Genomic DNA, 288,358 nt, shown 5'->3' on the forward strand with positions numbered 1-288,358 from the left:
GGTGAATGACATAGGCACTGTGGGGTAGTGTTAGGCTCCTACTGACCTCCTGACAATCATTTGCTTCCAGACCATAGTTGACCACAGGTAGCTGAAACTATGGAAAACAAAATGGCAGATAAGGGGGAAATACTGTAATATTATTCTATCCTTGCAACAACCACAGAAGTAGGTATTACCATTGTTACTATTCTTAATCCATAGGGAACCTAATATTTAGAGAGATTAAGAATCTGCTAGTTCCTGGCAGAGCTGGATTTTCAACCACTGAGCTTTTTTTTTTTTTTTAATGTTTATATGATTTTTGAGAGACAGAGAGAGAGTGAATGAGGAAAGGACAGAGAAAAGAGAAGGAGACAGAAAATCCCAAGCAGGCTGTGCTCTGTCAGCACAGAGCCTGATGTGGGGTTCGAACTCATGAACTGTGAGATCATGACCTGAGCCGAAATCAAAAGTCAGACACTTAACAGACTGAGCCGCCCAGGCACCCCTCAACAACCAAAATTTAACCAGTTAGTCTCTTTCATCCCATTCTTGGCTGAGAAGGGAGAAAGAGGGAGAAAATTACCACCAGCAGGTTCTGCATGCAGGCTATGCCCTACGCCTCATGCCCATCCACTACTCTGTTTCTTTCTTGTGTTTGTCCCTGTCCCCCCTGCTTCTAGTCCACCTCCACAGTCAACGCTACGACCCTGTATAGGACAATTATAATGCATACCGCCCACACCAGACAATTAGTGCTTTATTCTCTTCCGTTTTACCATAGCTGCTGTCTTAAGGCGGGCTAACTTGTTGACACCGATTACATGGCAAGCTTTTCTGAGGGGGCAGGGGAATTGAGTCATTCATCAAAGATGCCACACGTTCAATGTGTCTGTCGCCTGCTGTGAAAAGCACAGGCACCGTGAGGGTGAGCAAGACTGACTCAATCCCCCCACTCATGGACCGTATTCATTAAATGGTCACACAGTTCGCATTGAATCACAATTTTGATAAATGGCAAGAAGGTCAAGTACAGAATGCACAGAGAGTATCTAACAGAGCACCTGGGACTTAGGTTTCCAAGAGGAAGGGCATGTGGAGCCAGACTTGAAGGATGACAGAGAGTCTTAGTCTGGGAAGACAGGGAGGTGGGGTGGGGAAGGGGCAAGCATTCCTGGCAGGCAGGGGCAGTGTGAGCATTGGGAGGACAAGGGAGAGCCTGAGTCCAGGATGAACTGAAAAAGGCCAGTGGTGTGGTTGTTTAACTTCTACTGTTTTCTGAGTCTGAGTCCTCACGTATAAAATGGGAATGCCGATTAAATGACAGTATGTGGTAGCCAGGGATGGGTGCACCCTAGGCCGTCCTGCCGAGAGCCAGCCCCTTGCCCAGGGCAGCCACTTACGAGTCCAGCTCAGGGTCTGGCTCCTTGGCAGAAAGTGTTTGAGAAAAGCCCCAAGCCCCAATGAGGAGGCTCTTTGATTTCCCCCTTTTTCGTTGGTCTGAAACTCTAGAAGGCAGAAATCCCTGGGTTTTATTCTGACTAATGAAGGCGGAGCTTAAGGCCTGCATATTTTTAGCTCTGATAGCATCTCACAGCATATTTTCCCAGGGAAACCCTCCACTCTCCCCATTCTGCCGGAAGCTCTAGTGAGACAGTGCCACATCTGGGAGCGAGGGGGTGGGCTGAGAGGGGAGTGGACCGAGGAAATCAGGGTAAATCAAACCAGATGGGGTTGTGGGGACTGGTTTGGGGGGCTGGTTATTCTCCTCCTTGCCTAGAGGGAAGCAAATGGGTCTTTGTCCCTTTCTCCCTCCGTTTTTATTCACATTAGGCGAACTGAAGGGAGAGTCAGAGCTGACCGCCTCCAACCATCTGCAGGGTCTGGGTCAAAAGCGCCAAATATCATATGTCTCTAAATAATTAAAAGTTCTAAATCACACTATTGAACTATTAGAAAATATGCTCTCTCTTTCTAACAATGAAATATACTTTTATAACACAAAAGAAGTTATATGTCACATCGTGGGTTTTATATGACTGGAAGCTGGCAAAACTATCAAAGATGACTGAATTAATTATCATTTGCATATTCCTGGGTGTTTTGTTGTTGGGCCAATGATGTGTGAACGGATAAAACAAATAGGTCATCCATAAGTCAATATGCATTTATGCTAGAAATTTTATCTTTCTTGCCTTCATTTTAGCAACATTATATATTATGATCAAGATCCCCACCACCTGGCTTTCTTGAGATATAATTGACAAATAAAAATTGTATATATTTAAGGTGTACGATGTGATGTGTGGATACATGTGTACACCGTGAAATAATTGTCACAACCAAGTTAATTGACTCATTCATCACCTCACATAGTTACCTTTCCATTTTTGGTGTGGTGAGAACACTATGATCAAGATTTTCAAATTAGACCACCTTTCTTAAGTCACTGTAACTCTTTGTTTTTTTTATTAATTTCAATTTGAAGAAATTCTGCTCTGAAAAGGGGTGGCACCTGAAATCATCAATGGGATTTTTTTAGGGTGTGGCTTCTTTTATTTTTTTTAAGTTTATTTATTTGAGAGAGAGAGAGAGAGAGAGAGAACACACAGGAAGAGGGGCACAGGGAGAGAGGGAATCCCAAGCAGGCTCCACACAGCCAGTGGAGAGCCTGATGCAGGGCTCAAACCCACAGACCTGGGATTGTGACCTGAGCCAAGCGAAGTTGGAAGCTTAACCGACTGATCAGGGGCACCATCCAGGTGTCCCCATCAGTAGGATTTTTAAAGCAATACTTAGATGAAAAATTAGGCCAGGCATTTTACATATTACATTCAACTACTGTAAATAGGGGGTCACGTATAATTATTGTAACAGAAAATATTGCAAAACATTTTCATTTTATTATATAAATTTTATTATATAAGTGTTCCTTATGAAATGATTTTCATTGTCTCTTAAAGCAACTTCTGGAGCATATAGTATTTCTGTTATTTCAAGTTTTTCAGTTCTGGGATATTATAAGGAAACCTCCCTAAAAGCAGTATGTGGCTCAGTTTGTTCTGATCTTCCTCAGGACTATACTCTGACCTATAATGGCCAAAAAATAGTTTGTAAACAAGTTAGTTTGACATTATTTGCATGTGAATCTTCTTAATCATGCAAAATATTTTTTGTTTCACTGTTTTGATTTCTTTATATTTCATTGGAATGGCATTTTTTGTTGCATTCTTCACATGCATTTTCATTTAGGAAAGCCAATTTCTCTAAAATTTATAAAAATATATTTTAGTCCCCTTGAAGCAAATTCAACAAACCTAGATGCCGGTTTTTTTTTTTTTTTTTTGTAATGTTAACAATAGTAAGCAATTGTTCAGACCAAATAACTATAGATAGTAAATTCACAATGAATTTTATTTTCCCTTAAGAACACGATTCACTCTTTGAGGATCTTCTGGGCCTTTATGTAAAGTTTTAATGCATCTTTTACCTTTGTCTAAACTAAATCCAATTACTTTAATAGCATTTTGTCAGCAGTTCCATTGAGTGTCTGCGAGTGGTTTATAATGTGAAATCTGATGTGTGTTTCGTCAAATATTCTAGCTTTGAACAACAGCTCCATAAACTAGTGTACGTAATCTTTTTTGTTTCAAAAAAGGGGACATCATCAGAGGCACAGTTGTAGCCATGTTCTCTAGTAATAAACTCAAGCTGTGTGTGCTCATAAATGTGGCACAAAAATGCTCCTGGATTTTCGGTTAAAATTGCCATTCTCATTGGCTTGTCCTCTTTCCTCGCCTAGGGACCTCAAGCTTCCCCACTTTCCAAGCAGGACGCATCCCTGGTATCAGTGGCAGCACAATGCACAAAACTTCATTACACTTGTAGGCTTCTGCATTTTAGGACATGGGCAAGCAATGAAGGAAATGTTCTTCTGAGGCCTGAAAGGCATTGGGCACACAGTGGATGTTTAGGGTTACCAGTGCTGAAGCAGCACTGAGTATCAGATTGTCAGTGACACAGATGCATGATGCATGAATCTACTCAATAAATGCATCGTTTTGTAGGACTTTGACATTCAGGGCCTGGTCAAGTGTAGAGCTAGGGACAGTGGCATGTTTAACCTAATTTAAGCCATTAAGGGTCAGGGCCTTTTCTTGGCCAATATTTGATGTGGGTAGATTCTTTCCCTTCAATCTCTTGGTGCATCTCCTTGTGTTCAGATTCTCATTTTTCAAGTTTAGGAAGATATGGAACCTCTTCCATGAAGTCCTCCCTGATATTGCCCTTACCCTTTCCATCTTAGCCCCAGCTGGAAAAACACTCTCTTTCCTCTGATCTTGAGAAATATTTGGTGTGCCTGTCTTGAGATCCCTTAGGATAGAAGTGCTGTGAAGTATATTGTTATATGCTTAGGGGTTAAGACCTTGGACCTGGATCCAGACTTACTGGACTTTGAATTCTAGAGCTCCATCCCTTACCCTCTTTGAGATCTGTGCCTCAGTATCTATATCTGTAAAGTGGGTGCAAATAATAGTGCCTACCTCCTATAAGTTGTGATATTTAAGTGAATAAAAACTTATTTTTTGTGTTTATTATTATTATTATTATTTTTTAATCAACGTTTATTTATTTTTGGGACAGAGAGAGACAGAGCATGAACAGGGGAGGGGCAGAGAGAGAGGGAGACACGGAATCGGAAACAGGCTCCAGGCTCTGAGCCATCAGCCCAGAGCCCGACGCGGGGCTCAAACTCACGGACCGTGAGATCATGACCTGAGCCGAAGTTGGACGCTTAACCGATTGAGCCACCCAGGCGCCCCATTTTTGTGTTTTTTAAATGTTTATTTATGTACTTAGAGAGACAGATAAAGGGAGAGAGAGAGAGAGGGAGAGAGAGAGAGAGAGAGAGAGAGAGAATGAATCCCAAGCAGGCTCCACACTGCCAGCACGAAGCCTGATGGGGGCTTGAACCCGTGAATCGTGAGATCATGACTGGAGCCAAAATCGAGAGTCAGATGCTTAACTGACTGAGCCACCCAGGTGCCCCTAAGAGCACTTTTCCTGATGCCTGGCATGAGAAAACTCAGTAAATAAATAATCTAGTGATTATTAGAATCAACATATTCTCCTTTACATTCTTGTTCACTATGTGCATTTTTACAAATTCTTTCTACAACTCCAGAAGTTCCTTTAGGTCTGTGGCCATAATTGATTATATAGTTTTGCAAATAGTATTCAAGATGTGTTTCTCAAAGCAATGGCATCCCAGCCCTCGAACAAGTTCAGGGCCCCCAGAAGCAACGGCTTTTCAGATCTAGCCTTCCTCTTCTCTGGTGTTATAAACCAAATTGTGTTCCCTACTCCCAAATTCCTATGTTAAAATCCTAACCCCCAGTACCTCGGAATGGGACTGTACTTGACAACAGAGCCTTTATTTAACAAGGTCGTTTAGGTAAAATGAGGTCACATGAATGCATCCTAATGCAATATGCCTGGCGTCTTGCTAAGAAGAGGAAATCAGGACCCAAACACACCCGGAGGGAAGACCATGTGAAGACCAAGGGAGAAGACGGCATCTAAAAGCCAAGGAGAGAGGCTTAGAAGAAACCAGCCCTGCTCTGTGCTGATGGTGCAGAAACTGCTTGCGATTCTCTCTCCCTCTCTCTGCCCCTTCCCCCCAAAGAAAAACTTAAAAAAAAAAAATTAAAAAAAGGAGAAACCGACTCTGATGTTACCTTGCTCATGGATTTCTAGCCTCCAGAACTGTGAGAAAGTAAATCTCTGTTGTTTAAGCCACGTGGTCTGTGGTGTTTTGTTATGGCAGCCCTAGCAAATGAATACACTCCTCTGCCCTATTCTCTCCCATCGTGAAAATGCTTCCCCTTTCCATCTGAAACCCTTCAGTACTTTGGCAGGTCCCTGCTTCACAAATTGTGAAGTCAGTGGTCCTTCTCTTGTGGGAGTTTTTTGGTTTTTGAGTTTATTTATTTATTGACAGAGAGAGTGCAAATAGGGTAGGGGCATAGAGAAAGAGGGAGAAAGAGAATCCCAAGCAAGCTCAGCACTATCAGCACAGAGCCCGATGTGGGACTCGAACTCACAAACTGTGAGATCATGACCTGAGCTGAGACCAAGAGTCTGTTGCCCGAGTCACCCACGCGTCCCTCCTGTGGGAGTTTTTGGTGCTTGTTGTTTTGTTTGCATCTAACACAGACTTCCATGTTCTTAGCCCAGTAGTTTTCAAGGTATGTTCCATGAGAGGATCATTCGTGTTGCAGAGAAAGGGGTTTCCAAAGTCATGGTCACTGCGTGATGTGGTGTTATTCCAGGCTGATTAGGCTGCAGGACTCAGAGCATTGCGGATCTTCGAGAAGGGAAACAGCATGAGCCGTTCCCCACGTCCATGTGACCACAGAACCCTCTTACCACTGAGCATCTTTCAGGACTAATACCAACCGTGCCCCAACTACACCAGCTCAAATGTACAACCTCTAACAATGAGAATCCTTGGAAGTGGCAACACATGGCTGAGAAAGTCTTCAAGTTTGTGAAGTAGGCCCCTCAATGTAGGCCACTGGGACATTACCTGAAATCAGGATATTAGAGCTGGAAAGGACCTCGGATCATTTTGTCCAATTTGAAGACAAGGAAATGGAGGCCCTGAGAGATTAGAGGGTTACTCCAGGCCACAGGCCACGAGACCTAGGACTCATCTTTGTGAGTGGCCTTTGGGAAAGCTGCTGCTGTGAAAAACATGGGACTCCACACACTGGTGTCAGTTTCACACACAACTTTGTAGTGTTCTTCTGGTGTCATCCTTTCTGAGGAGTGTGAGAGGTACCTTCAGCCTGGTAACCCCCTTGCTACCATGCTGGGCCTCCTCCTGATCCCAGGCTCTGCTCAATCTCCCTCACCCAAAGCCCTGCAAAGTCCAGTGGCCCGAAGTCTAGTTTTGGGGTCGGGACTGGTTGACCAGTCCATTAGCATGACAGCAAAAGCTCAGGCTTTGAAGCTGGGTTCAAATCAGAGTGGTCACTTAGCAACGGTGTAAAAGTGAACACACTGCACAGCCTTGTCTGTCCAAGGTGGGATACAGCACATAAAGTGACTGTGGCTGATTCAAAGGAATGGAAGAATAGGACTTAGCATGCTGCCTGCACACATTAGTTCCCATCCTTCCTCTTAAAATAGAGATCACTCAGTGAGACCATGGAATTCTGAAGAGCAGCAACTATTGCCAGTATCTTATCTAGTATAAACCAATTTGTAAAGGTAATGCCTCCAGCGAGAAAGCAAAGCCAGCCATTAGTTTAGGGCACAATGACCAGCTATACCTTTATCACCTTCCATTCTCTTTCAGACTGTTTTCTCAGTCATCGGTGTTCATGTGGCCTTCCACAGATCAAGGAGCCCTGGAACAGGACCAGGAATCAAGACCAAGATGCTGGTTTGGAAGTTTTAATGGAGATGTAGAGATGGAAATGTTTATCAACTCAACACAGGTACCCCAAAATACAAAGCAAAATATCATCTTCAGCTGCATAGCAAATATGATTTAAGAATTTAACATCATGATTTGATCACAAGCGTAAATATAAGTCACCATAAATAAATGTAAATTCATTGTACAAAAATTCCCAACAACTCTTAATACAAATATGGTACATTTGACAGTTTTTGAAACAATTTTTTTTAACTTTTTAAAACCTAAGATTTTTTTTTTCCTGCTTCTTAGACACACAAAAAAATCAAATCAAAAGGAGGCAGTAATACCAGGGAGGAAAGAATATTAAAGCTGTTTGGTATTCATAAATAAATGTTGCTGGCGAATCAGGGAAACGAAATGTCTTTCATTTAGGTGAAGACCTCAATTTACCAGGATCAAGTCTCTTGAGGATAATAGGATTCTACCCAAGGGGTCAAATTCAGGGTTACAGATGCAGAACAGGAAGGACAGGTTATTGAAATAGCAGTCTCCTCAAATGGATGACCCAAATCTCCACAAAGGCAATGATCATGGATTTGGAATAATCTCTAGGACTTAATAGCCAGTCACCTATCTGAAAGAGCCACTGTCCCCGGACAGGACTGAAGATTCTCTGCAGCTTAGAGATTTTTTTTGGTGGGTTTTGAAGGTGTGTTCCACCATGTAGTTCTATCATGCGGTGTGTGTAGCCTCTCCCTTTTGCCTTTGGCGCATCTATGGTCACCAAGAAGAAAAAAATTAAAAAATCAGAATAGGAAGTCGCATCTAAGGATGAGAGGATCTGCCGGTCCACCCTGAATCACTGTCCTACCCTACAAATATTTTCTTTCATGGCTCAGAAGGAGCTCAAAGCCCTAGTGGTGGAAAGACCCTCTACAGCAGTGGTCCTCAGATTTCCTTGTGCAACAGTACAACAAAGAGGGCTTGTGGATAGTGCAGATTTCCCTTACTCTGGTTAATTGGTTTGAGGTACGGCCCAGGAATCTGCATCCAATGTGCTAGTCTCAGGACATGTTGATATAGGCCTTTGGACCACATTTGATGAGCCCTTCTTTCCTCCCTGGTGGGCACAGTGTATCACACAACCTCTTGCTATGGATTGTTTTGCTCTTTCCATGGGGTTAAAATGGGCCATCTGTTAATGGTAACCATTTCCATTCATCCACCCTAAGGGAGGGGACCATTATTGTTTTATTTTTCTCACTTTTCTTTTCCTCCCTGGGTTGGGGATGAGATATCAAATGTCTCACTTTTATTTTCTTACAAGCTCAGGGTCCCAGGCTTCTTTGAGCAAGAGGTGCTCTGTAATGAGACATTCATTCCCAAAGCCTTCCATCCTTCTAACCAGTCTCCCTATGCTCACTGGGAGATTCTGCAGACTTTTGGTTGAGTCTGAGAAATGCACATAGATATGCCCCTGTGCGATATGCCCCAGGCCTCAAAATCTAAGTTAAAGAGAACTAAGGATGTTGAGAATAAAAGATAAAATGTCCTAGGAATCTTTCAGCTTCTAGGACAATGGAAGTACTGATTCAGTAGAACAGGACTCCTTTTCTGGGAGTGCATCCTGGTACTAAAAGTTCATTGACAAGTGTTATTTATATTCCTCACCTCCCTGACTCCAATATGTTTTGGGCTTCTGTTGAAATAACCCCTTAATATTTTCTTTCTCGTGGGAGTGTTCCTTGATGAGAGTCTGTGCAGAGAAGTTGTCCCTAATTTGGTCACTGGCTAATGCGGTGAGCAGTGCATGACTGACTTGTTCCATGCTGCATCCCCAGCATCCACTGCCCTGTGCAGCTTGGTGCTCACAGTATTTGATTGATGAATAAAGGAACCACTTCCTCACCAAGCTGAGATGGTCTAATGGCTTTCTGTTTGGGGCTATGGAATTCCTGGCTGTGTTAATAAATACTGTTTCTGCACAACAGACCTGACCATCTTCCTACCATAACTTCACTAAGTAAGATACGATTATGAATGCACTTCTGAGTTCTCTCTAGGAGCACCTGAGAGGGGAGTGGGGTTTGGGGAGTCCAGGGACAGCCAGGGCCACCACCATCAATCATGGTGTCAGTACCAGGAACCTCGTCTTCTGTTTCCCATGGCTCTCAGTGTCTGGTCCATGACTGCTGTGGGTGCTAGAATCCTTGGCACCCAGAGCAGGGGGAGATGTCACCTGGGAAAATGAGGGGAGGGAGCCAGAGGAGGAGAGGAAGTCGGTACGTGGACATACTCCTGTCAGCTCAGGCTGGTATCTCGGGTTATGGCCATGCTCTTTTCTCCGCTCTGAGACTTCACTTCTGAGGTCACGTGTGGGCACTGGGTAGGAGGTCACCATTTGGGAGGAGGTCTTGAGAAGCAACCATGGATGTGGGGTGGGGCTGTGAGATGGAGAAGGGGTGAGACTAGGGCTCTTAATACAGCTGAGGGGAAAAAAGAAAAGAAAAAGCACATACTGCCCTGTTTCTTTTGATTTTTTTTTTTTTTTTTTCATTTATGCTATGGAGAAACCACCATGGAGATGTCATGGGAGAGCATGCACAGGCCCAGCCCTTGGGAGGTGTAGATGTGTTTGGGGAGGTTCTTGTTTGTGTCCAGGCCTATCCCATATGCTGTCCAGGAGGACCCTGTTGCAGGCTGGCCATGGCTTTCTCTCTCCTGCTTCTTCTCCTCCAGGTCGAGGGTCTGCAGGACCTTCCGCCTAGCAGGTGGTGGCCAAGGACTGGTGGATGGGTGGCTGGAAGCAACGTACGTGCTCTACGGTGGAGCTGTCCGTCTCCACGGACTTCATGTACTTGTTCAGGATGGCAAAAACCTCATTGTTCAAGATCTGGTACTTCCTAATTCTGTCTGCCATCTTCTTCAGTGGCTGCAGAAGGACAGGGACGTGCAGGTTAGGGGCAGGAGGAAAGGACAGAGGGGAAAAAAAAGGAAGAGCAAGAGAAGAGTTCAGTGAGGTTGGGGTCCAGGGTCTTGATGCTTCAATGATCACATCACTCTCTTGCTTAAAGGCCTTGTATGGGTTTCCAGAACTAAGCAATCAAATCTTAACTTGGCCATAAAGCCCTTTGTGAGTTTTGAAACTTACTACAAAGCTACAGTCATCAAAATAGTATGGCACTGGAATGAAGACAGACACACAAATCAATGGAATAGACAGCCAAGAAATAAACTCCTCCATATATGGTCAAAGGATTTTTCACAAGGGTGCAAAAAAACATTCAATGGAGACAGTATGGTGTTTTCAATAAATGGTGCTGGGAAAACTGGATATTCACATGTAAAGAATGAAGCTGGATCCTTACCTTACACAACATAAAAACAAAAACCAAAAACAAACGTTGAAATGGTTTAAAGACCTAAACATAGGAGCTGAAACTATAAAACTCAGAAGAAAACATGGAGGAAAAGCTTCATGAAACTGAGTTTGGCAATGATTTCTTAAATGTGACACGAAAAGCACAAGTAATAAAAGAAAACATAGGGGCGCCTGGGTGGCTCAGTTGGTTAAGCGTCCGACTTCAGCTCAGGTCATGATCTCACAGTCCGTGAGTTCGAGCCCCACGTCGGGCTCTGTGCTGACAGCTCAGAGCCTGGAGCCTGCTTCAGATTCTGTGTCTCCCTCTCTCTCTGACCCTCCCCCATTCATGCTCTGTTTCTCTCTGTCTCAAAAATAAATAAACATTAAAAAAAAATTAAAAAAAAAGAAAACATAAACTGAACTACATCAAAATTAAAAACTTGTTTGCATCAAAGGACACTATTAACGGAGTGAACAGGCAACCCATGGAATGGGAGAAAGTATCTGCAAGTCAATATCTGATAAGGGACTAATATTCAGAATATATAAATATATCCAGAATATATAAACATACCCAGAATATATATCCAGAACATATAAATATACATAATATCCAGAATATATAAATATAAATGTATATATATACACAACAAAAAACAATCCAATTAAAAAGTGAGCCAAAGGGGCACCTGGGTGGCTCAGTCAGTTGAGCATCTGACTCTTGATTTTGGCTCAGGTCGTGATCCCAGGGTCATGGGATCGAGCCCCTGTGTTGGGCTCTAGGCTGAGCATGGAGTCTGCTTAAGATTCTCTCTCTCTCTCTCTCTCTCTCTCTTTCTCTCTCTCCCCCTCTCTCTGCCACTCTCTCCCACTTGCATGCGTGCTCTCTCTGTAAAAATAAAATACATCTTAAAAAAAAAAAGTGAGCAAAGGACTTGAATAGCCATTTCTCCAAAGAGGATAAACAAACAGCTGATAAGCACATGAAAAGATTCTCAACATTACTAGTCATTAGGAAATGGGAATCAAAACCAGAATGAGATACCCCTCCACATCCATTATGATGGCTATTACCAAAAACCCCAGAGAATAACAAGGGCTAGGAAGGATGGGGAAAAACTGGAACTTGTGCATTGCTGGTGGGAATGTAAAATGGTGCAGCCACTACTGAAAATGGTATGGCAGTTCCTCTAACATTAAAAATAGAATTAGCGGGGTGTCTGGGTGGCTCAGTTGGTCAAGTGTCCAACTTTTGATTTTGGCTCAGGTCATGAGCTCACAGTTCGTGGGACTGAGCCCACACTGGGCTCTGTGCTGACAGTGTGGAGCCTGATTGGGATTCTCTCTTTCCCTCTCTCTCTGCCCCCAGCCCCCAGCCCATGCTCTCTCTTTCTCTCTCTCTCTCAAAATAAATAAATAAACTTAAAAAAAAAATGGAGTTAGCATATGACCCAGCAATTCCACTTCCTAGGTATATACAAAAGAAATGAAAGCAGGAACCTGAACAAATATCTGTGCACTCATGACCACAGCAGCATGTTCACAATAGCCAAAAAGTGGAAGCAACTCAAGGGTTCATCAGTGATGAACGGATAAACAAAATGTGGTATATGCATACACTAGAATATTATTCAGCCTTAAAAATGAAGAAAATTCTGGGGCGCCTGGGTGGCGCAGTCGGTTGAGCGTCCGACTTCGGCCAGGTCACGATCTCGCGGTCCGTGAGTTCGAGCCCCGCGTCAGGCTCTGGGCTGATGGCTCGGAGCCTGGGGCCTGTTTCCGATTCTGTGTCTCCCTCTCTCTCTGCCCCTCCCCCATTCATGCTCTGTCTCTCTCTGTCCCAAAAATAAATAAAAACGTTGGAAAAAAAAAATTAAAAAAAAAATGAAGAAAATTCTGATACAAGCTACAACGTGGTAAACCTGGAGCACATGGAATAATCCAGGCACAAAAGGACAAATACTGTATGATTCCTCCTATGTGAGTCCCTGGTGTAGTCAGATCCTAGAGACAGAAGGTGGAAAGGTGGTTACCAGAGTCTTGGGGGAGGGGAGACTAGGGAGTTAGAGTTCAATGGGAACAGTGCTTCAGTTTGGGAAGCTGAAAAAGTTCTGGAGATGGAAGGTGGTGACGGCTGCGTGACAGAGTGAGCGTGCCCAATGCCACAGCACCACACACTTAAAGATGGTTAAGATGGCAACCCTGATGTTTTATGTATGTTCTACCACAATGGCAAAAAACAAACACAAATAAAACAAACACCCTTTATGAGGTAGCTCCTGCTTCCTTCTCCTTTCAGCTAGTCCTAGAGACCCACGCTCTGTTCCAGCCACACATCTTCATGTCTCTGTGCATGCTATGGCTGTTCCCTCTGTCTGGAACATCCTCCCCATGCTGCAACCCATTTTTTGCCTGGTTATTGGCTGCTGGTCATTCTGGACTCAGCTCAAGTGCTGTCTCCATGAGATGCCTTCTCTGGCCACCCCTCCCCGCCTGTGCCCTCAGCCCAATTTAGACAGCCCTTGTCAGTGCACCCCAGCGGCCCCGCTTACTCCACAGCCGCGTTTTTCCCATCCCCGTGCCTGTACGACTTCCGTGTTCAGTGAGAGTTTGTGTGGATGAGGCACCGGTATCAGCAGTCTGACTGGCACAGGGAAGGGGTAATTCAGGTCTGGAGCCCGGCCCAGCCCTGCGGGGTGACCTGATTCATCCCAGCAGGTTATGAGCAAGTGACTCATGGCTTCCTGTAAGAAGGTCCCCGGCCACTGAGCATCTTTGTACCTACCTGTGGTGTGGGGACTTGGCCTCCACAAGCGGCTCACCCTCCTTTTCAGATGAAAGCCTGCCTGTCAGGCCCGGCCCCGCCTCCCTGGCCCCAACCATGAGCTGCTTACCACATTCTTAATGACCTCATCCTTCCCGTCCTGCCTCTGTACTTTTAGCAGGTGGTAACAGAAGTCAAACAGGTCGAAGCGACGCTGCTGGCCCAGCAGGACGATGATGGAGCAGCCGGCCCAGTTCAGACCGTCACCAAAACATTGCCTGGGAGTGGGGAGAGGAAGCAGCTACAGTGAGGGGCAGGGAAGGGCAGGGGGAGGGCTCTGGGGCCAGGAGTACAGACAGTGAGCAAGCCCGTCCCTGGGTCAATCCTCTTCATCTGTAAAGTGGGTACAAGGGAAGATGTGAGCATACGTTCACTTGTTCCAGGGACCGTGGTTACGTTATAAATCCTCCTAACCACAAAGAGGTGTCAGCCTTTTAGCCACTGATGGAAAAAATCACCTTTGCGGAAAACAAATTTGCAGGGAAAAAAATTCAACCAGTCCTTGAGATTTACGTGGCTGATTAGAATTCAGATGAGAATGTGTCTGACCTCTCTGTAAAGGAGCTACAGGAATGCTTGTGAGGCGAAGGACCATCTCAAACCAGGGGACCAAGTGGCCCACGCAGGCTCAGAGGGCAGGGATGGGGCATGGTGTGTGGACGAGCAGACACTATTGGTGTGGGGCGGGGGGAGCGGTGAGTCCTCCTGGGCTGGTAAGGCTCAGCCTGCATGCCTCCCGCACACAGCAGCATCTTGGGTGATTTTGGAGGCCATGGGGTCGTCTCTCTGCTGTTTTCTTGTCCTCAAGTAGCAGCTGCAGCCCGATGGGCAGATTTCCCTGCTTCCCCATCACCGTGGCTAAAGGGAAGGCCCAGCAGCTGCTCTGAAAACAGCTTTCCCGGCCCACTCCCAGCACCACTGCCTCCAGGATTCTCTGCCTCTCACTTGCTTGTTCTCCAGGAGGACAGGACTTGTCTTCTTCACCACTCTGTTCTTGGTGTGTGTAGCTGGGTGAGGGAAGGAAGAACTGGAATCTGCTTCTGTCTTCTCTGGGGGTAGGACTGGGTTACTCTAGAAGGCTTCCTGGTTTTCAGGAGTGTAGGCCTCATGAGGCAGGACTGCATGAGCAAGTTAGGGCATGAACCTCAGCTGGGGAGGCCTTGCTCTCTTTTCTATGAATCCTGGAATTTTGTGAGGGGTGAGGTGGACACTGGGCTTCTCAGTGACAAAGCCTCAGCAGGGCTCCCTCCTGCCCACGTGATCAGGGCAGCTTTGGGTCTCGGAAAAACCAGGCCCTGAGGGGTCCTCGACCCCAGGGCACATGCTCACGCACACACTCCTCTGCCTCCAACCACTTGCTGCTCTTCCTGGAATGTCCTCTCCTCCCCTCTAAGGGTTGAATCCCAGGCAATGTTCAAGGCTCAGATCTACTGTGTGATTTAATTCCCAAAACTCACTCCGCTCTCCTCAGGCACCTGTCACCCTTCCTGCCCTTCCTGCCAAGCGACCCCATTCAATGTGCCTTATGTCTATGCATGTTGTCTCTGCTCAGTCCTGTAAACCCCATGAGGCCAGGAACCATCTACTTTTGCTCAGTACTGGTGTCTGTCCAGCACCTGGCACATATGTGTATTCAGCGAGCAGCTATTGAACAATCTGCCTCTGCCCACCTTTCTGGGTGAGCTCTGGTAGCCTGGTGACTCTTGATCGGGGGAGACACACACGTCAGGTGGTGACCCAGCCTTCCCGGAGGGTACTCACTCAGCTGTGAACTCGTTGGTCCCCACAGGGATGCAGTAGACGAACTGCATGGCACTCCAGAGCCGGTGGAACTCTACACACTCATCGACGTGCATGACGCCATTGGTGGGCGGTGGGCCCCGCCAGATGGGGTCCTGTAGGTAGCTCCGGATGCGTGTCAGGATGACCTCAAACATGGACAGGCCGCAGCACAACCGCTCCTTGGTCAGCAGGTCGCCCTCCCGGGCGATGGCGATTTGCTGGGAACAGAAGAGTGCATAAACCTTCTAGCCTTACCTCAGACCCTGTCTTCCACCTCTCATGGGGGATTCCCAAACCCTACAGCTGGCTGTACCTGGGATTCATTCACCCACAGCAGGGCACTAACTTTGTAAACCTTAGTGCAATAGTAGGGGGTCTTGTGGCAAGACTTACTTGTGGTAAGTAAAATCTAGGAGCCATCAAAGAGGAAGAGTCCATTAAAAAAATCCAGGTCTATCACATCATGGAATGTCATGCATCCACTGCAAAGACTGAGATGAAACTACTACCAGTTCACACTCACTGAGTGTGTGTGTAACACGTCAGGCCTGTTCTAAGCTACTTATCCCTCACATCAACCCCATGAAAGAGGGAACGATCCCATGAAACACTGACACTGTTATCCCCGTTGTACAGATGAAGAAACTGATGTTCAGAGAGGCAGCCAGTGAGCGGTAAAAGCTTGGATTTGAACCCTAGTCTAGATCTATGGCTTAAATTCTTACGTGAATACACAGCAAGTTTCAAAAAAGGATGTATACTATAATCCTATTAAACACATCAACAACATACAATCCCATAGACAAAACTATATGTGGGGTGTGTGTGTGTGTGTGTGTGTGTGTAAGATAGTTTAGAAGGAAATGTCAACTGTGGGAGCAGACAGGCTTGGCGAAGCACACAGGATTTTCACCTTTTACTTTAAATATTTCTGTACAGTTGAATGTTCTACAAAAAGCATATGTTACTCTTTAAACATTTGCCACTGATTTTACAGGATCATCTCCTATTAGAAATCCTCTAACCATTGTAAACTATCTCTATTAATAATTTAAACTGGCTTCACATGTAGGTCCTGGTTACTGCATCTCTAATAATCAGCCGGCTAGACAAGCACATCAAAACACATTACTGTCTACATTATGAGTAAAAATGTCTAGGGGTAGAGATCTCAAAACCATCTGCAAATGGTAGACAGACATTAACATTTAAGGTCAAAGTAAGGTCTCCAAATCTTGGGACAAGGCTAAAGAGTACTGGTCTCTGAGATGGAGAGGTCCACATGGCACTCACGGGGTCAGCTCTCCAGAAGGAAGTCTCCCCAGAGAGGTCATTTCACAGAGTGCCTGGAAGGGGCCTACCTGACTTCTCCCTTTAAGCTATCACACTGGAGCCCCTAGAAGGAGAGCAATCTCTAAATTAATCCACAGAAGGAAATAAATCAGGAAACACAATGCTGGAGCCCATTAAGAAAATGGGCTATGGGCTTAGTTGTCATGACAACTATAAACTGGAAGAAGTCTAGCACACACACAAAAAAACGTAAATTGGGGAAGACAAATTTGTGTTTCAAACATGAAGGAGAGGGAACCCTGATTCAGGCTGACTCATATTGATTCTATAGGCAGAGAAAGCTCCTGAGCAGAGAAGAGACCATTTAATTTGTCACAGTTGGCTAGAAGTGTCTTCAAAAGAATCCTGAAGCTGGTGTTTCATTCTGTTCTTACCAGGCAATGCTCTAGACTGGTATTTGGACCCTGGAAGGGCTCTCCACTCAGAAAGAGAGGGCCTGGTACAGGGAAGGTGCTCAGTAAATAAATAAAGGACCCATATTTGTTCTCAAGTCATGGATATTCCTCTTCATCAGTTAACACAGACAATTCTGGTTCACTAATTAATCTCCTGGGCATCTACATAGTCTGAATCAATCCCCAGGGCCTGACAATCGTGTTGGGGAAAAATCAGCAATGGGTTTATAAATCTGTACACAGACTTTGAACTCTGGTGACCTCCCCGCTACAACCAACCAAAGGGCCTGAGACTGAAATGGTTTAGGGGCTTTGTCCCTTTGCCTTGGAGAAGCATTTACCCTTACAGTTTCTCCTGGGAGGGAGCTGTAAAAGTAACACACAGTCACTTGGATAAATACGGAAAAACATTTTCAAAACATTATAAGAAAATAAAAATCTCCCATGAACCCCATTACCTAGAAATGTGTAACACGTCACGTCTAGGAAATGAGGTTTCCTAGAGCATGGATATATGATTTGTGTTTATGTATGTGAGTGTGTGTATGCATCTATATTTAACAGAATTTGTTTATCTTGCTTTTTTTATCTTCAGATAGCAGCAATCTAAGAAAACTATTTCCTTCAATATTTTCAGTACTCTAATTTTTAATGGTTACATAAAATGGCCATTGATATATCATCATTTATCGAGTCTTCTACACTTTTTTTATTTTTATATTTTTTATGCTTATTTATTTTTGAGAGAGAGAGAGAGAGAGAGAGAGAGAGAGAGAGAGAATGAGCATGATCAAGGGATGGGCAGAGAAAGGGAGACACAGAATCGGAAGCAAGCTCCAGGCTCGGAGCTGTCAGCACAGAGCCTGACACGGGGCTCGAACTCACAAACTGTGAGATCATGACCTGAGCCAAAGCTGGAACACTTAACCGACTGAGCCACCCAGGCGCCCCTTGAGTCTTCTACTCTGATTATTTTAAAGTGTTTACAAATTTTCATTATTGCAGACAATTCTTAAGCAACTGTCCTCCTATGTAATTCTTTTTAAGCTTATCTCTGATCACTTTCTTAGGATAAAATCCTAGAAGGAGGAGTAGGACGATGCAGTTGAAGTGTGTACATATTTTAAAAGGCTTTTGCTACATAGCAGCACACTGGTCTGCAGATAGGCAGAAGCACTCTGTACCCTCTGCGTGAAGTCTGCACCTTTTACCCTCACTAGCACTCTGTTACCAGTAAGCAAAGTTCTTTGCCAACTTGAGAGATGAAAAACTGTACCCTAGTCTTTTAATTTCCATTTCAGTGATTACTGGTAAGGTTGAACACTTTCACTCTTTGTTGGCATTTATACTTTTCAGGGTGTGAGTTTTCTTTCATGTCCTTTTTCCTTTTTGCTTTGAAAAAAGTGCACTAATGATTGTTTGCAGCAAAGGCCCTCAATTTGTGACTTGGTGTTATGTACATATATATGAGATGTGTTTCATATACATTTCATCCAGTTCTTTTCTAGCCTAACTCAACAGGGGGGATTTTTCTCTCTCTTCCTGCCGTTCTTTTCTGAGTTAACAAGGGAACAGAAAAAGCATCTGTGAAAATAAATGTGGAAATAAATTTCTTCATGGAACACTTTGATTACGTTTAGTGTCCTTTGGAGGAGAATGGTATTTCGATATCCTTGGTATCATCCTTTGTGTTTTTTGAAAGTCTTTTAACTTATTTTTGTTCGTCACAACAATCATGAAAGACGGCTCAACTATGGCAGCCAAACACCCATTAGCCCATTTCATAGGTGGGGAAACAAAGACTGAGATATTCAATGTCTAGCAGTAGATTATGCATCAATTCAGGTGTGAAGCTGGAACAAGGACCCCTGGCTACTGTGCTTTCCATGGTAGCACCGGAGATCAAATCAGGTCACCTGAGTATGTCCCAGAAATCAATGCAAACAGTACGACACCATCAAAACTTCTTGACTTTAAACATGTGGCAGGATCTCCCTTGTTGCTCACTTAGATATTATGTGAGTCCCCTGAACCCCAGCTAGCCTGGAAGGTCATATTTTGTTAACTTTTCTTCGGTCTATGGGACGACTAAGTTTTGGACTATTCCTTGAGGGCTGGGAGACAGAAAACTGGCACTTCCTCTCCAGCCTCCAGAATGTCTAGGCTTTTGTTGGTCAAATACTCAGCATTTGACAAATTGAGATTTCTAACAGTCCCAAGGAAATGGTGTTCGCCAGAACAGGGAAGGAATTTACAGTCTTCTAAGTGGAAACACATGCCAAACCCTGGATGTGAGAGGCCAGATTCTTGTAGGATGACACCAACAGCGGAGCAGACACATTTCTATGCCGCCGGCTTGGGGGATTTCTCCCTAAAAGGAAATCTTTAGATGACTCCTCTGCTCAGCCTCTGAAGGCCAAAAAAAAAAAAGTGTGCATACTCCACAGGATCTGAATTCTCCCCGTGGTGACTCCAAGGACCCAGATGCCACTGAACACTCAGTCACGGTTTTCAGTAGGAGGTGGGTGGCACACAGGTGGTCTGGTGATGGCTGCTCAGGAGCCTGAGGACGGAGCAGATCGGGTCCTTCCATGTGCTCCAAATACTTGTCCTGATTTTTGAGAGAAGAGGCTGCTTTCTACCCCCTCGCTGAGGATGTGAGTCCTTCAGACTCATCAGCTTTGGTGGTACGAGCAGAGAGGACCCATGGAATGCAAGTCCGAGTGCACACTGGAATCCCAAACCTTTTGAACAGTTGGCAAAGGTGAACAACACACACCCACCCTGGCTCGTCTCACCAGGGCGCCCCATTTCTCTACCTGTGGAATTCCTCCCCTGGCCTCCTGAAAATGTGCAGATCACTCAAATCAACTTGGAAGGAGACAGCACGAGATCCTCGTTGTGTCCCTCCCCTTTTCTCTTCCTGATTCCTGCCACTGTCTTGAGTTCTCTGAGGCAGGGGTCCTGCCCCACTCATCCTCATGTGCAGAACAACTGGCACTGGTGTGTAAAAATTCATTTTTGTTTCAAAGATTTTATTTTTAAGTAATCTCTACACCCGAAGTGGGGCTCGAACTCACAACCCCGAGATCAAGAGTCGCATGCTCTATTGGCTGAGCCAGCCAGGCGCCCCTGCAAAAACTGATTTTAATTACAGCATTAACACATGAGCTTATTCACTTTTGAAAAGATTAGAGCATTACAGATAAAGCTGACGTGTCCTGTGATCACTGCCCCATCTCTGTCTCTTTCATCTGTCTTCAGAGGGTGCCGCTCTTATGAACTACGAGTATACCATCTTTCAGGAAAAGCTTCACTGATATGGTTTTGTTGTATTCATTCTAACTGTGCTCTTATGATCGATACACATTGATGCACTTAGATCTCATTTTTCCTTTTAATTATTATATAGAAAGTATTGAGCATTCAATGAACTTTACCACATTTTATTTAGTCAACCCTCTGTTGGCTGTTTCTAGTTTTTGCTTTAACAAACAATGCTACAGTCAACATCCGTGTTCCTGTGTTTTTCCAGCAAAGATATCCAGAAGTGAATCACTGGTTCTCAGGGTGTGTGGAGGTTGAATTCTGAGAGGCAACTTACTCCTGATACTCCCAGAATTCCTGATGCTAATAGAAGCACAATAGATACTTGTCTGACTTCCTTCTTTCTGGGTGGAATAGCTGATACACGGTGTAGAAGAAAGAACTCAGGCCTGAGAAGTAGCAAATCTCATTCCAGACCTGACCCTGCCACTAACAGGCTTTGTAGACATTCCTCTCTCTGTGCCTCAGTTTCCCTGCCTGTCAAATGAGGGGGTTAGACCAAAGGCTCTCCTTTTAAAGTTCCTTTTGGTTCTCAGAGTCCACGATACAAGTATGGTACCTGGGGCACCTGGGTGGTTCAGTCGGTTAGGCGTCCGATTCTTGATTTCAGCTCAGGTCATCATCTCACAGTCTGTGGGTTCGACCCCCATGTCAGGCTCTGTGCTGATGGCGTGGAGCCTGCTTGGGATTCTGTCTCCCTCTCTTTCCTGTTCCTCCCCTGCTTGCTCTCTATCTCTCTCAAAATAAATAAAAATAAATCTTAAAAAAAAAATAGAAGGATCGTACCTGAGGGGTCCCCAGCCGCTCTATCAGAGGGACCAGGTGAAGAGGGGCATACTTGGCCTCCAGGCGTTTCATCCGGACCTCCAGACGCTCCCCTTCTGCAAAAGGAGCAGCAGAGCAGGAAATGAGACTCAGGGCACCCTGGGGGACCCGAGGAACGAAAAACTCCCAGAGGACCGGTGACGTATCTGTGTTCCAAAACTTGGACGGACTGTGTCGAATTGGTCTCCTTCGTTCTGGAAAGTGTGATCGGGACTCACTACAAGGAAAACGTTCTATTATCTCTGTCCAACAACAGAATTATCTGCCCTGTGCGGCGGTGAGTTCCCCATCATTCGAACAAATTAAACGAAGGCTAGACAGGAACACATTGGGGATGATCTAGAAGGACCAAGGAACAGGGCCTGGAGTGTCACTTCTAATTCTGTGATTCTATGAATATCAAATAGCTTCCCAAAGCTTTATTTATCCTTTCTGACTGCAGATCTGAGTTTATTGCGATTAAGTGGGCATGAAGTTCAAATGCAAGTTGGCTATTTAGCGGCTGTTAGTGATTTCTTACCTTTGATGTAGACTCTAGGCAAGATGTTTTGGAAGGGTGCAGCATGGAGCAAATCACAGACTTCCTCCTGAGACTGCAAACAGAGATGGAAGGAAAGAAAAGGGAAAATAACGTTCATTTTAAACCACGAAGAATTTTCATTTGTAAAAACTTGAGCACCACAGGCAGCCAGGGTTAAATTTTGGCTCTTCTACTTACTAGCTGTGGCATCTTAGGCAAGTTGCTTAATCTCTTTGAGCCTATTTATTTACCTATAAAATGAGGACCAGAATAGTACCATTTAATGAGTTTTTGTAAGGACTGAGAGAAAGCATATCCTTATAGGATAGTCCTGGGCACATAATGAGTGTGCAATACATTTTTCGTTATAATCTTATAAGAAATTTGTTGAGGATTTCAAACGAGTGACAGAGGAATCAAACAGAGATGATGGGCCCCAGAGCCTGTGTCTGTCTGATTGGTTATGAGGCTTGCAAGCTCAAAGCAGGTGGCTTGGCCAATCTGACCACCCACCGACACATATGATTCTATGCAAAGGCCTGTGTCTGTTTGGTTTTCTCCACACCAGACACCAAACAGTGAGATCAGAGAAACTAGAATCTAGGACAGATCCGTTTTGATGGTGACTTATTATGCATAAACGTGAGCTTTAGAAAGGCTTAAAAAGAGGGAAGAGTTGGGGGAGGACAGGCCTGGAGGACAGGGTCTAATGAGCTTGCTGTCCCGGGACCAGTTTACAATCACTGGATCTCAGAACAGAGGATGGCATAAGAGGACCGAGAGAAGCCACGCCCCCCACGGCTCTTCTTTAAACTGTGGGGATTTGGACTGGGTAAGACCCAGGCTTCATTCAACTCTGGCACTCTTGGATCCTGAACATCTGAGAAAATGAGGAGTATGAGTGCCCTTGGCTTTCCTTACCCAAGCATGGGTGGAATATGCCGTCTTGGAAATCTGGAAGGCTGGCTGCTCAAGAGGGGAACCCCCAAACTCCTTTCTCACTATAGGTCAGTCCTTGAAGCAAGCTAGCAGAGGAAAGACAAGTGAATCCTTCAAAAGGACACTGATCTCAGTGTCTTAGACAAAGGGGAAAATTTCCCTCTTTCTTAATTAAGCTATTTTCTCCCATAACCAGTAGATCAAATCACCTAGTCTTGATTGCTATTTGTAAACTTAGGTCCTCGGCTTCATCGTATCAATCTAAAACTTGGCTTATTGATCATTCAGGCTACAGTTTATTAATATAGTGAATTACATTGATTTTTTCAGTGATGAACGAGCCTTGCATTCTGGGCATAAACCTCAATTGGATGTGATGCATGATCCTGTTTATGTACTGCTGGATATTATTTGCCAATATTTTATCGAGGATTCTTATACTTTTTTAATGAGGAGCACTGATTTTGCTGTTTTCTTTTTTAAATGTCTTTGGTTTTGGTATTAGGATAATGCTGACCTTGTAAGATGATTTGGGACGAGTTCTCCTCTTTTCTGTATTCTGGAAGCAACTGAGCAGAATTGGTATTATTTCTTCCTGAGACGCTTGGTAGAATTCACAAGTGAAACCATCTGCATGTGGAGTTTTCTTTCTTGCAAGTTTTTTTTTTTTTTAATCAGAAATAAAATTTCCTTAATACATAGGACTGACTATTCAGTCAGTCCCAATGTTTTACTTGCGTGTGTTTTGGGGGTTTGTATGTGTCAAGGCCATGGCGGCTCCTTTCACCTCTCCCAGGCTCCCCACTTGGACGTCCAGCTCCTTGCTAAATATCACTGCTTGGATATTCCACACCTCCACATTTCTAAGGCTGACTTTTCCCTTCCTCCCCCCTTTGCTCACCGAATGTCACATTCATCTCCTCATGTGCCCAAGCCCAAAACCTGGGGCTCGTTTTCCTTCTCTTTACTTCCCATGACCATTAAGTCCTCATGTCTCTCTCTCTTTTTTTAAACATTTATTTATTTTGAAAGAGAGAGAGAGAGAGAGAGAGAGAGAGAGAGAGAGCTAGTGAGCGCACAAGTGGGGGAGGGGCAGAGAGAGAGGGAGAGAGAGAATCCTAAGCAGGCTTTGCACTGTCAGCACAGAGCCTGACACGGGGCTGGGTCTCACGAACTGTGAGGTCATGACCTGAGCCAAAATCAAGATTCAGGCACTTAACCAACTGAGGCATGCAGGCACCCCACATCCTCATGTCTCTTGCTTCTTTCCACATTTCTTCCCGTTGGCCACCACAACACTCTGAGGTCCTTAGGGGTGGGGGTGTGGTCTCTAGTTCTGTATCTTCTCCCCAGTGGCTAGGACGTAATGGTTTCTCAATAACTATTGATAAACGAATGCATATTTGTTATCTCATATTTGTCTTAGATGAATACATAAATGTATTTATCCACATGACTTAACCTCCAAGCATGAGAATACCATTACATCCATTCACCCAACAAATATTGGTGGAGTGCCTGGTACTGTTCTAGGCTTTGCAGATAAGACATTGAACAAGTTAGACTAGATCTCTGCCCTCATGGAATTTATGTTCTAGTTGATAGAGACAGATAAAAACAAATCAGAAAATTTCAGATGGTGATAAAACAAAATAGGGTAATAGGCTAGAGAGTGACTGGGAGTGGGGAAGGGTCTACTTGAGGAAGGGTGGGTGGTTAGGGAAAACCTTTTTGAGGGAGAGACATTTGAAGAGAAGATGGAATGAAGTGAGGGAGCCAGCCATACAGATATGAAGTAAGAGCATTCCAGTGCAAAGGCCCTGGGGCAGAAGGTAAGCTGGAGCCTAGTGATGCCATGCTGGGAATCACAGTACACACTGAGGCCCTAATGGTAGGGAGGAACCAGATCATGTAGGGGTTCATAGGCATGGTATGAAGTCTGGATACTATCTTAAGTGCTATGAGGAACTATGGAAGTATTCTAAGCAGATGGTTGGTTACAATAGCTCCACTGCCAAGTTTTCCTATCTTTCTTGTTTTCTTTTCTTCCAAAAAATTCAGTGGCTCCTAGATACGTCTTCTTACTAGAAAAGCTGACCATTGCATGAACCGTTAGCTTTCTATTTTATTAAATTTAGGTGGGTAAAATTGACCTTGGGTGCCACCTTAGGGGAGAGAGGAAGAGGAAGAAGGTTCTGGATCCTCTACAACAAGAGCAATGTTGCTGCTTTATAACTTGCACATAATGAGCTTCCACTTCAGATTTCCTTGGGGGACAGGAGTGTTCAGTCCCCCTCTCTGCATACTCCGCCCCCCCCTCCCCCCAGCCATCCACAACTGCAGTGTCAGGGGTTCTCTAGGGCAAGGGGAACCTCCTGCTGGCATGCTTCCGGTGTGTTTTCTACCTCCTCATGCAATCTGTTAATGAAGGTGAGGAAAGACAGAAGGATGTGGTTTCCTAATAGAGGTGGGAAAGCATTTGCCTGCAAAGTCCCAGAGGATGAGCTACATGGCCATTTGCATAATGAGGCGGCTACATACCCCACAACACCTTTCACAAGGCATTTGTCTGGCATTCCTTAGCTGAGGCCATTGCGACGGATAAAAACGTCCAGTGCCGAGCACACAAAGGCTTGTGTCAGGGAGCCAAACCGGCCTCCACTGTGGGCGCCCATGCTAACGGTCGATCTCTTCCTTATCTAATCTCTATCTTGAAGGATCCACACTTGGCCTGTCCAGGAACCCCCCAGCCCCTGGCTTGTGAAGCACCTTGACAGTAGGTTTCTTACCACTTGGCCTGCACTCCTTCTGCTCCAGCCACAGCAGCGTTTGTTATTTGAATGCACCATCTGTGCGCTCATCACTGAAGTTTTGCCTTCTCTCTGAAACGTTCCCTGCCCCTCTCTTGCCCACACTCCCTTTGCTTAGTCAACTGCCACTCTTCTTTCAGATCTCAATTCAACCATCATTCCCTCAGGGGAGACTTTCTTGACCCCCCTCAATACCTCCCCGCCTCGGCAGGCTCCCTTGTTATGTGCCCTCAAAGAATCACATCCTTTTCCTTTCAACATCTGAGCACAACCTGTTTTAGAATTTATACTTGCCTGATTATATGTCTGGTTAACGTCTACCTTCCCCCACTGGGATATCATCTTCATGAAGGTAGGCACAATGTCCATTTTTAACTGTATTTTATTCCCAATAGGGAGCACAGTGAGTGTCTGATAGATAATAAATGCTCAGTAAGTATGTGCAATAAAAGTTGAATGTCTGTGGCATAAAAGGGAATTGAGACTTAGGACAGAATCTCTCCTGTTTTGGGTTTTCTTATATGGGCCTGGATGCTTCCCCTTATTACTAAGGAAAGTATTTTCTCTTCAATTTTACTGATTACTCTGTATGAATTACATGACACATTTTTAAGAAGTACTCCATGTGATGAGATTTTCAGGTGTTCTTAATTTTCTATCCCTTTCTTTCTCCCTGTTTTTTTCCCGACTTGTATGCACTTACTGAATTTTCTATATTGTACATATATCATTTAAAAAAAACTGACCTGAAACAAAACTTTGAAAGCAATTTTTTAACTTTAAAATAAGGAGCTTTGGGGGATTTGAGCTGGAATTAGAGGGAAGGAAACGAAATCCTAGCATGCCACCTGGTCTAGCAAGGAAAAACATCTGTGCAGATTTAACAATGTAACTAGTACATGATTTTGTTTTGTTTAGGCTACACTTAAGGACAAGTTGCAGAAGAAAATACAAGTGTTACAAAAATACAGCTTTGATCATATAAAAGCAAAAGTAGCTGACATGGGGTAGGAGGCAGAAGTGTTAGAAGTGCAAGTTGGGGGTGTTAATTTCCTCATCTTTCACAGAAAGGAGTCAAGATATTAAATAATGTTACGAAGAGAAGCAACGGTGGTGTGAGTGTATTATCTCTGATTACAAGGGAAGCAACAGAAGCAACAAGTGACATAATCAAATATTAAAGAAGAGACAGGAGAGATGTAAATGAGCTAAAATCTCATCTTTCCAACTAGGGAGTCAGTAGGTATTGTCTAAAGGTGCCAATCAAGAAATAGAAGCTATCCTCATATAATTAACCATTATGGAGAGAACAGTGAGAACTAGAAATAGAAATGATTAAAACAAGTTGCCTTGGGGACTGGGGTACAGGTGGGGTGAGGTGCAGCAGAGCCAAGAATGATGTTTTTCATCATAAGCTCATCTGTATTATTTGATTCATCATGTGCAATTAAGAATAATTTAAATGGAACAAAATGAAGAGGTTGGGTTAAATGGTCTCTAAGGGTTTCTCCCTAGAACTGAGAATCTATGCCAACATAATGGCTTTGTTCTTCAGGGAAGGAGAGTCAGTGAGCATTTGCTGAACACTAACTATGTGCCAGGTGCTCTGTACCCGTCATCCGCTTTGCACTTCAGGATATCCTATGAGGTGGCTCTTTCAATCTCCATCCTACATGCCAGGACGTTGGGATTCTCAGGGAGGTGACATTTCCTAGCTAGGTCCACACGGCAATAAAGAAGCAGTAGGGCTGACAGGGTTAAGACCCAGGGCCAATTCACTTTGACACCATTGTTTCTCCGTGGTAGTGCAGGTGGCCAAAGCCTGAGGAAGTGTGGAACGTTCTCCCCCTCATGATGCATATACAGGATGGGGAAAAAAAAAAAAAAAAGTAAAATGATCAAACATAGAAACAGGAGAAGATTACTTAAAATCTCACCACGTGAGAAACTTTTTAGCCTCACTCGTATCTGATAGGATCACATCATTTGTTGCTTTATTTACTGGGTTTTTAGTCATAGCTATGGACATTCTTTAAACTGAAAGAATTGTGACATATACAGGCAGCTTGAATAATGAAGAGTCAAGAGCCAGCTTCCGGCTGAAGAAACAGGAAATTATTGAAACTTCTCTTCCTCCAACCCCAGAGGTAACCTCTATCCTGGATTTGTGTAAATAATTTCTTTGCAGGCCACTAGTTTTTAAAGATCTGCTGGTTTGATACTAAGGTAAAAAACTGGACCGACCACTCATTTGGTCAATTTACACCTATAAATTCCTTCTTTCCCCACCCTCCCAAACCTCCCTCATCCTTATCCATCCCTCAGAGCCCCATTCAAGCTTCACCTCCTAGGAGTCTTCCAAAACCCTCCAGTCTATACGGGTTTTCTTTTTAAAAACTTATGAGAGTTCTTCTTCATTCAGGACCCCCACCAAGCTGTCTGTGGGTTGAGCTGTCTAATCTAGCCCCAGTCCAGGGCCCTCAAGTCTGTGGTCCTGATGGAGAATCCAAGCAGTGTTTCATATCCCATGCAAATACTGACTGAGAGAGTCTTCTTGGAAGGACCAGTTATACTGAAGACCCACGTTTGATCAGACATGACAGGCCAACAAGAAGCATATACAGAACATAGGCATACTATTATCTAGAGATCAAGGAAGATCTGGACACTTTCATTCTCGCTCAGATATAGCCTGAGCAGAAAAGAAGTCATTCATTCAGTCATTCGACAAATAAAAGGCATTGATTATACACAAGTTTCACTGCAAGGTGCTGGAGACACAACATTAAGTGAGGCAGACCTGATGTATGGCGTTTCTCAAAATGATGAGGAAAATAAGTAAATGGAAAATTGTGGGAAGTGTTGCAGTGGGGGTGTGCGTGGGGCTATGGCAATACATTAAGAGGGGCAACCAACCCAGACTTTTGGGGAAGATGACAGGGAAGGCTTTCCACAAAAGTGAATGCTAAGCTGAGACCTGAACCAGGGGTAAGTACTGGACAGGTGAGGGAGAACATCTCCTGCAAAGGCCCAAGACCAAGAGGGACCACAGCTGGTAAGGGGCTGTCAGCTGAATTAGACTGAAGCTTTCAGTGCTGGGGAAGGATCTTGTAAGCCTCGCTCAGGCATCTTAATGCCACCTTGATGGTTTCCATCAGGGAAATCTGCAGTTTCACTTTGTGGCTGCAAGAGAGAGAAGAGATTGGGGCAGTAGGGGACAGAGAGGTGTTGGGATCAAGAGAGATTAGGGCCTGGAGATGGAGAGGAGGGAGCAGACATCGGACACCTGGTGACAGATTGGGATACAGGTGCAGACAGGGAAATGACACCCACCACCTGTTCACAGGGTCCAAGGACACAGTGGGTTTGCGGGCGGCAGGGAAGCTGAGATCAGATCTGGGTAAGGTGGATTTCTGATGTCTGTGGATGTCCAAGAGAAGATGTCTAACAGGCAACTAGAGGTAAGCTATGGGGCCCCAGAATCTGGGGAGTGGATCCAAACTTAGGAATCATCAGCATGAGGATAAAAATGGACTCCAGGAGAGGGAATGACATGAATGCAAGGGTAGGCAAGAGTGGGCGTTTCTCAAGGTGACCAGACCCTTCCACACACTTCAGTTCCTCTGACTCTATGAGACCAAAGAAAGAGAAGGTGCACAGTGGCACCTGAGATCAAGGAGACACTGATAAATTCTGGGTACTTCCTTGTCTACCAACAAACCACCTAACGGGGAAGACGGCTACTCTTCTACACTTGGTGCTGCCCCTTCCTTCTTTCCTTCCTCCCTTCTCTCCCTTCCTTCCTTTCCTTCACCGAACATCCACTGAGTGCTTGCTCTGTGATCTGACACACACCCCAAGGGCACAGGGTGAAGAGGGGTCTGGATGCTGCAGGAAACACGATGACAGGTAAGACTGGAAAAACTAGATTTAAATGAAGTTTACGATGTAGTGGGGGAAGACAGTCCAGAACACCTGTCTGTGCTCGGGAAAATAAAACAAAAGGCTCTGAAGACTGGGAGGAGGGAGAAACGACACAAAGTTCCTTCAGAGAACAGGCATTTGATAAGTTCTATCCCCCCAGGCTGGATAGAACTGGGAGGAACGAGACAAGACAGGAGACGGGAAACGGTGATGGCTTCGAGGTGGCTGGGGAGAATGTGCCAGTTTTTGAATTGGCAGGACAAGTGCAATTGCAGACAGAGGGGAGACAAGATGAAGATCAGTGTGAAGAGAGCAGGAAACCATTTGCTGGGGCTTGAGAGGGAGGGGTGAGCTGACAGGGCTGCAGGCAGGCTGGAGCCAGGCTCTCAGTTGGGGGACCGAGGCTGAGTCAAAGCCTCTGGGAAGCTCCGGGAAGAGGAGAGAAGGGACTCATGGTGGCTGAGGGCCTGCTTATGAAGCTCCGGTGACTTTACATTCCTCACTTCACTCAACACAAAGACTGGGGAGTGGGAATAGGTTTCCCCCACTATCTGAAGGCAGAGCGTTCCTAACGAAACCTTTCCTAAGGCCAAATGGCATAAAGCAAAGAAGTAATTACCATGAATTTATATGGAAAACGTTTTGACCGTTCCCAGACCCCAAAAAACAACCTCTCTTTGGCTTCGTTGGCACCTCAGGACACATCTTTCTAAGGGGCGTGCCAAATAAGTTGAGATAAATCACAGATGAAGCACAGTCCAAAGCTCTGGCAGCTTGGTGCTGAGATGCTGAGTGTAGCTGCTGGGAAGGAGTCTGGCGGGGCCACTCATGATGGCTCTGGAGCCACTTGCTGCAAAACAAAGGGTGAATGCTATTTTTGCTTTTCACCTCTTTTCCTGAAAGCAAAATCCTCCTTGGATTTCTTGTGGTTAGTGAAAACAGGTACTGTTGTAAGGTCTTCTGGAAAAGCAAGGCAGAACGCAAACTTGGAAAAAGCAGGGGAGACTTACACTTAGCCCCAGTATTTTTGGGGTGTGGAAACTAAGGCTCAGAGGATTTTCATCACTTTCCTGGAGTCTCGTTGCTATTAAGTACAGGGGCAAAACTTGAACCCAGGCTCTCTGATAGGCCCTTTCGAGGAGAACACCCAGGAGTCAAGCATTGGCCACATCCTGCCTTTGTTCCTCTGCAGAAAGATTCCTGTCTCATTCAAGGCTGTGTAACTCAGCAGTGGAGCAGAATGAAAGAACAGGGCATGGCTGGTTTAGGAAGGTGGCCCAGTGGCCAGGCCGAGGTCAGCAAGAGAATTCTGAGAGATCTCTGCTCTTTCGCTTATGCTCTGTCTATATCCAGAGGAATATACAGCACCTTACAATTAAAGAGGCAGTGTCACTAAGTCTGGAGACCATTGCACAGTATAAGACCAGAAATGCATCAAAGGGAGAGGAAAAGCCCTCTAGCTTCTCAGGAGGGGCAAGTGCCTGTGGCAAGTCTCCAAATGGGAATGCCGGTTTTTAAACTGCAAGTGGCCTGTTAGAACCTACTAGGTGCCAAATCTCCTCACTGAGTTTCCCTTACTCATCATTAGGTCCCGTGGACCCTGCCCGCCAGAACACATCTCCTTCCCAACCACTGGACTGCACACCCAAAGCCCTGGGTGTTGGGAGGGAGGGGCTGGCCTTGTAATGCGGCCAATGCAACAGCAAAGGCCCCAGGGAATGATGTTCATTGCAAATCACTGGAATGAGAAGTCAGCAAATTCATGGAAAAAATGGAATTAAGTCTGAGTTTTAATTGGAACATAGACCCACAGTCCTCCCTGAATCATGCTGCCTTGAAACAGAAACAGCTGACTGGTTAAGGATACCCAGTTAGTGTCCAATGCCTTGCCATACTACCTTGCTATAAGGACCATACATCTGACCAACAGGAAGTGGGCATTTCAGTTGCCTCCTCGATACCAAAGTAGGGCAGATTCCAGTGCCTAGAATGTCAGGACGAGTTGCCAGGGGTCTCCGACCACTTTGCTTTTTATTGGGAGATAATGCCATCTTGTCAGGGTCTGTGTTTATTTTTTGGGAGGAGGTTAACGATTTCCAGCAGAGATGACAAAAACCCAGGTCTGCTATAAATGGTTTCTGAAGACAGTATTTTGTCCAAGAGCATTCTATCCTAAGGGCTGCCAGGAGATTGACTGTTTATGAGGATCCTTTCCTAGCAGATATACTTTGTTGTTTAAAAATCGACGTATTATGATCATAGTGCAAAAGAAAGGAATGAAACATCTTGAGGAAGGCTATCTTTTCATGATTTGAGTGTGGGCAACACATGTGCTAGCAGTGGCACTGGGGCCACCATTCATGACTGAGGCAGTGGCTGCTTTTGGAGGCGATTTCGACAACAGATTCAGGCCCAGCAGGATCGATTATCAATGTGTGCCTTGGGTTAGAAGAGGGGCAAAGGCACTTAAGGTACACATTTGTTATCCTTGATCTCCAAAAACCACCACCACCACCATTTTAGCTACCTTATATTAAGTGTTAGCTGACCTGCTATTTGTCATTTTCTCCTGGAAGTGCACCCAACACTTAATTCAGGCAAGGGTTGTCCCGTGAACAATGATTAATTTGGCAGATTTTCCCCTTGGCTTTACCTGGATACAACTGACCTGTAACACTGTGTTGGTTTAAGGTGTACAATGTGATGGCTGGACACATTGCCGATTTGACGACTGTGAAATGATTACCAGTTAATACATCTTTCACCTCATACAATTACCACTTTTTGTGGGGAGATCATTTAAGATCTACTCTTGGTAGTTTTCAAGCGGACAACATAGCACTGTTAACTCTAGACACCAGGCTGTACGTTTCATCACAGCAGGTGGGTTTTTAAAGCTGCTACTCTAGCCCCTTTCTTTTTGTTGGTTAAGTATTTATGCTCATTTTTGAAAAAAAAAAAAAAAAGAGAAAATGCAGATGCATTTTTTTTTTAAAGGGAAGAAATTTATAATCCTACCACCCAGGGGTCATCACAGATACTCTTGTGGGGGTTTATCCTGCCTGGTTCTTCTATACATATAACATTTAAGTATATGTTTTTAAATGATGGGACATAAAATATCTACTCTTTTGTAATCTATTTTTAATCACTTAGCATACACTATCCACATCTTCCTATGTACAGAACAGAGTTTCTCTTTTAATGTTTGTCTTTGTCTTTGTTTTGGCCTGGAGGAATCTTTTGGTTTCCCCGCACCCTTTTCCGGGTGACCATCTTACTTCTCAAAATTATTTGATAAATGATTACCTACTAAAGTACTGGCTCTATCTATCTCTAAACCCATCTCAGCAGGCATTGTATTTTACTGGGGCTTAATTTTTTTTTTAACATTTATTTATTTTTGAGAGACAAAGAGAGACAGAGCATAGGCAGGGGAGGGGCAGAGAGAGAGAGAGAGGGAGACACAGAATCCAGAGCAGACTCCAGGCTCTGGAACTGTCAGCACAGAGGGGCTCAAACTCACAAACTGTGAGATTATGACCTGAGCCGAAGTTGGATGCTTAACCAACTGAGCCACCCAGGTGCTCCTGGGGCTTTTAAACATTAGGTAACATTTCAAATCAAGAAAAGTCTCTAATAGGAGAACTTCAGACACTGATGGGAAGAGATGCTTTTGTTTGGGTCGGGGGAAGTCCTCTTGGTGCCCCTTGACTATAACACAAAGGGGCTAAATGTCAACAAGCATTTGGGTAGAAGCCAAGGATGGTAGGATTCAGCTGTACTCTGACCTTCAAAGTCTGCTGTGTGGCTGGACTGTGCACCCAGGCAAAGAGCGTAATAAAAGATGAATGACGCTAGAGGAGTAGGCATGGCTGAATTTTCTGGGGCCACGTGGGTCACAGCTGGGAGTTAGAACTTGAAGTACAATGAGAAGCCACCTGTCAGTTTTAAGCAGGGGAGTAGCATGATCTGATTTATAACTGTTTGAAGGTCCTCTGCTGTTACATAGAAAATCAGCTGTCATTTTATCCCCCAATGCTTTACCCACCAGTAAATTTCACCTTTAACAAGAATGGATAGGCAGTGACCCTCAAAGAAGCTGGGTTTGAGACATTTCTCTTAAATTGCACACAGGGAAAAGGCATTCTTGTTTTCTTTCCTGAAGACCCTGAAGCACGGGGAAAATCTCCCCACCATGGCCCACAGGAAGAGGGCAGTCGAAAGAAGCATTCTGGGAGTTCTCTCAGGGCCACTGACAAGTCCCGTGGGGGTCTTTTTCTAGTTTGGACTGGACAGCTTTCCTGGCTTCATCTGCCTTTCCATGATTCTACACTGATATTTCCTGCTTAGAAATCAAATAGATGGACAGCATGAGAGTCGTGGCTGTGTTCAGCACTAGAAGATGCCTCTATAAATTAAAAAATGAGGTCAGAAGTGGCTCCTAAGCATATGCTACCAAAAATAAATCTCACCAACTAACAAAGAAGTAGCTGGAAAAAACAAAACCCTCATAACTTGTCTTCCTCCTTATACACTGTGACCTTGTCTGCTTAGTGACCCTATTTCTTCTTAACTTTCTGGATTCCATAATGAAGTTTCCTTTTCCCCTCTTCAAATTTGTGTTATGAAAAATACTGAACACATAAAATATTTGAAAGAACAATGCACATCCTTATACTCCTGACGTAGAATCACAATGACCTTTTCTTTTACTATTTCTGTTGTGACTCTATGTTTTACTGAATCACTGAAAACAAGTTGAAGTCATTGCATTACTCAGCCTTAAATACCTCAGCATGCAACTCCTAAAACCAAGATTATCCTCCTGTGTAGCCTCAGTATTGTAAGCATCTACATTAAAAAACATTCTTGGGGCGCCTGGGTGGTTCAGTCGGTTAAGTGTCTGACTTTGGCTCAGGTCATGACCTCATAGTTCGTGGGTTCGAGTCCCGTGTCAGGCTCTGTGCTGAAAGCTCAGAGCCTGTAGCCTGCTTCGGATTCTGTGTCTCCCTCCCTCTCTGCCCCTTCTCTACTCAACTGTCTCTCAAATACACATTGAAAAAAAAATTTTTAAAGCACCCACACAAAAATAAAGGATACCATACAGATTCAGGATACATATTTAAAAAACTAGGGTCATGTGATACACACACATCAGATCCACAAACAACAGCATTAGATGCTACCTTTAGGCTCCATCTCTGGATGAAAAACTACGTACCAGTTTTAGCTGATCTCCTGAAGGGAACCATCAAACCAACCTCAAAACAATATTTTCTTAACATTCGAAGTTCTGAGGCGACCAAAAGGCAGTAGCACTAACACTAGTATTTTATGTTTTTGTCTTTGTCAAGTGAGCGTGGAGAATGAGCTGGGAACTGGAGGCTGAGGACCCCCAGGACCCCCCACTCTGATGTTCTGGTGGGAGGGTGCCGGAGGGAGGGTGGTTACAGGGCCTAACCAGAAAGTGCAGCATTCTAAACATTTCCTTATATGGACACACGTAGCCCGTTAGTGAAGTGTTTCCTGCATACTGATGTTAAGCCCCAAAGATACAGGGCCTGTGGAGCAGGTTAGGCTTCCCACACCCAGCTTTGTGCAGAAGGTACGAGCGGCAGCTTTCCAGCCTCTCGTCTGGGATTCCAGTGAAGAGTGGAAAGTTCAACTGTGACATATTCCAACTGCTCTTGTGCCGCGGGGCCCTCACTTCCAGGAGTTCTTTGTACACCTGCCTAAATAAATCCGTAATCTTATCTGATTCTGCGTGTCTGGGTCTGCACGTGTGTGTGGTCCTTCCCCACCAATCTGAGCCTCGCTTGAACAATGCTATGTATCACTGTGTCTCACCTCAACTCTTTCCCCTGCCCCCTGAATTGTCAGGGGGAAAAATGATTATTATTCCGGACCAGAACCATGTCTGGTCAGCTGGGAAAGATCTATAGCCAAGAAACTAGCTTAAAAAGTAGTTTTCCCTTCCCCTCAACTGCACATCAACGTCTCCCAAGGCAGGCATTTCCTAAAAGGTGGGAATTGTAGAGGCAGGGAAGTGATATTTAACAGTAGTGGGTCACGGAGGGAAACTTACTTTCCTCTCAGTTCCCTAGCAGTCTTTTTGACAACTTTGTAAGAAAGTCTCTCATTTAGATCCAGCATATCTCAAACCTCTCTAACATTTGCTAAACTCCATTTTTAACACGGCTGGCCCCGGGCTCAGACGTCTGGGCAGACGGCAGCTGGGATTACATTACTTCGTTGTATTTTGATTGAATTTATTATTCTGGTTGCTTTTTTTTTCTTTAAGTTTATTTATTTATTTTGCAAGAGAGAGAGAGAGAGAGATTGAGAGAGCGAGCATGTGCATGAGCAGGTGAGGAGCAGAGAGAGAGGGAGAGAATCCCAAGCTGTTAGCACGGAGCCGGATGTGGGGCTTGAACTCGCAAACTCAAGATCACTCTCTGAGCTGAAATCAAATGTCTGACGCTTAACCAATTGAGCCACCCAGGTGTCCCTCTGGTTGCTTTCCAATGATGGCAAGAGATAATGATTTTGTTTAATGGAAGTGATATACAGTTTCCTTTTAAAATAATTAAAAGGAGAGAGAGACAGAGCATGAGTGGGGGAGGAGCAGAGAGAGAGGGAGACACAGAATCTGAAGCAGGCTCCAGGCTCTGAGCTTTCAGCATAGAGCCCGATGCGGGACTTGAACCCACAAACCATGAGATCCTGACCTGAGCTGAAGTCAGATGCTTAACCGGCTGCACTACCCAGGTGCCCCACTTTAAAAATAAATTTAAGTTAAAAAGTAAGTTAATTTAAATAAAAATATTTTGTAAACAATACAACCAGTGGTCTGTAGATACAGCAAGAAATGTGACAACACATCAGTGACTAGCCTCTGGAAGCACTAGTTAAGAAGACTCCTTCTAGATCAGGGGCTCTCCACCCTGGCGGCACACTGGAATCAGGTGTGGAGCTTTTGGCCTGGTATTTTAGCCAGGGCCACCTTGGGGCCGGGTGAAGTACCAGCATGGATGTTTAGGAGTTTTCTGAGCCACTGCAATGAGCGGCTGTGGCTGGGACCACTACACCACCTCCTGGACGTCTGCAGGTGTCTGCCCTCCAATAACACCAAGGAAAGCAAACTGCATTTTGACTCCCAAACCCTCAGCATCTAGGCCTTCCATCCACTGGGGTCTCCTCTTGGGAGAGTCATCAGTGCAGAACTGAAAAGCCAAGGCTCTGGTTTCTGGGCAATTACTGGCCCAGGCTGATGATACAAGTGCCACATGTTTCCAGGAGTGAGGTGGCTTTGGATTAAGGTGACTGGCAGCCTCTCGCTCAAATGGAATGGCATCATCTTGGAAGATTTTAGAGAATAAACAGGTATGTTCCTAATCCTCACCTAGAACTGAGCTGATATGTCCCTCCCCTCATCATATAGGACATAGTTGATAGGCCTGTATTGATGTGCTGAGGATACAAAAATGACCCTCAACCAGGAAATCTGTCCTGTCATCCCCTCCTCTCTGATTCCATTATTTTATACCCCTTTTCACTCTGTTGTTGTGGATCTTGGCTGGTGGTCTCCAAACCTTTTGGACCATAAGCTTCCATTTGTATAATTTTGAGCAAACATCTCCACTGACATGTATTTATGTGATCAACTCTGGAACACTATGTTAATAAACAGGAGGGCTTAGTTCCTTTCTCATTTTTTGAGTAAGTAAATAGTTAAAAGCTATGCGATCATTCTGCCTACCCCCTGAAGGGCTAACACTCCTCCGCTGCAGACTGAGGGTATTGACTGTGAACAGTGTCATCAGGGAAGGGATTGTGTCCAATGATCTTGGAGTCCCACACACTGACTGCCTGGCCAATGGGGGGCTCTCAGTCAGGTCTGCAGACTCCCTGACTCTCAGCAGTCAGAACATGTTTGCTGCGTACCTCATATATTGATGAGGGTAGCAGGTTTGGTTTCCAGACTGGGATGTGTCTGAAAGGATGTAAAAATACTTAAAAACCAGAAAGCATGTAGAGGTACTATTGGGAGTCGAGGTGCCCTCTTTCCACAAAGCTTGACTCATTTTCAATCTGGAACACCACTGAGCTCTGGGTCTGGGTTGGAGGACATGCTGCTTGCAGAAGGGCCAAGGAGTGCTGCTCAGTGGTGCCTGGATGTAGGGACAGATCGTGACTCCTGAGTAGCCAGAGGGGTCGTTAGTTAGGGCGATGGCAAAAAGAACTCTGGATCAAGAACAGGTGGGGATATGGAGCCAAGGTCTAAGATGGACAGTGAAGGGCAGGCATTTGCTTTTTTACTTCTCGTGTTATCAGGATTGTGTACATCTGCTAAGTGTGTGAGGACCTCCTCTCCAGGGGGGGGGGCAAAAAAACCAAAAAGTGTTTAGTGCACTAAATTTGTACAATAATTTAGAACGTAAAGTAAAAAGTGGAAGATCGCCTGCCCCACCACACTCCATGCGGGTCACCACTCTTCTCAGCTTGGTGAGCATGACTTTTATAACTAAACAAAGTAAAAAAAAAAACAATGAAAAAATTTAATATTGATATGCTGGAACATACAAACATCTGCAAGGATATCCTTCAGAACATGAACAGTGGCTCTCTTCGTGCAGCAATGTGGTTTTTGTTTTCTTCTTTCTGCTTCTCTGGGTTTTCTGGCAATGAATTTATTTAAGTTATGCAATAAGAAAAACAAAATTAAAGAGAAAGGACTATAAAGTGGAAGCAGGAGACAGAGGGATCAGACGTGGAGTTGGAACTAAAACCCAAACCAAAGCCAACAGCATCATCTGTGAGGCTTTGTAGAGCAGTCCTCTGTCCCTGAGCGTGCTAACTGTAAGGATCCTGGGTTCTCACCCCAGCTCCTGCACTAGTTTAACCCTGGGAAAGTCATCTCCCTCTTGGGGCCTTGGCTTCCTATCTGCAAAATGTGGGATTGCACTAGATCAGTGTTTCTCAATAGGGGGAGGTTTTGTCCTCTCAAGGAATATGAGGCAGTATCTGGAGACCTTTTTGGTTGTCACAACTGGGAAGGGTGTTACTAGCATCTAGAGGCAGGCTAGAGCCCAGAGGTGCCGCTCAACACCCTACAATGCATAGGACGGGCCCCTACAACAAAGGGTAATCCCAGTGGTGCTGAGATTGTGAAACCCACCCTGCATGGCACCCAGTTCTATGAGTTTGGGCCCAAGGCCTCCTGTAAGAGGAGCAATGACTGCCCAGACTCTGACTGTGGTCCACTCTGACTATAAGGAGGAAAGAAGAAATAAACAGAGCTCAAGGCAGGGAATACTCTTAAGTCCCAGATGATGGGAGGTCCTGCCATAAAAGGCAGAGAGGCAGACAGACAGGCTGTCTTCTTCCCAGGGACCAGGCTTTCCCTCTTTCACATGAACAAACAGGGCCCTCTTCTGGTGTGTGTCAGCATAATGAACAATGGGCTGATGGCTCAAACACCATACAAAATTTGAGAAAAAACTTGGTGACTATGGAATATTTCCTTAATGACAATCTTCTGATTTCCCAGGGTAGGTGACACTAGTTACTAGATACTAGGTAGGAGATACTGACAGAATTTCCTTTAAAAACATAACAGGACTGGGGTGCCTGGGTGGCTCAGTCAGGTGAGCGTCTGACTTCAGCTCAGGTCATGATCTCACGGTTTGTCAGTTCGAGCCCTGCATCAGGCTCTGTGCTGATAGCTCAGAGCCTGTAGTCTGCTTTGGAGTCTGTGTCTCCCTCTTTCTCTGCCCCTCCCCTGCTCGCATTCTGTCTTTCTCTGTCTCTCAAAAATAAATAAACATTTAAAAAATGAAAAAAAAATAACAGGACTTATAAATAGATGCCTAACGAATGCCGATTCATTTCAGGGTAGACTCAACAAGTATTTCAGAGCCTGCCACCACTAGACCCTTTGTGGGCACTTGATCAATGACGCATGTGGCATTGCCATTGCAGAGCAGGGAGAAGAAGGTCTTTTCAGTCACTGCTGCTGGGATAATCGGGAAGAAATGAAAATGGATTTCTACCTCCCACTAAACACACACATCAACTCCAAGTGAACAACAGACTTAATGGTCTGTTAAGCCTCAAAAGGCTAAAACTCTAAACTTTTAGAAGATAATACATCTTCATGACTGTAGAGTAGGAAAGATTTTTTAAGACAAGTCACAAAAGCACCAACCACATGGGGGAAGAAATGGTAAATACACCAAGCCTTAAGAACTTCTGTTTACCAAAAGACAAGCCAAAGAAATATATTTGCCATTTATGGATCTACAATATATCAATAATAAGTACAAATAAATATGGAAAAGAGGGCTTAATTTAAAAACAGGCAAAAATATTGAACCGCCTTTTGCAAAAAAGGCTGTCCAAATGGCTCGACCTTATGGAAAGAGGCCCAGCATCAGTGGTCAGCAGGGAGATCAAAACCATCATGAGATACCATGATGGAACGGCTTTCATTGAAAAGACAAGACAACTCCACGTGTTCCTGAGGATGTCAAGAAATTAAAACTCTCCTACACTGCTGAATGAGTGAATAAACTCTCACAACCACTTTGTAAAACAGTTTGGCAGTAGCTCCTGAAACTAAACATTGATCTACACGTTGACCTAGCTACTCTACTACTAGTAAATTTACCTAATAAAAATGAGAGCACAGATCCACCAACAGAAATGTGCAAGAACGTTCATGGTGTCTTCATTTGTTACAGCATCATGCTGTAAACAACCCAAATGCCCACCCACAGTAACATGGATGATTCACTTTGTCTATATGGTGAGAATTCTGCATATTCTGTATGTTACTCCATGTATGTTAGACCTTAATTAAAAACACCAAGCAAGCAACCTGCTCCATAGGTGTAGGGGTTTCCATACTAATATTGCACCCTGAATTTGGAGAAATATTTATAAGCACCTAACTTAAAGAGAAAAGGTATACCTTTAGACAAATAATTAATCTTTTCAACTTATATCCCCTCTTCCTACACATTAATGATATATTAATAACCTGTTAGAAACAAAAACACAAGCCACAGAATGAAAGAAGGTATTTGCAGCATATATTTCAACATGGAACCCACAACCAGAAACTACAAATCTATCAGAAAAAGACAACACAAGATAAACAAGCAAAAGACTTCCTACTTTGTATTTTTCAATATTCTTCCAGTTTTTCTGTTATTATTAATCTACAGCTATTAGGTACTATTTGTATTCTTTAAATTAATTTTTAGTTCAATAGTAATACTTGAAAATACTTTCCTTGCAAAACATCAGACCTTCCAGATAAAATTAAAGTCCCTGTTGACCCCTAATCCTAGTTTACTCCCTGATACATGGAGAAAATAGCTGAACTATCTGATATGCTTTTTTTCCCTAGATTTTTTTTCAATGCACTATATTTTGTGGGTTTTATTTTTTTGTTTATTTTAATTTTTTTTAAGCCAATGCAGGGCTTGAACTTACAACCCTGAAATCAAGACCTGAGCTGAAGTCAAGAGGCAGAAGCTTAACTGACTGAGCCACCCAGGCACCACCCTCTTTTTTGTTTATTTTATATATATGGCATCATAATATGTGTCTTGTGCTGGGACTTGCTTTTTCTCATTCAGCATTGTGTCTTTCAACATTTTCTATGTGGGTACATACACCTTATTCTTTGTAACTCTTCAGAGTCCTCCACAAGAAGAGAAGGTCCTCTGTGGATGGCCATTAAGGGCCCTCCCTTCCACCTTCCCTCCCTTTCTTTTTTTGCTAATTGTTCTTTAATTAGAACAATTGATATGTCATTTAAATATTTATTTTATTTCAGTTCTGTAAACACAAAGGCTCCAGAAAGCTCATGCCTCATTCTAATCTCAGAAAGTACTATGTTGGCCTGGGGATTCCCCCAGTTGTCTAAGTAGAAAGCGTAGCACAGAGGTTTGTGGGGGCCCTGATTCTTGCTCTGTTGGCCTCCGCCAGGACTGGAGTCGGTGCTGGAAACCTGTGCTTTCCTTCTTTCACCTCTGCTGCTGATGTGCCATGAGACCTCAGGAGACCAGCTCCCCTCTCTGGTTCCCCACTTCCCCCCTCATGAATAGAGGAGTAGGGACATATACTGTTAAGGTCTCTCTCAGCTCTGAAGGTCTTTTATCCTGAGTATCCTCTTGTCTTCAGTGATATATGCAAGTGACCACCTTGGCACGGCTGCCTGAGAAAAATTTTCCCTGTCCTTATAGTCCTGTCAATAGTCTGCTTCTTAGGGGAAACTTAATTGGTGCTCTCGGGTCACAACTCCTCATGAAAGAAGGTGCTAACAGGAGACACGTAGGCCTGAGGCTTCAGGGGCCAGCCCTCCCCCACCTCCACCCCTCCTGGTGCCCCTGGAGCCTCTCCTCATCTTCCTGAAGCCTTGAACAGAACTGTGTTTCCTACTCATCCCTGTGACTTCTGAAGGCTAAGTTGCCATGGCAACACAGGCCACTGAACCGTGTTCAAAACCTGTTACCATAAAGAGGAACACTTAGCTGTCTCAAGAGTCTATTTAAAGGGGAACAGAGAGGCAATTACTCCTTATGGAGGGAGAGCAAAACCATGTGCGTTTCTGAGCCTCTCCGCGGGGAAGGGTCTGAGAGAACAGATAGGACACGTCCTCGTTGTAGAGGTGGGGACCTCAGACGTGGAGTGAACTGGCTCGCTCTGGGTCACACGAGACTGTTAGAGGCAGGGATCACTAGGGTTCTTATTCCGAGCTTTTCATCTCACTCTACCCCTGTTATGTCTCCTCCCTAGTGCCTTCCTTTCCCTCCCCTCTCCATGTGCTTCTGCCTCCAGGACGAACCCTGAGCTGGGTAGCTGTAAACAGCTGCAGCATGTTTATGGCTGGTTCTTCTCCCAAGGCCCAAAGGGCCTTTCCCAAGAGTAAATCAGACCCTCTCCCTCACTCTCCATTTCACAATACTTCAATACTACCCAGGACTGCCACCTGTTCCTCCCTCCTATGCTCCTATCTTGTCCCCTGTGCCCCTCCATTCCAGCTCATTCCAGGTTTTTTTCTTTCTTACAAATATCAAGCTCTACCCTCTCTGAAATCAGCATATCCCTCCCGACCACCATCGCGCTCTATCCCGGTTTCCCTTTTATGCCCTCACAGCATGTACCACCCTCTGCCTTCACAATCTTTGGATGGTCATAATCTGCCTCTCTTAATGAAGGCTATTCACCCACAACCTAGAACTGCAGTCAGCAATGAACGGGCTCTCCATACCCCTGTGCTGTATGAGTGCACAGAGGCTGAGAGATCTTCCCAGGCTGAGATGATGCATCCTCAGAGCGACACCCCTCTCCCTTTCCTTCCACTACTCCACTGCATCCGTGGCCCCGTGGCTGGAGGGCTGTGGACCCCACACACAGAGGAGCAGGTAGCACCGAGTGTTGGCGAGAATGGGAAGGAGGCAGGCAGCCTCTGTGACCAAGCCACAAGGGCCGGTGGGGACTGCCGAATGGTCAGGCAGCTAAAAGGTGCCCTGGGTCTGTGTGGTCCTGGGAAGTAGGAGTATGGGGAGGCGAGCCTATGCTCATCCTGCTAACTACCACCAGTTATTTAGTTCTTACTGTGTGCATTTTGCACGTTTTGTCTCCTCTCAGCCTCTAAACTACCCTGCGGGTTAGCGTGGCCGTCTCCCATCACACCAAAGGAAGAGAGCACTATGTGCTCTCCCCTCAGCCTGGACCACGATTCCTGGTTCTTCAGCAGGCCAATTCCTGACCATTCTCCTGGTCACCCCCTAAGGGAAGTCCTCCCTCTCTCCCCAAGACCACACCAGGTTCTGTTTTGTGTTCCCACAAAACCCTGCACTCCTCCCTCCGAGCATTGCTGCAATGTATGCACAGCATTTCTGTGTGAATACATGGCTCAGTGTGAGTCTCCCCGCCACTGTCCAGGACACAGGGCAGGGGCTGTCGATGACTCCACCCCCCAGTGCAGTGCCTGGCCTGTGGCGGCCAAGCAGTTGTTATTTGTTTAATGAGTAGATGGAAAACTAAGCCTCGGATGAATTGCTGGGATCCTGCGGCTAGTGAAGGTGGTGCTGGGACAGGAACCCAGGTCTGTCTAACTCCAGGGCCTGTGTTCCTCCCAGGGTTCAAATGGTCGGAGCTGCCTGAGAGCGGAACAGATTTGTAGCACATACCCCGCACGGGACAACACGAGTCTATGCTGCAGGGCCTGCTGAGCAGGAGACCCTGGGGGGCCTCGAGTCTCTGGCTGGGCTGGGGGTCCCTTCCAGCCTGGAGATGCTCCAATTTCTTTGGGCTCAGGACTCACCAGAGCTTGCTCTATGAGCAGGCAGAACAGGATGGCATTGCCCACCTCCCTCAGGCTCTGGAACACATCTGTTTTGAGCTCTGCATACTCAATGATGTCCTTCAGCTGGTGGTGGAAGAACTCCAGGATCCCTGGGGAATGAAGGCAGACAGTTAGTGGGAAACTGACCCTGCTCAGGCAGGATGATGGGAAGGGCCAACAGAGCAACAGCCCAGACCTGAGTGGGACGGCGAAAAACCAAACCCCTACCTCTCTACATGTGGGCCAGGGGTGAGACTTCTTTCAGGGCTCAGTACTAAAGAAAACTCAGGAGGCTGGCTCAAATCTTTTTTGGAACAAAACAAACATATGCAAATACAGCATCCCTGAATCTCTCCCAGTCCCTCCAAAAAGTTGTCTGAATTCTTAATAACAGGAATTAACACTTATTTATATGGGCAAGGTATTGTGCTAAGCACTTTATCTACAACATCTCATTTAATACAACAATACCATGAAGGGTACTATTACTTTTATTTTTAGATTATGGTCAGAGAGGTTAAGTGGCAGGCCCATAGTCACACAGCTAGTAAGTGGGGCACCTATGATTGAAAACCAGAGCTTCTGAGGGCAAGCCCTTTTCTTTTCCTTTCTTTCTTTTCTTTCTTTCTTTCTTTCTTTCTTTCTTTCTTTCTTTCTTTCTTTCTTTCTTTCTTTCTTTCAGTTTATTTATTTTTTGAGAGAGAGAGAGAGAGGAAATCTCAAGCTGACTCTACACTGTCAGAGCAGAGCCCAACGTGGGGCTTGAACTCAAGAACCATGAGATCATGACCTGAGCCGAAATGAAGAATCAGACGCTTAACCGACTGAGCCATGTAGGTGTCCCCAAGCCCTTTTCTACTCTGAATCACACACACTCAGCACCTGACAGCTTGGTTTTTAGGAAAAAACACCAGGTGCCAAACTCACAGTCTCCACCTTTCCCGATTCCCATTCCCCAGATTCAGTCCCTGTGCCATTCACTATTAGGGAAGGAAAGAATGATTTCTCTGCTCAGAGGCAGACTGGCAAAACTCCTGTTTTCTGACTCACCTTAGAAATGTCACTTGTATCACCACCTGCAGCACCTGTGTCCTCCAATGGGCAAATGGAGGAAGGGATCCTGGAGGTGCTGAGTTAGAAAAGACCTTTACAAGTAGGCTATAAATGCTCTACAGCTGCTGTCCTCCCTAGCTCCCCAGCAGTCCTGTGGAGGCAGGCCCAATAGGCATCCTTTACCTTCACTGGGGAAGATGATGCTACTGCCCAGAAGGATTATAGATGCTTCAAGGCTATCTAGCTAATGGAGGAGGTAGGATGCTAACCCAGTGCTGGGCCAGCTTGTGGGCCTGTTAGAGAAGCAAACCTTTCCAGGTAGATGGCCAGGGCCCCTGACCACCACAGGGGGGGCCTGGATTACTCTCCTATCACTACCTCCTGCCCCTGGCTCCCCATCACCAACCTGGGGAGCCATACTCGTGTCGGGGCAAGCGGCATATCTTAGGCATCACCTCGATCAGTGTCTTCACGTACTGGAGAATGGTTCCTTGGAGCTGACAAAAGAGGGCAAAATGAGTGAATAATCCATCACTGCTGTCTATGTGTAACTCTGGACTAAATGCTGGGCTCCGGGGGTGTACAGGGTTCTGTTGTGGCCTGTGGGTAAGTGCTATGGACTGAATGTGTCTCCCCAAAGTTCATATATTGAAACTCCATCCCCCAGTGTGATGGCGTGTGGCATTGGGGCCTTTGGGAGGTAATGAAGTCTTGGCAGTGGAGCTTCATGACGGGATTAGTGCCCTTATAAGAAGAGACAAGAGACAGGTGAGCTTGCTCTCTGTCATGTAGGGACACAATGAGAAGGCAGGCATCTGAACACTAGGAGGAGGGTCCTCGCTAGAACCTGCCCATGCTGGCACCCTGACCTTGGACTTCCAGCCTCCAGAACTGTGAAAAATCAACATTTGTTGTTTAAGCCACCCGGTCTGTGTTATTTTGTTATAGCAGTTGGAGCTACCTAGGCCAGTAAGGCACTGCTCCCTGAGAGGAGGGAGTAGGTTCTCTCCTAAATGTGGGGGCACAGCCCTATTCTCTTTAATAACAAAAAATAGGCCTTTATGAGACAGAAAAGGGAGCTGTCTCATTAGTCCCTTGGGAATATACACTTCCAGGAGGGCAATTTCAAAGTATGGGCCTTTCCTGGGATTGAGGTGCTTATATGAGATCCAGATTAAGAGCTAAAATGTTATGGGCCAGGGAGCTGTAGAGACAGACACATTAGCTAATTTAAACACAGAAAATACATTGCACATTTATCCCTCCTATGTCCAAGGCAGACATCTTTAACCCATTATATTTTCCTGTTTAACTCTGGATTTAGCGTCACAATCTGTAACAACTCGTGGCTCTACACAGCTGTTAGCACAGGAGCGGTGAGCAGGCGAATCCTGCTTCCTATTTCTGGCGTGGCTACTCATTACTTTAGCTACTTCTCTCTTGTCATCTCAAAATTTCAGGAAAATCTTGTTTAAGTGTTTCAGCTTTACTTCGGCGTGTCATGGGGAAGTAAATGGAGCTTTGGATGATCACACTTGAAATCGGATACAGAATTCCCTTGAGGCTAGTGCAGTGTTGCAAGTGTTTAGCAAGAAATCCCAAGGGGAAGAAGCGTGGTGATTGATTAGAGATGTGTGCTGTGAGCACAGGAGGGGAAAATGGCAGCACATGTGCCATGGAGTTTTCACGCTCAAGTTCAAAAACACTGCATAGGCGGAGAGTGTGAGCAGTAATTAGTAGGCCCTAAAGGTCAACATCAGCATTGCTGAGTTCATTTATCAAGTACAGTGAGTAAGCTCTGGGTCAGAAAGTGAGAGGGAAAGCCATGGTGTCAGAAGGTACACAGAAATGTTACAGAGTGCTATGTAAGAGGAACCCAGGGATAAGGGCACAGGATTCCCCGGGGTGATTCCTACAGACAGAGCTGAAGGCGTGTACCAGGACTCATGGAGGCCCCTCCTTACCAAACTCTTGACGATCTTCAGCAGTTCCTCCATGACCACGGCGATGCCCTGGTAACCCAGGAGTCTACAGATGGTCTTGAAATGGGGGGGCCCGACGAAGTTCCTGTAGGAGCTGTAGATGTGGCTGTAGGCAATGTTGAGAGGCTGGAAAACAGAGGATGTGTCAGAGTAAGAGGCTAGGAAATAAAAGATGCTGGCATGAGTCCTGGAGAGAGATGTTTTGCTGCTGAAAGGGATGAAGACCTGACATCATCTGTGATCTCTCACTGAGGACCCCTGTGAATACGTCTGCAAGAAGATGGTCATGGAGAGAGCACAGGGTGGCATGAAGGCCACTAGGTGAGCAGTGGTTCCCCAGCAGAAGTGGAGAAAGGGCTTTCAGGCGAGAACCTTTTTTTTTTAAATTTTTTTTTTTCAACGTTTATTTATTTTTGGGACAGAGAGAGACAGAGCATGAATGGGGGAGGGCCAGAGAGAGAGGGAGACACAGAATCAGAAACAGGCTCCAGGCTCTGAGCCATCAGCCTAGAGCCTGACGCGGGGCTCGAACTCACGGACCGCGAGATCATGACCTGGCTGAAGTCGGACGCTTAACCGACTGCGCCACCCAGGCGCCCCGCGAGAACCTTTTTTTACAGACGCTCCTGCCACTCACAAACCAGGAAGGACTCTGACAAACAGCCATGGGGTGGGGGTACAACAGATGGTTTTGTTTTTCTAGGGATATTTCTGGTCCTAGAAACTGGCTGGAAGAACTGTGTGGAAACTCAATAGCATCTTCCCGTTGTTTTCTACTCTTTGTTGTCTCCATTTATAATGGGGTGGGGTCTCGGGAACAGACAATCCGGGGGTCAGGACACCTGTGTTGAATGCATGGGGATCACCTGCCCTTTTTGGAACCTCAGTTTCTTCATCTACAAAATTAGAGTGTTGGATTAAATCAGTGGTTTCATAACTTTTCAAGTGGCAGTCCAAATGAAAAGTGTCACGGGGGCCAGTGTGTGAAACAGACCAACACAGAGTCGCTCTGTTTGGCTGCTGGGTGGGGGGCCCAGAGTCCTGGCCACTGACTGGCTGCTTCTGCCCTCTGGACTCCAAGAGACACCTTCACTGAATTAGTGCAATTTGTTTAATATCTCTTTCTGTCTGGGAATGTGTGACCAAATATATATAGGGCTTCCAATTGGTCTCACTTGGTTGGTGAGACTGCAGTTATTGTTGACTTTGTTCTTGAAATGCCGCAACCTGTGGTACACCTCATGCCAGGCTTTGTGAAGCCCTCCATGTGCATTCTTGATTAACCTTCACAACAAACATACAGTTCGTAGCCCCGTTTCACAGATGATGGGACTGAGGTTCAAGGGGATAAGGAGCTTGCTCAAGGTCACACGGTCCTGAGGTAACTGAGCTGTGACCCGAATCCAGATAGATCTGATTCCAAAGCCCATGTCCTTCACCTGTATATATTATCATGGACTTTGGAGGGGCTGAGTTCTATTAGAAACCATACCCAGTTTTTTTAGAAAAGACATCACTTCAAAGCTTAGTTCTGAGTGTAGTCTCCTACCTGGAATTGTAAAAATCTAATACCCATGGAACATGCAATTATGTAAAGACCACATCTGATATTTTATTAGCGGAAATTCAACATTAGTTAGCTAATTAGAAATTCTACATGAATTAAATAGGAACTGTAGTGATGCTTCTGGAGGGCTGCAAGATTCTCAACTCCCTTCGGAGCCACTGAAGGAAGATTTAATTATGTTCAGCCCAGGCTCTACAGTAAGTATATTCTACCATAAATGAATTCTAAACTTCACACAACAAGCATCACAATTACAGTACTCTCTAATAACAAAGATACATGAAGAACACCATTAGAGTACCCACTGATAATAAGAATTCGTGAGGAATGAGAACACCCCCGCATCCAGCAGGATGACTAATACAATAGCTCGTTTGGTAAGGTAATGCCGACGTACGGTGAGGCTTGGAACGTGAGAAGGAGCAGCACTCTGCACCCAGCATGGATGTGCTGTCACAAATTCTACTGGAACCTGGGGGAGGGATATCTTTTATGTAGCTACTAGAGATTTCTAAATGTTATGAGGCAGGAATGGTTTATGTAGGGAGGGAAATATAATTGATTGGAAAGCATGATGTTCACCAAAGTCAATGATCAATAAACACTGGAAGTATTTGTATGAATGGTTGAGAGTTGAGTTTGATTCAGTCAACCACAGAACCAGGTTGGGCCATATAATTTTCTGTGTATGAAAGTAAAAACTATTTTAGTGACTCTGTAACAGGCCACTCTGTACAACAGGGTTGGGACAGGGTGAGGTGAGGGAGGCATTCATTCTCCTGAGTGCGTGCATCTTAGCTCTGGCCCTGTTATCAAAGTCCTATTCTGTATTCTCTTGTTTCCAGCCTAGGGATGAGGAGTATCCAGCAAACACCAAACAAACCATGGCTGACCTCTATTGAGGAGGGAGATTGATGAGAAAGGGGCAGGAGAGAATCATCTAGGTGATGGAAATGCCCTACATGCTGTTTGGGTTGCTGACTACACAGATGTATACATTTGTGAAAACTCATGAAACTGTATGTACACTTATGGTCTGTGGATGTTATGGACTGAATGGTTGTATCTCCTCAAAATTCATATGAAATCCTACCTCCTGTTGTGATGGTGGGACCTTTGGGAGGTAATTAAAGTCATGAGGGTGGAATCCTCATGAATGGGATTAATGCTCTTGTAAGAAGACAAATGAGAGAGCTTGTTTTCTTTTCTTTTCTTCCTTTCTCTCTCTCTCTTCCTCCCTTCCTCCCACCCTCTCTCTCTTCCTCTTTCTTTCTTCCTTTTTCTTTCTTTCTTTTTTCTTTCTTTCTTTCTTTCTTTCTTTCTTTCTTTCTTTCTTTCTTTCCTTCCCCCTCCATCCCTCCTCCTCTTTTTTCTTTTCTTTTCTTTCTTTCTTTCTTTCTTTCTTTCTTTCTTTCTTTCTTTCTCTCCTCCCTTCCCCCTCCATCCCTCCTCTTTCTTTCTTTCTTTCTTTCTTTCTTTCTTTCTTTCTTCCCTTCCCCCTCCATCCCTCCTCTTTTTTCTTCCTTCCTTCCTTCCTTCCTTCCTTCCTTCCTTCCTTCTCCATCATGTGGAATACAGTGAGGAGAAGTCTATTTGTAAACCAGCAAGTGGGTCTGTGCTAGACAACTGATCTGCCAATACCATGGTCTCAGACTTCCCAGCCTCTAGGCAATAAATAAGTGTGTACACCAACCAGTCTATGGTATTGTTGTAGCAGCCTGAACTGATTAAGACTGCATCTTAACTCAATATGGTTATAACTCAATATAAATGTAAATTTAAAAAACCCACTGGGCTGATTTACTTGCCAACATTTGTTTTCAAAGATTAAAAAACAAAACCATGATTTGAATTTTCTCCTGAAAAGGGCTGCAGCTCAAGACTGCACAGGAACAAGGGAATGATGACCTGGCTGTGCTGGGGGCATGTGACAGAGCTTACTGACTTCTAGAACCACCTTCTCATCTCCCCACCCACACCAGGCACTCAGGACCTCTCCTCAGAACCCGGTGAAGCTCACCTTCATCCCTTTTACAAATATCTCATGAAAGGAATTTCTGAGCAGCAGGGAGCTTTCAAATGGATATCCCTGATGGGTACAAAAGCAATCAACTATTTTTTTTTTTTCCCTGTCTGATTCTCCTACTTTTTCTTCCTGTTTTGTCTGATTCTAGAGGATGGACTTTTGGGGGGGGATGTGTGGGGGGTGGTGTGGTGCCTGAGTTTAAATCCTAGGTCCACAAATTTACTAGCTAGATGATTCTGAGCAAATGACTCATACTCTCTAGGCCAAGAACTCCAATAGGGTTGTTGGAAGTTTAAATGAGGCAACATATATAAGGCGCGATGCATAGTGCTTGGCACATTGGAAGCACTCACCGTGATAACCACCATTAATATTGCTTTGTTTGAGAATCTGGTAGGTAAAGACTAAGAAAATACAACTTCTTGGCCAAATGTCCCCCAGCAGCCTTGGTTGCAGTCATGATTCTCGGAACGTGGAGAGGGGAGTGCACCCAACGGGGTGAGATTTTACACGACACACTGTATATCCCACATGAGGTCATAGCTGGGACTAGCCGACACACCAAACATGCAGATTTTGCTCAATATTTACAACACTATAAAAACAGGAGCTGTCCAGCAACAGACCGTGCTGGGTAGAGGCCCTCATGGCTCCAAGTGTCCTGGTGGAGGCTGCGAAACACAGTGTGGCTAGAAGGGAGCCCTGCCTGAGCCAGGGGTAGACAGGGGCACTCCTTCTGAGCTCCTAGCTGCAGTGCTGTCTTCCTAGGCATTCCTCCTTAGCATTCTTGACCCTCCCTCCCACCCAAGCGCCAAGTGCCCTTAGCACTCATAGCAAGTGCAAATAAAAACATATTCAGGGAGATAGAAACTATTCAGCAGCCTCTCCAGTTCTAGGCGGAGAAGAAGAATAACTCTGGAATTGTTTCTACCACACACAGGGGTGTAAAGAATTCCCCTACAGACCCACTCAGTGCACACAAGAGGCCTCTTGTTGACCTTCCCACACCAGTCTTGGATTCTGGTCTAGACCACAAATTTAGGCCTCGGTTGATGGCCCAAGCTCAGGAAGGATCAGCATGAAATGAGCACAATTCAAGTCCTCTTAAGTGAATAAGTGAGTTAGCTCCCCTCACTCCCCCCCCACCCCCAAAATACACCACACCCATGCAGGAGGAAATACACACACACGCACACATGCATGCTGCAAAGTACATGCACACACACACCCCCGGAGGGCACCCATCTGACCTGCTGGCTCAATAGGAGGCTGGGCCCTATTGAGAAAATGTGGGAATATGGGAGCCTGGCCATTTTCTGAGGTTTAGCAAAGAAAAACAGGAAGGCAACATGACCTGAGACATTGGAAACTTGCTACATACCTCTTACACAGAACCAATCCTGCTGACTCAGGTAACTACCAGGCTGCCTGCCTTAGAAACTAATTATGTATCCTATTTAGGATGTCTCACTGGTTTAAATGCATACTGCACAAAATAGCTAACTTTATGAGATCTCAAGAAGTAAACAATCCTGATTTAGAAATTAGAACCATATTTTTAATACGTGACACAGATGTGCATTTTTTTTTTTCTTGAAGGCAAGACAGTATTTTAAGGAAGACAGAAAATAAGGTGAGTTTGATCTGGCAGATGCTGGGGCCCTGTAATATTATTAATATGGGCTTTAAAAAAAAACCCTGTAAGATGTATACATAACCTAAAAGCTACCATTTTCACCATTTTTAAGTGTTGTATAAGGCGACTACCTCTCACGGACAGTAAACATGGCCAGCCACTCCAATCACTGAGGACTACTTATTTGGCAAACTGAATTTGCAAGCAATCTGCATCTCTGCTTTCTGGAATCACAATCTCTGTTTTCGGAGATCCCAAGAGGAGTTAAAACCGTTTCTAATGTTCCCGTTTTAGTTACAATTTCTCTAATGTTCCTTGAGCAATCTGAATCCCATCAGTCCAGGGACACAAACATGACTTCCTAATTCAGGTGGAGAGCTCAGCTCAACTCTCTGAAATCCCCGCAGGGCAAGGAAGACTGGGGAGATAACAGCAACACCCTCCTTGTTGAGAGCCTCCTTGAGAGCCCACAGGCTAAGATGTGTTAAAGGACTGATAGAGTCCTGAGTTAAAGGTTCAAGTCCATCGGTAGGAAGGGCTGACATTTCTGTCTCTTCCTGATGTGTAGTGAGCCGCAGGCAGGCTGGGTCTCCAGTGTCTGGCTTCTTTCCTGGGCTTCTTAGCTCAGAGGTTGAAAAAACCAAGATGGTTTTTGTAGAGGCCTCCCTCAGGAATCAGTGCTCCTCCCTTTCTTGTCTCGTGAATAAAGGCAAGAGGGAGAACAGGAATGGAACTCTCTGGCAATACCATACCAACGCTATGTACACTTAGAGATGCTAAGATTTTTGGAAGAAACCAAAGTCATCGCTTTTTAAATAACCTATACCAATGTGATGACACCTAAGTGTGTAATGTTCCTCAGCTTATGAATAATTCCTTCATATATAAAATATACCCAGGTATGTTAGCTTTCTGTGGCGGCTATAACAAATTACCACAAATCTGGTAAAAAAGAGAAATAAATTATCTTAACAGTTCCGAAAGCCATAATCCAAAATCAGAATGATGGAGCTAAGATCAAGGTGTCGGCAGGGCCACACCACCTCCAGAGGCTGGGGGAGGACCCATCCCTCGCCTCTTCCAGCTTTTGGTGCCTTCCAGCATTCCGAGGGTTGTGGCCTCCTCCGTTGTCTCTTGAGGTGTGGGCTCCTCCTCCGTTTGTGTGTAACCTCCCTCTGCCTCCCTCTTATAAGGACACTTGTGATAGCATTTCAGACCCATCCTGATACTCTAGGATAATCTCCCATCTCATGGTCCTTCATTTAATCACATCCACAAAGCCCTGTTTTCAAATACAGTGATATTTCCAGGTGGCAGGATTAAGACCTGACATCTTTGGGGGCCATGATCAGCCTCCTACACCATGTTAGGCAGGTACAATCACCCCCATTCAGCAGAGGAGGAACCTAAGGGAAGTGAAATACAAGATGATATTCTACTGCGTGTACCAATTGGCAAAATAACAAAAAATTCTTCTGGACTGGTGGGTCAATAATGTTGTGTAGCTGGGGGGCGGTGCCATGCAGCCACGAGAGTGGGGGCAGCCATGGGAGCGGGGGCAGCCACGGGAGCGGGGGCAGCCATGGGAGCAGGGGCAGCCATGGGAGTGGGGGCAGCCATAGGAGCGGGGACAGCCACAGCAAAGCCAGTAGCACTGCTGGTGGGGCTGTCAGTGGGGCTGATGCAGACTCCGCTGGGCAGGCCAGGCTGGACGCTGGCACCAAGGGATGGGCCCAGCTGAGATGTCTCAGCTGGATGTAGCAATGCACTGGGTCCCACGTCTCAAGGATATGACTTAAAGGAAAAAGCGTCGCAAGAGAATGATGGATTTCCTTGAGGTCAAATCATGGCTCCGACAGGGGCGTCATGCAGCTAGTGACAACCACACCAAACACAAGGTCATACCGACAATTTCTACAGACTGAAATTATTGGGAAATTACTGATATACTTTAAGGGCTGATTTGTATGACAATCTATGTCACTTGGAAGGCAGTTTTATGATAGACTCTATATAATTTACTTGACTTAGTACGTTTAAAATTTAGGCTCATATACTAATTTCAATTATTGGCCTGGCTGTTAAACATCTTTTACATTTAGTATCACCCCTCACCCTAAGTGACAGAGCTCTTGGTCAGGGGTACGTGGACTCCAGATTCCAGAGCAGGGAACCTCAGAAGAGGAAAAACACACGCTGAGTGCATCTCTCCAGATGTATTTAATGGTTTCCCTGCTTCTATGGCTACATTCAGGTGGCTGGATGTTCTCTCTGAGGTCTTTTAATTCCTCGTCTGCTCCCATCATTCTGGAATCCACTAAACTGTGAAGTCCTGTCTCTACTGCTGAAGAGAAGCTAAGCAAAGGTAAACATTCCTGTTGATTACTGTTGACTGAAGAATAAGGCAGGCACAAGAGTGGTGCATCAGGGAGGCTGGCCAGGAGCGCCGGCTCTAGGGATCCAGACCGGGAGACGACTCGGCTCTGCCAAGCCTCACTTTGTGTTGATGGTCAAGTTAATTAACCCCTCTGAGCCTCAGCTTCCCCCTGTGTACAATGGTGATAAGAGGCCTACTTCAAAGAGTTGTCACCTGGGTAAAGTGATAAAGCACATGTAAAATGCAACAAAATGCATTTTGTTATTTCTGAGTTGTATGGATTTGGCTGTTGTCTTTGAGTCTTTCTGTATTCTTTAATTCATGTACAATACGCATACACACACATACATATATTTAAAATAAAACTTTTTTAGAAGGAAGGAAGGAAGGAAGGAAGGAAGGAAGGAAGGAAGGAAGGATCATGTAGGGTGCAAACCTTGTCCATATCAGCCTCTGGATGAAGAAGCTACAGTCAACTCAGGCAATGGCTCTGACCCACTGACTTTTCTTCTGAATAGTAACTACTGTTCCTAAGCCCGGCACTCACAGAGATGGGTTCATTACACTGCTCCAACACTGTAAGACAGGTATTCTTGATATTTGCATCAATAGAAGAGTTAACCAAGGTATAGAAAAATGAGGGAATCCGTCAAGGCCACAGAGGCAGGATTCAAACCCAGCCTTGGGATTTTAAGGTCTGTACCCTGAACAACGACCTTGTGCTGGGTGTCAGCCAGCTTTGGGACTGGGGATACCCTCACATCACCCCTTTGTTGCCACCTTCAGGAAGGGCACAGGGACCCCCACTCTGGCTGGTTTCCTCTAGCAGTAATTTACTAATGGTGTAAATCAATCAGGGCCGTCCTGGCCTCTCTGAAGGTGGAGAAAGAGTAAGCCTTCCTGGGATGTGATCTCCTGAGGCCAGTGCCTCCAGAAGATTTATCTCAAGCACCGAGGGCTGCGTTGGCTCCTCTGGGTGCTGCTGGTAGATGGTGATGGCCAAAGGGGCAGGACGCACCCAGGACTCAGGGTTGGGGGCATGCTTTTCACTGCTGGCTCTGCCTCTAGTCAGTCGTATGGTTTGAGGATGCCCTCCCTTCCCTTGGGATCTGTGAAACAGGAAGGCTTCTAGGCCTCACTCCCATTCTCTAAGTGTCTCAACTTCTCAAATAAGAAGCTCAGCGTTAAAAATGGCATCCAGGAGCATTAAAAATAAATTCCAATTTTCTGTGGCAAAGGCTTGAGTTCTATCTCGTCACTCCACAGGCCTCCCAAGTCTGGTATTTTTATTTCCCTCAAAATAACCTTTTCAAAAGGCACCTGCAAACTACCACGGTGGCCTTTCTGTGGAGAGGACACTTTTATGTTCTGCAGGGAGTCACCATTAGCACACATTATGGCAGAGTTTAGACAGGCCCCTGAGAAGACCTAATGCCATGGGAAAGACACAGAGCAAGTGTCTAATCAAGGGACATCCCGGGACTCCAAGGCTCACAGAGACCCTTGGCCAGGGGAGGGTCTGTGACTCACCGGGAAACTCTTCAGAACTTTTTGATTATCACTCATGTGGATCACAAGGAGACTTTCATGGGTTCACTTGGATACTTTGGCCAAGAACCAATAAGAGAAAGAAACCCTGACTTTTAAAAGCACGTAATTTGTGTAAAATAATTCAGGTCTAAATCTGCCTAAGCCGGGGCTGCTATCACAAATTTCCACAAACTTGGTAGCTTAGACAGAACTTGATTCTCTTCATATATCAGATGTGCTCTGTGCTCGCCCCAATAGAGTGCTGGCAACAAATTCTTTTGAGGTTGACGAGACCAGGAAGGGGTAGAATTGCGGAGGCAGATAGTTTTGTGGGAAATGGAAGTAGAGTCAGGGTTCTTCAAAGAGAAGGAACTTTGCGGATCATCCAATCCAGGAATAGTAAAGGGTTTCCATTTCTGGTCTCAGCTCCAACTGATGGATTGGGAAGCAGCTTCTTGGGATGCCTGTGTTTCTGAGCCCAACTGGAAGAAGTGTTGTATCAGTTTCCTAAGGGCATTGTGACAAATGATCCCAAACGTGGTGCCTCAACACTGTAACATCCTACAGTTCTGGAGGCCAGGAACCTGAAATCAAGGTGCTGGCAGGGCCACGTGCCCACTGAAGATTCTATCCTTGCATCTTCCAGGCCCCGGCAGTGCCTGGCACTCTCTGGTTCTGGTGACATCACTGCAACCTTGGCCTCTGTCTTCACATGGCTCCTTCCCCTTGTGCCCCTCTGTGTAAATCTCCCTCTCCTTTCTCTTATAAAGACACCAGTCATTGGATTCAGTGTTCCCCCTAAATCTAGGATGGTATCATTTCAAGATCCTCAACTAATTTAAATTTACAAAGACCCTATTTCCAAATAAGGTCACACCCTGAGGTTCTGGGTAGACTCAAATCAACCCAGTACATATGCTGTGATGGTTTAGAAAGCCTGACGTGGGTTCAGGACTAGGCAGGGGGTAGAATCCTGCTTTCTATCTGCCATCCCCATCTAGCCCAAGGCTACAGCTTTACAGATGATGCAACTGAGGCCCAGAGAATAAAAGAGTCTTGACCAGTGTCATGTATCTGGAGACTGCCACAGGAGACAAGAATAAAGAAAGAAGATGGTAGGAGGTGGGGTGGGGGTGGGAGGGCAAGGGATAAAATTGCTGTTTAAATTGTGGGATAACTGATAATTGTATTTGACCATTGTCCAAAGAGGGTCTAGATGGGGCAAAAAATGATTGCCAGCCAATTACAGAGAAAATCTGGCAGCCTTGGAACAATCAGTACCATTCTGAGGATCAGTTTGCAGGAGACTGTTTGCCTTTTTTTGGCCAAAGGAATGAGAGCTCCTCTCAGTGGGCAAAAGCCTTTCCAGACTGGTCCCTGAAAGCATCGTGCGTACAGATGCCTGCTGGTTGCCATGGTGAATGATGCTGATCTGAAGAAATGAATAATGTGAGCGTTGGGGGCGACAGTGGGATTACTCAGACAGTGGCGAGAGAGACATCAAGGAGAGCCCAGAGCAGAGGAGGGGAGAAGGCTCCATTCCTTCAGCTTTGGTCCACTCTGTCTCTGCCTCTGCAGGCTGCGTTCTAACCAGATCCACCGCGAGCATCAGGTAAGGGACATAAATGACTCTTCTTGGAAATGGAAATGGCTTCTCCTTTCACACTCTGCTTGGAGGACGGCCAGGCAATGGTAATATGAATAGCTAAAAATAGGGGGAATTTAGAAACAGAAGCAGAGAAAGAAAAACAAATAAGGGAGACTGATTTGGTCTCCAAAGCTGAGGATGCTGCTATAGTGTCTTGCCAGAAAGCTCTTAAAAATGTCTGCTGTAGAGAACTCAGTCTGCAAAGACAGCCAGCAGCAGATGTGAGGCAAACAAGAGAGAAGAGTCATGACAAAAAAACGCGATTCCCTATCACCCCTGATGGAAGGGTTTTACAAAGGCCATAGCCTCTGTATTATAAGTAATGAATTAAGCTCTTTTCATTGTGGTCAGAAGTGTGTTTATAGGGATGTGTGGGGTGGAGTGGATGGGGGAGCTTATGAGAAAGGAGACTGATGAAGGGAGCTCAAATAGTCTCCTTGGCAATGACCTTCCCGGGAGGGATCTGAGCACACCTGTCTTGTCCCTTTCATTGCCTGTTTCTGGGATGAAATTTCCAACCAAACAGAAGGGAACTATTCCCCTTCCCGAGCATTTTAGTTCACTGTCATCCTTAGGGAAGAAAAACAAGGACTGAAAAATCACTCAATGCTCTGCATCTCTCTGCCCACCTCCTCTAGGAGAGTGGGCATGAAAATAGAGGGTCGGAGGGAGGCAGGGAAGACAGAAAGCAGCTTGTGATAGAAATCAGTTTGGCTTCATAGCCAATTCAGGTTAAAATCTGGTTGACGCGTTTTTACTAGGTCATTAATATCTAAAACGAAGGCTTCTGTATTTCACGTGAGACAGAAGGGGCAGAGAATAGGGCTGGGTAAGACCTGTACATGAACATACACAGGTTGAATGAATACAGCTGTCGCTGAATCATAGATCAGGGGCAATTCAGTGGAGGGGAAACACTATGTCTCTAACAGACAGAATTTAAGAGAAACCCCCAAATCTTGAAGATGGTGTTCTCTTACCAAAGCCGTAAGGCTGGGAATCTGAAGAGGGCTCATTTGATTTGTGGAAAAACAGCAACCAGGTCTGCGTACCAACACCTCATTTTGCGGTAACATCCTGTAACTAAACCCAGCAGCCTTGCATTTGGAAATCCAGCAATTACGGGGCTTTGAGTCTACTTATCAGCTGAGTGACCTCAGATTGCTCACCTATACAAAGGGGACCTAGCTCAGAGGGTGTGACATTTATTATGGCCTGTGAGCATGCAGCATGACACATACTAGATGTGACACAGCAACCACTCACTAACTGCTGGTGGTTAGTATCATCATCGATATTCACAGTACCAGAGATACTGAGCAGTAGCAATTATGCTGGTATTAGGAGCTGATTGTCTTGACCTACACAACTAATTTCCTGGGTATGTTTGCCTTTGGATAAACAAACAAAGAAATAAAACAGGAGCAGAGGCATTGGGGAGAAATCAGCTGCCAAGGAGTGATGACGCAAATCTCCTCTCTCACGGGCAACAGAGCTGGGAGGCTAAAATCGCAGTGGGCAGAATGTTCTAGATGACTGAGCTCACAGCACTTGCAGCAAAAGCAGAAGTTCCAGAAGGGATATTGTAGGTGATATAATTGTCTGACTTGGAGGTCGCAAACGTGTGGTGACTAATGTAGGGACGTTAATCGGGTTGTCTGATTTCTTTTATTGCCTCTCTTATTTTAAAGGGTTGGAAACAATGTTGTACCTAAAAGATCTCAGCCAGGGCAGGATGAGGCTGGGAGGATGTGAGTGCATCTTTTTCAGGCCTGAAGACCTCAGGCTTTGACATGAGACAGCCCTGATTTTGTTCTGTCATTTCTTAGCTATACCTTAGCTGAGTAACGTAACCTCTTGTCCTCCATTTCTTTGTAGAATAGGGACAATTATTAGTCTCCATCTTGAATGTGTAATATATGCTGGTATGATGATCATAAATACTTAAGCAAGGGGATGTCACTTTTCACTTTGATTCTGGTTCTAGAATCAGGATGAACATCGAGGTTGGGAACGTTTCTTATACAGGAGCCATCATTTCCTGGTCGTCCTCGGAGCCCTGTCTGGAGGACTATTACCATATTATGTATAGGCCCAACTGGAACAGCATCTTCTCCGGCTATCTTCGCTACAGCTTCCACCACGAGGAGAAAGTGCCTCGAACGATCAGTTCTGTGGTGCTGGAACACCTCGCCCCTTCCACTCTCTACTTCCTGTGCATCAGTTGCAAGAAGGCTGCCTTCCCTTATAGGCACTACTGCACCATGTTCCATACCCTGGATAAGAGTCCACTGGCTGCTGGGAGCTCCCTGGTGGACCCCCAAATTTCCCTTTGGGTGTTGATGGCCATTCTGCTGGCCTGCTTCACAGCCGTCTTAGCTTTTATCTGCCTCCAGTTCTGGTGTATCCGTTGCCATGAGCCTCGATGGTCTTACAGAGCCGGCCACATGGAGGAAGCCAATGGCTTGGTGAGATGGCCGGAGGAGGCCCCAGCTCTTGGTCAGAGAGAGGAAGACCTGCAGGGGCTCCCCCTGGTGGAAATGCCACGCAAGAACTCCGGAGCTGATGCAGAACCAGAAGCAGAAGCTGAAGACAACCAGGATGCAGCAGCTGACCAGGATGCCGACAATGAGGATGCCCCTGATGAGGGTGCCTTACTAGGAGGGGGTGGTGATCATCCCGCCATACTGCCTCGTTTTGGGGAGTGAGAGGTAGGGAGGAGGCAGCCTGCATCATGTAGCTTAAAGCCCTCTATACAGTAGTTCTTTTGTAAAAATGCGTCTCTAGGCTGCCCATTCGTCTCCCCTCAAATGTCAGTGCTCTTGTGGATCGCCTGGGTTGGATGGATGCCCCATGGCAAAGCTTCTCAAGCTGGAAAGCATACACCCCCACGGTATGTCAAAGAGAAATATGGCGTCTCTTAGGAGCGTCCATTTAGGGGAACCCAGTTAGGAATTTAAAATGTTATTTTAATATTAAAACAAACATGAATATATTATGGTAGAGAAAGCAAAATTTGCATGGCTTAAATAAAACACAATACTCTGAGGAAACTTTCGAGTTGATGGTGGGTTCTCTGGGTTATACTTCCAGTCAGCTGAGGCAGATGTCCAGTGTCCACTGCTGTTGGGGGGATTATTTTGGAAAGGCTGAGGAGCCTTGCCCTAGAGTGTTTTCCAGCTTTCAGGCTATCACATAACACCTCGTACCCCACCTTCATTTTGTTTAAACCACAGATTATCTCTACTGTTATTAACAATATTTTTCTTCTGACTCACTTTTCAAACTTAAACTTATTTTAAAAGATAGACTTCTATGACTCCATAAATGAAAAGCCAGCACCCTCCTTCTATACACAGAAGAGATATAAGAATAAACATAATGAAAACAACATAATATTAAGTTTGACTTAGATCCTGTTGCCTATTAAAGCCTCTGAGCTTAAGGTCTGCTCTCTTAGCTTTGATAAAAAGGGAGATTGGAGAGCAGAAGGTATTAAGACATACTAGCATCAACAGAAGTCTTTCTTCTTGTTATAATTACAAGGTTTGAAAGAGATTTGAAGTGGGAGGTGTTGTTCTTACTTTGTAATTCAGCGGTTTTCAATGACATGTCTGTGAACTACCCAAAATGCTGGCTATAATGTCCCTTGATTTGAGAAAGTTGCTTTGACCAGACTGGCCATCTTGGAGAGGACACCTGCACTGTCCCAGCATCATCCCAAGAGCCTCTAAGCCCACCCACCTGTAGGCCCAAGTGGTGGGAGCTCACTGGTTTGCCACACTTCCTGATCTAGGGGTCCCCGACCTTAGAGGAGTACCTTTTCTCATATATATTCAGTCAAGTTCTTCTTCTGAGTCCATCTGTGCTTACTTTTTAAAAAACGGGGTCAAAGGTGGCCATTTCTATTCCATCATGAAGAAAAATGTTGCCTTTGCTGCTGTTGGTTGACACATTTCACCCTGTCGGTGTCATTCTCCCCTTCACACCCGCAGGGTAAGAAATGGATCTCCTACACATACCACAGTGTCGTGAGACTTTGTGAACACTGCCCACTGTCCCTACCATGGGTGTGGAAATTCAAGAAGGGCAGAAATGACATCTGTTTTAATCTCTGATATATTCCCAGCATGCAGAATCTAGCCCAGTGTCTGGCCTATAGTGGGCGCTTAATAAATGTCTATTTAATGAATGGCAAAGGACTGAGGGTCTAGAACAGGGCACCATTTGGGAGGTCTAGTTAGGGTCAGGATGTGCATTGTGAACAAAGCAGTAAAGAGATGGGAGAAGACCTGTCTCTCAGCTCTAGCTCGAGGGATCTGAGATTTCCTTCAAACTCCACCTTCCCAATTGCTTCCTGTCTGCAAATCTCTTATCTTTATGGAACACAAAAAAATCCCAGAATTGCAAGATGATACGACAATGAATCGACTGAGAAACAGGAGGAGATGGGGTGAAGACAAGAAGCCCCACACACCTACTTCCCTGCTCACCTCTGTGACGTGCTCCCCAAACAATTCCCACCCAGGATCCAGCCCCCCCGGGTCTGCGTTCACCCCCGCGCTTGCTAGTTGTGCACAAATAAAGATGAATCTGCTTGCACTTGTTTCTCACTACTGCCTCTTTATCTCTACATCTTCTTACTTTTCTGATTCAGGAAACACTTTTCTGTTTGCTTTTGCTCACTAGCCCTCTTCGAAGTAGGACACAGGCAAGACTACTCACCTTGGATCCATACAGGTAATAAGGCTGGACGTTGGCGGGTTTATCTCTTTGTGGTTCTTGAGTAAAAGGAATGGCAGTTCGAACAAAACTAGCAGAAGAAAAGAGAGGGGAAGGGCGTTAACCAGGCCCAAAGAGTATTCTTCACGGGACACAGCCTCGCCAGAGCCCCTCCTGACCAGGTGCAACCACACTGTTTCTTAGGTGGTTGCCTATAAAGACACAACTCTTCTGACATGCTCCCATTCATTCCCCTAGTGTCTCCTTTCTATAGATGGGAAAACTGCAGCCCAGATTCCCAGGCTAGACTCTGGGTTTATGGCTCGCTTACAAGGACATAGGCAAGAAGTGACAATTGGCTGGGCCTGAAAACGGCCTTCTCTGGGGCTCTGATCCTTCCCTATCCACCCACTTTGGCTTCTTAAGAGCAGGGTTCCACAAACTCTGTGAAGGCCCAGATAGGAAACATTCTCAGCTTTACAAGCCAGATGGTCTCTGTCACCATTACTCAACTCTGCTGGTAGTGTGAAAGCACCCAAAAACAATTGTAGATGAATGAGCACGGCTGAGTTCCAGTAAAACTTTATGAATTTCAAATAATTTTCACTTGTCATCAAATTAGAATTCTTCTTTGGATTTTTTCCCCAACCATACAAAAATGTCAATAGTATTCTTTGCTCATGGGTTGTACAGAAACAGTTGGCAACAAGATGTGGTTTGTGGGCGATAGTCTGCAGATCTCTGCTCAAGAGGATTAAAAGTCCCAAATCTTTACAGAACTGGAAGTCTGTCTTGCTAAGTGTGTGGATTTAGGCTCATCTGTGGTTTCCTCCTAGACCCTTCTATTCATTCAACACATACTAATTTAATACTGGCTCTGAGCCAGGCCCTGAGAGTACTGAGAAGACCTGTAAACACATGCATATTTGTGTATCCTCATGGCCTTGTGTTTTCTTAAGAAAGAAAGAGTGTGTGTGTACGTGTCAGTGCGGGTGGGGCAGAAGGAGAGGGGGAGAGAGAATCCCAAGCAGGCTCCATGCCCATGTGGAGCCAAATGTGGGGCTTCTTCTCATGACTATGAGATCATGACCTGAGCCGAAATCAAGAGTCAGACGCTTAACCGACTAAGCCAGCCAGGTGCCCCTCACGTACTTGCGTTGTGCGTGAATACATCTCACCTCTTCTGTCAGGTTTTGAGCCTCTGTGGAGATGAGGGATTAGGTCTATGTCCTCACCTCGGTGCCCGACCCAGGGCTGTGTGCACCTTGCAGGAGACACGCAGCACTTCGTCATGCACATGTATGCCTGTTTTGCATGAATGTGTTCATGCATGTGGATGTCCTCATAAAGGTACCATCTGATCATAAAGCACCATGCGGGATCCTATGTTGGCCTATGGAGTAGTGCACGGCCTGGTTCCTGCTTCTTCCTGGGTCCTGCACTATCTTTCAAGGCACCATTCCCCATCCCATCTGTTCCACCCTCACCAGGCTCTCTAGGTTCCTTGGAGACTTTGTCTGAAATATTCTTCTCCTGTCTTTTCATCTTATTTATTCCTACTCATCCTTCACATCTCTTCTCAAGCATTACTTCCTCAGAGGAGGAAGCCTCTCTAGAGGTTCCCATCACTTCCCAGACTGGATTAGGTGGTGCTATTTTCTCTCTCATGACTGGGGGCTTCTTTTCCATCTCCAAGTTTATTGTTTCTAACAGTACATCTATTGTGTGATTGTTGGATCACCTGCATCCTCCTCTAGCCTGGAGGCTCTCAGAGGCAGGAAGGTGTCTGCTTGGTCACCATGGCATCCCCACCTGCAGCACAAGAGGGACTCCAAAAGATGCCTGTTGCAGGAAGGAACTGTTTCCCCCACCCTCAGCCCACCCCAGCCCCCTTGGCCCAGGGAGTCCCTTACCGGTTGGTGGACCCATTGTAGCAGTAGTTGGGGAGGAAGTCGAAGTTCAGCTCCCAGAAGACGTGCAGGGTGATGCGGCCATAGGGGGCAGACACATTGTGATTGGCCTCCCGGAACATGGCGTCAAAGCTGTCCAGGGTCATGTGCTTACACAGCAGCCGGTGCGTGAGCCGGTTGATCTCCAGCAGCCACTCCAACTCCTGCCAGAGAGAGCCCATGGCTGCTGAGGACATACACGTATCCTCTACACGTGCACCACTTTATCTTATGGATTCCTTTCAAGCGGGGGAGAGCCTCTCAGACAACCTCCCAGCTGCTGACGTGGAGACTAGGATCCCACAGTGACATGGGACAACACGCTCTTCTTTGGAGGAGGGACTGCCAGACTGTGCTGAGGGAAGCTGCATGCCTGCTCTGGGAAGGGGACCACAGACCAGGTTCAAGTCCCCTGTCTGTACGTCCCTTGCTTGGAAAGCATGCCTGCTTGCTTTCCAGTTCCCATATTGGTGAGGGAAAAGTTCCCCTCTCAGTGTTGCAAGTCAACAAAAGGAAAGGTCTGACTGGCTGTCACCAGAGAATCTATCTCTGCCCTGCAGAAAGCAATCATGAGTTACCACTCGCTAAGTACTTACAATTAGGTCAGACCATGTGAAGCTACTGGTCTTTTATTAAATACTATTGAGTATTAGTAGTTTCATATGGTTCAGTTTAATATATGCCAAACAGTATCCTAAGCACTTTATGTGTGTTGACTCATTTAATGCTCAAAAAACCCTGTATGGTTACCATTATGGTTTTCTTTATGCACAGAGAAACTGAGGTTTTGAGAAGTTAAATAGCTTGACTCCAAATCCAGGAAGTTGGGCTCCAAAGTCCATATTCTTAACCACTGTATATGATAGAAATTTAAAAAAATAGCTGGGGGCAGAATGCCCCCTCCTTTGGGTTCCTCTTGTGTCTCTCAGTCACAGGGTTGGTTTCATGTTGGTGAAGGTACAGCTGAAAGCCATGAACCAAGGGCCCATGTGATTGCTTGGAACCCTACCTTCAAGCAGAGAATGGGAGCAAAGTGGACAATATGCAGATACAACAGGTCACTGCATTTGTTGGCAAGTAAAAGGAGAGTGGACCCCTTTGGGTTGGCTTGGTCCCTTGTGCTGCTGTCAAAAAGAATCAAAGCACAATCTTATGCAGAGAGAAGGCATCCTTTTTTTTGATGCTCTAGGACACTCCCATATTGCTGTGGTGAAGTGCTTTTCTGAGATCCTCCTGTTTCATAGAGGGGACAAATGAGGCTCAGAGGGTGAAGTAATTTGCCCGGGGTCACACAGGGAATATAGAACATGGTTTAGTAGGTGATCCCAGGTCTTCTGACGTCAAATCACATGTTTAGGCTCCTATGATGTAGCTTCCTGGAGTAAAGAAGCAGTTTGCCAAGAAAGCCCTTTGAAAAGTAACAATGGTGGGGCGCCTGGGTGGCTCAGTCAGTTAAGCGGCCGGCTTCAGCTCAGGTCATGATCTCACGGTCCGTGAGTTCGAGCCCCGCGTCGGACTCTGTGCTGACAGCTCAGAGCCTGGAGCCTGTTTCAGATTCTGTGTCTCCCTCTCTCTGACCCTCTCCCATTCATGCTCTCTCTCTGTCTCAAAAATAAATAAACGTTAAAAAAAAAATTAAAAAAAAAAAAAGAAAAGTAACAATGGTTAAAGTAAAGACGTTTTACAATATAAAAATTCAATGAACACTGGCAAGGGCAGTTCACCAGTGTGGCCAAGAAGTGGCACAGCCAGAGGGCCAGCCTTACTGGTTGGGATGTGGAGTTCAGGTGTTTATGGTCACAGGCTGCAGCCCCATATCAGGGAATCAATTTTATTTTCATCAGCCACAAGACCTCCCTAATGCTGGTTGGGGTTCAGAGTGTGGTCAGGTAGAGGCCCCAGACTATGCTTAGAATCTGAGAGATTTGCCTTTCTGAAACTCAGATTCTAGGGCTCTAAATTGGGGGTGTAGAACTGCATCAAAGCTTGCAAACCTAAATGGCTATAGAGGCCAGACAGCTCAGGCAAGAGAGACAGGCAGGAGCAGGGGGGGATTCCTGGGGCTGGGTCTCTGTGGCAAAACGTCTGTCCAGATAAGGGTGAAGCCGCCGCTTAACTCCATACAGGTATTACCTCTTCAGAATGGGCTCAGTGATGACAGATCCCAGGGTCTTTCAAAAGAAGGGCAAAATCTGGATTTTAGTTCTGGAATGGCAACTGGAAGAATATGTTTCCAGTCACTGTGCACCGTGAAGCAAATGAAGGGAAGAAAGAGAAAATCACCTCTCTGCTTCTGTTAGGGCCTAGCCAGCTGGACTATTATTTTTGTTCCAATTCACTTAGAATGGGTAAAATAAAATAAAATAAAATAAAATAAAATAACATAAAAGGAGTAAATGCTAATGATTTTATTTCCGAGCTCACTGAGTCCCTTGGTACACTGAGGTACTGTGTTACTAGGCAGACAACTGCAAATAAAAAACCAGGGAACAATTTCTGTTCTAATGCTCTGCGATTTCAAGAGCCTCACAAATGTGTATCAGTGTTTACAAGGGAGACCAACGGAGGGAGTTCTTAGCTCTGCTGATGGGGGGGGGGGCTCCTAGAAATGTAGATCTACTTCTTCCATCATGCAACCGCACCGAGGTTTTTGTTATATAGTTCAAACTGTTTTGGCATCAGCTATGTTCTTCTGGCCTTTAAATCATAGGAGGGCACCTGCCTCTGGGATGCAGAACCCAGTGCATCAAGGCACAGAAGGTTTACAAGGCCATGTGGGTGGCTCAGGTGCCTTCTGAGAAGGTCTGAATTTTCTATAGTCAAGCCAGTTTACTGAGAGCAACACAGAGCAGCAGAACTGAAGAAATAAAACACTTCATGGGACAACTTCTGTGAAAGAGTAGAAAGAGCTCTTTGCTGGGAACCAGAAAAACTGAGTGTCAGCCATATTGGACCGCTGACCTGCTCTGTGACCCCAGGTAGGCGAGAAGAACAGGGGTCTCAAAGTCAGGTGCAGCAAGGCATGGAAGGTCATACACAGGAATGAAGTGCACCAGTGGGGCTCGGGGCAAGCTAAAGAGAGCACAACCCGCCTGATGGGATCGTCTAGTCATTTCTAGACAATTGTTGCCATCTGGAAAGGCTGGTGTGATGTTGCCAGAGCTTCTGCAGTTTTATTCAAATTCTTCCAAATGTTAAATGTTGGCTCAAAATTTCAAATGTGCTCTATAGCCTAAACAAAACACAGCCTGCAAGCTGCCAGCCCTCCAATTCAGCATCAGAGCTCTCCCAGAATCTATTTGCTCAGCTGTGTAGGATGAGGACAACTGGCTTGAGAAATCCCTGCCACCCTCCCAGCTTGGCATCAAGCCGCCTTCTGATCTCAGAGTGGAGTTTCTAAGGTGGAGGGAAGGGCTGAAGGGAGCACATTCCTCAGTTTGTTTCTCAGAAGAGGCAGAAGCTTCTGAGCCAAGGCCAATGAGGGCCTCCCGACCCCACAGGAGAGAGCATCCCTGGGGTCTCCTCTTCCTGGGCTTCACAGGAAGTGGTTACTCTCCTGGGGGCTGCCCTCACCTGATAAACACCAGCTTTCACTGCTTGTTTTGATTTTGTTCCCAGCTAAAAGAACATTCAGTGCCTTTCAAGGAGTGGGAAGAGGCTATGGACACCCACCAACACCTCAAAACAGATTTTTCATGAGATAGGCTCATTCATTACTGGACAACAAGAAGATACAGATAAACAACAAAGATGAAAACAAAAATCCCACCACTTGGAGATAATCACTGCTAACATTTTGGCATAAACAAAGAATAATCTCCTCCTTCCTTCCTTCCTTCCTTCCTTCCCTTTCTTTCTCTTTCTCCCTCCCTCCCTTTTCTTTTTCTTTTTCTTTTTCTTTTTCTTTTTCTTTTTCTTTTTTTTTCTTTTCTTTTCCTTTTCTTTTCTTTCTTTCTTTCTTTCTTTCTTTCTTTCTTTCTTTCTTTCTCCTTCCTTCCTTCCTTCCTTCCTTTTTTCTTTCTTTCCTTTCGTAAAATCCATTTCTTAAGATAGATCTCCCAGAAGAACATACGCTATATTATAATCTCTTAAAGTCACTGACCCAGGGCTTAGGTGAGCATTTAAGGGGCAAGTCCTCTTAAGAAATGCTACTGAAAATTCACTCTGAGAATGTTTCATTGTTAGCCCCAAATTTCTATGCTCCTCTCTTCTTTTTTTTTTTTTTATAGAAGTTATAATTTATTAAGTGCAAAGTACTATGCAAAGCTCTTCCAGGCTGTAAAGAGTCATCCTTATAAAAATGCTATACTGTGAATTCTAATATTCCTCCATCATGAGATGGGGAAACAGGCTGGTAGAAGTGAAGTAACTTGCCAAGACTGCCCAGCTAGTATGTGGCAGGGCCAGGACTGGGACCCTAGCTAGGTCTTTCTGACTCTAGACCCTCATTCCTAGTCACCGTTTTTTGTTGTTGTTGTTGTTGTTATTGTTTTTTTTGTTTTTAACCACTTTGTCCACCTAAGAAAGCAAATTTTATTTTGAAATAATTTTAGACTTTCAGGAAAGTTGTGAAAAAGCAGAGCTCCTGTGTATCCTTGACCCAATTTCCTCATGTTAACATCTTACCTAATCATAATTATCAAAAGTAGGAAATAAACATTGGTCCAATTCTATTAACTAAATGACACCACTTATTCAGATTTCATCAGATTCTTCACGAGGGTCCTTTTGTTTGTTCTAGGATTCAATTCAGAATCTCACATTGCATTTAATTGTCATATCTCCTTAGTCTTTTTCAATCACTAACATTTTCTAATCTCAGTCTTGTATGATCTGGATGCTTTTGAAAAGTATTGTTCACTTTTTTTTTTAATGCTATTTGATTGGAATTTATCTGATATTTTCTCATGATTAGGTTGAGAACATGCATTTTGGCAAGAATACCACAGAAGAATACATAACGGGGGATACATGAATATCTGTTAATACTGGTGATGTTAATCTTTGATGCTTGGTTAAGATGGTATCTGCCAAGTTTCCCCAGTGTACAGTTATTATTCTTCCCTTTGGAGTTAATAAATATTTTGAAGAAGATAATGTGTGCAAGAATCCTGCTTCTTCATTTTTTTTAATTTTCAAGTAATTTTTAAAATTATAGTAAAACATATAACATAAAACTTACCATCTTAAGCATTTTTAAAAAATGTTTATTTACTTATTTTGAGAGATAGAACGCAGGTGGAGGGGCAGAGGGAGAGACAGAATCCCAAGCAGGCTCCACACTGCCAGTGTAGAGCCTGACACAGGGCTTGAACTCATGAACCTGTGAGATTATGACCTGGGCAGAGACTAAGAGTCAGATGCCAAATGGACTGAGCCACCCAGGTGCCCCCACTTTAACGTTTTTAAGTGTATAGCTCTGTGGCATTAAGTACCTTCACATTATTTTGCAACCATCACCACCATCTGTCTCCAGAACTAATTTTCCTCAACCAAAACTCTGTACCCATTAAACACCAATTTCCTAGTTCCCAGTAATAAAACTCCCACTTTCTGTCTCTATGAATTTTACTACTCTAGGGACCTCATAATAAGAGGAATCACAAAATATTCTTCTCAAAGCTCTGCCACTAATTTCAGCATTCTTTGCTGGATTTTGCTCACAACAATTGTCACCATGGTGCTTTAATGGTGATTTTTTATTTCTCTCATTCCTTCCACTCATCTGCTTTTGAAAGCATTAAAGTCCTCCTTTGATTCACTTCAGGACTGGTCAATCAAGTTTATTCTAATTCCTGGAGAAGAAGAGTCAGCAGAGAGTAGCTCAAATTACTGGTTTTTTTTTTAAATTTTTTTTTTTTAACGTTTATTTATTTTTGGGACAGAGAGAGACAGAGCATGAATGGGGGAGGGGCAGAGAGAGAGGGAGACACAGAATTGGAAACAGGCTCCAGGCTCTGAGCCATCAGCCCAGAGCCTGACGCGGGGCTCGAACTCACGGACCGCGAGATCGTGACCTGGCTGAAGTCGGACGCTTAACCGACTGCACCACCCAGGCGCCCCTTAAATTACTGTTTAATAGAAGAAAGTAGGCCTGTCCCATGCTTGTGCATCAGGACCAACTACATAGTATGCAGGTCCCAGTGCAAAATGGAAAAGTGGGACCCTTGTTAAAAAAATTATTAAGAATTTCAAGATGGCAACAGCAGAGCTTTAAAAAACCAAGCACAGAGCCCTTCTGGGACCAATACTACTGCACACCCATGACACCCTCACTGTTGTGCAACCTTCCCTAGCTCTCAGAACCACCCCCCTACTTTCTTGATTCTGTAGTAGCCCAAAGGAAAAGCAGCTGTGCCCCAGCATTGGTCATCTCAGAGATCTCAAGGCAATCAGGAGGGTAAGGTGACTCTCATTCATTTCTTGCTCTATTCATTTGGGAAAGAGACTCACTGCTTCTCTTTAACTAGCTCAGTACTAGGTTAACAACACTTGTAGCTAGGCTTCAAGTCTAAGGAATCCCAGACCAGAACTCCCATGGGCCCCCTGTCCCTTACCACGATGGAAGTCAGGTCCTCACTCTCAAAACGGCTGATGGCCTGGTCCAAGGATTTATACATGGCAGCAGAGATACGCTGGGTAATGAGTCTGTTTAAGTCAATTGATCTACCCAACAACTGCATGGAAGAGACAGAGAGAAAAGTTACTTAAGGTTCTCACAGGCACATGACCACTAAATGCAATGCACTGATAGAAAATTGGATTGAAAGCATAAAGGACATTACTAGGACAAATGGGGACTCTATGCAAAAAAGAGTATTGTCAAATTTCCTGAGTATGATAATTCTATTTTGATTATGAGACAATGTCTTCATTCTTTGGAGATACATGCTGAGGTATTCATGAGTGAAGTGTCATCACTCTCTCAAATGGCTAAGAAGAGTACATATATTTAAAGGAAGTCAGAGAAAGCCTCTTGAAAGCAGTTTTGCTGAATGGTCATGTATATTTAAACATACATATATTAATGTTATATATAAATATATATTTTTATAAATTATATATACTATATATTTATATATTATATATACTTATTTCCTATTTATAGATTATATATTTATTTACTATTTATATACTACTCACTATATATACACCGTATTTATAGTATACATATCATACACTATTCACATATTTGTATACTATTTATCTGCACTTTTTATATCTGTATGTGTGTGTGTATGTGTGTGTGTGTATATATACATATATACATATATGTATATATACACACACATACATATGTATATACACAAACACATATATTCATATATTTCACTTTGGTAGGTGCCTAAGAATTATTCTTAACCATTTCATTTCTTTTACTGTATTTGTGAGAGAGAAAAAATAAGTATATAAGAGAAAGTGAAGCAAATGTGGTACAACATTAATAATCATGGATCTGCCTACAGAGTATATATATGTTCATGGTGTTATTCTTTCAACTTTCCTGTCAATTTGAAATATAAACAGTGGAGCGAAAATGTGATTCATTCATACTGTAGGAAAAGGCTCAGGACAGGCTCTGGCATCCCATGCAACGCTGGCCTCCTACATTTAGCCCTGAGGTTCTTCCTGCGTCTGTCCTGTGTGCCCTTATGGGGACGAGTGTAGAAGCACGAGAATGAAGGGCTGATTACAGCATGGAAAACAGAACTTAGGATAATTTCCATCAGGGCACACACATGGGGATTATTGCAGATGCTATGCGAACAGCAATAAACAATTACTGAGTGCCTGCTGTGTGCACTGCACTTTACTAGGTGCCCAAGGATTATTCTTAACTTTTTAAAATTTAATTCTTAACTATTTTATTTTTTTCGATTTCCCTTTTGGGAGATTTTCTACCAACTAAGACCCCTTACAGCCATCATGTGCACATAAAAGCCCTCAGTATTTAATGTCCTGTGGCTAATTCTGACTGCAAGAGTAACTAATAGCTGTAATTTCCTGAGAGGTTGAAGGAAAAGCATTGAGCTCCTGCTGTTGACAGAAGTGAAGCTCGTTCTTTTTTCTCTCATAATTCTGTTTTGCTTTGATTTCTCAGAGCAGTGAAAATGTCCAGGGTTTCCAGGGTAACCCTTTCCTCTCCACCAGGGGTACTTCTCAGCCATGGCCCTTCACCTGGGTCTACTCCACAAACACCGTGGCCCACGTACCAAGCACACAAAGGTCATGGCCTAGAGGCCGTTTCACCGCTGCGTGGCTGACATCAGGGCTTAGGAGTTGGGTGGCTGGAGCATCTTGTATTTTGCCTGCCTGGCTCATGTTAACATTTTAAAGCAGGGAGATGCTTCTGAGCTCCTGGCAGCATTTCCTCTACATTTGCAGTCAAATGTTAACAGAAACCAACCTCACAAGACCAAACTGTGATTTCTAGTATGGGTTTGGCTGACACAATTTATTTTAAGCATGAAGTAGCCTGCCTTCCCTTAGACCAGCATTTGCCCATTTCTGAGCGGCAGTCCTGATGGAAAGAAGTGAGCCACAGCTTATGACAAGAAGACTAAGACTCTGCTGGCTACTATGCCACAGAAATGTCCTAGGGGCAGAATGAGAAGCCTAGAACTTGAACCACGCGATGCCAATGCCTCTTCGTTATTTGCACGATTCTGTGGCTGTGCTATGCCCACCACGGTCAGAAACCCACATGGGCAGTATGCAGGGTGGAGAGTGTTTAGTCCTGATCTCTGATCTCCCCACTAACTTCATAGCTACTCTCTAACCTGTCCCACCTCTGCTCCGGCTTTCTACACCATACCTGGACATGTCTCTGTTTCAGCAGCGTTTCATAGCGGTTGGACGGCGGGTATGGAATGATGACTCCATAATTCTTACACTCGGCCCTAAAACGTTTATCCAACAGGACACTGAAGGGATAAAAGTTGAATAAGGCCAGTAAACATGATGGTGAGTGATTTCCAATCACCCAGCCACATCTGTTTCAGACCGTAGGATCTACTCATGAAGCATTATTTTATGTATTTCAAATAAAACTATTTTCTGCTTTAGAGCAAAGTTCGGATTTCTTTTTAGCCACAAAAGCTCAACATAAAGCAGAACTTCCAGGTTAAAGACAAGCAACACAGAAGTTGAGTCACCTCCCTCTTTTATTCATTTACCAAAAAAGCAACTGAGTGCATGCTTGCCATATCCCAGGGAACATTCTCGTACTGGGGATACAAAGTTCCTGTCCTCACGGAGCTTACTTCTGGTAAAGACACTGACAACTAAATAAATAAACGGAGAAGTTAAATAATGTCATGCAAGAGAAAATACTGCATAGTATTTACTACTTCTCAAGCACACACATGCATGTACACAGGCATTTTAAATTTCACGACAACCTTATGAGTTAGATGTGCTATTATTATCTTTCACACTGAGGTACAGAATGCAGAGTAATCGTGCTCTGAAAATAACAACACAGGATCATTTGGTAGTTGGAGGTCAAAGACAGCGTCTCTAAAGCAATTTTGCTGGATGGACACCTAAATGCTAAAAATGGAAAGATCTGGGGGGAGAGTGTTCTGGCATTGAAAAAAAAAAAAAAAAGCTGGTCCGTATGGATAAAGGGCAGGCATGCTGGAGACCAATGGGCAAAAAGGAATTTACAAGGTTAATCTAGGGGCCAGATCACATGGGACTACATCAGCTGCAGTAAAAAAGCTAGGTATTTTCTAGATGTCAGTGGCAGCCATTGAAAGGCTTTAGGTAGGAAAGTGACATAATTTAAATGTACACTGTCCAGCATGGAGAGCAGCCACCAGCTACAGGACCCCACAGAGCACCTGCAACGTGGTGAGATGTGCTGGAAGTGTAAAACACACACTAGACTTTGAAGGCTTAGGAAAAAAAACAACAAAAACTATCTCTTTAACAATTTTTGTATTGGGGTGCCTGGGCAGTTCAGTCGGTTAAGCGTCCGATTTCGGCTCAGGTCACGAAATCTCGGTTTGTGAGTTCAAGCCTTGCATCGGGCTCTCTGCTGTCAGCACAGAGCCCACTTCAGATCCTCTATCGCCCCCTGCTCCACCCCCCACACCGTGCGCTTGCTCTCTTTCTCTCCCAAACATACATAAAAAACATTAAAAAATGTTTTTATATTGATTTCATGTTGAAATTGTATTTTAGATACATTGGATGATAGAAAATATATTATTAAAATTAGGGGTGCCTGGGTGGCTCCGTCGGTTAAGCCTTGACTCAGGTCAAGGGCTCAGCTCAGGGGCTCAGGTCATGATCACGGTTTGTGGGTTCGAGGCCTGCATCGGGCTCTGTGCTGACAGCTCAGAGCCTGGAACCTTCTTCGGATTCTGTGCCTGCCTCTCTGCCCCTCCCCTGCTCATGCTCTGTCTCTGTCTCTCAAAAATAAATAAACATTAAAAACACTTTTTAAATTAATTTCACCTGTTTATTTTTCCTTTTTAAAATATGGCTACTAAAAAATTTAAAATTACATGTGCGGCTCACATTTGTGGTTGCACTATATTTCTAATGGACAGCACTGATTTAGATCATTCTTTCCTTCCTGTGCTTTCTTGGACTCTCCCAACCTCTCTCAGTCTCCCCCAGCCACCCATATTTTTGGAAAACATTCACCTTGTAGGGAGTAAGTAGTATAGATTAAGGGCAGTATTTTAGATAAGAATGTTTTATAAACTAAATATACAGATGATCAGGGTTTGACAAGTCTGGGTTTGTGTACACAGCATATTTGAAATGAGAATTATTTTAGAGACACTGGAAGCCCTACTCACTGTTCTAACCACTTCTCATTCAACCCAGACATGTGCTAAGTGATTACTTTGTGAAAGACTATGTGTTTGGTGTGCTTTCCCAGAAAGTATTTTCCATCATTAAGAGCTGCTCCCTTCATTGGATGTGCATTCTCTGTTAATAGGAACTTGTGTGCTCTGTACATCAGCTTCTCTTTGAAATATGTCAGAGCAACTCTAGCCGTCAAAAGCAAAATGACGCAAATTCCTTGCATAGAAAGAAAAATAATTTCTGTTGGTTAAGTAACTATTCTTGATATTACTGGTTTACAGACTTGGATTTCCAATAAGAAGAGAGACACCTATTTTGAGGTTTTTCTTGACCAGTTCTGTTACGGGTTCCTGAAACCCAGGAATTCATGGGCGTCTAAATCAACACACACCGCCAATCAACACCAACAAGCCTCGAACACTTGACATGTATCTTACCACAACTTCCTCACTGGTCTCCTATCTGACCTATATTTATATACCCATTACTTGTTCACCACCAATCCATTCTCCACATTTTTATGTTTTTAATAGGGCAGATTTTTAAAAGTAAAAACTGAGGTCTCTGTCATACTTTTGAAACCATCCCGTGATATTCTATTCCTCCTAGGTAAATGCCTACAAGCCCCGTCACCTGAGCCCTGCCTACCTCTTCAGTTTCAGCATGCAACCTGCCTCTTCTTGTGGTCTGTGAATGAGGCCTTTACATGTACTAATTCACATTAATTGTCTCAACTGCCCTATGGAGTAAGTGTGCTGTCAATATGATATTTCTGCCACAGGGACTTTGCAAACAGTTCCTTTGCCTGCAATTTCCTGTTCCATCCTTCACTTTTAATTAATGCCTACCAATTTCAGATAAGAACTCAAATGTTACTTTCTCAGGATAGCCTTTCCAGTTCCTCACCCCAAAGACTAGTTCAGGTTTAACGGTCACAGATCCGTAAATTCTCATGAACTTTTCCTTCACAGGGAGCATGCAACCTCCCTTGTCACTGTGCTTTCATCAGTTTTTATTAATGTCTGTTACCCCCCCACTAGACTGTAAGCTCCATGAGGTGCAGCACCAAATCTGCCTATTTTCCTTTCTCCGTATTTTAGCATCCAGTCCAGGCCCACAGGATCGCTCCAATTTCCTTAGGTGCTAAAGAAGAAGAGAGGTTTTTTACACCAGGAAACTATGTCTCACAGGTGGCAGTCTAAGAAAGCTTGTTGCTCATGGCCCTGGGACTCTCCTACCTGCCAGCCATGGCTTTGTAGTAAGCAAAGATCTGGTCCGCCAGCTTGTAGACAAACTGATCAAAGCACAGGTTCACCTGGTGAAAGGGAAGCAGGAAATGTCAGTGGTGTCTGTCTGGCTTTATCATAGAAGCTTAGACGACTGAAAGGGGGCGCTTGGGTGGCAGTGTATGTTGCGGAGCAAGAGACTTTGAACAGCAACAAAAGAAGATTTTGTGATTCAGTTAAGAAGTTTGGCCCTTCCTTTCAAGGTTTTTAGCTAGGCACAGAGAAGGCAAAGTCCAAAAATCTCTGGAGGAACTGCCCCTGCCTCTGGTCCCTTCCTTGCTGTTTGGAGGTGGCCTGCCCAGAGGCAATGCAAGACAGATCTTCATATCCCCTGCAATTACTTGTATCAGCCAACCCATCCTCTTTCCTGCTAGACTTTCTTGTCTTTTCCTTTCACTTTATTTTACCTTGCTTGACAAATGAAAAAGTTGATGGTCACTGGAAACTGAAAAATCTTTTTTTTTTTTTTTTGAAAACTTTGCTTAAAAACCTTTGGATCTTGGGGTGCCTGGGTGGCTCAGTCGGTTGGACGTCCAACTTTGGCTCAGGTCATGATCTCGCGGTCCGTGAGTTCGAGCCCTGCATCGGGCTCTGTGCTGACAGCTCAGAGCCTGGAGCCTGTTTCGGATTCTGAGTCTCCCTCACTCTCTGACCCTCCCCTGCTCATGCTCTGTCTCTATCTGTCTCAAAAATAAATAAATGTTGGGGCGCCTGGGTGGCGCAGTCGGTTAAGTGTCCGACTTCAGCCAGGTCACGATCTCGCGGTCTGTGAGTTCGAGCCCCGCGTCAGGCTCTGGGCTGATGGCTCAGAGCCTGGAGCCTGTTTCCGATTCTGTGTCTCCCTCTCTCTCTGCCCCTCCCCTGTTCATGCTCTGTCTCTCTCTGTCCCAAAAATAAATAAACATTGAAAAAAAAAAAATTTAAAATAAATAAATAAATAAATAAATAAATAAATGTTAAAAAAAAAAAGTTAAAAAAAAAAAAAACCTTTGGATCTTAATGCTTATGGGGTCATCTTACCATTTCAGTGTCTTGTCACATAGGTGGCAGACTGTGATGCTCAGGTGAGGCGTTCATGTCAGACATGGGATCAAAACCAAACCCTCCAGTGATGGCCAGAAACAGCCACAGGTGGGACTTTACTGAGCTGGGGCTGCGGTGGGGGCAGAGCGCCATGTGACTTCAAAGGGAACAGAGCGTATTTACATGACTTCTCTTCCATTCTTCTCTCCCCAAATTCTCAGCTCCTTACAGTTAATTCTTTATCCGAAGAGCTTTCAGGTTTTATCTTACACCCCAGATGCTATTCTGAACATAAACCACAGAGTTGGGTGCAGCTCTGTCCTCATTTGCAGGTAACCAAGGCCTCTGCCCCAGACTCTGCACTTCAAAGGTCTCCAGGGGATGTCCCAACAGCTGAAGAACCTGCAGGGTCAAGGTGTCCCCCACTCATACCCTATGCTCCCCTTCTAGAACCAGCCTTGAGTATCTTTGCTCCCAAAGCCCAAGCCCCTTTCAGGCCTGTTTGGTGTTTTCCCTGGTATCATCCCTGAGGGTGGACCGCACCTCGGGTGTGTGCACCCCTAGGGCCGTGGGTTAGCCAAGAGGGCCGCAGTTTGAAGGCAGCGATGGCAGACAAAGCTTGGATATCCGTACACATGCACATAAGGCCCTGTATAGGGCAAAACAGAGCTTGGGGATGGGAACAGAAAGGTGGCAGGCTACAAGCTGGGGTCTCAATTTGTACTTTGGCCCTAGGCCCTCAAATGTTACCCAGGGCCTGGCTGTGTGCTTTTTTTTACATTTATTTAAAAAATCTCTGGGGCGCCTGGGTGGCTCATTCAGTTAAGCATCCGACTCTTGATTTCTGCTCAGGTCATGGGATTGAACCCTGCGTCCGCCTCTGTGCTGACGGTGTAGAGCCTGCTTTGGATTCTCTCTCTCCCTCTCTCTCTGCCCCTCCTCTGCTCGTGAGTGCATGCTCTCTAAATAAATAAATAAATAAATAAATAAATAAATAAATAAATAAATATTTAAAAAAATCTCACTTGGCCACATGACACTCTAGGTTTGCTCTGTTTTCAACCTGTTGGAGAACACAAGTATATAAGATCTGTCAGAAGATGGAGTTGTCAAAGCCAAGGTACAACCAGTTAACTTGTCTCCAGGAATCTTTCTTCCCAAGTTCATACTCAGGAGAACAGATCTGTGTTGGGGTCCATTAAGGTTTTCAACTCCCATAGACATCGGAGGGTTGAGAAAGCAAGAAGCATCTCTATTAGATTTTTTTCTGAAATACGTAAACTTTCAAACTAAGTTAGTGGTGATGCTAATCCTAAAACAGTCATGTCCTTCCTTTATAAAGAAGAATGTCTTATGTTTCTATGACATTTTTCCCTAGTTGGCCCATTCTGTGTTTATATAGCCCCATGCAGTTAAGCACAGCGCAGACTATCATTCCCATTTCCAGAAGGCAAAACTACATTTCAGTAACCATCACTGCCATTGCCCTCAGGCTCCTGGTCCTTGCATGGGGCAGGACTGTACCTCCTCGCTCCTTTTTGAAAAGGAGGTGCAGTCATGTGACTTGCTTTGACCAATGACATGTGTCACTTCCTGGTGGAAGCTTTGAGTACCAGTAACACTTCCCCCTGGCATGGCAATTAGTGAATGTTCCAGGTGGGTCCCAGCTTGAAGACCACATGGAGCAGAGCCCCCAGTCAATCCATAATGGAGAAATAAACCTTTGGTTTCAAGGTACTAAGAATTTGTGATTATTTGTTACTGGAGCATAACCTAGCTTATCCTGACCAGTACAGAAATAAAGCTATCGAATGACTCTCTAATAAACAGCCTTAATGGTTGAGAGGATGGTTACTTCAGTCCTACTAGTACTAGAAAGTGACTCTGTAAGCTGTGTGACCTTGGTGTAATAACTGACCACTGTAAGTCTAAGATTTATTATTTGTAAAATAGATAGTAGCACACACTTCTTTAAACTGCTACAAAGTTTATTTGATAAGTCTCTCTCTACAGTGCTTATCCCTGCCCTTGGCAAAAGGCAGATATATAATAATTGATAGGTGGTATTGCTGTTGTTATTATTATTAGCCAAATAACCCAACCAGACCAGACCCAACAGAAAATTGATTTTACCCATGCATTACTATCATCTGCCATTCCTTAATATATTTGAAAAAGAAAGACCATCATCCTGGTCTGGTTCCTTTTCGATGGTCACGATGTTTGTAAAGATCAATCTCCATACGGTGAATGAGATTATAATAGTGCTGCATAGTGACAGACGGTAGCTACGCTTGTGGTAAACATAACATAACATGTCAAGTTTTAGAATCACTGTGTTGTACACCTGAAACTAATGTCACATTGGGTGTCAACTGTCCTGCAATTAAAAAAAAAAAAGTCATGGGGCGCCTGGGTGGCTCAGTCGGTTGAGCGGCCGACTTCGGCTCAGGTCACGATCTCACTGTCCGTGAGTTTGAGCCCCGCGTTGGGCTCTGTGCTGACTGCTCAGATCCTGGAGCCTGTTTCCGATTCTGTGTCTCCCTCTCTCTGACCCTCCCCTGTTCATGCTCTGTCTCTCTCTGTCTCAAAAAAAATAAATAAATGTTAAAAAAAAAATTAAAAAAAAAAGTCATAAAAAGAGATCACTCTCCAGAACAAGTCATTGATCCCCTACTGCTATGGTCTGAAAGCGTATGCTCCCACCAAATTCTTATGTTGTGACCCTAACCCCCAAAGGTGATGGTATTAGGAATCACCTCACTTCGGGAGGTGATTAGATCATGAGGGTGGAACCCTCAGAAATGGGATTAGTGCTCTTATAAAAGAGACCCCAGAGAGTTCGCTCACCCTTTCCACTAGCAAGGATACCACAAGAAGTCTGTGACCCAGGAGGGCGCCCCCACTGGGTGGTACTGGACCCCTGATCTGGACTTCCTGCCTCCACAACAGTGAGAAATACATGTCTGTTGTTGATAAGCCACTCAGTCTGTGGTATTTTGGTACAGAAGCCTGAACAGATGAAGACAGCCCACTTTGTGCCAACAGCTCCAGATTTAAAAAGTCCAGACGCTTGGAATAAGATTATAGGAACGAAAGGGGAAGCACGTCACTTGCCTCAGCTTCAATCTCATCATACAGGAACTGCTTTTTAAACTTGGTCAGAGCATAGTAGGCGCTGTCATTGTACAGGTCCAAAGGGTAGAGGACGTACCTGAGGGAGAAGAACAGAGGCCAGCAGCTTACTAATCTCTCTCAAGGCAGTCTGACTGATGCGGCTTGGGACATATGAAGGGTTGGGTGAAAAGATGAACAGGCTCTGGGTTAGAAGAGAGCCTTCCAGCATTCTGATGTTTCCAGCCTGCTTTAGGGATGACTTACTTTACAGTCTTTCCACAGAAATCAAAACACCATGAGGTTAATAAATCCAAGGTCTGAAAAAATTAGTCTGGGACCAAAAGAAATCAGATGGTAGTTAAGGATATCAGCTTCCTGATGCCCAGAGATGACTACCTTTCAAGCATGGCTGTTCTGAGACTGACAAAGCACAGGAAGGACAGCTGGGCTGGTAGAACCCTGAACCTATCTGCAAGGCTGAGTGAAATCTGGTGTCACGTGATCCTTGGCATACGCATTCTCCCTGGTGGGGCACACTGCCTAATCTGGAAAGTTGTGGAAAGAACATAGCTCACTAGCAAAACTACCATCTGAACCCAGGGAACCTCCTTGCTGACCCAATCCTGCCTCTTACTCCATCATGGAAGGTTCTTTGGTTTCCAGGATATGGTCTGTTAGAATCCAGGGCATGGACATCTCAATTGGAAACTGGATTCGCCGGCCCATGGTTAACTCCAGGAAGAATTCTCGGAACCAGAGCTGAGACAGATCACAACACTGCTGCAGGGCTTCTGAAAGCATAGCAGAAAGAGTCGTGGGTTCTACACGGGAAGCACCAAAAGATCTTTCTTCTTGCCGTTTTTATTAACTTAGTTCTTACTGCTTTCATTGCTATTCTTGCCACTGTACTAGTATGCAGCAGGTACTCATAAAACATGACTTGGTCTGTAGATCCTGCTCTCTTATACCCGAAAGCCAGTCTAACATCTATTTAGAAAACACCATTTGTTAAGCTTCTCAGTAGCAGCCCTTGGGGGGAAGAGAGCAGCAATGTTTTAGAGCTTTAGATGCCTCCCCAGTTTCCATCATCCCCCTGCAAAGCCGTCCTGAAAAGCCACGATCCGAGTGTGAAAAGCATGCTTGCTATACAAACACGGTGTCAAGCCAGGTCCCCAGGTGCCTACTTTTAACTGCTCCTTGCATCCTTATACATGGTAATTCTAACTTCCATATACTGAGAAGCCTTGAAGGCTCCTAGGCTGTGCTCTAATGGAGAAGCTTGGATTGTTGGTTAAGATCACTCTTCTCAGCACCAACAGATGCATTACCACTCCCACATCCCTGGATGCTGCTCTCCTTCCACCCTGCCCTGTCCTACCTGCATAGGCATCCTGCTGACAGGAGAACAGGGTTGTGGAACACAGGGTTGTGGTACAGCCTGAAAGCTGCCTTTGTTAGGAGCAACAAGATAGTCAAGTGCCTGGCCACGTCTGCAGGTATGTTGGCAGTTTTAATTCCTTCTTCTAAGAACTTCATGACAAATATACTGCAAATGTCTACCAGACAAATTTAGCTGAGTCAGAATAGCTGGACTGGCCTGGCCTTTCCAAGCCCACCAGAAAAGTTTGTATTTTCTTCTTCAGGGGCAAAATGTGTCCCTTTTGGTCAATGATCACGTTTCTTTGCGACTTTTGGTCTGAAGGCCTTAGTTGGTCTGGAACCTGGGACCCCCATCCTCTCCCCACTGCGACTCACCACTGATGTTGAGCAGGTGCGTGAAGAAGAAGGATTGTTTATGGAAGTCCTCTATGGCGAGGACGATGGGTCCATCAAGGCTGCTTCTCAGGGTCTTCTTGGAGCCACTTTTGTCTGCAATGAGTGATTCAAGCATGGTCCGCACCATGTACAGCTTGAAAGAGAAAGAAAGATGAGAAGGTCAAGGGCTGGCTCTCCACCCTGGGGTAAAGGTTTCTTTGTGCTGTATTTATATTTTTCTTTTTTTTTTTTTCCTGCAGATGTCTGCTCTTAAAAAGCACTGTCTTAAGGAAGCACCAGTTTAGGGTTGGAGAAGTGAATTTGGAACATATAAACCTGCAAGAGGGAGACTGCCCAGCCCGGGAGGAAGTCCTGCCTGGGGTCTGCGGCATCCCTGGGTAGGTAGACCCGGTAATACCAAGTCATTCAAGGCCCAGGTTTTTGCCTGCTCTGCTCGGCCAAGGGCATGGGCATCAGAGGAGAACTTCAGTTCACGTCACTCTGGAGTCACTCTCTGCTTTACTGGTTGGCTATGGTGGTGCCATGGGTGGAGCCGTGGACTCGGGTCTAAGGCCAGGCACTGCTACTGTCTTGCTGTGTGACCTTGGGCAGCGAAGTCCCGCTCTGGGCCTCAGTTTTCTTATCTGCTAACACGAAGGGGTTGCACCAGATGCTTTCTCAAATCAGTCCCTTTCAGCTCTAACATTTTGAGGAACTGCGAAATAGAATATGATCAGAACAAGCCTCCCACCCAACCACCTCAAGCTTCTGACCCTTAGCACTCTGAATCCATGACTGAGCGATGGCGCCCTCTGGTGGTGCCAGCTGCATTGCACAGCCTACCAAAATCCTGGGAGGAAAGCGGGTGAAGATTGGTACTTACACAGGAGGTCTACTAGACAATCAACTCCCGCTTACAGAGGGCCTTAAGTGCAAAGGGTGCAAGTGCTAATCTAGATCTTTCCACATCATATGCCTTTGAATGTTAGGGCTGGAAGGGGCCTTGAGGAGCCAGGCTAGTCCATTCCTGCTGCCTCCTGGAGAAGTATACCCCAACCAACCCAGCCAGGCGGTGTAATACCAGGGATCGGCAGCCTCTTCGGCCCTGTGTGCCACCAGTGGGGTGAAACAAAGCCCGCGGGGACCACTGGCAGGCCTAAGACATAGATAGGAGAAAGGAGGAGGGGGTGGGAGGGCAGGAGAGACAGGGAAGAGGGAGAGAGAGAAGAGAGAGAGAGAGAGAGAGAGAAAAGCAAGAGGTATTGTATACGGTGGGAAAGCCGCCGCGACTGCTATAGGGGCCACTTGCCGACCACCTCTCAGAAGCTCCAACCTCCCTCTGCCACCATGTCTGTGCTGGCTGCCTCTGGATCTCCTCTAGGACCGTACCCACCATGCCCCTGGCATTGGGCCGGGCACGCAGCCTCGGAGAGGAGGGGCACACGCCCCTGCCACAGCACTTCCCTTGGTGGTGCAAGAGCTCCCCGTGGTGGCCAGTTTACTGGACAGTCCACCCTCTGCAACCCCATTGCTGGGCAGGCCTGATCATCCCTAAGAACCGAGAAGCACTATTCTAATGATGGCCTTTGGAGTCATCAAGGAAAGGATTCATCAAGTACCATCCATGTGGAACTGACTGATCTACATCAAATTCTATTTGAAAATCCATTTCATCGATAAAAGAGGGGGAACTCTTCCCACCTGCTTCTATTTAACTCATCAGATCAGTCAGCAGCCCAGCTCTGCTAGATGCCCCTGTCTCCTGTGCTCTGAAGGCCCTAACAGAGCCCCGGGGCAGGAGTCAGGAGACCTGGGTTCTCGTCCCACCTCCGCCTGTGACTCATCTTGTGACTTAGACAAGTCACTTCCCCTCTCCGGACCTCAGTTTCCCCATCTGTAAAATAGGGAGGGCACTGGGACTAGCTTGTCTCTAAGGGCTCTTCCAGCTCTGACTTCAGGAGTCTACTGAAAATGCATCTGTGCCGCCTCGTATGATTTGGTGGTGCTGGGGGTTAACTCGTGGTCACACTCCCCTCTCAGACCACCTACATAAGTATTCCTCCTCTCTGTCCCTCCCTCCCTGCCTGTGTGGCCCTCTTCCTCCTTTCCAGTTTCTCTTTGGCCTTGTCCGGGTCTCCCTCACTCATGTCCTGGGACTTATGGAAACACCCATGAGGTGTGTCCTAGGCTGGAAAGGTCTGTGGTCCTTGACATTACATAGAAGTATTTGTAGAAGCTTCCCTGGGATTTCCACAACCAGCAAGATTAGTGCAAACTGGCCCGTGGGCTGTGAAGCCAAGGAAGTTACAGTGACATGGCTGAGAACCCGTCTTGGCCCATCCTTCGTTCCCGGCCCCTGCCCAGACACAGACACACACACATAGAAGGGGAGGCGGTGGGCCTCACATGGCTCATCTCAGATGATTCAGATTCAGGGTTTCAGAGCTGAGAGAGGCTGAAAGGTCATGTGAAGTGGGAGTTCCTGCAAGACCCCTGAAAGTTCAATGGACCCTTATGCTTTTTTCCAATTCCTCAAAAAGCCTACCAGGAATTGCTTATCCTTAAGTAAGTGGCAAGGATTTGACCAAGATGCCCAGATTCTTTACTTTTTTTTTGTTTTGTTTTTAACAACTATATGACTACTTTGGATAAATCCCAGGTGACCTCTTGTTCAGAAGCTTTGGTTAACAACTCTGAGTATCTCTGATTACTAGACTCTCTCTAAGGGGTCAAGGGCTTTTGATACTAGTGCATTTGAGGGGATAATACTTGTCAGTAACATGATCTCATTCAAAATTTTCATTTAATAGAGAAGATAATTAGAGTACAGACAGGTCAAGGTGCTTGCCTAAGATCACACAGCAAGTCAGAGGCAGAACTTATAAATTCCCAAGCTAGGATGTCACTTCAGGGGAAGGGGCCAGGGTTCACTACAGAGGGACAGGATAGATGCGTATAAATTCTACTTTAAATTCCTCCTACACTTTGGAACCTAAACTTCACAGGGCTAGGAGATAGCCAGTCCTGGTATTACCTCCATTTGCCAGATTAGACAACTGAGGCACAAGGAGACTGTGTAACATGCCCGAGGTCACACAGGTATCTGGGACTAGAATCCAGGTCTCCTGAATCTTAAGCTGGTAGTCCTCCCTCCTATATTAAAACAAGATGGCAGAATAAGACTCGAACAGCTGCTGGACCCTGCCCCTCTTGCCTGAGGACCACCCAGCCCCACCACCCCACAGTCCAGCCAGGATGACCTACCATGGCCTGGCTGGCCTCTGAGTCAACAGAGCTGGCCTGTTCCCAGAGCCACTTACCTGTGTGCTGGAGGGCCCCACAGCACGCCGGGGCACCTTGATGTCAAATCCACCTTTGGGGTCCTTCTCCCCTCTCAAGCACGGGTCATTAGGCGGCTCTCGGCCCCCTTCCCAGTCACAGATGGTTTTTCGAATTGCCTGGAGGACACTGGGAAGGAAGAACCAATATTCAGAGTAGGTTTTACTGGTGGGAGGAAGCCCTGCAAGCCTGTTTCTAGAGTCTGAGATGGCCCAGGAGCACTTGTCTTAGAATTCCTGTATCTAACCACCCGGGGTGAAGGGCTGGCTTCTCAGGCTTGAGCTACAGTCCAGAAGTCTGCACTTTAACAAGCGCCCAGGTGACTCTGAGGGCCACTGCCTAATTTTTTTTTTTTTTCTCATTACAGGGGCGTTTCACTAGTCCAGTTACATCTCTGCATGTTCAAAAGTTTAATGATAACTTATACTTGTTGCATACTTACTCCATGCTGCTGTGTGCTTAGGTCTACACACTGATTATTTCAGTCTATCAACAGCCAATGAAGTAAGTTATCGTCCACATTTTACAAATGAGGAAAATTGGGGTTCAGAGAAAGTAGGTTATTTGACAGTGCACACAGCTAATGGTGGATATGGGCTACAAACCCAGAGACTGAGGCTTCATTTCAAACGTCCAACTCCTAAGAAGGCCTCCTAGAATTTGCTGGAACTTGCTAGTAAGCTGTGTGTGTGTTCAGAGGCTGCTCTGGAAGCTGACTGAGACAGGAACATGCTCTGTCGTCTACACCTAGCACCCCCTGATTTTAGATGTGCTCTTGAAAAGGGCCATCTGAAGACCCACCTGATAAGGACATTCTTCTTCTTCCGCACCGCCTGCCTCAGGGGCTCACGCAGTGTCACCTGGGCAAAGTCTTGCAGGGCCGCGTAGATGGTGTTCCTGATGGCCTGGTTGAAGACGCTCTCCATCCTGCCCATGAGTACCTGCAGGCCTTTGATCATGGCAATCACCTGGCCAGGCACAGATCAAGATCAGGCTCACTGTGCTTCAGCTCACTTATCTGTCCAGTACCCTTCACCACATTGCAGGGAGGGTCTGGAAGCAAGGGGCTAGTGCTACTCAAAGTGCCCGTTCACAACTAGGTCAGAAACATGTGCTGCATGGGAAATCAGTGCTCTGCTTTCTTCATCAACAAAGTCCTGCTACACAGCAAAGATGTCAGCTAAATGGAACGGTGTGCTTCACGATGTAGCTGACTTTTGTTCTGGCACAAGGTCCTTATCTTCCTGCTGACTGGTGACAAATGGCAGCTTATTCACAGACCACATTCTGTGGACCACTCTGACTTCTAGAGGCCCCTCTACATACCATGCACCCACAGACTGTATCAAGTAGAACTCTTCTGACCATAAAATTTTCTATAGAATTTTTACCATCTTTGCTTTCGAAAGAACTTGGCCGGTTGCTGTGGAGTCCATAGGACTTCCTCCAGGACACAATATCTCTGTAGAAGTCTCAGGTGAGGGAAAGCCTCTGCCCTTCTGTTTACCTCCTCCCTAGACCTTTAACTCACTTATCTATCTGCAGAGGTGGGGGCGGGTTTTGTGATGAGTGTATGCTGGCCTGCCTTGGAGATCTCTTCTGAGATCTGTCTGCCTGGGTTCCTGTCTTGTCCTGGTAATAACCATTCCCTCCCCATCCTGAGGAAGAGACGCATGTATTTCTACAGTTGCTCTGTCTGTTTCCCAGTGGGTAAGTTAAATGGCACGGAGGAGGAACAAGAAGTCTCGGGTGGCATTGGTTGGAAGTCACATCCCTAGTCCAGCTTCCCCAGCAACAAACCTGATCTTTTGGCCCCTATCAGCCACAAGCACTAATACCTAGATTGAGGGGAGGGGAGGGAATAGCACATGCCAAATCAGCCTCTTACCAACCACTGCACTTATCACACCCATGATGAGTCTAACACTCATGATGTGTTAGACCTCCTCCCTCTGCACCAGGCTGTAAGTGCTGCAGGAACAGGGCCCAGCAGTGCTGTCCACACCCTGTGCCCACTGCCTGGGCCTGAGGTGGGCTGTCAGAAAAGTTTTGTTGAAAAGGAGTGAATAAAGTAATGAATGAGCTAAGAAGCTAAGATCTTTTTCCTTCCTCTAAACCTCAAAGGAATAAATAGAACATCTGACATTAGGGGAAATGGTGAAAACAAAGTTTAGGAGGTGAGGATTTTCATTAGAATCAATACGTATGATGGTTTTGCTGGAAAGAAGCTTTGGTGTAGAGAAACAATGGGACCGAAGCCTTAAAGGAACATGATGCCATAAAAAAATCTGGGCTCTCGGCTAGAGATGTAATTAGGATTAAAATAGTGAGGCAAAAGAAGGGATAGAGAGTGAAGATATTTCAGAATAATTCCAAACACAGATGAGTGTGCAGATCTTTTAGACTTAGGAGAAAATATTTGCAACTTCGGGCTAGGCAGAGATTTCTTAGCTAGAACACAAAAATCACAAACCATAACATAATTGATAAGTTACACTTTATCAAAATGTAAAAAGAGGTGCTCTTCAAAAGGTATCCCTAAAACAGTGAAAAGGCAAAGTCCCCAATGAGAAAAAATATTTACAACATATATAAGACTAGGGACTTGTAGTCCCAAACATATAAAGAATTCCCAGAATTCAAGAAGAAGACAGAAACCCAGTTTAAAAAATGGGCAAAAAATTTCAGAAGACAACATTTCACAAAGGAGGATATAAGAATGGCCAATAAACACGTGAAAAGATGCTCATTATCATCAGTCTTCAGGGAAATACAAACTAAAACCTCAATGAGATTTCACTAACCAGCTATTAGAATGACTAAAATAAATCAAATTGACAACATCAAGGACTGTGAGGGTGTAGAGTAACAGAACTCTCATGGACTGTTGGTGACGATATGGAATGGCACTTCCACTTTGTTAAACTGTGTGGCAATTGCTTAAAACGTTAAGCATAAACCTACAATACGGCCATTCCGAGAGAAATAAAAACCTATATCTACACACCTTATACTCAAATCTTTTTTTTTTTTTTAAGTTTATTCATTTTTGAGAGAGAGAGACAGAGCATGAGCAGGGGAGGGGCAGAGAGGGAGAGGGAGACACGGAATCCGAAGCAGCCTCCAGGCTCTGAGCTGTCAGCACAGAGCCCGACGTGGGGCTCGAACTCACGGACCGCGAGATCATGACCTGAGTCGAAGTCGGACGCTCAACCGACTGAGTTACCCAGGTGCCCCTATATTCAAATCTTTAAAGCAACGTTTTTCATATTGGCCAAAAGGCTGGAAATGGCCCAACGTTTATCAACAGTTGAACGGGAAAACAAATCATAGTATATCCACACAATGGAATAACACTCAACAATAAAAAGGAACTACTACTGATACACAACACGATGTGGATAGAACTCAAAATTATGATGGTGAGTAGCAGACCCAAACACAAAAAATTACAAACTATGAAAAATGATAGAAAATACAAATCTGTGGTGACAAAAAAAAAAGTGACTGGGCACAAGGATGGCGGGAGGATAGACTGCAAATGGCACCAAGTCTTTAAGGGGAGAATTTGTGTGTCGTGCTTGTGCAGGGGCCATGCTAACCTTCTCTGTACTGTTCTAATTCTAGTACGGGTGCTGTCGAAGCCAGGACAGAAATGTTCTGTATCTTACCTTTGTGGTTCAGAGGTGTGTATACAACTGTCAAAAGTCTTTGAGTTATATACTTTAAATAGATCCAGTTTACTGCATATAAATTATGCCTCAATAAAGATGATAAAAAGAGCTATACTGTCCTCATGAAGGTACTGTATACTCTGACACAAGAACAGGGACGTTTATAAAAGGAACATTCAGAGAACAAGATGGAGCTTTCGGACATTAAAAATGTAACAGGCATGATAAAAAATACACAGGACAAAGCTGATCTTAAGGAAATAGCCCACAAAGCAGAACAAAAATAGATGATGTACAGTAAGAAAGAAAAGATAAAATTAGACACTAAATCCTGGGGGTCCAACATCTGCCATTTCATCGTATCTCAGTTTCTACCTATAGTTCTTTGATCACTCATCAGTCTGGGCATTTTTCTTATCTCTTTTGGCCACTTGTCCCTGTCTCTTCTGTTGACTTCCTTTAGCCCATTTTTCTAGTGGAGTGAATGCCTTCCTTTGGATCGTTAGGAACAGAAAAAGTTCCTTCTTTTTTCATTTATTTTATTTTTTATTTGAGAGAGAGAGAGAGAGCATGAGCAGGGGAAAGGGGCAAAGGGAGAGACAGAGAGAGAATCTCTCAAGCAGACTCCAGTCTCAGCATAGAGCTTGACGCAGGGCTCAATCTTATGACCCTGAGATCATGACCTGAGCCAAAATCAAGAGTCAAATGCTCAACCGACTGAGCCACCCAAGTTCCCGGAGAATGAGTTTCTAATCATTTTTGAATGGTAGCTTATGCCAGAGACGGATTCAGGCAGGAGGAGGGGGTCAGGGAAGCAAAAGCACACAAGGAGGCTGCCATGGCTACCAGGGTCGACACCAAGCAGCAGCCTTGCGGGGGGTGGGGGGGGGCCGAGGGCGGGATGCGTGCGGAGTCAGCACCCACCTCGACAAAGGCAAACTTCTCCTCGCTGGTGTAGTTGTAGCGCGTGGCTCTCTCGTACTCCTCCGCTGTGCCTGGGCAGTCCTTGTTGCAGAACTTGTCTGTGGGGTGAACCAGCTTCCAAGAGTACTGGTGGGGAGAGGAAAAACCCAAACGTCCATCAGCAGGTGAATGGAAAAGTCAGACGTGGTGTGAGCATGCAGAGGGGAATGTAATTCAGTCATAAGAGGAATGAAGTTCTGACTCATGCTATAACGTGGGTCGTGGTTCTTGAAGATGTGAAGTAAGAGAAGCCAGACACAAATAACCACAGAGTATACGATTCTACTTATGGGAAACATCCAGAATAGCGAAATCTACAGAGACAGAAGACAGATTGCTTGGGGCTGTGTGGATAAGGAATGAGGGAGGGGATTGCACAGGGTTTCTTTTGGAACTGATAAAAATGTTCTGAAAATGACTGTGGCTGCACAGTTCTGTGAATATATTAAAAACCAATGAATTTTACATTTTAAATGAGTGAACTCTATTGTACGCAAATTCCATTTCAGTAAGCCTGTTAAAAAAAAAGAGTGCTCAGGGAGAGGCAGAGGCAGCCAGGAGTCCATGTGAACAGAGGTCAGTCTGCAGGGGACAGGGGAGGGCAAGCCGTCTGCCCTCAGGGACACCTACCACCTCCATGACATGGGCGCTCCACTTGGATAAAAGCTGCAGGCCCCGCAAGGCCAGGTCGAAGAGCTCACGGTATTCCTCGTCTGACTTCTGGCTGTCCAGCCCGGAGCCTGTCACCACCTGGGGAACACGGGCCGTCACCCTCACCATGTATGTGCTGGCACTTTTATACATGATTTCACTGATTCCCCCAAGAATAACACAAGGGAAGTGCTATTATTATACCCCCTTCATTTTCAGACAAGTTCTTTGTTGAAGGCCATGTGGCTTGTAAATGGTTGAGGCTTTAACCTCAGGTTGTGTGATGCCAGAGTCACCACATAGCAACTCGGGGACACGTACCTGCAAGGTGAGCTTAACCATATATATGAAGCAACAACTTTGCATGAAGCAACTTTACCCTGAACACATGAGAATTTCTCTTTCTATCCTATTTCACACAAAAATGCTAATCATAAACCACTAAATTAATTTCACAACTCACTAGACATGACTCGCCAATTGAAAAGCACTGAAGACAAACATCTATTTGAGTGTGACATATTCCATAATGACACATGGATGTATGCCCATGTATATGCATAGATATACGTGGATACAGGTATCTATGTTCATATACATATATACATAGTCAGTCCTCATTATTTGTGGATTCTGTATTTGTGTTTGCCTACTCACTAAAATTTATTTGTAATCTCAAAGTCAATACTTGCAGTACCCTTAACGGTCATTTGCAGATATGTGCCCAGTGGTGAAAAATCAGAAAGTCGTGTTCCCAGCTGAGGTCAAAAATGGCCAGTCTCTGCCTTCTGGTTTCAGTAATCATACAATATACAAGTGTCCTTCTCATGGTTTATTTAATGCCATGTTTTCCACATTTTTGCATTTCTGCTGATGATTTCACTATTAAAAATGCCTCCAAATTTAATGCTAATGTTCTGCCTAGTGATTCTAACTGTAAGAAGGCTATGATGTGCTTTATGGAAAAAACTCATGTTTTAGATAAGTTTTGTTGGGACATGAGTTATAGTGCTGTTGGATATGAGTTACTGTTAATGAATCAACAATACATATTAATTACATAAGGTGTCTTTAAATAGACACATATCGAAAACAAGGTTATACACGTTGATCAGTCTATGAAAATGAGGTGACCAGAGTTTCACAGGAAGTTAACTCTGTACTTTGTCTAGGAGCAATGCTTCATTCAGTATTTTGCTGATCCAGTGTTTGTGCCCACTTTACAGAATATAACTATTGTGAATGACAATTGTCGGTATATACACATGTATAAAACATAGCTTAAAAAATAACTTGAAGCCAGATTCACTCTTAGATCACACCAAAACTTGACAAGGATGAAGGAGGCCCCAGGACTGAAATTATTCCCAGAGCTTAAGTTCAGATGATTGGCACATATGGTTAAGAAAGCCAAAGATTTGGGCTTGACCTTGGTCCATGCCTTCCCGGAGCCCTCAGAAGAATATGGGCCAGCTGTCTAATGATCACATTGTGTGCACTTGTCTGGCTGCCCTCATTTCAAATATGTTGTCCTCTGATCAAAGACATTTTCAGAGTTTGGGTTTGGAAAGCATGTGCACTTTGGCCGCCAACCACATGATGGAACCAGTGAGCAAATGTGGGATAGTGCAGAGTCATCCAGGTTCAAATCAGAAGACCTGTGTTTCTCAAACCAACATATAAATCTATTATAAGGGTATATATAGGAAGAGTCCAGGAGAATATATAAACCCCAATATTAACCATAGTTGGTTATGGTTGGTAGAATTTTACGTGATGGATTTTTCCTCTTTTGCATATCTGCATTTTTTCTGAGGTATGTGCATTGACTGTATTTCCATATTTAAAAAAAAAAGAAAAGAAAATTTAACACCAGTGAACATGTAATTGGTGGGATTATAAGAGATTTTTATACTCTTCTTCTGTCCTTAATTGCATTTTCTGGTGTTACAATGATAATTTATTATTGTGTAGTTTAAAAATATTTAGATAGAGCTTTGAGCATGAGTGTTCTCTTGCCATCCAGGGGGGAGATGGTTTGGATCATGTGCAGATAAACCATTACTGGGCCACTGTTATCTGCTGGGCATGATGTGTTTTCCATGCAATATACTGTTTAATCCTCTCAACGAACCTTCCCAGATACCACAACCCCCATTTTACAGATGAGGAAACTGAGGCATAGAGATTGTGCATAACTTGCTAAGGTCAGTAGCAGAACCAGAATCAAGTCCAGTTCTACCTGGCTCTAAACTCCATGTTCTTGGCCACTGTGCCCTTTTGCCTCCGAAATGTATCCCCTCACCCCTGCTCCCCATCATCCCTGTGATCACTCCCTTCCTGGCTGGTCCTTACTCCTTCACACCCTGAGCCCCCACAGGCCTCCATCCCAGCAGCCAGAGTGAGCTCACCTCACTGTTGCTGTAGCGAGCGAGTTCAGAGATGAAGCGGATGTGGTCATCCCGGATCTGAACCATCTGCTCGCAGATGTTGTACTGGGGGCTGATGCTGCTCTGGGTACATGTCCACCTGGGCAGAAAATCACAGGGTTGGAGCAGGTTCTGGCCTTAGGTGCCTCAGTGGGACAGGCTCCTTCCACTGACTGGTTACACCTGGTGTTCAGCCAAATGTGTCTGGCCTCCCTGGGTGGACCCAAGAGGCCTCCCAGCCACCAGCAAGAGAGCCTGCCACAGGCTGAGTGGAATAGTCTTCTTCCTCCTCTAAGACCTAATCACAGGCTTTTCCAGATACCTGGTGTCCACGGTACTTACCAGTTATATGAGTGAGGAGCCTCTCTAGGGTTACATAGAACTGGAAACTGAGCAAAGAAAAGGCAAGGTGGGGGGTGTCCCCAAACCTGCCTACTGACTGTCAGCACTGACATCTTGGGGTTGAAGCTGTGTGGAAGGGCCACTGGGGGTGGGCCTGGGGAAACCTAAAGGGACTGCCTTCTTTTTCGGCAGTGACCTGGCAACACGGAAGGACTCCACGAAAGGGACAACATGATCGCTCTGAGAGGGGTATTGCTGGCATGCTCTGCCCCTCCCCCTCACTCCCCCCCCTCTCCCTCTCCCCCCCTCTTCTTGTTCTCCTTGCCTCTCTTCTTTCTCCTCAACTCTTTGGAAAGATACCATTGGGAAAACCATCCTAAAATGGAGAGAAAACCAATGAATGGAAGTCTTTACTCTCCTTCTCCAAGAGAAAAAAGACAGCCCCCTCCACCCTGTTCTGTCATCTGGTGCTGGGTGACCCAGGAGGCAGACTAAGCACAGGCACCAAACGAGGCAGATAAACATTTTGGGGAAAATGTAATATCTCAAAAGGATCTCTGAAGTGGCCCTGATAAGAATACTTGGACTGGTGACAGATTTCCCCACATTTACACTTCGACATGACTCATATTTTGGGTTATTTGTACAGGGATGGGGACACGACCTCTCAAACCTCCGACACCCCACTGTGGCCACGTCACCACTCCCAGCCAACTTCAGGTGGTCGAGAATCCATGTAGGAAACATGAGGAAATGAGTGCAGCCTTCTCAATTCCATGATTTTCCTAGAAAACCTCCTCACATACTAGCAGCCAGCAGGTTATGAAGAGACTAACCGGCTTCCTTGATGAGACTCCTTCACAGTGGCTCAAGGCTGGTGGGGTTCAGGGATACTCCATTTATATATTTTTCAGACACAAGCCCTCACTTTTGACTAAAGGACAGTCAGCCCCTCTCTGTATGAATGGTCATATTCATTCAGCTTTGGGAAAGATGCAGACAGAAGAAACCTTCCTAACAGCCCCAGAGTGGCCAAGGCTGTAGCTGGATGTCCCCCACCTTCCAGGAGTCATTGACACCCCAGATCCCAGCACAGGTCACCTAGAATGGTGGTTTATAAAACAATCTAAGCTGAGGCTGTCAACCCATTTCGTAGGGGGAACTATCCAAACCATATACTCAATGACATACTTACTGCATGGACTCAAATCTGAGGAGAGAACCAAGGTGATGAAAAAGACCACCATCCTGCTCCACCCGACCACTGAGGGCCAGCCAGTACCCCCTTCTCAAGGGAAGGAAGGCTCCTGCTTTCCCACTCTGAGAGGCACGGGTCACGGCTGGGACAGAGAAGGGGCGTGGCTGTGCTCTGAGCACTTTTGAACCCTGGCAGCAAAGGTCAGATACAAAAGGGCTCAGAGCACCCTCCGCTGTTCCTTTCCGGCCGGCCGGGTGCCAGTGTTCCGATGGAATCCACCTGCCCAGGGCTCTGGGGAGGGGGGAGGGGCTGAAGTGGCCCCTCGGCCCCCTGCCCGGGCTGGGCGTCCTCGCGGGAGCCAAGAGACATTATGGCAGGCACTCACTTGGACTTGTTCTCTTCATAGTGAGCACTGGTCTTAATGTATCTGGCCAGCTCTATCTGCATGTCGCCGAAAAGGGGCACCACCTGCAGCTGCTGCAAAGGAAGCAAACACAAGGCGTGAGATGCTGAGGGCAGAGCCGGGTGGCCGCCCTCCACAGGGGAAAGCAGGCTTCCGTGCACCTCTGGGCTGACCCCTAGTTTCTGCTTCTGATAATGCTACTGTGTAACCTCAGAACCAGAAAGAGTCCCAGACAGCGTTCAAGTCCTCCCCTGCCTCCAACCAACCTGTGTTCCAGCAAGTGTGCCCAGAGAGGCAAAGTGATTTGTCCAAGGTCACACAGCAAGAAGAATGGACGAAAGATGAGGACCAGAAGGCCTGCCTCCCAGGGCAGGGTTCGTTCTGCTCTAATTTCTCTGGGTTAGTGGTTAGTGGATTCTTGCTGCTGTAAACTCTGGGCCAGGAGTGGATACCTGGATGCCGCTGGCTAGGTGTGGCCTTCCTGAGAAACTCTACAATGTGAAGTAACTGAAACCATAACACTGAACACTAAAGGGCAGACAAGTCCTAACTGAAGACCAAGACAAATGGAGAGGAGGCTGGTATTTACTGTTAGCTTCTATGCAGTCAAGCACTTCAAGACCAGAAGATCTTTAGGACAGTGGTAGATACGTGTCATGCTGCATTTGTCAAAACACACAGAATGTACAACCCCATGAGTGATTCCTAATGTAAACTAAGGACTTTGGTGATAATGATGTGTCAGGGTACGTTCACTGACTGTAAAAGTATGTATCTTTGGTGGGGATTGTGATACTGGGGGAGGCTGTACATGGCGGGGGTCAGGGGGTAAACAGGAAAACTCTGCACTTTCTGCTCAATCTTGCTGTGAGCCCAAATTGCTCTAAAACCTAGTCAATTAAACAAAACAACAACAAAAAACAGTATCTCAATCCACACAAATACTGTGTGAAGTCGGTACTATTATCATTCCCATGTCAAAGACAACAAAACTGAGGTTTAGACAGCTGAAGTGATTTTCACACAAAGTCAAACCAACTTGAAGTCAAGGAGCCAAGATTGTAATCCAGGGCTGTGACTCACCTATGTAATTCCCACCAAATCCCAAGGGGAACCCTAGAAAGTAGATACCCTTGGCATTCATATTTTCCAGGCTGATGAACTCCATTTCAGAAAGGCTTAGTGACTTTCTCAGAATCATCTAGCTATCAGGTGGCAGGGCCAGACTAAAACCCAGGCCTGACTATGGCAAAGCTGTATGCCTCAACCCCACCCCTATCTCATTCACGCTGACTCAGGGCAGAGGTGGGTTCTGCATGGTCTCCGTGATGAGCCCTGTCTTCGTTTGGTGCAGCTCCAGAGCAAAGTGAAAGTTCCAGCCTTGAAAAGAAGCAAAGCCACAGGATGCCTATTGGTGGTTTACTTCCCCCTTAACTTAGAAGAGTCAGTGGGATCCAGGCTAGTGTCTCCCATGCCACACTTTTGAGGGGTTCTGCTTTTAATGTAAACCAGGATTTTCCATATCTGACCCCTGAGGCTCCACTGCACGCCTGAAGTGCCCAATGCTAGAATGAACCAACACTGTGGAATTCAATCCCAAAGCAGGAAATCCCTTCATGAAAACCCCAAAGGCTTAATTTAACCCCAAGGTTTTATTTAAAAAAAAAATTGGGGCCAGAAGATCAAACCCTGGAGGCATTGCAAAGGTCTGAGTGTATAATGGCCGATGATGAGGCACTATGCCCAGAGGCAGGGGCAAGCTGAGGGAGCCCCCCGGGGCCAGAAGAGGCTGTGATTTTGCAAATGTGGATCAATTTAAAATCCAGTCTTTAATCCTCCTGCCTCTGTGAGCTCTAATATATACAGAAAATGAAAGCAGGCACTATCTTCTGGGATACACCTCTTTGTTGAGATGGCAAGGGATTTCAGGAAAGAGAAAAAGCCACATGCAGAAAGAACTGTAAGGCCCCCCAGGCGAACCCCAGCCAAATCCTGAGACTGGGAGCATGTCTGACTTTAACCGGCCAGGCTTCCATAGTGAGTGCCTTCTCCTGGCAGCTGGAGGCCTGATCACTCTATCCTCCTCCTCCTCTTGGACTCTGTAGAGCTTGTGTCTCAATCAACAAGCCCCACTGCTTGCTGGCCGATTTCATTCTTTTCCCCAGAAAGACCACCCTTCAGTCCCAGCCCCAGCCTTAGGTTCTGACCTTAAAGAACTTATCAATTTTGCTGAGGTTGATTCTCTTCTTGGCATCCAGTTTGTAAATGTTACTGACATTTCCATCCATCAGGTAGAGACCAAAACCCATTACCTAGAGTGAGAAGGGGCAGAGCACAGAAGCCCATCACAACCATTGGAAAAGTTAAAAAAAAAAAAAAGGAGGCGTGCACATATGTACATTATGTAGTGACACATTCTATCTCAAAACCCACGTGTCTTCACATAAAGAAAGGAGACATAAATCTAATTTCAACCCCAGATTTTATTTCTACGAAGAAATTCAGACTGCCCTTTAGTATCTCATTACGGTGGCCACTTGTTGAGTCCTTACCGTGGGCCAGAGTCTGTGCATAGGGCTTCACCAGGTATTCTCCTTAATTCTGACAACAATCATGAATCAAGTTTACACAACAACCTTATTCTACAGATGAGGCGTTGGAGACACAGAGAGGTTAGCCAGCTTGCTGAGGTCACATAGCTAATAAGTCAAGAGACAGGGTCTGAACCCAGATCTGACAACATTTACACATTCAGATCCTTCCTGAAGGAAAGAGCTGAGCCAGTCTGTTCCTGTATCCCTGGGGTCTGGCACATCACAGGTACTTGTGAATACCTCCTCAGTGTTGAATGAACATTCAGCTATTCACTTCTCTCCTCAAAGAAGCTAAAACAACGCACAGATTGCCAGGGAGCCACTGGCGACTTCCCTGCCTGACAGTGCTCTATGAGCAGGTTGGCAGGTTGACTCTGGATATGCCTGTCCCTCTAATAGCTCTCGAACGCTGACATGTTCTGCTCCTTTTGTCAAATGCACAGTGAGGCTGAAGGGGGCCTGAACGAAGAGGCTGAAAGCAGCTTCCGTGGGGAAGTCACACCTGACACGTAAGGGACTGGACTGGAGGACCATTAAGGTCGCATCCCCCTTAGTCCTATCCTGTCCCCATGCTCTGCAGGGTGTGCGCCAGACTTTTCCCTGTCAGGGGAGTGGCACCCCTGGTGGCATCTGAGCTGGGAAAAAGGCAGAGAGCTGAGGGCAAGAAGGCTGGGAAGCAGAGGTGTGGAGGAACTAAAAGTGATTAAAAGTCAGTCAGTGATGGGGTGTCTGGGTGGCTCAGTTGGTTAAGTGGCTCTTGATTTCAGCTCGGGTCAGGATCTCACGATCTATGAGTTTGAGCCCCTCATCGGGCTCTGTGCTGACAGCATGGAGCCTGCTTGGGATTCTCTCTCTCCCTCTCTCTCCCCCAAAATAAATAAATAAAATAAACATTGAAAAAAAAAGCCAACGAGAGAAAACAAGGGCTTGAGAATCTGATGGCAGCATCTAGGAGGGCTTTTCGGGGGAGGGGGGAGACTGGGATTTAGTGCCCCAGGGTGTGGCAGCAGCTATCTGGGGAAGAGCTATGAGGGTGAGAGGCCACTAGGCTCTGGGTGAGTTGCTGGACCTCTGATTATGAAGAGGAAGCTGGAGTGAACAAGTCACTGAGCCATACTGTCCTGCAAACCTCATTAGGGTGCTATGGGGATGGAGAGAAGGGAACCCCCACAGGGCTGGCATTAGAATAGCTAGGGTGGCCTGGAGGAGAGGAGGAAAAATAAAGCCAGCAGGAGAACAATGAAGGGGAGACTCTGGGGAAGACAGAATCAAAAGGACCGTGCAGCGTGTATAAGAACATGGGGAAGGTGGCTCATCTCAGTGCTATCTCTGCCGAGAGAGATCAGGAACAACCCAAGCAGCCAGAGGTGGACTGATGGCTAAAGAAATGCAAGCACATCCAGAGCACATTATTTAGTGGCTGCGCAATATTCCAGATACATTTAATGAAATGGGACGCAAATGATACGCGCACGTAACTTATGCATATTGCAGATGTTGAAAACATGTCGAGCATAGAAAAAATTAGAAGGAAATACATCAAAACGCTAAAAGTAGTACCTCTGGATGAAAAGACTGTGAGAGATATACATTTTTTGTGCTTTTCTATACATTCCAGATTTTCTAAAATAGATAGTACTTGATAAATTAAAAACGAAACTTGCAAACTGACGGAACAAATATGATCATTTTGGCGAAATACAGCAAAAACTTGAAGATTTTGCTTTTCTTTTGAGTAGGCAATTTCTCCTCCAGGACGTCTGACTTGGCAAGAGTCCGTACACAAAAGCTGTGCTGTAAGAGTGTTCCGTGCCGTTTAGCAAACAAATATCTAACGACAGGGGATTTGTTTAATAACAATGTCCACCTACCATGGGACATGCAACAGCCATTAAAAATTACACTGCAGAAATATCCATAACCACATCTGGAAAGATGTATGTGACATATTAAAGGAAATAAGGCAGGTTACGAAAAATTATGTGCAGTAAGATCTGTATCAGCATTTAATTAAGAAAGAAGAATAAATGTTTTTTTAAAAAATGATTTTAAGTAAGAAGGAAGTGAAGGGGCAAGCCCCGGCCCTGGGGGTGGGGGTGGGGTGACCGCAGCTGTACCTTGAGGAGCATGTGCTTCTCACTGGGGGTCAGATACATCTTGTTCTCGTAGTAATCCACGCAGATGTTGACAATGTCTGCCAGCAGCTCCTCGTAGCCTGGGATCACTTCCAGTTGCTGATGGAGACACTGAACAGCAGCGGCCCCCTCTGGTTAGCCCCTCTCCTGCTTCCTCCCACCCACACCGCCCCCCTGACCATCCCAGGTGGAGGGAGCCTGAATCTTCTGCAAATCCCCCCTTATGCCCCCCATCATGTGCCCGCCCGTGACAGGTCAGAGCTCCCATGTGAATCTCCCACGGCAAGGAACTTGCCCCTGCCCTGGGTCCTCCATTGTATTTCCTAGCAGTTGTGACAGTTAGAAAGTACTTTCTTGAGCTGAGCTGAAAAGCAGTTCAGCTTTCCAGCAACAGGCCTGTGGTGATCCAGGCTTAGTTTTGAGGGTGTGGACTTAGTCATGACATCTCAGACGATGACAGAAAGACCCAGCCCAGGGGAGGAGAGCGGGACCAGCAGGTGTGCCCCTCCCGGCAGGACACAGCAGTACAGAAGCATTTCCCACAAGAGAAGAGTCTGAGGTCTTTGTCTCAGGCTCTTTCTCTCCAAAGACGCAACCTGGCCCCCCCTGTGGGAATGCCGTGGACAGCACTGCTGGTGCCCCTCCCAGACAACCTGGGGCTGAGACATGGGGTTGAGTCTCGGGAAAGAAACATGGAGCCTCAACCCTGACAGCCTTCTGCAGTCAACCGGGAGCAGGAAGGGCCCAGTGAAGCCAGTAGCATCCCTGAGACAGATGTGAGCCTGAAAACGCTTCCAAGATGGACGGCCCCTCTCAGCCAGGGTCCTGCTCACACTCTTGCTGGTGCCCGGTTAGGCTGACCTGACAGGTGAGCAAGACGGGTTACATTAAGTCGGGCAGAGCTCGAGAGTCGCAGCCGAGGGGAGTGCCTGGCAAAGTGGTGGCAGTAAGGAGAGCTGCAGCAGCTCATGCTCTTACCATTTGTCACACTCTGTCTACTAAGGGCGTTTAATACAGGGTCTCATTTATGGCTCACAACAGTCCTAGGAGATACAGTCTCATATTCTCAAAGAACAGCCCCGTCTTACAGATGAGGAAACTGAAGCTTAGACCTTGCTCAAGGTCTCACAATGGGTCAATGGAGGGTCCAGGATTAGAAAACAATGCCATCAAACTCTAGAACCCTCACTCACGTGGGGCAGAACACAGGTGAGAAGGCTTTCAGAGAACAAAATATGCAGAGGGTAAAAGAGTCATCTGTGGCTGGGAGACGAGACTTAAGTCTGCTAATTCATGAATAGCAAGTGGAGATGTTAGATCTGGACTGAGTTCCCCTGCTCATGGTCCACCCACACTTCAGGCCCCTGCCTGTGTCCTGGGACACCAGGCCAAGATGAACAAGGAATTTGCTACCACCTGGGTGATCCTGTTGTGGTTGGCCAGGAACATGGAAAGGTTCTGCGACTCCTGGATGGACTGGGGGTCTGCCATCTTCCTCAGGAACTGTGCCGCCCTGTACACGGTGTTGCAGAGAAAGATGCTCAAGTGTAACCAGCTGAAGCCGGGCCTCACGGGCTCTTGCTCCTACCTAACCCAGAAATTCACTGCCCCCTGAGGTGAAGGAGCTCTGAATATCACAGGGGACTCTAACATCAAAGGAGAGTGTGTTCTGGGGTCATTTCGTCTGGGGCCATGTACACCCTTGTGATAAAGGTACCTCAAATTAAGAGGCAAGATTACACTGCATGTCAAAGTCAGCAAGTTTAAGGGCAACTGGCATCCATCCTATCAACCAGCCCAAGGTGGCAAGGCAGGGTGAAAAGAGCATCCTCGCGCCATGCCGTGACCTGCTGTGAAGCTGCACAGCGGTCATGGAGAAGAACCCCAGGCAGGGTGCACTGAGTGGTTTTGAGTGGATTATGTTATTTATAGAAAACCTCCAAGTTTCTAAAGCAAAGCACTGCATGGAACACAGAAGTCTGTTTCACCTAACAGGATTACAGGGGAAGGGATGATGGGTACGGGAAATACACACAGGACTCGAAGGGGGAACACCATGGCACCCTGGACTTTTCCAGCCAGACCTGGTGTCAGTGTGGCCTGTGTTATGGCAGCCTGGGAGGGCACGGACAGGACACCTGCCTTGCTCACGACCCTAGCTGCTCTACAGAGCATGTCACTTGTGACCAAAACTGGGGAGAACGGGGGTGGGGGTGTGGGAGACATTATACTATGAATTGCCTACGAATCTTTGTGAAAGCTGCCATTTCTGAGCCAGGCTGGAGATGGGGCTCTGCCTGCGGGCATCCCTAGGTTTCATACTTTGCTCAGGAGGATAAAATCACGAGAAGCAGGTCTGTTGTCTGCATTCTCCAGTTGCTCCGGGGCCCTGGGAGGAGGTGACTCAAGGAGGAGGGACTCTCTTCATCAGTGACACAGAAAATCCTTCCCAAGCAGTGTCCAGACACTGCAGGGCTCATCTGAATCTCCACAACATACAGGAAAGATACCTGTTGCTTCGGGGCGGCTGGATCCTAATTTCTGGAGAGTGACAACCTCTCACCCACCCTGTCCTTCTTTCTTGCAGGCTGACACTGGCCCCCGACTGACTCTGAGGACAAGCCCCTGAGCTGCAGCCCCCACTCCCACCAGTAACTGATGGAGGGGTGCACGCACTATCCAAACTGGGGCAATGACCATCCTCCATGGGACTTTTGCAAACATATATGAAAGAGGCTCCCCTTCTTTCCTTTGAAACTGGGCAGCTACGCTGGTCAGAGGGAAGCTTACAGCTGCTGCTGGCCACCACCAGGCACAGGCCTGCCTGAGCAAGAAGCTGCTGTCAAGGAAAGTCGAGCCCAAGAGAGAGGTAGAGGGCATCAGACCAACATCATCTGAGTATCCAGATCCAGATCCAGTGAAACTTTTCAGTTCTGGGAGCCAATCCAGTTCCTTCTTTCACACAAGCAGTTTGAACTGGCTGTCTGAATCTTGCAGGAAATGACTGATGTGACCATTTTCTGATTATTTTCCTGGTCCCACACTGCATGGGACCACAGAAACCGCTACTGCTCCACAGGTAGGGGATAATGAGGATTTGATGCCATCTTGAGACAGACCGCTGACAAAGAGCCAGTTCTCCAAGGACTCAGCTCTGCATCCTAGTCCCCAAACTGCAAAAAACCGATAGAGGCCCAACCCTGCTGTGTTGGAGAATGGCCAGTTTGGTTCTGGAGAAGGAGTCTAGCAGAAGGGCTCTATCCTCTGCCTCCCCTAAGCTGGCTACCCAGGCAGAGGGGAGGGGGGGAGGGTGCCCTGACCTCTTGTAGGCAGAGTGGTCGTTCTTGACGCTGCACTTCATATTCTTCAGCTCATCCAAGACGGCGAACATGTTGATGAATTTGCCCAGGGTCAGGAGGTAGGCCTCAGAGACAAAGTCCTTCCTCCTCTCGGCATGGCAAAGGCGCTTCACCTCACTGCAGAACCGCTCGATGGCCTTACGCTGCAGGCAGAGGGGCAGCAGGTGAGGATGGGCAGCCCAGGGGGGTTGGCTCACTGTGCTCTCTGTGCGGAGCAGGACAAAGGCTTGTTCCCCGGGGGCTCTAGTCAGTGCCTGGACATGTAGAGGGAGTCATATCTGCTGAGAGGTCTTTCTCAGGGGAGTCCCTAATTCCAGAGCTCGTTTCTAGAGAGCAGCCTGGAACCTGCGGCCAAGTGAGTCAAACCAATCAATTCATTCACCATGCCCTCTCTGAGAAGCATGATGTCTTACTCAGTTTTGTATCTAGCACCTAGGACAGTGTCAGGCACCAGATGGTAGAAGGTTAGGGACCAAGAGTGAGACAGACATTCAGAGAGAGATGCTAAGGCATCCAATTGAACATCTACTATGTGCCAGGAACTATTCTGGGTGCTGGAGTAAAGTAGGGAACAAAACAGAAAAAAAAAGTTTCTACCCTAAGGGGCTTATATGCTAGGGAAGGCAGAGAACAAAACAAATACTCCATATTAGAATGTGATACACATTATGGAGAAAAATAAAGGGGAAAAGGGAGGGCAGAGAGAGTTGTACACTTTAGTAGGAAGATCAGAGAATAACCAAGATGTGACTTTTAGAAAAAAGTTTGAAAGAAGAAAAGGAGAAGGACAGGGATAACTGACAGAAGTGCATTCTGGACGGCCAGTGCAAAGGCCCTGAGGCAGGCGTGTGCCTGGCATGTTTGAAGGATGAGAAAGCCAGTGGTGGAAGTGGAGTGAGCAGAAGGAAGAAACTGGAGATGGAGAGGGACCAGGGCCACTGGCTCTTGCAGGCCTTTGTGAGGGGTAGGATTTCCACATTGAAGGAGTCAAGGAGAAGTGGGAGGGTTCCGAAACAGGATAACATGGTATGGATTGTATTTTAAAACGGTAGCTGTTGCAGTGCGAATACACTGTAGAGGGCAAAGGTAGAAGCAGGGAGAATCGTTATAGAGAAACAGAGAAATGAAAATATGTCCTTTCAAAAATGTATGCATGGATATTTACAGCAGCATTGTTTGTAACAGCCCCAAAGTGGATATAACCTAAATGTCTATAACTAATAAATACATAAATAAAATGTGGTAGATCCATACAGAACAGGATTTGATCATACATTTTGGTATGTGCTGCAAGATGGATGGATCTTGAAAACAGCGTGCAAAGTGAAAGAAGTCTGTCACAAAAGGTCACATATCGTATGATTCCATTTATATGCGATGTCCAGAACAGGCAAATCCATAGGGACACAAGATAGATTAGTGGTTACCTAGAGCTGGAGGTGGGGGGGGACACGGAGGGTGTAATGGGTGGTGGCGAAAGGGTTATGGGATTTCTTTTTGAAGTGAGAATGTTCTCAAGTTGATTGTGGTGGTGGATACACAACTCTGTGAATATACTAATAAAAGTTGTTGAATTGTCCAATTTAAGTGGATAAGTTGTATGGTAGGTAAATTGTACCTAAAAAAATCTGTTACCAAAAAAGGCAGCTGATCAATAACAAAAAACGGCTAACGCAGCAATTCAGAGAGAGACCGAGAGAGGAGGAGGTGGAGGAAGGAGAGGAGGGGGAGGAGAGGGAAGGGGGAAATTCCTGTGAGCTTCACTCCACAGATTTGGTACACGCCACCCGCCAATCATTCCTTTCCTCCAAAGTGCAGACCAAGCCACGCTTGCTCCTTCCAGGGTCTAGGTCCAATAAAACTTTTTGTCATGACGGGAATGTTCCATATCTGCACTGTCCAACACAGGAGTCACTCACACGCTACTGAGCATGGAATGGCTGGTGCAATGGGGGAATGGAATTTTAAATTTTATTTAGTTTTAATGTAGAGAGTCCATATGGCTAATGGCTCCTGTGTTGAACAGCATAGTTCTAAATTACTGCAGATCCGCCCTTCTCTAAATATCTCATCAGAAGACCCTTAGTTAAGACCCTTAACCCTTAGTTAAGCACTTAATCAGTCTCTGGGTAGTTTTTTTCTCTCTTGGACCTGCCTTCTCAAAGAGATTAGGCTCCTAGGGGCAGGTCCAGGGTGCCAGTAACAGCAGCTGCCATTTGATAAACTGGCTCTGTAACCAGAGATCTACTTGGCTCTTTACAAACAGACCTCATTTATCCTCACCGCAAACCTGAGATTCGGCATGATTTCCAAGGCGAGAGAACTGAAGGTGCCAGATGTTAAATAACTCACAGGCACATAAGGACAGGAGAGTAGAACCTTGGGTTTCTCTGCCTGGGAAGCTGGCCCTCCTGGCCTGGACGGCATGCACCTGCACGTTCCCCAGACATTCCCATCTCCCATCCTGGCCTGGGCAGAGCTGGGCGCAGGGCAGACATGCGGCCAGTGCTTGAAAGTCTATTTGCGAAGCTCAGCTCTACAGCGGAGCATGCGTATGTATGGAGTGTGTGGTGGGACTCCCGCCCCAGGGTACAGACTGGTCTTGAAGCGTTCATCCTGCATTCCTGACACAACCATGATAATCAACCTGCCTGCAAAGGGATTTTCCCTTTGCCACTCCTGTTTAAGCAGCTTGCCCTCTTACCTTCCATTCGTGGAGGCCCTTAGCTCTCTTTTCTCTTTTCTTCCTTAAATGATAGTTCTTCCTGGCTTCCCAGCTGGTCTCCCTGCTGTCACTCTTCCCTCCCCTCCACCCCCACCCACCTCCCATCCATTTTCCACACAGCAGCCAGAATGCTGCTGTAAAACCTCAAATCAGAACATGTCACAAGACACCCCCAGTGGCTTCCATGGTGCTCGAGTAAAATCCACATATTCTTTTTATGTCCTACTTCCTGGCCCACAGTGCCCTGTAAGGGCCTGTCTACCTCCCCCCATCACCTTTGTCACCCGTCTCTTCTCAATCTGCAGTTTCCCTGGTTTCATTCTATTTGTTAAACATGCTGTGCTCCTACAGGCCCCAGGACCTTTACCTTTGCTGTTCCTTCCACGTGAAACCCTCTCCCTCCAATCATCACCCGCCAGCTTCTTTCTCACGATACACGCGTTCAAATGCCACTCCTGACAGCCCATCCCTAAAGCTGCACTATGTCACAGACACCCTGCACCCCAGAGTTATTATGTTTCAGTTTTATTTACTCACAGCACTTACTACACCCTGAAAAGGACTGAATATTGTTTACTGTCAGTCTCTCCTACCTGAAACACACTCGTGTGCTCACTAGGATGTAAATCACAGGGAGAGAGGGAGGCTTATCTGCCTTGCTCACCAAGGGGCACGTCAGGGGTGCTCCAGAAGTATTTGCTCAAGGAATGAATACCATGGCTCAAAAATCCAGACCCCAGCATCTGGCAGAGTGAGGCCCTCTCAGGTCCCCTGATTCAGACCCACCCTTACCCCTCACCTGAAAGTACATGAACTTCATGAGCTTGGTGACCTCTGGCTCCAGCACCTCCACTGTCTTCTCATAGATCTCAACCCGGTTGGGCTGCTCATTGCATTTCACCTGTGGGGAGAGAGGAGCTCACACATCCTGTCTTGCCAAGGCAGCTCTGGTTCACGTCTGTTGTCTTATTATCAGGGCCTGTCTGCACTGTCATAGGCATCTCGTTTGGGATGATAAATGCGGTGGTCACCCTAGTGAGCAGAGGCCGGGGTAGCCCTGACTGTCGGGTATGGCTTGGAGGAACAGAACTGCCTGCCAGACACTGGCTGCAGGCAAGAAACCAGCTGGTCCTGAGAACGGAACCCTCCTTCCCTTCAATCTGTTCAGTGCCCTGGCCTCGAGCTGTACACACGCCTACATCGATCTGCACGGTCTCCTTCCTTCAGTCTTTCCCCACTCCTACCCCAGTGGGGCCCCACCAGGTTCTAAGCAGAGAAAAATGGTCCAGCCACTGTTCCAGATGCACCCGGGGTGAGGCCCCCTGGCCAAACTTGGCTCCATCAAGAAACCCCTTTTCTTTGCCCAGTGGTTTTCAACACATCAGTATCACATGGCAGATGTTTTCACAGCATGCACACCCGAGACTGCTAACTGGTCAACTGAAACAAGAGTGAGCAAAAGATAAGCGCGAGGACATTCTTCACATTGTTGCTTAGAGATTCTTAAAATGGTAGCAATAAGTTAAATATCTACCAGTCAATGATTAAATGGATACAATACGATGCATTCATACAGTATCATTATAAAGCTGCTAGAAGGAATGAGATAGATCTGCGGGAACTGACATGGAAAGATTACTACCATAAACTGACGGGTGAAAAAACTTGCAGGACACGAAGTGTAATTCAATCCCATTTTTTGTCAAACAAAACAGAACAAAACTGCGTATGTGTTTATGTGTCCATATATAATACAGGCATAGGGAATCTAAGTTCAAAGCAAACTGTTAATAAGCAGTTAACTCTGGGGGCTATGATTAAGGGGAAGACAGAGGAATAGTTTCTGTTTACTTTACACACCTGTGGTTTGTTAACCTTGTTATAATAATGGGGCCCATGAATTACAGGATGATGGTAATTATAGTAAATGTAATATCTGTATGAGTCAACATGAAAAAGTGGTAAAGAATTAGGTGGAAAAAGCAAGTGGCAGGACAATACAAATACAAAACACACTTTTATAAATGATAATTTCCAAAATAATATTCATAGGGACATTTATGATATTCGAGGGAAAGGATCCACGCAGCAAGGTATGCATGGTGACTATGCTTTGGTGGGAGGTGGGTCCAGGTAGTGGGGGTCAGGAGGTGGGGACATCTTGCTTTTTACTTTATCTCTTTCTGCAATGGTCTGGGTGTCATACAGGTAGCACATACTGCTTTTGAAGTAATGGACAATTTTTTAGGTTTATTTATTTATAAATAATATAAGGAGAGGCAGAGAAAGAGGGAGAGAGAGAATCCTGTGCTACGCTGTCAGCACAGAGCCTGGCGTGGGGCTCCATCCCGTGAGCGTGAGGTCATGACCTGGGCCAAAGTCGGACGCTTAACCGACTGAGCCACCCAGGTGCCCTGAACTGATATTTTTTAAGTTGTCTTCAGTCTCATGGGAAGCGCTCCAGATGTCGTGAGCAAGCACCCTTGGGTAAGAGGCCCTGCTTCCTTCCCTGCCATCTGGAGAGGCTCAGCTGTCTGGGAGGGGGTGAGGTGGAGGGCCGGGAGGGCACCCGGCGAGGACGGTCTCACCTGGGGGATGGCCCGGGAACAGCTGCGCCAGGTATACAGCATGACTGCATACTCATGTCCTTCCTCCAGCATTTCATTCTGAAAAGCAAAACACACTCAGCAGGGAGAAACCACACGCACCGGAGCCAGCAGGCTCCTTCACGGCGCCCCAGATCCTCACGACTCACAGTGGTCTGGGGACCAGCAGCATCCACACAGCACGACCTGGGAAGCTTAGTAGAAATGCAGAGAGTCTTGGGTCCCCGGCTGGGCCTATGGAATCAGAATCTGCATTTCAACCAAACTCCCAGGTGACTCCTACTCCCAAGGTGCGCAACTGAGCTTGAGAAACCCTGGCCTAAATTATCCTCCTCAGACATCCAAGGGCTCTAGCAGCAGGCCACATCTTTCCAAGACGGATGGCCACCTGAGAAAGAAGAAGGCAGGTCTGTTTGTGCCAAAAGCAAAAGTTGTATCAGGCATACTGTTAGCCAGAAAAAAGCAAGTAGCAAAACAGCGTGGACGGCAGATAGGTTCAAAAACCAAACAAAGAGCAATAATTATGAAAGTATGTTGTTGTGTACTGACAAATATTTGGGTGCAATACGCCCCAAGCTGGGAATAGCAAGCTGTCTGTGGGGCTGGATCAACGGGGGCTTTCACTTTTCGTATTATAGAGTACTCTTTGCCCTTTTATAAGAACGCTTGCTACTATTTCAGAAGCAAGAAAATGAGTAAGATAAACTTTTAAAAATAATGTACGGCAGATGGCAAAACCAATAACAGCATGGAAAACGAATCTGAAAAATACAGCGATGACTCACCTCACCTAGCAAGTGCTAAGAGTCTTAAACTCAGGGTCCAAATATCTGGGCTCAAATCTCAGCTTCCTCACTTGTTAGCCCTTCCCTTTGATCTTCAAGAAATCACTTAACCTAAAACTCTCCATTTAGTATCTGTTTAATGACAATGACAAAAATGACCTCTGAGAATTTTATGAGAATTCAGTGGAACTCTCTGTCTCTCTCTCTCTCTCTCTCTCTCTCTCTCTCTCTCTCTCTCTCTAGGTGATCTGTAAAGGGAGGTGAGAGTATTACTAGGAAGAAGACAGTCTGGCAGTTTCTCAAAGAGTTAAATACAGAGTTACAATATGACTGCAATTCTATTCCTAGGTACACACAGTCAAGACAAATGAAAACATAGGTCCACACAGAAACTTTTTATTTTTTTACAGTTTATTTATTGTGTGTGTGTGTGTGAGAGAGAGAGAGAACATGCCAACAGGGGAGGAGTGCAGAGAGAGGGAGAGAGAGAATCCCAAGTAGGCTCCTCACTATCAGCAAAAAGCTTGACGTGGGGCTAGGTCCCACGACCATGAGATCATGACCTGAGCAGAAATCAAGAGTCAGACACTCAACCGACTGAGCCACCCAGGCGCTCCCATATCTACACAGAAACTTGCACATTTGTTCGTGGCAGCATTGTCCTAACCATCAAGAAGGGGCAACAACCCAAATGTCCATTCACCGATGCCTGGATAAATAAAACGTGGAAATGTGGTACAGCCACACAAGGGAACAGTGTTTGTCTATAAACAGGAGTGAAGAGCCTATCTGTGCCACAGCACGGATCAACTCTGAAAACATCATGCCAGCCATAGAAGGCCACATGTGTCATGACCCATTTAGATGAAATGCTCAGAACAGACAAGAGAAAGTAGAGTGGTGTTTGCCAGGGGCTGGGGAGAGACAGGAATTGGGAGAGACTGCTAATGGGCCTGGGGTTTCTTTTAGTGCTGCAGAAATTAAATGGTGGTGACAGTTATGTGACATTGTGAATTTTACGCTATATGACGTTCACAAAAGAAATAAAGAAGTATTACTAGACCAGCTCTCTTGTAAATGTTCACACTGATATGAAAATGAACCTGTACTGATTTTTTTATTCCATGTATCGCATCTATTTCATAACATCTCCCTAGCGCAAGATCAGATTTAATTTGGAGTTTATTACTTACTGTAGTTTTGTTTTCAACAGCAAATGTCACTGACGAGTCATACTTTCAATTCTTAATTTGGAGAACTTTAAAAATCAATAACACGTTGTCCTTGAGACCAAAGAAAACCAAGATCAAGCCTGCGGGTCTGCTACTGCTCTTGCTTCAGAACAGATGTCAAAAAAGGGAAATGACATTAACATAGGGAACATGTATTTACTTATTAGAACCAAATTGCCCACCAGCAGGGTGAGGATTCCAACTTTCACTCACTGAGTGCTTTACTGAGCACCCGCAGGTCCCAGGCTCTGTGCTATGTGCTGGGAACAGGGCAGCAAACAAGGCTCCCTATGAATAGTTCAGGTGACCATCAACCAGACGTGTATGCCTGGAGTACAGAGGTCAGGATGCTGTGGTAGAAAGAGCCCTAAGTGGGGCCTCAGGAGACTTAAGTTCTGGTCCTGGCTCTGCTTGGGCTCACCTTTTGCCTTGAAAATGGCACCGATCTCTCATTTACAGGTAAAGGGTTGGCCTAAATCACCTGGCTGCAATTAGTCACCTGGAGAACTTTGAAATCCTGATTCCCAGGTCATGCCCCACCAGAACTACATCATTATTCCCAGGGTAGGGGCCCAGGCACTGGTATTTTTTTTAATGCTCTCAAGGCAATTCCAGTGTGTAGCCCAGGAAAGGAAATTTGGATACAGAAAGAGATAGCATGCATGTGCACACAAAGAGAAACCCTAACCCAGAAAATCTCTGAACAGTTTTGTCTCTGTGCCTTTGCTCATGCTGGTTCCATAACCTAGTGTGCCCTTCCTATCTCATCTCTCACAGAGAAACCTCTAACTATGTGGGACAGCAGAGTTGCATGGAAGGAGATCAGACGGGGAATCCTAAGTCTTGAATTCCAGTTTCAATCCTGTGATTTACTAGTTGCGGGATCATGAGCTTGTTAACTTCCCTAGGTCTGTTTTTTTTCATCTCAAAAGTGAATATAAATGCTCCCTTTGCAAGTCATAGACTGTTGTAAGGCTCCAATGATACTATGTATGAGAATATCTTATACATTTTAAATCACGTGTACGGTTAACATATGTATGTGTGCACTTTGTGTGTGTGTGTGTGTGCATAGAGTATACAAGGCTTACTCAAAAGCCCTTTCCTTCATCAAGCTTTCTCTGACCCTCTCAAGGACCCTTCAAAAACAGACAGGTTGGAACTTCTATCGTATCATTTACCTTTAACTTTGTGCATTTCTATTTGTCTACACAGACTAATCTAGAGCACAGGTTTTGTAGACAGACAGACCTGCATTTGGCAATGTCACTTGTTAGTGGCAGGACCTTGAGTAAGTTACTTTTCTGAATTTTAGCTTTTCCTGTTTGTAAAATGGATATTGTAATAAAACTTGTCTCACAGACTAGTGAGAACTAGTGAGAACTAATTCAAACAGTGCATTTAAAATATCTGCACAGAGAAGACATGAACAGACATTTCTCCAAAGAAGACATACAGATGGCCAACAGACACATGAAAAGATGCTCAACCTCACGGATCATCAAGGAAATGCAAATTAAAACCACAATGAGATATCACCTCACACCTGTCAGAATGGCCAAAATCAAAAACACAAGAAACAACAAGTGTTGGTGAAGATGTGAAGAAAAAGGAACCCTCATGGACTGTTGGTGGGAATGCAAACTGGTGCAGCCACTGTGGAAGACAAAATCAAAAAAAGAAATACTATATGATCCAGTAATCACACTGCTGGGTATTTTCCCAAAGTATATGAGGACAATAATTCCAAAGGATATATACACCTCCATAAATTTATTGCAGCATTATTTACAATAGCCAAAATATGGAAGCAACTTAAGTGTCCATTGATAGATGAATGGATAAAATGTGGCATGTGTACACACACACACAAACACACACTGACAAGGAATATTATTCAGCCATAAAAAACAAAAAGGGGCACCTGGATGGCTCAGTCAGTTGAGCATCCCACTCTTGATTTTGGCTCAGGTCATGATTCCAGGGTCATGGGATTGAGCCCCGTGTCAGGCTCCATGCTCAGTTTCAGATTCTCTCTCTCCCCCGCCTCCCCCCCCCCCCCCCCCCCCCCCGCTCTGTCCCTCCCCGGACTCATGCTCGCTCTCCCTCCCTCTCTCTCTAAAAACAAAATAAATCTTTAAAAACAAAAAAGAACAAAATCTTGCCATTTGTAATCTTGCCATGGATGGATCTAGGGAGAATACTACTAAGTAAAATAAGTCAGAGAAAGACAAATACCGTATGATTTCATTTATTTGTGGAATTTAAGAAATAAAACAAATGAACAAAGGAAAAAAAAGAGAGAAGCCAAAAAAGAGACTCGTAACTATAGAGAGCAAACTGATAGCAGAGAGGAGATGCTCGGGAGGGTGGATGAAATAGGAGAAGGAGATTAAAAGCACACGTATGAGGAATGCTGGGTAATATGCGGAACTGCTGAATCACTACATTGTACACTTGAAACTAATATAACACCGTATGTTATCTACACTGGAATTTAAAAAATGTAAATAAAATATCTGCACAGAAAGTGTTCAATAAATGGTAAACTTGTCTATTTCCCACTTGCCTCATTGAGAATCAAGACTGGCCCCTCTCTGACCTTGCATATCCCCTCATTTAGCACAGTCTCTGCAGGTACCAGGTGCACAATATTTGTTGCACGAATGGGGCTGGGTATGGTCAGGCACGACTTTTAGCATATAACTGATACACTGAGAGAGGTCCACGAGCTGCATGAGGATTCTGGAATTCTTCAAATTCTGGTGCTGTGTTAGAATAAAATCAATGAAAGCCCAAGAGGGAAGTGAGTGATCCCTCACAGATGGGTCACATACGGACCCATCAGACCATTGATGCCGCTTGTGAATGATTTAGGCCATCACCTTCCTTGAGTCAATAATATGTTATTCTACAGACACCATCCCCCCCCCCCCCCCTCTCTCTCTCTCTCTCTCTCTCTCTCTCTCTTTTGAGAAACCTTTTGCTTTGGTCAAGAGACAAACTGCCACACAGCCAGTAATCTATAAAGTATAAGGTAAGGCAAGATCTAATGATATGCTAATTCAAAAAGCTACAGAAGTTCAGGGATGGAGTGGGATCAAATTGGGCCCTCCTGTGAGTAGAATTTGCAAGGTTAGAAGACAGGGGAACATTGTGCCCCAGGCACTGGGAGGGGGTGGGGAAGCACAGGGGAACAGGCTTCTGGAGAAGGGTCTGATTGAGGCAGGCAGCTCTCGGAGTAGCTGAGCACTTGCCCCTCCTGTGCTGGCAGGGTCACAGCGACTTACCATGCTGGAATGGACCGTAGCCTGCTCAATGTACCTTGCAATTCCTGTGACAAATGCATTCCTGTCCTCAAAGTTTGTGTCAAAGTTAGCCTGTAGGAATTAGAGGAAGAAACATTTGTTGGTTGGAAAACAAGTCCAAGGCGGCTGGGTGTCCAGGGAACCCCACTGCCAAAAAATGCCACCAGACTCTGTGGAAACCTATCTCTACATCATGCTTTGATCTTCCCCTGAGAAAATCCAACTCTGACTCACACTGGGCAGGAGCTGGCTAAACAGGGCCCGGATCTGCTTCTTCCCATTGGTAGTTAACCAGATTCACCCAGCTGAGGCTTGGAAGCAAATGCTTAAACTACATAATCCTAAAGAGCTGTGAAAAGTTAAGATGCGCATTGTTTTCATCCAGCAGTTGCCAAAATAGTTACCTGAGGCTGCAGATATGTACGTACAAGGATAATAACTGCAACATTTTTTTTTCTGATAGAAAAAACTGGAAACCATCCCAACGTCCATTAACAGCAAAAGGCTAAATCAATAATAGTATATCTGTACGATGCACTTATAAGTACTATGTGGTGGTTAAAAACAAAATGATAGCATTGTAGTACTGTTATGGAAAAGTATCCATAATAGATTTCAAGTTCAAAAAGCCAAACCACAGAGCAATTATCTACAGTATGGTTCCCTTTTGGTTAAAAACATCTAGATCTATACATAATATGTACTTATAAGTATAGTAAAAAGGGCTGTGTGTGTGTATAGTCATAGAGGGAAATTTTTATTTGTTATACTTTTCTGTATTGCTTGTAATAAAAAGACATGCACATAATTAAAAATTTAACCTGGGTTAGAAGACGTGAACGAGCCAAGTTTGTAACTTGAACCTTTAGGAATGTGCTTGATAAAATCTAACTACTGAATGAAATTACAAATATATTATGCATTCATATTTAGTCTCATTTAGCAGCCCCAGAACTTAGAAAAGGTCAAACACAGCTAAAAATTTTATATTAACTTGTTCTTTCCTAACGTGGCATACTCGCCCAGCATGCCCAGACAAGGGGCTATTTGCAAGGCTCACTCTGGCTCCCCTGATGCCCTTCCAGTCTCACCCTGGGGGGTTACGGTTTTGAACAATCTGATATAGTTTATCTCAAGCTCCCCTCTCTCAGGCAAAAGCAAACAATGGTGAGCGACTTCCCTGAGCCATTAGCTGCTGTGGGGAGCTGAAGAACTCTTCTCACATACATGAAGGAAAAGTAATTACCCAGGCAGGCTCTAGAGGTTTCTAAATTGTAATATTTAATTCATGAGATCAGAGCTGCCAAAACCTTGGTTGATGCTGCAGCGAGAACAGCCGGGAAGGTATTTGGGGTCAGAGCAGATCAACAAGCCTTCCCTGGGGAGGAGAAATAGTCCTGGTATTCGTTTACTAGCTAATCTATTCCTCATACTCAACTCCACCAGGGCACAAGGGGACTCCATCAGTTCAGGACCTTTCACCTTCCAGATGCAGACCTCCCCCTTCCCTATGCCTTCAGGGCACACCCACCGAGGGGATCCGGAGTTCTGAACTCCCCGGTGCTCTGGGAGACTGACCTGGTACATGATGGAGGAAGGTGGCGGCTCAATGCATGGCTGCTGGTCGGGGAGGGGCAGCTCTTCCAGCAGGTCCACGTTGGACAGGGCATCTTCCAGGGTGACGTGGGTGGTCATGGCTGCAGTTTGTGTATTCTGCACTGAAGGAAAGGGAGAGAAGATAGGGTGGAGAATGTCAGGGGTGCAGGGGTGTCAGGGGTGTCGGAGGTGAGAACAGTCTCACCCGGTTCAGCCTCCTTCCAAAGAACAAAGGGGGTTTACTTACATGCATTGAGACCACTTCCACTTGCTACCTCTTCACAAGGTGCCTGCAACCCATGCCTGATATTTGAGGATCTCTTTACAGTTTACAGGGTACTTTTTTATGTCTATTGTCTGGACTAAGCCTCACCACAACCCTCTGTGGTCAACATGGCAGGTGGTAAGGCAGCCACGTGACTGATGAAGAAACAAGACTCAGAGCAACTATATGTAGCACCCACACAACCACGCTAAGGGCAAAGGGCCTCACATAGTGCCTGATGCTAGACGTGGGCCTCAGCCAGCCCCCAGCTCTGGTCTTTGGGAGGATATGTATCCGTTTCACTCCTAAATAACCACACAGCACAAATACCCATGTGGGAAACAGCCATGATTATCAACCTGAATCCAGGGCCTAGGTTTTACAAGCTCATTAAGCTGGGACTACAAGAATTCAGACTCCAGCAAATTTAACCTTACTTGCAAACACAAAGAGCCATGGTCTTCCTTGGCCTGGGGATGTTTTGTGAGGCACACCAAACAAAAAGCCCTAAACGGACATTTCCGTGTCTTGGTCCCTGGCAGAGCTCACTGGCTTTGATGAGAACTTCACAAGGCAGTGCAGCTGATGGGGATCTGAACAACACAGTTACCCAACTCGAGCTAACTACTATTTTAAGAACTCAGCACCCAGCAAACAGAATACTCATTTTTTAAAAGCATACGTAAAACACTGATAAAAAAAAAGATCATGACTTAGGCTATAAAATAGGTTCTCATGAGTTTCCCCAAACATGATGTCTTAGACGTCACATTCACTAAGTAGAGTGCAATACAATTAGAAATTGATAACGCAAATCATAGCTAAAAACCTCCCATACCTATGATAATTTATAAAAACATACTTCCAGGCTACTCATACCTAAAAAGGAATTCAAATAGAACCATACAACATTTATGGGGCGCCTGGGTGGCGCAGTCGGTTAAGCGTCCGACTTCAGCCAGGTCACGATCTCGCGGTCCGTGAGTTCGAGCCCCGCGTCAGGCTCTGGGCTGATGGCTCAGAGCCTGGAGCCTGTTTCCGATTCTGTGTCTCCCTCTCTCTCTGCCGCTCCCCCGTTCATGCTCTGTCTCTCTCTGTCCCAAAAATAAATAAACGTTGAAAAAAAAAAATTTAAAAAAAAAAAAAAAAAGAACCATACAACATTTAGAATTGAGCATAAATAAATGCCTTAAATGCATTTAGCAGAAAATAAAACAGTGAAACTAAAAGAACCTAATTTTCACTCCAAAATCCAAAGAAATAATAAAAATCAACCCAAAGAAATGAGAATGCCGGGACCACTCATTACAAAAGCAGAAATAAAAGAAGCAAAGTACAGAGCAAACCAAAACCAAGTAGACCATATGAATAAAAGTCTAAAGACTGAGTTTACTAAGAAGATTCATATTAATAATGAGCTGACCCTTTAGCACACTTGAAAGGGCAAACAAAGAGAAAGCCCACTGTGTTGATAGGCTTGCAGCCCTCCTTTTCCCTCCCCAGTCCCAGGCAAGTGTAAGTGGGGCTTAGGGGCTGGAAGTTCATTAGGAAATGAACTGTCCCGAGACCAGGGAGGGAAGGACCACCCACATGACAGGGGGGGGCGGTGCAGGGGCTGTGAGAGGCTGACCAGCTGCAGAGTGTAACCAAGGGCGTGCTGCCCCTCACTGGCGTCTCCTTCAGGCCCACAGCTGGGGGAGCAGATCAGGGCTGAGCAGCTACACAAGCTTCCATTTCACTGAGTTTTCTAACACACCGCCCTGCCGTGCAGGCTGGCAACAGCGAAGGCCACATCCAGTGAGGGCACAGGGAGCTCAGATATGACTTCCCCTCTGTCCTCTGGAGGCGCTTGGCCTCATGAGGTTGGTTTCAGGTCCTCTCCATACTTAACGCTTCTTCCTATTCTCTCCCCTGAATTCTAAGTGTGGCATCCACAGCAAACCATTTGCCAATCCACATGCAAAAAACTGTCTTCTTTCTTACATTAGTATTTTTTTTTTTAGTTTATTTTGAGAGAGAGAGAGCATGTGTGCCCACGAGAGCACGAGCAGGGGAGACGCAGGGAGAGAAGGAGAGAGAGAAATCCCAAGCAGACTATAGAGTATAAGAGTCCAGCATGGGGCTCAAGCTAACGAACCATGAGATCAAGGCCTGAGCTGAAATCTAGAGTCAGACGCTTAACCGACTAAGCCACCCAGGTGCCCCTCTTACATTAGTATTAAGTTCATTTTATGGGAGGGATTAATAACTTTATAGAGCATAATGATCTACAAGTTCCAAAGCCCTAATAATTCTCTTCACTCAAATAATAATAATAATAATAATAATAATAATAATTCTTAAGCCCTTACACTCTGCCAAGCACTCCACTATTTGAATCTTGCATCAACCCTATAAAAGTAGGTGCTATGATTATTCCCATTTTACAGAAGAGTCAAAAGAAGCTCAGAATTTAAGTATATTTCACAAGGTCAAGTGCTGGTGAGTGTGGAGCTGGGGTTGGAACCCAGGTTTTTCCAGCTCCAGATTTTGTGCTGCCTTCCAAGTGCTCAGACTTAACACTGCAAGGCTACTCATCCTGATGAAGATCGATCTCACACCAGCCTCTGTGCTCGATCTTTTCAAACACTATGCCTCAATGGTTCTCGATTCTGCTTGTGCCAAAGAACCGAAGGAAGAGCTTCTTAATAATAAAATGCCTGGGCTCCATCCCTAGGACCTGAAAGATGGTCTTAAAAAAAATAGCCCTATCTTATAGTAAGAGAAGTCCAGACTACATGGAGATACCGTATCTCATTGATAGATTTGGCAAAACCCTGTAAGTCTGATGACATATACCTGTTGACATGTACTTCTGTGGAGAATCAGGTCCTCTCAAACATTGTTGGTAAGGATATAAATGTAAAATGGCACAAGGAAGGAAATCTGGCAATATCTAACAAACTTATATGAGCATTTTATTCTTTGACCAGCAATCCCACTTCTAGGAAACTATCCCAAAGACACTTTGATAAAAGCGCAAAAAGACATATGCACAAGGCTATTCATTGCAAAACTGCCTATAATAGGAAAAGACTGGAAAATGAAAATGTCCCTCAACAGAAGACTGTCTGAACAGACTATGATACAGTCACACAGTGAGGTACAAGGCAACAGTAAAAGGAATGAGGAATCTATCTTACCCACAACTGTGGGGTCATCTCCAGGATATGGTGTATACAGTATACTGTCATTTATATAAGAAATCAGTGATGCATATACACACACAAATATTAAACAAACAATGGAAGGATAAACCATCTAATTTTAAAAAGTGGCTACCTATGGGGAAGAGCGATAAGCAGGAACATGGTTAAGGGGTTGGGGATAGAGGCTAGAATTCTTTGAATATACCTTGTTTTGTAGATTTGACTGTGAAACCATATATTTTATATAATTTAAAATAAAATTTAAATTTAAAAAGCAACTGCCACCCCCCACCAAAGTAAAATAAAACAAATAAAGGTATATTTATATTAGTTGTTGGCATAACTACACAGAAAGGACCTATTCCAAGTGATTTTAAAAATTCAGAAATTTGAGCCTACATTTCTGGTAGGAGATACTCTAAAAACAATGAAGTGTTGTAAAAAATACCTCGAGCTTTTTTCCACTAATTATACTGGTGTGCTGTTGCAGTGAGAATGTCCGAATGCAGTGTGAGGTAAAATAAATTAGTAATTATGGAATGCTCTTTCATCCCTGGTGGTGTTGAGAACTGGCATTCTTGATGTGAGAGAAAGAGATATAAGACCACGTAAACCAAATAGTCCTGAATATGAATTCGAGGTTATCAATAAGAAGTCATCACGTGTTTTAACTTTAAATAGACATACATATGTCTGTCTGTCTGTATGTGTATGTGTGTTTATTTCCTAGTTCTGTGCCCCAAAAAGACAAAGACACAATGACCAACCCATGAGCAATGAGCAACTTGAGTGCCAGGCTGTGGTCTGCAAATACCATTTCCTGCTAAAAACATCAATGCTCCTTGGAGAAACAGCTCAGTCCAGGTCTGGGACAGGAAATGTGTAAGAAAGGCTTAGAACAAGTTGTCGCAGCAGAAAGCAAGGAAGCAGCTCTCTATCTATGACTATGTCTGAGGGACCCAGGAGCCAACCTGAGGCAGCTTCTGCTGGCCGAGGATGGGACACTGTGCATCAGTTAGCATAACTCAACGCACCTGAAGCAGTGTCAAATATGTCTACATCCATGAGATCCTAAAGATACCTAATAACATTTTGGTTTTTATTACTTTGTTATTGTTGGAAGATGCCAGTGAACCAAACTTTGTGTTGAAAGTAGGTAAATAAAAGGAAAAAGGCAAGTATTTAATGTGCTTTTCCTATACAAACCGACCACTGGATAACCAAATTGCAGCCCCTAAAATGGAGAGAGGCACTGATTGATCATCAACTGCTAACATCACTAAATTAAAAGACAATAAGACATTAGGTGCCTCCTGATGGAAAACCATACCATCATCTTATGAAAAACGCTGGACCCAAAGCGAAACGCTGGAGTCTAATCAAGCCTTTGACACTCATTCACAAGAAATGTATAGGACAGAAAAACATCTTAGAATATCACTACATTGATATATCACCACAGTGATATAAATAGTAAAATACAATCTATGGGAAACTCTGCAGGACAAATGACTCAGTGTCTTCAGCAAATAAATTCCATGGGGGGAAAAAAAGACATGGAAGGGAAGCTATAGCCCATTATCAGACTATCGCAGTGTGTCCATCACCTTATTTGGATCCTCTTTCAAACAATCCACCATAAGAAAACCATTTCTGAGGGAATTAGAAAATTTACTAGTAACTGGGCATCTGATAACATTAAGGAAATAGTGTTATTATTTTCGAGATATAACATCAAGGTTGTATTTGAAAAGAGTTATCGCCTAGAAATGCCTACTAAAATACGGATAAAATGATACAGGGGTTTGCTTCCAAATAATACTAGAGGAGGAGGACGTGAGTAACAACAGAAGAAACAAAACTGGCCGTGAGTGAATAATTGTTAATGCTATGTGATGCTTACACAGGGATTTATTATATTTTTCTATCCAATTTTATAGAAGTTTGAAATTTTTCATGGAAACTTCAGGCTCAGTGTATATACACTACCAACTCTCATCCATCGTCTCTTCTTTCACCTTCCCTGACTCCTACTTGCCATGGTCTTTCCCTTCATCTTTCTCATGCAACCTGCATTTCTTCTGGACTTTTCACAGGCTTCACAATAACTCACCTACCAGAATAATCCCTAAGGCTTTCCGTTTAACACAGTAAGATGCCTGCACTTCTCTTGAAGAGAATCAGCAAATGACCAGCCTACAAGCCAGTGAATTAGGAGTCTTTATTTCAGTTAATGCAACCTTTCTTTTCTCCTTCTAAATGAAACTTCTCTACTGGATTCCTGGGTTTGTTTGCAGATCATTCACTGCCCAAGAGAGGAGGAAATCAGACATTTTCTTTTAAATGTTTATTATTTTTGAGAGAAAGAGAGCGAGCACAAGTCAGGGAGGGACAGAGAGAGAGGGAGAAAGAATCTGAAGCCGGTTTCAGGCTCTGAGCTGTCAGCACACAGCCCGATGTGGGGCTTGAACCCATGAACCGTGACATCATGACCTGACCTGAAGTTGGACGCTCAACCCACTGAACCAGCCAGGCACCCCGGAAATCAGACATTTTTAACTCAACCGCTATAAGTCACTGCCAACTCCATCCACATCAGTCAGAAAGAAAAAAAACATTCTTGAGGTGCCTGGGTGGCTCAGTCGGTGGAACATTCAACTTCAGCTCAGGTCATGATCCCACAGTTTGTGAGTTTGAGCCCCATGTCGGGGTCTGTGCTGACAGCCAGGAGCTTAAGCTTGCTTCAGATTCTGTGTCTCCCCCTCTCTCTCTCTCTTCCCCTCCCTGGCTCATGCCCTGACTCTTTCTCTCAAAAATAAATAAACATTTAAAAAAAAAAAAGAAAGAGGAAACATTCTGGAAATTTTAACATGTATACGTGAAAATAAGTACTTGTTTTCTGGCTCAAGTGTCCTGCCTATTATGCAATCTTCCAAGTGAGAATAATTCTTCATAGTCAGTCAATGAACATGTGACTCTTTTGCTACTTTGGAAGAGAAATTAATAAAAATACTTAAAAATTAACTGCGTTCTGGGAGCATCACTTACCACACACAGCTACCACCTCCCAGGGTGGGGTATTCATGGCAGATTTAAACTCAGCATCTTTCTAACAAGCTCAAACACAGTGGCCTGGTTTCACCGAGAAGTAAGAACACTGGTCTCACGGGCCATCTGCTTCTGAGAAGGGCTTAAGGGGCACCAGGGCTGGGATGACCGATGGACGCTGGGCAGGAGGGGTGGGCCCCATGAAGGCCGGGTGGGTGCCAGGAGAACCTGGCTTTGGGAATGCAGGTTCTGACTAACCACACCCTAAACCCTGCTACTCTGTAATCGAAAGAGTTGCACTGTCATTTTCTATTTGACTTTCTGGAAGGAAAAGGAAAACATAGGAAGATATTTTTACTGAAGCGGAATACCAGGCTAAGTATAGCAGTTGCGCTTGAGCTGCGGGTTCAAATCCATCATCTGCCATTTACTAGCTATATGACCATAAGCATATTACTTAACCTCTTGAGCCTCAGTTTCCTTACCTGTAAAAGGGTGATACTTAACAACAGTCCCTGCCCTCAGTGACTTACTCTGAGGGTTATATAACATTACAGGATGTGGAATGCTGCCCAAAGCAGGCACAGAGTAAATGTCAGCGGGTGGGTGGCCTCTTTTTAAACAGAGTGAATGGATGGATCAAATCTTGCAACAATTCTGTAAGAAAAGAGGGCATTATTATTATCTCCACTCCCAACATCGCAACTCTATAGGTCTTTCATACTGATTTCCTCAGTCACAACTACCCTGCAGTTTCGAGAGGACAGGTGTTGCTTTTGCTGTTTTTCTAAGGAGGGCCCAGTGTTACTGAGAAGTGAAAACGGTCTTTCAAGGTCATGTGGTCAGCTGGTGGCTGAGCTAGAGCAGAAAGGGGATATCTTGACTCCCAGTTCTGTGCCCTTTCTTCTAGACCACACCTACTTTTGTGCCTTTATAAAAGGCATACCAAGGACTTTCCTTTGGCTGCAGTTTGGCTGCTTTGTCTCTGCTCAAGAAGAACAAGATTCTGCCAACCCAGAAAGATTAGGGAACTGTCACCTTTGGGTCTCATAAATATCAAAAGGCCAGGAAATATTTTCCCTGAAAATCTATCCAGTTAGAAAGCAAACAACACAGGGGTGCCTGGGTGGCTCAGTCGGTTGAGTGTCCGACTTCAGCTCAGGTCATGATCTCTCGGTCTGTGAGTTCCAGCCCCGCATCGGGCTCTGCACTGACAGCTCAGAGCCTGGAGCCTGCTCTGGATTCTGTGTCTCCCTCTCTCTCTGCCCTTCCCCCACTCACGCTCTGTCTCTCTCCCTCTCAAAAATAAATAAACATTAAAAAAATTTTTAAAACAAGAAAGCAAACAATACATAATTTCAAAAAATTATAAATATATGTATATTTATATTTACAGATATTATATAAGTAAATATGTAAATAAATATAAAAATATAAAAAGGAGGCTTAGACTGTCCCCCTTAAAAAATATATTCTTGAGCAGCATTTCATGGAGCAAGGAAAAATTCAAAGAAGGAATCTGGAGTGTAGCCTGCTCTTCCATCATGAGTGTATGCTAAGTGTGTTGGGGACTGTGTGGGGCACCCAAGTTTGCTGTGACAGGATGTGGCTCCACAGGTCAGTATTTCCCCTGCTGCTGAGACCCTTTCACAGGCCAGAGTCAGCTTCTTCACAGGTGTGGGGGCCAAGCAGGGACATAGTCACCTGTGCACACTTTACAGGATTTCCATAGATGGCACCAAAATGGACTGTGTAGCTTACCCTGAACAGGCTGGAAGGAAAGAGTTTTATAAGAACACTGCACTTATCCAGTGGTCAAACCTTGTGGCTCCAACCCCCGTCACAGCACTTTTAGTGTATTGCCTGTGGATAAAATAGAGCCATGGGTGAGGCCACAATGCTGAGCAAGAAGCCTCACAGTGGTAGAGGGAAGGGAGAGGCAGAGCTATGCAGGATGGGGAGGGACCACACAGGTGTGGGAATCTGGGCCACGTACAGAAGCAAAACTCTCTATATATATTTTAAAATTTTTTAAATGTTTATTTTTGACAGAGACAGAGACAGAATGCAAGTGGGTTAGGGGCAGAGAGAGAGAGAGAGAGAGAGAGAGACAGAGAGAGAGACAGAATCCAAAGCAGGCTCCAGGCTCTGAGCTGTCAGCACAGAGCCTGACGCGGGGTTGGAACTCACGAGCTGTGAGATCATGACCTGAGCTGAAGTTGTTCACTGAACCGACTGAGTCACCCAGGCGCCCCAGAACTCTATATATTTCAATAGCCTATAGAAGCATCATCAATATCACAGTACACAGAAGTCACCAAATTCCTCATACACTGCCAGAATGATCCTAGTGCTGGAGGAGACTGAAAGGAATGGTTACCTCCTTAAGAGGCCTTTCTGACTCTCCTACCTCCTATCGGAATTCACTTTCTCCTTTGGCCCTCATTAAACCCAGCGTGTCCCTACTTTCAGGGCATCCATAATGCTTTATTACACATTTTATCACATTTTCTCTCCTTGCCCTAAATGAAAAATTCCCCGAGGGCAGGAGCTGTGTCTAACTCACATCCAGCTTCCCAGTACAGTATGAAGCACACCCTTGCAGCTACATAAAGATTTATTCAATGAGTAGATTGGCCATTGAGCCCAAAACATCAAGAATTACATTGCTATGTTCAAGATACCAGGATTTTAAAATTGGGGAGCAGAAAAAGGAATATAAATAGGAAAAAAAAACTGTTTATATTTTAGAAAGAACTCCATTTTGATGGTTCAAATATTTAACATTTGAGCACTTAAAGTGAAAAGCTTCAATATTTTGTAAACACTTTTCTATGAAATTAACTCTCTTCCTTCTATCACCATACGACCTTGATTTCACTCACCCTTCAAGGTCTCTCCCTCTACCACATGATTGTTCCTTCCTTCCCTGGAACTCCCAGGACTTCTTAAGCGTTGGTGAGGCGGTGAAATCCGAACCCTCATACATTGCTGGTAGGAATGTAAACCAGTGCAGCACTTGGGAAACAGTGTGGCAGTTCCTCAAATTTTAAAACCTAGAGTAGCCATGTGACCCAACAATTCCACTCCTAGGTACATCAGCAGTACCTCCCTTGTGATGCTTTCTGCCTGAGAAGGGTCATGAGTACAGATACTTCCTCTTCCCATGTCAGGGCAACTGTTACTAATTGATAATGTCTTTATTTCTCAGAGTTCACAGGCAGCCTCAGAATCCTTCTCACGAAATACAGAACTCCAGGGGGCCAATAGCAAACAATCTGTGTTCGCCCATGAGAGAAAACATATATGCCCTCCCTAGGGTGGAATGATGCATGCATGTGTAAGCTTCATGAGGTTAGAGACCATTTCTCACCCATCTCTGAAAACCTCAGAGACCTTAGCAGAGTGCTGAAGACAGATTAAGCACTGAGGAATTATGGGATGAGAGAATACACGAGCATACCCGAATTCCCTGACAACATTGGCAAAATGACATGACCTGAATTGGCCATGTCTTCATTTCTAGTTTTCCCATTCCTTCTCCTTCGCTACTGATAACACAGATAATTTAAATGGAATATGCAGTCATGCCCTATATAAGCCTGTACAATTATTTACTTAATATTTTTTAAAAGACTTTTCACTTTTACTCTATATATTAGAAGGAAGCTCATATTACAACCACTAATAGAGAACCAGTATCACTTGCCATAAACAGAGGGAAACTAAAAACAATGAAAACAACGGATGTCATCTGGAAATCATCTCATGTCCAGCACCGATACGTTCGTGAGAGGTGGTTTATCACGTGAGAGTGGGATGGTGAACTGGTTAGAATCCTGTCTGCCACTATTGGCTGTGTGATCTTGGGAAGATGACAGCACATTTCTGAGCCTCATCTTCTTCACCTCTGATATGAGGAATAATAACAGTTCCTACCTCATAGATTTTGAAAAACAAAAGCCCAATAATCCATGTAAACAGCTTGGTAAGGTAGAGAGTGCTCAATAAAAGTTTCCCAACAAAACCAAATCCAGCAACATAGAAAAAAGATTATGTATCATGACAAAGTGAGACTTATCCCAGGAAAGGAAGACTGGTTTAACACCAACATCCCCCAAATCAATTAATGTGGGGCACCTGGGTGGCTCCGTCAGTTAAATGTCGGACTTCGGCTCAGGTCATGATCTCGAGGACCGTGGGTTCCAGCCCTCCATTGGGCTCTGTGCTGACAGCTCAAAACCTGGAACCTGCTTCAGATTCTGTGTCTCTCTCTCTGCCCCTCCCCCGCTCACGCTCTGTGTGTGTGTCTCTCTCTCTCTCAAAAATAAACAAACATTTAAAAGATAAATTAATGTGATAAGCCATATCATGGAATAAAGGACAAGTCCCACAGGATCACCTCAGTACATGCAGAAAAAGTATTTGACAAAAATCTCATACTCTTTCACAACAAAAACATTCAACAGACTAGGAACAGAAGGGAACTTCCTCAATGAGATAACGGACAGCTACCAAAAAATCCCATGGCTAATATCAGACTTAATGGTAAAAGACTGAATACTTTCCCCCCAAAAATTAGGAAGAAGACAAGGATGTCTACTCTCTCCATTTCTATTCAACATTGTACTAGAGGTCCTAGCCAGGGTAATTTGGCAAATTCTACATACAAAATCCACTAAAAAACGATTACAATGAATACACATGTTCAGCAAGGTTGCGAGATACAGGATCAACACACAAACATCAATTATATCTCTATACATTAGCAATGCACAATCAAAAAAATGAAATAAAAAATAATTATATTTACAACAGCATCAAAAATAATATAATATTTAGGAATAACTTTAGCAAAATAGAGGTGTAAAATGTATACTCTGAAAACTGTAAAACATTGTCACAAAAATTAAAGACCCAAATAAATGGAAAGCTCTCCCATCTTCACAGATTGAAAGACTTAATATTGTTAAGATGGCAATCTTCCCTGAATTGATACAGATCTAATGTAATCCCGATCAAAATCCCAGCTGGTGTCTGGGAAGAAACTGACAAGCTGATTCTAAAATTCATACAGAAATTCAAAACATTCCTAAAAAAGAACAAAACCAGGGACACACATTTCCCAATTTCAAAACTTACTACAAAGCTACAGTAATAATTAAAACAGTATGGTAGTGGTATTAAGATATGGAACAGAATTGAAAATCTAAAAATAAACTCATATTTATGGTCAATTGATTTAAAAAAAATTTTTTTTAACGTTTATTCATTTTTGAGACTGAGAGAGACACAGCATGAACAGGGGAGGGGCAGAGAGAGAGGGAGACACAGAATCTGAAGAAGGCTCCAGGCTCTGAGCTGTCAGCACAGAGCCCGACACGGGGCTCGAACTCACGGACCGTGAGATCATGACCTGAGCCGAAGTTGGACGCTTAACCGACTGAGCCACCCAGGCGCCCCGGTCAATTGATTTTTGATAAGGGTACCAAGACAATTCAAGGGGGAAAGGATACACTTTTCAACAAATGGTGCTGGACAACTGGGTATCCACGTGCAAAAGAATGAAGGTAGACTTCGACCTCATACCACACAACAAATTAACTCAAAATGGACCAAAGACCTAAATAGAACAGCTACAACAATAAAACTCTTAGAAGAAAACACAAGAGTAAATCTTTGTGACTTTGGAATACATAATGACATCAAAAGGACAAGCAGTGAAAGAAAAAATAGATAAATGTATATTTGATTTTATTAGCTATTAATAGACACTATCAAAATTAAATGTAAAACTTTTGTTACTTCAAAAAACAGCATCAAGAAAGCAAAAGACAACCCACAGGATGGGAGAGACTATCTGGAAGTCATATACCTGTTATATGTGTAGAGGATATAAAGAACTCTTAAAATTCAATAATAGAAAAGCAACCCAAATGGGCAAAGGATAGACTCCAAAGAAGATATATAAATGGACAAAAAGCACATATAAATTTATTAATATCTTTAGCCATTGAGGAAATTCAAATCATAATCACAGTGAATTATCACTTCACATCCACTGGATAGCTACAACCAAGAAGACAGATAATAACAAATATTGCTGAGGATGTGAAATTGGAACCCCCCTATTTTGCTGCTAGGAATATAAAATAGTGCAGTAACTTTGGGAAATAGTCTGGCAGTCCCTACAAGTTATAAATATAGAGTTATCATAAGATTAAGCAATCCCATGCCTAGGTATAATCCTGAGAATTGAAAACAAACATCCACACAAAAACCTGTATATGAATGTTCACTGCACCATTATTTGTAGCAGCCGCAAAGTGGAAAAAACTCAGATGTCCATCAACCAATGAGTGGATAAATAAAATATGGTATATCCACACTATGGAATATTATTCAGCTGCAAAAAGGAATGGGGTCTAAAGGCATGGGCTACAACATGGATGGACTTTGAAAATCTGCTAAGTGAAAGAAGCATAATACGCTTTTTAAGGAAATGTCCAGGGTAGGCAAATCAAGAGAGACACTAAGTAATTAGCGGTTGCCTGGGCTTAGGGTGGAGACTGGAGGAAGTAGGTGGTGCTGCTGATGGCCATGAGGTCTCTTCTTTCCGGGGTGATGAAAATGTTATAAAATTGATCAGGATGATGGTTGCATAACTCTGTGAATATACTAAAAATTACTGAACTGTATGTTTCACATGGGTGAACTGCAGAACATGTGAATAATTCAAGCCGTTACAAAAAAAGTGTTAGTATTTGCATGAGTGCTTGGGGAAACATTGGCTGTAACATAAGCAGGAGTGGTACAAAGAGAGAGGGAGGCAGGGTAGGAGCTTGGGGAGTCTGGGAACTATGGTGCGCCTGACAAGCAGAGACTGTGTTGAATAGAAATCACCAGAAGAGGTGGGAGAGAAACAGAAAGCAATGGACACATCCACAGTACCCCACGGAGCAGCCCCTAGACTGCAGGATGAGCTGGACCACCCAAACCAGCACCTGCTCCCAAGCCTTCCACCCCAACCCTGTTTCTGTCACACTGCCAGATATCTGTCAGGTCCTGGCTGCCACACCCCGGAGGAGAGACTGCTCAGACAGGAACCACCTCTGAGCTGGGGGGATGGGCTTTGAGGTTTAGAATGAGAACAAGCCAGGTTTGTAGTTCTCCCTGAGGACACTGAAGCTGAGAGACAAGATGGACCTATACAAGGTCACTTGGCTAGTTAGGGACAGAGCTGGGGCTAACTCTGTAACTTCCTGGGCAGACAAGAGGATCTAATACAGTAACAGATACGATAGAGCTGTTAAAAAATTTTTTTAAAAGGAGGAATATTAAATAGGAAGGAAGGAAGGGAGAACATTCTAATTTTGCAATAAAACAAAAAAGCCATATAAGAAAGGAGATAAATGAAAGGACATTACTTAGCTCTCTTGTGATTTACACACATTTCACATTTACAGATTTTCATAGCATAGATGCTTTTGAGGCACCTGGGTGTTTCAGCTGGTTAAGTTTCTGACTCTTGATTTCAGCACAGGGTTTGTGAGATCAAGCCCTGGGTTGGGTTCTGTGCTGACAGGGGATCCTGCTTGAGATTCTCTCTGTGCCCCTTCTCCGCTTGTGCTCTCTCAAAATAAATAAGTAAACATTTAAAAATAATGATGTAGATGCTTTAAACATGACTTACGTTAGGGGAGCCTGGGTGGCTCAGCTGGTTGAGTGTGCAACTTTTGATTTTGGCTCAGGTCATGATCCCAGGGTTGTGGGATCAAGCCCTGCATAGGGCTTTGCGCTGAGTGTGGAGCCTGCTTAAGATTCTCTCTCTCTCTCTCTCTCTCTCTCTCTCTCTCTCTCTCTCTGTTCCTCCCCACCCCCTGCTTGCTTGCTCTCCTTCTCTCTAAAACATTAAACTTAAAAAAAAAAAAATTAAACATAGGTTAAAGCAGAGCTGTCACTATATTGGGAGATGGGGGCAGGGGAGGGAGGTGGATGGTGCAAGAAAGTGAAATCTTCATCCATCACAGCAGGAAGTAAATAGATAATGCATAGAACAGATAAATCAAGAAACAGCAGTGTAAGCATATCATTTAGAGATCTGGAGGCAAGTGCTGGAAGAAACAGTCAGTTAGAGGTGACAGCTTCTATGGGGAGGTGGGCACTGGGTGGTTGTTTTCATTACGAGTCTTTCAATACTATTTGATCTTTTTTAAAGCATGTACTGCTTTGATCGAAATTTTTAAACTTACTTTAAGAAACAACAAGCCAGGGGCACCTGGGTGGCTCAGTCAGTTAAGCATCTGACTTTGGCTCAGGTCATGATCTCACAGTTCGTGGGTTGGAGCCCCGTGTTGGGCTCTGTGCTGACAGCTCGGAGCCTGGAGCCTGCAGCAGATTCTGTGTCTCCTTTTCTCTCTGTCCCTCCCCTGCTCACACTCTCTCTCTCTCCCTCTCTCAAAAATAAATAAACATTAAAAAAATTATTAAAAAAAAAAAAAAAAACCCAAGGCCTCCTTCCTAGGATTTCCGACATCTGACCCGTCCCCAGCACCGTCTTCAGGCAGTCTTCCCTACCCAAGTCCCTCACTGTGGGTCTTCTGGGATGAGAGGCCCCAGACCAGCAGCTTCTCTCCACACAAGGGATGTGAGGTCAGAGCACAGAAGTCCATGACCTGGGCCTCCGGAGAAGGCCTACCCTCCTCTTTGTTTACAGCAAAGAAAAAGATCCTGGCAGGGTTAGAAACCTGGCCACAGTGCCCGCCTGCCATTTTACTCAGCTGCTTCCTGTGTTGTCAGGGTTGAGGGGACCTTTCCGTTGATAACCCAACCAGGCAGATCCCATCCTCTTGTGGGGGGTGGGGGAGTCCTGCCACCAAGGGCGACTTCCGGATTTGTTCCCACTGCAGCCTGTGACAAGTCACCATGTGAGGGGCACCAATGTGACCTATATCCGGGGACAGGAGCCAGCTCTCAGAAGCACCTGCTAAAACTGAGAAAGAGAAGCCAGCCACACTGCATCTGCTGTGGAAACAAAGAGCAAGACTTCAGGTTCGGCCACCAGGTCAGAGCACGCAGACCATCAATGTGACGTTACAACTCGAATGTGGCTGGGTCTGAAGGCTCACTTAGGCCCTGGAGTCACATTTCCACTCACTCTAAAAAGGCCATTTCCCAGTCTATAAAATATGGAGGCTGGCCAGGCAGTGGTTCTCAACCATGATGTCACATGGTTGTGAAGGTTCTTGTGGGCAACTTTTACCAGTAATGGCGTAAGTAGTGAGGTTTGCAAACAAGGTATTTTTATTATGTGTTTGGGAAGGTTCCAAGCGCTCCCATGCTATCACTGCTTGCCTATACATCTTCTTCCCTGAGAGGGAGAAAACAGGGGTAGAGTGGGGAGGGGACTGGCTGTGGGTGTGGTGTGTTGAGCACGTCAATATTGTCCATAATATGTACTAAAAAAAAAAAAAAGAGCAAAACCAAAAACAAGCAGTTAAGAATCACTGGACTCTCTCAGGGCCCTTCCAACTTGAAAGAAAACGACACTGACAGCAGATGGACACGCCGTGCAAAGGGCTTCCTTGAAGACCACCGTTCCTTAACAAGCAAACCCACTCTGGCCAGGATGTATGGGGTGCCATTACCCTGCCCATGGACATTCTTGCCTTTGCTCCAACTCTCTGCACTTCCCAGCAGACTGTCCTCTTCTCTTCTCGAATCCCACCCACCCTTGACCACTGGCAAGGCCCAAGTCAAGATAGGCCTCCTCCACGAAGGTCTGACCAGCCAAACTCCACCAAACCTTCATTTCTCTGGATTCTGACAGTGCTCACAGTCTAAGAGTCCACAGTTTCCTTCTGCATTATAAATTGCTTTATATTTCACTAATTCTTTGGATCACCAGAAATGACAGGAATAATCATCTTTTTTTAGCTTGATCCGTAGCCCTAGCACAGATGTGGGCACATGCTAGGCATTATTTGCCTAATTAGCACTTCATGAACAACTTGTTGAAGGCACAAGCCAATGGCCCAAATGCACGTTATCTGGTAAAAAAATTTTTTTTTCATTTAAAACATTCTGATCCAAGGCACCACATAAGTCAGCCTTATTACCATAAGAATTTGAGGAGACTTTTAAAGAAAATCCTGTCACAGCTTCCACCTCAACTCGTAAGAGGCAGGTCTTTATTTCTCTTTCCCACAAAGGTGTAACATACTTGGAGGTTGATGGCTCACCCCTAGTTCTGATTTCTCTTCTCACCATTCATACCTTGTCAAAAGCAGTCTTAAGGCATCACAATATAAAATCACAAACTGAATACCTTTCTCAGGTATCCCTTCCCTTAACACTGAGTTATTGAGGGCCAGCCCTGCAGATTCTTTGGTCTCAGCTGGGCCATTAAAGTCAGACAATCCTCTCTTTCATCCCCCAGTTGATTTCTTATTCCACCCACAGAGGCAGCTGTTCCAAACCTCCGGAAGTCTCCTGAACTTTCCTAACCAGTCCACCACCTTTACTTTCTGCAGAGGACCTCGTCTCCTGCCTTATTCAGAAGACAGAGACCATACAACATGGACATACTAAACATCCCTCTGTCCCACGAAGTGATTCAAGTCGGAGAACCACTGCTTCAAGATGACCTAACGATGATGAAAACACACAATCAAAAGGCCTATTGATGAAGTCATCACTGGGTCCTTCTTGGGTATCTCTCCAGAAGGTCATGTTTACTTTCTCCTTGCACTAATTTCTGAGTTGCTGCATGTCTATTAAAATGCCACTCAGCCAGAATGGTCCCTGCAAGGAATTCTGCCTGAACCCAAGCTCTCCCTTCTCAAAACAATTTCCTTCAAGAATTTGTACTCAAATGGTTTCCTCCTCTGCTGCCAGGGCCCAAGAAGTATGGCTTGAATGGTCATCTTTTGAGGCACATCGCACACAGTCCTTGGCATAATGGCCATGGCTAGGAAGCCAATATCCAAACCCAGCATCCTGGGAGGCGTCCCACACCCACTGACTGAAATCTGAAGTGTCTTTGTACAGACAAGGCCATCCAGGGGTCTTGACAGAATCTGTGAATCACAAAGTGCCTTTCAGTTTCCCTTTGGCTCAATGTTACAGAGAGGCCACAGATTTGTCTTCTTAAATTGACACACAATATATAATTAATAAATTGTTCCTTTAGGAATGAAGGGCAGCCGTCCAAAAGAGCCACACATTCAGAAACCTCATTCTCTTCTCTGTTTCCATGGCCTTTTCTTCTAAAACTGGGATGTACAGACATTATCTCATCTGCAGGTTCCTGTGGCAACAGGTAGGTAACGAGCTGGGCAAGCTGCTTTCCTTTGCCCAATTGTTAAAGTTGGAAGGGTGGTGGTGAATTTAAAGGCACACAGCAAGTCAAGGATAAATCCTGTGTCCTAAGACCACTGCACTGCTCTGTCTGCCCAGGAAGTGAAGCATGCCCTTAACATTTTTGGTTGATTGCAAAATGCTAAATGCACACAGAGGGAAAGTTCCTTCCTGGCCTCTGTTTGTGTGTTGAAATGTGAGAATTACCTCCAGGTTTCTGCTCAGTGTACTCCCTCCCCTTTCTGCCTACTCGTTATACCTACCTTCAGTGAGCTACTCAAGAGCACTTCTTACCTGAAGCCTTACTGATGCCCTATCTTAACACGGGCTACCTTTTGCAGGTAAACCTGGGGCTAGGTTTCTTGGTCACAGAGCCAACTCTCCTGGGAAGAGCAAAATCCAGGAAGGTTCTGGGGGTAGCCATGGGTTGACTACACACATGAGCTACATTCTTAATGATTATGTAATTAATACATTAAAACAATAAATACATAGATATAATAGCACTTAACTATGTGTGCCAGCCGCTGTACTTGGCACTTTCATGCATCCCTCACTTAATAAGAGCATCCCATGAAGAACCAGCTCCTTCCCCACCAACGCTGGCCCCCCCAGTCACTGCCCGGAGGCATGCCCCACCGTCCTCCCCCACTTCTGCTACCACAGCAGGGTCCATCCTTTAGACCCTAGACATGGTTTTGCTCCCCCAAATGACAAGACCAAAGGCCTTTTACAAAGACTCCAATGAGGTGACTGATGTCTGGTTTCGTCAACTACAAGTGAATAATAATTAATACTTGCCACTAAAGAAATAGACTCATTGTTATGGTGGCCACACGGAGGCTACAAAAGCCCATTTTGTGAAGCTCTTGGTAGAACCCTGGGGCCAACAGCGGCCAAAAGAAACCTCTTTGAGAGTGTAGGCCAATCCTCAAATGTGGGGACCAGAGCCCTGTACTGTTTTCCAGGAGTGTCGTTTCTAATGCTAATTAGCTTGTTGCCTATTCATCACCTAATTCAGCTTGCTGGTCAATGACAGCAGCAGAGGCCCACTGAACGCCCAACAGGGAACAATTTATCAGAGGGGACAGGTAGTGTTCTCCTGGGGCCCTCTTCCAGATTTTAAATTCATGTTTACTTCCTTCTCTGGGCCAGCCTCTGATTTGATTTGAGAAAAACTCACCAACCCTACTGGATTGGATACCCCATTCTTGGCCTAATGCCTAAAGCAAGTTTTTCCTTCAGCAGGGACTGAACAAGGCAGGCTTGGGTGGCTACAGAACTGGTCAGAACTGGCCAGGAAATATAATAAAGAAGCTTAGTGAGCAGAGAGCTAATGCCCCCAGTCAGAGGCTCAGCATACAGAAACAGGCAGAAGCACTGGCTTTGTAAGCAACAACACGCTCTTCTTGTGGCCTACTAACTGCCTGGGCAGATGGCATCCAGGGGCAATGAGTAACTCTCTGTAGGAAAGTTTCACCTCCCCCAAGTGGATACTGAGTGCTCAACAAATACCTTCCAGTGACAGTAACCGACCCCTGACCAGTTACACACACACACACACACACACACACACACACACACAATTCCATTATTTCTGCTCTTGAAGCCAACAGAGCTGACAACCGGTAGACACTGTCATTTCAGTGAGCTGTTCCCCAAAACTGCTACCTAGTTCCCTGTTCCCACTTCCAGCTCAGTGCCTGAAATGCCACTTTAGTGATATCAAATATGTTGACTTAAAGATTTGTTTTCCATTAAAATGCCTTTCGGCCCATTTCCTTTCCAGTCAAATGACTTCTAAAGGACCTGCTCTGCACTGAATGGGAAATTCTTTTGTATTTAGCTCTTAAGGATAAACATGTTCACTGGCTCCTATCTTGAAAATAATTTTTGACATAGGAGAATGGGGGAAGCACAGAGCACTGCAAGGAGGTGGAGGTGGGAGGCCTCAGGGAGAGTCACAGAGGAGGTGCCTAACTGTGCAGAAAACCACCTTCAAGGCCTTCGCAATCCTGCCCAGGGATATGGACCTAGAATTTTGCCTCCCAATATCTGTGATCTCCAAGGTTACCAGCACTGCTTCCAACAGGGCCTGTGTCCAAGAATAAGTAAGGTGAGACCCACTGCCCTAAAGGGGACACAGGTACGAGGTAGAAAACAAGAGTATGAGAGCCAGCACTCTCCTGAGTTGCCCCTCATGCCCCAGTCTCCTCGCCCATGCCAGGAAGGCACCTGAGAGCTAGCAGGAAAAGATCCTTGCTACCTTCTTGTCCTGGCTGGAAGAGAAGCCCATGGCCCATCAGCCCACAATGCTCCATCACCGTGCTGGAGAAACTAGGCAACCAGAGGTCAAAGTCAGATTCCCTGAGCTGGGGAGGGCTTGGGCAGTCCCAGCGTCCTTTCCTGCCAGGTTCTCCTTAGTACAGAGAACCACACTCCTGTCCGATCACGTTTCCTGCCCCCACCCCCACCCCTAAACAGAGAGCAACCCCTTCTCTTCCTTTTCACCCATCCATCGAGGGGGAGGGTGTCCTGAAAAGCAGAAACCACAACAGACAGGTAGGCACTCTTCCCAATTCTTCGGAGCTCAAGAAAATCCAACCTCCTCCCCAGGAGTCAGCCCACTCATCCCCCTTCCCCCCTGTCCTCCCCCGCTGCCTGGCAGCCAGGAGGGAGAGTGATGCTAGTGTAGGCCAGAAGGCTTCAAAGCGGGTCAGACTTGCCTCCTCCCTCGTTAAAACCCCCACCTTCAAACACTGGCGCTTCGCCCCTCGCCCCACCCATCTCACGTTCACTGCAGGGCGTCGGGTGCCCCAGGCGGCAGCCAGGCGGGCCCACGCGGCTCTCGCTTGCCCCGGAGGAGGTGATGGTGGCCGAGGCGGCAGAGGCGGCTGTCGGCGTTCTGCAATACCTGGGCTCGGGGATGTCGCCGCTGCAGGTGTCTCCGGTTCTCGGGGTTAGCGCCGCTCCTTCACCCGCCCGCGGCTCCGGCCCAGGCCGCGCACCTGCTGCTGCCGCCGCCGCGCCCGAGCTGCGTTGTGTGCCGGCCCTTTCCCGCAGGGGGGTCCGCGCAACGAGGCCCAGGGTGGGCCGGAGGGGGAAGGGGGCCGCGCGGGGCCTGGAACCCGGCGTGCAGGGGCTTCGGAGGCCCCCAGGCCGCGCTAGCCGGGGCGCCGGGCCGAGCGCCCCCCTCGGGCGGGGAGAAGGGGCGCCGGCGCCTCGCGCATCCTCACGGCCGTATCGACGTCCCCCCGCAGCATCCCGGTCCCCACGCCGGCCCCAAGGCCTGCGAACGCTGCTTACCTGGGTCTGCGGCAGGTTCGGGGGAGCGGCCCAAGGCTACCGCGGGGCCCCGCGCCGGGGCGCAGGATGCTCTGCCCCGCTTAGCTCCGCTGGAGGGCCGCCGCGCTCGGCCCCGCCCTCGGCCCCGCCCCCGCGCCCGTCGCGGCTCCTCCCCCGCCCGGGGTGCCAGCCCCTTCGCCGCCGCCGCTGTCACACAAAGAGCAGGAAATGGCTGCGGCGAGGGGCGCTCGGTGCGCCCCTCAACGCGGCGGGCGCATCCCAGACCTGCACCCCGGCGCCGGCCCCAGGACAGCCAGCCGCCCTGCCCTCAGAATGGAGAAGGAAGGGAGGACTTGGCCCCAGATCCCGCGTGCCGGAGAGCCACACCTGCAGCAGTGGGAGGACGGAAGCTTTGGGCTCCATTGCGATCTCATCGATCTCACGTTTTTTCCAAGTGCTCATTTATCTACCTAATATTTATTGAGCACCTATTTTGTTCCGAGCCTCGTGCCAGGAGCTGAGTACGCACTGGTGTACTACCCTTTTGGAGCTTGCTATCTACCTGGATAGATAGGGCATAAATTAACCTAGCTAACGTCCAGTTACAGCTAGAAGAAGTTCTGTGAAGGAAAGAAACAGGGCGAAGAGATGGAAGATAAACCAGGGGTTTGGGGAGAGGGAACTTCCACCAGTTGAGTCTGGTCACCAGTGCTCCTCTGCTCAGGAGTATCTTCTCAGTCGCTTGGAGCCAATCCCTGAAGCTGCCATCTCTTAAGCAGGGACCTGCCTCAACTTCATTGAGGAAGAATTGCCTAATGGGCAAAAAGGAAAATACATGGTGACAGGAAGTCACCTGGCTTTGCCAGGAAGGACCTGAGAGGACAGGCACCTTTCTCTTCAAGGCTTATCTGCCATTTAGGGCTGCCCAAAGAAACGGTCCTCACCCGAGCAGCAGTCTGGTGGAGCTTCAGATCCAACCTTGAGACCCCCTACTCAAGTCACTTCAACACTCTGTTCTTGAGAAGCCACCATATCTATAACGTGAGGGATAATAATTGCCCTTCCTACCTCACAAGGTAAACACTTGAAAGCATTTGAAACATTTTTAAATGTAAAGGATAAAGTACTGTTACAAGGGAAGCTTTCTCAAAAGTTTGTCTATGTATACTTAACTACTCAGCTATTCCTATTAGGGGCTATTTATAGAGGAGCCACAGAGTCTCTGGCAAAGAACTTGGGAATCTACACCCTCACTGATCTCACACCATTTCTTATTTCCCAAGCACTCAGAATTCATGATCCTTTATGGTTTGATGTTACATCACTCATTCGAATTTAAATTGCTATTTCAGAAAGGATGACTTATATATGTACACACATACATTTCTGTCCCTGTGAGAAAGCTTGTGGAGGTGTTTGTGGAGGATGGCTTTAAACACCAAAGTTTCTTTCTTTCTTTCTTTCTTTCTTTCTTTCTTTCTTTCTTTCTTTTCTTTCTTTTTTCTCTTTCTTTTTCTTTCTCTTTCTTTCTTTCTTTCTTTCTTTCTCTTTCTTTCTTTCTTTCTTTTCTTTCTTTTTTCTCTTTCTTTTTCTTTCTTTCTCTTTCTTTCTTTCTTTCTCTTTCTTTCTTTCTTTCTTCCCTTCTTTTTTCTGTAATTTTTCATTTTCCACTGTGATCCTTAGGATTTTGAGTGTCAGTGATTACAAATACTTAACAAGAGAAATTGGGGGCACCTGGGTGGCTCAGTTGGTTAAGTGGCTGACTTTGGCTCAGGGCATGATCTCGTGGTTGGGGAGTTCGAGCACCGCATCAGACTCTGTGCTGACAGCTCAGAGCCTGGAGCCTGCTTCAGATTCTGTCTCCCTCTCTTTCTGCCTCTCCCCTGCTCGTTCTCTCTCTCTCTCTCTCTCTCTCTCTCTCTCTCTCTCTCTCTCTCAAAAATAAACATTTAAAAAAAGAATTAAAAAAACAACAAGAGAGATTGAATTTTCACTCTGAAGGGCATGTTTTGTTGGATGTCGTAGATTTCTGGAAGATGTATTTCTCCCTGTTGTTCCTTCCTTGTCTTTTCACCTTCTAAGATCAAGTTGTTTAAAAGAAACAAAAAGACTATTAGACATATATTAGGTTGGATCCTAGGCAAAAATAATTCCCTGACCCCCTGAATTTCATTCGCTTATAAGGGGAAGCAATATGGTCTTGTTGAAAGCATTGCGTTGGCAATCCAGAGGCTTGTCTTTTGGTCCCAGCTTTGCAAGTAAATGATCCTAGACAAGTCACTGCACTTGTTTCCCCCTCCAGACGGTGAGGTAAGGTGGATTCATTCCAAGAGCCTTCTACATGCAGAAAATCACATGAGTTAAAACAAAGGACATGCCCCTGCCATGCTTACAGCACCTCACTAGCTTCTCATTGTCCTCAGCATGGAGCCCAAACTCCTTAGCAAGGCCCACAAAGGGTGTTCCATCTGGCGTCTGCCTCTCCAGTCTCCTCTGCTGTGAGCAAGCTCTCTTTGGTTGTAGCCAAAAGCAATCTTTTAGTTTCCCTAATCTGCTGTATTCTCGCTTGAGTTTGGCCTTTGTGCAAGCTGGGCTTTTTGCTTAGAATGATCTACCCTCCTTTCCCTCCCGCTTCCACACTTTCCCCTAGTTTGCTGCCTAACTTCTGTGCATCCCTCTGGTGTCCACTTACCTGTCTGTTTCTTCTAGCTCCCTCCGTGTCTGGGTTAGGCTACGGTTAGTCATCTATGCTCCCAGAGCCCCCTGGGCTTCTCTATCACACCCCTCGTCGTGCTGTGTTGTGATTGCTGACGTCGTTGCCTGCTTAGCATTATTAAGAGCATAAAATCTAAGAGAAGGGATGTGTCTTTCTTGCCTCTCATCACATTCTCAGAGATTCGTCCTTAATAGGAGTTCAATAAAAATGAGTTGAATGAATAATCAAAAGTGAACTCATAGCTCATATGTTGCCAGTGACATGCGTAGCCTTCTGTCTACTACCTTCAGATATGCCTCACGTTCAATCCTGGCTGCACCATCAGCAATGAGTGGGTTGAAGCTATCAGATGAGAATTGCATTGCCACCTGCAAGCTGGGGCCCACACAATGTGGTTCCGTGTGTGGCAACCTTGCCTTGTGTTTAGAAAATCTCAGGTCACTTAGGACATCTAGGTGTCCATTTAAAATTGCTTCACAGAAACCAATAGTGGGGTATTTGGAATGGGCATAAGAATTGGTTCTGGAGACAGAAAACAGAAATACTATTTTATGTAGGAAAGGAATATGAGGTGGAGAGAAACTGTGAATAATACAAAAAAAAAGTCTTTAACTGCCATGGGACTGCTACACAGAGTAGGCTCACCCACTTGGTGCTTGTAGTTAACATTTGGGTAGTTAGCAGGAAAAGAAAAACTTAATAATTACGCAATTTACGTTGTCCATTAGATAAAACCTGAGCACTTGCTCAAAATTGCCTCATTTTACAGATGAAAGAACTGGGGCCCAGAAAGGGGAAGGGTTGCCCAAGGTCAGCTGGACCCAGACTCAGGTCTTTCCACAGGACACTGGGTTGCCTATTTCCTTCTTTGAATCTGGAATAGTTTGTTAAAATAGATTTTTTATGCTTATTTTTTAATATTTTTTAAATTTAAATCCAAGTTAGTTAACATATAATGTAATAATTATTTCAGGAGTAGAATTTAGTGATTTATCACTTACATATAATACCCAGTGCTCATCCCAACAAGTGTCCTCCTTAATGCCCATAGCCCATCTAGCCTGTCCCCCCACCCAACACCCCTCCAGCAACCCTCAGTTTGTTCTCTATATTTCAGAATCTCTTATGGTTTGCTTCCCTCTCTGTTATCTTATATTTTAAAGATATGTTTTAAACTAACATTTGTTAAATGTTTATTTGGGGCCAGCCTCTGTGCTAAGTACTATATATGGATGGGCTAATTTCATCCTCATGAAATCCTAGGAAGTAGTCCTGTTACTTTATAAATGAAATATTGAGGACTGTTTTGTTGCTGAAAGATTGTGACTCCATCTTGGTCCATTTGGAAACACATGTCCCCTCATCATGCTGTCTTTCTCTTACTTTGCTCATTTCTCACAACTTCTATGGAACTGGTTCCCTTGAAGGTCAGATCTTTCACACATAACTTCATAGCAAAGAACATTTCATCTTTACTTACACAAATTCTGTTTATAATAATTTTAGATAAGAGCTGATAAGGAGGGGCTGAGCATATTCTGAACAGGATTTGAAATGCAGCAGTATAGCCAAAGGCACAATGGGCTCAGTGCTGCTGTGTTCTCAGAAGTTAGCATAGGTGGCCCTATAATCAGCCCCACAGAATGGTTGGGAACATGGAATTTGGGGACAGACAGGTCTGGCTTCAAGCCCCCATTCTGTCACTCACTAATTGTGTGACCGTGAATGGCTTCCCTAATTTACTAAGCCTTGTTCTCATCTGTAAAATTGAAACAATCGTCATTGTACCTATCCCTTGGGTTCTTAGAAGATTAAATGAAATAATAAATGTAACATGCTAAGCATAGTCATCATAAGTGGTCAAGAATGGAAGCTTATATTGTTATTATTATGGTTATTAATGTGGTTTGAATTTTGGTGTGATCTCTAGGAAGAATGTAGGACTCGGAATAAGATCTGTGTTCTAACCTCACCTTTGTTAAGTAAGTCTACAACCTCAGGCATGCTCTCTGGGTATCACTTTCCTTTTCTGTCTGGTGAGACCCTTGTACTCCTGCTTCTATCCCAAAGCTGCTGAGAGAGCAAACATTATCTTAGATGGGAAACTGCTGTGAAATATACAAAAGAGAAACACAAATGAATGTTTGCATAGTTTGTCTCAGCTTACAGACACTTGTCCTCAAAATCAATCTGAGAAAATGGAAAGGGGCCAGAAACGTCTTCATAGCTGTAGATGCATGTAGGTAGTATGGGTAGAGGTGATCCTGGATGGTGAGAAACTCACAGTCCACTCAACCTTTTCAACTGATTCTCCTGTGACCGTGGCAAGCACCTACTAACCTTGTCCTCAAGGTTCCCAGTCCTAATTTAAAAGTAATGCAAGGGAAGAAGGTGGAATAAGATATATTTTTTTGTTTTATTCGGGCTTTTCTTCCTGAAATGTTCTTCCAGATCCTCTCCCTTAGGAGCTCCTATTTACCCTTCAAGACAGCTCAAATATCACCTCCTCTGTGAAGCCCTCCTTGATCCCTGAGGGGTTTTCACTGTATTGTGACCACTGCTCCATTGGTTAGCCCACAACAACCCTTTGCAATCAGAGTTGATTCTCATTATTTGGTACTTACGTTTCATAAAGTTGCTGTGGGCACCGAATGAATGAATACTGAACCGTGGCTCCTAGGGGAATAATGGGGTTAGGTTCTTGTGAGCTTCTGGTCACAATATTTTCATCAACTGATCTATACATAACCTCATGTTATGCATGTTTGTTAGAAAGCACCTTATTTAATATACTTTGTGGATTTATTAACGTTAAAGTCACAGTCAACAGCATTAAAACTCATGACTGAATGAAACTTACCCAACACACGTATTTTCTTTGAAAGGGATGTCACAGCCTTCTTGCTCTAGGAACACTACAAACATTTCAGCTCTTTGCTCGAGGGCCATTTTAACCAGCAAAATTACCAACAAAAAGTACACAAGTGCAAACATGGCACTAAGCCTTGAAAAGGATACTTGTTTACTGTGTGAGAGCTGAAATGAGAAGGCAGAGCATTACCTTGTTTGACCTGGGCTAGGAATATGCACAGAGGGCAACTCAATTTTTCACTGCTCTGGCATGGGCATGCCATGGATGGCTATGGAAGGACTGGTTTGGGAGTTACAAATAAATTTCAGTGAGTAGGCAAATTTGCAAGTATAGAATCTGCAAATAATAAACATCAACTGTGTTCGTTTACGTGTTGGACTTTTTTAGTAGCCGAAGGGCTTCTTTTAGGAAGGCTGGTGTCCATACTAGATATCTTCTCCTTCTCCAAATCCACTCCACTCTTTGCACCCTGCTCTTTCCTTTGGGGACTTAGCTCTATGGATGGCCCTGCTACAGTTTCCTCATCCTCTGGCTTTCAGTTGGGTTTGGCCAACAAGTAACCCCAGCAGTGGATGGGGTAAGGGAGGAGAGTAGGGCCATTGTATTTATTCCCCTGCTTTCTCCTTATGATGTTGCCTCGGGCTTCCTTACTAAAGGTCCTCTCCTCTCAAGGTGACCTTCTCCAGGTGACTCTCTGCTGTCACATTCAAATGACTACTCTCCCTCCTGTCTCTTCAGGCCTTAAGGTGATAACTGCTCCTTGGCTGTTATTTTCCTCTGTACTACTCTGTGGTTCTCCTAAACCTGACCCACACTGTTCTACATAATCCTTCTGTAAATAAGTCCTCCTTGAATTATCTTAATTTGAGTGTGAAGTGTTTGGTCTCTAACCGATAAGATATCATATTCATCTTATACACCTGACACAGTGCCAAGCAATGTCAGGTGAATGGGAACTATTATTTATAAAGTAAGTAAATGATCTCTAAAACTCCTTCTAATAGTCACTGTGTGATTCTGTAATCCCATAAGCCTACTACACGTCCTGACTTGAAAAGAATCTCACAGTCACTGAAGACACACACACAAATACACACAGCCCATCTTGCTGAATGGGTTACGTTCCTGCCTCTTCCTCAAGGCAGTGGACTTTTGTGTTGGGAGATTCCAGGGAGAATAGGGTCTACAGGATAAATACGCTGAGAAGCAGAGCTGTTCATCCAGTTGCTTTAGGAGTTTGCTATCTGGGTCATTTCCCGGTGGGAGTCAAACCCAAAGGTGAGTCCCACAAAGGTCTGAGTAGAAGTTGCAGGCTTTTTCACTTGTGCCCAGTGGTCCTCTGGTGTGTGAACTGGCTCCTGCAGTGGACATGGGCATTTGGTCAACAGGGGAGCTCAACACACCAAAAACATAAGCCAGCCTGTTTTTCGCTGGGACTTTAAGAGGCAGGGGAATAGCTAAGCTATTCATTGCTGTCCAACTGTGACTGAAGAACTCCGAATTACAATTTCTTCATGTCACCCACACAGCAGATGACAGAGAATGGGTATGAACAATAATCTGGTTCTTGGAACACGGCGAAATTCATCTTCATATTGGCTTCTCTTCTATCGGCTTTACCTCTCTCAAATACGCTCACTGTGTTGCTGCCAGAATATATTTTTAAACAGAAATTTGACCTTCTCTCTTTGCACACTGACATCTTTTCTATCTATAGGTAGAGTTCCAACATTTCTTGTCTTTTCAAATATGGTCCTTATCTAGATTTACAGATTCAGTTTCAATTTGCCTCCCCCCTTAATCATCCTCACCCTTGCCAACACCTCGTGGCCATCCCCACAACTTCCACTCCAGCAAGGATAAGCTGATAATAGCTTCCTCATACATTCTATTTCCTTTATCGTTCTACCTGTTAACTATCTCTCTTACTTCTACCCACTTGCTTGCTAGAAAAAAACATAATTCATCTTCCAAACTGAGTCGGACATTACATCCTCTATGACGGTATGTCTCAAATTTAATGTGCTTAGGAGCACCTGTGGATTTTGTGAAAATGCAGATTCTCATTCAGTGAGTTTCGGGGTGAAGCCAGAGAATTCACACTTGTCACCAGTTGGTCTTGCTGCTATTGCTGGTCTAGGGACCACACTTTGAGTAGCAAGGTTCCAGGAAGTTTTCCTGATGTCACCCTTCCCCTGATAGATTCCATAACTTTTTTCTCCTCTCCTCTCCTCTTAGACCATATTTCTGTTGTTGCTCTAATTGCTGGATGATTTTACTTGTTTATATGTCTGCCTTCTTAACTGTACCTGAAATTTCTGAAAACCAAAGACTGCCTTTTTCATCTTTGTTTCTGTAGCTCTTGGTAGAGTATATGATAGGAACACAAGAAGCCTTTGATATTTATATCAAATGTTGAATGATATATAGTCTTTACTTGCTTGTGGAACATACAGCCATGTAATCATTTTTATTTGAGGAAAATTTTTGTTGTTTGACATTTGGGCAAAAGGAACCCAGGCCATATATACTGTATTTATTAAAACATATAGCTTTATTTGCTAGACCCAACCTTCAACTATGTGTGCTTTATAAATGGTTAGAGATATTTGTAACATTTTTATCATGGATACTAGCAGGGACTGTACACTAATAAATATTCAATACATCTAAATATAAATAGTCTCAAAAGGTACAAAATGCAAAATCTATAAAATGCGTCTAGAACCAAAACCTTGTATAAGAGAATTTTTTGTGAAGACATGGAAATTTTCAACATGTGAGAGGGGAAAAGAGAAACAGACAGGAAGCCCCTTTTGCAGGATAGGACACGGGGGAGTGAACTATTGACATATGTTCAGTTAAGGCCCCAGCAAATCTGAGCGTGAACAAGATAATACCATGCAAGGGGTAATTTTTGAAACCAGACCACAGAAATCAGTCAATTTTGATGTTTTCCTTCTAGGCTGGATGTTCCAGAAATCATCTCTAATTAAGGGTTCCGCAAGAGAATGTACAAAAGGCCAAAAAGTAAACAGAGATGATTTTGAATATGTTGAGTAAGGTCATCTTCTGAATGGTAGAGTTTTATCTTGAGGCAACCAGTTTCACAATAATTATAGTTGAGGGGCGCCTGGGTGGCTCAGTCGGTTGAGTGTCCGACTTTGGCTCAGGTCACGATCTCACAGTCCATGAGTTCGAGCCCCACATCGGGCTCTGTGCTGACAGCTCAGAGCCTGAAGCCTGCTTCAGATTCTGCGTCTCCTTCTCTTTCTGCCCCTTCCCTGCTCACACTCTGTCTCTCTCTCAAAAATAAACATAAAAAAATTAAAAAAAAAACCCAATAGTTACAGTTAAAAGCTATGCATCTGCATCTCTAGCTGGTCAAAATATCACACAGAAGAGTGAATGACTACACTACCCAATAATCTCTCTACAAGTTTCATCTGAATGCTGTAGGAAAACGAACTCTCTCTTACATCAGTGAACACAAAATGTCCAAGAAGAGTGCAGCTGACTCAAAGTTGAGATGATGATTAAAGGAAGCATTTATACACCCGCAGGAAGATCTTTCAAAGCTGTTTTGAAGCTCATCTATAAATGGCTTCCTGCAACATGACTCTGGAGGGGTGGGTGAATCAAAGGGTTAATTAATTGAGCAACTCCAAAGTCATTAATTCTAACAAAGGTGAAGCTACAGATGAGGAAAAAGAAGATCCTATTCCAACTTGGAGGTTTACATGGCCAACCATAGTGGTCTACGTGGGAGAAACATCATTCTGTGTTGACTTCTTTAATGGCTTTCTAGGTCTTTCCCCCAGCTATATTTATCTCCTTCTCTGCAACCCCTTTCATCATCAGCAGGAGACAGTGCTGAATAGAAATAAAGAAACTGCACTGGTGTCAGACAGATGTAGCCTCTACACTTCCTAGCTCTGTCACTTTGGGGAGGTTTCTTGGCTTTTTAAAGCCTCAGTTCGATTATCTGTAAAATGGGAATAAGAATAGTTTCTCATTGGGTTGGTGAACTCAGGATGAAATGAAATTCTGTAGATAAGGCTTGTAGTTCAGTACACGTTCACTGTGCAGATTTCAGTGCTCAATCAACAGTAGGCTGCCTTGTGCGCCTTGAAAGCACCCTACTCAGTGCCTGTTTCTATCCAGATGGTTTGAGCAAGAATAGACCCCTCGTTCCTCTCAGAGACTTTCAGGAGGCGTGAAGCCTCAACCTTGAAGTTGCAAACCTCTCGGGCCTAAACAAGCTTGGATTTCTCTGCAAGACCACACTGCCCGACACAATGCTGCCCTCTGCTGATGAGGGTGGAACAGTGCAGAGGAGACTAATCCTAGAGGCCAGTAAAATTGGTGGTGGAGTCCTCAGTGGGAGTCAGGGTTCAGAAGAAACATCTTCTCCCAAGATGCCTGCAGAAGCATTCTGCGTGGAAGGGAAGGCACAGTGACCTGCCCAGCTTGGTACTAAAGGTGGGTGTTGGAGTACTAACAGCCCAAGGCCTTTCTCTGTACCATTTGGTTCTCCATCATTTGATGCCCTCTTTCTGTCCAGACGCCAGCCCCAGCCATGAGATAGAAATCATTCACCCCGGTCCATTGTGTCCCTTCAAGGAGGAAAGTGGCACTGTGCTGGATGAGTAACATGCATTAAGCTGCTTCTAGACTATCCGGCCTCAGATGTGAGCATTAGTTCCATCATCCTCTACGGCAGGAAGCTGCGGCTGACGACATCACAGCGGCTGAGTTTACACCTCCTGACCTTAATTAGTTCGCCGGTTCTCCTTGAAAAAGAGTCACACTCCTCATTTCTCTTGCTCTGTATCCTGGGATTCTGTGTTGTCAGGTCAAGTAAAAATCCCTTGACCATAAGCTTTAGATCTCATAAACCCTTGACCATAAACTTTATATTTCATGTTTGAAATAATAACAAAAATAATAATTCACAGTCCTACCCCATCTCTCCTTTTCTCTAAGAAGTGCAAGAAACGTTGCCTGAAAGCTGTCAGATTGAGGTTCGTGCACCACACACAAGAGGCTGGAAGGAGGGTAGAGACATCGCGGCTGCTCTGGCTTCACTCCCAGTTCAGCGGCTGAGCCTCCTGCCTGCGGCTGGGTGCCAGCCCCTGCCAGGGTGCTGCCTCCGCGGCAGCTCAGTGACCGGCGCCACAGGCCGGCTGCCTCTGGGGAGTCCTGGGCTGGTGGCAGCTTTTAATGCTCTATGAATGGAGAATCTGCTTCCCCCATTCAGGATCTGCAGCCCGTGGCCTGGCGCTGAGTCTCTGCTAAAGTCCTGATTCTGCAATTTCAGCCAGTTGACTCAAGAGTCTGCAGAAAGGTGGCCGGTCTTCTGGTTTCTAGAAGGGGAAAAAAAGAACTCTGTGAGTTCCTCATACTTGTGTGTCATAGTTAATTCCAAAGCAAACCAGAACTCAAATGTGAATTTGAAAATGCGCTGCTGATTTTCAAATGTGTTTCCATATTTATTGTATTTGAAGCTATCGTGTCTCAGTTGTTAACAGCAGGTATTCAGGAATCATACGGCCTGCTTTTGAATCTAAACTGTTCCTTTCATTAGCTGTGTGACATTAAGCAAGTTACTTAACTTGTTTGAACTTCAGTTTTGTTGTCCGTAAAATGGGGATAATAATAGTATCTATCTCTTAAGACTGTTGTGAGAATTAAATAAAATCATGTATTAAAAATGCACCATTGGGGCACCTGGGTGTCTTAGTCAGTTAAGCATCCAACTTCCACTCTCATGATCTCACAGCTTGTGAGTTCGAGCCCTGCATTGGGCTCTGTGCTGACAGCTCAGAGCCTGGAGCCTGCTCCACATTCTGTGTCTCCCTCTCTCTCTGCTCCTGCCCTGCTCACGCTCTGTCTCTCAAAAATGAATAAACATTAAAAAAATTTTAAAAATGGGCAAAAGATGTCAACAGACATCTCATTAAAGAAGAGATACAGATGGCAAAGAAGCATGTGAAAAGATGCTCAACATCGTATATCATCAGGAAACTGCAAACTGAAACAATGATATACAACTACATAGCTATTAGAATGGTTAAAATCGAAAACACCTGATAATATTAAATCCTGGTGAGGATATGGAACAAAAGGAATTCTCATTGCTGGTGGGATTGCACAATGGTACAACCACTTTGGAAGAGAGTCTGGCAGTTTCTTACAAAGCTAAATGTAGTGGTATCATATGATCCAGAGATTATACTCCTAGATAGTTACCCAATGGAGCTGAAAATTTATGTTCATACAAAAACCTGCACACAGATATTTATAGTAGCTTTATTCACAATTGCCCAAACTACAAGCAATCAAGATATCCTTCAGTAGGTGAATGGATAGCCAAACTGTGGTACATCTATCCAATGGAATATTATTCAGTGACAAAAGGAAGTGAGCTATCAAGCCAAGAAAAGACATGGAATAATCAACAAATGCATATTGCTAAGTGAATGAAACCAGTCTGAAAAGGCTACACATTATATGACTTCAACTATATGACATTCTGGGAAAGGTGAAACTTGGTCAGTAAGATCAATAGTTGCCAGGGGTTTGGACAGAAGAAAGGAATGGATAAATAGATGAAAGCCCACTGGATTTGAAGGCAGTGAAACTATTCTGTATGATACTATAATGGTAGATATATAATATTGTATATTTGTCAAAACTCCTAGAACTGTACAGCACAAAGAATGAATCTTAATGCAAACCATGATCTTTAATGTATAAGTAGTGGTTGATTAATCGTAACAAATGCACCACACTAACGCAAAATGTTACTCATGGAGGGGGGAGGTATATGGGAACTCTCTGTACTATTTGCTCATTTTTTCCTGTAAATCGAAAACTTCTAAACAATAAAGTCTATTAGCTTAAAAATCAATAAAAGAGTTAAAAAAAGAAAAAAAGTGCTAAGTAAATTTCAGCTATCATAATTATTACAGCATTTAATTCTCGTGAAGTTGGACTGGATTTGTTTTGCGCTTTTCTTTATGTCTTCATTGTTTGTTTCTGAATACAAAGCCTCTGTGAACTTACAGATCAAGCATTATTTAATTCTCTTATGAGTAAGAAAAAGGAGGTTCAGAGAATTGCCCAAGATTAATGACTAAGGAGTGGCAAAGCTAGGACAAAGTCTAAGTATCCTATACTTTCTTAATTCCACCTTATTACCCTTCAACAATCTGAATTTGTGTTAATTCTCTGTTCAGCAGATTTTAATTGTCATTGAACTTTAAAACTTTCTAACTCATCCAAAGGACATCTAAGACTCATGCTGACGTGGCTTAAGATATAGCCTGCAACCCAAGCATGGGATAATTGAGGCATCTGGGATGGTGCAGAGTAATTGGTTTTTCAGTCTAAATTGTTGAACAAATAAAATGAACTCTTTATTTTATTTTATTTTACATGTTTTATTTATTTTTGAGAGAGGGAGAGAGAGAGCACAAGTGGGGGAGGGGTGGGGGGGCAGAGGACCTGAAGTGGGGTCTGTGCTGACAGCAACGAGCCCACGTGGGGCTTGAACTCATGAACCACGAGATCAAAACCTGAGTTGAAGTCGGACACTCAACCAACTGAGTCACCCAGGGGCCCCCTAATTAAGTCATTTTAATATTTGCACAGCACATGTGAACTTCTGCTCACCAATTTACGAGCTAACTTCATGTGTACTTGATGGTTTTATGATGTCATGGACGTCTTTTCTCAGAAAATTGGCATATTGGCACAGGTCTGACCCCCTCTTCCTCTAACAGTGTTTGGCTTGTGAAATTTTACTGCAGATCAAATAATATTTCAGGTCACTGCCAGCTCTTTGAGGGATGGGCAACCTCTTTAGTTAGTAGACACTCCAACTCACTTTCTTGCTACTCTACTTCAGCCTTACCTGCTTCTTATCCTCTAAGAGGCTCCCTTTCTCTAGAGAATGTGACAGACCCTAACGTTGTCGATGATGAGGCAGGGGGAAACCACTTCCTTTACTGACCTCTTTCCAGCAATGATTCATGATCTGGTAGATATTTGAGGAGGCCAGCCGGGGCTTGTATAAGCGAAATCCAGTAGAGATATCTTCCACCACCTCTGAGTTGCTTCGGTTTTCATACGGGATTTTGCCTTCACTGAAGACTTCCCACATCAGCACACCTACAAGAAACGGGGAGTGCAGCACAGCTACAGTTCACAAACAGCAACCAAACGTACATCTAGAAATTGAAATTTCCTTGACATTAAGGTTCAAGTCCCTATCTTCAGGAAGTATAATAGCAAGCCATCTGAGCTGTATTTCTAAAGAACAGAGATTTCCCAGTCTTTCTAGTGATGAAGAACTTTCAAGCTCAGCCCTTTGTTATAGCTAACTCAAATGTTACTACTAAAAGTTGCAGGGGATGCAAACTGAAATGTTACACATCATGTAAATGAATGGAGTGGGTGAGATGTGCTGGAATGGGGACTAGGACAGACTGTAGAGAACTGAGGGTCAAATTCTGTCTTCAGAGGACAGTTGTGATTTAGCTCCAGCCAACATAGGGCACATGGGGATGAGGGCTCAGTATTGCAGCTTTTTCTGTGTTTTTAAAAAGAAGTCATAAATTGAGAGTTTTAAAATAAAATTTTTTAACGTTTTATTTATTTTTGAGACAGGGAGAGACAGAGCATGAACAGGGGAGGGTCAGAGAGAGGGAGACACAGAATCTGGAACAGGCTCCAGGCTCTGAACTGTCAGCACAGAGCCCGACGCGGGGCTCAAACTGACGGACCGCGAGATCATGACCTGAGCTGAAGTCGGCCGCTTAACCGACTGAGCCACCCAGGCACCTGAAAGTTTTAAAATAGAAATACAATTTGATTTTTTAAAATATTGTGAGGGTGCCTGGTTGCTTAGACGGTTAAGCATCCAACTCTTGATTTAGGCTCAGGTCATGATCTCACAGTTTGTGGGATCGAGCCCCACATCAGGGCGTGCACTGACAGCATGTAGCCTTCTTGGGATTCTCTCTCTCTCCCTCTCTGTCTCTGCTCCTCCCCTGCTCATGCTCTCTCTTTCTCTCGTAAAATAAACACCAAGAAAAAAAAAAAAGTAAAATACTGTGTAGACAGAACAAAAAATATCTTCAAGTTGTCCATTTTTGACCACTGATTTAAACCCTTTCCTCTTCTGTCTTCAGAAGAAATGTCCCACCCAGTTTTATTTTGTACCAATATATTCATAGGATGTCAGAGTGGGAAGAGAGCTTGCCGATAACCACTTTCCTTGGTTTTCAGAGCATATTTCAGAGATTCTTAGGGCAGAGTTTTCCCAAGTATGATTCCCAAGACGTCTGAATAAAAATCACCTCAGAAGTTTGTTCAAATGGCAGATCCTGGGCCCCCAGCCCAGACCTCTGGATCAGGATTTCTAAGGGGTCTTCAGAGGCATCTCAGGAGTTCTGGAAATTTGGAACCTGACTGTGAATAAGGTCTGCTGCTGGAAGCTCATTTGAAAACAATTGCTTTCATGCCAACCTTGCAACGCATTGATTGGAAACTGAGGAAGGCCCAAAGAGCTTACTTGACTTGCTTAAAATAGCACAGCTAATTAGGGCAAAAGCATTAAAATGCATAACAAATCTCAGTGGTCTTGAGGCAGGCATCAAGTTCTCAGTCCACCCAGGTTTCTGTCTCTCAGGCTTGCCGCTCCTGTGATCTACCCTCTCTACCCTGCTTCTATCAAGCAGGCTCGGTTTTGGATACTAAGGGGGCACATCTCAGGCAGGCATGGACTGAAGCGCAACCTTCTAATTATAAGATGCAACAGAAAATTCACAACTGACAACCTATGGCAGAAAAGGCCTCATGCAGAGTTGGCTGGTGGATGTGACAAAGCAGCCATGGCTACAAACGTGTGGCTCGGTGCGGCGTGACCAGCTGCATCCCTCATAGAGAGTGGCTACACATCGGCCATACCTTTCCCCATTGTAGAGGTACTTGGGGAAAAAAGAATCTTCTGCGATGGCTCTGGTGCAGTTTTATTTCTTCCAAGTTCGTTCTATAACTTAAATTTGAGTAACAAAATCTTAGCTAGGCTGTTGAACAGGAAAGCTGTTTTAAGGAACAGTTCAGAAGAACCAAAAATTAACAAACCACTTGATTGTTGGAACTGGATATTCTAAAATGCTGGGAAGACTTCAAAACTAGTTATCTTAAGAGATTTAATTAGTCAGTTTCTCCCTGGTACTCTAGGTCAATACACTTGGCAAACATTCCCTTCATGCACAATGGCAAAATCAAACTCCAACTCATTTCTTTCCAAACTATAACCCTTATAATCCAAATCAAAGAGATTGTCTGGTATGTTTTTGCATATAGTTTAGTAGTTTGTGTATAGTTTGTGTACAGTTGTGCATAGTTTAGTACACACAAACTATGGCTTAGGATAATATGACAAAACCAGCAAGAATATTTAGTATTTTCTGCCATACCGACATCATTCATTCTGGCCTTTCATTCATGCCCATTTACACTTATCAGGAATTCTGATCCCTTATCATGGACTGCCAAGTTCATTGTCTACTCTTCTCTCAGTAAGACAGCACCTCTCTTTCCTTTGGACACACCACATTTCTATAATTGCTGTTTTTTTGTAAAGCAATGAAGATCCCTGGATCTCCAAATGGAGATGGTTCTCTCTCATCATTCAGATCTGTGCTCAAGGGTCACTTCCTTGGAGAGGCCTTCCCAGACTATGGTATTTAAACCGACCCTCTTGCCTGGGTGGCTCAGGAGGGTGAGCATCCGACTTTGGCTCGGCTCATAATCTCACAGTTCATGGGTTTGAGCCCCATGTTGGGCTTTGTGCTGACAGCGCAGAGCCTGCTTGGGATTCTGTCTTCCTCTCTCTCTGCCCCTCTCCTGCTTGTGCTTTCTCTCTCAAAAATAAGTAAACATTAAAAAAAAGTTTAAAACAGACCCTCCATCCTAGTCAGTTTCTATCCCATTACTGTTTTGTTTTATTCATAGCATTTATTACTATGTGACTTTGTCTTACATACATAACTATTAGCTTGTTTACATGATTGTTATCTGTCTCTCTCTAAAATTTACCTCCAAGAGAATAGGAGTCTTTCATATACAGGCACCACTGCATCATGAGTACCTAGATTAGCCCTGGCTTATAGTAGATGTTCAATAAATTGTTGTTGAATAAATGAGTAAAATATTTATTGAGAGTTAAGTGTGAAAATATAATTTTGAACAAAATATGGTCCTGGTCTTCAAGGAACTCATATTCTAGTCTCCTCACTCCTCCAGCTTTTGATCTCACAGAAGCTGTCACCGGAACTCACATTTCCGTTCTCATTTTACCCCCCATTTCAAAGATCTCTAAGACCAAATGCAACAATAAGCCTCCTTCATACTTTTCAGAGCTGTTATCACACACAGACTATCAGTGGGATGCCCTTCATCACCCAGAGTCCTGGGCAAGTACAGTTGCCTGGATCTGACAAGTCAAACAGCTGGCTGGCAGTCCTGGATCCTGTGGGTGTGGGGACAGAGGGACACTCACCAAATGACCACACATCTGACTTGCTGCTATAGCGACTGAAGGAGAAGACTTCCGGGGATGCCCACTTCACTGGGAACTTGGTGCCTGTGGAACTGGTGTATTGATCATCAAGGACGAACCTGGGTAGAGAGGGGAGAAAGAATGTCTGAATGTTCTGGGGGCCTGGGTCTCGTTCCTGAGACTTTGCTGGCACCACGTCCCCGTATTACCTTGTCATCCCAAAGTCGGACACCTTGATAACTTGGTTTTCTCCCACTAAACAATTTCTGGCAGCCTGGAATGGAGACAGGCAAACAAAAGAGAAAGGAAAACGGTTGGTGGATAAGCAGTATACAAGGGCACTCAGGAGCTTTACAGATGCTAATTAAGCTTCACTAGCAGCTGACAGGAGTTAGCTAAAAAGTTAAATGTGTAAGATCCCTTATCAGGATGAGTAAGTTTGGTCTTTTAGTTTTATTCCTGGGATTCTAATTAGAAGAGAAACCCATGGTGGTGTTTAACCAACGATATGTGTTGGTTTCATTATGTGTTCTAATGCAACCTGATGCAATAGGAAATGTTAACATTAGGGATGGTAATGAAGAAACTGTCACCCATTTGACTAAAATAAGAATGTTTTGAGGTTGCTAATCCTCTTTAAACTATTCCTCAATAAGGAGAGTACCTAGTCTCTAATTAGTATCACAGAATTGTGCACTTAGTGATAAAAGACTCCATTCTCTTTACAAATTTTATTTTATTATTTTTTCTTTTTTTCAAATTTTAAATGTGCCTACAAATCCCAAGGGGGATATGGTAAAATGAATATTTCTGAGCTCCAACCCCCAGAGATTCTGAGGATGGTTTTAGCATCACCCCAATGTGACTGTAGTAGATCCTTGGATAATAGTTTGAGAATTTTACCAAGAGGAAACTGAGGCACAGAGAGGTTACGAAGGAGAGGCTATATGTTTCATTTTGGAAGAATGTAAACTCAGACTCAGGGGGTACAAGTTAGAAGCAGGGCTGGGATGAGAGCCTAGATCTAAGTCCTACTAGGGCATCCCCAAGTGGGTAGAAATTGAGAGGGGAAGGAAGACGGTCTGTGACTTGTTATTTATCAATTTATTCCCAGTCTGGGTAGCTGTACATTTCAGGGGGACACACCCCTTCATCCTGAACCTATAGTTGTTTGCCCCGCATCCTCTTACCAGGTCTCTGTGGATGACACATGCCTCTTCCAGGTAGGCCATGCCCTCACACACGTCCAGGCACATGCCCAGCAGGGTTTCTGCAGCAAAGAGTCCTCGCTGGTTGCGCAGGTAATCCGACAGGCAGCCATGCTCCATGAACTCAAACACCAGGCAGATGGGGGCCTGCTCTAGGCATACCCCATACAGCTGCACCAGTTTGGGGTGAGAGAGTTTCCTGGAGGAAAAAGGCAAGGGGTGAGATGGTCTAAAGTCAGTCTCCCCCAAACACACTCCTTCCCCTAAACAAAAATGACCTGAAGGATGGTGAGAAGTTAAATGGTGTGTGTGAGGACAAATGGTGGTCAGTGTGGCTGGCACATCATGGACCAGAGGAGAGATGGGTAGGAGATGAGACTGGGCAGTGGACAGAGGAAGACCATGACAGGATATAGACCATGGTGAAGAGTTTGATTTTAGTCTCCATGCCATTGGAAACCATTGCTAGATTTGAGCAGCAAAATGGCATAACATGGCGGCAAAATGGTATTTAAAGAACACAGCACAGAACATCATCCTGAAGACATCTTTGTGTACTCTTGTTTTGGCCACTCACATCATGACTTCAGCCTCCTCTATGAAGTCCTCTTCCGACATAGCCCCTTCTTGAATGGTTTTGATGGCCACCTTGTCCTTGTTGAGCCAGTAGCCAAGATGCACCAACCCAAACTGCCCACTGCCAATTTCCTGTACAAAAGTGAGCTCTGAGGGATCAATCACCCATTTCCCTAGAAGAGAGAAAGAGAGTTTTCCAGGGTTGGCAAGGAGTAGATATGAGGTATAGGGCTACAAGAAGACTAATAGCCCTAGATAGCATGTTATCTTCTTGATAATATAACCTAAAGATGGCAAATAGTATAAGCTTTAGACTTAGAACTTAGATCTTAAAGTTATTTCCACCCTGCTAATAATAACATAGGATATGCATTTAAAACCATGAAAAATGTTTGTGGGGAGAGATTACATGGAAAGAGGAAGGAAAATGGCATTAATTAAGATCTCAAAGAAAGTAAATGAAAGGGTTCTTGCAACGCCTCAACTATTTTTCTCTACCTGATTGAAAATGTTTTATTGTTGGGGCACCTGAGTGGCTCAGTTGGTTAAGCATCCGACTTCACCTCAGGTCATGATCTCATCCTAAGTTGATCTCATCCAAAGTTGGCCGCTCAACTGACTGAGCCACCCAGGCGCCCCAAATGGTCGTTTTTAAGTCTGGGGAAGAATTACATACATGGAAAGCCCATTCAGAATTTGCCCCAGACCTTTAGGGATGTGATATGACAGTCCTGAACGCACTGCTCACCATATCTCAGTCCTGCTGTGACTGGGGCTTTCTGCCTCCAGGAACAAACTGGATACCGGAGTCGAGTGACCAGACCTGGGTTGATTAAAAAGTGAAAGGTGGCAGTTAGAGCTTTACTATAGCAACTGTTCAAATTAAACCACCAGGAAAAAAAAATAACCCAGTGCAAAAGCTATTTTTATTCTGGAAAACAAATCCCAACACCCAGTCACTGATATCACACTCCCTCCAATAAGAGTCATAAAAACAGATGGGCAGGTGGTGAAATCCCATGAGTCTAACCACAGAATTTGCTAGTGGAAAACATGCAATATGATCAAATATTCGGCATTCTTTTCTATTTGTAGATTTAGTTATTATTTATGGTCAGTTTGCCTGTGATGAAGAAACCCGGCTGGGAATTTGTCATTTTTTTTCCCAAGTTCCCCAGTGAGTGCCCCCCATCCCCACCGCCCCCGCCCTGGCCTTGTCCTTTAGAACTTACCTCCTCCATTGTGTTGGTGGTAATTGATGAGGAGAGGGATGGAATCAAACACATACTTTTCAGCCACATAATATCGCTTGGGGTTATCATTAGTTTCCTTGATGTGATAATGCTTGATACAGGGGTTGTTCTCACTTAAACAAAAGAAGCATAAATGCAGTGATTATTAAGAAGCAATGTTTAGACACAAAAATGTCTACTGGTATCAGCTTCGTATGAGCTTTGTTTTTTACCCTCTCAGAAGGATGGCAGATATTAATCCTTACTGGACTTTGCTTATTGCCAAACTGCTTTGTTGTTACTTATTTTTTAATTACAATAGAATTTGAGATCTGGATTGGCTCTTAGATATTTTTTTACAGAGGAGGAAACAGAGGTATGGAGCGGGGCAGACAGCATAAGGGTCTTGCAGTCAGCCAGCTGGAACATGGCCACTTGAGCTCCATTGTCTCAGAGAGGCACCATCAGCTGTCTGAGCCTCGGTTTCTTCAATGGAAAGGAGCATAGTAATACCTGCCTTCAGAGCTGATTAGGATCAGAAACAGTCTGTAGGGTTCAGACACATGGTAAGGACTCAGTAAATGGTAGGTAGCTTTGTTAGCAGAGCCAGAACTAAATACATATCTTCTCGCTTCTGGCTGAAAGTATCTTCTTTGTTAGCTGTGGGTTAAATGATAAACGCATCAAATGCAGAGTCAAGTATTTTATTTCTTTAGAGCTCTGCACGCAGGGATGCTAATTTAGGAGAGACAGTGGCGTCTGGACCCAGCTCTGTCACTCTCCAGGAAAATGACTTCAACGATGTCCTTAATCTCCCTGGCCTTGATTTTCTCAGAGGGATCATCAAAAGCACACTGTTTCGAGCCACCCCTCTAGCTCTTGCCCTGTCTGACAGTGCTGTGTGTGGCCTATTGCTCACCCACCTCAGGACTATCTCTTCCCACTTTGCTGAGCTGAGTTAGCACCGTACCTTACAACGGCTTTAGTGAAAACAGACACGGTGTAAGTTCCTGGAGTCCTGGAATCTCGTACCATGAAGGCTCCTTCTTTGGCCTGGAATGGTTAGAAAATACAGAAGGTTAGTGATCCCAGGAAACCCGGCTCCTGCGTCCAGCTCTACTTTCTTGTCTGTGAAAGGAGAAAATACTATAGGCCAGCTTTGCACAGAGCAGAATTTCAGCAATAATGGCTAGCATTTCACCTGCTCAAGCAACAGGTATTTCTTAAGGTCCTACCATGGATCAGAGACTTCTGGTGATGACATAAGCAGTGCATGAAGACAGATAAATGCAAGGCTGCCCTTTTGGAGCTCACCATGTACCAGCCTCATTACAGATATTGTCCAACCCTCACCACAACACTGCAGTCTAGACGTCACATCCTCAATTTACTGATGAGGACACTGAGTGCCACAGAGCTTCCATGACTTTCCCACCATCTGCAACTAGTACGCGGTGGACCTGGGATTTGAACCTTGAACGTGGCATGTGAGCAAAGGCCATGCTTATTCTGCTGCTCCAGGGTAACTCTGCGCAACAAATGTTAGAAACCACTTCTCCATTCCCCTCCAAGGACACAAAGCTTTCTGACCTGGAAGCTTTGTCAGTTTCTTCATGGGAACGTATTTATCAGGCCCTTTCTAGAGTGCTGATTTTGCTGCAGGGCAAAAGGAGAAAAAAACATGAAGTTCCTGGTTGCATGAGGGAAGTGGAGAAAAGGAAAAGCCCCAAGACTGTGCTCTTCACTCCCCTTGACAGTTTTGCCGGTGCTAATGAATCAAGCACAAGCAAATGGATATGCCAATTTATTCATTCCTGGTGGAAACGTTACAATCTGAACTCTGTTTTGAGTACATCACATCTAATGCTGTGTTTCTGCCCAGCTGTAAATGCGTGCTGGTAATATTTGCAAAAGCTATTACTATGAGTTACTTAACTTCAACATAGAGAGGGCCACAAGTGAAGGCCAGAGAAACACATGAGCCTCATGTGTGAGCCACATAGACTGGTAGCATATGGAGCACAGTATGTTCGATTTAGAACGATGCAAGCCCCTCCATCCCCAAATCCTCTCCATCCCCAAAGTGGATTGTCTACACACCGTGAAAGCAATACACACAGATGGCCATGCTAACTGTTTGTACCCTAGAATCTCAGCATTATAGGATGTTTAGCATCATCCCTGGCTTCTATCAACTGGATGTCAGACACTGCCAAGTTGTCCCTGGGGGACAAAATCACCCCGGTTGAGAACTACTGATCTGGCCTCACTCCCTATACTCCTGTGTCCCAAACTTTGTTGATTATCACAATCACCTGAATCTGAAGCACAGAACAAGACAAAACAAAACAACAAACACCTAACCGTGCTTCACCGCATTCATATGACCTTTGAATCACCAGGACTGGCAACCTGGTTCGTGAACTTTTTAGAAGCTTGCCTTGTGATTCTTAAAAAAAAAAAAAAAAAAAAAAGTTTTATTTATTTTGAAGGAGGGTGGGAAGGGCAGAGAGAGGGAGTAAGAGAATCCCAGGCAGGCTCCACACTGTCAGCACCAAGCCTGATGCAGGGATCGATCCCATGAACCAGGAGATCATGACTTGAGCTAAAATCAAGAGTCAGACATTCACATGACTGAGCCACCCAAAGGCACCTGCTGTGCAATTCTTACTGACTTGCAGGTTTGGGCTCCACTGACTTAGCTGAACATATAGCTCCTATTTGTAATATCCTGATGAGTAGTCTCTATCTTTAAACAGTAGTAAAACTCAGTGTGGAGCCTGCTTAAGATTTTCTCTCTTTCCCTCAGCCTCTCTCTCCTGCTCTCTCTCTCTCTCTCTCTCTCAAATAAAAAATAAGATAAAACAAATAAAAGAGCTTTTATAAATAAATAAATAAACAAATAAATAAATAAAAATAGCTTTTGAGGTACAATTTACATACCATGACATTCTCCCGTTTCAAGTGTACAATCCAATGATATTTAGTAAATTTACAGAGTTGTGTCACCATCACTACAATCCAATTTTAGAACATTTTCATTACTCTCAAAATATACTTCTATTTGCACCCTGGCCACACTAATATGCTTTCTGTTTCCATAGATTTGCCTGCTCTAGGCCTTTCATGTAAATGAAATAATATAATATGTGGTCTTTTGTGCCTGGCTCCTTACAGGTAGCATATTGTTTTCCAAGATTTACCCAAGTTGTAGCATGTATCAGTCCTCCATTCCTTTTTATGGCTGAATAATATTCCATCGTACGGATGTATCACATTTTGTTTACCTGTTCATCAATGGATGGACATTTGGGCTGTGTCCACCTTACGGCTACTGTGAATGGTGCACCTGTGTCTGGCTTCTTTTGATCAAACCACTTTTGTGATATTCGTTCATGCATTACATGTAGCATAGCTTATCTTCAGAGATTTCCCCCTTTATCAAATAATGAAGCTTTTGCTCTTGCCTCATTAGAATGGGATGTGTTAAACTCAAGGCAGGAAGGAACAAAACTTCAGCAGGGGAAGATTTTATCTGCATATCTTATTCTAAAAGGGGAAGAAACAGACCAAAAAACCCCCAGACGTTTATCAAATGTTTGTGAAGAGGGGAACGTGAACATCTCTTCTATTTAATTAGTGATGTTTTGTTGTTGTTCTTATTCTCCCAAAGAAGCCATTATTTTTTTTAAAACAAAACAAAACCGTAATCAGAGTGGGGCCCAGCTGTGAACAAGAGTAATCCACAGACGTGAGAAAAAGGGGAGGTAATGTTTGCAGGCAGCTCGGCTAAGCAGGGGAGGTTCAGAGCTCTTCCCCCATCATACTTGCTCTAGGTGGCATTCAGTGAGGGCGACAGGAAACTCTCATGTGGGGCTGAGGCAGTCTAGAGTTCTGAGGAAAATGAGGCATCCAGCATGTGCCTTACCACTTACTTCCTGCAAAGGGCTCAGAGGAAGTCACAACCACTAAGAACACTGTAAAGGGTCTTTGTTCATATCACCATCATGCAAAGGGGGCACTGACTTGTACAGTTTAGCCAGAAGAGGGGCCCTTGTTCCTTGGGGCATTTTTAAGGTTTCAGTTTACCTTTTACTAATTTTCAAAGAGGCAACAATAGGGGAAAAAGCCATGGAGATGGTGAAATATATGGATGGGAATTATGGGATGGGAGAATAGAACTTAGCTCATATATTCTCTTGTTAACTGTGTGTGTGTGCATGTATATGTGTGAAGACGCACCCCTCCTCTAGTCCAGAACTATGCCACTGATTCACACTCTGAACGTGGCCTCAGTTTACTCTTTTGTAACACAGATGTTCTTCAAAGGGAATTCTTACTCTATCAATCTATAATTCTGTGAATTCCAGCTGTTTCCTGTTTAAATGTATGAGCTTCGCTTTCCTCATCTGTAAGATTCCCTTTGTAAGGTTGTTGGGAGAATTAAAGTGTATAGAGCCGTTCCTGGAATATACCAGAACAATGACTGTTAGGGCTATCATTAGCCATTGTTGTCATATGCTATGGTATTCTGTCTGTTGGAGGTATTAATTCCTCCAACACACGTGCGCGATGCTGTAAGCCATGAAATCCCTGCTTGCGAGGAATTTACTCTCTAACTAAATGGGTTAAGACAGAAGATAAACTGCTGAGGCCCAAGAGAGAGTGAGAACAGTGCCACTGGAGAAGTAATGACATTGCACCAGAAAGGTTCAAAGGACAGACAACCACGTTCCATGGCCAGGGAGATGGAAAGCATGAGAAGCTTCTTAGAGGAGGTGTTATCTGATGAATGGATAGGACGGTGTAGGAAATGCTTTTCTGTAGTTCCTAAACTTGGGTAACTTCCAGAATCACCTGGGTGCCACCTCCGGAGGTTCTGGTTGGTGAGGCCTAGAGTTTGGAATCTGTATTTCTATAAAGAACCCCTAGTGATGCTCTTGATCAGCCAGTTTCTCTTTAAGCATAGTTGTTAATTTAAAAACATTTTTTAAGCATTTAATGTATTTATTCATTCAACACATATTTGTTGAGTAACTACTTTGTCATAAATACAGTTTGGGTTTCTAGGTGCAGCGGAAACAAGATAAAGCCTTTCTATTCTAGTGGAGAACTGTGGATGGGGCAGTACATTAGGAGCTCTAGTTGATAAAAATCTATCAATCCATCTCTTAAGGGTCCTACACTTGTTAGATAACAGAGATACTAAACACACCCATGAAACAATTCTGCTATTGTTTCAAGCAGCCGACAATACAGGGACCCGCTGATGTTTGCCCTTATATTACCTAAGAAGGCAAAGAGGATTTGGTAAAGTAGTTCAGAATATTAGCACGGAGGAATGTTTCAACTGCCCCAGAAAGCAAAATGTATTTAAGTGTCTCCAAGGAACTGCTGTCGAACAGGAAACCTCTTCAGCTTGTCATTAAATGTGGGCTGTTTCAAGGGCTCCATGGGTAACACTTCATTAACCAACGTGTGATTGAAAATAACAAAACTGCACTTGTTTAAACTCCATATAATTCAGGTTTTTAATTAATTTTGCAATCCTTTCAATTAGTTCTTATTGGTCAGGTTTTGCTATGTTATCCAGTAACATAGCTTGGCTGAAGTAGGAGCTGAGCTCGCTGCATACGCATCATAAGTTTGGCTAGAAAACAATACAGATTCCCAGGAACTGACTCTGGAGATTCTGATTCTGTAGGTCTGGGTGGGGGCCTGGGATTCTGGATTTTTAAGTTTCCCAGTGGTTCTAATGCGTGGTCTACTGGGGACCACAGGAAATCATGAAGTGCAGAGTTGATGTGGAACCAAGGAGAAAGCAGGGTCCAGTAATGACTCAGATCGATTCCTCTTTCCCCCTATGAGATCTGACTCTTCAGAGTCGTCTCAGAACTCTGAGGCCACTGCCAGCCTGCCTCAGGCTCATAGTTTATCTTGGATTGTCCTCTGACTTTTCAGTTTGCCTTCTTTTTCAGTACAGCCTAAAGTTTGCCGAGGTCAAAGATCCTATCTCAAACACCCCTAAGTGCTTAGTCCTGTGCTCAGCAAAATGGTAAGGTACTTGAGTTTATAGCCAGATATCCTAATAAAGGAAATGGTGCACACACGCCGAAGCTGAGAGGGCTGCTAACGGAGACAGATGACATAGTGCAGGCTGTCTGTTGTGTCCCTCACTGGTAAGCACACAGAGTCTTTTGAGAAATCCGTAAACAACTGAACTTGCTCTCTTTGATGAGAGCAAGCTGCCCAAGGGCAGAACATCTCACCTTGTCCTCTTTGCTAGCAGCTTGCTAATCGGCAACTTACCCGAAGAAGATGAAGTTCACTGCTCCCCAGTATGACGATGGGTTTTTCCTTCTCCCCTCCCCTTTTCCTCTTACAGAAATTCTATTTTTGCCTTTGATGGAATGAATCAATCTGTCACCAGTTTCCCCTTCTACAAAAGTAAATTGCATGCCAATAATAAACTGCATGCCTTTAAATTAATCTTTAACAATATTTATTAACCCTCCACCTTCCCATCACAGACTTTCATTCCCTTCCTGGCACCTTCCCAGGTCTCCTTCTCTAAATCTCATCACTAACTGGGCAAATAGTGGCTACCAGTTTGGGTAGCCAGCTGTCCCAGTTTGTCTAGGACTGAGGGGAGGCTGAGATTTCTGGGCACAGGACTCTCAGTTTTAAAACTGGGGCAGTCCCAGGACCAACCAGGATGAGTTGGTCACCCCACCTTCATCCCGTGCAGGAGAGATTTGCAGTTTAATTTAAATTTCTTACAGACAGGAAAACCTTTAAACACAAACTAGAAGATATGGTGCAATGGCAGGGACAAGGTTGACATTTTGGCACAGGGAGACTAATGTTTCCAACAACACATACCTACAGTTTGCTGGTCTCATCGGTAAGACTAGTGTTGGGCACGGGTCATTAATGTCTGAATATTAGACTCGTCTGGAGAGATTTTTCTCTGAATTATTAATGCTTAGATCCCACCAACTAGATATTCTGTTTTAATCCATCTGGTGTGGGGCTTGGGCATTGGTATTTTAAAAAAATGTTTCCCATGTGATTCTAATGTGCAGACAGGCCCAAGAACCACTGCTTTAGGCATATATGCTTGTAAATTAATTGATTGCTCCGTGGAAGACTTTTTTCTCAATACTTCCATACATTTGGTTTCTCTGAGAGAACTATAAATGTGCAGTTTTAAGTGCTACTCAAAGTGTGGTCTGCAGTTGGGTGCCAGTTGGCAGATTTTTGCTGGCCCACCACCAGACAGAAAGGGAAATTGAGAGAAAGCGGTTAGACATTTTTTACAGCACTCAGACTAATTTTGTGTCTAATAAATCAAAGACTAATAAAAAATTAAACTTGCAGGTTTTGTGTCCTTGCTTCTTTATTTTTTTTTCTAGTAGTTCATTTTTATTTATTTTACACAATATAAGCCTGTGACAAATTGGAAATTGAAAAACAACCGCAAAAAGTGATCCATCAACACAGGTATTTGAGAGGCACTGGCACAGAGTAACAAATGGCCTCCTGGTCCAGGAAGAGAGGGTTCACCTTGAGTGCCAATCAACTGATGCCAGCTGCCTAGAGCACTGTGTTGAGAAGGATCTCAAAGCCATGGACTGCAATCAACAGTGTCACATAAGATCAGGAGCAAAGGGTGACAGTATGAATCCTGGCTAACTCATTGCTGATTTAGTCCAACTCTTGTCTTGTACTCATTGAGAAACTAAGACCCAGGAGGAAGAAACATCCCCAAGGCCACAGACTGTGTTGGTGACAGAACAGCGGTTAGGACATTTACTTTTCCCACCACACCATGCTTTCTCTCTTCTCATCTCTTGCTCCCTTGATTCTGACATCCTTGGGCAAAATCAGTCCTGCTATCCACACTGCATGGCTCTTAAGAACTGATGCATAAAAATAAATTAAAACAAGTGATGTATTTCTCCTGGGCTACAGCCCAACCAAGTAGCATGTAAGTCACTGCCACCCCTGACCTAGCCAGAGAAGCAGGCAAGGAAAACTAGCCCCATGGCTCCCCATCACAGACAGAAAGGCCACTATATTTGTCATGACAGTTGCATGTCAATACCAAGACATGAGACCCTCCATGGGTTTCTTATCCTGTTGTATGCTAGTTTCTATAAATCCCCAGAATATTTTCACTGAACATGAAAATCACTGTTAATCTAATATATCAACTTACTACATTGGCATAAACCATAGTATGGCTGAAAAAAAAAGCACAATTCATTTTATTTTAAGTCAAAGGCAGGTCAAGGAGACTTACTGTGTCCAAAAGAAGTTTTTCAGCTTTGTCTCGGCTGATACTCTTATTGTACCACCTGAAAGCAGGAGAAAGTCATATGTCAATGACACTTAAATGTTTAAAAATTATTTACTTGTAAAAGGTAATTAATTCTAGAAAATGATTTGGTCATTTTCTATTTGTACCACTGCATTCAAACTTAAAAACAAAGGTATGCACCATATCCGGGTAATAAAATGTTTAACTGGAAGGGAACAAATGAATTAGAATTGGTAAAATAGAGATAATTTTTGAAGCTGGGTTTTGGGTATAATGGAGGTCCATTATGTTATTCTATTTTTACGCATGTTGGAAATTTTCCATAAGAAAGTTTTATAAAAACTTTATCTTCTCTATTTCATAAGTTAGTGGATGGTTATAAGTAGGATGATGCTAGGACAACTATAACAATTGAGTACAAATTTGAAAGTTTAGCCTTGTAAAATAATTGTAATATTTTCCTCTTTTAGACCTATTTTCAAAGTCTTCTGCAAAGTAATTACTTTTATAATTTTGGAGTCTGGTGAAAAAAACTTAAAAGTGGTAAAAAGAATATGAACGATTTTTAGGGATGAAGTTTTTGAATTTTGCTGTTAATACTTGAGCCACATCCTGGCCTCTCTGACCATTTATGAGATAAGAGGAAATAGAATGGTCATCAGTTAACAATCAATTTTGAATAGTATAAATTTCAGAGGGGAGAACTTTTAGATGGGAAGGAACACCACTCACCAAACTTGTTGTCTACTAGAAAGTAGCCACAGGGGCACGTGAGTGGCTCAGTTGGTGATTTCAGCTCAGGTCATAATCTCACCATTTGTGAGATCTAACCCTACATTGGACTCTGCGCTGATAGCATGGAGCCTGCTTGGGATTTTCTCTCTCCCTCTCTCTCCCCTCCTCCTCTGCTCTCTCTCTCTCTCAAAATAAATAAATAAACATTTAAAAAAATTAAAACATAAAAAGTAGTCAGAATATGGGAATTAGTGGACGCATCTGAGCCTTTTTTTTTTTAAATACAGTAAGTGAGAGAGAGCACATGTGTGCACATGTGCATGTGAGCAAATGGGGGAGGGGCAGAGGAAGAGAGAGAGAGAGAATCTCGAGCAGGGTCCATGCCCAGCATGGATGTGGGGCTTGATGTGGGGCTTGACACAAGGTTCCATCTCATGACTGTGAGATCATGACCTGAGCTGAAATGAAGAGTGTGATGCTTAACCCACTGAGACACCCAGGCTCCCCTACCTGAGCTTTTGAATATCATACAACAGAATGGTATTTTATACATCAGCTGATTTTATACATCAGCTCTTGTAACTTAACTAGTTGCGGGATGGCAAATAGGCTTCATCTTATGTGCAAGCTCTGATCAGTTCATCAGAGCTGCCTAAAGATGTGCACCTGAGCTCAGTAGGTAAGTGTGTCACTATCTAAAAGGGATGTCAACCCTGAGTTCAGGCACCGGGAGGGAAGGGCAGCAAGAGTGCCTCCTTCATCTGTCTGACCCTTCATTTTAAGGAAAAGGGATCTGAGATCCAGCCTGGTGAGGAAACTTGCCCAAGGTCATGCCCTCAATTCAGGGCAGGAAACCTGAAGCCAATCAATGGATTTCACAGCCCATGATTATGTTGCCAGATGGTACATTTTTGAGTTCTTACACAGATATCCCCTGAAAGTAGACAATATTAAGTGCAAGGATAAAACATTATCATACTGGGTATTTTATTTTTATTTATTTTTATTTTTATTTTTTTTTGAGATCATTTGAACTTTTTTGTTCAGGAAGACAGAATATTTATTTATTTATTTATTTATTTATTTATTTATTTATTTTCTAATATGAAATTTATTGTCAAATTGGTTTCCATACAACACCCTCATACTGGGTATTTTAAATATACACAGATACATACTTCTAAATGACTGGATGTTTGGGAGTCATTTTATTCCCTAGCTGAAATTCCATAATCTGAAAATGAAACTGATAGTATAGAGAATAAATAGGGCTCACAGACTGTTTTGTTTGTATAGTGTATGGTTTTTTTTTTTTTAATGACCTAAAATACCTTCAGGAGGAGGAATACACCTTTTTATTTCCCCTGGGTTCCACCATTCCCTATTGCTTTATACTCTGTTGGAATTTTGAGTTTGCCCCCTCTATCATAAAGGGTGAGATTCTGATTAAAAGCAAAAAACAAACAAAACTTTCCAGCCCAGTGATCATTTGAAATGAATACCTATTTTGCCATAAAGGCATTGACTATAAAAAAATTGAAAGAATTTTATTTAGGCATATTTCATATACGCTTCATTGCAGCTCAAGTGTTCTTGGAACTGATGACTCTTCTGTTGGCTGAGAGAGGGGCTACTAACACATACTTGATCAAAACCAGTCTCAGGTTGAGAGACTCTTCATAAAATGACCACTCTTCATTGCAGAGTCTATTAGAATTTCAGCAACACATAACTTGACCACATATGAACTAATAAGAGCCCAAATGTGTTAATAGAAATCTTCATTAGCTAATGTTCTTCAACCCTGGTATCATACATTTAGTGAGGACTTCAACATTTTTTTTTATTTTTACATGATTTCAAATGCATAGAAAAGCTATAAAAATACTATAAAAGAACTCCCTATACACTTGACCCAGATGAACTAATATTGACATTTTCCATATTTGCTTTACCATTCCCTCTGAATAGATATATATTTTTTCCGAGCCACTTGAGAATAAACTTTACAAAGACTTCAGTATGTATTTATTTCTAAGATATGGAATATATGTGTATATGAATAGTACAATTGCCTAAATCAGGAAATTTAACATTGGCACACTACTGTTACTTCATTTCAGACTCTATTCAAATCTCACTGGATGTTCCAATGATACATTTTGTCTCTATCATTTCTTTTTTTAATTACTCAAGATCCAATCCAGGATTACTAGTGCATTAGTCAGCACTCATCTCCTTAGGCTCCTTCAATATGAACCAATTTCTCAGCCTTTTGTGTCTTTTATGATATTAACATTTTTTAAGAGCACAGGCCAGTTATTTTGTAGAATATCTTGCAATTTGGAGTTGTCTCTTATTTCTTCGTGATGAAATTCAAATTAGGCATGTTTCGGTGGGAATGTCACAGAAGTGATGTTGTGTCCTTCTCAGTGCGTCACATCAGGAGACCCAGGATGTCTGTTTGCCCTGTTGTTGATGTGAACTTTGATCACTTGGTTAAAATGAGGGCCTACCAGCTATTCCCACTTTATTGCTGATGAGTGATTTGTGAGAACATACTTTGAAACTATGTAAATATCAAACTTTCGCCTCCCTAGTTGTGATATTCATTGATGATTCTTGCCTGAATTAGTTGATACTTTGAGTTACAAATGGTGATTTTTAAACGTGATCTTCCCTTGAACATTCATTAGCTGGCATTCTATTTATTTATTTGTTTATTTATTTACCTATCAAGCTATCTGTTATTGATTCTTATTTTATCGATGGATTATAATCTATTACTGTCATTATTTATTTTGATACTCAAATTGTCTCAGATTTGTGCAGAAGGAACAATTTTAAGCTGACTTCTGTGCCCACTTGACACATCCACACGATTAAAATATTTGGGGGGGGGCAATAATTCTTTACTTTTTGGTGCAAGGTGTTCCAAGTTCATCCTGTTCTTTCCCTGCATCAACTCTGAATCCCCAGCCATTTTTCCAAGAACTCCATTTTAGTGGGCAGTGTTATTTAGAAAGGACGATCTGTGAACACAATGTTGCTGTGGTGCTGTTGCTTCTGGGCCTTTCAGCAGCTGAGCAAGGGAATATACATACGTGGTATCCACTACAATTGGGTTTTATTAAATGTCAAGTAGTTCTGTTAAAATTATATCCATGTGAACCCTTCTATAAACAATGGCTTGAAATAAACAATACAAGCTAAGCAGATATTTAATACCCATTTGTCTGTTATTTTGGTATTGGAAGTATTGTCTTAGAACATGTTTTAAGTAAGTTTGTATTTGATCCAGTCTTCATAGTATTTTTTTTTCTCCTTAAGTAAGACCAAGATTCCTGGAAGAATCTTTTCCTTTCACCACAATCTTCATAGGTATCTTAGAATCATCTCTTTGATAAAAAGGGAGGTGAGTGCATATATCTTCCCCTTCTCCTATTTAGAGTGTTCCTCTACTGTGTATTTAGGGATCAAAGTACAAGAAGGAAAAAAATCCTGGTACTTTTACAATCAACTAGTAATTTACTCCTAATCTAAGGAGGACTTTAGTACCATGTTTTTAGAAAACAAATAAAATATCTTACTCATAGGTTTCCAGGCTATTTGGAGACTTTTCCACCAGATAACTGCTTGGTACATATCCTTCATGCCTGTTAAGAGGGAAATTAGTGTTTAGACCATTATAGGACTAATTTTCACTTCTCCATTTTATAGGTTATTCAATCCACTAAAAGTCTTTTAAGGTAGGGGATTCTTGCATTATTTGGCATTCATAAGACAATTTAAAGTTTTAGAATAAAAGAATGGCGAAAAAAACCAACAATTTGCTATCTGTCAAAGGCAATAAATTTCACCATTAATATATGAATCATAATAAATAAAAAATTTTTATGTTTATTTTTGAAGGAGAGAGAGAGAGCATGAGCAGGAGAGAGGCAGAGAGAGAGAGGGAGACACAGAATACGAAGCAAGCTCCAGGCTCTGAGCTGCCAGCACAGAGACTGATGTGGGACTCGAACTCACAAACCTCAAAATCATGACCTAAGCCAAAGTCAGATGCTTCATGGACTGAGCGACACGGGCTCCCCTGAACAATAGTAAATAAAAAGTGGCTATTTAACTTAAAAAGATGTTTGTTGCTCTCCTCATTGTGAAATTTCCTCTGATGGAAAAAGGTCTCTATTTTCTCTAAGGAAACATTTTTTTTTGGGGGGGGGGTGTGATAGTCAGTATTTTTTCCACTTTAGTGCTTCAATTTTATATAGTCAGGAAACCAAAATAATTAAAATATAAAAAATCATTTTCCAACCACAGGTCCCAAAAGATACTGCCACTCAGCATCATAAGCTTTTAATTCAAGGACTCCCTAATGTTTCTTTTTGTTAATTCAACTCCTTCAGACACAAATGGTAAAACACGAGAAAAAAGAATAAAGTCACGCTGGATTTGGAGGTGGGACTTTCTTTTGAGCAGGAATACATATTTGTGCATAAACAAAGACATGGTGGATAAAGAGACCAATCGGCACCTCAAAATTCTTTACATTTGTGCATAACTTTGTATTTTTCAAAATAATTTCACATATATTATTGCATTTAATGCTACAAGGTGAAAACAATGTTTCTTCCACCTCTGGGCCTCTGGCTCCCTAAGTGTACAATGAGGGACCTAGATTGCACATAAAATTCCTCTAGAGTCTGACAGTCTATAAAAAGTTGCCTAAGAGTTTCTTGCTCTTTACTTCATAAAGTACTTTAATTTTTGTATAACAAAGGCATTTTTCAATTTAGTGATTATGTTTACTGCGGAATGTGTAATCTATTTCACAGAATCGTTTTGGGGAGTGAAGATATCAAGAACAGGGATGTCAAATATGGGATGATTATCTCATATCTTGTGCCCATGGCTGACACTGCTAGTCAATCATGGCATGCTTCCTTCGGAGAATTGAACATCCAGCTTCAGAATGATCCTTAATGTGGTGCTCAAGGCAGTCTGGGCCAATTGATGGGGGTCAAGTCATTCTAAAATTTGCTATTTCTCTTCTATCTATCTTTTCAAATCCCTCTTAATTATGTCTGGTTTTGCCACACCATATGTTTACAATTATATGAATAGGTCAAATACCATTTTTGCTTTGAAATAGAATAACTGTGTTCTAATATGCCAGCCACATAATATTATGTGCTAATAGTATCCCAAATGGTAATTCTCTTCACTTGGATGTGGATGTAGGATTTGCAAAGCACCTTTCGCGTTTATCATCTCATTGATTTCCTCAACAATGTGAGATAGACAGAGCTGACATTATCGTCTGCATTTTACACAGAAGGAAATGGATCCACAGAGGTTAAGCGCCTTTTCCAAAGACATACAGCAGGACCAGCTGATGCTGAAGTCCAAGTCTTCTGTCTCCCGATCTTGTGTACTTTCCACTACACTGCACTATTACAAAGTACACTGGGGAAATTCCCAAAACACCAGTTAGACTCTAGGGTGTCCTCTTTGATGGCCTTTGAAGTGCAGAGCTGAGCATTTCCAAAGGCCACTGAGCAAAGGGTAAGCTGTCATTTGGGGAAATGCGACCTAGGAGAAGAAATTTCCTGGCACATCAGGTGTGCTAAATAAATGCCAGTTGATTGAGGGAGTGAATTTCTGAGTAAATTCCTCTAGTGTCTGTAGAAACGGACTGTCTTAAACATGTTTCTGATATGAGCCTCCTTATAATAGGCAAAGAGAAGGTGTTGTGGCTGGGCCTCACTTGCCTACACAAGTTGGCTAGAGAGGGAGGTTCCACATGAAGTGCTTTGGGGTCTCTTCCCAGCTAGCAAGCAACACTGTCTCCCAGGGCACATCGCAGTTCTTGAGCTAACTATATTTGACACCCCTTCCTCACTCCCCCTGCAGTGGCATCAAAAAGGATACTTAAAGAGAAATCGCTTTGACAAAGAAAGTTTTGGTGCATGTAAACAGTAAAGCCTTAACCCTAAAGATATTTGTGTGCCTCTTTTTGAACTCATCAGATTAGCTTTTTTTTCTTTTTTAAGGTTAGCGATACCCAGTGTTGACACTCCCACACCCTATTGGTGGGTAGTGGCAATGTAAGTGTGGCAACCTCTGACTCAACAGTTCCATAATTAGAAATATGAAATACATATTTTTTCAAAAGAAAAATATATTTTCAAAAAATACGTATATTTGCAATTTTTTTTTTCAAAATATTGCCCAGAAACATGAGTATGAGCAATACGAGTTCTTCACTGAGGACTTGTTTAAGATAACAAACAAAGATGGGCACCTGGGTGGCTCAGTCGGTTGAGCATCCAACTCTTGGTTTTGGCTCAGGTCATGATCTCACAGTGGTGGGATCGAGTCCCACGTCAGGCTCCGCGCTGTCAGCATGGAGCCTGCTTCTGATTCTCTCTCTCTCTCTCTCTCTCTCCCTCTCTCTTTCTTTGTTTCTCTCTCTCTCTCTCTCAAAAATAAATAAACTTAAAAAAATATAACAAAGAAAACAAATACCCGGAAACTAGATGTCCCACCATTTCAGATTATTCAAGTACTTAATATAAGCATACCTTCCAAAACCATGCCATTATTTTAAAAATAAGGTAGATTTCTATGTGCTGAAATGAAACGATCTCCAAGATATATTACTGAAGGTTAAAAGCAAGGTGAAGAGCAAAATCAATCACCTTAGTGCAAATGAAAAAAGGATGCATCTGTGTATGTATAACTTTTTTGTCTGGGATATACAAGAAACTGTTGATAGTGTTACTTTTGGAATTGACATGGGGACAAATGGAGGGGTAGCTTAGTTTTCATCTATATTTCTCTACTTTTATTTAAAAAAAATAAAACATCAATCTAGGCCATCCAAATGTTGCAGTGATGGAGTGTTTTTTTTTTCTATATTTTTTGTCAGTAATAACCTCATACTTTAAAAATATATAAACCCCTGATATTAATATGCAAGGATGTTCATTGCAGGGTAGTTAATATTTGCAAAATATTGGAAACAATCTGAGTGCCTAACAAGGGAATTTGCTAAATTATGGTGCACTTTTGTATTGGATTTGTGCAATCATTGAAATCATATTCTGGAGAATATTCCAGGGCTTGGGTAAATACCTCTGACATATTAAAAGGAAAACCTAAAGCCTTCATAAAGCAGCATGGATCTGATGCCTTAAAACTAAGCACTAGTATCTAAGTCATGTACATCTCAGAGCATTCTGAAGGTTAAAACAGCAATTTTGTTGTATTTCAGATCAGAGAAGGGCTCATAAGTTTTTTTTTTCCCCTTCAAAAGTCTCATAGTGGGCATTTGGTCTTTGCACAACTTAACTTTCTCTGTGGATCATTTAGATGGCTAGTTGAGACAGTTAGTGTAGCTAACTCTTTAGTATCTTCTTCCTGATGCCTTTTAATATAACCACCAATCTGTATCATCTCTACACGCCTTTTCTTTTCACCAAAAATAGACACTTCACAATGGGATGTACCTTCAGTCTCATCTGAACACTCAAGAACAATAGTGCTTCCATGTGGAACAAGCTGCCAATCTCCTACTCTGTGGATGTCAGTGAAAAAACCCAGGGAATTTTTAGATGGGCTTGGGGGCTGGGGGTGCTTAATAAGGGAGCATAGCAAGTGACTGTCTCTGGCACTTCTGAGAAGTAGAAAAAAGTCTCTCAACCACTTCTTCCTTCCTCTTCCTTCTACCTTTGCTTTCCTCTCCTAACTCAGTGCAGTGGGCCTGCTGACAGAAGCAGGACAAATTGTCCCAGTGTTTTCTGTATCCCCACCTCACCCCAAGCACTGAGACAACAACCACAAAGATGCCTTACCCATTCCTGTCCTGCACTCTCCACCAGTGAATCTCGGAACTGTCCAGCAGGTAGTATTCCTCATTGCGTTGTAACGTAAGTTCCTGTGGGTCGTTCGTTTGGTAGTCATACAAGGCAATGACAAGGGTTTCTTCAGGTTCCTGGAGTGATCGCTGAAGGTAGGAGAAAACAAAATTGAGTGATGACATAGAAAGGAGGTCAATTGTGGAACCAGGTCAATAAGTCCTGAAATGGTAACTTGCTCCTGGATCTAGGCCAGGTCAACACATGAATTCCTATAATCCACTGGGTATTCGCTGAAACCACCTGCCTTCTCTAATTGGCTTTCTTTTATGAGTTAGGGTTATGGTGCTGAATGTGACACAAAGACACTCAGTACCTGGAATTAATTGCCCTCTCATTCTGTGTGGTGAATTCTGACCACAGTGAATTCCAAGCAGTCACATGCTTTTCACACAAGTCTGCTGGTTGCACGTTGCAGACTCTTTGCCGGAAGCATCATATTCTTGGTGAAAGTGATGCAGTGAACACTAGGTTATTCAGTCCATGCCTTTCTGATTTGATTTGTGGGTTTGTCCAGATCCAGAGGATCATAGACTATCAGAGCTGAAATGCCTCTGAGAGATCACTCAATCCATTCTTTTGTTAAGAATGCAGAAACTGAAGCCCACATGAAGAAATGGATATGGCCAAGCTTACCACATGAATTAGTCTTAAGGCTCTCTCTACTATAGCACATGTGCTCCCTTCTTCCATTTAGGGGCTCTCTTGACTACTCTCTACTTCTCAGTACCTTTTTAAAGACGACATAGTGAAGATGTGAGGAAGAGACTATAAAGCAAACAGTTGTGAACGTTCAGGATGGGTACACTTGCTACAGGTTGGCAAGTCTTGGGAGACAGTAAATACGGAAGAGATTGAGGTTACTGGCTAGGATGAGATTCGGTGTTGGGAAGCCAAAGTTTCTATTTTCACATTGAAGCCTTTGATGGTATAAAAATCCTGGAGATTTAGAAAGAAAAGCTTGTCATGGTGATGTGGTATGTCACCCCAGCTGAGCCCAGATTAGGATTTGAAGTCTCAATATCTGTGGAGCTCACAAGGTGGTGTATTGCAGTACTGAAGATAAGAATCATTGGGACTGAGGCTTTCACCTGAAGAGCTAATGGAGGAAGGAGTTAAACTGAAGGGCACCTGAAGATAAAGGAGGGATATGACATGGTATTCATACCATTATAGGACCAACTGATTGATCAATCGCTGTGAAAAGAAAGGTCAGAGCAGGGTTCAAAAACCATGGTGGTACATTTCTATAGGAGGCATCTTGGACAACTTTGGGGGCGATTTGAATGTCACAAAGGTTTAGGAGTGCTGCTAACATTTAGTGGCAGAGGGCCAAGAATGCAAAAATCTCTGCAGTATCCCATATACTGTAAAACTTTTGAATGTCCCGTTAGACATTCATGTGGTAAGAAACCTGCTTATAATAAGAATGGACAATAGTACTCTGAGCCTAGATCCTACCTCCACCCTATAGGTGGGACTATGGGCGAAACCATCTGCAAACCGGAGCTGGCTTCCTTAGAGTGGGCTTGGTATCACCTAAGTCTTGTAAATCAGTAGATTAGAGGAGTGTTTCTCCCACTTCAGTGTGCCACAGAATCACCTGGAGGTTTATTAAATTGCAGGTGGCTGGGCCCCTCTCCCAGAGTTATAAATATAGTAGGTGTGGGGTGGGGCCTGAGAATCTACAGTGCATTTCTAATAAGCTCTCAGGTGAGGCTGATTCTGCTGGTCCAGGGACCACACTTTGAGAACCACCATGTGAGTTAAAGCCCACCATGTCAGAAGCTCTGCTGCCTAGTAACTTACCTACTAAGTTGCTGAATGGCCTTGGAAAAGCCTCAAAACCTCCCTTGGGACTTGATGTCCCAAGGTTTAAAATGAGAATGAAACTATAACCCTCTGAAGTGGCTAGAATGGAGAGTGAGGGAAGGAGGCCTTCTCTGTATATATAAGTACACTCACACACACACATAAAGATATAGATATAGATATATATATCTTTGAAATAGATAGTAAAAGTATGGAAGTACTTAGAAAAATATAAAGTATTATCAAAATTAAGGTATGGAGGAAACACATCATTTTTCATAGATAGCTGTTATTGTACCCCAAAGTGGTCAGGTGGGGGGATGCACAGTTTGGTACAATAAATTTTTGTTGAGTGAATAAAGTGAACTCAGGATTTAGTAACTGAGTGGTCCTTTTGCATAAACTGACCCATGAGACAGGTCCAAGAAACCCAGGGTGTTCATTTCGGCTGAATTACTACAACCTGCTGTATTTGCCCAGGATATGAGAAATCTGGGGGTGGGGGAAAATGCAAAGGGGACATGGCATTCAGGCACTTGCAGCACTGGGTGCCCATCATGCCCAGAGCTTGAATCCTCACTCACCCTGTTGTCTTCAGGAGTAGGAGGAAGAGGCTTCTTTGAAGCTGAAATGAGAAAAACAGAAAAAGAAAATGAGTATGAAACCGAATGTGCCCAACCGGAGGTGAAAATTCAGGGGGCTTTTCAGAGAAAAGCAGCCCTTAGGAGAACAACAGAAGAGCCAAGAAAGAAGGAGATGATAAGACACAGAGAAATGAAAACCAGCCTTATAGAGCCAGTTTTTTTTTTTTTTTAATCTCTTTTGGCCTCTTGGTTCCCCATTGCATTTTCTAGAACATTCCAGAAACTTCTAGAAGTTCATATTTAGTATTCCCAGGAAAAGCCTAATCCAAAGGTTGCTACAGAGGCATTAGGCTTGTGTCTTTCTCTGTGGGCCAGGAGACCTCCACAAAGTCACCTACCACCTGCTCAACCCCGGAGTGGGAATTGGTGACTCAGGGTAACAGTGAGTCACTGGCTTCTTGAGGCAGCCGTGGGCTTGGGGAGAGGGTGGGTGAGGTAAGGGGTCATTGAGTTATTTTTTGGGAGGGCTGGAATCTACTTTTAGTTACATTAACACTTCTGAGCATGTGTTCTTGCTGCCTTCTCCAAACAACACACACTCAGCACCTCTCTCTCTCTCTCTCTGTTTGTGTCTCCATGTCTCCGTCGCTTTACCTCTCCTCTATGCCTTCTTTTCTCCTTTGTCCTATCTTCTTTATCTCTCTTTTCTTCTCGCCTTCCTTTCATCTCTTCCTCTCTGTCCTTCAGTATTTTTCCTTTGAGGCACTGAAAAGGTCAGGCTTAGAATCAATAGACCAAGGTCGAATATCTGGGAGTATGTGTGGCATGGGAGGCAGCACATAGGCTTGTGCTCAGTTCAAGGATTATTTAATAATTAGAGATAAGACAGGAATAGGCTCCATAAGTAGGTGGTGAGATCCTCATCTCTGCATGAGATTGACTCATTGCATGAAGTTGATCCCTGCCTGAGTTGGACAGTAACTGTCAGGATTGTGAGTAGAGGAGACCCACACAGTGACATGGGACCCCACCCCCTGTGCTAACACTTTAAGCACAGGCAGGGTGGGGTATTGACTTGGCTTTGTGACTAACTGAGAAGAAGAAAACAAGCATAATGGGAAGCATGGTTCCTATTCAACACTCAACTCAGGGCACCAAGAGACTGATGTTGTAACCCTAGCTCCACTGGGAAGGAGCTGTGTGGCCTTGGTCTCCTTCCAGCCCTGAACATTCTGCAAGGGTATCTCTTCCTCCAGCCTTGCTCTCCCCTTCTTTCCTCTTCCTCTGTGTGAAGTTGGTATGTAGTGACATCAGGGCCAGTTCTGGTTGCAGAAATGAATGGGGTATAGCAGGGTCCATTTTTTACCCAACCACCTCTGCTGTTTTCCAGACATACACATACATGCTGCTATATTTCAGCTTCATATTCTTCTGTCCACAAATAAAAAAGACTAGTAGGTGCAATTGCCATTTATTGAGAGATAAGAAAGTGCCAGCAAATGTGCTAAGAGCTTTCCACGACCCCATTGTTGAAACACAAATGCAGGACCACTAGCAGAGTGACTGTATGGCAGTTAGGCCTGAGTTCATGTGGGAGGAGTTCAGCATGACCAGCTCTCTCCAACTGTCATCTAGGTGCATCATTCAGATGTTCCTCACACCTCAATCATATGTCTACCACTCAGTGGAGGGGAGTGCTGTGCACCCTGAAGAGGGACAGCTGCAAAATGCACGGTGAAGATGGAAAAATGGAAACACAGATTCAAAGAATTTCAGAATTGACAACGGACTTAGAGATTATTTCATCTTAGGAGCCCTAAAGCTTCCCCTAACATTTGAGAGATGAGGACATTAGGGCCCTTGGGGGCCGAGTGACTGATCCAACAGCCCGCAGCCAAGTGCTGGCAGGAATCTGGAGACCAGATCTCTGGCTCTGGAAATGGCTTTCACTCACTGGGGAAAGCCCATGCCATCTTGTTATTGTGATGGGTTCCACCCATATAAACCCTTCTGTTTCTTTTTTATGAAATACTCTTTATGAGTACAGACCATAGGGTAATGCCGAAGATCACTGACTTCTAAAACTAGGTATATATTGTTCCTTGGAGCCATGGGATTGGTAACTTTAAACTTTCTCTCCCAAGGTGGAGGGTGAGAGGTGGTGGTTTTTAAAGTGGTACTAAGAGGGGCTGTGACTCAGGAAGCCACGGAAAACCCAGCCATGGGTTACATTTAGCACATCCGCCTTGGGTTGTCAATCCGAGGTAGTAGGTTTTAGTGCAAAAAAGAAACTGACAGATGAGAAAAGGTGGCTAGGGTAAGAGAGGTTGAGAAGAGGGGAGAATGGAAGCAAAACAATTCACACAATCCATCATTCCTATTCAACAATGAATGCCTTTACAGAGCACTTCTCCCTGTGTGACCTTGAGCATTCCAAACTGCTCAAGGCGTTCTGTTTCTGTGACCTCACACATCTACCCCAGATGACTGTGAGGAATGCGAGCACATCATGTGTAAAAGTGCATGCAAGTGAAGTTGCACTTCATTGAAAGGTCAGGTCCCAGAGCCATCACAGAAGAGAAAACCGAGTTACACACCAATCGTGAGTTCCAGAGCCTTGGACCTCCAAGGACCAGAAACAATGTCTTTTGTTTTCATTTTGTATTTAGGCCATGGCCTCCTTTTCTCTGAGGTTATGGAGATAAACGGCAAATTTGAAGGGGACGCAGTGAAAAGCCACAGAGTACAATAGACAGCTTTTGATTTTACTTTCTTCCCCTCCAAGTGTATAAAGTTGAGCTGGTATAATTAAACATGTCTGTGACGTGGTGCTACTGTAACAAATAAATAATATTCTATACGTTTGAGGCTTTCTCTACAACTTGAGATTTAAGTAGACCACGCCATTCACATTTTCTAACTTGCGGGTTATATAGTAGTGCTTCCCAAGCTTACTTTGCACACAAATCTCCAGGGTATCTTGTTAAAACACAAATTTTGATCTGGCACCTGGGATGGGGCCAGAGAATTTACATTTCTAACTAGCTTCCAGATGATGTTGACACTACTGGTCCAAGGACCACACTTTTAGTAGCAAGGAGCTATAAAGACATAAGGTTTGAAGTGGAAACAGATCAACAGACTAGTGTTAGAGGCGGATGATTTCCCTCCAACAGTTCTGAAGATGCAGAATTTTGTATTCAATCCTCGACACCCGTGATGATGGGAAGCTGAGAGCTTTTACTTCCTCCTGCTAGAGAGGTCGGTCATTTTACAAGAAGAAAGGGAATTCCCAGTCTCTTACCATTCTTGGTTGGATCGTACTGGGCACAGCCCACTGCGAGCTTCTCCAGCTGAGCACAGCACCTCCACCTCCCATCCATCCAGAAGTTAGGATGATACATGGGTACCAAACTGTTATTGTTCCTTGTTTCTGAAAGAGATTGGCACCAGCAGAAGAGTTATTTCAGGTTATTCTATCAAGGACAACCAACTTCTCAACTCCTTGAGATTGGACCCTGCTGTGTGAGCCTGAGTGAATAGTACCTGGAATAGTCAGAAAAATAGCCTTTTGCCCAAGCATGTACATTTATGGAAGAGTATGTGTTGGATGTGGTCATCATCAGGTCTGGGTTCTTGTCTGACCTTGGGTTAATTGTGTGTCCCTAGATTGGGCAACACCCTCATCTGAGCCTCATTTTCCCCACGGTGCAATGAGATTCTTAGACTGGATCAGTGGGCCCCACAGAAGTGCCCAAGGGGCAATGTGAAGACTGAGCAGGAGGGATTCCTGCCCCTTCATCTCTCCCCCCTTCAACCACAGGAATTTTGCTTTTATCTCTTCTAGATTTGTGGCTTTAAAGTTAGATTTTGGCAAGATTAAAAAAAAAAAAAAAGAGGTTCTCCTGCCGAAAGAAAAAAGAAATATAAAAAGTGGAGAACTCGATAGACCATCTCAAATGCTCCTTCCAGCTTTAATATCCTGTGAGTAAACCCCTACGCAGAGGGAGAATGGCCAATGAACATAGTTGGGGTTCTTTTGATAACTTTTTACTCAGTATTTATTCTGAGCCTCATGATTTGAGAATATTCTCCAGCTTACCCAGCGCTTGTCTGTTCATATCCTATTTGAGACAACAACCTTGGAAGAAGATAAGAATTGTATTTTTATTCTCATTTTCAGATAGAGGCATCACGGCTCTCAAGATTCCAAATGGCTTGCTTATTCTTAGTCCTAATAGCTACTTAGAGACAGATTAATATCTGAACCCACTTCTCCTGCAAACCCAGGGCTTCAGGCTAAGTAACAGGACTTTCTTTGCGTTTCATTCTAAGTGTCTGCCGTGTCTTAACTCATTTATTTCTCACAATAACCCTGTGTCTGATTATTACAAGTCAGAATTTGTAGATGTAGAAATGAAGACACTGGAAGGTCAGGGAACTTGCCCAAGGTCACATACTAATAATTGGCAGAGCTGGGATTTTCACCTTAGCAGACTGGCTGCACATGTCATGTATACCCAAACGCTGTGCTGGTTCTAATTATGCTGTCAACAAGGTGAGCCTTAAGAAATACCGTTCCTGATGATCTGAAAGCTTTTAAAGTTAGCTAACATTTACGGGGTGCCAACGATGGGCCAGGCTAGTTCCGAGGGCTTTACTCACAGCAGTTCTGGAGGCAGGTACTATTATTATCATTCCCTCCTCCTTTCCTTTTTTATAGATGGGGAAACTGAAGCACAGAGCAGCTGAGGCAGTTGCCTACGCACACATGGCTAGTAAGTGGCAGAGCCAGGATTCAAACTCAGGTCATCTAACTCAAGGGCCCATCCTCTTATTATTCCCACTAGACCAGGAGTTGGCTAAGTTTTTCTTAAAGGGCCAGATGGTCAATATTTTAGGTTTTGTTCAGCCGCAGGCAAAATCAATATATTATGGAGGTACTTCTATAATCTTTTAAAATATGACCATTTAAAAATACAAAAACCATCCTTAGCTTGGAGCTTTATAAAAACAGGTGGTAGACTGGATTTGTTTGACCCTACATGGTACTGATTGTTGCCTCTTGGGCCCAGGGTGAAAAGTTGGGATCCAACACCAACACCAAAAGTGAGAAATATTTGACCGTCAGCTGTCCTTGATCTTACTACGGAATCCAAGCCTGCCAGAGGATCAAGGGATCTCAGGGACCGATTTGCATAGGGGAGTTATTACCTTCTTTAAGGGCCAGAACCCAGCGCTGCCGGCTCTCACGGTCTGGAGCAAACACATACAGGAGGTAATTGTCATGCACAACCTGGAGGTACACAGAGTCCAAGATGAGCAGTGCGCCCAGAGAGCAGGATGATTGATAGCAGGCCCATCTAGCTTACTGGGTCAAGAGTGGGCCCTCAGGTGTTTGTCATCATAAATGCAAACATCTGGGCAATTAGGGGACTGGTGTCCTTTTTATCCAAATATTTGAATTCACACAGGGTGAAACTCCACAGTTCAGACTACTTGTCTGAGATTCCATGTTGCCGGTAAGCAATTGCTAAATTAAAATAGCTGGAGGGACGCCTGGGTGGCGCAGTCGGTTAAGCGTCCAACTTCAGCCAGGTCACGATCTCGCGGTCCGGGAGTTCGAGCCCCGCGTCAGGCTCTGGGCTGATGGCTCAGAGCCTGGAGCCTGTTTCCGATTCTGTGTTTCCCTCTCTCTCTGCCCCTCCCCCGTTCATGCTCTGTCTCTCTCTGTCCCAAAAATAAATAAACGTTGAAAAAAAAATTAAAAAAAAAATTAAAATAGCTGGAGAAAAAACTCTCCATGTGACAGCATATTTATTTCTCATACTAATTTTTTTTAAAAAATGTTTATTTATTTATTTTTGAGAAAGAGAGAGAACACAAGAAGGGGACAGGCAGAGACAGAGAACGAGAAGGAGACACAGAGTCTGAAGCAGTCCCCAGGCTCCAAGTTGTCAGCTCAGAGCCCAACACAGGACTGGAAACCACAAACTGTGAGATCATGATCTGAGCCGATGTCAGATGCTTAACCGACTCAGCCATCCGGGAGCCCCTCTCATATTAATTTTTAAGTGATTAACAGAATCTTTCTGTCATATGAAAGAGTAAGATACTAGACGAAAAAAATTACAATTGAGACTTTAAAAGCTTCTTATTTTGAAATAATATAAGACACCCAAGAAGTTCCAAAAATAGTACAGGATCCCTGTGTTCTTTTCACCCACCTCTCCCTAATGATTATAGAACCATAGCACAGTTCCCAAACCAGGAAGTTGACATTGGTCCAAAATGATTAACTAAACTATAGATCTTCTTTGAAATTCACCAGCTTTTTCTCATGAATTCATTTTTAATTGGAATTTTAATGACGGGAAAATACATGTTATTCACTTCAATTACTAAATATTTCAATTCACAGAGGTCAACTTTCTAGTAGGAAAAGAATCCTTTTCTGTTTCACGTTAAAAATGCGATATTTACCCCTCAAATTGGCAAAGAGGAACCGTACCCTAGAATGTACAAAGAGATATCCACTCCTTCAGAGTCACAGATGCCAAGAGTGATGCCAAAATTTGGACAATGTCATGACCTAAAGACCAGAGATAACCTTTACCAACTCTGTCCAGTAGAACTTCTTGCAATGATGAAAACATTCTATAATCTGTGCTATCCAGCACATAGCTATTGAACATGTGAAATGTTCATCCGTTCAGTGGGCTTAGTGTGACTCAGGAACTGAATTTTCAATATTGGTTAATTTAATTTACATCTAAATATTAAACATACACCTGTAGCTAGTGGCTACTCTATTGGACAATACAACTCCATACAGTTCTCAGATTGTAAAATCTGAGTCTTTTTGTCCCAGAACCTCCAAACAATTATACTCGAGTACTGCAATCTGTTGACCCAAATCATAAGTAAATGGCACTTAAGAGTATTAGGCTTGGGGCCTTTGACAGTTTTTTTCTTTGCTCTAGGGGCAGAGAATTGGGACTTCTGTTGAGGCAGGGAAGACATGAGAGAAAGAGAAATGAGGAATTACACCTTTTCAAAATTTTGTGATTTGAGGGATGAGTGAATCAATAATTGAAGGAACACAGTAGCTTTCTTCTGGCTTAGTTTAAGACCTAACTGTAGATCAGAGTCATCCCTGGTCTACCTTCTATTACAATGACTGAGACTTTCAACCATCATGCGAGGAATAGGAAGCTAGCAATCTCAGGCATAGTGGACTTACCTGAAATGGATATTTATAGTGGCATGGGATACTAATGTCACTTTTCACAATCTCAACACATTTGATTCGGGAGAGTTCAATGGAGCCCTTCAATGTGCGCTTTTTCTGTGGGGAAAAAAAGCACATTCCATTTAAAGAAGAGAGAAGACCATATTTTTGTCCAGGTTGGTTGTAGAAATCCACTACTCTATAGATAAGATCCGTTAGCTTTGTAAACTAATCCCCCATGTATCCAGAAGTTACTTCTTGGCCCTTAGTGCCTAAGAGAGACACTCTGAGCCAACTCCTGGGAGAAACTGCCCTGTTAATTGTCTCTAATGGGGTCACTGATTTTAACTCATTGAGCAAAGGCACCTTATATCTCAGTGACCTTGTGACAAACAGCAGCATTTGTAGAACTTGTAGCTGGGGTGGGTAGTGCAGTATAGGAAACCAACTATACATGTGCCTGTTTTCTCTGTTTTGTGCCTTATTAGCACAGTAGTTGAATTCAGGCATGTCCTGCATGGTGATGTATACTTTCAGTGGCACCTTTCTTTTCTACGTATGGATTCTCCAGGTCCCTTTTATTTATTCACAATCCCACAATGACACTTCTGTAGGACATTTCTGACTCTGCTCTATAACTACCTCTTCTTCATAGCCCCATCATCTGGTCCCATGTCTCATTTCCTTGGAAGTTTGCTAGATTTCTTTCCTTGGTAATTAATTTACATTATGGTCATGCGACAGTCATGACTTATAATGATGCTATAAACATGTTACTCAATTCTAAGGGTCCTTGTACTTGGAAAGTGGATTCCAGGGGATGTTACCCAATGGGACAGATTCTATTGTGAACTATCAGGCTCCAAGGAAGGCTAGTTAGGGAAAAGTTTTTGTGGAGCAGAAGCTTTTCTCAAGTGCCTGGAATTAGGCTTCCATTGAGAATAGAATTTAATTCAGATATGGAACTGTTGCAAAATACTTTGTTATACCTTATCTTTTAGAAAAAGGTGAAAAATGGTGGTGAATTGGGCAAAAGTTGGAAAGGGCTAGATTCAAAGTTAAGTTCTGTTTTCTTCTTTATTTTCTGTCTGGATGATCTATCCATTGATATAAGTCGGATGCTAAGGTCCCCAACTATTATTGTATTACTGTCAATTTCTCTTTTTATGTCTATTAACAACTGCTTTATGTATTTAGGTGCTCCAATGTTGAATACATAAATATTTACAATTGTTATATTCGCTCACTGTTGGTTCCTTTATCATTGTGTAATGTCCTGCTTTGTCTCCTGTTACCATTTTTGTTTTAAAGTCTTATTTTGACTAATGTAAGTATTGCTACCCCAGAATTTTGTGTATGTGCATGTCCATTTGCATAGAATATCTTTTTTCATTCCTTCACCTTCAGTCTTTATGTGTCTTTGGTTTTGAAGTGAGTGTTGTAGGCAGCATACAGATGAGTTTTATTTTTTTATCCATTCTGTCCCCCTATGTCTTGATTGGAGCATTTAGACAATTTATATTTAAGTTATTATTGATAGGTATGTACTTATTGCCATCTTGTTACTTGTTTTCTAGTTGTTTTTATAGTCCTTCTCTGCAAAGTTGGCTCAGCCTCTAACTAGCAATGTGACCATGGACAACACATCTCACCTTCCTGTACTTCAATTTTTACATCCACTAAGTGAGGATAGTAATGCCTACCTTGTAAAGATTATTTGGGGAATAAAATGGGTGTATGTAAACAAATTGTTTGGCTTATAATAGATGCCCTCGATAAAGGGTACTCTCCCAACTAAAGAGGTTAAGGAAATCCTAACTATGGTAAGAGAGTCATGACATCGTAAAATTCTCCAGAAGAGAGCTCAGTCTGTACTTCCTAATTTTTGATACGCAGCCTGTTTGCTGGCCTTTGCTTTAGCAGCCAAGGCACAGAAGTGAGATTAAAAAAAAAGTCAAGAGGTGAAAAGTATCCTCTGTCAAATACAAGGAGGCTTTGTGGTGCTTCTTTTTAAATTTTCTTTCTAAAAAATACTTAATTCTTCAAGTATAAAACTTATCTGTGTAAAATAGTATGGAAGTATGTTAAGAAAGTATTTATAGTCTCATATTATTCCACTCTTCTCCACAACCTTGAGGTACCCAAGTTTAACCATTTGGAATGCATTTGTCTTTCCCACACACATTTATAAGATATATACAAACAAAAACAAGCATCTGATTCACATAGTGGTCTACAGCTTGCTTTTGTAACCTAAGGATGTATTAAAAGGTCAGTTTTCCCTTAAAAACCTCTGAAAACATGTGTCCTTTGGGCTCAAAATATCTTCTCATTTAGAGTCTTCCACAGCTACAAATACATGCCTTGGTTCTGCCCATAATCATAGTTGTTGGCGATGGTTAATCTGTTTTTCAAAAACAGAAGAGCACAAGGGAGTTACCTTTTCAACAACCTTCTGTTGCTCTGGGTAAACAGGGAGGCTGAGTTTTGAGGTTATCTTGTTTTTTGACCTTTATTGCATTGTTTCCTTAGTAGTATATATAATGAAATGCAACAAAAAGCTCATGGCAGTAATATGACAACTCTGTTTGCAGACGTGTTTGTCCTTGGAACCCACTAAATCCTGTGCTCCCTGAGAGAGAAACCAGGACATCTATCACCGAATCTTTAAGGCATAGCGACAAGCCTGCAACAGATGCTCAGTCAGAATGATATGAACAAAGGGGACCACTTTGAAACACAATTTAAACAATCTCAGTCAGGTATAAGGCTAATGCATTTATCTACTCAGGAAATATTTACTGGGGAGCCAGCTACAAACTAGGTGCTGTTCTGAGAGCAGGAAATAGATGAACTTGGTAGACTATGTAAAGGAGCTTCCAGTCTTGTTGAGAAGGCAGGCAATGAAACAAGTGCTATAAAGAGAATGGAATAGGTTGAGGTGACCAACTTGTGGACAGGGGAGGGCTGTCTGGAGAGAGGACATTTGAGAAAAGATCAAACAGTTGAAAAACGATCCAGACATGAAGTCTGGTGGGGAGGGTGGTGGTAAGTACCCTATGTAAAGTTCACAACAAGAGCAAAAGTCCCAGGGTAGCAAAGTTTTGGATATGTAATGGCTGTTACTAGCCTGGGATCATCATAACCAGGGTATAAAGTAGAGGTAAGTATTAACCAGAGTTGTGAGTAGGGATAAAAGTTCTGTGTGCGAGTTCTAAAGCAGCGTTGCCTAATAATAGCAGAATGTGAACCATACACGTAACTTAAAGTTTTCTAGTAGCACATTAAAAGAAAGCAAAAAAAAAAGAAACAATGAAATTAATTTTAAGAACATATTTTGTTTGCCTCATTATATCTAAAATATCCGTTCAATGTGTAATCAACATAAAAAAAATTAATGAGCTACATTACTTTTTTGCTAAGTCCTTGAAATCGTGTATTATACAACACATCTCAATTTGGACTTGCCACATTTCAAGTGCTCAGTGGCCACACATGGCTCTGGCCCCATTATCGGACAGTACAGCTTCAAGATACCCAAGAAAGTGTTCTCCTCTAACCTTACATTATATCCTTTGATCTCTTAATATTCATTGACTTTAAACAAGGATTTTAAGAGGCATTGTGTTTTAACAGCCTGTCAGGTAAGCTGACCGTCAGGTTTGTTCTTCAGTAGGAATGGATTTCACATTTCACCATCAAAACTCACTCTTCATCCTAAATGGCTGCCCTGAGGTCAGTTGTCCTCAAACCTCTCAAGATCAGATATGTGAAAAACAAGAGACCCGCTGTGCATCCCCCCCAGATGGGTCCTGTGGAGTAGCTGGTCTGTGAGCTAAACACAGTTTCATCTCTGAGAAATGGTGATTGCCTGTAATCATCCCAAACAACTGTGCTATTTCTGAAAAAATTCCAGGGTAACCCTTCCAAGGAAACCACATAAGAGCCATCAGGGAAAGAAAGACACCAAGTAAAACCTGCCCTCATTCTTGTCATTCCATCTATATCACTTGGGGTGAAAGTCGCAGGACCTCACTTGGCTTGGTCTTTTTTCTCGGCCATGTTCAAAGCTACAGTTTCCTCATATTCCAAAGCTTCTCCCTGGACACCTGACGTGTGTCAAACAGAATCCATCAAGATGCTGGTGCCCACATATTTGCACAAAGGCAAGCTTGTGCCAGCAGCTTTTATATCCCCTTTCTTTTTATGTTAATATATTGTATAAAATAGAATTTTAGATTGTGAGTTTCAAAGAGAGAGGCAGGGAACAAAACCAAAAGAAAGGACAATTAACGTTTTTGAGCACTTCTTATACCTCGGGCACTCAACGGGCCAGAGCCAATTTAATCCCACGATCCTGCAAAGTATCATTGCCCCACCTTGCATGTGAGGAAATTGAGGTTCAGAGAGGCCAAATCTCTTACTAAGCAGGAGGGCAGGATACAAGCCCAAGCCTAGGACCCCAGAGCCTGAGTGCTTAACTAATGTGTTTCATGGCTCTTGCTCTTCCCCCAACTTCCCACAGGAGATTTTCATTCTCCGAACTCCCCACAGGGAACAATCAATTGCACGATCGATGCGCCAAGCTGTGACCCAGCAGACATTTGTCTGTGCCCTATTTGGTTGTGCAATGCTTATGCTGGATTTGAGAGGGAGAGCACATTCTCTGCTTCCTCAGAATAATTCCCTCCACTTCACTCCTATGACAGTGGCTCCTTGGCTGTTTGGCTAGTCCAGCAGGTACGACAGTGAGACGCGATGTGTCTGATACCTAAGAAAAGTATCTGAAAAACAGCAGAACTTCAGCTTTCTGCTTTGGAGAGGCAGAATGGGCAACGACTGGAACTTTCAGGTCCGGTAGACCTGCATCTGCCTGACCAGCTGTGCAATCTGAGGCAAGTATCTCAACTTCTCAATTGCCTTGTTGTTTTTAAAGTGAGAATAATAATCGTCCCTGAATCATTGGGCTAACTTAGAGGACTTATAAAAAAGCCACATAAACCTACTAGCAAAATAAACTTCATTCACATAACAAACCAATCACTCAAGTTAAGTTACCCACTTTCCTTTCCTTGGCTTCCCCCCAAAATAAGACCTTGTTCTCTTGTGTCCACATTTTGGGAGTGATTTTCTTTTGGGCAAATATGTAACCAGGAGCCACCATTTGGGAAGGGCAACATTAATTTTTAACTGGCGATACTGGTGATTTTGACATTTTGGAGTCATTTAATTTGCAAATTATCTGTAAAATCAAATTATTTGCAAAATGAAAAGGGGCCTGTTTCCTGGTCTCCCGACTGTGTTGCATTTCCTCTTCCAGGGCTTTTGCTTTCTGCTTTTCTTCAAACTCGCCTGTCAAAACCTTCCTCAAATGGTCATTCTCCAAAGGTTTAACTCACTGATAGATTAAAGGTTGGCTTGTTTCAGAGGAGTTTGGATTAGGACAGATATTAGAAACTGAGGCCAGGAAGGAGCTTTGATAATTGAATTTTGGGCATTAGGGGAGAGAATATTTTTCAAAGGGGGGAGTGAGACATCTAAGACTTTCCCGGATCACACTGTAAAAGTAGCCACATACTGCCTTTATCAGAGTTTCTTTATGATTAGAAAGTCTTACTGGTGATGATTTGAACAAGGCATTTCAAATATTTTGCTCAATGCCTCTTCCAGAGTGTAGTATATTGTACAAATGTGAAATGGCGCAATGACACCATTGAAATTAAAATTGATGTCATGTGAGATGAAACTTAAGTCACTGATTTGAGGGTTATTCCCCTGTGCCCCCCCCCCCCCCAGCAGAATGCCGGTTCTAAACTTGACTTGAGGGGTCTTCCTGAGTTTTAGTTTCATCCTCTCTGCAACACATGCTCAAGGTAGCCCCTGAATTTGCTCCCAGTTTCCCAGCTCAGCTTTCTGTCTTTTATGACAAAGGGTACCTTTGTCTCTGCAGGGGAGAAGAGCAGAGATTCAGAACTCACAAACGCCACGGTTTGAAATCTCTGTGGTGACAAGTAACATAGGGCAAACTTGGCTTAGTTCTTTAGGCTTAGTTCTTTTAGTTCTTAAGGTGTAATGAGATTGTTGACAGCTGCCTCTCAGGGTTACTGTGACCTGAACTGTGGAAAGGCACCCAGCACGTTGCCTAATACCCAATAAAGATGTGATCATTAGTATCTCAATGGAAAACACCAGTTTCTTCTAAAACACCAGTGCAACTTGTGATACTGTTGCTGGCTCCTCTCCCCTCCCCAACCTGTCTTCCCAACCTGTCTTCATCTGGACCTACCTCCATGAATCTTTGCAATTCTGGGAGAATCTGAAATTAAGGGAGCATATTTTGAGGCTCCTGGGCTGACTTAAAGTTAGGAAACTCTGATCCATCCCACACCAGCCTTCTTTCCTTTCCCCTTTTCTGTAACACCTTTTAGTCATAGCTAAACCAGAGTCAACTGGCTTTCCTCACCTCAGCTTTTCACAGTGTGGTTTTTAATGAGGCTGGTTGTGCTGTGGGGAAATCTAGCTACCCTTAAAGTCGTCCATCTTGTTCGTAGTATCACCCTGACTCTCCAAGAGAAAAAAAAAAGTGAGGCTTTTACCCTAAAAGGGAAGAAAAAGCAAGAAGAGAGAAGAAAGAAAGAAAGAAAGAAAGAAAGAAAGAAAGAAAGAAAATGGACTATACTGTTGTACAGTTTCCAGAGGGAAATTTGGGATCTTTCTTAAAAGTATGAGTGGACTTTCTCACAAGAAACTGTTAAGAGCAAATACTTGTGGGAACAGTTCTGGTGTTTGGAAGTAGGAAGAGAGCTTTCTTTCAACCTCATATCTTTCTATACTCTTTCACTTTTGTACCACAAACTTGTATTTGTTATATTTAAAAACAAAATATAAACAAACGCGTTTTCTTTATAGGATTTATCCTACAGGAACATTTGTTCAAAATATATCAAGATGTAGGGAGAAGGATTTCATAACGGCCTTATTTATTTCAATAAAAAAACCCTAGAGAACCTCAACTATTCATCCATAGACAAATGGTTAAATTAGTTATGGTTCATCCATCCTGTAGCCGTTAACAAAGAGGTCTACATGGAGGAACAAAAATGTATACATTAACTGAAAAAAGCAGATGTAGAGCAAAAGATGGAGCCTCACCGCATTTTTGGAAAGAGAAATAATAAAATACATAATAGGAAATGCAAAACTCAAATAATACAAGGAGGAACCCTGCTGACACTGGCTCTCCCTCGTGGGTGGCACTATAGCCGACTTTGACAGGGTAAGTGTGATGTTTTGGTAATATTTGAAGTTGTTGCAGGGAGCATGTAAATTTACTAAGCAGAAAAGTGAAAATAATATTTTAAAGCAGTCAGAAATTTAAAAACACCACCCTGTACTACAACTTTGCAGATTTCTGTGGGAGAGGGCTGAGGGGTACACGTCGAATGCTGGGTGTGCAAAATGATGCAGCTTTTTGCCCTTGTAGCCTCCTGACCCCATTAGCAGTCAGTGGCAGCCAGGCAGCCCCTGTCACCTGCTCTTCTTTCTTCTTTATCCATGGAGGTTCAAGTTCACGACGGGTCCTCTCATCTTCTTGGGTGATAACCATTTTCTTCATAGATTCCATAGGCTTTTATGTGGGTATATTTATTTTAGAAGTAAAGCAGTACTTCAGGAATAATTTCTAGGTCTCGTTTATGTTAGATAAAGATATAGTGGTCCTAGCCTTTCAAAAGCATTTTTGTTTAAATTTGTTTTCAAAAGTGAACAGAGAAAAGGACTTATATAGAAACCAAGAGCAAGAAGCGGGTGCTGAAGTAAATCCTCAAGGTTCCCTGCACATTTTGTCTCTGTTCTGTGAATGCTTTTTCAAAACCCTCCTTCTTTCCAGAATAGGCCATTTGAGATTTTTAATGAATTTGAAACTGTATATTTTTTATATGCCTTTCAAACATTGGAGAGTCAATAGCCAAGGCATATAAATTAGCAACCTCACTACATTTCAGAAAATAACCCTAGCACAGAGGTGATGATCAACGAATATTTGTTAATCGGTTGATTGAAGGAACAGCAGATTAGACTAAGTGTGCAGCAGAAAGTGTTGTGTGTGAACCCTATGACAAAACTCTTGATAGGATTGATTTGAATAAGATTTCCAGAATGATTGGCAAGTGGATACAAATCTCTTGACAATGAAAAGATAGGTCAAAACCAGTCTGCACAAAGGGCTGAGCTAATAAAGAACTCCTACAAATTATTAAGGAAAATATTAACAACATTATAAAGAAATGGGAAAAGGAATATAAATTGTTCTTAAATATAGTAAAGAAAGGCTCAAACTTACTATGAAAACAGAAATGCAAATAATTGATACCGAGATACCATTTTTTAAACCTGTCAGACTTGCAAAGATCAAAACGTATGGTAATGGTGTTGGTGAGGTTTTGATAAAGCAAGCATCTCACATGTGGCCCTGGGGAATGTTCATTGGCACAACCTCTACGGAGAATAATTTGGTCATGTTCAATAAGATAACAGATGCAAATGTCCTTTGACATAGCAATTCTACTTCTGGAAATGTTATCTATAGACCAAGGCTTCCCAAACTTGGCACTATTAACAACATAGGCTGGATAATCTTTTGTTGTGAGTTTGTCCTGTGCCTTGTAGAAGGCTTAGCAGCATGCTGGACTCTACCCAAAAATGTCAGTAGCACTCCCCTCCCTAGTTATGAAAATGAAAAAATTTCCAGGCATTGCCAAAGATGGGCAAAATCACCTGTTACAGACATACAGAAAGTGACATAAAGATGAGGTTATTCATTCCTTGTCATTTGCAATGACAAAAAAAAAATTGGAAACAGACTGAATGTCCATCATTAAGGTAACTTTTTATCCATTCAGTGAAATATTATGCATCCACAAAAAAGAATGAAGAAGCTCTTTGCATATAGGTGTGGTTTGATCTTCAAGAAATATTGCTAACCAACCAAAAGAAAAGCTAAGAAGTATGTCACATAGAGTATGCTACTATTGCATAAAAAGGAGGACAAGAAGAATACTGAGTTGTGTTTACATATGTATGCATAAAGTATCATTGGAAGAACTGATAGGAAATTGATTATATTGGTTGCTTTCAGGCACTGAAGCGCTGTGGCTTAGGATAAAGGTGGGAATTGGCCATTTCGTAACATTTAGTAACTGTTTTTTAAAAAATGTATGTGAATGTATTATCTATTCATGAATTTTTTTAAAAGTTAGTCTATATTTTGCAGAAGATGACCTGAAAAAATGGCTACTAATAAAGAGACCTGAAGTCCAACGGGCACAAAGGCAAGGGGGCAAGAGTTCATTCCACCAGCAGTTCTGTTTTGTGCATTAATATTAATTTGCAACACAGATGAAAGCAAAGTGAACAGCAGTAACCTAATGTCATTGAGATTTATAAAGAATTAGAATAACTTTCTCTGGAGTTCAGAGAAATTTGGAGGTCAGACAGCTTGTGGTCGCAGGTTCACTTGCCCCTGAGTCACAGCTTTCTAGGTAGAGCAGGGGGTCTGAGAGGATCTCTTTTGCCTGTCTCTTCTATGTTCACCTTTCCAAGTGCTCTGGTCTTTGTGGATGCACCTGTGCCTCTAAATGTCCAGGGGGATTATTACATTTCACTCTCTGAACAGACTAAGTGTCTACTATTTTAAAGCAAAGAATCATGAATGGTAATTCATGTTGCTATTCCATGGATTCTGTGTTTCCAATCTTCCATTTGCAACCCACCTGCACGCTCTCCACCATTGTGTAGTTCCACCAACTGGTACCATGGGCTTAATGTTATTATTTCAACGGATTGATTTTTCACCTCAACAAATTTACTCTAAAGGGAAGTTTTAAATCACCACCATATGTTTAAAAATACTTTTTTTCTGAAGTAAATTATAATAAACATACATATATAAGTATTAAATTAAAAAATGTCAGAACCAGATCTGTCCATGTACCATCTAGAGTGCACTTAGTGGTACCCCACTTTGGGAAACACTTAATTGGGTCACTATACATGAAATTAGCCATAGCATGGACTGCGAAAGTGGCTACATTTGGTATTAGTGCCCTCGATCTCACTTTCTGGGCCCTTGGTCCTGGCTTATAGCCCTGTTTGGTGGTCTTTTTCCTGTATTATCACTCTGGGTATAGCATTCCCAGGATGTTATTCTCAGAAAGTGCCCAATGAGGGGTACTTATGAATGGCTAGTCCAGTAAACTAAACAGAGCTGAGGTTCATACAGCATTTTTCCTTGGCAAAGGTCACCCCAGGAGCAGAGCCTCAGGTTTATAAGATCAGGAACTCATTTTTGTCAGCTCACAGAGTCCGGTGGACAAGAACACACTCTGCAAAATCACAAGTGACTGGCAAATTCGCAACCTTGCAGTGAGAAACAGACTGGCCAAGATGCTTGTATCAGTTTTGCAGAGAATTCTTGGAGATACTACTAGGGCAACCAAAATGATATCAGAAAAGCATATGTTAGTGGGATCAAAGTATAGGGAATTACCAAAGCCCAAGGCAAGATGCTGTTTTTAACACTTACTACCACTACTGTGACCCTGGGAAAATTTCTGAACTTCTCCATGTCTCAATTGCTTCCTCTCTAAAACAGAATATTACTTTTAGCTTCTGCAGAGAACTGTGAGGGTTACATGAGAAAATTCATAGGAATGTGTTCAGTCTTCTTGCAGTGATGCTAGTTATTGTTGTCAATGATATTGTTGTGTTGTCATTCAGGTAAACTTGGGGGGCCCTGCTCCAGACCTCTATTATACAGTGTTGTTCATTGAAACTCACCAATGAACCCTTGGCCCAACTCTCTCTTCTCAGCCACCATGGCTGCTAAGACTCCTCAAACCCAAACAAGCTTAGATCTGAAAATACATTTAACCTAACTTTTAATGTTTGTCCCAGATGTGTGGCCTAGGAAAAGATACTTAGCTACTCTAAGCCTCTCCTTTCTCATCAACAAAATGGGGATCTTTTGCAAAGTAGGAAGCTTTTTGGCACTTGTTAAATCCTGCTACATGTATGGTGGGTTCATGTACATATATGTGACTGACTTTATATCAAATCATTTGATCCATGTATAGTATAAAATATTATGTATCTTCCCCCTTTCTCACCGTAACATTCAAAGTCTATAAAAATAGTGCACTTGAAAAATCACCACAACAATGGGATTCTTTGGTTTTCCTAAGTTCCTTCTTAGAAACACAGTCTTCCCTAATGGTTCTGGTAACTTTTGGTGGCTGCATGCATTGCTTCAGTCTCTGTAAGATGATGTAGCAGCAAATGATAGAGGCCATAAAATAATCTTATTTTATGACAAATGTAGTGTTCTATCCTAAGGACCTGATTTTTAAAAGGAGACAGGTTTATGTTAGGTATATTAGCATTTTTCAGTGTTCTGACTGAAACACGTTCATACCCAGAAACAACCTGAATGTCAAAGAATAGATGACAAAGAATTGATGACAAGTTCATCAATTTTTTCAAGTATGTAGAACAGATAAGTATCTCTCTGAAGTGAACTAATTCAATCATGAAAAAAATCATATGTATGAAAAATGATTACTTTGGGACCATGTAGATAAGTAGAAATGTATCTATAAAAGAACAAATGAAAAAAGTAGAATATAAAATTGTCACGCATTATGATTAGAACTACATGAAATTTATGTCTACGTAAGAGCACAGGTCATTCTCACAGAGACTGTAAATTGATGCCTTTAGACAAAAGAGTTACAGAGAATACTTCTGCATAACTATTTCATTAATTTTTTAAAATAGTGTGAGTATATGAACATTTGCTGCTCTGTCTCTTGTGATTAATCAAAGTGGGTTCAACCTGATTCTAATCGGTTTTTGGTCTTTGCTGCTAATGGCTGCCTGAGCTCCAGGTTGGCCCTGAGCACCTTTCCACCAAGAGATGTAGGAGGAGGATTCCAGACAAAGTATCCCCAGAAGAGGGAGGTTATAGGATGTCAGTAAGAACCCCTCTCTTGAACTCAGTATGTTCACTTCTCTGTTCCGTACACAGGCCAAGCCTTTTCCTACTTCACAATCTTCACACTGGCCGTGCCCTCTGCCCGAAATGCTTTTCCTCATTTCTTCAGGTCACTAGATCTTTCTCATCCTTCAGGCCCTAGCCTGGCTATAAATTCCTTCTCTGGCTACCCTTCTTCCCAACTCAGCGCCAGCTCCTGCTTAGTCTTTCCACAGAACCTACCACCATCTGTATCTGCCCCATATATTTATGTACTTGTGGTTGTCTGCCTTCTCTACTAGCTAAGCTTGTGAGGGCAGACACCTTTCCTCTGTTATTTATCACCATATTCCTGGCATGTAGCCTGAAGCATGGCACATAGTAGATGTCAAGACATGCTTGCTGAACAAATGAAAGAAACTTTACATACCAAAAAAGAAACATTTCCTTGATACAGTGTTAGGTTTAAAATAATGGATGCTGCTGAGAGTGGCTTCTCTAATGTTGTTTCTTTGATTATCAAACACAACTATATCTAGCACCACAGTATTAGTCGAAAGGTGTGCTCTGTGATTTGGTTCTCCATACTGCCACTGCCTTGAGACTACTATGTATGTGTATATTTTCTACTTATTGTTACTATTTTTTTAATTAGAATTTCTGTTATGGTAAAATAATAATGATGATGATGATAATAATAAAACTTTAGCACAAATATATGTAGTTGGGGGGGAAGTCCTATATTTCAATTTTTATAATAAGTAGGTGTAATTTCTATGACTTTGTAAATATTAAAATAGGAAAATGTAGGAAAAAGCTTGCTTATGAATACCTTAACATTAATCAGAATTTTATGACAAACGAGACTTTAGATCAGGTTCTTATTTAATTAAAATCCTGACAAATTTACTGAAATTTCAAGGAACTGAGCAGACATCGGATCTAAAAAGGGAATTTTAGATACATGAAAAGCCATTTCAGAGCTTCTGTTTCTGTCCCTGGATCACTTTAAGTGAAGCCCCGTAGTATCATGAAGTCAAACCCAGACGGACCTCTGGATGAAAATTGGGTCCTGGACGATTTATTTTCTTCAGTAGGCCTAATAACTTATGAAGTGGAATAACTTATTACTAGTTGGGTAAGAAAATGGAGAGATAAGGATTTACCTATTTGACCTATGAAAACTTGAGAAGAGCTTTAAAACAGTTTTCTGTGGGGCCCATTTCTGAGTTTGTTATGAAGATGTCTTGTTTTACATGGACCTCATGGTTCAAGAAACGGAGCTCTTGTGTTTTACAGTTAAACCTTTCTCCCAGACTGAGTCAAAAACCGAGCCCTTACATTTATAGTGTTGCTCTGTAGCCTATTTTTACTGAAATGCTGGTTGATTGATGCACCAGCCCCTGAGCAGTAGGAATCAAATTTAATTTTAATGTGGGAGTATTTGCCTCCAAAATAGAAACTCTCCATCCACTAGCTTTCCCATAAAACATCAACATCACATCATAAAGGCAAAAATCAGTTCACAAAGAAAATCTATTAAGGTAGACATTGAAACCACACGTTTTTGGCCTTGAGTGGCCTGAATTGCAAAATACTTTGCCTTGGATCCTTACTTCTCTTTGCCTAGCTAGACAAGACTCACATTTTTAGCTCCCAGATGCTCTTTGGAATTCAATTTGAGTTTTGTGATCTTTGTTCATTTATTGGGTATTTATCAACCACGTACTATGCACCCTGCACTGTTCTAGGTATTGGTGATGCAGTGATGAGCAAGGTCCTCCTGCTCTCATCCCAGGGGCTGCACAGACAGAAAACAAACAGGGAAGCACATCAGTAAACCCAATAGGTACATGCAGATACTGATATATTGAAGTATCTGTGTGCTAAAGAAATGAAAAGAAAGGAGAAGAAAAGGAAAGAAACAGGATCCTGGGAAAATATTTAAAGAGATGGAAACAATAAAGAATCAGTCCTGCAAACACCTGAGGTGTTCCTGGCAGTGGGAACAGCTAATGCAAAGACCCTGCATTTGCAGGCTCTGAGAGCAAGCACCCCCTAAGTGTATCACTCAGTTGCCTCCCCCTAGTCCTGGCCTGTCCAAAGTCCCTAGAGTGAGCATGAGCTTGGAGTGCTCAAGGTTCAGGAAGAAGGCAGATGTGGTAGAAGCCTGGTGAGTAATGGGAATGTGGTGTGAAATGAAATAGGAAATGCAGATAAGGACCCCCAGATGAAGAGTCTTGTAGGCCATAGCTGAGAATTTCCTTAAATACTCTAAACAGCCATGGAAGGCTTAAAAGTAGAGAGTAAGATCTGATTTATCATTTATTGTAAGATCATTTTAAAAGTTCATTCTAGGTGTTGCATGGATAATAAACTGTATGGAGCCTTGAGTGTCAGTGAAAACCCAGCCAGAAGGCAACAGGATCACGTAGGAATGAGGTGGAAAGAGACTGTGGCTGATGCAAGACTCAAGCAAAAAAGCTCAGGTAGCTTTAAGAGTATTATTGACAAAGAATTTAACTGTAGAAGAGAAGCAGAGAAAGAAGGAAGAAAAAAACAGAGTAGCGGGGTGGGGGTGGAGGGCTGGCCCACCTGCTGGTTCCTGCATGTGCCTCTCTGACCCACCTCTTAAAATTCCAACCTCCTGAATCCTCCTCTTCCTCTTTTAAGGCTGGGACATGAATTTCTAATTCTGGGGAGTCTTATTTGCTGACTCTTACACCCAGAACTCTTCCTTTTGAAGTCCTATATAACTTGCTTTGTTCTCTACTCTTGGAATTGAGCCTTGTTCTATCAGGAGTTCATTTGTGAAACTCTAACCTCTCCAAAGGTATGTCTATCCCTCATGTCCTTGCTCTTTCCCTCCTTTTCTTCCTTCCACAAATAATGCATGAGTGAGTAGTATGTGCCAGGCGCTGTTATAAACACTGATGATGCCATGTTTACCAAATTGGGTGCTGGCTCTCATAAAGCTTATAATCTAATGGAGGGTGGGCTGGGGGAGTGACATTAGCACAGCAATCACTTTAATAAGTGGGTAATTATGAGTCTGGGATGTGCTCCGAAGAGAGGGTAGGCATTGCTAAGGCAGAGCATAACAGGAGTAGATGGCCTAGTCTGGAGAAATCAAGGAAGGCTTCCCGGGGCAAGCGACATTCAAAATGAGGGACTTAAAGTCAAAGCAAATCTTATGTAGCTGGATCCCAGAGAGATGGGAGAAAAAGGGACACGAACTGAGAGGGAAGACGGCATGTGACAGACTCTGGTGTCCGCTCTAGATCTAAGGGGAGAATCTCTGCAGGGACATGTCAAGATTGTCAGGAAGCGATCACAGTCACCATGTGTCACGCTGGCTGCTGTGTGGGGAATAGGTTGGGGGGCGACTGGGGCAGAGTGGGTGCAGGGAGACCATTAGGAGGTGGTAGCAGTCCCAGGTGAGAGCTGCTAGTGGCTTTCCCGGGGAAAGTGACCATAGAAAATGGGGAGAAGTAGACAGCAATATTGGTTCCTATTATTATTAGAATAATGGTAACCTCCCTTTCATTAAAAGGAAGCAAGATCCAGAAGGAATGTTTAATCATTTTTACAAAAAAAAAATTTTTTTTTAATGTTTCTTTATTACTGAGAGACAGAGAGATGCAGAGCATGAGCAGGGGAGGGGCCGAGAGATGGAGAGACGCAGAATCTGAAACAGGCCCCGGGCTCCGAGCTGTCAGCGCAGAGCCTGACGCGGGGCTCGAACTCACAAACTGCGAGATCATGATCTGAGCCGAAGTCAGATGCTTCACTGACTGAGCCACCCAAGTGCCCCAGGAATGTTTAATCGTTACAAAAAATGTAGAGTCACACAGCCTTAGGCAACTTACACAAAGCTACATAGCTTTTAAGTGAGGAGCTGGTCTTTGACCCAGATGTGTCTGACACCAGACGCTGTGTTTTTGATTGCTGTGCAAGGAAAAGCAAGGAAAGGGGGACCATCTCCTGACCTGTCATCTTTAATTCAAGAAGGATGCATGCTCCAAGAGATGTTTCTGCTGCTAGATTCGACTGCAGGCTAACGGGGAGAGCCCATGTGAAGTGGAGACCCATAACCAGACCCTGAGTAGAATGGTGGTCTTGACTGTCCTACATACAGGTAATGGCTCCCACACTATGGTGAAAAGAACACGCTTGATCCCTAAGGTGCAGAGACATTAAAACCGGGAAACCTTTCCAGTTCTCCTGAGGGTCCTTCAGAAGATCATTAGTACTGAGCTTATGACATGCCTTCCTTATGAAATACTCAACATCGCCTGGAGGCATTGGGGCCCTCACTTTAAAAATACAAACAGAGGCTTAAGAAGGTTTAAAGACCTTGCCTGAGACCCCACATCCAGAAAGTGATAAAGCCAGAATTTGAATCCAGCTCTACTTAGCTATACTGGCCTCACCAATCAGTGATGCTTGTGTCCGTCTGTGCTGTCCCTTCCATGCCATGCTCACTTGAACTACCCAAGGCCCTCCCTCCATTTCTCTTTTGCCCCTGGAAATAATCTAATTTCAGTCATGTGCAAACTAAGCATGTGGCTTGGTTGGTGACTCCCTCTCTGGAGACTATTTGTATTCAAAGCTGTCATTGGTATGTTGGAGTTGGCTTGCTGTGGGCCATGAGGGCTGATTGCTAAATCTGGAGGAATTTTGTGAGCCAGTAGACATCACACCAGTAGTTTGAAATTGGCCGTGATGGGAGTATTTACACCAGAGAAATCAGCAAACACTATGGATTAGAGCTGCCTGATGCTCTCCACTGCCACTACCACTGTAGGCTAGTTCAACATTTATCAGCACACTGGGGGCCCTAATCTCATTGTCCTCTGTTAATGAATGCCAGCCATCAGGGACCACTTTGCAACGAATTTGGCAGGCACAGGGTGGTGTCTGAAAGCATGCCTGCCAGCGACCCACCACCTGCCAACGTTATGCTTCTTTCTGGGCCACTGCTCCGCCAGGCTGAGGCGCTTCCTGGCTCCCCTGAAAACACTCACACGTTTTAACACTAGACACCAGAGCGAAATCGGTGTCAAAATAACAGGCTCAATCAGGATGGATATTTAGACATGGATATTTAAAATTAGAAAATGGATATTTTAAAGTTAGAAAAAAAAACATACTTAATTTGCAAAATTATGGAATGTTTTTCTGAGTAGGTAGAAGGATTACTTTCTGTATGATATCATAAGTCCACGGTATTTTAAGACAGGGCAAGAAACATAATTTTCCAAATGAGAAAAGAGAAAAAGAAGCTGTGACCTCGAGAGGGGCAATGGCTGCCTCAGCATCACACATTTCATAATGCATGAATGTATGTCTCTCTCCACAGGCTTGTATTTAGTCACAGAAGAGAAGGAATCCAGGAACTTGATGTTAGCTTGACTTTGAACGTTTTCCTTCATTTGAAAATGAATGTTATACCACCCTGCTAGCTCCTTCTGAGACGTGATGATGATACAAAAAAAGGCTAATTTTTACTAGGCGTTTACTAGGTGACAGAACTTATGCTAAGTACTTTACGTATTAAGTTGAACTATTTGAAATCGCCACTGTCTGGCCTGTCTTGATCCACTGAGTGGTAATTTCAAATAGTTCAGTCTAAATACATTCTCTCTGTTAGTCTTTACCACATTCTCATGACATGGGTACTGTTAACATACCCGCTTTACAGTTGGTAAGACTGAGGCTTTAATTTTTTTAATATTTATTTATTTATTTTTGAAAAACAGTGAGAGAGAGGGAGAGAGAGAGAGAAAGAGAGAGAGAGAGAGAGAGAGAGAGAATCCTAAGCAGGCTCCACTCACCAACTGTGAGATCAATGACCTGAGTCGAAATCAAGAGTCAAACTCTTAACTGACTGACCCAACCAGGTGCCTGGAGGCTTTAAAATTTTTTTAAAAAAGGTTTCTTCCCACAAGTGTAATGCTCTTGTTATTTATAGGTGACACATAGTGCATGCTTGTGTGCAAGTCGTTTATGTAAGTATTTCTCTATGCCTTCTGATTGATTATTGATTGATATCAGTAAGATATCAATGCTGAAGAAGAGCATGTCTGAATCTCTAAAAAGTGATATGATAGTATCTCGCCTGCAACACCCATAGGCTCCATACCCAGGCCTCCTTCAGGGCTCCATTTCATGGAACACTTCAAAGCCTGGCTCTCAAAAAGTCTCAAACTCATGCTTATCCTACTAAGTCAGATCCTAACAAGGCATGGGGATGCCTTTGTCCCTAACCATAAAGCACCTAATGTTATTTCCCCTTCAGTAAAATATAGGTGAAAACCCTGCCTTACCTCCCTAATGATAGAAAAACTAATACAATGATTTAGTACAATGTCACACACCTGCTTTGAAAATGTACTGCAAAGGGCTAAACAGGGGCTCAAATTTTTCAAGAAAGGAGGTAGTACTTCCAGACCTTTCATTTTGTAAAGGAAGAATCTGACACAAAAGGTAGAGACGTTTACCCAGGCTCCATCACCTAGAGAGACGTAGAGTCTGGTCTCCTTTCTCCTCATGCAGTGTTTTTTGTACCCAACTATATTGTTACGATTATTCATGTTGATGTTATTATCGCTGCTGTTGTAGAAAGAATTTAAGACTATCTCTAGATATACAAAAAGACTGACCTAGATAAGCAACTGTAATCTTCTGGGTAAGAACCACTGGTTTGTATTTCATAACACCATGGTAACCCTGGTAAATTTTCCAAGGGATATAGAGGTTTACTTTTGGGCCTTGCAAGTTTTAGATAATTAGGTGCCTAGGGAATATTATTTCAAGATATTAAGTGAATACTGACCATTGGGACATATAGAAGTAAATTCATGAAAATGTTGACACTGAACTATCACTTAAAGTATCAGTTTCCTCCATTATAAATTAAGATAACTGGGCTAGATCATCCCTTAGGTCCCATTGAATGCTAATATGTTATTCATCTAAGCTCCATAAAATCTAGTGTATTTCCGATGAAGTTCAAATTCTATCCAATCATAGCATTTGCCACATAAATTATTATAATTTTAAAATTAAACTTGCAGGAAAAAAACATTAATAAATATTAAACTTACTCTTTTGCAGATTTTAGAACTAAAATCACCTAATATAACAACCCCACCTCTGGACTTTTCTCCACATTCTCTTCGGATTACTCTTATTGTACTTTTTAGGCGGTCGTAACCAGCATGTCTGTGTCCCCTTATTTTATTCTAGGTGTATCTTCATGATTCAGCCTAGTCTAAATAAAAAATACTGTTTAGAAAAAGAAGACACAAGTGTTCACATACCCCATGACGGTTCTCAAAGTACGCCAGGCTGGTTTTGGTTAAAACAAAGAAGCGGACTTTAAAGTTGGAGGGAGAAGTTCTTCTCTTTTGTTGTGATTTCTTGATGAGCTGTTCTTCTAGGAGGATAAAGTTGTTCATGATCCAGTTCTTGAGAAGTGATGCACCTTGGGCATCACCCTGTAGCACAGCCAAAGGACACAGCTTCAGGGCAAGGAATGCACTGGGGAGGCAGTTGACTTTCAGAGAGCTGTTAAAAGGCCTCTTGCCTCCGATGTTATCTTTCTATCAGTGTTCAGTCAACAATGTGGAGCTTCTCCTCTGATGTCACAGGCCATAACCACATCCTTTCGAAATTCACAAAACTAAGAGGCATATGTAAAAACTACACATACCCTTTGCTGTATGGTTTGGAAATGATATTTGAAGATTCTGAGAGTCAAAATGTTAGGAAGCATTAGAGTTCAATCTTTATAGTTCCTGGTTTAGGCGATCTAACAATTAAGCCATGTTGCACATGGGGTAGACACATGGGCTCTGGAGCCAATGGGCATAGTTTGTGTTTAGTTTCCTGTTGCTGCTGTAACAAATCATCATAAATTTAGTGGCTCACAAATTTATTATCTTACATTTCTGTAGTTCAAAAGTCTAAAATGAGCTTTATCAAGCTAAGATAAGGACTTCAGCAGGCTTGTGATCCTTTCTGGAGGATCCCTAAGGGCAGAATCTGTTACCTTGTCCTTTCAGCTTCTAGAACCACCCGCATTCCTCCACCTACAGGGCTAACAACAGCGGGTCAAATTCTCTCATCTTCTACAACGTAAGTTCTTCTTCTGTCTCCCTCTTCCAAATCTAAGAACTTTGAGATTACCCTGGGCCTGCCTAGATAACCTAAAATAATCACCTTATTTTAAGGTTAGTTTATTAGCAACTTTAATTACATCTTCTACCTTAATTTCCCTTTGTCATGTAACCTACACATTCATAGGTTCCAGGGATTAGGCTTTGCTATCTTTAGGGGATCCATTATTCTACCTACCACAGTTTGAATTCTGGCTCCAGTACCTAACTAGCTGTGAGACTCTAGGCATATTACTCAAGAGATCTGAGCCTCAGTTTTCAGCTGTGAAAAACTGGGGTAGCAGTGCCCCTACACAAGGCACTGCAGGGCTGCTCTCTGGCTTCCCTCCAGGCTCGTCTCCCAGCTGGCTCACATGTTCTCACTCCAGCCTTCACAAATTCTCCTTATACCACTTTGTACATCTCGTTTTGCCTGACAACATCTTCTCTCCCCTGCTTTGCCTGCTTTAACTCTAAATTACACTGTAAGTCTTATTCTGCGTGTCACTTCCTCAGGAAAGCCTTCCTGGCTTTCCAAAGTCTAATGTACCAATTATATGCAGATGATACCTTATACCTTTCTCTTTATACCCATTATGACAGTTGTCATCTTGCATTTTGTTTTTTTGTTTTTTTTTTTTTTTTTTGTCATCTTGCATTTTGGAGGGTGACATTTTGGATTGATGATTATCTTCCCCAGTAGTCTAGAAGGTCCATGATGGTAAGGACTATGTGTGGATTTTGGTCAGTGTTATATACTCAGCAACCATCACAGTGCCTTGTGTGTAGAAAGAATGTTTTAAAAGAGGCACCTGGGTGGCTTAGTCGGTTAAGCCTCCGACTTTGGCTCAGGTCACGGTCTCATGGTTTGTGGGTTCGAGCCCCGCATCGGACTCCGTGTTGACAGCTTGGAGCCTGGACCCTGCTTCTGATTCTGTGTCTCCTCCTCTCTCTGCTCCTCCCCTGCTTGCTCTCTCTCTCTCTCTCTCTCAAAAATAAACATTAAAAATTAAAAAAAAAAAAGAATTTTTTTTAAATGTGTTGAATGAATAATCACCAAACTGGGTTAGACAGTTAAAAGAGACAAGGACCATAAAACACTTAAGACAAATATATTGAAATATGAATGGCATAATAAACAAAGCATGTTTTGGCTTTGAGACAAAGAAACTTGTGTTGGAATGCTGCTTCTGTCATTTACTAAGCTGTATCTCTTTGAGTAAGCCACTTACCCTCTCTCATCCTCAGTCTCCTTGTAGGGTCCTTTTGAGAACTGAATTCCCTAAACTCTGAGTGGTAGATGCTAGTCATGTATCTTGCCTTAGAAACAGTACATGGTTAAAGTAAAATATGTGAGTCTTACTTCTGGCATGAAGTAAATAACCAAGAAATCTCAGAGGAAGCAGAGATGGCATATACTGGGCGGGGATGAATAATGAAACAAAATAATCATTATTACTGTATAGGAGTGTAATCATCTAAAATTTTCTGTTTTGTACATAAATCAGCAGACCACAGCTTAATTTTGTTTCATATACTGGATGCCCTGGCATAGTCAAGACACTCAAGAAGGTGGGAAAAGTGGATACTTTAAATGATTCCCACTCCTACATTCTGAGGTTTTAAGATATGCGTGGAGATACACTGCCCAAACGATGTAGTTTTTTCTTTCTGGGCTTGAGGCAAGGAGCGTCGTTTTCTCCAAATATCTCTTCTCCCCTTTTTTCTGGGTAACTGACCTCCTGAAGGTTATCTGGGGCGTATGGCTAGCCAGAATAAAGACTACATTTTTCAGTCACATGACTATTTTTTAGCCAATGGAACATAGCAGATGTGATGAGCATCTCTTACTTCCAGGAGATGTCCTTAATAGCAGTCATCATACTCTTCTCCTTCTCTTTTTTCCCTTCCTACTGGCTAGAATGTGGATATGATGGTTGGAGCTAGAGCAGCTATTTTATATCATGAGGTGAAAATTGCATGTTGAGGACAATGGAATGCAAGATAGAAAAAGCCGTAGGTCCTAATGACCTTGGACTCTCCATGCCAGCCTGGCATCACCTTTTTCTTTTTTAACATAAAGAGAAATAAAATTACATTTTCTAAGCCTCTGTTATTTTGAAGTTCTATCATAAACACCAAACCTAGTCTTAACATACATAATATAGTACTATACTTAATAATAGACTGTAAACTCCTTTGAAAAGGGTACCTGGTTGGTTCAGGTTGAAAGATTTACAGACTTCACAAAGTATTCCCATCTTGGAAATCAAAATATCATCAGTAACTGTTGTACTGGGTGCCCTTATTTGCCAAGTCTTCATGAAGTACAATCATAAGTAATTTTATTCTCTTTTGGATAATACCTTTAAGCCCACTCACTGGGGTTTGTCTTTGTCCTCACTTAAATGTAACCTTAAAAGGCTCAATATTTTCTCATAGCTTTCAGGAAAACATAAAAATAAATAATCCCTTTGTTTTGGTTTTAAAAAGTCCAATCCACAGGAGCTACTTGTCAAAGATGGAACAATTGGGTGTCAAAAAGAACAGTAATTGCGATGAATTGAAGAATAGCCAAAATGTTAAAATCATGAGTTCATGAGATGCTTAAAAAAAACCCAAAAATCAACCCACTGATCACCTTTGGAGGAGTCCAGAGAACCGATTTATTATTCTGAAAACTAGGAAACAAAGGGAAAGAATAAAACGTGTCTACTGTCTTTCTTGAAGAGCTACAGGTCAGTTTAGTGATCAAATACTTAATAAGGGAAAATCCTTCTTTAGAAAAGAATACTAACTAACAAATGAGGAGGGAGTGACGGAATACCACCATTGTGCCATCCAAGTGACACAAAGGAGTTAGGCGGCAGTCATCAGCGGCGGCTAAAATCATTATGTGAAAAGCTAACAGGAAATATTTATAGTTTATATATCAGATTGATGATACTATAATGTACTGATGACTCTTAACCTCACAAAAAGAGAAACAACTAGACAGTATGTATTTCCTGATGTAATGAAAGAGGAAGGACACAAAACCACCTATGCAGAAGTCTAACCAAAGGGGGAAAAAAAACCAAACACAAATCTCACCAAACGTCTAGATCTAAATCCAAGTTTGCAGGAAGTATAGGAAATAAAGGAACAGTGCAAAGGACACATAAAAATGCAATTGGATGAGTCCAGAAAACACAAAACACTGAAGACAAATGACCCTATGTCTGCAACAAATAAATCAGATAGAGAATCTGCAGATTAAAAGAGACTTTAAGAGGCATATCAAGTATGTGATGGTTTTGTTTGGATTTGGGTTCAAACAAATGTTTTGTAAAGTCATTAAGAGACAACTGGGAAATATGAACACTGACTGTGTATTTGATGATTAATTACTAGTTTTTTTAAGGTGTGATAATGGCCCTGTTATGTTAAAGGAGTCCTTATTTTTCACAGAAACATACAGAAATAACTACTTATAAAATGCTAGAGACTTTCTTTGTTATAATTCAGGGAAGGAGGAGAAATAGGTAGGGGAAGAGATGAAAAATGTTTGTTTCTGAATTGACATTTATTGAAACTGGGTGCTGGGTAGGTGGGCATTCTTCATTCTGTTCTCCTCATGTTGCTGCAAGTTTGAAAATTTCCATAATGAGAAGTTAAGAAAAGGGAAAACAAGGCCAGTCCAGTTCATTGTAATAATCAAAAGTGCAAACATGTATTCAATTTAATGCTTTTCCTCAAAACATGTTTTTCCCAAGCATGGGTCTGCTTCAAGCTTAGACCATGTTGACTCTTCCAGCATTTCCTAACTCTTCCTCTTGCCCCTCCTACTAGGCTGGCTCCGGACCCACCTGTTCAGGCTCAGGCCTGGGGGGAAGAAGGAAAAAATCACAGCATTCAACAAGGCTCAGCTGTAATCTGGGGTCGATGCCCTCTGCTTGTGGTAGGTACACAATTGTTCCTTTTTCTTCTGTGGGAAAGTATTGTCATGTGCTTTGTGGCTGTCATTATTTTCAGAGGGCTCTGGCAGCAGTTCTCTTGATGTGGGCGATGCCACTTGGACTGGCCAATGAGCCGACCCTCAGGTCTTGGGCTTCACCTCCAGTGTGCCTCCTGCTCCTTCCAACTCTGTTGGGATCCCTCGGTCCATCTTGGTTGTCCTCTTGAATTTTCCATGAAAAGAGACTGCGTGCCAGTTTATTCCCTTATACGGTTGTACTGCAAGACTCAGGCACCCTTGCCCTGCAACTGATGGATACACCATTTGCCCCAAGCATCACCCCTTCCCCCTTTTGACACCAAATAAATAGCTCCTCCACAAACTTTCACCATCACATTTCTCTAAGTACAATTTAGACACCAATCCTCATCTCTCCTAAACGTTATGAGACTTGTGTCAATTTCACTGAGTAGTCCCTTAAAGTTCCATCACTTGGCTTCTGATGGACGCAAGCGCCTTCTCTCCTTCCCCTTGGTGGGTTGTGAGAGGAAATGCGTGGTGTACCCAAGTCTCTTTCTCTTGACTTTTCAAGCCCTGGTTTTCTAAAGGCTGGAGGTGGGCAAATACCATTACTGGTAGAACCCGTGTTGCTTCTTATTGTGTCACAGATGATATAGTACTTTATTTTAGGATAGGAAGGTATGTGATTCCTTGAATTATATCATTACAGGCTTTTGTGGCCTCAACTGAAACTGACTTAGAAAACCTCATTTATCACCCTATAACAAGGAAAAAACCAATTCAATCTGGCACTACTGGATCCAGGTATATAAACAATGACATCGAAAATGTTCATTTTCATTTCTTTGTTCTATGTGGGCTTCATGCTTAGGCAGACTTTCCCTCATGGCAGCAAAATGGATGCCAGGAGTTATAGGCTGACATGCGTTACCATTGGAACCGGATTCTTTTCCCTAACCGTTCCAGCAAAACTCTCAGAACTGTGGGTCATTGACCCGGCTTGGGTGACATGCTCACACACATCACAGACAAGGCAGTAGAATGTTCTGTTGTCTATCTCTAGGTCTGTACTTTCTCCTGGATTTCGGGGTGGGATACAGTCAGCCCTACCCAACCACAGGAACCAAGAGCACAGTGGGGTGGCCCTCCATCGGAACACCAGAGTGTTGCCACTATGTCAATAAATGATCCGCCTTTACAGTAATGTAAGGTCCATTTGTGTTGCTTTATCATTTGAGGTCCCACAATTCTGGTCCTCTTCTCTGTTCTAGGGAATAGCCATTTAGACAAGTAAAGATGCTTCTTATGAAATCCCAGAGCTTCCTGTGTCCAGGCCAAAGAGATCCTTGGAGAACTGTATCTTAGGATGTGGCTTCTAAGCCCTTTATTTTCCTTGTGGTTCTCATCTGAACTTGGTCAAGTTTATTTATATCTCTTTAATAATGATACCCAGAATGTTTTGGGTATTCTTTAAAAACCTCATAAGCCTTGGGGTGCCTGGGTGGCTTAGTTGGTTGAGCGCCTGACTCTTGATCTCAGTTCAGGTCTTGATCTAAGAGTCGTGAGTTCAAGAGCAGTGTTGGGTTCTGTGCTGGGTGTGAAGTCTACTTAAGAAAACAGTCCAAAACTTCATAAACCTTTATTCCTCCTAGAACTATATAGAGGGGAGAAAAAGCATGAGCACATAGATAAAATGCACAAAGTATTTACTGCAGTGTTGATTGTAACAGAAACAGTCTATATGTGCATCATTGAGAAAGTGGTTAAATAATGTATGATGTATCCATTCAACGGGACACTGTAAGGTCATGAAAACCAATGAAGTACATCTGTAATGTATCATTCTAAAAAAAGTACACAATATATTGTTAATATAGAAAAGGTGCAGACCAATATGGAGGGCATAATCTTGTTTTTACATAAAAACCTTTTGTGTTTATTGTAACGTATATGTGTATATATACATTATGAATTATACATTATGAAATATACAGTAAGAATTAGGCTCACAAACCAAGGTTTTACTGTGTGTATATATCCCCACAGGACTGTGTCAGGGAATTTACATATCAAACTTTCAGCAAACAGAATTGAAAGGGTAGAAAAATGTGTCACTTTTTAACTTATATAGTTTAAAAACTGACATTATGGGAGAATTTGTTTTTATTCTCCAATTTACAACTAAAGATAACTAAGCCTTTTGACAGCAATTATTGGTTTGATTAGCAGAAGACAGTGATAATAGATGGTCAGGAAGCTTAGAGCTAACTTTCTGAAATGGATGTTTATTTCTGGTTGTAACAGTGAAGTATATCCTTTTTGGGAAAGGAAAACCAGCAAACAGACAAAGTTCATAATTACTTCTAGTGTCACCCCTCAGAGATAATCAATGTTAACACTGATCGTACATTTTTCCAGTATTTTTCAAAGTTAAATTTAATATTCAATTGTAATCATCGTCTTATCCCAGCTCCTGAATCAGCTATTTCTCTCTACCTCTATACAGTTTCTAATCTTTGTTTTTATCTTTAATGTTAACTGTTGTATTATTTGTGTGTGTGTTTGATGGCAAGCTTCTTTGAAAGTATAATATCAAAGAAACAAATATATAAGCTAAGGTAGGACATCTCATGGCTTATAAACAGCAAAATTGGAAGCTGAGAGGAGAATATTCATAAGACTGTGATGAGCAGGGCAGAAATTTGGCTCAGTGTGGGGCCAAATACGTGCAGGACAGAAGAAAGAAGGAAGCAGAAAAAAGGTAGGAGGCGAAGAGAGGTGACATTAGTTGGATCATAATGCTGAGAAATAAAACTATCTAGAATGTCTGTCTGGCTTCTTTTATGCATACCATCTCATTTTCTTTTTAAACCCAGTTTGCAGAAGCAAACTGATTTGCATACTGGCCCTCAGGGGAAGAGTCAAGGTGGCTGTGGCCTTTTTTTGACAGCCAGAAGGTAAGACAGAGTATCAGATTGGCTTCCTGAAGTCCTAGGTGCCTAAAGGCTAACCGCAGCTCATCCCACGCCACCACCTCGCTTAGCAGCACTGACATAAAAGTACTGTGGATTGTATTTTAGGCCTGGGGATTTACCCAGCAGATACATATTGTGTACAGTATGGAAATCTCCCCACCCTCACATCCTGCCCTAGCTCACAATGCCCTCTCAGGTGGCATATTCATTGAAAAGGCTATATATAGCCACTGTTTGCCCTGGTTTTCAAAATAATAGATGGGGAACGAAGGTTATTGACTTGAAACCTCTTCCCATGATAAATATGTAGATTTCAACCACCTATAATCTTGCATGTCTACCTATACTCCGTATATCACATGCAGTGTTTTCACTCTGCATGTCTCTTCAATCTTAGGCCAATTAAAAATATATGGAAAGTTATGCTTAGAATTGTAGCTTTGGCAGTTTTTCTTGCAAAACAATTACTGTTGGTTTTAATATTGTGATGGGTGTTATTAGGTTCAGCACTCATTCAATTCATTAACTATTACCCTATCATATGTTTAATTGCCCTCTTGTTCTGTCTTCCTTTCTACAGTGTGTTCTTCTACTGTATTGTAAGCTTTTCTGAAGTTAGGGTTCACACATGCTTCACTATCTTCCTTGTTAAGAAAAATTACCCAAAACATGTAAATAAAGAATTGTCAAGCAGGCACCTGTACTCTCAGTGCCATATTAAAGCATTGCTTAACATGCCAGACCAAGGATTATTTGATTATCTAAGAGAAGGAAGAGAGACAATGGAATTAGACCTGTAAGTTAGGACTAAAGTATGGCTATCTATTATTTTTAACAGCTTTATTGAGATACATTTCACATACCATAAAATTCATCCATTGAGAGTATATAGTTCAGTGATTTTTAGTATAGTCAGAGTTGGTAACTATCACAATGTAATTTGAGAACATTTTCAGTACCCTAAGAAGACTATCCATTATTGATTAAAGTCTCCGACTCTGTGAAGTTCTGTAACAACTTATAGATTTTTGTTTAGAAGAGATCCAAATGTTTTCTGTCTATTAAAAAGATAACCCCAAAGGTTAAGATTTTATTGCCCTGTAGACATTTAACCAGTTTTGTATCTAACCTGACAATGTTCACCTGACTTCTTTTTCCAATGCCAATGACTATTCCTCTGATTTTCCTTTGAACCAGCTTTACCATCCTGCTGGTTCCTTCACTGATGGATTAATTAAATCTTTGCTAAGTTTTCATTCTATATTTGTATGCAAGTAATGCCTAAAAATTTTTGAGACTCACTTTGTGATAACCCAAATGCTCTTAGCACAACAATGGACAATAAGTAACAATGGAATGGACAATAAGTAAATAGATCTTAAGTTACTGATCTCCATTTTCTTGATAGGGGATATGTCAGACTTTTAAAGGTTGGGAGGAGAGAATTAAATTTTGAAAGGTCCTAAAGAAAAATAAAAAATAAACTTTGAGGGGTGCCTGGGTGGCTCATCTCATGGTTGAGCGATCTCACGGTCATGGGATCGAGTCCTGTGTTGGGCTCCAATCTGGGCATGAAGCCTTCTTGAGATTCTCTCTGTCCCTCTCCCTCTCCCCCTCTCTCTATCAAAAAAGAAAAAACATAAATTTTGCGTGAGATTTTGTGCTATAGAGAGTTAACTTTTATGAAGTTATTTATTTACTTCTTTTCTAGACCAAGGCCTGAATCAATGAATATTCTAAGAATAGAGCTTTACTGACATAACATTTTTTTTAAGTTTATTTATTTTGAGAGAGAGACAGAGGGAGCAAGTGGGGGGGGGGAGCAGAGAGAGAGAGAGAGAGAGAGAGAGAGAGAGATCCCAAGCAGGCTCTGTGCTGATAGTGCAGGATCTCACAAAACTGTGAGATCATACCTGAGCAGAAACCAAGAATTGGATGCTTAACTGACAGAGCCACCCCAGCCACCCCTGACATAACATTTTTATAAATCTATAAATCGTAAAATATTTTCTATTTTTGTGTAAGTAGTATGCACAATCCATAATTTGGAAACAGAACCCAAAAGGTGTAAAAGAGAATGTCCTGAAGCACTAAGTCCCCATCCCACCATTTCCCTCAGCCAACAAGTTTTTTGCACACCTTTGTGTGCACGTGCACACACACACACACACACACACACACACACACACAACTTTTTATTCCAAAATATATGGCATACCATGTATGCTATTTTGCAACTTGCTTTTTTTCACTTACTAATAGTTATTGAAAACTGTTCAACACCAGGATACATAATAGCTGCCTCATTCAAAACATGTCTTGCAACTGCTCACTTTTCACTACTGACACTGATACCCACACACCTCTTACCCATCGTTGTCTCTTACGGGAGCCACCCAGTCTCCACTTCTGTCCCCGGTACCTCCACAATCTCTTTTTTTTTTTTTAATTATTTTTTTAGTGTTTATTTATTTTTGAGAGAGAGATGGAGAGAGGGAGAGAGGGAGGCAGAGCATGAGCTGGGGAGGGGCAGAGAGAGAGGGAGACACAGAATCTGAAACAGGCTCCAGGCTCTGAGCTGTCAGCACAGAGCCCGATGCGGGGCTAGCCAGACCATGAGCTCATGACCTGAGCCAAAGTCAGATGCTTAACTGAATGAACCACCCAGGTGCCCCAACAATCTCTTTTCAACATGGTGGCAAGAATGACCCTCTGTATATGAAAGTCCAATCATCTCCCAAAGACAAAGATTTCACGATGTTTTACAAGGTCTGTCCCATGCTATCTGCTCCCCTACCAACACCACGGCCGCCTCTCGGCCTCATCTCCAACCACTTTCCCCCTCCTTCTGCTCTTGTCACTGTAGCCCCCTTGGTGTTCCTCTAACACACCAGTGATACTCGTGCCTCAGAATCTTGGCCCTTGCTTTTCCCTCTGACTGAGGGGCGACTCCCCTAGAGGTCTGCATGGCTTTCTCTTTGACCTCCTTTTGGTTTTTGCTCAAATATTGCTTCACATTGAGCTTTTCTTGACCACCACCTGCAGCTCGCCTTTCCTTGCACATGCTCCCATCCCACGTGCCTACTTTATCTTTCTCCACTGCACTTATCATCAGTGGGCATACCATATATTTGACTCATTTACTGTCTTTACACAAACTCTGTGAGAACAAGGGTATTTGTCTGTGTTGTCCGCTGCTGTACTGCTAGCACCTAGAACAGGGCCTGGCACAAAGTAGGCACTTAACAATATTAACTAAATGAATGGGGGCTTCCATGAGCTTTGGATCTCTTGTGACCTTGGTGAAGCTCTTTTAACTTCTCTTTGCCTCATTTACTCCTTTATAAAACATGGAGAGTACTAGTATCTACAATTTATAGATCTATTGTGAGGATTAAAGATTTAAAAGAATGTGAAGTGGTTAGTAACATACCTGGCTTGTAAGTTCTTAATAATATGATTATGATTTCTTTAATTATTAACCATTCATCAGAAAAAAAAAACTTATGAGAACATATGGTTGAGTATAATATAGAAAATCCCAGCTTCTTATTTTTAAACCTGATATTGTCAACTTTTAGTCATTATCTCCTTAGAATAGAAGACACTTTGTGTTTTTTGTTTTTTGTTTTTGAGAAGTCATTTCACATCTTTAGAGAAAAACAGTTTGGCTCTTTGGAGGTAAAGACCTTTATCTTTGCATTTCCATTTTCTGGTCCCCAAATTCATATTTGCTCAATCAATTTTGTTGAATAAACAAATAGAAGAATTAATCTCAATGACTACAAGGAAAGTAACATTTATTGGAAGGCTACAATGTATCAGGGACTGTGGTAGGCACTGGGGATACAAAAAGGATTATTTTGGGGTTGAAATTTATTTCAAGACCTCCACATGGTAATCCGTGATTCTGGATGGTGCATTTTTATTTTAGAAGTAGTCTTCTAACTGGGGGAGGGGGAATTTGGATTTATCACCTGTGCAAAGTGAAAAAAAAAACCTCTAAAAAGGCATCTTTGCCATAATTTCTCTGAAGAGATTTTCAAAGAAACAAAACATCAGTGGTTTATCAGGTAGACATCAAGAGTGAAGCAGCAAGCATACCAGTGCGGGAAACCCTATGGTGATTCAAGACCTCTATGAATTCCTGTGGTTCCCAGTAAGTCCCCACGCATATTGCTAACCATGAATGATTCCATATTTGGTACAGAATGAAGTCTAATGGTGAGCCATGCTGCTTGAGGCAGAGGAAAAAGTCCTGACCTGAGTCACAAGTACTGGGATGGAATCCAGCTCTGCATTCTGACACTGAGCAAGATAATCCTGAGCCTTCATCACTGTAAAACAATGGTTTTCAAATTTCACCTCCTTCATATGAGAAAATGGGTGAGAAAAGCCTTCGTACCCTGGAAACCACCGTGTAATTGGAACTCTGGTTCTAACAGGTAGCAGTAGCCCCTTTGACCATTTACTCAGCAACTACTTTCCAGTGTCTGTCAGCACTGTGCTATGCACTGGGGACATGCAGAATGGCAATCCCAACAAGATCCCTGCCCTTAGCATGCACAGGGTCCACTTCCAGGATTTTATCCTTAGGACATAATTTAGCAGATGTATAACTATACTTGCAGGAAGATGATCATTATAAGGATATCTGTAACAACAATGAAACTGGAAACTACCCAGATATTTACAAAAGCAGAATTGTTTCATAAATCACATATCCCAATATCTTGATTAGAAAGAATATCTGGTCTACGCACATCTATATCCTGGTAGGGTCAGCCTGTCCCCTGGTGAGGTGGTGGTTAGTTTGGGGTGGGGAGTGGGGGGTGGGGGGAGACTGGTGACCCTGCATCAAGGGGGTGACTGCTTAGAGGCTGGGACAAAGGGGTGTGTGATGAAGACAGGTCACAAAGGACTGGAGGATAAATGCGGTGGTGGGAAGAGATTTAGGCAGAGCCCTGTAGGGAGATGGGCAGTTGCCTTCACTCCCTCTCTCTCTCAAGGACTCGATTTGTGGCTGGTGGAGCTGTCTCAAATGAAGAGAACCGTGAGCAGCGAGTATTTGTTACCTTATTACACGGCCCACAGCTACCGTTCAATGGGCGTGTTCAATACCTCCATGGGGGAACTGCAACGACAACTGTACAAGGGAGGAGAGTATGACATTTTCAAATACGCACCTATGTTTGAAAGCGACTTTATTCAGATCAGCAAAAAAGGAGAGGTGATTGATGTACACAACCGTGTCCGAATGGTGACTGTGGGCATTGCATCCACCAGCCCCATCCTCCCTTTACCTGATGTCATGCTACTGGCTCGACCAACAAAAGTCTGTGAGGAGCATGCCAGACACGCCCGGACCACCAAGGGGAGAGGTCGCAAGCCCATGAAGACCCTAGAGCTCACCAGGCTACTTCCTTTAAAGTTTGTCAAGATCTCCATTCATGATCGTGAGAAACAGCAGCTGCGCCTAAAGCTGGCCACTGGCCGCACTTTCTATCTGCAGCTGTGTCCCTCTTCAGATGCACGAGAAGACCTATTTTGCTACTGGGAAAAACTTGTCTATCTCCTGAGACCACCAGTGGATAGCTGCAGCAGTACCCCGACACTGCGAACTGGGGATGAAGCCACCTTAGAGGATGACAAAAGCCTAGTGGTAAGCATCAACAGAGACTCAAGCAAATGAGGCAGGGGGCTTTGGCAGAGTAGCTGAAAGCTAGTCCTACAACACCTCTGGTGCTCTCTGAAGCTCACCTGGGAAACACATTCCACTTGAATAGGCACACAGTCAAATGAGCCACCACTACAGGACTTACCACACTGGGGGAGCTCCTGAGCGCATCTCAAAATTGTCCCATGGGGCTGACTTTCAGAGAGACCTTAGCTAGCAGCTGTTCTGGTCTCATACCCAAGGTTGTTAATTCCTTCCACAGCATTTTGATTGTCTAATCTCTTCTTCAACACTTACCCCAACCCAGTTAGTCTCATCAGCTGTGGAACACTGTTAACAATTAGGAAGTCCTTTCTTCTGTATCCCTGTGACTACCATGTACCGATTAAAATCAGGACAACCCATGTGTGTCTGCACATGCACAATTTTAGCAGCCACTACAATGTGAAATGTGTGGATTCCTTGGCCCAGGAAACCCTACTTCTAGGAACCTGTCCTGCAGAGATATAAACCCATGTATATAAAATAAAAATACATGAAGATGGGGAACTGTATGAATGCATCCCCTGGTGCTGGGAGTGTTGAGCAAAACCAAGTGACCATTTGACAGGGGTGCTGTAGATGGGATCTTGCACCAAGTGGGAGCATAGACTTGATAATTTTGAAGGTCTTTCCAATTATAAGCCCTTGGGTTGTTCAGTTCCAGGTTGAGAAAGAAGTAGAAAGTTCTAGTCTCACTTTGTCATCTCTCTCTTACCTGTTTCTCCTCCCCTGACACAGACCCCAGAGCTCCATGGAGAAGGGGATCAGGATGAGTTTAGGCTTCACAAGCCTCATGAGGTGTCTAGAGCCACCTCTTCTGGTTACGCTGGGGGAGAGGGAATCCATCATGCCCACCACAGAATGCCTGGTTCACCTGCGGTCCTGAAGACTTCAGGGACTACTGAAGGAGCAGCATCCAGGTCAGCCACAGGCATGGCAGTAGCAGGGACAGCAACGAGTGCTACAACAGGCTTAGCAGTGGCAGGGGCAGGAACGAGGCCTTCCTCCGGTGCTCAGAGCATATCGGCAACCAAGGCTATAGGTCCAGGCCGGGTAAACACAGTGGCCCTGGCTGGAGCCGCCGCCAAATGTCCGGGAGAAAGTGGATCCAACAAGGCCATTGCAGGTGTTGTCAATATATCCTCAGAGGGTACGAACGTGGCCTTGGGAGCTGCAAGCACATCCTCGGTAGGTAATTCCACAGTAACGACAGGAACTGACAATCTCTCCTCAGCAAGCAGCATGAGTGTGGTGTTTGCAGGTGCAGTGATGACTGGCACGCCTACTGGGAAAGACCCAGTAGCAGCACCCCTCGTCTCAACCTTGCAGAGTGAAGGCTACATGTGTGAACGGGATGGAAGCCAGAAGGTCTCCCAGCCCAGTGCTGAAACCCAGAAGGGAAAAAAAGAAAGAAGAGAAAAGAAAGATAGAACTTCCAGTAGGAAAAGTTCCCATCACCACAGGACAGGTGAAAGTCACCACAGGACGGGAGGGAACAAGTCGACCCAGAAATCATCCTCCCACCGGTCCTTATCCAGCCATGACAAAAGAGATGACAAAAAGGAGAAAGGGCAGAGCCATGTAAGAAAGAGAGGACACCACTCTCACAAGAGTGGCAGCTCTGTGGCAAAGGAGTCAAGGACAGCTCACAAATCGGGGAAGATAAAATCTGCAAACAGTTCAGGTACTGTAAGTAAGAAATCCAGTAAAATTGGCTCTTTCTTCAAGAGCTTGAAAGTCATTTCTGGTTCAAAAGCGGCGGCCACAACACACAATAGGGAGTTAGACTTCGTGGCTAAGACGGTAGAGAAGCGCAACATAGAGGCCAAGATAGAGAAAGCCCAGGATGGCCAGGAGGATATCTGTAGTACCCTGACATCTGAGACAATGGAGACAATAATCTTTGAAGCCAAATCCATTTAAATAGGAGACCGGACAGGAAGCTGCAGTGGAGACCCAGCCTCGGGGAAACATCCCTAGAGAGTCAATTCCAGCTTTCTCTAATAAAGGAAACCATGCAACTCCAAAAGAAATGCTATCTTGTTTGAATGTCTATATCCCCTAGCCTGGTAGTGACTTCACACTGGCTTCTGTGATGTGAACTATGCTGCAGCCTGAGACCCCAGCATCCAGTCAAACAGAACCTGACCTCCCACCCATAACCAGCAGAGCCAAACTGAGAGCCATGCTTTGCCTCAACCCCTTTCTGCCTTTGGTTTCCCCAAGACTATGGCTACAAGTCACAGACTATGGGTTGGAAAGCATCACCACCACTATGTCCCTATGCCCTTCTTTCTCCTCCCCGCAGGTACCTGAACATGGACATTCAGTCCAGTCCATAGACTAAAGACAGAACTCTTGTCTCCTTGGGATAATTGGGAGGTAAAGGGGGGTATAGCAGCATTTTTAGGTAATCAGAATGAGAAGTTTATCATCTAGATCAGGAATTGGCAGCCTGAGGGCCAAATCTTGCTAACCGTCTGGTTTTGTAAATAAAGTTTTATTGGAACATAGCCACAGCCATTCATCTGTATATTGCCTATGGCTACTCTCTCATTAAAATGGCAGATCTGAATAGTTACAGGAGAGACCTTATGGCCCAAAAAATCTGAAATATTTACTATCTGGCTCCTTACAGAAAAGTTTTGCCCACCCCAGATCCAATCTTAACAATTCTTCCTCCTAGGTATATACTTTGGAGAAACTCTCAAATATGTTTTTCAGCAGACAACTAGGAAAATGTTTACAGTAAAACAAGTTGTGATAGCAAAACCCTGGAAACAGTACAAATGTTTATCAAATAGGAGGATCTATAAATTGTGGTACTGACTACAGTGCATGTTATACAATAGTGAAAATGAATAGCATCTATTCATGTTAGCATGTATGAATCTCACACAATGTTGAATAATAGAAGCAATAGAAAAATGCATATGATGTAGTTCCATTTATAGAACAGTTCAAAAACAAGATCAAACAATATGTTTGGGAATACATATTAAAAGTGTAAAGAAAAACAAGAAACCAGTTACACACCACATTCCAAACAGTAGGTGTCTATAGGGTGAAAAGCTGAGAGGGATGACCTGGGAGGCACAAAGAGCTTCAACAGAGTGAGAATTGTTCTATCAAGCAAAGGACAGTGTCCATGGTAATTTATTATTGAATCTTTTTTTATTTTAACATCTCTGAAATTAGGATGGTTTTTAAATTGTTGTCAGCTAGGTAGCAGTCCCTGCCTTAGGAATACCTTAACAAATTTATTTCATTAACACTTTCCTTTTAATATAGACACAAGAGAGATAGACAACAAAATATCTAAATCTGAAAGATATCTTTCAGTCAGTATAAAATAAAAATTCTAAGCAACACAAATACTCAAAATTCAGGAACATCGATAAGGTTTAGATATATTGTTAAAAAATAATAGAATAATTTAAAATGCCATGTACAAATGAACTGTGTAAATTATGCATGCAAGTGGAAAATAAGTTCCAAAATAAAAAAAATCATCTTACATTAGAAGTGAGAGTATATATTTAAAAAATGCCTATTGTAAAAAAGGAATCACATTGTCTTTTCAATTTAAAAAAAAAGCTGTAAATAGATTTCACAAGCCTATGAAAATAATTAAATTGTTAATGATAAAAGTTTGATTTGAGAAAAATGATTCTGAGACTCATATATATTGGTGTAAGCCTGGAGGTTATCCACCTGGCCTTTGCATTCTTCTGTCCAACAATAGTGTCTACTAGGTTGGAAGCTGGGATTTCAGTAAAACTTGGGGATATTGTCCCCAGTGTATGTAGAACAAATGTGTGTGGCAGAGGTGGGGGAGATGAGAAACAAGGTACTCCGGCAGGAGTGGTGGCTTGGGAGTATCAGCGACTTTAGTCCTCTCCAGTCGCTCTGGTGGGTGGTTCTTGTGGTTTCTGATATACTAAGACCAATAGATGCTGGGGATTAAGGTATCCTTGGCATTGACTCTTGAAGCAGTGGGTACAAGTAGGAGGAGAGAGAGAAGCATGTCCTCAAAGACCTGAAAGGGGCTTTGGAGAGGCTTCCTGGGAATATGAGAGGGTATGGGGTACAGGAGAGAGATAAAGGGGAACACATTCCAAAGCCTTGCACTCAGAGTCTCAAATTTATGCTATGCCAGAGGCTGAATTATCGTAGATACAAATGTCTTAATCTCATGATTCTGTGGACCATAGTTTTGTCTTTTGTCCTTCTTTTAGTCTTGTTCTACAAGACTGCATTCCGCATTCCTACTCCTACACCTCCAAAGCCTTTCTTAATACAAACCTTATCTGTCTACCATGCAGGGTGTTAGCTGAGCCGACCCATGATTTACACAAATGCCACCGAAGTAAAGTAGAGGCTGGGACTTGCACACCACAACATGCTCTGCCCGGCACTTTCTCTGCATTTCCTTTTCTATCTTGACGGTTCATCAAAACACTCACGCGTAAATACGTATTTCAAAGCAACAGGTCTCTTCCTCCTGGGGGAGATATCAACTGGGACATCAAGTCAATACATCTTACCAGATAGAGCCAATATTTTTGATAGCAATATTCATCACCATGACAATTCTGCTGCTGTAAGGGCTATGAAGCAGCAGATGGTTGATTACTAACTAGCGTCCCAAACTAGAAGTCTGGTACCTACACATACATACACAAGATGGAAAAGGAATCTTTGGCCAACAGCAGAATAAGGTCATTCATGGGGTTGTTGTGATCAAATGGAGTCCTCCAGACAGAAGATGTGCTACGGTGGGAAGAAGCAAGTGCCTCAAAATATTGAAGGCAGTGTCATGATTGGCAGGATGAAAGTGTTAAGAGAGATGCTGGAGAGCACAGTGGGAATAGGACACACGATGCTTTGTGGTCATGTGAAGGATTTTAACTTCTGACCTTAGAGTAATGGCAAGTCACTGAAATGTTTTAAATAAGGAGGTGGCTTCATCAAATTTGCACTTTGTAAAGGGCACTAGCGTTGCTATGAAGAGAAATTTTGGGGGAGGAGGTTGTTGATATGTGACCTTAGGTCACTTCCTATCTTCTGCCACAGGATCCATAAAATGAAGAGATTGGAGGGGGTGTTTTGAAAGGTACACTTCCATTTGAAATATCCACGTGGGGTAGTCATTCCTTCAATGAAGGACTTGTAGCCCTGGCTGCTGGTAGTCCTGCCCATGGACAGCCTTTAGTGGGTCTGGAAATTGTCTCTCCTTCAGAGAACTCCCTCACCCAAGGTAACACTTCCCAGAGCACACAGCAAAAAACAATTGATATGGAGTGTGAATATCTGGCCATTTTATCCCAAGGCAGACCATGTCTCAAGTGCTTATTCTAGCTCAAGAGCTTCCCATGGGGCCAGCATCGCAGCTTGGTTTCACCCTAGGTGCCTCCTGCTTCCATCCTTTCCTCCCACAGGTGCTGGTCCTAGGGTCACTCCTTAACAACCCTCTCGTAAAATGCCATTTCCAAATCTGCCTCTTGGAGAACAGCCTGTGACACTGTGTTAGTGTGATGTGCTGTGATCTCCTTCCCGGACTCCACAAACCTTGTTGTTGGTGATAGCCAATAAGGGTATAATACACTATACATGGCTTTGAATTTAAATAATTTAAAAATGGGGTGCCTGGGTGGCTCAGTCGGTTGAGCGTCCGATTTCAGCTCAGGTCATGATCTCGCAGTCTGTGAGTTCGAGCCCCGCATCGGGCTCTGTGCTGATGGCTCAGAGCCTGGAGCCTGCTTTGGATTCTGTGTCTCTCTCTCTCTCTCTGACCCTCCCCCGCTCATGCTCTCTCTCTCTCTGTCAAAAATAAATAAAACATTAAAAAAAATTTTTTTAAATGAAACACATTTCCTTATTGCAAAATTGTTTCTATTTTAGAGGTTTTAGAATATGTAGATATGAAAAAGGAAACATCCCATTGATTGTCTTAATAATTCATTGCTTACTAAAAAAATGGACCCGTTAGACTTATGCTTCCAGAAAGATGGAGGAGACACATTTTTCCCCATTCCTTTCATTGGAAATGAAGACTCTGAAGACTCTGAAATGTGGAGAGAAGAAGACAGAACAGCCAAGGACTGCAGGAAATGAGGAACAACATGGTGGTGTGTTCCCTGAGTTTCTTTTTGCCTTATACATTCCAGGTTTGGAGCTGCAGAGGAAGCTGGTAATCCTGGAAAAAAAGTCCCAACAAAAGCTTTTATCTCTCTAGCCAAAAGACCAGTAAAAGTGCAGCCAAGAAAGACAGCTTTTGGACAAGAACTACTCAGCTAAACATCACAGAAAAATCCATGCTCCTGACCCCCCACAACCCATGAAAGCAAGGATCAAGTGGAGAGTCTAGACTAACATCCTCATGAGGCTGTAACAAAGCATCCAATATTCCCACTGGGTGGTGTCAGAGAATGGTAGGTTAGGAGCTCTGACTTTTATCCAGCCAGCTGGTAAAGAAGTCCCTCCCCACTCATTCCCATATCACTGAAGACCATGTAGGGAGCTGGAAATCTCACCTTGCCAGAAAGTAATGAGAAGCACTTCCTATCTCTGGCATGTGAACTGAGGCCAAGTAGGACACCTGGACTTCTATATTCATAACAAGGTGGTGCCCCTCTCCCACCCCACCATTCCCTTGCTGGAGTAGTGTTAGAGGAAGGCTGTTAAAAGAAGTTTAAATCAGACCCAGAGTCTCCTAACATAATACAAAAGCATCCGGGCTTCCACCAAAACATACCTTGTCATGCTGAGAAACAGAAGGATCTCACACTGAATTTATTTATATATTTATGTGTTTATTTAAAAAGTTTTTATTTACTTAATTTTGAGAGAGAGAGAGAGAGAGCAAGTGGGGAAGGGGCAGAGAGAGGGAGACAGAGAATTCCAAGCAGGCTCCACACTGACAACAGAGACCCCAACATGGGGCTTGAACTCATGAACCATGAGATCATGATCTGAGCCAAAGTTGGACGCTTAACTGACTGAGCTACTCAGGTGCCCCAAACATACTCTTATCATATGATCCAGAACTGTGCTCCTTGGTTTTACCCAAAGGAGTTGAAAACATGTCCACACAAACCTGCACACGGATAGAAGCTTTATTTATAATTGCCTAAACTTGGAAGCAACCAAGGTGATTTTCGGTAGGTAAGTGGAGAGATAAACTCTGGTACATCCAAACAATGGAATATTATTCAGCAATAGAAGGAAATGAGCTATCAAACTATGAAAAGACATGAAGGAAACTTAAATACGTATTAGTAATTGAAAGAAGCCAATCTAAAAAGGCTACATAATATATGATTCCAACTATATGACACTTTGGAAAAGGTGAAACTAGGGAGACAGTAAAAAGATTAGTGGTTGCCAGAGGTATGGGGGAGGGAGAGATAAATAGGTTAAGTTCAGGGAATTTTTAGGGCAGCAAAACTTATTCTCTTTTTTAAGTGTATTTATTTATTTTGAGAGAGAGAGAGAGAGAGAGAGCACATGTGTGCATGCATGTGAGTGGGGGAGGGGCAGAGGCAGAGAGGGAGAGAGAGAATCCCAAGCAGGCTCCACACTGTCAGTGCCAATGCGGGGCTTGATCCCATGAACTGTGAGATCATGGTCCAGGCCAAAATCAAGAGCCAGACACTTAACCAACTGATCTACCCAGGCACCCTAGGGCAGTAAGACTTCTATATGATACTCTAATGGTAGATATATGTCATTATATATTTATCAAAACCCATAGACCTATAATATCAAGAGTGAACCCCAATGTAAGCTATGGACTTTGTGTAATATGGCATGTCAATATTGGTTCATCAGTTGTAGCAGAGGTACCAGTCTGGTGGGGAATGTAGATGGTAGGGGAAGCTATGAGTGGATGGGGAAAGGGGTTACATAGGAACTCTACACTTTCCACTCAATTTTGCTATGAGACTAAAACTCTAAACCTTTGAATATGAAAGCTCTAAAAAATACAGTCTATTTAAAAATTGGACTTACAGAGCTTTCTCCTGAACCCTGGAAAGAAAAATATTTTTTCCCATTTGACACGACTCTTCACATGCATTTTGAAATGTGTAAGATTGCTTTCTTTAAGTTGCATATACTCAACAATACATACACAGGGTGATACCAACAGAACTAATAAATGTCAAATCTTTAAAATAACTTCCACTCATATGTGGAAATTTCAGAAATTTAACAGATGAACATGGGGAAGGGAAGGAAAATAAGATAAAAACAGAGAGGGAGGAAAACCATAGGAGACTCTTAAATACACAGAACAAAATGAGGGCGGATGGAGGGATGTTAAGTGGGTGATGGACATTAAGGAGAGCACTTTTTGGGATGAGCACTGGGTGTCAGATGTAAGATATGAATCAGTGGTTTCTACTCCTGAAGCCAAGGCTGCACTGTATGTTAACTAACTTGAGAATAAACAACAAAAACAACAAATTTAGAGACCATATGATCTAGTGATTTCCAAACTTTTGGTACAATTTGTCCTTTAAAATCTTTTTTTATATGAAATCTTAAATGGAACATCATAAACAAAGAGATGAATGTTGAGGCGCTCTGGAGTGAACGAGCTCATTGCCTCATTGGGCACCTGGAAAGCATTTCCATGACTTAGAGGCTACGGATTCTGCTTGAGATTCTCATTGTGCTGAGAGGAGATATGGCTTGCCCCAGGTTATCCACCAGACTGGTTGAGCTCTGGTCTTTTGACTCTCAGGCCAGAGTTTACTCTACTTGACTCTGATTCAATTGGAGGGTTCCACAGCCCAGTTTAACATATGTCGGAAGACAAATTGGGACTCAGGTGTGAGAGCTGGGGGGAGATGATAAGGGGACAAAGGACAGTAGATAGAGAAGGAAGATAGCCAAATCCTACATAAGTCACAAAGACTGGAATCTGCATACAGTAAAACCTTGGTTTTCGAGCATAATTCATTCTGGTAACATGCTTGTAATCCAAAGCATCTGTATATTAAAGCGAATTTCCCCATCAGAAATAATGGAAACTCAGATGATTCGTTTCACAACCCAAAAATATTAATATAGAAGTGATTACAATACTGTAATATAATACAACATAATAAAGAAAATACACAATATAAAGAAAAATAAATTAACCTGCCCTTACCTTTGAAAACCTTCATGTCTGGTGTGAGGGAGACAAGAGAGAGGAGGGTTATTATGTAGGATGATTTTCACTATCATTAACAGAATCACTGCTCTCTATTGGCTCAATGAAATCTTTTTCTTTTCATGAAACTTTAATAAGGAAAATGACACTTACTTTTGCCTCCTTTTGAGGATTTTGCAGAAACATGATATTGCATTGTCATTAAACAGATTCACCGCTCACACTGCTATAGCCTTATTCAGGTGGTGCTTGTCTACAAAATTTTGCACTGTTTCCCACATTTTACACATCTCCCCAATCTCATTTTGAAGTGAAGGATTCCTCTGCCTTTTTCTCCTCCTCTTCTGCAGATGAGATGCAGACATAGACTTCCAAAATCTTGCAATTTTGGCCACTCACGTACCTTGTTCCTACTTCTCCATGATTTCCTTCTTAACTTCCACTGCAATAATCTCCTTCTTACCACCTTTCTTTTCAACCTTTTTCTGCATGGGGGCCATTGTATATGCTCAACAGATATTGACTACAATACAGTATTAATAAATTCTTGTCATAAACTGTATTTAATGTAACTGGCAATAAGGCAGAAGAGAAAAGGGTCTCTATCTACAGGCAGCCTGACCTAGAATGAAGCAAAGCATCCCTAAGCTTATTCCTGTGTGGAAAAGCAAAGGACTGTCCATAGGTGCTTTGAAATGTCAAAAAATACACTAGTGCCAGTTGTGGGCACCTTCCAACATTCTGAAAAATCACTGATTTCTGCCAAACACCACGGCCTGAGACTGAGCATCTGTGCATGGGAGATGATCACCCACAATCCCACAGTGAGAGAGAGAGAGAGAGAGAGAGAGAGAACCATTGGCTCAGTTGTGATCATGTGATGTTCAGCATCACGTACTACTTGTATTGCAAGAAAATTTATCGTTTATCCAGTTAAAATTTATTAGAAATGTTTGCTCATCTTGCAGAACACTCGCAGAGCAAGTTATTCACAATCCGAGGTTTTACTGTATATAGGACACAGGATCCCCGTGGAGGTCTGAAGTAATAAAATATGTATCTGTCCTTTGGAGGCCCAAGGTTCTAAGACCTCATTCTGTACCTGAAATAGATAGAATCAAGTGGGTAAAGACCTTCTCAGGTAACTGCAGAGAAGCAGCTTCTGGACTTGCAGTGGGTTGGACCACTATGCCCACAGCCTCTAGGAGAGTAGCTGGCACTTAGTTGATGTGCAATATTTAATGGCAAATGAACAAATTTATTAGAATACAGATGCGACATTAAACTCTAAAAATATAAGAGGACATTAGGAAAATAATTCCAATCTTTGAATGACAGAGTCCCACAGAAAGGCCTCTCCTCTTTAAAATGGTAATATGTAGACTACTGATCTTGTTCTTATTTAAAATTATAATATTTTATCCATTATGGATTTTTTTGCCTTAATTTTTATCTTTAAAGTATTGCATTTAAATATTATTTATCTTGATTATTGAGTGTTGCTCCCTTCCTTAATGTTGCATCTGAGGCAAGTGCCTCACACCTGACCCTAGTCCCAGTCCTGATAGGAAGTAATATCAAAAGCAGGCAGTTCATAGGGCACCTGTGTGGCTCAGTCAGTTGAGTGTCTGACTTGTGATTTTGGCTCAGGTCATGGTCTCACCAACAGTGAGATCAAGCCCCACATCAGTTCCATACTGGGCATGGAGCCTGCCTGTGGGTCTCCCCCCCCCCCCAAAAAAAACCACCAGCAGGCAGCTTGTAATTTTACACACTTGCGATGTGTGTGTAACAGCATGGAGTTTTTCTTCTTTCTTCTGCTTTTGTTCAATATTCATGTTTCAACAGAAATGTATTTAGCCCTGGCTATGTGGGAGACAATGCTGGGAATGTCAGAGCTGATGCCCGAAAAATCAGGAACTAAGCTCTCACCACATAAATAAAGCAGGTGGATAATTACAACTTAAGGTAGAGAGGTGCGGTAAGTACAGAAACAAGGCTATAAAGAGGGTACAGAGGTAATTTTTATTTGGGCAAACTTGGAGAAACCTTTTTGAGAAGGTCACTTTTGAGATGGACCTTAAAAAGGACCCTAAATAGGTTGTTTATAGCCCAGATTCTTTGGGGAGTGTGCAGGAAATAAATTTAGCAACCAATGAAATGGGTAGACTTTGTGTTGATTTAAAAATAGTTACAATAATGGCAGGGCTACTTTTTCCTTGGTGAAACCTCACATAATAATGTAAATGCAGACTTTAACCACAGTAACAGCTACAACAAATAATTCAAAAGGGCTTACCTGCCTTTTCGCAGGATTCTAAATCCTTTTTAAGTTCTTCAGCCTGCAAGAGCTAACTGAAATTGTCCCTCAGTGATACCTCATATGTGGCACTGAAATCTTGCTGTTGTAGAAGTCTAAACTGGGGATAGTTCCCAGATTTCAAGGTTACTGCTGCCCCCTGCTGCCATGGAAAGTTGTAGCAAGCAAAACAAACTGCGGGCATCCTCCACTCCCCATTTGTCACAGGCAGGTCTAGGGGGTTGAGATCTTTATTAGTGATAAGGTCTGTAGTACCCATGAGACAACGACATGAAAACTGTGATTACAAATTGAAACTACAGAGCAGATTGTAGGGTAACAATGCTTTAGCAATGACTCTCACCCAAAGTGCATTGTTTAAACAATATATATGAGCTGATAAAAATCATATGTCAGGAAGCAAAAGGGACTAGAGATGAAAAATTTAATTTGCTAGCCTCCATTTCTTCTACTTGGGCTGATTAACAAGCAAAGATACAATGTAATTGACTAATATCAGCTCAGAGATTATTATTTGCAAATTTGTCTATTAATGATAGAGGTAGTAATACCAACAAAATGGAAATCAGGGTAAGTGGTGCTGGAACAGTTGGACTCCCATGTGCAAAAAGAAAAGAAAAGAAAAAGAAAAAAAAGAGACAAAAGGAAAAGAAGAAGAAGAAGAAGAAGAAGAAGAAGAAGAAGAAAAGAAAGAAAGAAAGAAAGAAAAAGAAAAAAGAAAACATGGGAAAAATCTTTGTGACTTTGGATTAGGTAAAGATTTCTTTATAGAGTAGACAAAGTATGAACCATAAAAAGAAAACAGTTGATAAATAGTACTTCATCAAAACTAAAAACTTCTGTTCTTTGAAAGACACTATTAAGAAAAAAATATTAGGAAATATTTATAAAACCCATTTCTGATAAAGGATTTGTATCTTGGGTGTGTGTGTGTGTGTGTGCCCCTGAGATCTTATAATGCAATACTAAGAAAACAAAGAAGCCAATTAAAAAATGGGCAAAAAATTTGAACAGATAGTTCACCAAAGAAGATACATGTGGCAAATAAGTGCACAAAAGATATTCAACACTGGGGGAATACAAATTAAAACACTACATAGCTATTAAAAATAACAATTAAAAGGAAAATACCAAGTGCAGTTGAAAATGTAGGGTAACTGTGAACCTCATAGTTTGCTAGCAGACATGAAAAATGATACAGCTTCTTTAGAAAACTGTTTCACACTTACACAGATAAACAGATAAGTATAATAAGGCCTAGCAATCCCATTCCTATGTAGTTATTCAAAATAAATGAAAGCATGTGTATATAAATGTTTATAGGAAAACAGCCCAAATGTCCATCAACTGGTAAACAAATAAATGAATTATGGTGCATCCACACAATAGAATACTCTCCACCTGTAAAAAGGAACAAACTGTTGATACATTCAACAATGCTAATGAACCTCAAAGGTTTTTACATGAAACATCTACATATTATATGATTGCATTTATATGACATTCTGGAAAAGGCAAAGCCATATGAACAGAAATAAGATCAATGGCTAGTAGGCATTGGGGGTGAAGAGAGGTGATTGAATACAAAGCGTGGCATAAAAGAATTGCTTGGGGTGATACAAATATTTTATATTTTAATTCTGGTGGTGGTTGTTCTATGACAGTAGATATTCATCAAAACTCATCGAACTGAAATTGACCTGAAGTTAATTTTACTGTATGTAAATTATTTCTAAATAAACTAACCTTAAAAAAATCAACAGGGTAGAGAAAATATATTTGCTGCCATTTAGGCTCAAATGATAAATAATGATGTTTTTTATAATGTACCTAGCTACTACAGGCAAGATACCAGTACGATGGACCTCTGCCTGTTTCCGCCCCTCACCTACCACTCTTTCCATGCCCATTAGTTATACAGCACACGGGCCCCCTTGTGCTGTCTCTGTAACTCTGGAAGATCACAGCAGCCTTGGGCTCTTTGTATTTGCTACCTTGCAAGTCTTTGCATGGTTGTGTCCTTGTCATCGCTTATGCCCTAGCTCCAAAGTCACCACTGGGAGAGGTTTCCCTGATCACTCTCAATAAAGTAACTACCCCCAAAACCACATAACTATCACATTATTTTGGATTATTTTTTTCCTCCATAGCTCTATCACTATCTGAAATTCTTGTTTGTTGGCTTGTTGCTCTATGCGTCTCTCCATTAGAAGGCAAGGCTTTGTCTTTTTTACCTTCTAGAACAGTTACCTGGGCCAGTAGACATACAGTAAAGATTTGTTGAATGGACATATTCCTCATCAAGCTGCAGAAGACATCTTTAAGGAGTAAACTTTCCTTTCAGATTCTCAAAATATAGCCACATAAATAAATATTTATTACATGCTATATTTTCACTAGCCTGTTTCACAATTTGAATTTTATACTATTATTTATTTGTAGTTTATTGTAAAGAACACTAGACTTAGAGTCAAGAGTTCTAGATTCTAGCCTTGGTCCTGCTACTACCTGAAAGACAGCGTACCTTTGGGCCAGCAATTCTATTTCCAGGAATTTATCTTAAGGAAAAAAATGAGCATGTGTACAAACAGATGCACACCAGGATGTTCATCCAATGTATTAATAACAGCAAAAATTTAAAGGAAGGTAATTTCACACAGTGGGGCTAAATAGACTGGTTTATCCATTAATGTTTATCCATTAATGGTTTATCCATTAATGTCACACTGTGAATTCATTTTAAAATGATGATTAAATTCATTTTGTTACTTATACAATAAATGTTCATTGAGTACTTGTCAATTTCAGTCATTATTATAGGTGCTGAGAATGTAGCAGTGAATGATAAAAAGGCCTTACACTCATGAAACTTGTATTTTGGAAGAAAGACAATGAAAATAAATAAATATACTATGTAATATGTTATCAGATGATGATAAGTTCTATGAAGAAAGGCTAATGCACACTAAAGGGATCTGAGTCATCCCCCAAGAGAATAATTAGGGAACCTGTTATTTTATAGATCATGACCAGGAAAGACCTCTCTGAGGTCACATTTGACCACAGACCTGAATGAAGTGAGAAAGTGAGGCACGTAAATATCTGCAGAAGAGAGGTGCAGGCAAATGCAATGGTCCTGAGGCAGGAGTTATGGTGACAATTTGAGGGTAAGAAATAAGGTCTGTAACTGGAGAAGAGTGGGCATGGGAAAAGACGGTAGGAGATTATACTGGGGAAGCAGCCAAGGACTAGATTTTGTACAGCTTTATATAGGCCAGTGTGAGGACATTATATTTTACTGTAAATGTGATAGAAAACCTTGGAGAATTTTGAATAGAGCAGTGGTCAGATCTGTCTTATATGTTAAGACTGTGATAAATAGGCTAAGAGAGGACAAAAGTAGGAGCAAGGAAACCTTTAGGAGGCTATTTCGGAAGTCTGGTTTCCGGTCCTGTAGCATGAACTAGCAGTGGGAATGGTGCAAATTGGTTATATTTGGGACTTGTACTTATTCTAAATAAAACTAATACAAAAGTCAGGTATGGTAGTTTCAATGGTGTATGGGAGAAAGAGGAGTTAACAGATAAATCTTTAGATTTGAGTCTTTGCAATTGAGTAAAGATGTGTGACACTGTTGGATAAGGGGGTCTGAGTACAAAGAAAAGTGTGTTGCCAAGGCCTGGATATCACCTGGATATTATCACCTGGATGAGATCCCACTAAGAAGTGAGAATGGAGTCCTGGGAAATTCATAGGATCAAAGGTGCCAAATGTTGCTAAGGGCAGAGGAATATGAGGACTAAGAATGGCCACCATAGGCCCTGGTGTAAGCCACATTGGCCTTAGTCAGGGAGAAAGTCTGATTGGGGTGTGCCCACAAGTGAAGGGATTTCTTCAACAAATACATTGATATGGGGGGACAATTGAGATAAGGAAGGCTATTACAAAGAAAACCACAGGCCCAATGTGGAGTCAGGTGTCACAGGACAGCAAACCAAGACTTAAATGCAGTTTCAACCTTTTCAAGAGTGGAATTTTGGTATGGTAATCCAATTAATCTGGAATTTTCTGGTCAGCACCAATGAGCTAATCTATCACATGGACCCTCTCCATTGTCCCCAGACTCCCAAAGAAAGATGAAGTAGTCTTCACAATAAGACTGCTGCTCTTCCCACTAAGGGAATGTGACCTTGTGTGAAACAATCCTCTCTTTTGCTAATAACTTCCTTGTACCAACCCTCTTTTGCATAAAAACTTTCCATTTTACACAAATATTTGGAGTTCTCCTTTACTTGCTAGATGGGATTCTGTCCAATTCATGAACATATTAATAAAGCCAATTAGATCTTTAAAATTTACTGGCTTGAATTTTTGTTACTTAACAGAACCTTTAGATTAAAAGGTAATTAAAAGAAACATCAGCCAGTCATGAAGGCTTATTGGATCCTGAAATAATTGGTATCCAAATAATGTCTTGATTCTGATGATTTTAAATAGTTACTAATTTATTTTTAGATGAAATAATGGTTCTGTGGTTATGGAAGAAAATAAGAGTCCATCTATTTTAGAGACGCATGTTGAAATGAAATGATGTCTAGATCTAATGGGTGGATGACCAGTGCACTGCTCTCTCTACACTTGTATATACTTGGAACCCCCTAATTTTGTAAAAAATGAAATCAAATAATCTTAAAGAGGTAAAGTTGAGAACTTTTATCAGAATAACAACCTTTTGTGTGTGTGTCCAATTTGCTCTTGTGAGATTCCCACAAACTTATAAATTTGTGACTTCTTATGAAAATAACCTCCAAAAGAATCTTTAACTGATATCTTTTTTTAACCTGTTAATCTGTTACCTGGAAATATAATTAGATAAATGAAAACATATGTGAATAGACAGTGAGGAAATGAAAATTGAGAATATGTTATTGATTCCCAATCGTGTTCACAAATATTTCCAGATTAAAAATTAATCATATAGAGTTCAACCACAATTTTTTAATGTTATTTTCGACGGTGTGGTTACAGTAGATACAATTAAAAAAAAAAACCTGTTTATCTGCATTTTCTAACTTTTATATAAGGCACATGGATGAGTTGTTTAATTTCAGATGTTAAAAAAAAGGCAAAGGGGGGCGCCTGGGTGGCGCAGTCGGTTAAGCGTCCGACTTCAGCCAGGTCACGATCTCGCGGTCTGGGAGTTCGAGCCCCGCGTCAGGCTCTGGGCTGATGGCTCAGAGCCTGGAGCCTGTTTCCGATTCTGTGTCTCCCTCTCTCTCTGCCCCTCCCCCGTTCATGCTCTGTCTCTCTCTGTCCCAAAAATAAATAAACTTTGAAAAAAAAAATTTTTTTTTAAAAATAAAAAAAAAAAAAAGGCAAAGAAAAGGAAAAAAAGGAATGGAGCTCCCAGCAGCTACTTTCACTGGCAAAAAGTACCAACACACTCCCCCCCAACTCCTAAACCCGCAGGCAACTATACCACCGAACGGAGGGGATATATGCGCAGGCGCATTAGCAAGCCGCTGGTCTGAGGCGGGACTAGGGCCTCGGCTAAAAGACAGAGCTTCCAGCCAATCAAGGGACAGTGTCAGTGGCTTCTTCCTGGAGGAGGTGGCCGGAAGCCGGATTTCGGTTGCGGAGGCGAAGGCGGCTCCAGTGTAAACCCTGGGCTGAGGTGAGTGGGCGGTGGCGGCTTGGGGCTCGATTCCGCGGGCATTTCTTCTTCCGGACCTCGGGGCTTCCTCTGGGCGGCCTGGGAATGGGGGAGGCCTGGCGCGGAGTATGCTCTGTCCCCTTCCTCTCCCGGGTCCCTCGGAGAGTGCGGCCTCGCTGCTGCTGGTGGGGAGCCGGGAGGAAGATACCCTGGGCCTGGCGGGCTCAGGACTCCCTTCCTCCGTATGGGGACTGCAGGTTGGGAGACCAGAGTTCTAGGCCTTCGCCGCTGTTTTGCTAACCTGTGTGGCCTTGGCGACTCCTCTGGTCTCCGGCCTGTGTCATTTGAGAATGACCATCCCTGTATTATTTGCAGCTTTTCCTCCTCCGGGAGGCGGTCCAATCGGCTGAGTTAAGGGGGAGTGTGTGTGTGTGTGTGGGGGGGGGAGTTGGAGAAGGGAGGCGATCCCAAGCCTAATGGTCACATTCATCTGGAGAGGTTTATATTTTTATTTCTCAGAGAGCCTGAGTGTGCGCGGGGGAGGGGCAGAGACAGAGAGGGAGACACAGAATCCTAAGCAGGCTGCAGGTTCTGAGTTTGACGCGGGGCTGGAACACACCAACCGTGAGATCATGACCTGAGCCGGAGTCAGGCGCCCCTCATCTGGGGATGTTTTAAAAGCTACATTCCCGCGGTGCCATTCACAGTAGACGAAATGAATCATATGTCTGGGGGTGGGACCCTGGAATACCTTCCTTTTTTTGGTCAAGCCCCCAGCGTGGAGCAAACACTAGAAGGTGGTTCTTAAATCTGATAACCGTGTGTAACGCTTGGCGCTGGTTTTACTAAAGACGTTGCCTTTGAAAAGTTCATTCTAGAGAAGTGATAGGGAAATAATAATAATGTCTGTAATATGTCAGGTTCCTTTTGTACATTTAGAAGATTCATCGTTTACTGATTTAAGAGAGCTGCTACTTTGCAGCTAAAAGGATAAGAATTCCTGCTGTGCTTTTTGCTAGCCTTTTGATCTGGTGCAAACACTTCACCTCAATGAGACTCGGGATCTTCCTCTCGAAAATGAAACTGACAGTAGTACTTAACTCTTAGAATTGTTAGGAAGACTAAGGATATAAAACGTACCTGACATGTGGTTGGCCTTTGGAGAACGGATTAAGTGGGGTGAAACCTGGGCGGTTTAAAATTGATTTTGAAGCACCAGATCAATGCTAATTCTGTAATTTTGGTAATAATTTTGTTATAAGGGAACATTCTTGTTTGGGGGGTATGCGGTAGAGTATTGGGGGAAACCAATAAGGCGAATGAGGGAAAATGTTATTAACATTTGGAGAATCTGGGTGAAGAATATGGAAAGTTCTTTGTACTTTTCACACAACGTTCTGTAAGTCTGAATTTATATTTGTTTTTAAAAAGTTGATTATTACTGTTTGCAGCTATCATGTGTTGTAAGTGAAACAGTACACAGTGTCTTTTGTTTTATTTTATTTTTTTAAGTTTATTTTTGAGAGAGAGAGAGAGAGAGAGACAGCATGAGCAGGGGAGGGGCAGAGAGAGAGAGGGAGACACAGAATCCAAAACAGGCTCCAGGCTCTGAGCTGTCAGCACAGAGCCCCACGTGGGGCTCAAACTCAAACCGCAAGATCATGACCTGAGCCGAAATTGGATGTTTAACTGACTGAGCCACCCAGGCGCCCGCAGTACACAGTGTTTAGACACAGTGTTTATAACCTTCCAAGCCCGTGTAGTTTCACCCCTTTTTCCTTTAGGGCTGTCTTATATTACATAGGAATATCTTATCCACCACTCATATTGATGAAGTCATGGATTATACTCTTCAAACAGTGCTGCATTAAACACCCTTAACGCACAAGTTTATGTACTTGTGCCAATATTTGCGTAGAATAAATTTTTAGAAGTAGAATTGTTGCTTCAGAGAATATCAGCATTTAAAATTTTGATACTGCCAAATTAAGTTCCAAATGTGTATGTTTCCTGTTACTTGTGTATGAGACTTGCCCCATATTCTCTTGGGTGGTACTGGCCCACCAGCCACGAGTGTTATGTGGTGGTTGTGAAGATGGCTTCTATGAGAACTGTGGTGGGTCCCCTCCACCCCAACAGGTTTCTCTGGGGCCAGAATAGCTAAGAGCTGCTTCTAAAACTGGGATGGCACTGAAGAAAATGAGAGAAAGGAGAGTATGACCTCTGTGGAAGCCAGTGCCTGTCACATAGAAGGTGTTCTGATATTTGTTGAACGATGGGTTATTTGAAATCTTCATAGTCTGTTAGATGAAAATTCTTAAAATTTGCTTCTAAAAGTGTACTAGTCTGAATACTTTCCTGTCTTTATTCGGCATTTGCATTTTCCTTGTCCTCTTTTGTCTATTTTTCTGTTTTTTAAAAAACACAGGTTTTGAAAAATCTCATTCATTGGACTTTTATTGAGGGTCTTGTAGTGCTGGAGGTAGAGCTGTGAACAAGACAGGCAGTTTCTGAAGTCCTAATGCTTTCCTTCTAGTGGGGGTGGAGTCAGAGAAAATATGTTTTTAAAAAGTCAAAATAAAATTGCTAGTATTTGCTCCTCTTTAGACTTGTGTTTTTCTCCCAGAAGAATGGGATTATTTTTTAATTTTGCTTATGATACATTTTCCAGTGTGGAATTTTTAGATTTATTTTTTGGTAGTTTGATCTGTTGGTCTTTTGTAGTAGCCTTAAAACTTGTAGTTAGTTATTGAGTTATTATTATTATTATTTTTTTTAAATCTATTTTCCTTGATAGATTGTAAGCAACACTATAATGGAGGTAGTGTTTTTTGTTTATCATTGAAAGATAGTATGGTATACTGTTTGAAGTCTTTAGGTTCTGGATCCTTCCTCTACTACTTGGTGACGTTATACAAGTGGTTCAACCTTTCTGAGCCACAATTGTCTCCTCTCCAAAACGGAAGCAGCTTTTCTCACAACCACGAGAAAAGTACTTATAACTATCTGGCACGTAGTATGTCTCATATATTATCTGTTGTCATAATCATCATCCCTGGATACTCATTGTCCTAGATCAGACAAACCGTAAACAACCAAAAGAGTGAATACACATTAAAGATGTTTGTACCTACTTCCAAATTCCCATTGATTTGGAGTTGTCTTGAAATGGATGAAGCTGCTCAACAAATGCTTCTGAAACTTCTGTGTACAAGGTTGTGGATATAGAACTATGATAGAGAGTCCTTCCTCTTATGGAGCTTGTAGTTTGCTCAGGGAGAGAAATCAAATACCGGTTCAAAGAATAAAAGAAGGTAGGATCTGCTTTTGATGAATAATTAAGTAAGCTTTTCTTTAGAGGTGACATTTTAAGCTACTGCCTGAAGCAGGAAGAAAAGCATGTGGAAAGACTGAAAGAAGAGGTTATAGTTAATAGTATAGTATAGTTAAAGAATAGTGTAAAAATAGTAGATTAAAGACAGTTCTGCTAGGATATAGTGAAGGAGAAGGCATGTGGGATGAAAACAATTAATACTGGCTATTATGTGGAAGAACAGTAGTGAAAGCGGAAGGATCCTTGGGGGAAGCCATTATATCCCTGGCAAGAAGGAATGGTGGTTTGGCCAGAACTGATGAATTTGAGATAGTGAAGGTGTGGAATCAGCAGGACTTGATAAATTTGTGATGGGGAGGAGAGGAGGTAATTCTTTTTTTGAATGCTTTATGAGACATTCAGAAGAAACTGAGGCAGTCTCCATTGGAGGTAGAAAGTACAGAGTCCTAAATCATAGACCAGGGTTTCTCCACTTTGGCACAATATATTGATATTTGGGGATGGATAGTTCTTTGTTGGGGGCTGTCATGTAAGGGTTTAGCAGCATCCCTGGCCTCTACCCATTAGACGCCAGTAGCACTCTATCCCCCAGTTGTGACAAGTAAAAATGTCTCCAGATTTTGCCATATGTCTCCTAGTGGGCAAAATTGACCTTGGTTGAGAACCAGTGATAGAATTGGTGTTTGAGGCTGTAGAATTGACTGAGATTACGCAAGGGAGACTGTAAAGCAGAGGTCTAAAACTGCAGACCACGAAGATTGTTGTAGATAAATTCTTTTTGACCCCACAGAACTTGACAATTTCTGGACTTAGTTACCACTATTTAAAAATCGAGACATTCTGCATAAAATCTGGATTTTTGCCCTCGTTTCAGAAATCAGGAAACTGAGGAACAATGATTTTTCATTCTCACATGAAATCTAATGGCTGGAGGCTTTAAGATCTGGCTGGCATGCATGTGCTTAATTCATCTGAATCCTTGCCCCAGAGTGCTTCACTGTTTTCATTGCTTGCCTTTTCCCTTCGGCACTTGAGTTTGTGATTGATGCCCTAGTTTAGAGTGAGAAGAGGGCCCCAGAGCAACCCTCTGAGGCATGCCAACATTAAAATTTGGGTGGAGTAGAGGCAGTGAAGGAGCTAGACGGGGAGTGGCCAGTGAGGTAGGAGAGAAACATAAATGTAGGCTCACAGAAGCCAAGGGAGAAGGGAAGTGTGGTGAAAAAGAAGAAAATGCTGAAGAATCATTGAGTAAAATCACCTTTGAAAAATATCCATTGGATTTGCTTGTTTGGTGATTGCTGATGACCTTGATGAATGGTTTTTGTGGAGTTAGTAGGTTGAGGCCAAATTGGATAATGACAAAAATGAATATGCAGCATGTGTAATTTGGCTGTAGAGAGGAATAGAGAAATGGAATAACTGGTGAGGAATCCAGATTTTATTTAAAGATGAAAATATACTACACATTTTTTGTGCTGATGAAAACCTTAAGCAAAGAAGAAAAAATTATCGGATGATTGAAGATATAATGCTAATTAGAAAAAGATGGCAGTCTTACCCTGTTGTTCTAGAAACTAAGGAGATCATTTTGTCCTGGGCCCCAAACTGCCAAGGAAAAAAAAGGAAAATACTCTGTAGTATACAATGTGACAGGTTTGTTTTGTAGCTCTACTCTAAATTTTTGGTTTATTTCCATAGATTTTTGATCTTCCGCAATGGGTGAGCCACAACAAGTGAGTGCCCTTCCGCCACCTCCAATGCAGTACATCAAGGAATATACAGATGAAAATATTCAGGAAGGCCTAGCTCCCAAGCCTCCACCTCCAATAAAAGACAGTTATATGATGTTTGGCAATCAGTTCCAATGTGACGATCTTATCATTCGCCCTTTAGAAAGTCAGGGCATCGAACGACTTCATCCTATGCAGTTTGATCACAAGAAAGAACTGAGAAAACTCAATATGTCTATTCTTATTAATTTCTTAGACCTCTTAGATATCTTGATAAGAAGCCCTGGGAGTATAAAACGAGAAGAGAAGCTAGAAGATCTTAAGCTGCTTTTTGTGCATGTGCATCATCTCATAAATGAATACCGACCCCACCAAGCAAGAGAAACATTGAGAGTCATGATGGAGGTGCAGAAACGTCAACGCCTTGAAACAGCTGAACGGTTTCAAAAGCACTTGGAGCGAGTCATTGAGATGATTCAGAATTGCTTGGCTTCTTTGCCTGATGATTTGCCCCATTCAGAAGCAGGGATGAGAGTAAAAACTGAACCAATGGATGCTGATGATAGCAACAATTGTACTGGACAGAATGAACAGCAAAGAGAAAATTCAGGTCATAGGAGAGACCAGATTATAGAGAAAGATGCTGCCTTGTGTGTCCTCATTGATGAAATGAATGAAAGACCATGAAGGACGTTTCTTCTTTTTTTTTCTTTTCCCTTTTCAGTAAATGGCGTATATTGGTTAATTTGCTCTTGGAGAGTCTTAAAAGAGGTATATCTAGAAGTCATGTAAATGGCTTGACTCCAGCCTTATCAATCATGAGATGTCACAGGCCATTTCACTTTATGACAAACATAGGCAAATGAGTATGCATACATTAAGGGTAATCGCCTTAAAAAGCAGAGTGCTGCAGTTGTGTGAAACATTCCTGGCTTTGGAGTTGCATAGAATGTTGGAGATATCCTCAGTAATAGCAGGCCTTCATCTTTGAAAAGTAGATTTGTCATTTGCTTTAAGAATGATCAATAAATAAAGGATAACAAGCTGAATAAATGTGAAATTCTAAAATCTTTAGATTTATTTTACTTAATCTCTAAAAAAGTAGTATAACATGCTAAAAGAGAGGAATCCCATAGAGTTATAAAACAGCAGTTTTGTGTTTCCTCTCTACTGCTTCTGTAAACACACTATCTGAGCTACTTGACCCTACCCTGGATAGGTCTCATAATTTTTTTCTACTCAGATAATAAATCCTTTGTTCACTTTTAGTTACAAACATTCATTTTTGTAAATGTCTAATTAGCTATGCATTTTCCTTAAAGCTATGCTCAAGACTTGATAAGGCTGGAAGCCTGCATTGGGAAGGGGATTTTATAGCAGAGACTATTGGATTGTGTGCTGGAGATTCTTGTTCCCTTAAGATGTGGCTGCCCTGCCAGGGTCCACATTTTTTTACTCCTCTTGGGTCTACACATGGGACTAAGTTCTTAGCAATGGAGTATGGATACAAAAATTCAGGCCATTTCCATAAAAATTTCTTGGCGTGTTCCTCCATTCCCTTCTCATCTGCTGGTTGGATGGCTGCACCTAGGATGACTGTGGAAGCCACTTGAAGATGATAAAGGTTCAGTCAGTTGGGTCTTTGAGTGACTAGGAGTAAGCCCTTCTTTTCTTATCCACCCACCCACCCTAGTTGATTTGACCAGGAGCAAGAAGTCAGCTTGTTTTGAGCACTGAGATTTTATTTCTGCACTTTTCTGCCCTCCACCCTCTCTTCCACCAGGGGCTTGGTGGAGAATCTTCTTTGTTTCTGAAGTTCTCTGCTGGTCTTTCTTTTTATGTAGGCCAGTGGTTCTCAAAGTGTTGTCTAGCAGCATTACATCACTTGGGTACTTGTTAGAAATGCAGATTCTCAGGCCTCACCCTAAATCTACTAAATCAAACTCCATGGGTAGGGTCCAAAAAGCTGTGGTCTAAAAAGTTCTCAGGTTCTCATACACACTCAAGCTTAAGAATCACTGATAAAGGTAGTGCTTTTTCCCAGGTGTCCCCTTTGGGTTTTCCTCAGTTCTTGGTTTCCAGTATATCACCCTTCAGGGATTTGCTCTATGAAGGTTTCTAGTTCTAGAACTGGCAAAGTCCAGTTTAATGTAGCCACAGGCCTATTCTGTATGTGAAACATTCATGCATCTTTTTCTTTAAAAATCTTGGGAATGTAGACTGTTGCCAAATAGATACTTCTCTGTTAGGCAGCTAGTTGGCCAGTCTAGTTTTTTTTTTTTTTCCTGTTATGTGTTTGGTATAGATGTTTGGGCTCAGGGAACACAGTCCAGGCTCTTTAAAGCTTAAATTGAAGTGCATAACACTTGAGCAACTCTCCAAAGAAATCTTCCTTTGACCTCAACCTTTTGTTAACCTTGCAGATGTTGGGCCAAGAGGTACTAAACCAATTTTGGCTTGCTTTGCAATTGTTTGCATGGAAAAAACTAAATGAGTCTCAACATTACAAGAGCCACAACATCATTTGTATGAGGGTGTGTGTGTGTGTGTGTGTGTGTGTGTGTGTGTGTGTGTGTGTGTGTGTTTAGGGAGGATTAGGGATTAAAATTCCATGAGGAATCTTAAATTCTGACTTTGGAGGGTCTGATCTTGCAGGTCTAGGTGGCACCTGACCAAAACCCTTAAATTAGAGTTCTAATGTGAACTGCAATTACAATGAGATGAAGGAGCAGTCGTGATCTGATAACTGTTACAAGGTTAAAAGTTAATACAGTCTTTCAATCTTGTGAGGGTCAAAATATATCTCTACATTCCTAGTTATAATGAATATTCCTGATAGACTGATTCCTCAAAGTGAGATATCTGCGATAGCCTGGCACTTCTTGAAATTACTGATGTCCAGACCACAGAGATTCTGATTTCATTGTTCTGGAGTGGGCCTTGGGCACTGGTTTTAAGAAATCTAGATGACTTGACCGTGTAGTGGGCTAAAGGAATATTGTATTCGTACTCTGCTCTAGCTAGTTGAAGCAAAAAGACAAACTTTTGAAATGATAACTGTGCTGTTATATGATGAAAAGATAAATTGACCATCCAAACTATTAACAGGACTAGGAAGGGGTCCAGAGCATCTGACTCAAACTCCATTCAGATCCCTTCATTATTTCTCCTGTATGGTTTCTTTCTGTTAGCTTCATTCTCTTTACAAACCAGCCTTTTTATGAATGGATGGAAAACATGGCTGCTAACAGTTCCCAAGTGTTAAGTCTTTCTGCCCCACTGCCTGAAAAAAGGAGGACTGATTAACCAGTCCAGAGAGGGAATTAGGGGTGGCATTCCTGATCCCAGCTGGGGCCTGAATCCTGTAAGAATTTGGCAGTCCCCAAGATGTCCACGTATGGAAGATAGTCTACCTCTTGAGAAAGGAGGTGCTGAGTTGATCATACTGTAGATACCCACTACAAATTGAGCACATGTAAGTTTTTGATAAAAATAAACAGGTTGTATCTTAACTAAATAGAATTTAAGTAAAAATTTGAAAATAAAGGGAAAAAAATAAATAGGTTGTGTTAATTTATATTCCCAATCCCTCTCCTCCCATCATTTGTTAATTGTCTTCATTTAGTGAAAAATGTGGCCCTCTGCCTGACACTGGTCTAGTTACTAGGGAAATGGAGAGTGGGGAGGAAAATGAAAGATGAGCAAGAAAACAAATGTGTTTTAACTTTCTGGCCATTACAACACTCAAAACAATCTTCTAATTTTATTCCTATTGCTTGGTAAAAATTCCTTGTCCATGTTATCTTTTCAAATTATGTTTACATGTGCACATTTGTTAAGGGCTTTGGAAGGAAGCTTCAACTGTGTTGTGCTGTGTTTCTGAGAAAAGGTCTGTGCTAGATTCTGAGGTCACTGGGAACACCAAATGGAAGTGTCTCATGAGCAAATAAAAAGCATGATTTGGGTGAAAAAGGCTATTAATGACTGCAGCATAGGGAAGAGTTTGGAGCTGGAGAAGCACATGGAGGGCAGATTATAGGCTTTAGGTAAAGGGAAGGAGTTTGTTTTTCCCTAAATAAGAATGGAAATCAATAACAACTGTTGAGAGATCTTTGCTAACACTGCTCTAATCACTTTACGTACATATATTCATTTTATTCTCGCAACATCCCAATGAAATCAGTATGACTTTTTTTTCAATATATGAAATTTATTGTCAAATTGGTTTCCATACAATACCCAGTGCTCATCCCAAAAGGTGCCCTCCTCAATACCCATCACCCACCCTCCCCTCCCTCCCACCCCCCATCAACCCTCAGTTCTCAGTTTTTAAGAGTCTCTCATGCTTTGGCTCTCTCCCACTCTAACCTCTTTTTTTTCTTCCCCTCCCCCATGGGTTTCTGTTAAGTTTCTCAGGATCCACATAAGAGTGAAAACATCAGTATGATTTTTATATCCATTACAGATGAGGAAGCAGAGGTTCAGAGAGCTTATGTAATTTACCCAAGGTCACCAAGCTAGTGGGTAGCAGAACCAGGATTGAAACCTAGTTTCAAAACCTAAACACTCAACCTCCATACTTTAGCACCTTCCTACTGCATCATATAATTAATAAGTCATCGTGGATCCTAGAATGGAATCCCATATTTTGATCCTAAAGTCCATACTCTCAGAGACTACACGATCCTGGGCTGAGGGAGGAACAGATCTGTAGATGGAAATTAGTGTTAAGGCATTTATGTCTTAGACCTCCGTAGGTATCTTAAGGAGATACTGTGCTTATAGGGTTAATGTTCCATAAAAACCACTCTTGGCAGGTATTCTGCCACTTTATGAAACTGAGGATCAGTTTTGTGGCTTGCCCAGGTGGTGTATCTAAATTAGAATCTGGGTCAGGGTTGACAAACTTTTTCTGTAAACACCGGTTAGTAAATACTTCAGCCATTGAAGACTGTAAGGTCTGTCACAACTACTGAATTATTGTGGTACAAAAGCAGCCATAGACCATACCTGAGTAAATGAATGTGGCTATGTTCCAATACAACTTTATAGGCACTGAAACTTGAATTTAATAATTTTCACGTTATGAAACATTCTTTTGATTTTTTAAAACCATTTAAACATATAAAATAATCCTTAGCTTGTGGCCTGTACAAAAACAGGCCACTGACTGAATTTGGCCTATGGGCTATGATCTGGGTGGTTGGATTCAAAACCCTAGAGTGTGTGCACAAAACCACAAAAAATCACAGAAATAAAAATTATAGAATTATTCTAAGGGCTAAATAAGATTATGGCTACAAACCACTTGGCACAATTTCTGGTATTTAGGAATCTATCCAAGGTCAGTTAATATCTTCCCTGATAAGACTTTTGTCTTCACGTGGCATTTAGATTCAGATCGAAGAACTGTTCTCAAATTGCAATGCAATGAGTCTAACAGTAAGTGGCACTCTTCCCTTGAGTTCAGAAGCTGCAACCAGGGAGAAGGCTAGAGATGCTCAGTGCTGCTAATGATACTGAGCTTTGTTTTTAATTCAACAAGTGAAACTCGTTGCCTGTGCCTCTGGCCTACAAAATCTTTTCTCATGGAGAGAACAGGGTGTGAATTTTTCAAAATAATCAGTATTATGTTGTGAATACAAGTCTTGTATTCAGAGTCTTGCTCTCCTGGACAAGACCTGGGGAAGGCCTCAGGCACTGTTGGTTAGCACTGAATGAATGATGACAAGATGTTTCTTACATTTGCTTAACACACAAGACCAAGGTCTGTGAAGCTGCTGGTTCCCTGTCTACCACTAGGTTTGGAATAAGGGAAGACATTCAAAGGATGGGACTCAGGTGGGGAGGTGTATGGCTGGGCTGATCAGGAATGCATTGTATCAGAACTACAAGGAAAGTTTTTTTTTGCCTCTTTATTGACTTTCCCATTCATTCATTCATTCATTCGACCAACATGAGGATCTGCTATGAATACCATGCAACTGTTAGGAACTGTTAAGAATGAGAATACTGACATGGAAAGATATTCTGGATATGATAAAATCAGGTTAAGATGTGTAGTCTGAGTTCATATTTGTGTCTATCAGTGGATAGCCAAATTGGAAAAATAAAAATGATCTTATGGATGAATAAATTGAGACTGAAGAATGTAACTTACTATACACTAAGGACATTTCAACTAGCAATGAGAAAATTAAAATTCAGGTTTAAAAGAGAAGAGAATGAGCAAGGCATGGTAGAATTGGGGCCCTACTATTTACTAGCTCTGTAGCCTTGGTTGACACTCAATTTTCTTAACTATGATAATTCTAGCACCCATCTCCTAGGGTAGGTAGTGTTAATGCAGAAAGTGAAAGAGAAGACCTATTCCAATTCTTTCTGAAACTCGTTTGTCCCCAAGCAACATAGTCCATTAGGTCTCAGGCTTGCTAATCAATCTGTGCAGAAGTATCTGATCTGGGAGGGCTGAGGTGGTGCCTGCTTGAGTGGTGCATGAGCCTGGGCTCTAAGCCACTGCTCCTTTAGGAGAGTGATAAAAATAAAAAAGAGGAAGGCACAAATCATAGCAGAAATGAAAAAGGAGAATTCCTATAGATTTTATAAACAGTATGAAATAATACGAAAATATTAGATGTGAAAATCTAGACAAAATGGACAAATTCTTATAAAATTACCAATTTTGTTTGAGAATAGAAAACTTGAATAGAAAAAAATCTTAATGATTTTTTTTTTTTAAAGAAACCAGTAGTCAAAATCTCATAAAACTTTAAGTTCAAATAGCTTTGCTGGCAAGTTCTATCAAGCATTGCCAGAAAAACAAAACAAATCAAAACAAACTTATTTTATACAGACTCTTTCAGAGAATAGATAAGGGGAACATTTTATAAGAATAGCATAAATAAAATATCAGTACATTCAACCTAGGAATATGCAAAAATAAAAAAGTAATGTTTATTTTAGGAATGTAGAATAGAAAATTAATGTAGTCTGACACAATAGTAGATTAAAGGAGAAAAATCACTGAATCATCTCAACTGATGCACAAAAGGCATTTATAAAATTTAGTATCCATTCATGAAAAAAGGAAAAAAGTCTCTTGGATATTTAGGAATGGAGGAGAACTTCGCCAACATAATAAACAGTAGCTCCATAAAACTACACCATAATACATACCCAAGGTGGAAGCTGAAACCTTTTCTTTAAGAGCTAGAATGAAACAGGATGCCTGCTATCAAAATTTCTGTTAAATTTGAACTAGATTCCCTATCCAGCATGGCAAGGAAAAAAAATGTAGGATTGAAAATGAAGACACTAAACTGGCATTATTTGCAAGAAATATGACTATCTATACAGAAAATGCAATATAATCTATAGATAATTTATTAATAAGAGAATTTACTGGTTGGAGGAAAAAAAAACATTCTAAAATAGAGTGCATTTCAGAATACCAGAAACAAACAACATAAAAACTTAAAAACAAGATACTATGTAAAATAGTATCAATAATATAAAGTACCTAGAAGAAAATCAAGGTACCAGTTGAAGACCTCTATGGAGAAAAGTTAAAAATTTTATTAAGGGAAAAATTAAAATCTAGATAGATAAAACATGTTTATGGACTGGAACACTCAATATTGTAAAGAGGCCAAATTTATTCCACAAAGTGGGAATATTTATTTATAACAGATATTTATTTATAACAGATTAAATCAGGAGGACTGGTATCCAAAATATGTAAATTATTCATATAAATTGATAGGCAAAAAATTGAGAAACCCAACAGAAAAATGGGCAAAATAAATATTTGTCCTCTTAGCACTCTCCAAATCCAAATGTTTCACAAACAAAAGAAAAGGTACTTTATTAACCTCTCTAGTAAAGAAGAAGATGCAAATTAAAGCCACAGTGAGAAGCTATCATATCCTTCAGCAGTTTGGGGGAAAAAAAAATCTGGCAATGCTAAGTGTTGGTGAGGATGCATAATAAGATAAATTCTTATATACTGCTTGGAGATGTCTTGGGAAACAGGCATCTAATAAGGTTCAAAATGTATATCCCCTCTTACCCAGTAATTCCACTCAGAAATATACTCCAGAGAAGGTTCTGTATGTGTGCATCAGGATTTGAGTACGAGAATGTCCAGGGTGGCATTGTTAGTGATAACTGAAACAGAAGATGAAGTGCTCATCTAAAATAAAATGAACAAATAATTTTTTTATGTTTTTATTTATTTTTTGAGAGGGAGAGAAACAGAGAGAGAGAGAGAGAGAGAGAGAGAGAGAGAATGCAAGTAAGAGAAGGGCAGAGAGAGAGGGAGACACAGAATCGGAAGCAGGTGCCAGGCTCTGAGCTGTCAGCACAGAGCCCAACGTGGGCCTTGAGCTCATGAACCGTGAGATCATGACCTGAGAAAAAGTCAGATGCTTAACCAACTGAGCCACCCAGGCGCCCCCAAAAAATGAACATATAATTTGGGACATATCCATTCCCAGAAAAATATCCAGTAATAAACAACCCATAGGAATACACAACAGCATGAACGAACCTCACAAATACATTGTTGAGTGAAAGAAGCAAAACACAAAAACTTGCAGATGATGTGATATCATTCATATGATGTTAAAAAACAAGCAAAACCATACATATAATTTTGGAATGCAAACACAGGTGGTAAAACTGCAAAATAAACCAAATGATTATTGCAAGGTTTAGAATAGTAATTATCTGTAAGAGAGGAGGAAGATTTTGTGATCAGGAAAAGACATACGAGCTCGGAATGGGTGTCAGCAGGACTTGAGGAGATTGGGAGTGTTTTCCCTTTTGTTTTGAGTCCTGGTTGAGTGTTTGCTTTATAAACATCTGTACCCTATAAATTTATATGTGCAATGTTTTATATATCTGTCATATTTTCCACCAGACAGCAGTTTAACCTCAAAGCCATGTTGTGACATCATCATGCACCCATTGTCTTGGAAAAAATTAAAAAGTCTGACGGAACTGTTACTGGCAAAGATATGGAGCATTGTTAAAAGAGTTCTCCCTAGCAGTGAGAATATAAAGTGGAGTAAGCGCTTTGGAAAACTTCTCACCCACAGTCCTGTAAAGTGGATGCCTATGAAAACAGAAAAATGACAAAGTAGGTCAGGGACCAGGAGGGAAAGTAGGAGAAGGGGAGGGGAGGGGAGGAGAGGGGAGGGGAGGGAGAAAAAAAAAGAAAGAGACCTCATGGGATTGATGAGGAGTATGTGGCTTGAACTGAGGAGTTCAATTAGCTTGACAATCTGCACCTGAAGTAAAAGACTAATAATTAAAGACTAGAAAGAAGTGGCACCACACTGGAGACGTGCTCAGGATGAGTGACCATTCATGCAGCTCCCTACACCAGAGTGGTCTCTGGAGGAAGTAGTGGGATCTGCATTTTCATGAGGAGACCGCAGGTAGGAGCTCCCACAGTGACTCACACAGAGTTCAATGGAATTTTCTTGACGGTAGACCCCCTTTCATTTCTCAGTTTCGTCACCGGGAGTCTCACTGAGTTATTAAGGGTACATTATTTTGCACCGCTCCCCACTTCCTCTGCTCTGAAGAGTTTGGTTATGTGGGCAGGGGCAGCATTAACTTCCCTCTGGAGTTACTTGCTGAGTAAGTGTTGCGATATCTCAGAATGCTGACTTGTCCTTGCTGGGCCATGGTTTTCTATGCTGTGTGCACTGGAGAGGGCTCTAAACTGCTTCTTGCCTTGGTTTGAGAGTGACCTTCAGCTTAATCTCACTGGCATCCATCTATAGTCGCTAAATATAAAAACTGTCTATAAACATGAAAGCTCTTTATCATCTTCCCAGCATTGTGAAGAGCATGTCCTTGTAAGTTCAAAAGCACTTGATTAGTAAAATGCCAGGGGGTTTTTTTTGCAAGAAAAAGAACCATGCTCATTTGGAAGGTAGGCTTCCTTTTCCCAGCTCTCCATACCGCCTCTTTCTGGGCGAGTGTCTGTACTGGACATTTTCTTTGGCTGCTCAGCATCCATTTTCCCTTTTGGAATGCACCACACTTTTTCTTTAGGGGAACCACCTTCTTTCACTTTGAGAACACAAGGTTTGGGGATGTGACCCAGGCTCAACCCAATTGGTCCTTTGTGACCCTGTGGATACAGAGAGTTCAGGAATGAGTTGGTGACCCAATGTGAGCCTTTGAGGGAATGTGAATCACTGGACCTGTGTGAGAACAGCCAAGAGACGTTCTTGGTATGTGGCCATGTGCTCTGCAGGTGCAGTGGAGGGATACCATCTAGAATCTGAGGAAGGAGCAAAAAATGGAGGCAGCTAGAAGTAGGTCCCCAGTGACCTCACTGAGGCCATTGAGTCAAGTCTGCCTGAAGCTAAACTTTTCAATAATGTCAGTCAATAAACTGACTTCATAGTTTAAGCTAGTTAGTTGGGTTTTCTGTCAGCTGGTGAGAGAAGAAAGGTTTATTGGCATCAGAACAGCATTAAGATCAGCATGAGAGGTGTTCTGTAGCAAGGGAGAAAATCATTTGTCTTGTAAAAGGATCATTATCCCAAAGACCCTGAAGGATCTGGGGTTCCCTCCAGGGATGCCCGGGATCTTTGGTCTGAAGTAACCCTCTCAGTGCTGGGGTGGGGAGGTCAATGCTGAAAACAACCTGATGCAAATGAGCGTACCGAGACCACAAAAATAAAAGTAAAATAAAAATAAAAGGACTTTTGTCTGAGGTAAAGTCTACAAACTGACAGGCAGTCTATATATATTTAGGTATAAAGACATGTTTTGTGGGGCGCCCAGGTGGCTCAATCAGTTGAGCGTCCGACTTCAGCTCAGGTTATGATTTCAGAGTTTGTGAGTTCAAGCCCTGCATCGGGCTTTGTGCTGACAGCTCAGAGCCTGGAGCCTGCTTCGGATTCTGTGTCTCTCTTGCTTTCTGCCCCTCCCCTGCTCATGCTCTGTCTCTGTCTCTCTCTCTCTCTCCCTCTCTCAAAAATGAATAAATATTAAAAAATATATTTTTTAAAAAAGGAAATGTTTTGTACCTTCTCCTAGATCCCTTTGTGTTCATGATGTTCCTAATTGTTTATGAGTGAGACTTTCTTTCTGGTGATATACTCACAAGATGTACTCACATGAACATGCTTGTATACAGTTTTTAAAGTTTATTTTGAGAGAGAGAGAGAGAACATGCAAAAGCAGGGGAGGGGCAGAGAGAGAGGGAGAGAGAGAGAGAATCCCAAGCAGGCTCTATACTGTCAGTGCAGATCCCAATGCTTGAACCCATGAACCGTGAGGTCATGACCTGAGCTGAAGTCGAGTTGGGCACTTAATTGACTGAGCCACCCAGGTGCCCCGATTATGTTTGTATATTAGAGACACACAGAAAAATATCTGAAAGGAGATCGTTTATGTTGACAGGGGGTATTTTGTGAAACTGAGATTATGGCATTTTTTATCTATCTATCCATCTTTCCATCTATCTATCTATCTATCTGTCTTCTTATTTTATTTTTTTCAGAATTTTCTACAGTAACCATAACTTACATAATAAAAAAGTTTTCAAGTACTATACAGACACACAGGTTTACAAGTACTTTTATTTAATTATTTAAGTTTTATTTAAATTCCAGTCCATTAACATACAGTGTAGTGTTAGTTTCAAGTGTACAATATAGTGACTCAGCAATTCCATATATTACCTGGTGCTTATCACAAGTACTGTCCTTAATCCCCATCACCTATTTCAGCCATCCCCCACTGACCTCCCCTCTGGTAACCATCAGTTTGTTCTCTATAGTTAGGAGTCTGTTTCTCTCTCTCTCTTCTCCTTTGCTCGTTTGTTTTGTTTCTTAAACTCCACACATGAGTGAAATCATATGGTATGATTTGTCATGTGACTGACTTATTTCCAACAAGCACTTTTAAAGAGAAGTCACGTGAGTTGCAATTTGGAAGTCAGAAGATCTAGCTCAAGATTTCTTCACTTCTTACCCTTAAAATCTGACGTTACTGCCTCCCTTTGCAAAATTTTGGGACTAATACTCTATGGGAACTGAGATGTTGTGGTTTAAATAAGAGAAGACTTTTTATTCAAATCAAGTACATATAGGATTCCATATGTAGTCATCTCTCCAATACCCATTCTTCTGCAGCTCCCCAGTTGTACAAGGTAGATTCTAATTGGACTGAATTTTTCCAGATAATCCCATCTATATCACCCTTGTTATCCTGTCTCCTGAACTGGGTAAAATTCTCTACTTCCATTTTATGAATTTTGTCAAGTGGCCCTTTCATTATCTGTCATTGTGAATTCTTTTTTTTTTTTTTTAATTTTTTAAAAATGTTTTATTTATTTTTGAGAAAGAGAGAGACAGAGTGTGAGCAGGGGAGGGGCAGAGAGAGAGAGTGAGACACAGAATCCAAAGCAGGCTCCAGGCTCCGAGCTGTCAGCACAGAGCCCGATGTGGGGCTCAAACTCACAGACTGCGAGATCATGACCTGAGCCGAAGTCAGACGCTTAACCGACTGAGCCACCCAGGCACCCCTGTCATTGTGAATTCTAACAACACATAATTCTGATGTTTGCATTGGGTGCTTAGAGGCTATCTTTAGGGAGTCAGAAGTTTTTTTGTTTTTGTTTTTGGTTTTTTTTTTTTGTCACTTTTCCTGCTGACACGGAAAAAGCAAAAACACAAACAATCTGTGCAGTGGTATTGTATACAGTAGTTTTTATGTAGTACCTTCTACCTAATTATAGACAGCCCTCTCCAAACACTCCCTTAAGAGAATTCACAATACAACTTTCTAAACACAATTTAGAAATGAATTAATTACAATACAAAAGGCTTCTTTACCAGAAACACATTTAAGTGTTCCTTTTATAAACCAAACTTCCATTGCACATAATTAAAGAATCATAGGCCTCTATGGATCTTTTATGATCAACTTTACAAATAAACAGACATGAAGCATCCATTTCACGGGGATAATAACATTATTGTTTTTGCCTAATGTTTCCATCTAGTGGCATCCACATGGCTGTAATAAAGAATGGGGAAGTTCTATAGCAGCTGGAATGGAGAGATCTTTGGAATAGAAAGTTAATTAATTAATTGGTTAAATAATTTTCTTTTAAACTTTTTATTTAAATTCAAGTTAGTTAACATACAGTGCAATATTGCTTTCAGGAGTACAAATCAGTGATTCATCACTTACATAAGACACCCAGCTCTCATCCCAACAAGTGCCCTCCTTAATGCCCATCATCCATCTAACCCATCCCCCACCCACCTTCCATCCATTAACCTTCAGTTTGTTCTCTATTGTTAAGAGTCTTGAGGAGTCAACATGGCAGAGAAGTTTGAGGGTCGAAGTTCCCTGTCCCTCAAACACAGCAGTATTGAGGCCAGAAGACTGGCAATTCAGGCTACAGAGTGACAGAAACATCTCCAGGGGCCCACAGGGACAACAACTTGGTGGTCCATAGGTGCGTGATTACTAATGGGGAAAGATAAAACAGGCAGTGTAGGTAAGAAGGGGAGGGATTCCCTTCTGTGGAGAGACAAAAGGAAGAAGAAAGAGAGGCTGTGGAAGTGTAGGATTGTATTTGGACAAGAAGAAAACCACTCACCAGGGAATGGAAAAAACAGAGAAAGAACCAATTTCTAACTGGGGGGCTTTCTTCATCCTGTTTGCACACCCTGGGCTTGGTAACCAGCTCAGAGTTGCAGTCGAAAAAAGAAGTCTTCTCCCTTGGGTGCTGTGGGAAGAAGGTATACAGTCTCCAAGCACAAAAGAACCTGCAGCCACCCACTAGCCAGAGGCCCTTTGTCAGTTGGCTGGCGGAGTGGCTCTACCCTGGAAGGGGGACATGTGGAGCAGGATCCTTTAAGACATCAACAAACTGGCCCACTTGTGCCCACACAGCACTGTGAGGATGGCCTGAACAGAGTGGTTTGGTGGGGGGAAGAGGGAGACTGGGACATTGCCGGTTTTCTCCTCATCACCAACAAGGTGGAGCTTCGGGGAATGGAGAGTGGGCCCACATTGGAGTGGACCCACCTACACCAAACCACATCCCTCTGTGCCTGGAAACTGTGTATCTACTGGAGCAAGATTGACACTGACTGAACCAGAGAGCCCCTCCTCCAGATCAGCACAGCCACTGGCTCTAAGGCATCACTGGCTCTAAGGCACTCAGATATCAGATATTGGTCCAGCAGTTTTGTATTTGCTGATTTGATTCTTGGCCAATTCTTAGTTTATATCATAGGCCTCTATGGATCTTTTATGATAAACTTTACAAATAAACTGAGACATGAACTGAGACATGAATATATATATAATGTATATATTTCCTTACATATTATAAGGAAATATATACATTATATATATATTATATATAATGGAATATATATATAAGGAAATATATAATATATATTATAATAAATATATATGGAAATATATAATATATATTATAATAAATATATATTATTTTTATATATATATATATATATATATATATATATAATTTTTTTCCTTATACCTTTTCTTCCTCTTATTCCTTTCCTTCTCTATTCTGGTTATTCTGGTTGTTGGTTTGTTTAAGCAGACATTTTTAATCTATTCTTTTTACTCATCTTCTGTATCTCCTTCTTCTTTATTTTCCCCCCTCTCTCTGGGTTATACCATATAGTTTCTCTAATTCTCTTCCTGGTCAATTATTTTTCCTTTTCTTTTTCCCCACTCCTGTCATTTCTCTCTTTGTATGGGATAAAGTTTCTCCCACCACCACCCCCTTTTTAAAACTTTTTCCAGGGTTACTTCAATGAACAAATCAAAACACACCTGGTGGAAGGCCTAAACCACCACTACGAGTAGGGAGATAAAGCAACCAGGGTCTTAACAACAGAGAGTATGCAACACGCTCCAAAAACACCTCCTGAAGAGCCAGGCCCTGGACAGTGTATGAGCCCTTTTAAATATAATAGTGCTCAAAGGTGCAGGATACATAATAAGCTATTAAAACACATAAGGGACAGAAAACTAGCCAAAATGATGACCAGAAGAATTCTCAAAAGAAATTCCAGGAAGAAATGACAGCTAGAGAATTGCCCAAAACAGATATAAACAATATATCTGAGCAATAATTTAGAATAATAGTCATAAGATTAAGCTGGGCTCAGAAAAAGCATAGAAGACAGTAGAGAATCTATTGCTGCAGAGATCAAGGAAGTAAGGAATAATCACAAATTAAGAAATCACAAATTAAGAAATGTAAATGATGTGCAAAATAAACTAGATGCACTGGACAGCAAGGATAGAGGAAGCAGAGGGGAGAATAAGTGAAATAGAAGATAAAATTATGGAAAATGATGAAGCTAAGGAAAAGATAAGAAAATATTAGACCACAAGGGAAGAATTACAGAACTAAGTGATTCAATGAAACATAATAAAATTCATATCATACGAGTTCCAGAAGAAGAAGAAAAGAGAGAAAAGGGAAGAAAGTTTACTTGAACAAATTATAGCTGAGAACTTCCCTAATTTGGGGAAGGAGGCAGACATTCAAATCCAGGAGGCACAGAGAACTCCCTTCAGATTTAACAAGAATAGGTCTTCTCCATGGCACATCATAGGGAAACTGGCAAAGTACAAAGATAAAGAGAGGATTATGAAAGCAGTTGGGGACAAACGTGTCTTAACCTACAAGGATAGACACATAAGGATAGTAGTAGACCTGTCCACTGAAACTTGGCAGGCCAGAAGGGAGTGGCATAAAATATTCAATGTGCTTTATAGGAAAAATATATAGCCAAGAATCTTTTGTCCAGCAAAGTTGTCATTCAGAATAGAAGGAGAGATAAAGCCTTTCCCAGACAAAAACTGAAGGAGTTCATGACCACTAAACCATCACTGCAAGAAATCCTAAGGGGGACTCTGAATGGAACACTGCAAAGACTACAAAGGACCAGAGACATCACCACAAGCACGAAACCTACAGATAACACAATGATACTAAATCTGTATCTTTCAATAATACTCTGAATGTATATGGACTATATGCTCCAATAAAAAGACATAGGGTTTCAGAATGGATTAAAAAAAAAGATCCATCTATATACTGTCTATGAGAGACTCACTTTAGACCTGAGGACACCTTCAGGTTGAAAGTGAGGGGATGGAGAACCATCTATCATTCTACTGGAAGTCAAAAGCAAGCTGGAGTAGCCATACTTCTATCAGACACACTAGATTTTAAACTAAAGGCTGTAACAAGAGATGAAGAAGGGCATTATATCACAATTATGGGGTCTATCCATCAAGAAGAGATAACAATTAGGGGCGCCTGGGTGGTTCAGTTGGTTAAGCGTCCGACTTTGGTTCAGGTCATGATCTTGTGGTCTGTGAGTTTGAGCCCCATGTTGGGCTCTGTGCTGACAGCTCAGAGCCTGGAGCCTGCTTCGGATTCTGTGTCTCCCTCTCTTTCTTCCCCTCCCCCGCTCATGCTCTGTCTCTCTCTCTCTCTCTCTGTCAAAAATAAATAAACATTAAATTTTTTTTAAAAAGAAGAGATAACAATTATAAATGTTTCTGCCCCAAACTTGAGAGAACCCAAATATATAAATCAATTAATCACAAATGTAAGCAATCTTATTGGTAAGAATATGGTCATTGCAGGGGACTTTAATACTCCACTTACAACAATGGACAGATCATCTAGTCAGAAAATCAATGAAGAAACAATGACCTTGAATGATACACTGGACAAGATGGACTTGACAGATATATTCAGAACTTTTCACCCCAAAGCAACAGAATATACATTCTTCTCAGGTGCAGATTGAACATTCTCCAAGATAGATCACATGCTGGGTCACAAAACAGCCCTCAATAAATATAAAGGAAGTGAGATCACACCATGCATATTTTCAGATCACAACACTATTAAGCTTGAAATCAACCACAAGAAAAAATTTGGAAAGCCTTCAAGTGCATGGAGGTTAAAGACTATCCTACTAAAGAATGAATGGGTCAACCAGGCAATTAAAGAAGAAATTAAAAAGTATGTGGAAGCAAATGAAAATGAAAACACGAAAGTCCAAACCCTTTGGGATGCAGCAAAGGCAGTCCTAAGGGGAAAATACATTGAAATCCAGGCCTATCTCAAGAAACAAGAAAAATCCCAAATACAAAACCTAACCACACACCTACAGGAACTAGAAGCAGAACAACAAAGAAACCCCAAAGCTAGCAGAAGAAGAGAAATAATAAAGATTAGAGAAGAAATAAACAATATAGAATCCAAAAAACCAGTAGCACAGATCAATGAATCTAAGAGCCGGTTTTTTGAAAAAAATGAACAAAATTGATAAACCACTAGCCAGACTTCTCAAAAAGAGAAATGAGAGAAACCAAATAGATAAAATCACAAATGGTAGAGGAGAGATCACAACCAACACCAGAGAAATACAAACAATTATTAGAGAATACCATGAAAAATTATTTGTCAACAAACTGTACAACCTGGATGAAATGGACAAATTCCTAGATACCCACACACTACCAAAACTCAAATGGGAAGAAATAGAAAATTTGAACAGACCCATAACCAGCAAAGAAATTCAATCAGTTATCAAAAATCTCCCAACAAATAAAAGTCCTGGGCCAGATGGCTTCCCAGGGGAGTTCTACCAGACATTTAAAGCATACTTAAAACCTATCCTTGTCAACCTGTTCAAAAAAATAGAAATGGAAGGAAAGCTTCTGTACTCATTCTATGAAGTCAGCATTACCTTGATTCCCAAATCAGACAGACACCCCACTAAAACGGAGAATTACAGGCCAGTATCACTGATGAACGTGGATGCAAAAATTCTTAACAAGATACAAGCAAATTGAACTCAACAGTATATTAAAAGTATTATTCACCATGATCAAGTGGGATTCATTCCTGGGCTGCAGGGATGGTTCAATACTCACAAGTCAATCAATGTGATACATCACATTAATAGAAGAAAGGATAAGAACCATATAATCCTGTAAATAGATGCAGAAAAAGTATTTGACAAAATACAGCATCCTTTCTTAATAAAAACCCTCAAGAAAGTTGGGATAGAAGGAACATACCTAAAAATCGTAAAAGCCATATGTGAAAAGCCCACAGCTAATATCATCCTCAATGTGGAAAAACTGAGAGCTTTCCCCCTGAGATCGGGAACACGACAGGGATGTTCACTCTCACCACTGTTGTTTAACAAGTTGTTGGAAGTCCTAGCCTCAGCAATCAGACAACAAAATGAAATAAAAGGCATCCAAATTGGCAAAGAAGAGTCAAATTTTCACTTTTTGCAGATGTCATGATACTCTACTTGGAAAACCCGAAAGACTCAACCAAAAAGCTGCTAGACCTGATGCTTGAATTCAACAAGGTCTCAGGATACAAAATCAGTGTACAGAAATTGGTTGCATTTCTATACACAAATAATGAAGCAACAGAAAGAGAAATCAAGAAATCGATCCCGTTTACAATTGAACCAAGAACCAGAAAATACCTAGGAATAAACCTAACCAAAGATGTAAAAGATCTGTATGCTGAAAACTATAGAAAACTTACAAAAGAAATTGAAGAAGACACAAAGATATGGAAGAAAAGCTCATGTATTGGAAGAACAAATATTGTTAAGATGTCAATACTACCCAAAGCAATGTACACACTCAATGCAATCCCAATCAAAATTGCACCAGAATTCTTCTCAAAGTTAGAACAAACAATCCTAAAATTTATATGGAACCACAAAAGACCCTGAATAGCCAAAATAACATTGAATAAGAAAACCAAAGCAGGAGACATCAGCATGGTGGGAGAACTGGACAGCAACAGGCAGAAGAATGAAACTGGACTACTTTCTTACACCATACAAAAAAATAAACTCAAAATGGATAAAAGACCTAAATGTGAGACAGGAAACCATCGAAATCCTAGAGAGAAAATAGGCAACAACCTATTTGATCTCAGCCACAGCAACTTTTTACTCGACATGTCTGAAGGCAAGGGAAATAAAAGCAAAAATGAACTATTGGGACCTCATCAAGATAAAAAGCTTCTGCACTGTAAAGGAAATAATAAAACTAAAAGGCAACCGACAGAATGGGAGAAGACATTTGCAAGGACATATCGGATAAAGGGTTAGTATGCAAAATCCATAAAGAACTTACCAAATGCAACAACATGAAAAACAAATAATCCAGTGAAGAAATGGGCAAAAGAAATGAATAGACACTTTCCCAAAGAAGACATCCAGATGGCCAACAGACACATGAAAAGATACTCAACATCACTCATAATCAGGGAAATACAAATCAAAACCACATTGAGATACCACCTCACACCATCAGCATAGCTAAAATGAACAACCCAGGAAAAAATAGATGTTGGCAAGGCTGTGGAGAAACAGGAACCCTCTTGCACTGTTGGTGGGAATGGAAACTGGTGCAGCCATTCTGGAAAACAGTGTGGAGGTTCCTCAAAAAATGAAAAATAAAATTACGACCCAGCAACAATACTACTAGGAATTTATCCAAACGATACGTAAGTGCTGATTCACAGGCACTTGTACCCCAATGTTTATAGCAGCACTTTAAACAATAGCCAAATCATGGAAAAAGTCCAAATGTCTATCAACTGATGAATGGATAAAGAAGATGTGGTTTATATATACAATGGAATACTACTTGGCAATGTGAAAGAATGAAATCCTGCCATTTACAACAATGTGGACGGAACTGGAGGGTATTATGCTAAGTGAAATAAGTCAGTCGGAGAAAGATAGATATCATATGTTTTCACTCATATGTGGAACTTGAGAAACTTAACAGAAGACCATGGGGGAAGGGAAGGAGAAAAAAAAAGTTTCAAACAGAGAGGGAGGCAAACCCATAAATGACTCTTAAATACAAAGAACAAACTGAGGGTTGATAAGGGCATGGGAGAGAGGGGAAAATAGGTGATGGGCATTGAGGAGGGCACTTGTTAGGATGAGTACTGGGTGTTGTATGGAAGTGATGAATCATGGGAATCTACCCCTGAAACCAAGAGCACAGTGTATACACTATATGTTAGCTAACTTGACAATAAATTATATTAAAAAATTAACACAAACAACAACAATAAAAGAATCTCTTATGGTTTGTTTCCCTCTTTTCTTTTTTCATTTCCCCCCTCCTGTATATTCATCTGTTTTTTTTCTTAAATTCCACAATGAATGAAATCATATGGTATTTGTCTAGAAAGTTAAGTTTAAAAAGATAGATGCAAGCTGATAAATGTTAGCACCTCTACAGGTAGAGCAAGCAGACAGTTGTCGGATCTGAAGCACAGAGCACCAGCAGCGAAGCACTCTTCAAAGAGTCAAACCTCTAGAGCTAAGTTTCGTTTACAGGAAATACACAGAAAAGAGGAATAATTTCAATGACACCACAAGGAAGCAGGCAAACCCAGAATGTGGCATATTCTGCGGAACAACTGATTTTACAACCAGTGAGTGGCAGGGGGATGGAGGGAAACTGTCCCAGATTAAGATACTTAATTCATATGACAACCAAATGCGACATAGGGACCTTGTTTGGGTCTTGATGTAAATAAATGTATTGTAAAAGGGTATTTTTGAGATAACCAGGGGAATTTGATTATGAACTGGAGACTTAGGTGCTAAGACATCATTATTAATTTGGTGTCATGTGTGATAATGGTATTATAGTTATGCAGCAAAAAGTCCACTTTAAATACACATTAAAATCTGTAAGGGTGAAGTGATATGAGATCTGGGATTTGTTTTAAAACAGAAGTTGGTAATTTTAAATCTGTGTATTGGGAACTCATAGTTTCCTGTCTGCTTTTGTGTATGTAAAAAAAAATGTATATAAAACAGTAAATAGAAAATGCAAGTTATAACATGGGTATACAATTTGTCTAAGAAAGGAAGGAAAAACAATAAATATTTTATTTTCTTGTGTCTGCATTGGGGGTATATACACAAGAGACTTAGGAGAATGGAAACCTACAGGGCGGTGGGGGAAATTGGTAGACTTGGAGGATGGGAACAAGGCTTCTTCATAAAGCTTTGATACTGCTTCAAATTTTAGCCATTTGGATGAATTATCTAAACAGTTTGATTTTAAGAAACAAGAAAGAAAAGTTAAATAAACATGAAAATGCTCAGAAACATTTCCCTGTACACAGGAAAAAAAAAAAAAAAGAAGGGGATTGGAGTAGATTTCTAGGTTCGCATTGCAGAATGTGATTGTGGTTAAGCACATCAGCAATAGGTAGGTAGAATAGGTTCCAATATCAGCTCTTCCCGCTAGCTTTGTGAGCTCAAGGTAAAATTGCTCAAACTTTGTGAGGCTCAATTTCCTTACCTCTATGTAGAGAGTAATCTACTGTGTAAGATTGTTCTAAAGATTGAGTGTGACAATGGTTGTAAAGTGCTCAGTGTAGTACCTGACCCACAGAAAGCACCCAAATACTGGTTATTGTAAGTAGTAACTTTAGCTCTCTAGTGGTTTAATCTTTGGTAGTTGTTTAGTGATTGGTAGATAATATCTCTTATGCAATTAGTGAGGAAATTAAATATGGCGGGAACAGATGGTAGCCCTCATTGTGGCCTAAGCAAGTCATACCAGATATTTATTGTATGCCCACATTCCCATCCTGTGCTACCAATGCTGTTTATAACATCACCCTCAAGTGCACATTCACTGTCTAGACTTCGATGAATTAATAAGTTATTAATATTTTATGAAACTGGTTCCAGTAGTAACTCTAGATAAGGACATAAAACAGAGTAATAACAATAAAAAACAAAACACAGAAAAAAAGGAAAAACAGAATACAAAATCTGAGGGCTGACACTTTTAAGAGTGTTGATTGGGGCCATGCAGTAAACATATCATCTGACCCCATGTTTAATCCATTCTACCTTACCCTTCAATATGGACATTTGCTGGTTTTTATTAGTTATGTAGGTAGACATATTAAGGACAGATATGAAGTTCATAAAATGGTTTATAGTGGAAAAAATCTGGAGCTTGGGGACTCAGTTCTCATTTGAAATTACTAATCACATGCCTTTGGGCAAATCAACCTTTTTAGGTCTCAGTTTCCCTACCCATAAAATGAAGAAATTTACTGTGATCTCTTGAGTAACTGCTACCTCTGATCCTATGGAAAGTACATGCATTGAACAAGTTGGATATTTATCCTGAATGCATTTAGTGGCATAAAGATGAGTGACAAGGAAGTTCAGCAAGAAAAGACAGGAAGTCCACAGGGTTTTCAGAAACTATTCAGTCTGTGACCTTACTCTGATAAAGAATCATTGGCTTTGGCTCAGTCGGTTGAGTGTCTGACTTCGGCTCAGGTCATGATCTCACAGCTTGTGCATTCAGGCCCCGTGTTGGACTCTGCTGACGACTCGAAGCCTGGAGGCTGCTTCGGATTCTATGTCTCCCTCTCTCTCTGCTCTTCCCCTGCTCACACTCTGTCTTTCTCAAGAATAAATAAACATTAAATTTTTTTTTTAAAGAATTATTGGCTCTTAAGGTTGCTAGAGAAATGTCACTATCCCAGGGCTGGGACTGAGGGCTGTCACTATCCCAGGGGTCTGAGATGTTACCTCAGTGATGGACAGTGTGGCTGAAACTCAACCCTTTCTGAGAATTTACGTCTAGAGCCCCAGGGCTGGGAGGGAGGAGACATCCCATCTGATTCTATTACATAAGATGTAATAGAATATTGAGGTCCCCTTGATTCCCACTGCAGTGGGGGAGAAACACTGCAGAAAGGAAATATCTTTCCTAAGTGGAAGGGTTTGAAAGTTCAGGTCAAAGTCAGAATATTACAGCAGGGAGCCATGCATATGTCACCTAGCACAATTTCCTCATTTTATACATTTTATAAATGAGGAAACTGAGATCCAACAAGGTTATATAGCACAGCCCAGTTTGTGTTTGGACAAGGCTAAGAATTAAGTTCCGGGGGTGGAAAGGGCCCATAAATTTGAGAATAAGAGACATGCCATTCATTGTGGTATTCTCCAGCTCCTAGTCCATTAATATTGATCACATGACCAACCAACTGACTGATCTGACTGAATGAATGCATGGATGATATGTTCCTGCCTTGTGTTCCCTGGTAACCAGCTAGACCCACACGCCATCCATTCCAAACAGAGTATTATTTCATTGGAGATATGAGAGGGCTCTCTCCACTTGCTAAGGGAGTTTTCTTGACTGGCTGAGAGACATTTTTCTTCCTTGAGTATTGCTTCCTCTTCGTTGATACTAACAGGATAAATATCAGAGCCCTTACAGGATGTGTGTGGTGTAGCACGACAGACAACTGGAGTTTCCTTTGATGTAACTGTGGACTTAACAGCATTAACAGAGGAAAGATTGGTAGTCAGTGCCCTGGTGTGTTGGTCCAGCAGTCGGGGAGAGCAGCCATTGCTCCTGTGATTGTGGAGGAGATACAATTGCAAGAGGTACCCAGTTCCACTGGAGAATCAAAACTAAACAGAGCTATTACTGGACGTTTCTTCTTCAGAATCCATGGTTTCACAACTTTCCTTTGACTTTGTCCTGCTGCTGCTGCTGCCACTACTCACAAGTAAGTCTGGGCACGGGCTGTGACACCTGGATAGCGTGAGATAAAGATACAAAGACGGTCATTGTAATGTTTGTAGTAGCAAGTTTGGGACAGCCTAAATAAATGCCCACTAGTGAGGGAGTAGGTAAATCAGTTTGTGATATCTCCATGATGCAAACAGTGAAGCTGACCAAACATAGTGATATGAAATGTCTCTAAGTTGAAACGTTAATTGAATAAAGCAAAGAACAGAATAACATGTATATTAGACTTCCATTTGTGGATGTGTGTTGTAGGGAATAACATGTATATTAGACTTCCATGTGGGAATACATGAATGGTCCTTAATGTATAGACTCTGGGAAGGGGAACCAGAAAATGGGAAGGAGCAGGGAGAGGGAGTATACTTTTCATATATCTTTAAAAAAATTTTTTTAATGTTTATTTATTTGAGAGAGAGAGAGAGAGAGAGAGAGAGAGAGAACATGAGTGGGGAAGGGGCAGAGAGAGAGGAGGACACAATCTGAAGCAGTCTCGAGGCTCTGAGCTGTCAGCACAGAGCCTGATTGCAGGGCTTGAATTCACGGACTGTGTGATCAAGACCTGAGCCAAAGTCTGACGCTTAACTGACGGAGCCACCCAGGAGCTCTCATATGCCTTTTTATACTGTTTAAATGTTTCACTATATATATTTATTAATATATATATACTTAAAGACAATTCATTTCAAACCTCAAAATAGCCTGTGGGTGGTTTCAAATATGCAAGCTTCTTATTTAGCCAATAGTTTTTATTCATTATGTGCTGGGTGCTTAAAAAAAGAGAGAGCTTTATGTTAACTGCCTTTCATCGATGAGCAGATGGGTGAGCTGTTTTACTAGTTAACAATGACTCATTTTCTGACTATCTATCTGCCCAGCCCTCTGATGTTCAAAGGGCTAGACCACAATTGTCTCTTAGGGCATTGGTTCTCAAAGTGAATTTCCAACCAGCTCTGTCAACAACTGGAAACCTGTTAGAAATTCAAATTTTTATACCCCACCCCAGACCTATCGAAGTAGGAACTCTAGCGGTTGAGCCCAGCCATCTGTGTTTTAACAAGGCTTTCTGGTGATTCTGATGCTCCTCAAGTCCGACAATCATTGTCATAATGGATCATCTTCCAAACAGGACAGGAGGACTGGTTTCCTTTTTATTCTGTATGGCATTTCTTGCAGTTTTCTTGGAATGGACCAGCCTCACTCATTGCCTGGATCTTGCTCTCTTTACTTCTTTCTTCAGGGTCTTTGGAAGGGGAATACATAGTTGAAGTGGGTCAGAATGCTGTTCTGCCCTGCACCTACTCTCCAGCCACTCCTGAGAATCTTGTGCCTGTCTGCTGGGGCAAGGGATCCTGTCCTATGTTTGAATGTCATAGTATGGTGCTCAGCACAGATGGAAGGAACTTGAAATATCAGACATCCAACAGATATCAGCTAAAGAGGAATTTCCACAAAGGAGATGTGTCCTTGACTATAGAGAATGTGACTCTAGCTGACAGTGGGACCTATTGCTGCCGGATTCAATTCCCAGGCCTAATGAATGATAAAAAATCAAACCTGGAGTTGGTCATCAAACCAGGTGAGTGGACCTTTGCATGTCTTCTTTATGCATAAAACTCACCTGCAGGTAATTAAATATACTGATTGGTCTCACTTCTGATCTCCCCAATTATAGCCCTGGGAGTGGGTCCCTAAGACCTAAAGTTTAACAGGCTCCACCGACAATGCCCAGCCACATTTAATTCCCTTCCTCTATTTTCAAACTCAGGGACAGGATCTGTAGAATGGGAGGAAAGGCCTAGATCAGTGGTTAAGAACCTGATTGCTCATTAGATCACCTGGAAAGCTTTTTAACACTTACATCTTCTTGGTCCCCACCCACAAACCAGAGAAATCGGCATTTCCGGAGGTAGAGCCCTAGTTCTGGGATTTTACAAAGTCTACCTTAGATGATTCTCCTCCCTGTGCAGCCAGGATTGAGAACCACTGGACTGTGTATGTGTGGGGTGGGTAGTGGCGGGGTACATGTGTTTGTACATTTTAAGATTTATACAGCATATAGTCTGTGGCTGATGAAGCTCAGTTTAAATCCAACTTTGCCTCTTACTAGCTGTGTAATCTTGGGCAAGTTATTTAAGCTCTGTGGCCTCCTGTTCTATAAAACATGGCAATTCCTACCACACAGGCCATTGGAAGGATTTTATGAAGTGTTTTATAAACAGCATTAGCATGGCCATTTGTGTGGCTATTAGTTCTATTATTTTTTTTTTAATTTTTTTTCAACGTTTTTTATTTATTTTGGGACAGAGAGAGACAGAGCATGAACGGGGGAGGGGCAGAGAGAGAGGGAGACACAGAATCGGAAACAGGCTCCAGGCTCCGAGCCATCAGCCCAGAGCCCGACGCGGGGCTCGAACTCACAGACCGCGAGATCGTGACCTGGCTGAAGTCGGACGCTTAACCGACTGCGCCACCCAGGCGCCCCTATTAGTTCTATTATTAACAATTAGACTGTGATGACGATGGCCATAACAGACCTCTGCCCAACATGTGAAGAGTCTCATACACTCTCAGTGAACACGTCCTGGTAGGTTTGGCAGTTGGGCATGTACCTTTCTTCATTTGTTGTGTTTCATATTTTTTTCTGCTGCCCCTTCGATTCCCCGAAACAAGCTCTCTGCTCTCAGAGAAGTCTCATCCTTATATTGGTTTCTGACATTAGCCAAGGTCACCCCTGCTCGGCCTACACACAGAGACTTCGGTACAGCCTTTCCAAGGATGCTCACCACCAAGGGATATGGCTCAGGTAATTATACAAGTGGTGTAGGAGGAAGCCTTCTGGCATTTTCTGAGTTCGGAGGATTTTGAATATGGGAAAGAGATGAGAAATGGGTTTGAGTGGAGGTGTGAATGTTCCTGTGCACCTGAGATATTGTGTGTGGTGAGAGGGGTGGTGGGGACAAACCTGTGTTGGGAAAAAGGAGTTCTGAGCTAGGATTTGGAATTAGTCACAAGTAGCCCTGTGACCTGGGCTGAAGCCTTTCACTTCCCTGGACCTCGCCTTCCTGTTCTGTTCAAGGAGAGGGTTCAGAATCTTTGGATTTTGTAACCTAGTAAAATTCCCACTCCCTCCCCCTAAAAAAAGAATTTTGGTAATATATGTATTTTGCCAAATAAGGAAAAAATTGCATTATTATCCATTATTGCAATAATAAAAGACATGTTTTTAAATTAAATACATTTATTCTAATGAAAAACTCATTACATTGCCATTATTTTCCAATTGACTCCCAGAATGGGGATGTTTTGTTATGAATTCATCCCAGTCCATGTTTGGGGTTGGATTAGGTGATTTCAAGGATCTCTTCTTACTGGAATGAAGCCCATCATCTTCCCTCAATTTCAACCTCAGAAGGAGCAGCTATATTCTTTAAGTAATTCAACAAGGACTTTTCCATGCTGCTCTGGAAGAGAAGATAGGATCAAAAGAGCAGACCTCAGGTCACATTGAGCAGGGAGATTAATCTTAAATGTCTCCTGTCAAAGTCCTGGTCTCTCTTATACTCTCTGGAGCTTAGTCTTCCATTCAGTAAGATGAGGGTAATAACAGGTAAGTCCCATATCTTAATCTCATAAATCTCCTAAATCCCACCTTATGAAATTTAACTAAGAAAGGGTGTCTCAAGTGCTTAGCCCAGTATTTGATCATACTATGTACTCAGTACACGTTGGTTATTGTCCTTAATGTTACCAATAAGATCTGGAGGCAGAATGCGATTGTGGTTAAGCACATCAGCAATAGGTAGGTAGAATAGGTTCTAATATCAGCTCTTCCCGCTAGCTTTGTGAGCTCAAGGTAAAATTGCTCAAACTTTGTGAGGCTCAATTTCCTTACCTCTATGTCGAGGGTAATCTACTGCGTAAGATTGTTCTAAAGATTGAGTGTGACAATGGTTGTAAAGTGCTCAGTGTAGTACCTGACCCACAGAAAGCACCCAAATACTGGTTATTATTGTAAGTAGTAACCTTAGCTCTCTAGTGGTTTAATCTTTGGTAGTTGTTTAGTGATTGGTAGATAATATCTCTTATGCAATTAGTGAGGAAATTAAATATGGCGGGAACAGATGGTAGCCCTCATTGTGGCCTAAGCAAGTCATACCAGGTATTTATTGTATGCCCACATTCCCATCCTGTGCTACCAATGCTGTTTATAACATCACCACCAAGCGCACATTCACTGTATACCCACATACCTTCTTCACGAGGCAGTATATTTCCTCAGAGTTGTCTATATCCTAAACAAGTCTTTTTCTCTTTAGTTTTTACTTGTTAGTTCCTTCCCTTTAGGGCAACAAAGATGGGGGCATTTCTTGCATTGGGAATATAGGCACAGTACCTACAATCTCTTTAGTGTGGAATGTGGGTACATTTAATATGTTTGCTATAAAAGTGGAATGGAACCTTAACAAGTAAGAATTCAAGAATCATGGAACCTATCTTGGACACAAAACAATGTAATGTCTCTTCCACCTGAAGGATGCAGAACAGGGTCACGGTGAATCCTCAGCTCTGGAGATAGACTTGGCCTACATCTCAGGTTTGTCCATGAATAGTTGTGTGATCTTAGGCAAAGTACCTCTCTGAGAATCAGGTTTTTCATCTGAAGAATGGAAAAATAATAGTACCTACTTATTGTGGTGAAGATTAAAAGCTGTTGGGCAAATAAAGTACTAAGCACCATGTCTGGCATATAATATGTACTAGATGGTAACTACAAATTCATAAACTTTTAAGACTCTCACGTGCCACCCTGTTGCTACCTCCACTCCAGCCAAGTCTCGGGTTCTCTGGGAAAATCAAAGCAACTTTTTCCAACTGTCCCACTCACTTGGTTGATGGCTATCTATGTGAAAATAATCTGTGGTAATCTATAAAATGGAGTGCTGTTGGGTCATTTTCACTGTAAATCGAAATTTAAAAAAAAAGAGAAGTCAGTCTTATCATTTAGGCCAAGAAAAATAATTACAGGGAAGCAGAAACTGGATTTACATTAGAAAATCTTGTGTGTGGTTAAGATTCATGTTTACTTAGTAGTTCCACCAATGTGGTTTTTATGCTTTAAATTCCTTTTTGGGTAATAAATGCAAAGGTAAGTGGAAGATAATCTTTTACTTCCTCTTTTTTAAAAATAATTTTCGGCTGAGAATAGTAAAATATTAATATTAAAATCATGGTGTGTTGGGATGCCTGGGTGGCTCAGTTGGTTAACCATCTGACTTCGGCTCAGGCTCGAGTCTTGCATCAGGCTCTGTGCTGACAGCTCAGAGCTTGGAGCCTGCTTTGGATTCTGTGTCTCCCTGTCTCTCTCTGCCCCTCCCCTGTTCATGTCCTGTCTCTCTTTGTCTCTCAAAAAATAAAACAAAATGTTAAAAAAAGAAATTAAAAAAAAAAAATCATTGTTAAAGCAGGAGGCCTGCCTTAAAGGATTTAGATTTTTAGGCTTCCAGAAAGTGGCCATGACATTTAAGAAGTTTCAGAACCTCTGACTCAGCCAGATAAATGAGTAGGCATCCTTAATTTTCCCAAAGCTAGCCATCTATTGATTTTTATTTTTTTATTTTTTTTTATTTATTTTTTTTTTTAATTTTTTTTTCAACGTTTATTTTATTTTTGGGACAGAGAGAGACAGAGCATGAACGGGGGAGAGGCAGAGAGAGAGAGGGAGACACAGAATCGGAAACAGGCTCCAGGCTCCGAGCCATCAGCCCAGAGCCTGACGCGGGGCTCGAACTCACGGACCGCGAGATCGTGACCTGGCTGAAGTCGGACGCTTAACCGACTGCGCCACCCAGGCGCCCCTATTGATTTTTAGAAAGCAGCCTCTGTGAGGTCAGGGCTTGTGCCCATGCTGTTCGCGGCTCTGTACCCTGGGCCTGGCACAGAGAAGGGGTGTAGTACATGTTCATCAAATGGATAAGCAGGTAAAGAAATGAATGAGTAAAAAGGAAAGAAGGTGAGATGGCACCTGGGCAATGTGACCACTTGGTAGTGACAATGCAAAAGTAAAGGTTGTTGAAAGGGACATCGTTCAGAGTGTCTTGTTTAAAGCCATGCAGACCTAAATCGAAAGGCTATTTCTGTTATTCACTAATCTCTGTGACCCTGGGTAAGTCCCCTAACTTCCTAATTCTCAGCTTCTTCATCTGCGAAATGGGGCTAATAGTCTCTACTTTAGGATAGTTGTTTTGAATGCTAAATGAGATACTTCGTTCAAAGAATTTAGCACCATGTCAGCTCATGGTAAATTATAGCTATAGTTATTATTACTCTCATTTTTAGGCAATGAAATACCCCATCTCCCTCTTAATGAGTAAATGTTAAACTTTTTTAAGAAAATTAACTTTTGTTATCTTTCAAAGTCTCATTACAATATAATGCCTGGTTGAGTGTTATCAATGTTATTGGCAATTTGCTGCCCTCTTTGGGGTGCTGTGGACACAACAAACCACATATTCGACAGAGGTTTTCCTGGCAGAGGTCTCCAGTTCATAGAACATAAGTAGTCAGGTTCATTATCTGGATAAAAAAAAATGGTCATCCATATCAAATCGTTGATTTGTAAGTGTTTAGAAAATTTTGTTGGTCTCACAATTACTTATTGTGAAGAATATAGAGTAGGATTAATTTCAAATATGATTCTAGGCATCTTTAAGAGTTTTTAAAACTCAGATAAAAGAAAATGTTCTTGACTATTCTATCAGCTGTTTTTTTCTCTTTATGGCAGAGACACGGACACTGGAAGCCCTCCATGATAAAAATCAAACTGTAAGTGACATGGACATGTGTGTGCGTGCATGCATGTGTGCGTGGGTGCGTGTGTGCTAACCTCATATTCAACTCAGAGGAAAGAAAGTTTGGCTTTAGTCTTCATTCTTGTTTGCTCCTTGCCTTTGAAGAAAACATGCCTCACTCTCCATTAGCCTCAGAGCCCTCCGCTGTAACATGTTGATGAGGGCCACTTCTAGCCATCTAAGGACAGAATGAGGGGGTAAGTGTAAAGTGCCTAGCACATAGTAAGTGCTGGAAAACAAAAACACAAAACCACTAGCTTCTTGTTTCTCTTCTCATATTTCACAACTGCGAACCGCTGTGGAGGGTTCAAAGACCCTCCATATCCCTGGAATATATTTCTTCTCGCTTGCATGGTAACCCTGATGAGAAAGATTGTGTAAATTTATTTATGTCTGACAAGACACTACTCAGGAGTATTTGAAGTCAACAATGTATATATCGAAGTATAAACAAATCAATATTTTAAGTAACCACAATTTTAGTGTCCCCCACTTTCTCAGAGCAAAAGGGAATCCCCTAGATATCAAGCTTATAGTAGTGACTTAAAAATTCTTTGAGGATGTATACAGGAGTCTGCATTCATTTGACGAAGTCCCCTACTTGTGTGTTCACAACCAAGGCTCAGCACTTTGTGTTTGTCCCTGCTCCTCTTTGTGACCAAAGACTGACTCTAAGTACCTCTGTATATCCATAGTATTTAATGCACAGTACCTTGCATATAGCACTCCTGTAGTAAAAGTTGATTGAATAAGTGGAAAATTTAATTTCTTTGACTTCTTTGTTTTAAAATTATTTATCATTGTTGCTTTTAAAGGGAGAATATGGACTAAAATTTTGAAAGCAGAAGAATGTTATGGCTTTCAGTTAAAAAATAAAATTAATAAAACTAGAGAAATAGCCACAATACCTATCACCACGTAAGCATTGATTGCATTTACTGCATACAAGGCCCTGTGCTAGGCATTTCGTATTTCTTGTTACTTCATTTTCCTAAGAACTCTCCAAGATGATGGCAGAGCTGGGATTTGAACCCAGGACTGTCTGGCTGCAAAGGCCTGGCCCTTGAATCAGTTTTTCTGTGAAGGTGGGGGCTTCTCTGCAAGACACCAAGTTTAAACCACTCTGAAACTCCCTGGAACACCAGGGGACCTTGGATGAAAAGGGTTCCACCCTAAAACCTATTTATGTTTGTGGGGGAGGGGAGTCCATTTATTAAGAGTTCTTTGTCCCCCCCCCCCCCCGGCCCACATTGTAGAAGCAGCACATTTTATTCCCTTGCTAAGTTTAAGGATTATGCTGATCCCGTTCTTTGGGTGGTTTGAGGCTTGTCTAGAAGGAGATAGATCATGCACGGTCTCAAGGTCCCTGCACTCCTCTGGTGCCGTACGTCACGAGACTAGCTGAGCACACAACTGATTTCTGCCCATCTGCTGCAATTCTGTTTGTGTTTCCATAGCAAATACCCACATTGGCTAACGCACTACAAGACTCTGCTGTGACCACCAGAATAGGCATCTACATTGGAGTGGGGATCTCTGCTGGGCTGACTCTCATTCTTATCATTGCTGCTTTAATTCTCACATGTAAGTTGGTTGATGTTGCAACTCTCTCCCTCTGATAAGGAACTGTTAAAATAGGAACCAACACAAACCTAGATACAAATGTAAGTTTGTATTTATACCTGAAGGCGATTAAACTGAGTACCCTGTAGTCCTTCCAAACCTAACAATAATAATAGCTAATTTTTATGCAATCCCTTACCATGTAATAGCAGGCCTGGTGCTAAACGTTTTACGTACATTTTATTGTCACCATCTCATGTGGTAGGTAGTATTTATCACCGTTTTATAGTGCAGGAAACTATAGCTACTAGAAAGTGAGCCTCTTTCCCAAGGTTTCCAAATCCATAAGAGGCAAAGCTGGAATTGAAATTCAAGCAGACTGATTCTAGCACCTGTTCTCTTACCTTTCGTTAAGAAAATAAACTTCTTTAATTCATGAATTAAGTTTATTAGGAAGTGCGACAACAGAAAGTAATTTCTTTCTGTGCGTTTTTCTATCTTATTTGTTTCTCAGGCACAGGTCTTTAGAGAGAGGGGTGGCAAGTCCTTTTACCAATGGGTCATGGCCAGGATTGCAGCATTTGTATTTTGCTCTATCATGGCACTCAGCACACACATTGTTTTCTAAGTTATTTTTATTAAAAAAAATCTTTTTGAAGTATGATTAATATATAATAGATGCATATTTGAAGTACGTTCAACTTGATGAGTTTCAGTAGATGATTATGCATGGGAAACCATCACTATAATCAAGACCCAAACATCATCATCACCCCAAAAGCTTTGCACACTTTTATACTTGTGATATATTCTCTTCTCTTTGAGGACAGAGGCCAAGACCTTATACCCCAGGGCTTAGTACATTCTAGCAACCCTTCCTACTAATACTTAAAACATGGACTGCATATAGGGTGACCAACCACCCCAGATTTTCCCAGGACTGAAGGGGCCTTAGGATGTGATCCTGCCAATGCTAAAACTGGGACAGTCCAGGGAAAACCAGGATGAATTGGTCACCCTAATTGTGCGACTTAAAGCTGCTGAGTGCTTTATGGGCATTAAATCTTCATGATTACCTTAATGAGAAAGATACTAATATTATTCTAATTTACCAGATAGAGAATGAACACGCTGGCCAGAGCCACACAGTTATTAGATACAGAATTTGAAAGCAGGACTCTCTTATTCCTTACCATTATGCTATTCTGCTATCCTCGGTAAATGGATTGTTCACGGAAAGAAACTACCCCAGCCACACTTACCTGGGTTTGCACAGAGGCAGTAGTGGAGTTTGTGAATTGATCACATGAATGCAAAGTCTACAGGTTGAAAAAGAGCAATGCTAGTACTCACTAGCCTTTCAAGTTCTGCCATGCCATTTCAGCTGGTGCAAAGAGGCTTGAAGTGAAGATAATGAATGGGAGAAGTTTGACACTTTATACACACATATGTATTACTCCAAAAACATGGCTACTTCGAAGGACAGATAGGAAAGTCCTGTTTGATTTGTGGTCTACAGGTTGCTAGACAAAATCTTATGACCAAGGTGACAGGTTTTTAAGTCATGACATCAAAGCCATAAATTGGTTAGCAATACAACCAGCAATCCTGTATCTTTCTAGGGCACTCTCTGAGATGAGCGAGCATACCTCAGTACCACTCAAACCCCTCTCATTTCTCACTCAACTGATGAAGTATAAAAGACCTGTTCCATCTCCTTAGACTTAGCTAAGACTTAATTCTCCTTTTACCCCTTTCTCTAGAATTATCTACCTCTCCCTTTCTATTCATTCTATTCTCATCAGCATAAAAATATGTTCTAACTCACAAATTCCTCTTTAGCTACTCCCATTTCTGTTTTCCTTCACAGCCATATTTCTCAGATGAATTTTTCCTACTTTGTACCCCCTGAACTCTTCAGCCCATCATCTAGCTTCCATCCCTTAAGCACCATGGAGATAGTTTTAGTCAAGCTCACTGACAACCTCCATTTTGCTAAATCCAATAGACACTGTCTTCATTGTAGTCAATCTTTCGGCAATATTTAATCAAATTGACTCTCACTCATTCTAGATAGTATTCCTTCTCTTGGCTTCTAAAACACCACTCTCCTACTTCATTGGCCATCCATTTTCAGTTATTTTTGTTATTTCCTCTTCTGCTTGACCTTTAGATATTCCTATTCCTCAGGACTGGCCCTTTCCCTTTCTCTATACCCTCTAGGTGATGGTGTCTATTTCCATAGGTTTAAATGTCATCTTTAATTCCCCCCTCCAACTCTGAGTGTTTGTCCTGTTGATACCTCCACTTAGATGCTTTCCACATTTAACATGTCCCAAGTGGAGGTCTAGAGTCTATATTCCACCTTCCCAGAACACGGCCTCTGCCTCTCTGGTCTTTCCCATTATAACGTTTCACTACCATCCATTTGGTTGTTTAAGCCAGAATGCCATAGGCCATCCTAGAATCCTGTTTCCTCCTAACATAAAATCCAATTTTAATTCCTTCAGATTTTATCCAAAATATATGTAAAATACATTCATTATTCTGAATCTCTTTTGATCACCACCTTACTGTGATGTGAGGCATCATGATCTCTACTTAACTTCTTCATTTTTTAAATACCTGCTTTTAATCTATTCCCCACATAGGAGTTAGAGTGATCTTCTTAAAACCCAGTCAGCTCATATTTCTGTCCTCCAATGATTTCTTATAGGAATAAGAGTAAGATTCTTATTTTATAGAATAATATCCAAAATCTAGATTATGACTTAAAAGGTCTTATAGGAGCTCTCCCCAGCCAGCCTACCTCTCAGAACTTATCTTGGGCTATTTTCTTATTTCAACCATATTTTCAGTTTCAGGAAGCCATACTCATCATTACCAGGGATTCTCTTTGCCTGAATTCTTCCCCTGCCTGTTCACTTGGCTGACTCATTTTCTTTATTTTCAGAACTGAGCTTAAAGGTTACCCCTCCTGAGAGTTTTTTCCTGACCACCTTCTCAGTCATCTGTTACAGTGCATTGTTGGTTCCACAATTAGAAATTATTATTTTCAATGCCCCCCCCCCCCCCACTAGAACACAAGCTTTCAGAAGTCAGGGCTCACAATTCACCTTTGCATTCCCAGTGCCTACCAGATGCTCCATGTATTTCCTGAATGTGAAAAATGTATCTTTATTGCTTTCTAGAAGAGTCCATGTAACAATCCAAGACACACATTCATAGTTTGATTTAATTCAGTCCAAGGGGAGACCAGATTTTCTTAAACAATCCTTGCCTTCAGTGAGTTCATTTTATTTCCTAACTCATTTGTTTTATGAGAGCAGTTTTAATGGACTTTTCTTCCACATTTTACCTAGGGTATTCTTATAGCAAAGAGAAGTTACAGAATTCAAGGTAAGAGTAATGGGTAGGGTAGGGGAAGGTGGGAATCTTGGAGGCCCCTATTCTAATATGGCTTTGCTCTTAGAAGCCTGGCCCTGGGATTTAAACTTGTACTTCATTCTTACCTTAGATTTATGTAATGCCAATTAAACACACTGCTCTGTTTTACTTACTGATTTCTCTAGCTTCATTGACTAAAGTTAAGGTATAGAATTCATCTCCCTATTGATAGGAAATGCTTATTTGTATATTAATGGTTCTTGTTTTTTTTGTTTTTTTTTTTTCAATGAACTGACCCTTCTAGTGATTGAACTACATCCGGGCTCTGGGTTGAGCTTTGGGTTACAAAAGTGAGCAAGAAACCCAGACTCTACTTTCAGGGCTTTTATAGCTCAGCCCAGGGTTGCCTATTAGAATCACCTAGGGCACTTGAACATACTGTTGCCAACCCCAGAGCAAATACATTAGCATCTTTGAGGATGAGACCTAAGTATAGGTGTTTTTCTGAAAGTTTTCCAGGTGATTCTAATATGCAAACAGGGTTGAGATCTACTGGTCTATTATACTGCAGTCTTGGTATCTGTTTTTGACTGTATACATATGCGTACATATACACACATGCACACCTCCCCGTTCCAAATATATGAAGCTTATATAGCGTGTACTAGAATTTAGTGATATTTGGCACATGGGTAGAATGCAGTACATTTCAAGAAAAAAAAATGACTCATCCCTTTGAATTATATCTAAACCATGAGTGATTTTAGGTAAATATAGATAGTGTATCAATTAAGACAAAATACTCTGCAGTAAAAAGAGCCAAATAAAGCCAAATAAAACAATTTAATTATCAATGGCTTTTGATCATCTGTGCCAGGATCTGTTATTAGAACTGAAACTTGAAATGCGATATTACCCATGGGTGATATTTACAAGCATTAATTCATTATTTGGTGAAATTAGTTGGTTAACGTTCATCCCTACTTATAAAGGTAAGCTCTGTAGAACATTAGGAAGTTGTTGCCACATTAACAACTATATCCCCTGATACAGTATGTGATGCTTAGTAGACACCTATACATCTGATGATTGAATGAATAAATGCTCCTTACAGCAGCCCTGTAAAATAGAATGTTCATTATTCCCATTTTACAGATGAGGACCCTGAGACACAAAGTTTGCTAATACGCAGCCTTCATGGGATTTTTGTGTATTGTTTACTGCTGCATTTCTTGCTTCGTAGCACAGTGTGTAACACACTAAAAATTTCTTGACTGAGTAAATGAAAACAAACAAACAAACAAAAACCCAACCACTCAATTTATCCAAGGTCATATGGCTGGTAAGTGACAGACAGAATTCAAACTCAAGTCTGATTGGATCCATAAAATATTTCCTTTTTTTTTTCTTTTTGAAACTGTTCAAGTCCACAGAAGAATTGAAGTTATAGTACAACAACAACAGAACGCTTCAACCAAACTCATGGTTTGAGATTTGGACCTACTTGCTTTGTTTGTTTCTCTATTTACAGAGAACGTTTCTTCTGAACTGTTTGTAAGGACATTTCAGACATCTTCCCCCTTCACCTAAACACTTCAGTCTGTACCTCCTTCCAACACGATGCCATTTTTATACTTAGGAAAATTAAGATTAATTCAAAGGAATTCAAATTTCCTCAACTGTTCCACAAATTGTTTTACTGCTATTTTATGGCTTTTTTTTTTTTTTCCTAGTTAGGACCTGATCAAGGATCATGTACTATATTTGGTTGTTGTCTCTTCAGCAAAGCCTCTTATCTTAACTCTATTCTGTGCTGCCCAGGAAATGCTTAACTCAATTGTAACATTTATTTCCACAGCCTGGTCACTTTGGCCAACGTCGCTTCCTCAGGGTTAGCAAATACAGTAGCAGAAGGAATGCACTCGGAGGAAAACATCTATATCATTGAGGAGAACATATATGAAATGGAAGATCCATATGAATACTACTGCTATGTCAGCAGCGAGCAACTATCCTGACGACCCAGAGGTCTAACCCTTTAACCCTGCCAGATCCCACTACTTCATTTTTGAGCATGGTATCATTGTGAAAACTATGAAATGTGTCAGCTGATTGGTTTTAGAGGCCCTGTCCATGGCCACCAAGCAGAGTTTTTACATTTAGGGAGATAATTAGCTCACATAGGGATGGAACTGTGTCCTACACTGTATTTAGGTACAACATCACCTCTGTATTTCAGCCAGTGGGGCTACCCAATTCAGAGCATGCTAATCGGGGCATTAGAGTTCAAATGGGCTTTTATATAGAGTAGGAATTGTTTTTTTTTTTTTTTTTAATGTTTATTCACTTTTGAGAGAGAGAAACAGAGACAGAGGACGAATGGGGGAGGGGCAGAGAGATTGCGAGACACAAGATCTGAAATAGGCTCCAGACTCTGAGCTGTCAGCACAGAGCCCGATGAGGTGTTCAAGCCCACAGACTGTGAGATCATGACCTGAGCCAAATTTGGATGCTTAACTGACTGAGCTACCCACGCACCCCTAGGCTAGGAATTCTTAATATGTGGTCCCAAGAATTCCAGGAAATTCAGTCACATGATGTATCCACAGAGCTACTGAAAATATAGGGAAAATTATGTGTTAAGATATGTGCATGTCTTTTTGGTACAGAAAGTCTAAAGGGGCCACTGAGTTTCAAAGAGTTCTGTGACCCATAAAAAATTTAGAAGCTATTAGAGGAGGAGTAGATGGTCTCGAAGGTTCTCTCTGAGTCTCAAGACTTATGCTTCTTTGAATATTGATTGTTTCCCAGTAAGTGCTGCTGCACAGCTCTCCTTTGCCAGTTAAGTAGACTGCCTAGCAAGTCCTGTGGTGTGAAGGAGCTCCTAGAGAAAAAGGAAGTGTGCTCCGTGTGTTGCCAAGTTTTGCTTGGGGTGCACTCAAAAGGAAATATCTCTGACCAACTTCTCCATTCATGGAGAGAACTAGAGCTATGTTTTTCATAGAAGAAGAAGCAGTGACTTGTACACAAATTCTGTTTCCTGGTGGAAAGAAAGCACAGGGCTCCAGCAATCTATATTTATCGGCATCAAATCCTGTGATGGAAAGGCTGTGGTCCCTAAACTTCATTTCCAAGGTGGTGGCGACTAAGTTTGTCTTCTCTTACTCATTGCCTGCCCAGTGCCTGGCACGGCTCTCCCACATAATAGAAATGTACTAAATGCCTTTGGAACGAAAAACATAAGCAGAAAGGCAGCCTTCTGGAAAGACTTTTCCATTGCAGAACTTAGAACTCTTCTTGGAGAACTCACAGACACTCCTAAGCTCTCAAATCTGTTCTTTTCTAGTTCAAAGTGGTGTTTGCTTCTTAGCTCGGGCCTTTGAAAGTCTGTTACTCTCTTGTCTGTGTCCCCCTTTCTGCTGAGCCTCCTCAGTATATAAAGAATCAATGATAAGGACCTGTTGCTGCCTGAAAACTACCCCTCCCCAGGTAATAACTAAATCGCTGTGATGTTGTATGCAGAGAATGTTGGTCACCAAGGATGTAAGCAGCCTGTTTATTTCCAGGAGTCTCTGGCAGTTTTGTTGTGTGAATTATAATGTTTGGGCTGCATTTAGACAGTTTTGGGAATCACTGGATTTCTACTGGGAGATATATAAGGGAGATCATTTCATAAAATTATAGGGAGCAACTCTTATACAAGATGAAGAATTAACTGTAACTGTTTTAAAGTTATGAAATTCTAGAGGGAAAGGACTTCAACACATTTGAGCCATATCAATGGTTCCCACCACCACACCCCTCCTGGAAAGAGATTCTTATCCTATTATTTAAAAATCTTTAAACGATGGTATGTATACAGGATGATTATTGCAACGGTGTTTGTAGGGGACTTTTTATGTCAATTGGGGAATAGTTGATTATTGTAATCACAACACACTGGTGCATTTAAGTGGTTTCACTTAAGAATTAAGTGGTTTCATCATTGAGCTGTTTTGCTAATTCAATGAATATTTAAGTGCTTACTATGTGTCAGGTACTCTCGTGCTGAGACCATAGAGAGAGACCAAACAGACATATCCCTGACCCTGTAGAACTTGTAGTTCATCTGACAGGAGGATTCATTCCATTCATTCAGTTGGCAAGCATTTATTGGCACCTACTATGTGCCAGATACTGTTCTAGTCCCTAAAAACAGCAGTGAGTTAAACAGACGAAATCCTGATTCTTGTGTAGTGTATGTTACTTACTTGTCAGAGAAGAATGCCATATTGCTAAGTCAAAAAAAAAAAGTTCTAGAATAGTATATATTGTTGATGCTAATGTTTTCTTTTGCCTTAAAAAATCTAGAAGAATATTCCAAAATCAATACGGCTATCCCACAGGGGCAAATGGTCATGAGGCAGACTTCCACTTTTTCCTTTTATGTGCTTGTAAAATTGTTTGAATTATTTTCTTTTATAATAAAAAAAATTAGATTTAAGCATTATAGCAATGTTTTTCTGTCTGCCCTCCTCATCATAGAAAGAAATGGACACTAGGATAAGCTAAATTCAAGGTCAAGGCTGGCAGTAAGCCAGGACTGGAACCCTGGTTGTCAGAGTGGGATCTATTCTACACCAGTTATTTGGAAGGGGGAAGGTGGCAGAATGGGGAACAGAAATCTTCAAGACTGCTCCAAAGGGCCCAGGAGGTCAATGGGTAACTTAATTAAAAACAATGTAATAAGACTGAACATGTGGCTTGCTCTTAGAAGCATCTTAGGATTTTTTCTCCATAGCTCTTCCATAAGAGACCCCAGGACAAAAGGAGGCTCCCTGATCATTTTAGACTGAAAAAGTAAGGTCTTCCCATGTTTTATCTGAATCACTTCTAGATTTGGAATTCCCAAGGCAGAAATTCCAAACAGTTCAATCCCTCATTAGTTGGTTTTCGGGTACCCCCCTCATGCCTATTAGTATTTTTCATTTCTCATTTAAGTATAAATTCAAAAACTTAAGCTGAACACAATTTTGTCTCCATTTTTTATTCAGAAAGTTTAGATCCTTCTGAAGAAAAGTATAGAGAGATGCCCCAGAGCTGCAGTGTTTAAGGTTTTTCCACCACCTTTTTGTGGGACTCAGTTGCTAAGTGGGGAAAAAGAGAGGGGCCTCTGGACCATTTGGCTGAAAAGTTCTCAAGCCTGAGGAGGGCTCAGATTTTAGCCCATTTTCAGTGGAAAATTTGTGCAAAGGAGCAGTATGAGTCAGAAATGTTTCAGGCTTGTAGATCCTCTGTGTCTTTTTCTCAGTAATGGTGACTACAATGATAAAGGTCATTCCAAGTCACTCATTTACTCATGGTAGTGATTATCTTTTGTGAATTCTTGTTTGAATTCCTTCTGCTTATGTGAGTCTCCTTTTCCAGAGAAAGCAGTGAGGCTTTTTTTTTTTTTTTTTTTTTTTTTTTATGATTGTTTAAGCTATTTATGTATGGTGGTGGTGGTAATGGGATGTCTGTCTAAATGTGCACATTATTTTAATGTAATTGTTTTGTGGGTGGGTCACTTTTGGAAAATATTTCATTATAGTTTTATATTCTGTACTTGCAACCTGTTTCATGGTAAGTTGATATGTCGTCCTTTGTAATTTCTACATTTTGTATTCATACTTTTTCATTCATTTAAACCTAGTTCATGTAAAATAGAAATACTTCTTACTCCAATGCAGTGTTTACCTTATTTTTGTCAGCTCTGAAATATCCATATTCTATATATCTATATCTGATCTGTTTTAAATTTTACTTGTGGTTGTGGTTTCATTTGCCATTACTGGCCCATTGCATGCTGAGTTTAGTTCTTGTTCAGAAAACACTTCAGTAAAAAGTAACAAATGTATAAATGTAGGTGAAGATTATTTCCAACAGTTTGGTTATATTGCAACAAATAGATTGTATGTTATAATATATGTAACTATATTATAATATAGATTTTTGATTCATTTCTCTATCCCAAAGTTCACCACTATGTCTTAGCAAAAATCTCTTGAACTTAGTATTAGCTGAATCTAAGGGTTGAAGTAGGAATTCAAGGGGGAAGGAGCTTTAAAATCTGCTCACTGGCTAGGTTTCCAGAAGGTTCTTGGGGGAGCAGTGCTTTTCATCATTCTCTCCAGCAACCTCCAACTTCAACAGAAATTCCTATTATGTAAACGGCAGCCAAATAGCTTGTAATCACCATGGGAAAAAAGCATTACCTGAACTAAATGGAATCTTAGGTAAAAACTAAGACATATGACAGCTATCCTAGCTGCCTTACTTGAAGCAAATGAGTTTACGAGGGGCACTCTGGCTGGGACATACAATTTGGAGCTAATTACCTTACAGTATATTGAGACTAAGTAAGAATCTCTATGAAGCAGAAGACACACATCTTGTTAGATTGCTTTTTTCCATTATTATTGTTATTATTATTAATGTTTATTATTTATTTCAGAGAGAGAGAGAGAAAGTGTGAGCAGGGGAGGGGCAGAGAGAGAGGGAGACACAGAATCCGAAGCAAGCTTCAGGCTCCGAGCTGTCAGCACAGAGCCTGACGCAGGGCTCGAACTCACAAACTGCGAGATTATGACCTGAGCCAAAGTCGGACACTCAACTGACTGAGCCACCCAGGCACCTGATGTTTATTCATTTTTGAGAGAGAAAGAGACAGAGTGTGAGTGGGGAAGGGGCAAAGAGAGAGGAGACACAGAATGTGAAACAGGCTCCAGGTTCTGAGCTGTCATCACAGAGTCCCACACGGGGCTTGAACTCATGAACTGTGAGATCATGACCTGAGCTGAAGTCAGATGCTTAACCAATTGAGCCACCCAGGCGCCCCTATTACTTTTTTTAAATGTTTATTTTTGAGAGAAAGAGACAGACAAAGCATGAGTGGGGGAAGGGCAGAGAGAGAGACACACATAGAATCCGAAGCAGGCTCCAGGCTCTGAGCTGTCAGCACAGAGCCAGAACGTGGGGCTTCAACTCATAAAGGGTGAGATCATGACCTGAGCCAAAGGTGGATGCTCAACTGACTGAGTCACCCAGGTGCCCCTCCCTTATTATTGTTTTTTATCTTTTTATTTTAAAATACTTTAAGATTTACAGAAAAACTGCAACGATAATACAGGGTTCCTGTAGTCACCAGTTTCTGCTAATGTTAACAACTTACATAACCATGGTACATTTGTCCAGACCAAGACATTAACATGGTACAATACTGTTAACTACAGACTTTGCTTGTTATTCAGTTATTGATTTTTACTATTTGAAGTTAAATTCTTTTTGAAAAATATAATAGAGTTTAGGTTAAGGGTGAATGTCCCTATTCCCTGTCCTCCTTATCCAAATTTCTCCCCAATCTCATTCCCCAGGAATAATCAGTGTTTTTGCTTCATTCTTTTCCACCAGCACCATCTAGTAGAAATGCAATGAAAGATATACAGGTAATTTAAAATTTTCTACTAGCCACATTTACAAAATAAGAAGAAACAGGTGAAATTAATTTTTAATAGATTTTTTTAAGCCCAGTCATTTAAAGTATTGTCATTTTAATGTAGAATAAATATAAACATGATTAATGAGTTCCTTTCCCCCACCCCCCCCCATTTTATGCTTCAAAACCCAGTGAGTGTTTTATATTTAGAGCACATCTCAATTCTGACTAGTCACATTTTAAGTGCTCTTTAGCCACATGTGGCCAGTGTCTACAGTACTGGTACAGGTCTGGACCATTTCCTATTCTCTCTCATACACACACCAAGACGTACATTGTAATTTAGTTTTCCCACTATTCGTAGAAGGCCATCTGTCCATGTCAGATTACATGGGACAACAACGTTCACTTAGATAACTGAGTAGTATTAAGTAGAACACATGTGCATAATCTATTAAATCACTTCCCTATGCATCTATATTTAGGGCCTTTTTTTTTTTCCATTTCAAACAAGGCTGCAAGGAACATTCTTCATACAAAAACCTATGTGTATTTATGCAGTTTCAAGGCATAGAATTCTAGATATGGAATTGTAGGATCAAAAGATGTGGTTGTGTTTCAAGTATTATGATTATAAAACAGTATATTTTTAAATAGATATGCCAGTCATCATATTGCTAAATGTATATTATTTTTCTCAAGGCAGTCATTTTAGAAAACTATTTACTCCAACAATGTTCCTTTATCTCAAAGTAATTTTTGTTTTTTTGGAATTTGACTTAAGAACCAGTTTAAGCTAAAAATACATAGGTCATGTGACTCTCATAGGCCTTGCTCCTTTGTAATCACAGTTATTATTTATTTACTCATTAATTTCCTTCCTTCCTTCCTCCCTCCCTCCCTTCCTTCCTCCCTCCCTCCCTCCCTCCCTTCCTTCCTTCCATCCGTGCACCCACTCGTCCATCTAAGGAATACCCTCCTATTGGTACCCCCCATTTCACTTTTGCTCTCCTCAGAATCCATTCTCCTTACACAACAGCCAAAGCAGTTTCTTTTTCTTTTTTAAAGTCATCAACCAGGTTCAATTGCTTTGTTATTTAAAACCTTTCAACAACTTCCCACGGGACTGGATTTTGTCTGACTTCCCCAACATTTTCTTATTCACTCTATTTCAGCGATGCTGCTCTCCTTTCTGATTCCAGAACAAATTAAGTTCTTCCTGGTTCTGGTACCTTTTTCAATGGAGCTGATCTGTCTATTTGGGGTACTTCTCGCAGACCATTTGCAGAGCTGTCTTTTTAATTTTTTATGGGTTAAGTGTCATGAGTATCCCTGACCACCCACTCTGAAGTACCAACCTGCCTAGCTTTAGTCTAGTATATTTTCTGCATAGTTTATTTGAGTTGGAAATTCTATTTATTTGCTTTTGTTTCCATGTGATTTTCCTTCCCCAATACCCAACTATAAAGTACTCTACCCTTCATTTCATATCCCAGATGCCTAGTACAATACTTGGCTCAGAGTGGATACTAAATAAGAATTTGTCGACTGACAGACTGAATATATGCCTGTTATATGCAAACTCAAGCCATGATACAGGTACCATAGAAACACAGATTTGTAAGTATTTGTCCATCAGGAAAGCCTCATAGCCAAGCAACTGACTACAATAAAAGATAGTAAGCATATAGTAGACCTGCATACTAGATTCCAAATAGTACAGCAAAGCATTTTTTGGTGCTGTCTTCGTTTGTTTCCTCTTTGCTGGGAATACTATTCCTTGTCCTTGCCGCTTCCTTAATTTAACTCTATAAAATTCTAAATGACTCTCATAGAATAAAGATGGCGTGGCACATGGCAGGTGCTCAATAAATATTAATTGGATGAATGCATGAAGTGGTACAGGTGTCATAGAGTCTAACAGCAGACCCCCAACTAAACACATAGTGACTTGATGTATTTTTTATTTTGCAGAAAAAAGCATGTGCCTTACAGTATAAGCACTTTCATATTAATTAAAACATTATTTCATAATCGGCCATCTTTCTAGGTGCTTGGTGATGTCTGAATGTGGCTTGAGGCAAGTTCAGCTGCTTTTTTTTTTCCATCTGGGATAAGGAAAAAGGTGGTTGTAATTAGGTTGTGAAAAATATAGCAGAATGTACAAGACTTCTGCTTTTGTAAGAACATGCAGTTTGAGGACTTGCCTGATTTTCTTATTTTTTTCTTTAGTTAAAACATTTTACATACATTATGTAAACAGTACATGGTACATTCTTGTTTTAAGATACTGAAATGATACGAACATATTCTTAAACTGAAAGGCCCCCTTGCCTCTGCTTGTCCCCCTACCGGAGAGGACATTCTGAAGGTGTTGGATGGGTATTCCCAACCCCTTTGCCATGACTTTGCCATGTAGATACGCATGCATGTAAGTTTGTTGTTGTCATTTTATCATGGGGATTTTACAAAATGGGTTTCTATAAAATAGATTGTTGTGTAAATTTTTTTTTTTCATTTAGCATTTCTTGGAAACAGTTCCCAACAAAATTTTGACACTCTCTCAAAGTATATCATTAATAAGCAGAGGGTTTTATCGACACTGTTTAAAGTCTCAATCCCCACCACCAACGCAGTGCCTGCCAAGGGTTTTGATCGAACTCAGTGTATATTTTATCTCATTGCTACCAGCACACACAGGCAGTTTAACCAGGTGTGCAAGTCGTGCAATAGTCTTGGTTTGGGAGAATAGAATCCTTTAGAAAACTACCCTAACCCTATCTGATAAAAGCCCAATGCCGTCAAGTGTCTTTGACTCCCCTTCTTTCCTAAAATGGATGTGGATGAAATGTATCACAATCATGTGATAATGCAGAAAGTTACAGGTTAAAACTGAAAAGTTTTAATCCAAAAACACATCTGTGATGTCATTGTTTTTAAGTAGGCAACCTTGGGGCGCCTGGGTGGCGCAGTCGGTTAAGCGTCCGACTTCAGCCAGGTCACGATCTCGCGGTCCGGGAGTTCGAGCCCCGCGTCAGGCTCTGGGCTGATGGCTCAGAGCCTGGAGCCTGTTTCCGATTCTGTGTTTCCCTCTCTCTCTGCCCCTCCCCCGTTCATGCTCTGTCTCTCTCTGTCCCAAAAATAAATAAACGTTGAGAAAAAAAAAAAAATTTAAGTAGGCAACCTTGTTTTAGTTTCAGGGGGAAAAGAAAAGGACCCATAGTCTCTTAATTTCTTGGGGAAACATTCTGCTTTATACAAATAGTGCCCTCTAGCTGTGTGAGCCGGGGCTTGGCTTGCATCCAGCTTTCTTACATCCTTGTCATACACAACTTTAAAACTCTGGGTCTCAATCGACATGTAATTATAAATTCTACTGGAGCATAGTATAGCTCTACTGCTTTCTTATTAAAGGTGACAGCTTGTCTTCCTAAACTTCCAAGGGCAGAGATTGCAGATTTGCTTTATGTGATTAGAATGTTCCATGTTTAGCATGGGGTACTCAATAAAGACTTGGTGAGATAACATTTGTTGAGTGATAAGAATAGTAGAGTAGGTGAAGCTGGCTTTCACTTCTGCCTCTGTCCTGAGTGACGTGTACAGGTCCTGCACTCTTCCTCTTTTTCTTCTTTGCTTTATTTCTCTATAAATTGAGAGGTTTGGCCCCTGTTTAAGGTCCCATCATGTGTAAGCAGTATCAAAGTCTATATGACTTTTCAGGCTTGGAGCCTTACCTAAAATCAAGATCTGTGCTGAATCTTTTATTTTTATTTTTTAATGTTTATGTATTTCTGAGAGAGAGAGACAGACAGACAGAGAGACAGACAGAGAGAGAGAGAGAGAGAGAGAGAGAGAGAGAGAGAAAGCAGGGAAAGAGCAGAGAGAGAGGGAGACACAGAATCTGAAGCAGGCTCCAGGCTGTGAGCTGTCAGCACAGAGCCCAATGTGGGGCTCAAATTCATGAACCATGAGATCATGATCTGAGCTGAAGTCAGATGCTTAAATGACTGAGCCACCTAGGTGCCCCTGTGATGAATCTTTTAAAAACATCCCAGCAGAGAACAAAAACAGAGCTGAGTTCCAGCTCACTAACATCTCCTTATAATCTATTTCAGTTAGTAAATAGACCAAATCCAGCAAAAAAGATTGTCAGACTGGAGAAGTTTGACTTTCAAAGATACCTGCCACTATTCTTATGTAAGGGTGTGGCAAAGAGACGAATGGATGCTGGGAGAAAGTTGTCTTTACCCATAAAAACCTTTGAGGGAAGATTAGTAACAACATCAGAGGAGCTGGAAAACTACCTCTTAACTTGTCCGAATGTAAGTCCTCTAGAAACCAGAAGTATCACGTGGGGTATTAGGACAGTGATGACTGAGCCAACAGGAATTAGGGGAAACTTGCATAAAACTGGACAAATATTTGGAGCTTTGGGGAGGTAGATTCTTAGTTAAATAGGATCATGGACTTATATGTCTGAGTTGTTTACACTTTTCCTGCACAACGTCAGCCAGAAAAAGAGTGTACCTTTGGAGGAAGCCATATTTATTTAAGCTTGTTTGAAAACTGTGTGACCTTAGAGTCAACACATATTTTTGCTGAGCCTCTCCTTGTCTGTGAAATGGATATGATATGATATTATGAAAATGGGAGTATGTGTGTCTAGAGCATTGTTATGTTAGCCCTTTGGCTCTTGACTTCTGTGATTTGTAAAATAAAAATACTTGTAAATTGTAAAAGATAACTAGTTGTGTAAGTGTAATGTTCATAAAGGAGGAGCTTAGTATTGGCTTCGGACTTTTGCAGGTTTCCTGATGGTCTCTCCTGGGATTACGGGGCACCTGGCTGGCTCTGTTGGTAGAGTACACAACTCTTAATCTTGGGGTTGCAAGTTTGACCCCCATGTTGGGTGTGATATTACTTAAAAATAAAAAAGAAGCTATTGGGGTTACAAAGGTTAGCAGGTAAAAATGGTTTAATTTGGTTGGCGTTTTGTGAGGCTTGGGGTGGAAGGGTGTGCTCACTTGGGGAAGGTGGGGAAGGTGGAGAAGGTGGGCAGTTTTCAGAGTCTGGACTTTGGCATTGGGAAGCCATTGAATGCTTTTATGGTAGAAGAGATACTTGATTAGATTATTTTTTGAAATATTTATTTTTTATTTTGAAAGAGAGAGAGCATGCACAAACAAGGGAGGGGCAGAAATAGGGAGAAAGAGAGGATCCCAAGCAGACCCCACCCTGTCAAGCACAGGGGTGGACATTGTGCTCTATCCCATGAACCATGAGATCAGGACCTGAGCCGAAATCAAGAGCTGGACGCTCAACCAACTGAGCGACCCAGCCCCTGATTAGGTTATTTAGAGAGAGATGTGGGAGGAGATTAAAAAAAAAAAAAAAAAAAGGCCATACTCCACTGTGGAGTCTCCTATTCCTCCCCCGTAGCCTGTGCCTGCAGGTAGCTGGAGAATAGCACCAGCCTTTTGGGCTGCTCTCACTTTCATGACCCCTACCTTCAGTGGCACTTTAATGCTGCCTGATGGTCCTATGTTAGTCCCATTTTCTCTTGCCGATGTGCTCCCCTGGTCATGTTTAAAACAAAATCCCCTAATTAGGCACTGGATTTTATTCCTCCATTACTCCACAAATCTTTCCTCTCTTAAATCAATTTTTATTTCTCCTCTGGATCATCTCCGGATCATACAAACATACTGCTATTTTGATCATCTTAAAAAATCTTTCTCTTGACCCTACTCTCCAACTCCATTTCCCATTTATTTTTCCCTATAAAACTCCTTTAAAGAGTGCCTGTCTCCAATTTCTCTCTTGATTTTCCCTTTCTTTGTAAACATTTCTTTCTGAAGTGTAATGTACATAGGGAAAGTAAAAAATCACTTAAGTACTGTTTACCACAACTGCTTTTGTCAAGGTCATTAGGTTGAACAGTCCTTTAGACAAATCTCATTCCTTGCCTTTGCAACATTTGATTCATATGATCGCCTCTTCAGTGGACAAATTTGTTTTACGTGACTTCCAGAATCCCATTTACTTTTTTCTTTTCCTCTTACCTCCTTGGTCTGCTTCTGTTTGTGTGCTGGCATCTCTTCTATTTCAACCATCTGTGGGATGCCCCTGAGCCTAGCCCTTAGCCACAAGCATTCCTTTTGATTGAATATCTCTAGGTTCATGATTTGAAAATACCATTTCTATACCAGTGACTCCCAAATATTTATCTTTGTTTTAAAAAATTTTTTTAATGTTTATTCATTTGTGAGAGACAGAGAGAGAGAGAGACAGACAGACAGAGCACAAGCAGAGGAAGAGCAGAGAGAGAGGAAGACACAGAATCTGAAACAGGCTCTAGGCTCTGAGCTGTTAGCATAGATCCCGATGCGGGGTTCGAACCCACCATCCATGAGATCATGATGGGAGCTGAAGTCAGACGCTTAACTGACTGAGCCACCCCGGCACCCCCAAATACTTATCTTTATTCTAGATCTCTCTCCTGAACTTCAACAGCCTCCACCTTAAACCCAACACTTTCAAAATCCAGACTATTTCCTCCCAAATCTGTGTCACATGCAGCTTCCCTATCTCAGGTGGTGGCACTTCCAGTTCTTCCAGTTGTTTCAGGCCAAAATCCCCTGGAGTCATGTTTAAGCTCCTGCACCTCATATCCTGTAGAAAATCCTGGTTGCTCTACTGTGTAAACATCCAGAGCCTGAACTGCCCACTACCATCCCTTCCCGTCTTCTGACATACCGCACTCCT

General features: G+C 42.7%; 6 protein-coding genes and 1 non-coding gene across 18 annotated transcripts; 4 read left to right on the forward strand and 3 right to left on the reverse strand.

Annotated features, from left to right (window-relative positions):
- Positions 1 to 7,429: 7,429 nt before the first annotated feature.
- CYFIP2 (cytoplasmic FMR1 interacting protein 2) lies at positions 7,430 to 137,611 on the reverse strand. Of its 7 annotated transcripts, none has more exons than XM_047853043.1 (31): positions 137,505 to 137,611; positions 115,656 to 115,795; positions 114,060 to 114,149; positions 108,735 to 108,812; positions 106,946 to 107,047; positions 103,383 to 103,564; positions 101,479 to 101,575; positions 100,045 to 100,173; positions 97,541 to 97,645; positions 95,316 to 95,407; positions 93,373 to 93,490; positions 90,941 to 91,060; positions 90,272 to 90,397; positions 86,475 to 86,641; positions 85,655 to 85,802; positions 82,335 to 82,488; positions 81,214 to 81,370; positions 80,580 to 80,676; positions 76,392 to 76,468; positions 73,145 to 73,253; positions 70,887 to 71,006; positions 64,294 to 64,493; positions 62,384 to 62,471; positions 46,857 to 47,000; positions 45,299 to 45,389; positions 43,819 to 43,949; positions 21,802 to 21,874; positions 21,243 to 21,337; positions 15,361 to 15,599; positions 13,670 to 13,817; positions 7,430 to 10,343 (listed from the first exon to the last, which is right to left on the reverse strand). In XM_047853043.1, the coding sequence occupies exons 2-31, from the start codon at positions 115,770 to 115,772 to the stop codon at positions 10,176 to 10,178; spliced, it is 3,762 nt and encodes a 1,253-aa protein (XP_047708999.1). In that variant the 5' UTR covers positions 115,773 to 115,795; positions 137,505 to 137,611; the 3' UTR covers positions 7,430 to 10,175. The 7 variants fall into 7 exon arrangements, with proteins under 7 accessions (XP_047708999.1, XP_047708913.1, XP_047709084.1 ...); XM_047852957.1 differs by lacking the exon at positions 137,505 to 137,611 and adding an exon at positions 136,839 to 136,939; XM_047853128.1 differs by lacking the exon at positions 137,505 to 137,611 and adding an exon at positions 136,839 to 136,919 and having other exon boundaries at positions 115,656 to 115,790.
- On the forward strand, positions 59,653 to 62,370 carry FNDC9 (fibronectin type III domain containing 9). Its single transcript, XM_047853484.1, has one exon. It carries the CDS (start codon positions 59,653 to 59,655, stop codon positions 60,364 to 60,366), a length of 714 nt encoding a protein of 237 aa, XP_047709440.1. The 3' UTR covers positions 60,367 to 62,370.
- Positions 89,223 to 89,324, reverse strand: LOC125147348 (U6 spliceosomal RNA). The gene has a single exon (XR_007145165.1). It is a non-coding gene; the product is annotated as a U6 spliceosomal RNA (small nuclear RNA).
- A 7,231-nt stretch (positions 137,612 to 144,842) lies between the features above and the next one.
- ITK (IL2 inducible T cell kinase) lies at positions 144,843 to 203,226 on the reverse strand. Its single transcript, XM_047867084.1, has 17 exons — positions 202,954 to 203,226; positions 183,613 to 183,717; positions 181,584 to 181,665; positions 179,674 to 179,802; positions 176,370 to 176,410; positions 173,911 to 174,062; positions 169,645 to 169,710; positions 165,302 to 165,356; positions 157,967 to 158,049; positions 156,997 to 157,130; positions 156,513 to 156,587; positions 155,766 to 155,937; positions 155,171 to 155,387; positions 154,190 to 154,254; positions 153,981 to 154,099; positions 150,423 to 150,580; positions 144,843 to 147,771 (listed from the first exon to the last, which is right to left on the reverse strand). Exons 1-17 carry the CDS (start codon positions 203,089 to 203,091, stop codon positions 147,700 to 147,702), a joined length of 1,863 nt encoding a protein of 620 aa, XP_047723040.1. The 5' UTR covers positions 203,092 to 203,226; the 3' UTR covers positions 144,843 to 147,699.
- Positions 197,787 to 218,886, forward strand: GARIN3 (golgi associated RAB2B interactor family member 3). Of its 3 annotated transcripts, XM_047867106.1 has the most exons (6): positions 197,787 to 198,117; positions 199,586 to 199,766; positions 207,622 to 207,730; positions 214,934 to 215,109; positions 215,733 to 216,385; positions 217,181 to 218,886. In XM_047867106.1, the coding sequence occupies exons 4-6, from the start codon at positions 215,106 to 215,108 to the stop codon at positions 218,363 to 218,365; spliced, it is 1,842 nt and encodes a 613-aa protein (XP_047723062.1). In that variant the 5' UTR covers positions 197,787 to 198,117; positions 199,586 to 199,766; positions 207,622 to 207,730; positions 214,934 to 215,105; the 3' UTR covers positions 218,366 to 218,886. The 3 variants fall into 3 exon arrangements, with proteins under 3 accessions (XP_047723062.1, XP_047723054.1, XP_047723069.1); XM_047867098.1 differs by lacking the exons at positions 197,787 to 198,117; positions 199,586 to 199,766 and adding an exon at positions 206,513 to 206,528; XM_047867113.1 differs by lacking the exons at positions 197,787 to 198,117; positions 199,586 to 199,766 and adding an exon at positions 206,514 to 206,528 and having other exon boundaries at positions 214,934 to 215,168.
- Positions 218,887 to 233,515: 14,629 nt separating this feature from the next.
- On the forward strand, positions 233,516 to 239,702 carry MED7 (mediator complex subunit 7). Of its 2 annotated transcripts, none has more exons than XM_047874722.1 (2): positions 233,516 to 233,599; positions 238,611 to 239,702. In XM_047874722.1, exon 2 carries the CDS (start codon positions 238,628 to 238,630, stop codon positions 239,327 to 239,329), a length of 702 nt encoding a protein of 233 aa, XP_047730678.1. In that variant the 5' UTR covers positions 233,516 to 233,599; positions 238,611 to 238,627; the 3' UTR covers positions 239,330 to 239,702. The 2 variants fall into 2 exon arrangements, with proteins under 2 accessions (XP_047730678.1, XP_047730686.1); XM_047874730.1 differs by lacking the exon at positions 233,516 to 233,599 and adding an exon at positions 234,843 to 234,977.
- Positions 239,703 to 262,059: 22,357 nt separating this feature from the next.
- HAVCR2 (hepatitis A virus cellular receptor 2) lies at positions 262,060 to 276,564 on the forward strand. 3 transcript variants are annotated; one of them, XM_047876435.1, is made up of 7 exons: positions 262,060 to 262,319; positions 263,580 to 263,918; positions 265,062 to 265,145; positions 269,124 to 269,164; positions 270,648 to 270,774; positions 274,116 to 274,152; positions 275,999 to 276,564. In XM_047876435.1, the coding sequence occupies exons 1-7, from the start codon at positions 262,262 to 262,264 to the stop codon at positions 276,156 to 276,158; spliced, it is 846 nt and encodes a 281-aa protein (XP_047732391.1). In that variant the 5' UTR covers positions 262,060 to 262,261; the 3' UTR covers positions 276,159 to 276,564. The 3 variants fall into 3 exon arrangements, with proteins under 3 accessions (XP_047732391.1, XP_047732399.1, XP_047732406.1); XM_047876443.1 differs by lacking the exon at positions 265,062 to 265,145; XM_047876450.1 differs by lacking the exon at positions 274,116 to 274,152 and having other exon boundaries at positions 275,999 to 276,161.
- Positions 276,565 to 288,358: the final 11,794 nt, after the last annotated feature.

Source organism: Prionailurus viverrinus, chromosome A1 (genome assembly GCF_022837055.1).
Source record: "Prionailurus viverrinus isolate Anna chromosome A1, UM_Priviv_1.0, whole genome shotgun sequence".
Lineage (NCBI taxonomy): Eukaryota > Metazoa > Chordata > Mammalia > Carnivora > Felidae > Prionailurus > Prionailurus viverrinus.

Coding starts and splice junctions, on each gene's coding strand:
- FNDC9 (XM_047853484.1), top strand. CDS start 59,653: ATGAACATCGAGGTTGGGAACGTTTCTTATACAGGAGCCATCATTTCC.
- CYFIP2 (XM_047853043.1), bottom strand. CDS start 115,772: ATGACCACCCACGTCACCCTGGAAGATGCCCTGTCCAACGTGGACCTG. Junction 114,150..115,655: donor CTTCCTCCATCATGTACCAG/GTCAGTCTCCCA, acceptor TAATTCCTACAG/GCTAACTTTGACACAAACTT. Junction 103,565..106,945: donor TGAAGTTCATGTACTTTCAG/GTGAGGGGTAAG, acceptor CTCTGCCTGCAG/CGTAAGGCCATCGAGCGGTT.
- ITK (XM_047867084.1), bottom strand. CDS start 203,091: ATGAACAACTTTATCCTCCTAGAAGAACAGCTCATCAAGAAATCACAA. Junction 154,255..155,170: donor GTGTCATCCACAGAGACCTG/GTAAGAGGATGC, acceptor TCTCCATTCCAG/GCTGCCAGAAATTGTTTAGT. Junction 150,581..153,980: donor GTCAGATGTGTGGTCATTTG/GTGAGTGTCCCT, acceptor CGTTTCTTGTAG/GTGTGCTGATGTGGGAAGTC.
- GARIN3 (XM_047867106.1), top strand. Junction 216,386..217,180: donor AGGATGACAAAAGCCTAGTG/GTAAGCATCAAC, acceptor CCCCTGACACAG/ACCCCAGAGCTCCATGGAGA.
- MED7 (XM_047874722.1), top strand. CDS start 238,628: ATGGGTGAGCCACAACAAGTGAGTGCCCTTCCGCCACCTCCAATGCAG.
- HAVCR2 (XM_047876435.1), top strand. CDS start 262,262: ATGGTTTCACAACTTTCCTTTGACTTTGTCCTGCTGCTGCTGCTGCCA. Junction 262,320..263,579: donor GCTGCTGCCACTACTCACAA/GTAAGTCTGGGC, acceptor TTCTTTCTTCAG/GGTCTTTGGAAGGGGAATAC. Junction 265,146..269,123: donor CACCAAGGGATATGGCTCAG/GTAATTATACAA, acceptor TCTTTATGGCAG/AGACACGGACACTGGAAGCC.